The sequence below is a fragment of the Pipistrellus hanaki genome, assembly GCF_964339955.1.
Source record: "Pipistrellus hanaki genome assembly, chromosome: 6".
NCBI lineage: Eukaryota > Metazoa > Chordata > Mammalia > Chiroptera > Vespertilionidae > Pipistrellus > Pipistrellus hanaki.
Window position 1 is genome coordinate 68,572,132 of NC_140508.1, and position 257,679 is coordinate 68,829,810.

General features: G+C 41.6%; 1 protein-coding gene across 2 annotated transcripts; it reads left to right on the top strand.

Annotated features, from left to right (window-relative positions):
- Positions 1-71,035: 71,035 nt before the first annotated feature.
- On the top strand, positions 71,036-243,523 carry ASXL3 (ASXL transcriptional regulator 3). 2 transcript variants are annotated; one of them, XM_084888700.1, is made up of 12 exons: positions 71,036-71,190; positions 108,007-108,089; positions 145,736-145,844; positions 147,231-147,339; positions 164,465-164,586; positions 176,907-177,024; positions 177,965-178,084; positions 189,249-189,412; positions 222,501-222,597; positions 225,145-225,250; positions 229,970-231,926; positions 234,853-243,523. In XM_084888700.1, the coding sequence occupies exons 1-12, from the start codon at positions 71,137-71,139 to the stop codon at positions 238,564-238,566; spliced, it is 6,753 nt and encodes a 2,250-aa protein (XP_084744826.1). In that variant the 5' UTR covers positions 71,036-71,136; the 3' UTR covers positions 238,567-243,523. The 2 variants fall into 2 exon arrangements, with proteins under 2 accessions (XP_084744826.1, XP_084744827.1); XM_084888701.1 differs by lacking the exons at positions 71,036-71,190; positions 145,736-145,844; positions 147,231-147,339 and having other exon boundaries at positions 108,055-108,089.
- The last annotated feature ends 14,156 nt before the right edge of the window (positions 243,524-257,679 follow it).

Below are 257,679 nucleotides of genomic sequence, written 5' to 3' on the forward strand. Positions count from 1 at the left end.
AGAATGAAATCTGACAACCACTTATTACATTTTATAAATATGTATCACAGACCAGACACGGTTCTAAATACTTTACATTTATTTAATCATCACAACAGCGTTGGGCTGGTTACCATGATAGGTGAATAACCAAAAGCATTCTTCCCCAAGTATCACAACTGGGAGATGGTGGAGAAAGCAGTCATGTTCAAGCAGCTGTAATACTGTTACACTCTTAGCCACTCTGCTGTACCACCTCCTATCTGAGAAAACACAGGAAAATACAGAATATCTCCTCTGTTATCACGGTCTTCTAATAGTTAAGTACAATTTATGTAATCAAGTCCTATGACCTCCCTCACCTATCTCTACTTCTTTCCTTCTTTAAGCTTCCATGCACCTCCACTCCCACCCACATTCCTTAGAGGTCCTCAAGGAATGTGTAAATAGATTAGTAAATTCCAGGATAACTCCAATCCTGCTTGGTGAGGGTCAAACCTTTAGTTCCCCTAGAATTTTGAAATATGGGAAATGATAGCCCACTATTTCATTTGACACAGGAAGAATAAGGAAGATTAATAATGAGTTAACTGAAATAGGTTGTGAAATCCAATCTTGAAAGAAACAAATGACGGCCGAAATTGGTTTGGCTCAGTGGATAGAGTGTCGGCCTGCAGACTAAAGGGTCCCAGGTTTAATTCTGGTCAAGGGCATGTGCCTTGATTGCTGGCACATCCCCAGTGGGGTGTGTGCAGGGGGCAGCTGATCGATGTTTCTAAGTCTCTATCCTTCTCTCTTCCTCTGTAAAAAATCAATAAAATATATATATATATATTTTAAAAAGAAACAAATAACCAAAGAGATTGAGTGTTTGCATCTTCTAGTGCTGATTCTTCAAATATCTCATTGGAAAATAATGTATGTAAGTATTAATAAATAAATTTGTGAGTATTACTGCACTCAGACAATTTTTTTCTGATTTAAAGATCTGGCATTCCTACAATGGCATAGAGCTTTAATTTACTCTCTTAAAATTATTAATGACAACATTAAGCATCATAAGGCAATTTTTTTAGTTAAAAGAATTTTAATAATTATATTTAAGTTATTGATTTATAGCTAAATGTATTAACTCATGAAATTACTTTCACTTAGGATTAAAATAATTTATTTTATTTAACATGTACTTGAAAATGAGATTTTTTTTTTTTAACCAATGTAGTCTGCATCAAAACTATTTGTGGAGCCCAGCTGACCTGGATCAGTGGTTAAGCATCAACCTATGAACCATGAGGTCATGGTTTGATTCCAGGTCAGGGTACATGCCCAGGTTTCAGGCTCAATCCCCAGTGGTGGGCATGCAGTAGGCAGCCAATCAATGATTCTCATCATTGATGTTTCTCTCTCTCTCCCTCTCACTTCCTCTCTCATATCAACAAAAATATATTTTAAAAATATTTGTAGAAAAGGTGTCTATTATAAAAGGAAACTGTCCAAACATTGTCATAATTTAATTAATTCAATAAATGTTTATTGAGCACTTAGCTATTTAATGAATGTTTTTACTGCAGTGAACAAAACACACAAAGGTTCTACCCTAATGGGGCTTGCATTCCTGTGTGATAAACAGACTATTAATCTATACACAAATGAAAATATAATGTCAGCTGCTAAGAAGAAAGTAAAGAGGGGTTAATGGGCTAACCTAGCCACTAGTAACGAAGAGTGGGTGTTATTTTTTTAATATTATTTAATTGATTTCAGAGAGGAAGGGAAAGGGAGAGAGAGATAGAAACATCAACAATGAGAGAGAAAAATTGATTGGCTGCCTCCTACACACCCTCCTCCCCACCACCACCACCACCACCACCACTGGGAATAGAGCTCGAAACCCAGGCATGTACCCTGACCTGTAATTGAACCATAATCTCCTGGTTCATAGGTCAATGCTCAACCACTGAGCCACACCGGCTGGGTGGTGGGTGTTATTTTAAATATGTTGGGTAAGAAGGTGTCTTGGAGAAGTTGTCATTTGAAGAGAGACTGAGTTCCCTTCATTGAGTATCTATTTGGGAGTATTATTTACTGAATAAACCACAAATGCCAAGGCTCAGCAGCAGCAGAACGAGGTGTGCCTGCTATTTTTAAACATTTATACTAGTTAGAGGACAAAACTATGTTCTGCAAAATATGGGCTTAAAGGGGAATTAAGAATAAGAGAATATCATGCAAAATCTGTATAACTCTGGAACCAGAGAATGTAAACAGTCATTGATACCACAAACAGGGTCACCCACATAGGTAGCTAAGCATGACCGGAGACCACCAGGAAATGTTCAAAGTTCCCCAAAGCAATCAATTGGAGATCAGTTGGCAATGCTTAAGATCAAAACAACTGAGAGAGTGCAGAAGGGAATGAAGTCCTAAGAACACCGGGCCCCAGTGAAGTGGGCTTCAATGACACTCCAACCATGGTTGGCTGCCTCCTGCACACCCGCTACTGGGGAGTTGAGAGCTGTGCAAGGCTGTGGACACCTGGCTGAGGGGAGATGCTGGCACAGAAGACTTATCTCTTACAGAGGATTTTTATCCCAAGTGCAGCAGGTGAACGAAGTAAAACTTTCTCCTCCTGAAGTAGTTACACGTTCTTCTTGATATTTTGGCTCTCTTAGGGAAAAATGACTGATAGACCCAGTGTAACTTTGTATTACTCTATCATCATTACTCGGCTCATGGAATAGAAGCTAATCTGCATTGTTAAAACATGAAGACAAAGACAAAACTTGATGTGCTTATGGAAGATGGATTAGATGTGATTTCTGAGAAATAAAAGTCAAAGATGACTACAAAGTGATGATTGCTGCTCTCCCTCTCCCTCCCCAACACCTCTCTCTCTCTCTCTCTCTCTCTCTCTCTCTCTCTCTCTTTCTTTTGATTGAATCAACTGGATATAGATTTATTAAGATGAGAAACACTGGGGAAGAAGTAATTTTAATAGGGATTCAGAAAGGAATCAACAGTGCCATGATGAGCATGTTAACATTGAAATGCCAAATAGAAATTCAATAGGGGGTGTGGGGTCCCACATGAAGGAGAAGCGTTGGACTGGAACTATAAATCGCTGCACCAGTATTTGTAATTATTATGGCATTTATAGTTATTATGGCATTTGAAAATATGGGGCTGGACTAGAGAGGAAGTGTAATGACGGAAGATGTCTGAGTTTGATTCCTGGGAAAATAGATGTCAACATGATCAATAAGTTCGACAGGAGTGCAGAAAAAGATCCAGGAATGACTACAAAGTGAGCCAAGGACAAGCAGGAGAGAGGAGTGTCACCAAAGGCAGTAAAGAAAACGTTTTATGAAGGAAAAAGTGACCAACTGTGTCAGAGGTTCTCAGTATGAGCCGAGGACTAAGAAACAATGGGTGAACTGAGATGTGTAGGTCACTGTGATCTTGACCTGCATGGTGTCATTGAGGACAGAAAGGAGGCGAAGAGATAGAGTTGGCCAGTACAGACAATCATTGTGAGCTGTGTGATGTGAAGCAGAATAAGCGTGCGAGTGCTTGCTGGAGGGAGATGTGAGGGGAAAGAGGGCATTCAGTAAGATGGGCGATGTTACATGCTGCTGTGATAGTGGATAGTCCCACACAGAGGGCCCTCCATGATGCAAGAGGGAGATCAATGTGGGTCGGAAAGAAGTGAGAGTAAAAAAGAAGGGTAAAATGCATGATGTATTTACTTTGAAAATACTACTAGGATATAAATAGAGGAAAGTTTAAAAACATAGCAGGCCTCACAAACAAGTAAAAATTTCTATTAGGTGAAAAAAAAGAAAAAATGCAAAATGGCTTTAGGAACCAGTATTATAAGTTTCCTGAGCTCCAGAAACCAACAAAAGTACCTGGAAATTAAGTATAATAAATAATAGGAAGTAAAGTTGTTTTTTAAGAGTCAGTGACCGACCCAGCTGGCATGGCTCAGAGGTTGAGTGTCAGACCTACGAACCAAGAATTCACAGTTAGATTTCTAGTCAGGGCACATGCCTGGGTTGTGGGCTCAATCCGCAGTGTGGGGTGTGTAGGAGGCCGCTGATCAATGATCCTCTCTCATCGTTTATGTTTCTCTTTCTCCCTTCCTCTCTGAAATCAATAAAAAATATATTTTTAAAAATATGCAAATCAAAGATACAAAACGCATAAGGAAATATAATAAGAAAGAACCAACAAAATCAACAATTAGAATTGGTCAGGAAAAAATACTTCAAATAAGTATACTTATCTTAAATCCTAACTGAAATTCAACAAATACCTATGAAATGCCTATTTGGTGTCAAACACAGTTCTAGATGCTGGGAATAGAGCCAATAAAACAAGACGCACAAAAACCATTGCCTTCCTGGAGCTTAAATTTCAGTGGGTGAGATAATTGGAGAAATTAATCCATAAAAGCGTGCAAGAAACTCTGAAACAAAACATAAAAAAATGAGTCTACATGAAATTGTTCGGTTGAAATGCTGGAAATAAGGAGTCATTGAATTTTTTAAATGCAAAAAAAGGAATAACTCTAGATTGGACATTTTAAAAGAACAGATGGGAAAAATAAGAACATGTACAAAAATGCAACATCGTTTAAAAAGATGAAGAATTAATTAATATATTTATAGTAAATGTTGTGTAAACACAGATTGATTACGTGTCCTTGAACAGAGGTCAGCAAACTTTTTCTGTAAAGAGCCAGATGGTAAATATTTTAGGTTTTGCAGGCCAATCTCCACTCTGATACTGTAGTGCAAACCAGCTTGGACAAATATAAGCAAACTAGAGGTCCAATCTACGAAATTCGTGCAGGGGGCTTGGCGCTCGCAGCCCTGGTGGCTTGCCTAGGCCCTCCCAGCCCCAGCTTCATCAGGAAGGTTGTCTGGAAGGACGTCCGGAAGGACTTCCAGAAGGTCGTTTGGCTGTCCGGTCTAATTAGTATATTACACTTTTATTATTATAGATGGATGGCTAATACAAAAATAGACAATAGACTAGTTTGGATCTTGAGCTTAATTTGCCAATTTCTCTTTTAGAAGAAAAGGAGGGAAACTGGTAAGGATACAATATTCTGAGAGGTAAAAGTAAAGAATGTTTCAGGAATAAGGAAACGTATTCTAAGTACTCCATTCAAAAGAATTATCTGAGAGCTAAGCAGGCGTAACAAAAATAAAATCAACTTATGTAAACATAGTGTAACTGCAAAATATCAAAGATAAAGAGAAGAATCTGAAAAGCCAGCTGAGGAAAAAAAAACAAAACTGATGACTTACAAAGGAACAATAATTATACTGACAGCATTCTTCTTATAGCTCAATCATGCCGGGGGGGGAAAAAATAGAATAATATATGCAAATTGTCAGTTACCCTGCCCATATTATTGTACAAGAAGGGCAAATCAAATCATTTTATAGTAAAATAGATGAAGGTAGCTTGCCAGTATCAGATGCACACTAAAATCTAAAAAGCATAAACTTCAACAAGAAAATTCAGTACAAAGTGAGGGAATGGAATAAAAAAGATACATACATGTTGATTCTCATTCACAGTAGCTCTGTCCTATAAAGTCAGTGTAAATAGTCAAAGCTGGAATTCTAAGCCATTGTCCTAGGAGAGATAGACATATACCTCAAATAGATTATAATCTTAAATCTTAAAAATAGCTTATTCTGGTAGATTCTGCTTTCTTTGTTTTACAAAATAAGAAACCAAGGTCAGAAGTATTCAGTGACTTGCCTGAGGCCACCCCACTAACTGCCGCCAAAGTTTGGGACTGATGTCTAATGCCTCAGCCAGAGCTTCCTGCCTGCACCACACTGCCCCCTCCTGTCATCTCTACATGAGTGCTGACACAAGAAGGCAGAGACAGGCCTTGTTTGACCTCAGCTACAGATCTGTGCTGGTGGCCCTAGCTGATTTGGCTCAGTGGATAGAATGTCAGCCTGTGGACTGAAGGGTCCTGGGGTCAGTTCCAGTCCAGGGCACTTGCCCAGATTGCAGGCTAGATCCCCAGGGAGCATGAAGGAGGCAACTGATCAATGATTCTCATTATTGATGTTTCTATCTCTCCCTCACTCTTCCTCTCTGAAGTCAATAAAAAATATATATATTTAAAAACCACAAATATGTGCTAGTGGACTCAGATTTCCCACCACTAAGCACATGTCCACAAATGACCATGAAGGCGGAGGGTATGGAATGAGGGCTACAAATAAATTTTAGCACATAGGTGAATTCACAATGTGAAACCTGGAAATAATAAGGATTGACTGTATATTTGTCTATGTATATTCAATAATATCAGTATATTTTATTTGTATTTGCACAAATTTGACTTACTTTGTTCTTTAAAAACAAACAAAATTCTAGGCAGAGAAACAAGATAGAGCACTGACCAGTTTGGTTCAGTGGATAGAGCGTTGGCCTGCAGACTCAAGGGTCCCAGGTTCAATTCCTTCAAGGGCATGTACCTTGGTTGCGGGCACATACCCAGTGGGGGATGTGCAGGAAGCAGCTGATGGATGTTTCTCTCTCATTGATGTTTCTAACTCTCTGTCCCTCTCCCTTCCTCTCTGCAAAAAAATCAATAAAATATGTATTTAAAAAAAAAAAAAAAAGAAACAAGATAGAGGAGCATTGTTCATGAAATTGGTAGATCATGTTTTGTCTCTCCTTGGGGAGTAAATTAGAGATATCCAATTATGCAGGAAAGAGCTAACATAGTAAGCCTGAGACTGCTATTCTTCAGTACTAGCAAAGTTGACCGTTGGCTGAGGTCTGGGGACGAACATTTGAGGAGGGGTTCTGCCATTCCCTGGATGATCCCGCAGCTCACGGAGCCCAAAGTGTTTGTGCAAGAGCGAGGTTGGTGCTGAACACCTTTTTCCCTCCTGGGACTCTGAAGCTTTGATACATGCAAGGCAGAGGGTACTGAGTCTGAAAACCCTGGGCCCTGAATTTCTAATGAGCCTTCCGGGGAGGCAACATTTCAGTGGTGTTGTCACAGCTCACTGCCGGAGGGACCCCCTGGTCCTGCGGGACTGCGTGGGGAGAGCTCTGCTGGAGCCTGGGGCCTGGTCTCTTGCCGTCTTTGGCCCCCACGCCTTTCCCTGTGCAGATTCCACTTTGCATCCTTTTGCTGTTATGTCAGGAAGTCGTAGCCATGACTTGTGAGTCTTCCTAGTAAATGGGCAATTCTGCAGGTGGTCTTGGGGACCTCTGCACACAAGTAAATTTGTATACTTAAGGAACATTTATTTGTTCAAGTTTTATAGTCTTAGGAGAAGTTGCTTTCAGTCATAATGCCATAGCTACTAAAGGTTGCCTTCCCACCATAAACAACCATACTATTGTAGTTAAGTAGACAAAATATTCAAGGTGATCTCGCCTGGTCTGTGTGGCTCAATGGTTGAGCACTAACCTTTAGAACAGGAGGTCACATTTGGGCACATGCCCAGTTTTGGGCTTGATCCCCAGTGTGGGTGGTGCAGGAGGCATCCGATCAATGATTCTCTCTCATTATTGATGTTTTTCTCTCTCTCTCTGCCTTCTGCTCTGAAACCAATAAGACATATATTTTTTTTAAAAAAATGTGTATAAGGCATCTCACTCTTTGAGGATTATAAAATAGGCCAAGCAAAATCATATTCCATAAGAGAAGGGAAAAAAAGTGAGGTGGGGTGCACATTTGCCCAGCTCTCAGGCTAGATCTTTCCCTCCTGTGCCCCAGGGACCCAAAGCCCATGTATGAAGGCCAGAACTGGTACGAAGCTACTGAAGCCATTCAATTTGTGGATCAAGGTAGTAGAAAAAGCAGAGCTGCACAGAGTGGGCAGAAGTCTGTCCTTCCATCAGGGGCTCATAGGTTTTGGAGAAGGTGGGAAAATCCAGAAAGAGAGGTTATTGTAATGTGATGGACCATGACGACTCATTGCCAAACTCAGAAGTCATTGTTCAGAGTTCATAGGTTAGAGATATGCATGGTCCCAAAGCAGTAAGGACTTAGCCAGGGAGAACCAGGAAAGTATAGAGCACAGAATGAACCATGATATGCCCTGATAGAAACTCTCCAGATATTGAAAATGCCTGGTTTTAATAACAAGTAATAATTGGCAAGAGAGAAAGGCCTGCAGTTGACCGATGGGGAAGCCATCCTTTTTATTAAAAAGTGCCATCCTTGGATTCCATTTCTATATGACTTCCTGTCCAACACTAAAGTTTCTGTCTAATATTTCATGGTATTTCCTTTATTGTCTGTTTCCTTTATTATCAGCATCCATCTATTCAACGTATTATATAACAATTTTTGAAAATATACCAGTTTATGAAGTTTAGTAAAGCCACTCTCCTCCTCCACTATCCCCCAGTCCCTGTCTTGAACTCAGATCCAGTGTCTAATACTCTGCCCAAACTGTTACATTAGGTATATTCAAAACACATTATTCTCCCTAAACTTGATGTCCTCTGCTCCCCTTTTGTAATGAATACGAGTTAATATTCATAGCACTCACAACTCAGGACCTGGGAGCCACATCTGAAGATTCCAAAAAAGTCAAAATCCAAAAGATCACGCCACCTCTGAAGACTTCTTGCTTCACCACCTCCCATCACACCCTGCTCTGTATCCAATCAGTTGCCAAGTAACGTAAATGCCACTCTGTGCTCCACATCCTCACAGCTAATGCTCCTGCAGCACAGCTCTAACCACGTCATTCCCCTGCTCCCAAACCACTCCTCACCTCGCGCACATCACTTCACTTGAAGAGGCGCCATGAAGAAAGAAGCAGTCCTGTAGAGTAAAATCATAGTCTTAAAGATAGCAAGGGCAGTGATGCTGTGAGAACCTTGAATCATCACAGCACTTTAAATTCAGGAAAGCAGCGTGTATTGTAAAGTCACTAATGATGTTCAGTAGACAAATTCAGTTTCATCACAAAATGGCAATAGTATAAATAGCGGCAGCCTGTTTAAAATGTACATAGTAAATTTTGTCCCTAGGCAGACTATGGCTTCTATGTGTCGATTCCCAAAATCATCCAAGATAACATTTACATTATGTATGTGTGTATGCATGTGTGTATGGAGAAAAAGCGAGAATTTCATTTATTTTTAGTAATCTGTTTGTTTTTCACAGCAATGCCCATTGGCAGATTTAAAAATACAAAGCATATATCACCAGGCAAATCCGTTGGAGATGAAAGGATTGCTCTATGTATAATTAAAAATTTAATTCAACAGAGATACAATGTATGTTCTTAATCTTATGATTATAAATTCAGACTGCATTAGTGTTCCATGATGAAGAAAAGGAGAGGGAGAGAAAAATGTGTTAAGAAAAAAAGGCTACATTTCTATTTAACTTTTTTAGAATAATGTAAAGAAAGAAAAGTCTCTCTAAGAGCAAATAATATTAGGGTTGGTGCTAATTTACATCATCGTGTTCATGTCAGCTGAGCACTCAATACCACTCAACAATGATAGTATTTATCCTTTCCCATGCACATCACCACGACTCATCTAAAGCTACCTCCAGGACCTATAATCCCTTAACTTCTTTACTAATTAGTGGAAAAAAGGTGAGATTTCCAGTACAAGCATCCTCACATTTCCGCCACCTTCTCTCCAGAAAATTACCCACTCCTCCTCTTCTTCCTACCTACATATGAGAGGGAGGTAATGTTCCTGAGATCAAGCCCTCCACTGGCGTTTTTCTTTTATTTTTATAAATAATTTCATTCTAATAGAAAAGTAAAATATAAATGTTAAAATAAAAAATTCAAACTACACTGTAAATACGACCCCCATGTACAGCACACAACCATAAGATCCACTATTCAATCAATACATTTAAAAAGGGTCACACATTTTTGTGCTTTGAAAACCTGACTTCCTGCCCATTTTCCCATGACCTCCAAACAGTCAAAACCATACTTATTCTGTGCTTTTTTTTGTACTTTACATTTTTTCTGCCATAAAAAAAATTGCCATTGAAACATATCTTTTAATAAAATTATATAGAATTTTGTGGATAAACTTGTGTCTGTGAAAATGTCAAGTCATTAGATATAGAGATAAAGAACTCATTAAATATAGATAGCCCATGTAATAAAAGCCCAATATGCAAATCAACTGAACAGTGGAACAACCAGTGGAATGAACGGTCGCTATGACTGGCACTGACCACCAGGAGGCAGATGCTCAACTCAGGAGCTGCTCTCAGCCCACAGGACCCAGGTCAGCCAAGGCGGATGCCAGCAGGGGGTCCCCCAATCACCCCGCCAGTTGCCCCACAGTTGGTGGCAACAGCGGGGGGGATGGGACCAGCGAGCTGGCAGCACCAGGCTGACCAAGACAGGTGCCAGTGGGGGCCACCTGATCACCCTGCTAGTTGCCCCCGGTTTGGCCCTGATCGCCAGCCAGGCCTAGGGACCATACCTGTGGATGAATTTGGTGCACTGGGCCTCTAGTATATCTGTAATATAAGAGAGAGAAATGTTTGATGAGGAGCTATTTTTCCTGTATATGTGCATACAGAGTACAGAGGTGTGTGTGTATACACACACACACACACACACATTAAAGGCCTGTGGGGTCTCGCAGTGGACAGGGCAGGGCATGAGCATTACTAGCTATGAGCAGTGGAGGGCAGGGCAGCGAGCTACTAGCAGCAGAGAGCTATGAGCGGCAGAGGGTGGGGTGCAAGCTCCAAGCAGCGATAGGCAGGGTGGCCAGCTGAGGCAAACGGAAGCAAGTTACTCATGCACAATTTCATGCATGCTGGGCCTCTAGTGCATGCAGTCTCTTCTTCCCCGCCCCCCACTGGTCATTCTGAAAGGTCATTCTGCCATCTGGTCTAATGAGCATATTAGCTCTTTATTATATAGGATACAGAGTTTTTATGCATGTATACATATTTTTTTTAAATATGTTTTTATTGATTTTAGAGAGACAAAAAGAGAGGACGATAGAAACAGCAATGATGACAGAAAACCAGTGATTGGCTGCTTCCTGCATGCCCACTACTATGGATGGTGCCCAGCTTGTGGAACATAATTGTGACCTCCAGGTTCATGAGTCAATGCTCAACCACTGACCACACTGGCCGAGCACAAATATACATTTATACTGGGTGGCTTTACAGTTATTAATATGGACAGTAATATAATAATCCTATATAATAAAAGCCTAATATGCTAAGTGTCTGGTCATCCAGTTGGCCATTTAACCAATCAAAGCATAATATGCTGATGATATGTATGCCAAGGCTGATCAACCACTCTCTATGACGTGCATTTATCACCAGGGGGAAGACCCTCTGACCTGTAGGTGAGTTTGCTGCTGGGGTCTGGCCTATCAGGACTGAGTGAGACAGGCCAGGCATGCCCTGGAGCTCTTTCTAGGTCCTTCCCTGCCTGACCAACCTTCTCCATCCCTCCACAGCCCCAATTGTGCTGGGGAGGGCCCCTCGGCCTGGCTTGTGCCCTCTTGCAATCCGAGACCCCTCAGGGGATGTCAGAGAGCCAGTTTGGGCTTGATCCCAGAGGCTGTGCCAGGGGACCCCACTGTAATAAATAATAGGCCTCTAGTTAATAAATAATAATATAAGAATAAATTCTGTGTGTTTTGCATACTCACAACTATAAAACCATCTTCGCCCCACCATGTAGAAAGAAAAATAGTTTCTTATTAAATATACATTTAATATCTATACATATATGTAAGTACAAATATATTTCATTTTTTGACATAATTAAAACTCTTGAAATAATTTCTTTAATTTAAGACTTTGTTTTGTATTAAAGCCCAAATTGATTTTCACTCCCAAGATTTTATTTCCATAGTTACTAAAATTATGACCTCACAATTATTTTTATACTCACATGAAGTATCTATTATCTTTTATCATTCAGATTTAACACTACTATTTTTTTCAATTTTTCCTACTCCCTTGAACTTACCACTTGGGCTGCTCTTATTAATTAGCTAATTACATTTGGAATTAGTTTGTAAGTATGTATTTTTCTTTCACTATAGAAAAAAGACACTGACACTTCCTATATGAGCTAAGATTTGATGTTGGAAACAAAGAAATATAAAAAAAAATTAGAATGCAGAGAAATATATATGATAAATGAGAGAGATATATCCACCTACCTAGGGCTGAATAGACAATAATTCCAGAAAAAAGAAAAAAAAAGGAAGGGATATTAAGAAGAGTGATCTCTGATGTGATGTTTGCAATTTTAACCAAAATATATGCTGGGCCCATTATAATAAAGAGAACTGTCACTATTATTTTATATTGAAAGCTCCTAATGTATAATATTTTAAAATTCAACTTAAAAAGAAATGTCAATTGAATTGCACTTCTAGCTTCTCTAAACATAAGTACTAAAGTGAAGGTGCTTTGCTGACCAAGTTATAACCAATATAAGGCTATGAAAGTTTTTCAGACTTTATGATTTGCTTGTTTTGAATACGTCAAAATATTGAAATATTTCAGTTTTAGATTCCTTGTTTATGGAATGATGATTAAATTTGCAACTGCCTGTTGAAATGTACTTGGAATGTTGATACTCTAATGTGGTTTAGAGCCCAGTTGGTTAAGATAGTATATAAGTAGAAGGATAAGAAAGAACTGGAGGATTTATTTTTTACATCTACAGGGGAAAAAAATTATTTTTACAGCCAAATCACCAAGAGACTACTTAGATCACAAAAACAATTCTTATGTTTAGGACAGAAAATACTGTTTTGTAGGGTTTGTGTTTTTTTTTTTTTAACTTTCTCTTAAGTTCCTCCACAAATGTTGAGTAAGAAATATGGAATCTAAAATATGACCAGAGGTGTAGCATGTAGAGTGTAATTTAATTGCTGAATGATTTCAGGGGGGAAATTAATGCTTGGGATACAAGGAGGTATTTTTATTCTAGGATGTTGCTTTTTTGCCTGCATTCTACAGATGATTGCAAACATCTCAAAGGAGCTTAGATCTGTATCAACAGAACCTTTAATGGGAGGAAGAAAATATACTTCACTGGCTCAAAATGTCTCAGAACTTTGTAATTTGAACTCTGGAAGGTGGCTTACCTAAGAAAAAAATCATAGAAAAAGCTTAGCAAAAACTATAAATTGTGTCCAGATAAATCTTCAAATGTGGTTGGCACCTCTGCCATTTGTTTACCTTCCTTGAAAATGTTTTTGTAAGGTGAGAGTGACCTTGATGAATTATACCTTAAAAATAATAAGTTGTAAAGTTTTCATCTTACACAGCAATTTTCATGTTAACACAAGTGCAACCTATTGAAAGAGGAATACTAAGTGACTAAGGAAAAGAAGACTCTAGTGCAAATAAATTACCTAAAATCTTTAGTTAAAAATAAACTAGGAAATACACTTAGTAACTCTTAAAGATGAAGCAATTTCTTCTACATATTTAGACTATGTTCCCATATCCTGGGGGGGAAACAAGATGCTGAACCATAATTAATCAGACTAACAAGGACCACATTTTAAATAGAAGCATGTCCAGTACAATAATTTGGAGATACTTATACCAAAATATTAATAGTTGTTTATCTAAAATTCTAATTAAATGAGTGTCCTTCATCGAGCCACTCTATTTTTAAGGAATTAAAAACACACACACATAACCTTCATTTTGGTGGCATATGTACTTAAATTAAATTATTAAATTATTTTCATATTTTCTGCTAGTCACCGGCCACAGAAAATTTTACATATTCAACTAAGTGAGCATTCTTACAGAATAGTTGTCACAAACGCCTCAGAGCCTCGGCTCAATCTTGAAGCTTTCAAGTTAAGTATGAATCGGTATTGCCTGCTCTTCTGTAAAGTGGGAGCTTTCTTGATCAACAAAGCAATACTTCCTTGAAACTCCTCACTAATCAAGTGTTAGGCTCCATATCTACACATATAAGAATCACTCTTAAATAATGCAAATGGATAACAACAACAACATCAAAAGAAAATATATATATATATCCCTGACAGTTATAGTTAAGAATATGTACAAAACATGTCATTTCTTCAGTTTTGCTTTATATTTCGAACTAAATTCAACCTATGGGTTAGAGGAAGGATGTGAACCATCTGAAATTTCTCTTTAGTTCTTTTCAACTGAGAGTCTTCATATGTGAAGGTTTCCCCTGTAGTCTCATTGCCTGGACTGAGAGCACGGCTGTTATTACTACAGGTGCTGGAAAGCTGGGCCTTCCTTCCGGAATCTCTTCCTCTTCTCTTGGCCCTGTGGTCTCTGTCCCTTTACCACCTGTGCTCCTATTTGGAAGCATAATTTTTTAAAAAATATTTTTATTAATTTCATAGAGGAAGGGAGAGGGAGGAAGAGATAGGAACATCAATGAGGGGAGAGAATCATTGATTGGCTGCCTCTTGCACTCCCCCCCCCCCCCTCCAATGGGCCAGAGCCAGAAACCTGGGCATGTGCCCAACAAGAAATCAAACCATGACCTCCTGGCTCATAGGTCAATGAGTAGCCACTGAGTCCTGCCAGTCAGGCTGGAAACAGGATTTTTATAGTAGACCACCAGCATTGGGGAGGCTTTGATTTTGTGAATAATGCTTGGATTACACAGTAAAGATTCTACAATATATTATGAAGAAGGGCTCCTCCTTGACTATCTCTTTTACTGTCCTGCTAAATACTTCTAGCTCCTTCTTTGTTTTGGCAACAATGACATAATGTTGTCATTGCCTTTGAATTTGCCTTCCTTGAGATGGAAGAAACAAACAAACAAAAAAAAGTAAAAAGGTGTCACTCCCTAAGGATGCATATTGGCTTGTTATCCACTGAATGGTTTACTCTTGTCTGAAGAATGTTCTGTGATTAGATAAACCATCAGGTACATCTCAAGCACTTACTAGAAATTTACAACTGTGACTTCTTTAGCAAATGCATGAACACTGCATTTCACAACAACAGAACAAGAAAGATAATAAATATGATGAATTCTGCTGTTTGTGACCTTGAGTTTTTGGCACCAGATATAAATATAGCCCCATGAATTTCATGTTACAATGATAATGGAAAAGAATCAAGATCTAACATGTTTATATTGATCTTACAGACTCATAGCAACTTATATAGATCAAGTTAGGAAAGAGATGTTAAACATCAATTAAACAATGAGGTCATTGATTCAAGTGCCTGCAGTCCCTTTTTAGTAGCCCAGGTAATTCCTAAGCCTGTAATTCCTCAAGGGTAAGAAGTGAAACCCTAAGGGCAGCCTATCACAAACAGCCACAAAGGCTTTCCCCTGTAATGTGATTGGTTAAGCTCCAGCCAAGCAATTAATGTCCTTGCTATTCTCCCACCTCTTCCCATAAACGTCTTTCTCCCAGCTCCTCTCCATGGAGGGCTTCCAAACACTTCTCGTCTGTTGCTGCCTGATTCCAACAGACCTTTAAACAAGTAAACCCGTAAAATTTTAATATGCCTCAGTTTATCTTTTAACTGGGAGAACTGTTTGTAATCCTTTAAATCCCCCAGAAGTGGGACTACAGCCTTCTGAATGGCAGCCATAGTAACTGCCAGAGGGCAGACAAATTCTAAAGACAGAATGAGCCCCAAGGACACTCAAATTCAAAGCAGGCCCTGACCTACAGGTAGCAGGTGGGGAGCTCAGGCTTGTCCTCTGAGTTTGCATTCAGCTTGGCTAGAGGCTGCGTGACCTTGGTCAAATTATACAACCTCTCAGACCCTCAGGTTCCTTAACTGTAAAGCGGGGTAATTATAGTATCCCTTTTATAGGGTTGTGAGCAATAAATGATTTAATTCATGCAGAGTAACTTAAAACAGTCTTAGCAGATAGTGTTTTATAAGGGTTAGCTCTTATCTTTAGTTATAATTTTTATTTTTACTTCTCTCCCCCTATCTCTCCCTTTCTCTTCCAACAGAGTTACTCTCGTGTTATGTCTGGCTCTCCTCTTCCTTACTCTTGTCACCATAAACCCTGATCCACCGCTACTGACATTAGTGCAGCCCTGGGTGGGAGACAGTCCGATGGGGGCATGTCCCAGGTAGCCAGAGACTGTCGCCCACAGATTAGCCAGTGCATTCCCAGCAGGCCATGGCCTACCAGCCTAGTAGCTGAAGCATCTGGTCCTGCAGCCAATCACCTCCTGGGAGAGGTTGCTTTCCCAGCATGGGGGCAGAGAGAGTTCTTGGTATTTTGCCTTTGAAATCCTACCCCAATCCCTCCTTCTCCCTCCTAAAGTTCATGCCAACAGCCTACCTAGACTCCCTGCTGGATCAAATTCTCTGCTTGGCAAGAACATTTTTCACTTCATGGTCAGTGTTTGGTCTCTAATAGTTTTTATATTTTCTTTAACGGTCTGAGTAATAATACCAAACCCTTTGATTTATTGGATTTTTTTTCCTTCTAGAAAGCTGTATTAGATTGGACTTGCTCTCGCAACAAATGTCCACAGAGAGTGGTTTCACATAGCACACGTGTATTTGCTTATGGTTCTGGAGGTTAGGGGTCTGAATCGGGTTCAAGGCTCAGAGTCTTCAGGACGGTTCCTTTGGGAGGCTCTGAGGGGGAGTCTGTTCTTTGCCTGTTTCAGTTTTTAGTAGCTGCCTCTCTTTCTCACCTCGTGGACCTTTCCATCTTCCAAGCACATCACTCTGCCCATCCTTACCTTATTTTCTACTACTGCCTGCCCCAAGAACCTTTGTGATTAAACTGGGTCCAGCTGGAGAATCCAGGGTTATCTCTCCATCCCATGGATTTTAATGTAATGACACCAACAGTCCCTTTTGCCATATAAGGGGACACTCACAGGCTTCAGTGGGTGTTTTTAGGTAGTCCTTAGACAGCTTACTATAAAGGTGCTTTACCAGAAAAAAAATAAAAATGAGAAAAGAAGGGAGAAAAGAAAAAAGGGAGAGAGAGAAAGAGGGAGGGAAAGAGAGAAGAAGAGAGGAAGGGAGGGAGAGAAGGAGGAAGGGAGAGAAGGAAGGAGGGAGGGAAAAAGAGAGAGAGGAAACAATAAGGAAGACTTCGTATCATATGGATCAAAGCAAATCAGGCACAGCCCTCTTTTGATAGAGCCTTAAGAAGCAGCCCATCATCATAACCAGATGGATTCCATGCTTTAAAGCACATGTGTCAAACACAAGGCCCGCGGGCCAAATCCAGCCCGCCAGGCCTTGCAATGTGGCCCGCACCGCGCTGTCATCACTGCACTCCGCTGTCAGTTTATGACTGTTCAGTAAACCATTCGGCCCGCGATTTAGGCTGGATTTTAGATTTTGGCCCCTTCTCTGATTGAGTTTGACACCCCTACTTTAAAGGATGTGATTTGCTGACATAAAAAAAAAAAAAAAAAAACAAGTAGGAAGTGATTCAGTTGGAAAAGTACCACAATCAAGAAGAGTATTAATGACATAGGGACAGATTTTGGAAGGACCCCACCGCAGAGGTTCAGGATGAAGGCATATATAACAAACCCCGCATTGGGCTTGGGGACCTCAGGCCATGCTCCCGATCCTGGTGCTGGGCCAAGGGACCCGAGGCTTGACAAGGATGGGACTGGCCGGGTCTGGATCTAGCCCAATGGGGGGAAAGGGAGGCAGCCGGGTCTAGGTCTCATGCAATTTTGAGGCACATGTGGGTAGGTGGGGACTTGACTCTGGGTCCTGTGGTGCGTCCCAGACTCTGCCAGGAGGAAGGTTTTTCATATACATTTTACTAATTTTCTTTCATTTCTGATACTTCTACTATAGAGAAAGGGCAAATAGCAATATTAAATTAATTCCTCTAATCCCCTTTTAATGTACACAAATTTTGTGCACCGGGCAACTAGTTTTCTTATAAAAGGCTTATTCCTTCCCATATGGTCATGCAGAGAAATCATAGAAGTTCATTGGAAGGAATTACAGCATATATTTTAAATCCTGGCTAGAAATTATGTTTTGTTAAGCTTGTGTTTTTAATAGAGCAACCGTGTTAATTATTTATAATACCTAGGTATCTGACTTGAGCTATCTTGTCATGTCATTAAAGTAATCATGAATCTGTGTCTGTGACATGTATTTGCATCATCTCTTGTGATTTACAGATGCTTCTGCAAGTGCCTCTTGTGCAGTCTTTCATTAACATTGCTGAGCTAAATGCATGTGCAAATTAGAAGTCTTAAAAATAACATGAGATGTAAGTGAAATAACTTAATTTTAAAAGAACATTTTTTTAATGTTTTTATTAATTGCAGAGAGAGGAAGGAAGAGGGAGAGAGAGGTAGAAACATAAATAAGGAAGAATCGTCATTCGGCTGCCTCCTGCATGCCCCCCACTTGGGATCAAGGCCACAACCTGGACATGTGCACTGATTGGAAATCAAACCAGTGACCTCCTGGTCATGGGCCAATGCTCAACCAACTGAGCCACATGGACTAGACACTAAACTAAATTTTAACACGGAAGTTTGTTAAATGAGGATTATGAGAAATATATTCATGGAGTACAAAATGGGAAGACTTTTATTCAAGTAAAGCATAAAGAGCTTCTAATTCTGTTCACAGAAATTTGCCAAAAAAAGGAAATATTTGAAAGAGGAAAATAAAACTGCTTGAAGTTTTTCTTCTCAATAGAAGCAATAGTATAAGATCTAGGAAATGAGACACGTTGTTCCCATTGAACGCAAGTAATAGTCACAATTGTTAATAGAATGAAAGTGGGAATAGGGGAGTTAGAATTCCCACACAAGCACACAGTGCTACAAATTCCAGTTAGTAGTACCATTTGAAAAATGAGCAAGAATGATTAATCGGAATGTGTATTAGACTAGCTCATCCTAATGCAGAGTATTTGGTTTTGATAGCATGTCATTCATGTAAATTAACTTATTTCCAGGAGCCAAAAAGAAGGGGAGGGCACAAAATAGAGATGATACCTTTCACAATATTTTATAGATGAAAATATGAAAGTATGAGGTATCTGCACCTTTGTTTTCTCCATTCCTCAGGCCGGCATTTATGGGAAACCTGTCCTGTACTTACTAGATGAGCTTGTGAGGTTCCGCTCAGCGCAGTGGTTCAGTGCACCCTGGGAAGACTGTCTCCTCGGATCATCTGAAGGCAAAACCACAAAACACATGACACTAAACTGTGATAAGTAGTATCTCTAACAACCCAGATACCCAACTCCTGGGCGCTCTCCTCCCCTCCCCCCACGCAGGTCAGGCCACAGGCTCAGGAACTTCCCCCAAGGCCCTTCGCAAACCCAGAGTTTGTAAATTTGTTCCATTTTCTCAGGGTCTTCCTATGTCACTGGCTGGTTCACTGGAAGATTAATTCCAGCTGTGAGGTGGTACGGACAGATAATACTGTGCTTGTTACATTGCAGTCTGGGTTTCGAGGGCGGGCAAAGCCACAGGACAACTATGGAGCATTCGCCTGGATACTAAGTGCTCTCAAAATACTTCCATATACATCATCGTAATTTTTGCCCTAGGAAAATCTTGTTGAAGACTGTGATATATCTCCTTCGGGAAAACCTGAATTCTATCTTACCTTTAATGCAATGCATTGATACTTGTGTTAGAAATAGTTATGTACTCTAGACCAGTGTTTTTCAACCTTTTTTGGGCAAAGGCACACTTGTTTCATGAAAAAAAATCACGAGGCACACCACCATTAGAAAATGTTAAAAAATTTAACTCTGTGCCTATATTGACTATATATAAAGTAATTCTCTTGAATAGGATTCAAATAAACACAAAGAAAGTATTTTACAATTACTTTATTATGAAATATTAAGTAAACAAAATAGTGAAAAATTATAAAATTCTTGTCTTGTCTGCACCTACGGCACACCAGGCAACATCTCGCAGCACACTAGTGTGCCGCGGAACAGCGGTTGAAAAACGCTGCTCTAGACTGTGATCCAAAATTATTTCAAGGAGTTGTAAAATTATTATTTAATATAAAATTCTTAACTACTTAAAAAATAAGAAGTTTTATGTTGAGGTACCTATGAACTCTGAAAAAAGATATGTTTCTTCTAAGAACACCAGGAATGATTGCTGAATTTAATCCTAGAGGAAGCCATCAGTTGAGTGGTTCATCAAAATCCCAGGCAGACCAAAAGCCTACTGAAAAATAGGAATGTTCAACAAGAATATTCAAAGATTGATAAATAATTGAAAAGTAGAATAATTTCTGCTTCAAGAATATATTTGGTAGAATTGTGCTCTGAGAGTACAGATATTTTAAAGTTTTTCAGGGAAAAGTATAGACAACTTTCCCCCACATTTCAATGAGAAGAGAGCTAAGATCCAAATGTGGACAACCGGGGCTGTTTTAATGGTCCATCCAATCCCAGCCTGCTTCGTTAAGTAGACTGTACCATGTGGGATGGGCTTAGAAGCTAAACCAACTGAAAAGCAGCTGATTGGTTGGCATGGCCAGGCACAGCCTTAGAAGGTACAGTCATTTCCCAGATTTTTATAGGGCTATTTCATTTAGTAGAACTTCGCTACCCCTAATACATAAAAATTTTACTAAAACCCAAATTGTGCATTATTTATGAGGAAAGGGCAAGCTAATCAAATTCACAGGTGAAGTTCCTAGGAATGTTTAATCTCTTTGCAACTATAGTACTAACCCTTTTTACAGAGTAATTCATGTGCTAATTCCAGTGAATTCTCCTTGGAGTGGAGTCAGCAAGGCTCTGTCTGGCAGGCTTTCCACTTCCTTTAAAGAATTGAATGTGCTTAGAAAAAATACTGCATTTCCTTCCTTCCTTCCTTCCTTCCTTCCTTCCTTCCTTCCTTCCTTCCTTCCTTCCTTCCTTCCTTCCTCCTTTCCTCCCTCCCTCCTTCCTTCCTTCTTTCCTGTCTTTTTTTTTTTTTTTTAGCAAATGAGAAAAAATGCAATTTCATATGGCTGATTATCCCCTAGGTTTGGGTATCTCACTCATCAAACTCACCCTGTGAAACAGCAGCTGCCTAGCACAGAGCCCGGTGGCACTATAAGTAATTTATAAAAACAGCTGAAATTCCTACTTTTTTATTCCTCAGTCTCACTTAAAAAAAGACTTCCACATGATTTATAATGCAAATGTTATGCCAATTCCCTAATTGGCTTAAGTTTATCAAGCTTTACTGTATGAGGGGAAAATTGGTCTGTGGAATGATTGCCCACAATCACGCTGTTTATTTTTCTTAGCTTTAAATTTTTAAAACTCTGACCATTATCCCTAATGCTAGCATTTCCCCTAAGGTAAATAATGTCTTTGGTGCAAATTTCCAATATTTTAACCTTTTTTTTTTTTGTATGTATGTGTGTTGTTTTAAATTGTTTTATACATTTGTTTTTATTTTCTATGTACTGATATCATTTTCTATGTACTGAGCCATTTGTGACTTTTAGAGTACAGTGATGCCTCACACAACGATCTTAATTCGTTCCAGGAGCAAGTTTGTTATGCGAAAAGTTCGTTATGTGAAACGCGTTTTCCCATAACAATACATGTTAAAAAAAATAATTCGTTCTGTAGCATAAAATATGCTAAGATGACATAAAAAAAGATAAATTTTTTGTTATTATTTTTATTTAGATACATCTAAAAACATAATTTTTTTTAAAAAAACACATTTTTTAAATTTTAAGACAGACTAAGTAGAGTCTACCGAATCTTGCACATCTTCATCCATTTTCTGCTTTTTGGCCGATGGTTTCATGAAAAACCTGTCCAAAGTCTTTTGTTTTTCTCTTTTCTCCAACATCTGCCGGAAATAACGGACAAGAGTATCGGAGTAAAGATCGTTGATCCTGTTTGCTTCAGCTGAATCCTGATACAGTGTATTGAGTTTAACTTAAAAGGACGACTGCCGTGATACGTGCGTGATTTAATTCGTAATGAAGAACGATTGCCGCGATACGTGCTTAAGTTAAGCGCAGTGACTAACGACTGCCTGCAGTGCCTGCGAGGAAGGATGCAATACATCGGCAGCGATCGTAGAAGCTTGGGCGACTTCGTTGTGTGAAACGAAGTTCGTTGTATGAATCATGAAATGAAGTTCGTTGTGTGCAGTGTTCGCTGTGCGAGGCGTTCTTTATGCGAGGCACCACTGTAATATATTTTGATACCTGTGGGCTGTATATATTTTTTTGAATAAATCTTTATTGTTCATATGATTACAAAAGTTTCTCATTTTTTCCCCTCCACCAGGTTCCCACCCTACTCTCTGCCCTTTCCCCACCCCCCATTGTCCTCATCTATAGGTGCACAGTTTATGTTCAGTCTCTTCTCGCACCCCCCACTCCCTTTTTCCCCTGAGAATCATCAGTCCACTCCCCTTCCATACCTCTGATTCTATTATATTCAACAGTTAATATTGTTCTCAGGTTTTTTAATTCCCTTGGTTTTTAGATTCACTTGTTGATAGTTACATATTTGTTGTTCATAATTTTTATCTTTTTTTTTTCCCTCTTCCTAAAGAACCCCCTTCAGCAATTCATATAATTCTGGTTTGGCGGTGATGAACTCCTTTAGCTTCTTCTTATTTGTGAAGCTCTTTATCTGGCCTTCGATTCTGAGTGACAAATTTGCTGGGTAGAGTATTTTTGGCTGTAGGTTCTTGTTATTTATCACCTTGAATATTTCTTGCCATTCCCATCTGGCCTGCATGGTTTCTGTTGAGAAATCAGCTGACAATCGTATAGGTGCTCCTTTATAGGTAACTACCTGCTTTCCTCTTGCTGCTTTTAATATTCTCTCTTTGTCTTTTGCTCTTGGAATTTTAATTATGATGTGTCTTGGTGTGGTCCTCTTTGGGTTCTTTTTGTTTGGGGTTCTGTGCGCTTCCTGGACTTGTAAGTCTATTTCTTTCACCAGGTGGGGGAAGTTTTCTGTCACTATTTCTTTCAGTATCTTTTCGGTATCTTGCTCTCTCTCATCTTCTGGGACCCCCATAATTCTGATGTTGGTTCCCTTGAAGTTGTCCCAGAGTTTTCTTACATTATCTTCAACTTTCTGGATTCTCTGTCTTCTTGCTTCTGTGGAGTAGTGTCCTCTGGCTCTTTATGTTCCAAATCTTTGACTTGATTCTTGCGATCTTCCATTCTGTTTTTAGGACTCTGTATAATATTTTTTATTTCAGACAATGTATTCTTTATTTCTAGTTGATCCCTTTTCATATCCTCATAGGTCTTATCGATCTTTTCTAGGAAATTCTTGAAAAACCTTAAAGGCGTGGTTTTGAACTCTATATCACCACTTTTTCTCTTCCATTTCTTTCGTTTGTGATCTGTTTCCTTGTCTCGGCATTTTTGCTGCTTCCCTGAATTGGTAGGGTGACTTTTTGTGTTAAGGTGTCCTAAATGGTTCAGTGGGTCAGCCTCCCAGTTATCTGAGGTGTACACTCTTAGTGTACCTCTTTGTGGACTGTGTGTACAGCCTTTTGTAGTTAAGTCTAAATTGTTGTTGGTATCACTGGGAGGAACTGACATCCAGTCCAATTGGCTGTGAGGATCAGCTGTCTGGGCTGTATATTTTAATTCATAGATAATATTCTGTAAAATGTACATTCCATGTTTGATTTAACCTTCACTAAGTTTGTTTTCAATGTTTTGATAATTCAAATAATGCTGCAGTGAACATTATTTTGCCCTCAAGCAGAAATATCTAGAAATAGAATTGCCAGGTCCGAGACCCACAGAATTTATTTTTAATTGTACTTCCAAACTTCTGCCAAAACTCAGTAAATCAATGTATTCATAACTTAAAAATTGCTTGGGAAAGGACCTGTTTTCCATTATTTTACTGACACTTTTTATTCTCAACCTCTTTTTTTTTGCATAAAATAATTTCATTTTTACTTTTATATATATTTCTCTGATTAGACTAATTTAGGGAGAGCCAATATTTTCCTTATATTGAATATTGCCATTTATTAATGTTGTACAGTCTCTCTTTTTTGTTTTTTTGGATTATTTAAATCATTGAGTAAAGGTTTATTATTTTCTCTATGAACATCTTGCATTTTATTAGGTTTTTTTTCATTTAAGCATTTTATGTTTGTAAGCTGTTGTAAATAGCTTCTTATTATCTAAAATAATTTTTAATTTTTTTATTGATGAAAAATAAAAAACATTATTTTTTCATGGGAAACTTTATCCAACCAATTTGCTAAGTTCTTTTATTATTTTTATTTTTATTAGTTGATTCTCTTAAATGTTATAGGAAGATCTCCATTTTGTTGAATCTCTGGACCATTTTTTTCTTTGTTTTAGCTTTAGTCTTTAGGATATGAATCAGTGATAATAAATATTCTGTTATTTTTATATTACTGAGCATGTTTCTAATATTTCATTAAGAAATATGTTTGAATATTTTTATCAGATAGTTCTTAATGAATTAAGAAAGTATCTTTCTACTTCTCATTTTCAAGTAGTTATCATGAATGCATGTTAGAATTTATACAATTCTTAGTCAGCATTCACAAAATAATCATATAATTTCCCCCTTTTTTCTCTGTCAACAAAGAGAATTACCTTGATAGAATTTATCATATTGATCCATCTTGACAATACGCAATAAACTTTCAAAAAAGAACTTCAGTGCTGTCTGTGTGCACCTGGCCAGACCTTCCATGCCTCTGTCCCTCCTGCTAGTCTCCATGCGTCTCCATCTCCAGTCCTCGGCATCCCCAGCATGTCTTCCATTGATTATTCAGGAAGTTTTTCTGTATTTTAGTTGTAATTCCAGTTTGTTCCTGGGTGCGTGTCTGTGCAGCATCCATGTTTACTCTGCCACCATGTCTAGTCTCTGATAAACCTTGAAGGGCACTCAGAGAGGCATGCCAATCATGGATTCAGCACATGAGTGCTTATCGTTCCGAAATAATCAAGTGTCCAATAGAGCAGTTGCTGGCATTTGCTCAGCAGTTTAAGGATGTAAAGGAGGAAGTCCCTGGCTTCTCTTGTTTTTTCCTCTTAGTCCCAAGACGACCCCTGGCCATGCAGGCATCATCTCCTCATTAGATGCTGGAAAAATGAAAAGAGGAAAGTAGGGTGAGAGTGGGTTCCCAGAAGTTCTAACTCACAGTGTTTTCTTGCATTTCATCAGCCATCCAACCTCAAAAAGATCGAAAGCAATGTAATTTTTAAGCTCGTCATATTAGCAACTAGATTAAAAATAGTTGTGTGCTTTTGTTGTTGTTTTGTGTTGTTAGTCTTCACACAAGGATGTTTATTTTCCATTGATTTGGTTGCTTCCCGCATGTGCCTGACTGGGGATTGAACCCACAACCTTGGTCTGTGTCTTGACCCAAAATCAAACCTGCAACCTCTGGGAGTACCAGATAATACTCCAACCCAAGAGCCATTTGGCCAGGGCTAACATGAGGGTTTTGTTACCAGGAAGTATAAAGCTGAGTGTTCAGTAGGTTACTAACTATCCTTGCCACAGTCATTTGTAAAACATTGTTCTTTTCATGCATTGTTGGATTTAAATAGCTGGTATTTTATTTCTAATTCTGCATTGTCATCACTGATACAACCCATAGATATCACCAGTTTTATGTGTACTCATGTGTGTTTGGCCGGTAGGAAGCATGGCTTTATGCAGTCCTATCACTTCCAGATCTTAAGTGACCACTACCACAATCAAGATACTTAATTGTACCATCTCCACAGGACGTCTCCTCGCTACTTCTTATGGCCACACTAACTCCAACTCCTCATCTTAACCCTGAGAAATTGCTAATCTTGTTTCCATCTATGCAATTATGTTATTTCACAAATGTTACATGAATGGAATCATGCAGCAATATACAATCCTGTTGATGTTAGCTTTTCCTCTCAGTATAATTTCCTTTAGGTTCTGCAAGATTTTGCAAGTTTCAATGGCTTGTTCCTCTTTTCGTTCCTGAGTAGTATTCTATGGCACAAATGGGTCACATGTTATTAACCATTCACCCGCTGAAGGGTATTTTGGTAATTTCTAGTTTGGGTAAGGTGACCAGACATCCCTCTTTGGGCTGGATAGTCCCAATTTTTAACAATTTGTTCCACGTCCTGGGGCGTTTTAAAAAAATCCCGATTTTTGGAAAGATTCAGGACCTTTTTAAAATGCTGTGGCTCGCTGGACAAATTGTTAAAAATTGGGACTGTCCCACCAAAAGCGGGATGTCTGGTCACCTTAAGTTTGGGGCCACTATAATAATGTGACTAAGAATATTCACATATAAGGTTCTGCATGAAAAGAAGTTTTCAATCCTTTGGTATATATGTGCAGGAGTGGGATTCTAGGTACTAGGGTAAGCACATTTTTACATTTAAAAGGAATGACCAGACTATTTTCCAGAGAGCCTGTAACGTTTTGATATTCCCACAGGCCAGGGAGAGATTGGTTTTCCACATCTTCACCAACATTTGGTATTATCACTATTTTCTATTTGACGATTCTGATAGTTGTGTAGGGATAGTCCACTGTGGTTTCAATTTGCATTTATATAGTGGCTAGTGATGTTGAACCTATTTTATATGCTTATTTTCCATCTGTACATTCTCTTTAGTAAAATATCAGTTCAAGTCTTTTGCCCACTTTCAACTTTGATTTTTTAAATATTGAAATTTGGGAGTTTTTTATATATTGCAGATATAAGTCCTTTGTCAGATATATAATTTTCAAATATTTCTCTCATATCATAAATGTTTTTAATGTGTTGTGTTTTGTTTGTTTGTTTGTTTGTTTTTGTTTTTGTTTTAGAGAAAGGAAGGGAGAAGGAGAGATAGATGGAAACATCAATGATGCATGTCCCCTACTGGGAATGGAGCATGCAACCCTGAATCAAACTGTGGCCTGCAAGTTCATGGGTGAACCCTCAACTGCTGAGCCATACCAGCCAGGCCCATAAATGTTTCAATGCTTGAATTTAAAAAAAAAAAGTTATAGCATTTATTTGTATGTGAATAATTTTGTAAGTAAACACCAATGAAGTCAAACTCATTTATGCTGTCTAAAACTTTCAGAGTTTTACTTCATGTTTATCAAACTGCTAAAGATATTTTAAAATATTTTAATATGAATGGATTTGTCATTTTTTCATTGAATTTTATGAATCTAGTTATTTTGTAAGGATCATGACATATTATTTTGAAAAGGCTTTCTTTTTTTATGAAAAAAAAGTATATTTAGCTCTTTTAATGCTTTGTGCCTTGAATTCTTAATGTTGATAGAGTTCAACTATTTTTTTGCGGGGGGGGGGGGGGGAGTTAGGATTTGCTAGAATTTTTTTTTTGTTTCTTCATTTTCCAGCATCCTACATCACTTTGTCTTAAATATGTGTCTAGTATATAAAATATAGCTATTTTTATAATACAAAGAGCTAACATACTGTACCCAAACTCTATTCATTGTTATTGTTAATGTATTTTAACTTATTCCTGTAATATTATTTGATGTTTAATATTTATGATATTTTTTAAAGCATTTCTATTATTGGCTTGGTTACATTTTCATTGTTCCGTTTACTTCTCTATGCACATGGAAGTTTTCCAGTCTACTTGTAGAATAGTGATTTGCTTTAAATTTTTAATGCACATTCAGGATCAGATTTTTTAATACCATGGAGATTTAATCTGTTATTAGTCTCCTTCATAACCTTAGTCTGCCATCTTGAAGCCAGATGTCTTTCCCAAATATGAGGTTATACTCCACTGAACTTTCTGGGAGATACATTTTATTCATATGTCAGCATTCATTTATGCCTTTAAAATTTCTCTTCTCCAAATCTTTATTTCAGTTTCCAATGCTTTGCTGAGTTCATGTTTTGGTTCCTGACTTAGTCAAAATGGCAATGAGATAGATAGGAGAGAGATTTCTCACTAACATACTGAGATAGGTACTCAGAGCCAAAACATGGCTGTTCTACAGGTTGAAGAAAAAGATAGATGTTTTATCTCTAAGGCAGTGTTTTCCAAAGTGTGGTACACGTACCCCCAGGGGTATGGGAAGAGTTTGGTGGGGGTACGATTTGCACCGGAGTTTGGTGGGGATATGCACTGCACCTTGCTTAGCTGCGCATAATTCTACGTTCTCATGAGTGCGAGGGGTACTCAGCGTTACGAAAATTATAGAAAGAGTACACATATGTCAAAAGATTGAGAAACACTGCTCTAAGGAATAGATTCCCTAGGGAGAATATGAAATTACATCTCATTCCACACTCTGTAACTCCCTCCCATAACAGATTTGTGCTCATCTGAGTTACTGAAGGTACTTTTTGTTAATCCTCACCTGAGAATATTTTTTCTATTGATTTTTATAGAGAATGGGAGGAGGAAGAGAGACACACAGAGAGAAAAATCGATATGATCATGGAGAAAGATCAATTAGTTGCCTCCCGCTGGAGCCTGACCAGGGCTGGGGATGGAGCCTGCAACCGAGATACATGCCCTTGACCATACTTGAACCCAAGACCCTTCAGTCTACAGACACTCTAACCACTGAGCCAAACTGACTAGGGTCTGAAGGTACTATTTTTTTTACTAGTGAAGTTGCTTGCACCTGGCCAAAAACTTTCTAGATGTAAGTTGTTTGGAAATGTTTAGACAGAAAAACTTTCAAATAAATGACTGAAAACAGAAATGAATATAGCACTATTTGAAAGAATATCAAATTAGCAAATCAGTGAACATGAAACGCTGACAGGCAGCCATGCCTTGCATTGATTAAAAATCTGCTTCCCGAATGGGATTATGAAAATCAGTGGAAAAAGGAATTATATATTCATCAACATGAGCAATTAATTAAACTAGTGTCATTAGCTAATAATTAAACCAAGAAAACTAAAGTTCATTAATCATTTTAAATTAATTATGACAATGACATTAATAACAACTTAGCATTTACATTTTTATGAACATGTTAGAAAAGAAATATGTATTTATCAGAAACAGGAGTAGTGGCTCTCAAGAAGCAATATGAGCCTTAGCTGGTTTGGCTCATTGGATGGAGCATTGGCCTCCAGGCCAAAGGGTCCTAGGTTCAATTCTGGTCAAGGGCACATGCCCCTGTTGTGGAATTAATCCCCAGTAGGGGGCCTGCAGGAGGCAGCCTGTTAATGATTCTCTCTCATCATTAATGTTTCCCTCTCTCTTCCTTTCTGAAATCAATAACAATATATTTTTAAATTAACATGTATTAGAATCTCCTCAGGAGGGGAAAGTAGTTAAAAATGTAAATTATTGGGTTCATTCCCCCCACCCCCCAAAATTAAAATTCATTAGATGTGAAAAGGGTCTATGACCTGCATTTAACAACCTCCCCCCATCACACATACACACAGAAATAGTCATTCTGATGCAAGTGATTGGGTAGATAACCCTTCAAAAACATTCCTCAGGCCCAGCCATGGTTGCTCACTGGTTGAACCAGGAGGTCACGGTTCAATTCCTGGTTAGGGCACATGCCCAGGTTGGGGGCTCCATCCCCAGTGTTGGGTCAAAAGTCTCTCAAAGGATCACAGCATGTATATCATTTTACAAAGCTGAGAGGACAAAAACTCACTAGTGGGAGGGCCCCAGTGAACACAATCACCTATCATTGAAAAGCCCCAGAAAGCCAAACTTTAGTGAGAGGACAAACCAGAGGTAGTCTGAGCCTGATTAAAAATGTCAAAATGAAGCACCAGCTCCTTCTGTTCAGCATTACCAAAGGAAACACTCTTGGGTCATGATAACATCACCAGAAATAGTCCATAAAAAATGGTTATCTGTGCCAAGAGACAAGACAATATGACCAAGCTAAGAAGAAATACATAGACAATAATAAATGAATCAAATGCAGTCCAGATATGGAACTAGCCACTAAATACTTGAAAAGAATTACAGTTAACCCATTCAGGAGAGTAGAGGAAAAAGTTGTAGAAAATACATAAAAATATTGAGAGTTCTGACAGACAATTAGGCTATACTATACAAAGAAAGGCTATATAACTGAGATTCTAGAACATAAAATATGATATTTGAAACTAGAAATTGATCTAATAGTTTTAACACCAAATTAGAAATAGCAGGAGACAGGATAATTTAACTGAATGATGATCAATAGAAACCAAAACTTAAGCACAAAGAAAAATGTGTCATACGAATCCCAGGAAAAAGAAGAGAGGATGGACCATAAGTAATTCTTGAAAAACTTATAGCTGAGCATCTTTAAAAATTCTAGGAATCTCTAGGGATAAATAAGAAAATAATCATTTTGAGGCATGTCTCAATAAAACTGCTGGACAACAATGATGAATAGAGAACCTTAAAAACAGCAAGAGGAGGAAATGAATACATTATCTTCAAAGAAGGAAAAATAAAACTTACGGTAGAAAGTGGGATGCAATGCAATGACACAATTGAGGAACCAAAAGAAAAATGGCCAACTGAGAATTCTTTACCTAGTAAAAATATTTTTACACTCTATGAAGGTAAAATAAAGATGTTTTCAGACAAAGAAACTACAAGAACATGTTGCCTAGAAACCTACACTGAAAATATAAAGCAATTAAAATTCTAGAGCTCTGTTATGTAAAAAGCTTAGAAGTTATCCATCCTATCCTTACAACAAAACACAAGCTGAACATACTGAACACCATGACTTTCCTTAGACTCATAAAAAAATGGGGTCACAAGGGCACACCCCCATCATGGAATCTGGAGAGAGAAGTTAATATAGAGTTACAGCTAAAATCTGCTTCCTTTAGCAGAAGCTGCTGGAGCCATAATCTGGTGGAAATACTTAAATGGCAATTTTGATGAAGTGTTGGAGGCTGAAGGTGGACTACTTTCAGAGGGAGAAACTCTTGAGGACCCCATTCTTTCATGGGTTTTTCCTCTAGGAATTTTGCCAAGTTCTAATGGTAAAGATCTAAGAAAAATCCCCTTCAGTTTCCAGCTGAGGGAGAAGAAACATGTCCATTTTGAAATATACCCAGAGAATTCTGCATAAAAGCTCTCCAAGGGGAAATACTTTGCCAATCTTTTCTGACCTGGGAAAATGGCAATTAGCCAACTCCAACCCTCTAGCCTTCCTGTCTCACTGGGGGGGGGGGGGGGGGGGGGGTAGGGAGGGATATACTAAGAAACATTTTTAAAGTTATAGCTCAGGGATTCAGGCCCACTAAAAGTCTGATTTTAATCAAAATGTTATAGAGAGCTTCCCTTTCTCCTCCCCTTACCACTGCATCAACAGTGCATTGCAGCTTAAATAGCTTGAAGACAAAGAATCAGCTCATGGAAAAGTTCTTAGACAATAGGGCAGAATAAAGGGCAGTAGAAAAAAAAAATTGAAGCCTCTGCACCTACAGGTGGAACAAACATAAAGCAAACTCAACTTGGATCAACAAAAATTCTCACATTGAAGACCTAATTACCTTCAGTAATAGGCTACATCCAATCTCCATCAAAATTATAAAATATGCCAAAAGGAAGGGAAAAAAGTGTGAAGATATTAGGCAAGCATCAGAACCAGACTCAGATATGACACCAATTTTGGAAATTTTAGATAGGGAATTTAAGATGTCTATGACTAATATGCTAAAGGCTTTATGGAAAAAGTAGATAATATTTAAGAGTAGATGAATAATTTAATCAGAAAGATGAAAACCCTAAGAGTCAAAAGGTATACTAACTTACATAAAATGCTATAAAAGCATGAAGAATGCCTTTGATGTACTCATCAGTAGACTGAACAAGAAGGAAACCAAGCAGAACAAGAAGAAAACTAAGCAGAGTAAATATGTGGCTGTGAATTTTTCAAAACTAGTGACAGATACCAAACTACAGTTCCAGGAATCTCAGATAACACCAATCAGGATAACTAACAAAAAATATAAAACCTACAATTTTCATACTTAAGTTCAGAACACCAAAGACAAAGAAAAGCTTGAAAAAAAAGCTGGGGAATGAGGGAATACCTTACCTATAAAAGGAAAATCATAATATTTATATCATATTTCTTACCAGATGCAATGAGAGGAAGAAGAGAGAGGAGTGGCATATTTAAAGTGTTGGAAGAAAAGAAGAAAATACCAACCTAACAACAAAAGTATCCTTCAGAATTTTAGAGAAATAATGATTTTTCTCAGATAAATAAAAATGATCAAATTCATTACCAGTAGAATTTTTCTGCAAGGAAGATTAGAGAAGTTCCTTCAAAAGAAAATAAATGGTGCAGGTCAGAAATCCAGATTTTTACATTTTTTAAAAAATGTCACAGGAATAAGTGAAAGAAAAATAAAACCATTTATTTCCCCTATTCTTAAATTACCTATTAGATAACTATTGAAAGTAATAATAGTAACAATGCGTTGGGTGATTACAGTTTATTATATTGGATATGAGGGAGAAATCGGGACTACTCATAAATATATAATATATTATATATATATGTATATGTATATAAATAAATGTACTATATATACATTATACCATATATGTATTATTATATTAATATATATTTTTTTAAAAGGTGAAGGGATTGAGAAGTACAGATTGGTAATTATAAAATAGTCATGGGATGTAAAGTACAGCATAGGGAATATAGTCAATAATATTGTAATAACTATGTATGGTGGGTACTGGAACTGCCAGGGGGACCACTTTGTAAAGTGTAGGACTGTACACCTGAAACTAACACAAAATAGCATTAAATGTACCTTGTAATTGAAAAAAACATTAAAAAATTTAAAAATATTCAATTTAAACCAGAGAATGAAGAAAATGAGGGGGAAGATTTTATAGAAAGAAGAATGATAATGAATAACAAATGCATAAGTCTATGAAATGATACAGAAATATAAGAAGATATTAGTTATGTAAATGAAATTTGTTTTCTTAAAATTACAGTGAGCATCAAAGAAAAGAAATTCCCCAGAATTAAAATCTATATAACACCAACTAAAAAGGGAGGAAGAGTGATAGAGGGATGGGACAGGGTATCATCTTGTTGGAGATGAGAGCTATAGATAACAACAAAAGACAAGAACTAAAACATTTTTTTTTAAAGCTCTCACTGGTGCCAATCGCACGCATGTGTTTTTTGTTTGTTTGCTTTTTTAAAAATATATTTTATTGAATTTTTACAGAGAGGAAGGGAGAAGGATAGAGAGTTAGAAACATTGATGAGAGAGAAACATCCACCAGCTGCCTCCTGCATACCCCCTACTGGGGATATGCCCGGAACCAATGTACATGTCCTTGACGAGAATCGAACCTGGGACCTTCCAGACCACAGACCAACGCTCTATCCACTAAGCCAAAGCAGTTTCGGCTAAAACAAATTTTAAAGTGGACATGAAGAACATGGAGTGAGATAACAATCCAAAACCTTAGAACTAGATAAAACTATATTAGGAAATAATGTAAATGTACATTTTTTAAACTCAATACTTAAGACACATTTTCTGATGAGATTTTCAAAGAACAAAATCAAAGTGTGGGCTGTTTACAAGAGAAAGATCTAAAGAATAAAAAACATGCAAAGATTGAAACTTTTTTTGAGAAGTGGAAGCATTTTATCAGACAAATAGCCAAGAGAAATCTGGTTTAGATAAACCACTCTTAGAAAACCTATGAATACACACTGATAAAGTATAATCTATCTTGCTCTGTCCTACTGTCTCCCCAGCTTTTTGCCTGAAAACCTTTATGATTTGCAACACGGGGAAGGGGGCCCAGGTGTCTTCTTACAGAGGAGAGAGACATCCGCGTTCTGGGAGGCGTTATAACCAAGAGGAGGGAGTCATGCCTGGAAAGGGCCCCAGAAATCATCAAGTCCATTCACAGAATGGCCCAGAAAGTGTGGATGGAATATTCCACAGAACTCACGCAGAGCTGCACAATGTGTATTTCAATGAGCCGGAGAGAGGACCTGCAGAGAACACCTGAGAACACAGCAGCAGAAGGGGCATGCATACAGGGGTCTTCAAACTACGGCCCGCGGGCCACATGCAGCCCGCAGAGGAGTCTGATCCAGCCCGCCAGGTTTTTTGGGCAGTGAGCGCAGCCGAGGTGTTACAGTAGGAATTAGTAGTTCATATAGTCCGGCCCTCCAGCTCTCTGAGGGACCGTGATCTGGCCCCCACTTTAAAAAGTTTGAGGACCCCTGCAAGCTCAAGAAAGAAGAAAAAGCATATAAATGCACCACAAAAGTTTTAAAAACAAGCGTCCAATGGAAACAAAATTGAAAATCTGAATAGTTCTATGTCTCTTTAAAACATAGAACTTATATGTAAAATGCTTTCACCAAGACACTGTCCCAGATGGCTTCAATGATAAATTCTGTGAACTATTTCATAAGAAATAATGCCATTCCTGCACAAAATGTTTCAGAAAATAGAAGAGGGGGAGGGAATGTGTGCCAACTTAATGAGAAAAACTATATTAGAAGAGAGGAAACATACAACCTAAGTGCCCTCATTGATATTTTAAGGACACTACCCCACCTGGCTGGTGTTGCTCAGTGGTTGAGCATCCAAGAGGTCACTGGTTCGATTCCCAGTCAGGGCACATGCCTGGGTTGAGGGTTTCATCTGGGGGGCATGCAGGAGGCAGCTGACCTATGATTCTCTCTCATCATCGATGTTTCTACCTTTCTTTCCCTTCCTTTCTGAAATCAATAAAAACATATTTAAAAATAAATGAATAAAGGACACTCTCCTCCCACTTGCCCCCAAAACACACACACACACACACACACTATTTTGTATTGTCCCTTGTTAAATATCCAGATTTGATGACCTGGTGGCATTGCACCATAGTGAGATTCTGGACAGGTGAGAGGCAGGTGACAAAGAAGAGTCTACATGATTTTAGGAAATGGTATATTTGGAACTTCATGGTCAGGAAGTTGATATCCTTAAAATTTTTGTTGCCTGTAATTAACTAAATAAGCAATCCCAAACCGGATTGCTGGTAATATCGTACAAGTATCTATTTGCCTTGTTGCCTGACGGGATTTACAGATTCTCCAGAAAGGAGATGTGGGCTGCTTGGACTCTGTTCTGCTCTGCCTTTTCCTTAGTTTATTCACCTTCCACTTCAAATGGATCGTTTTTGCTCACCAACACAATAAGCACAAAGATAATTCCACTTTAGAAAATGTTTATATGATAATTTTATCTTGAAATATTTATTATAGTTGCTACTGTTCATTCACTTAGGCACGTGAATCCCGTTCCCCATATGACTAGATGATTATCTGATCATGATGCTAGAATATTGTAGCATCTGCCTCCAATAAAAGTTTTATGCGAAGTACTTACCACAATTCCTTGAGGATCAAGAAGTGGGACTTCCCCAAGTCCAAAAGAATAGCTCATAATTTTATGCGTTGTCTGCTAATAAATATTTAATTGTGGCAGAAGTTGTCTGAAGACTTGAATTTATTATAACTTACAACCTGGTAGGAAGTTTGTGGGGAGGTCCCTGAAGCTCCCACTCACCCCTACCTTGGATTTTTTTAAAAATGTCACAACTGTAGGTGGATAAATGGGCTTGGTTCAACTCAAATGACAACAGTCACTCTGTGTGTGTGTGTGTGTGTGTGTGTGTGTGTGTGTGTGTGTATGTTTCCTCTTTTTTTTGCATTTTAATTTCTTTATTGATTAAGGTATTACATATTTTCCTCATCCCCCCCCATTACCTTCCCAATCTCGCTCCCCACTCCTCTCCCCCCCTCCACCCCCGTCGTCACTCTTAAGGGCACAGTCAGGTAATCTTCCTTTCTCTTGGCTGACCTTACTGATTGTTTCTTACTCCTTTCTGCTCCCTTGGATTTCTTCTCCTTTCTTTCCATGAAACAGATATTCCAATGTAGGCCTGTAGATATTCCCATGTACTTAATACCTATCAAGTCGTTTCTTAATGATTATTTCTGGCTTTAAAAAACCTTCTAAAACATACAGCATTTTGATCATTCATATCTATTTCATTTTAAATTATGTTTAAACATATTTAAGCATTAATTAAAATCAATTTTTAAATGTTGACTTAATTGCATTGATTTTCAGCACCTCATACATAGTCATTCTGCTCTTTCAAGTAGAAATCTTGAACATTTCTTTACATAAAAACACACACTACATTTATTCCTTTCCAACTGCAACCTGAGCTGCCAGCAGACATTCCTTGGGGATTTTAAAAACATCAATCAATTTCACAGCTGGAGAGAAAGTATTTTCTTAGAGAACAATTTTAGCTAAAAGAAGAACAAGCTTTGTCATTTCCGAAGGCACATTATGAGTTAAATTGAAGAAATTGCCAGAAACAGCTTTTCACTCACAACTGACTTAATTGGAATAGAATAAAAATAGAGTAAGCAAAGTGAGGAAACACTTTACATTTTAGTTATGTTGCAAACTGTGGTGATGGCCACTGGGCAGGCTGGGCTGGGGGCATGGTCATTCCAATCCTACAGAAAGGCCTGGGGGTAGCAGAGCTAAGATGAAAGCAGTTATGCCTCCTGCTTCTCCCTGAGTTGAAAGGTATTTTACCCTCCGGTCTGAATCTTGAAGGAAAAGGAAATCTAAAATCTCAAGGGACAGCATTGCCCTTTACTTAGTCCATCACTTGGATTTTATTTTCCTCTCACTTGAACTAGATTATTTTAATTCAGAAATATGATACAGAGAAGTAATTTCATAAAGAGTTCTCCATTATAATGCCATCTTCAAGTAATTATTATAGTTACTATTAGTTCATTTGGGTCGAACATGGTAGTGAATTACTTGTATCTTCTTGGCATTGTAAAGGAATATATACTTTGGTAAAGGATAATTATCTGGCATATCTAATAAAACTTGGTTCAGAGTAACTTTGTAATTACCAGTATTTTAAATAGGATAATTTCTTTCTTTATGTCACTGTCATAATATTTTGATGAATATGCTGAGGAATCAAGGGGATACTTTTAGTCAATTAAAATCAATGTAAAAATGTACTATTGAATAAAATGTTCATTTTTATTGGTTCATATAAATGAAAGACAACTACCATGCTGTTTAACAATTGAGCTAATAATGCTCTTTTAAAAATTTATAAATTGTATGTGCCAAAATGCATTCATCTATGTGGCTAAAACATCAAATAATAATTTGGTAATTAAAATTTAATTTTACCAAGAGAATTGTTTTAAATAAACTATTGATGTTTCCTTCAGAAAAGCCTATTAAGCTTAGAGGCAAAGAATACCTAATTTCTTTTGTAACTTTAACTTGTTTATATGTCTGAAAATGGGGAAAAATATAGCCAATTGTAAAGATGGATTGATGTTAATAAAATCATTAGAAACCTTAATTTTCATGTTTATTGTGCAAATATAAATTTATGACTAGCAAGGACTCAAGTGTACTGTGCAAGAACAGGTTGAGACTTTCAGTTATTTACCGCAGATGTTTGTTCATATTATTTGTCTTGTGTTATTTGTTCTGACACGCTCTAATCTTTGAAATTATCCACTTCATCCAGAATTCATTTGCCAGAATTTCCTTTACAATTCAGATGTGCTATTTTTGCTGCTATTTGCTTAAATGGTTAACTTTTTTCATTAACAAAGAAAATATAGGCTGAATTGGAATAAAATAGCCTGATAATGAGTGGGTTCCTGTGGAGAGGGCTGGAGGAACAGCTAGCATTGGGAGAGAAAGTATCAGTTGAACATCTGTATGAAATGGTTCTAGGCACTTTATTTTTAACCAGAGGCCCGATGCACAAAATTCGTGCAAGAGTCGGCCTTCCTTCCCCCAACTGCTGGCATGGGCTTCCCTCTGGCATCTGGGACCCAGGCTTCCCTCCCAGCCCTGGCGTTGTCTGGAAGGTCATCCAAAAGGACATCTGGAAGGATGTCTGGTCTAATTAGCAAATTATGCTTTTACTAGAGGCCCAGTGCATGAAATTCGTGCATGAGGGTGGGGGTTGTCTCTCAGCCCAGCCTACACCCTCTCCAAACTGGGACCCCTCAAGGGAGGGATGTCTGACTGCCCATTTAGCCCCCCAAATTCCCTCCTCTGCTAGCATGGCCACCTCTAACTGCCCTTCCCTGCAGGGTTGATCTTCTCCAACTGCCCTCCCATTCAGTCCTAGTCCTTCCCAACTGCCCTCTCCTCCTGGCTATCTTGTGGTGGCCATCTTGTGTCCACATAGGGGGCAGCCATCTTGTGTGTTGAAGTGATAGTCAATCTGCATTTTACTCTTTTATTAGATAGAATAGAGGCCTGATGCACGGGTGGGGGCTGGCTGGTTTACCCTGAAGGGTGTCCCAGATCAGGGTGGGGATTCCCTTGGGGTTTGGGGTGATCTGGGTGAGGGACCTGTGGTGGTTTGCAGGCCAGCCACACCCCCTGGCAACCCAAGCAGAGGCCTTTGTATGTGGAATTTATTTATCTCCTAAAATTGAAACTTTGTAGCCTGGAGCAGACACAAGCCTCCTGCTTGCTCCTGGGCTGCTGCCATTTCTCTTTGAATTTGTTTACCTTCTATAATTGAAACTTTGTAGCCTGGAGTGGAGGCCTAGGCCAACAAGGGCAGGTGGAAAGTGTGGCTTCCTCCATTGCCTGGGAAAACCAAACTTCCCTCCTGCTCTCTGTGGCTGTAACCATCTTGGTTGGGTTTATTTGCATACTCACTCTGATTGGCTGGTGGGTGTGGCTTGTGGGTGTAGTGGAGTGATGTTTAATTTGCATATTTCTCTTTTATTATGTAGGATTATTATAGAATGTTCACAAATATGTCATGAGGTAATTATAATTTTCCAATTTTTATAAGTAAGGGAACTGGAGATCAAGAAGTTTAGGTAACTTGCCTCAGATCAGTTAATAAATACAGAGCTATGACATGCAAGGCCAGATCTAGTTGAACCTAAGGTCTATGAGATAACTAAATGCAATGTTTTGATCATATAAAGGTGAGCTGGGAACTTCTCCTTTAAAAACTTTGAAATGGTTCAGCTGTGGTGGCTCAGTGTTGATGTTCAACCTGTGAACCAGAGGTCATTGTTTGATTCCTGGTCAGAGCACATGCCCAGTTGTGAGTCGGATCCCCAGTGGAGAGTGTGCAGAGGCAGCCAGTCAGTGATTCTCCCTCATCATTGATGTTTCTATCTCTCTCTCTCTCTCCCTTCCTTTCTGTAATTAATAAAAATATATATATATTTTAATAACTAATTATAATAATTTAAAACACAAACAAAGAAACAAAAAACTATGAAGTGGACACAACTTTGATTTAGCATCTCCAAGCTTTTCAATGTCTCTTTTTCTATACCATGCCCCATATGTGAACATGTCCACTCTCATGTTCACCACCTGAGTTCAGTCATGCCATCCCTATCCCACCCATTTCTTCCTGCCATGTCCTTCACTAGTTATTCATTGTTCATGCATTCATGTATGCATTCATTTACAGTTGAGTGTTTACTATGCTAGACACTGTTTTGGCACTGAGGCTACAAATGTAAATCAGAAGGACCCCATATTGAAAGTAATTTACAACAGCCTTTATTTCCAAAAGGTATGCCCCCCTTTCCTACAACCTCTACTTCCTGCACTAGTCCAGTGCGCCCCTCATTCCTGACCTTTTATTGGGTCTCTTGCATCTAGCCTCCTGCTCAAGCATTGCTCAGGACAGAATTCCACTCTCATCCTTGGGCCTCGGTGCTCTCTAGTCAGGGCTTGAGCTCGCCCCTTAGTTCTTCCTGCTCCTGGTTGCTTTGGATAACCATGACATTTAACCCAACCCCTAGCCCTAGAACTTTGTTTCAGCCAGCGTGCCCTGACACTGTGCTCAGGCCTACCGTAACTCCTCAGAAAGAAGAATTCTACTCACATGCCTAGACCTCTTTGAATGCCCTGCCTATGTGGGTGCACAGCTTGAATTTTGAATTTAAGTTGGATTCCGCTCTCGGATTCTCTCACTATGGATTAAGCACATCTCTGCTATTGGACTCAGATGCTCACTTTTCCATCTTGCTCCTTTTCTCTCTTGAGGTCTGGCTTTGCTGAGGTCAGCTTGAGAACAGGTGTTTGGCTTTTTCTCAGAATTTTATATTTTTTTATTTTTTTTTAATTTATTTATTTATTTTTTTTTTACCACCATGAACCTTCTGCTTTTTAAACTCTGTGCCTTCACATCCTGGAAAAATATCTGGAAAACCAATTGACTTTCTTATTAGATGGATTGCAGTTGGACAATATAGGATTTCCTCTGCCTAAGAATTTCTAGTAACTTTCCTCATCTACCTAGAATTATTCAAGGAAATGTCAAATCATCTAGGACAACACCATCTCCTAGATCTTGAGAATTTAACCTTACCATCCCAGGAAAAAATTAGCCAAAACATAAATGTAGAGTAGGTTCTACCATTTTAAAGGAATATGAAGTTTGGCCCTAGAAAAATACCTGACTTCTAGATAAAATGCACGCAGCTGGTGCCGGCTCTTCTCTCAGAAGGAAGCCTGTGATTCTCGGGTCACAAAGGACATAGCAAGCTTGCTATTTAGACATGGGAAGAAAACTTCAAGTCATGCTAATAAGATTCAATATAGGAAAAAACTAAATGTAAAAAGGACATAGCAGAAATACTAGAGATTATCTTTGCCATGACTCTTGGTGAGTTGAATATCGGCCTGAATTCATTTCCTCTCTCTCTCTCTCTCTCTCTCTCTCTCTCTCTCTCTCTCTCTCTCTCTCTCTTTCTCTCTCTCTCTCTCCTGGAAATGGAAAAGAATCCACACTTTAGCTTTTATTTATTTCAGTGAGACTAATACAAATTTATCAAGATGCAAAAGGTCTCCTAGTTCAAATTGGCACCGGGATTTAGGTATTTGCATTCTTACTTACCTGGAGGACTTTAGCAATAAAGATATAATTGCTTAAACAAACAAACAAACAAACAGATGCAACTAAGTTTACCCAAGAGAATCTTTTATTCTTTTATTTTAAATTCTAAAAAATCTTTGTGCCAATGTTACTATTTCTTCACTACATATCCAAATATGATAGTGTCCCCCCAAAATGTATGCACACACTTTGACTAATTATAAAGACAGTGTTTAGTAAAATACATTTCATTTTCAACATTGAGCTATTAGCTGTTAAAGTGTGTGTACATTTAGGGGGGACCCCCCCTATATATTTCTTTATTGCCTAAGGGAATACTATGCTTTTTCCCCCTTGGAAAATGCATATTTCGTTGTATTTATAGAAGAATAGAAGAACATTTGGGCTGGGGAAAAAAAAGGAGGGTATTCAAGGGTAAGTGTGACTTTCTGACCTGAGATTTATGGTCTCTCCTTGATGTGGAGACAGCTCTGCCCATAAATCTTTGTGCCCTGAGAAGGGGATCCGTTCCCTGTGTTCTTATTTGGTGGGGACGGGGAGGGGAGCTCAGCAAGAACAGATGTGACCATTCGCTCAGTTACCCAATGAAAACAAGTCATTTCCATGGCAACTGGAGGATATCATGTGCCACATGGACTGACCTCGAAAGCTCAGCGTGCCTTATGCTATAGGAATCGCATCTATATCCTGGCTTGTCCTGTAGATTTCCTTCCTTTGGGAGAGCACCACCCTGTATCTTGTTCCTTTCTCCCTCTCATACCCTCTAGTTTTATTCTGATAAAAAATAGGGCAGACTACAAAGAATGCATAGCGTTTGATGTCAGAACTGCATTACTACTAAAAGGAGTAAATAAAAGATGAAAACATGAAAGTGCTCCTCCTTGCAAACAGCCCGGGGAATACAAAGCTCAGGCTAAGCCTGAGAGCATCTCGGCTGCCCTTCTGAATTGCTGTACACTGACCCAACGCCGGCGTCTTAGCTCTATTTGTTTAATCTCCGCTCAACCCAGGGCTTCTTTCAGGTGGAAACGTAGCACCAAAGCTCAATGGGTAAATTGACTCCATGACAAATGGATGTGTGTGTCTAATGTAGGCTCAAGGTGAGAGTGAGTTATTGTGCATTTACAGCGTTCCGTGCTTTTCCGCTCCCAGGAACCTGTTGTCAGGATGCGACTCAAAGAGGATAATGACAGTGTGAGGTCTCTGGGGTTAACATTCTCCATGCCATGAACAATATCCACAATTTAGCTAGAGCACTTGAAAGCTGGGATTAGTTCAGCTTTTACAAGAGGCCGTCTCTCAATGTGAGAACAGTTTTCTAGGAGATGAAATAGTTCATCTAGGCCCATGGTCGACAAACCGCAGCTCACGAGCCACATGTGCCTCTTTGGCCCCTTGAGTGTGGCTCTTCCACAAAATACCACGTCCTGGGTGAGTTTATTTCGAAGTGGTGTTAGAAGAAGTTTAAGTTAAAAAAATGTGGCTCTCAAAAGAAATTTCAATCGTTGTACTGTTGATATTTGGCTCTGTTGACTATTGAGTTTGCCGACCACTGCTCTAGGAGATGAACTTCTGCAGTTGCATTAGATTCATTTCTGTTCCCTGCCACCTGCTGAATGGAGTCAGCAGGAAGAGCAGCCTAACCCTTCTCTTCAAACAGCCGAATTTAATCATTTCTAACCTCTCACATACCCATTAGAAAGAAAGTTGGTGTTATCTAAAATCTGAACACTGACTGTCCAATGCCACTCATTGGAAAGGAAATGCTCGTTAAGAATACCGACTTTAATTCTGAAGAGAAAGATACAACTTTTTGTTCTTGGAGATGCTTTGATTGTGGTTCAATGGAATCTGACTCAAATGAGGAATAGACAGACATTGATTCTGGTTGTATATTTCCCACAAATACTGGGTCATTGGCCACAGCATGCTCTGGACTTTAATACTGTCATGTGTAAAGTGAGGAAAAAAGTGATCTCTAAGGGCACTTTCTGTGCTAAAACAGCAATTACGTGAAATTAGTATTTAATCGGTCACATATCTTGTAAGAATTTAAAGCTCATTGATGTCACTCATCAGAAAAGCATAATTATAATGTATTCCCAATGAGGTCCTTCTTTCAAATATATTTTTTTCTAAAAAAATATTACTATACTTCTCAACCTGAATGTTAAGTTATGGTTACAAGTCAAGAAAAATTGAACAAGAATTATTGATATTGTACTTTCATGGTCAATCAGAAGAGACATTATAATCTACATTTTAATAATTAAAAACAGTTTAAAAATATAAAAATACCATTATCCAAGTTAAAAATAAGCAACATATTAACAGATACCTGCAGCCTACTAAATAAAGGTACTGTTTACATTTAGAATATACTATAAAGAATTCCTCCAGATGAATTAGGAAAAAAGATGCAATAAAACAAATAAAGGCTCTGAATAGGGGAATTCACAAAGGAAAAAGTCTGAATATCAAAAAAAAAAAAAAGTGCAACTAATGTTAAATGTCTGACATCATTACATATTGGCTGATAAGGAAACTGAAACTTCATTCACAGCTGGTGGGAGTGTGGATTGATATAACCTTGTTGTTGGACACTTTAACAAAATTTAGCAACAATGAAAATATCCCAGCCCTACAAACCAACAGTTTTCAGAAATCTACCCTGACAGAAGAATACCTCCCACTTGATCATAAAGAGAGAGATACAAAATTGTTCACTGCAAAGATGTTTATAACAACAATAACATTGCTGTCTGTATAGAAATCTATAAAAAAAAAAATACAGAAGAATAGCAGAGTGAAATAGAGTCAGAATTAAAGACTATATATAGGTAAGGATAAATATTTTTTAAAGACAGTAGCATAATGGACTAAATAATATGCCATTTATATATATATAAAAAAAAAATTTAGCCCTAGCTGGTTTTGTCAGTGGCTAGAGCGTTGGCCAGTGGACACAGGTTCCATTCCTGGTCAGGGCACATGCCTGGGTTGTAAGTTCAGTCCCCAGTAAGGGGCATGCAGGAAGCAGCCAGTCAATGATTCTCTCTCATCATTGATGTTTCTATCTCTCTCTCCTTCTCCCTTGCTCTCTGAAATCAATAAAATATATATATTTTTAATTTAAATACCTACCAATTATATGTTCCACATACACTGAGTAGCCAGATTATTATGACCTCTGAACGCATAATAATCTGGTCATTCAGTGTCTATCCTATATAATAAAAGGCTAATATGCAAATTGTCCCCTGGACCAGGAGTTCGAACAGCAGGCAGGCCATCCAACCGCCCATGTCCCCTCCCCATGGCCAGGCTAGCCAGACCAGACCCATGCACAAATTCATGCACCGGGCCTCTAATATATACATATATATACTGAATGGCCAGATTATTATGTGTTCAGAGATCATAATAATCTGGCCACTAAGTATATATTTTATGTGAAAATATAAATAACTACTATATCTCAGATCAAATTCATATTAGTGAAGAGTGGGAGAGATAGGAATGGTGGACAATGGAATTTGTTTTTACAATGGAAAATTTAACTCTACTTACAATTTTTCTTTTATTACAATTTATGAACTAACTAGCACAGTAGGCTAGTGTTTATTCATCCTAGTATGTAGCACATGTAATTGTTTATGATATTTCTGTGTACTTTTCTCCTTTTAATTTTTTCAAAATTAATTTTAAAAATGTGTGATTTACACATACATGGAAATACTTCTATCCTTCAAAGTAAGTGTAAATATTTAGGAATCTAAAATATATTTAATAGAGTCATTCATAGGAGCTATAATTAAATTCTCATGTATTCATTGGTACTATTATTTTCTAATCATACAAGAGTGACAGTAAAAACTAAAATGAACACACTGCCTTCTTACTTAATTTAATGTTGAGTAAAATGACTTCATTCAGCAAAATTGATGGGAATTAGGCATAATCTAAAAAGAATGCCAAGAAAGTGTCAGAATTCTCAATTCCACTGACATGAGAGATGAGCCCTAGGATAATCTTCCACATACAGAGTGGGACAAAAGTAGGCTTACAGTTGTTCACATGGAAAACTACTTTTGCCACATCCTTATTTGCACATTAGAAGATATGCTTACAATCTGAAGGGCCATTCCCTAGCCAGTTTGGCGCAGTGGCTAGAGGATAGGCCTGCGGTCTGAAGGGCCCCAGGTTTGATTCTGACTAAGGGCACATACCTCAGTTGCAGGCTCAATCCCTGGCCCTGATTAGGCAAAATGATATTTCTTTCTTTCTGTACCCCATTTCCCTTCCACTCTCTCTGAAAATCAATGGGAAAATATCTCCTAGTGACGATTAACAAAACAAAGACACTGAAGAACCAAAGAACTCATGGCCCGAAAAAATGAGTATTTCATATTATATTATTTCAAACTCAAAGAATTGATACAGTAAGACACTGGCTTGCTTAAAATAACTGAAAGATTCTCAGTTAAGAACATTTAAAAGCATTATATATCACCCAGGGAGGGAGATGGCAGATTTATCAGCCCAGTCCTTCCTTGTAATTCCTCAGGTCAAGGAAGAGAGAAGCTAAGTTCTGGGAGCTTCAAGTATCGCGTGAAGGAATCTGTAGGGGTATGTGACATTTACATTGTCTAAGGAAATACAGAGAGAAATACTGTGTACATCATTCGAATAGTAAAACAGCACATGTAAGATGTTTTAATTCTGATATTAAAACACCAAAATTATAGCATTTTTTTTATGGTATGCCCTTCAAAATAATCCAAATAATGTGTTAGAGAAGGAAGGAAAAAATGACCTTTACGTTGTAAAGAATGATAAACAAACAAGATGAAAGATGAGTGAAAGCCCATTAGGGGATAGTTTTAAAGCTTTCTAGTTTGGAGAACTTACCCTCATAAAGTTACAAGCAAAGCAGGGACAGGGCCAGCAGATGGAATTCTCAGTAGAGCAAAATTTTTCTTTTCCTCTGTTATCTGCAACCAGGACCAATAGTCTCATTACTTTTAAAGTAACTATCTCTCTGAATACGATTAGTCCATTTACAAAAATTGTACTTATCTGTGAAGGAGCCCATTTTCCAAAATGGATCTTAAAAGAGTAAATACAAGGTTTCCATAAGTGGAACCAGCCAGTAGAGGACAAAGGAACCAGGAAAATACTAGGAGAGCAAACTGAAGTAAGTCAGAAAAAGAGGGAATAGAGAAATAGAAATTAAAGTGGGATAAAATGGAGAGGTAGTTTGGGAAAGAATCTAATCAGGGAAGAAATAAGAAACTTAACTGGGAAAAAGTTAAGGGGGTAAGACCTGTTCACATACTTGGAAACTGGCGAGCATACCACATTCTGAATCACAGGAAAGAAAGGATGTCACTGTTCATTTCAGGACTTAAATTTAGCCTTGACGACCCCTCCCAAAAACGGTGGTGGGCCAGACTCAAGCAGAAATTTCTGAAGGGATTCCCCGCACCCATTCTTAATGAACAAAATAAGCGCCCCTCTAAGTACTCTAACATTCAAATCTACTTGTGCTGTGTTTGATGCGGGATTCAACCGTGGTGGACGTGGTTTGGAAGTGTTGGGAGGACTGAGGTGATTTTTGTCAGTGGAATGAGTTTATTTTGGAAGTGTTTGACTGCAGAAGTGTCAATGTAAGAACGTCCAGACTCGCAAAGCATTTTCATACGATTTTATTGGCGCCAAAACCGAGGACAGTTGCTGGGAAACAAGGTCTCAAGTGCTCCAGAAAATGGCAGCTTGGCATCTTTTTTTATACCTTTGGAATGAAGGCGGGAACATAAGGAAGATTATAGGAAGATGGGAGAAAATGAGGCTCAGCATAGTTAACAGGACGATGTGCTTCCTTAAGGCGGTGACGCGCTCCAGAGGCCCGGGAAGGTGGATTTCCTCTGCTCTGTGTGCGGACCTGCCTGCACCGGAACGATGGACCAGGCTTGCTTAAGGCACAGGCCAACCTTTTCCTAAAGAAGTTCTGCCTGGAGCATAACCCACCATGCCCCACCCAGTTAGGGGTTTACAGTCAGATTCCCTGGGAGGTTACTTTTCATAGAACTTCTTTTTTGTCCACAGAACTTAGCAGCTAAGCATTAAGTAAGTTGTTCATGTTTACATAGACAGTTGGTAAGTGACATAACCAAGATTTAAGTCCATGTATGTCTGACTTCATAAACCACAATCCTAACTTCTTTACTTATGCTATTAAACATTCAGTTATGACAACTCTCTGCACCCTCCCAAAGAAAAGCTAGCAGCTAAAAAGTGGTTTGCATTTGAAGATTTTCATTAATATACAACAGGAAAAAATGTTTTCCAGATTCAGAACATTGCTATCTTTTCCCTAAATTTGATCCAATAGGCCAATGGGGGGAAACAACCATAGAAAACAAAAGTCCTTCCACATTAAAGATTATTGTTTGAAGGCTTGAGTCTGCATCAGCATGACCTGATTAAAACACTAGAGGCCCGGTTCTTGAAATCCGTGTATGTGGGAGGGGTTTGGGGTGGAGGGTGGGTCTCAACCTGTCCTGCACCCTCTCGCAGGAGCCCTTGGGGAATGTCCGACTGACGGCTTAGGCCCCACTCTCCCACCATCAGACATCCTTAGCCCTGCTGTGGAGAGAGGAAAGAATCCTGCCCATTGTGCTCACCAGCCATGAGCCCACCTTCTGGCTGAGTGATGCTGCCCCTGAGGGAGTGCACTGACCACTAGGGGGCAGCTCCTGCGTTGAGTGTCTGCCCCCTGGTGGTCAGTGTGCATCATAGTGACCAGCCATTCACTGTTCGGTCAATTTGCATATTAGGAGTTTATTATATATTATAAACTCCTGGATCCCACTTCTAGAATTGCTAGTTCAGTAGATCAGTAGATGTCGGATGAGGCCAAGAATTGTTTACCATGTGGTGCTGCTTTAGCTTCAGGGATCTTACTTTGAAAACCATTGATGTATGAGATTCTCATAATTAAACATTGCCAATTTTGTCATGGAAATGTTAAGAATTTTACCTACATAGTTCAAAAGCATTTTGACTTTTCTGTTTCCAGCCCTCAATTTCTGGTGGTGGTAGTACAGGGTACCAGAGGCATGCCCAGACAGAACGGATTACAATATCAGAAGAGAAGGGTAACTTCTCTTCTCTGATGGATATTCCAATATTTCTACACAAAACAGCCCTCAAAAGTCAAGGGCAGCCTAGTCAGCAAGGTTCAGTGGTTGAGCATTGACTTACGAACCAGGAAGTCACGGTTCTATTACCAGTCAGGGCACATGCCTGGGTTGCGGGCTCAATCCCCAGTGAGGAGTGTGTAGGAAACAGCCAATCAATGATTCTCTCTCATCACTGATCTCTCTCTCTCTCTCTCTCTCTTTCCTTCTTTCTTTCTTTCTCTCTCTCTCTCCCTTCCTCTCTGAAATAAATAAAAATATATTTTTTAAAAGTCAAGGACATTTCCTCTTAGAGCAGATTTACTAATCCAGGAAGACCTTCATCAGAAAGCCATTATTCATTGCTATGGATTACCATCACGCGTGGTCATCCAGGCCTGGCAGAGTCAGTTCATAAGGAGAATGTGTAAGCTTAAGGAGGACAGTTTTAGTTCACAGAGTTGAGTCATAATTCAGAAACAATGTTTGAGACTGCTCTGACATCAGTTTAAATAAAACATGTTGAAAATACCAACTCAAGAGAAAAATCTTAAATTATTCTCTATTCCCGCCAGCCTAAATTATTTATTGATCCGTGTCAGAAGGAAGAACAATAACATGAGACCTCAAAAATGGATGTCTAGCGGGTAAGCTGTTAGAAGTCTATTATATCAAAGCTATACTTCCAAGGCCTGCTCTTAAGACATGCATTATTGTTACTTGTGTTTGGGTCCTTTGTCCTTCTAGACCTGGAAAGAACAAAGAGCACGCCTGATTTGTCTCATATTTTTCCATGACCATAACTAAGTTCTGATTTTTTTTTTTTTTTAAAGGGAAACCCTATTTGCAGAATAAAGGGAAGATCTCCTTAACTCATTCAAACTCAGATAGTCCGGAGGACCGTGGGGCACTTATCCTATTGTTTGTAGCACAGTGTTGACTAGATTCTCAGCTGACTGATCACTCCAGAGCTCCACTTCTGGCAGTTTCCTAGTAAAATGGGGAGAAGGAAGTATTCATCTCTGCAGTTTTACATTCCTCCGGCCTTATGTTGGCTGTGGAGGAGGTGAAAATAGAAAGTGACCCAGGCGAGATAGACAAGCTAATGCAAATCCAAAGCTATCTACTCCACTCCTCCTTCCCCAGAGGCTTTTTCAGACCCTGGGAGACTTCCTCCCAGGGATGTGCTGGGGCCCAATCACAGGGCCCACCAGAGCTGCTTGTTTATAACTCTTCCCAACTGCATCAGTGACAGCCACGTGGGAAGTCTGAGATCCTCCGGGGTGGGGCTGTTTACAGAACAGAGTTGGCAAAGCCCTGCAAAACCGGACTTCTGGTTTTCTGGAGAGCCGATTGTTAAACATTGGCCAGCACTCAGCTCCTTCCAACTCAGCACAAAAGTACAGCATGTGTTCGTGGCAAGTCAGCAAGTTTCTGGTCTGGTTATGCAGTGTGTCACTGTTTCTTATCTGTGCTCAGAAGAGTTCATGGTATTCGGTGAAAGTACCCACGCATGCCAACTAACGCACTGCTGAGGCCTCCCCAGGCAGAGAACTTGAAGGAACAACAGGGAAATTCGCCCTTAAAGCATCTGTTGATTCCACGAAGGGATGGCGGGCTATTTAAAGAGGCCAGTAACAGACGTGTGTTTTATGCAGGCAGCAACAATCTATCCCCAGACCATTGAATGAATAAACTTTATTTTACATGGAAGCACTTTGTTTTATTGGGAAAGCTCAGCAATACTGGCAATATGATCTTATGCCCTTCAGCCTGCTCTTAGATTCTTTGTTTTCTTATCTTTAAAACAGAAAAAAAGTCTTTTGTTTTGTTTTGTTTACCCCACTATTATTCTAAGAGTGCTATGTAAACTTTATTTATTTATTTTTTTAAAAAAATATATTTTATTGGTTTTTTACAGAGAGAAAGAGAGAGGGATAGAGAGTTAGAAACATCGATGAGAGAGAATCATCGATCAGCTGCCTCCTGCACACCCCCTCTTGGGGATGTGCCCGCAACCAAGGTACATGCCCTTGACCGGAATCGAAGCGGGGACCCTTCAATCCGCAGGCCGAAGCTCTATCCACTGAGCCAAACCTGTCCCGGCAAAACTTTAAATCAACATGTAAATAGTGTGTGTGGCATTTCTTAGAAGTAGGACAGGTAGTCATGCAATTCCTCTTATTTCTAAATCCACTTTTTTTTAAAATATAATTTTTTACTGATTTCAGAGAGGAAGGGAGAGGGAGAGAGAGAAGGAACACCAATGATGAGAGAGAATCATTCATCGGCTGCCCTACATGGCCCCCATCAGGGATCGAGCCTGCAACCCTGGGCATGTGGCCTGGCCCGGAATTGAGCTGTGACCTCCTGTTTCCTAGGCTGACACTCAACCACTGAGCCATGCCGACCGGGCTCTGATTCACATTTGAAGATAGTATATGTATTTTCACAAGTAATATTAGTTAAAAGATGCAGCTTTTTCTACTATTTAGGATAGTATTTGGATACATCCATTATTAAGGTTACATAGCAATTTTGTACGCTATCTATATCAGATTTAAGAAATTAGTGAAATCATCTTGGGCCAAAATAGCAATAGATACATTTATCAGTCTAATATTCTAGGATCTAAGACAGAGAAGGATGTGATTAATGACAGCACTCTACATCTTCACTTGAAGGATTACAAAATACTTGGTAAACAACAAAATTACACCTTACACTGTTTATTGTGTTCATTCTCTTCCAACCTGCCTCCTTTAATGAAATAAGCCACTTACTTAGCTTCCTAGTGCACTTCATTAAATTAACTCTAAAATGTCTTGTTAGAGGTAATTTAGCCAAGAAAAGCTCAATATTGTATTCATTAACATCCATTTAGTCAAAGAGACTGTGGTGGATTTACCCAAAGACTAGTTCAGAATGTGTTGTAGAACTTCAGACAGAACAGTAAATTGATTAGGGGATGAGGCAGAGAAATTTGGTTTTACAACCTGAATTCCCTGGCCAATTAGCATAAAGTCAGGCTGTGGATACGACTTTTGTGATCAAATGCTTCTCTGTTCAATTTGCCAAAAGACAATGTTGCCTAAGGCTTAGTATTATAAATTTACAGCTTACACTTAAATGTAATTCAAATAATGGAAATGTATTCTCTTTAAAACTCCCATATGGATGATTCTATAGGAAAGACATAATTATGACAAGGATGTTCCAGAAATAAAATGAGCCCAGCCTGCATGACTTAGTGGTTGAGCTATGACTTCTGAACCAGGATGTCATGCTTTGATTCCTAGTCAGCACATGCCCTCAGGTTGTGGGCTAAATCCCCAATGTGGGGTGTGCAGGATGCATTCTCTCTCTTCATATTTCTGTCTGTCTTTCCCTCTCCCTTCCTCTCTGAAATCAATAAAAATATATTGAAAAAAAGAAAATGAATAATTATTCTAACACTTCAAGATAGTCACTATGAAGCCATCCACAGTTTTTTATACATTAGCTGTGCTAAAAATGATAATTTTTCTCTAGTTTGCCATTTGTTTTTAGATGTGCTTAATTGCTTTGTCATGCAAATGTTTTGCTTTTTTCAACTAGTAGAAATTAGCAAGTTCTCAATGTTACACCTGGATTTTTTAGTCATTTTCATAAAGCTTTTTATGTACCCCGATCATTGAGGAACTTACACATACTGACTTTTACTACGGTACTTGTATGCATTATTTTTTATATGTTGGCCCCTGATCCATATTTTTTCCTTATATGTGATGTGTGACATTGATCTTCATCTTTTTCAAAAACAGCCAGTTATCTTGACACCATTTATGAAAAAGCCTATCTTTGCCCAGAGATTTATGACACCGTCTTTATTATATATTTAATTTCCATATGTGCTCTGGTATATTTCTGAAATTTGTATTATCCACTGGCTTATCTATTTATGAGCAAATACTACTCTGTTTCCATTATGGAGACTATCTCATATGTATGACTATCTTATGAGGCTAGTTTCTTATAATTTCTCTTTCTAATTATTCTTACATGATTATTTTCCCACATGAAATGTAGTATCAAGTTTTCTAGTTGCATATTGAATTGTATAAAGTTTGTATATTGCCTTTGGGAGAACTGACATCTTTATGAGGTTGACTGGTTCAATTGGAGAATAGGGATGTGTTTCCTGAGTACAAACTCTCACTTGTCTCAGAAATATTCTGAGCTTCTCTTCATATTGCTCTTGGTCATTTTCTGTTAAATTTACTTCTAAGTATTTAAATTTCTTTAAAGATTGAAAATGGGGTTTCACTAACTTTTAACCGTCTAGCTAAATATTTATATAGATGAACATTATTGATTTCTACAATATATGTCATTTGTGTATCCTGTTACCTTACTTTTTTATGATTTGAAAATATAATAATTTATTGTCTCAGGTTTTCTAGGTAAACTATTACATCTTCTGCTAATAGAGAATTTTTTCTTCTTATCTAACTGATAGGTCTCTACTTGGTTTACTTTATCTAATTGAATTGGATAATACCTTCAGGGCAGTGTTAAATAATGGAAGGGAAAGTAAGAATATTTCCCTTCTCCTTATTATATGTGATGTGTAGATAAGTGTGTGTATGTATTTGTGTGTGAAAGAGAGGAAAGAATAACCAACCTTGCATTCCTGAAATACCCCTTAGTTGTCATTACATAGTGGGTTTATCTTCATGAATATTTTAGTTTTAGGTTCATAATCTTCTTTCTGTGCTATCTTTATTTGGCTTAGTTGTTGATTTTAAACTAGCATAAAAAATTGGGGCATTTTTCTTTATTTACTCCTCTCAAAACATTTTACATAACATTGTGAATATCTGTTCTTTAGACATTTGGTTGGTTTCTCCTGGGAATAGAACTGGGCCTGGTTCTTTATTGCAGAGTGGTTTCATAGTAACTTTTAAGATTTATTCTATAAAAATGAATGTGATTAAACAAGGTATAATCTTTAATGGGATCAATTTTTATAAAAGTGACTCCTTTATTTATTAATTTAAACTCAGTTTTCAAATTTATTTGCATATAGGTTTTCAAAGTGGCCTCTTCCAATATTTTTTTTAAATAGTCCTTCTGTTTCAATGTCATTATCTTCATGTCATTTCTTACTTTGCAAGTCTATGTTTTCTTCATTTTCTTTATTAAATTAGCTAGAAGTTTGAATATTTCGTTGTTTTACAAAGAAACAGTACATTTATTCATGTTGGAGCAATCACTTTTATGCTTTATCTCATTAATTTCTTTTTCTGAAACCATTTTTATTGAGGGATGATTACCAAACCAAAGTTTGTGCATATTTAATACATTCAACTCGATGAGTTTGGGGATACATATTCACCATGAAACCATCACAATCTATGCCATAAACACATCCATCACCAATAAAACTTGCCTCCCATCTTCTGTTTATTATTATCATTATTATTTCCTCTGTGTTCTCCATTCTGCTGTTTAGCCTGTCCACTCAATTTTTTATTTCAGTTATTATATATTTTAGATCTAACATCTCCATTTGGTTCTTATTTATATTTCTGCCCTTTGCTGAGACATTCTACTTTTTCATTTGTTCCAAGTGTGTTCATAATTGCTTGTGGGAGCATTTTTATGATGACAGCTTTAAAACCTTTGCCAGACAATGCTCACGTATGTGTTACCTCAGTGTTGACATCCACTGATTGCATTTCCTCATTCAAGCTGGGTTCTGTGTCTCTCTGTGTTCTGGCCCCAGTTTATTTGGCCTTTTAGAAAGAAAGACACAGAGGCAGAAGAGGTGAGCCAGCTGGGCTGCGTGGGCTCAGGAAACAAGCTACAGAGGCAGAAGAAGGGCCCTCAGAGCGTAGGAGAAAGAAAGACAAAGCTACACCAGAGGAAAGAAGCATGTGTGTGTGTGTGTGTGTGTGTGTGTGTGTGTGTGTGTGTGTGTGTGGGTTAGGGTTAGGGTTAGGGTTAGGGTTAGGGTTAGGGTGGGGGAGCCTGAGGGTGCTCTAGAGAGAGTGGGCCCACCCTGAGTCTTTGTATAAGTGATTTATTTTTTTATTTTAAATGGATACCTGAACCTTTTGGGTATTATGTTAGGAGACATTGGGTCTTGTTTAAATCTGTTTCAATGCATCTCTTCTGAAACCGCTCTCATGGGGCAAAGGAGGACTCGGCCTTCTTATTGCCCAATGGTAGTGGAAGGTCTAGGTTCTCCACTCAGCCTCTATAAGGCCTGGGTGTGTAGGAGGGGGCTCTTTGTTACTGCTGGGCAGGGTGGGAGTTCAGGCTCTCCCTGTAGCCTCCACCATGAGGGTGTGGCTATTACCCCTGAGCCCTGGTGACGGTTTTGATCTCCCAGAGACCTCTTCTGATACCTTGCTGGAAGGGAAGAAAAGGAAAGGAAAGGAGAGGGGAGAGGAGAGGATGGGGAGAGGGGAAGAGGGGAAGAGAGGGGAGAAAAGGGAAACTCTGAGGCTGAAGACCCAGGCTCCCCACTGGTCTCTATTAACACTGCAGAAGTACGGAACACCTTGAATACCTGGCATGGATGAAAGTTCCAGGTCCTTACTCAACCTTTTCTGACCAAACATGGCATGGGGCAGGGGAGTTAGGGGATGAGGGTGCTTGTGGCACCTCATTCCTATCAGGAGAGAGTGAAAGTATAGGCTCTGCACACGCACAAGGCCTTTGCTGGTATGGGTGGGGATGCGGTCACAGTTTTTTTCCGGGGTATTTGGCTGGAACAGCATAGCGATGGATTAGAAGTCTTCTGTCTTAGCAGACAGCGGCCTTTGGTTGTTTATTTTTTCCTACACCCTTGGTATTTCTGAGTAGTCTACTTCTCCAGTACCCTATTTGGAACATGTGAGGCAAAATCATGATGTTGGGACTTAAGTCCCAAAGTTTCTAGCCAATATTCCTTCTTCTCTCCATCTCATGGAGGCTTCTTATATTTGTTTATATACAGGGTGGGGCAAAAGTAGGTTTATGGTTGTTGTTAGTGTGAAAAACACAGAATTTAATCTTGTATTATTGCTTATTAATTAATGTGCTATTTTTCTGTATGAACAACTGTAACTCTACTTCTAAAAAAAATATATTTTATTGATTTTTTTTTTTTACAGAGAGGAAGGGAGAGGGATAGAAAGTTAGAAACCTTGCTGAGAAACATCAATCATTCTCTCCTGCTCATTCCCTATTGGGGATGTGCCTGCAACCAAGGTACACGCCCTTGACCGAAATTTGATCCTGGGACCCTTGAGTCAGCAGGCCAATGCTCTATCCACTGAGCAAAACCAGCACGGGCTGTAACCCTACTTTTGCCCAGCACTGTAGAGTACCAGGGTTTTTCAGCTGTCCATAGCAAGGGGGATAGGAAAAAGTATATCAAATATACTCTATCTTCCTCAAATCTGCTGTGCTCAGAACTGTCGCCTTGTTTTATAAGAAGTTAGCATAAGCCTAATTAGGTTCATATTTATAACATTTTCTGAAAAAAAGAAAAAAAATACACACTGTCTTATTTTTCATGTGACTGAGATGTGTGTCATGAAGAGAATATTAAGTATGTGAAGGGAAAGAAGCAGAGACCACGTGACACGCAGGGCCAGAGAGGAGCTCTCCAAATCATCGGATTCTGTTTCAAGTTCTTCAGTGTCTGCGAAGTCACAGCTGATGCAACATGTGACCTTCCATTGGAGAGGCTTAGAGAACCTTGTAAAGAACTCTGGGGCGATCATGAAGCCATGACACCTCTGTGTCATGCAAAACTTTGAAGACTGTTCCATTGCAAATACTTAAAGGTCATTGAGCCTAAAGATGTTACATATATCTTTAGGAAAGATTATATTCGTTCCAATTTTGCAGGACTTTTATGTCATAATGCATGGCTGTCAATATCATGCTATCTGCAAAGATTAACGTATAGAAAAGAAATATACTTTGTTATGGCTTTAGGAGAGATACAGTTTTAACAATAAATGAGGGAACAGATCCTTTTTCAAAAGAATTTCATAGAATAAAAAAGAAGGTTGAAAATAGATGGTTGGAATGTTACAGTCATTAAGTGAATTTTGTTGTTGAAATAATGCTATTTCAACTCTAAAAGAGAAGATGTTCATGTTTGTTCAAATTAAAACAAAACAAAACTTGGAAACAGAATTTTTTAACTTGTTAATCTTCCAAATGAAGAACTTCAGGAACTTATGTTTAATGTTTTCTACTATAAATAAAATCCAACATCTTCCAATTAGTTTGCTAAAGCAACCAGTTGGCATTGGGAACATGGAAATATCTTAACTGAACTTCAACAAAAACATTGTAATTATTGGAGAATGGGGTTGAAAATGCGCATCACCATTTATAAATAGCCAATGAAACATTTTTCATCAGTTTTTGTACCTTTGTGAGGTATCTTTTCAGTTACATGGCCATTAGAAACAGTACTTAAACCTAATTTAGAACTAAACTAGCTTTATTTCTAATTTAATTAGTTTATCAGTCAATTTAAAATTAAGCTAGCTATTTAAAAATAAGATTTCTTTTTTATTATAGTGTTTTCACTGAAAACCAATATTATTTGCTATTAGAGAACAAAAATATTAAGTTTAATTGATTAAGTGAAACAATAACAAATATGTCTAATTTAATATTTTGATTTTGTAGTTTTGTGTCTGAAAACATAAATTTACTACTGTACTAATATAGTGTACACTAGGATAGGAGCAAATATAGTAGACTTCTATATTTTTTAACTCTTTGATGTGATGCTAAGAAAAATATGTTGCAAAACCATTACACTTGACATGTAGGTACCTTTTAGTTCTTCCCTGAGACTTATGGTACACTAGGATTACATACTTACCTAAACTAGAGAAAAGAGAGAGCTCTCATCATATACTCACAAATTTATAGTTAAAGCTTTTTACACTTAAAGATCTGAACACACATACAGAGCAAGTGCTAAAGTAATAATAATTTTTAAATCTAAGTGGACAATATATGTGTTCATTCATTCAAATATTTTTAAAAATACATATTTTTAAAACCTTTTAAATTTTTTAATTGATTTCAGAGAAGAAGTGAGAGGGAGAGAGAGAGAGAAAGATAGAAACATCAGTGATGAAAGACAATCATTGATTGGCTGCCTCCTGCACACCTCCTACACTGCAGACCATGCCCACAACCCAGGCCTATGCCCTGACCAGGAGGCATTAAACCCTGACTTCCTGGTTCAAGATGCTCAACCATTGAGCTATGCTTGCAGGGCTGTTAAAACATTTTTAAAGTAAAAAGTTTCAAAAATAAAGCTCTTTATACATACATCTATTATGGAAAAAAGTTAATTTTTCTTTACTAATATCGCTTCTATTCAACAAGTAAGTACTGGCCTTTCGTTATATGAAGACACTTATCTGAAAAGAATTTTTTTTGATAGTTGCCTTAATTTCCTACACACACACCTTGGGTTTAACTACAGATGGATTAGACCCTTCATTGAGTAAGAAATGTCAAGAGTATTTCTACCCCCCATTCCCAGAAACCAGTTCTAAGATATGATGTATTCTTGGAAGAATACATTGTGCATCTGCTATTTATAGTCATTCCATTTTAATATTTTCCTTATCAATTTGTAAACGGGAGACCAGATGAAAAAGATGAAAAACTCGAGAGGGTTGATGTTGCCCGAAGAAAGGTGATGAATCCTCGTTCATGGTGGGAGCCATCCCGGAGACAAAATGTGCACAGATCTCTGGACCAGCCTTTCCGGTCTCCATGGCAGGAACGCTGAGCTGCACCGTTTCCTCCCTCCTGCATATGTATAGACAGAATAGAAACCATTCCCTGGAAGGGAGTTTCTATACATATATCAAAGGATGCTGATGACATCAAGATAACCAACAGAATGAAGCTGGGGCAGTGTGTGATGGTTTTGGAATCTCAAGACATTCACTGCCTGTTGTAAAATATTGATGACACAGCTGACAAGCCCACAAAACGCTCAAGGAGCACATTCTGCAGGCAGGACCTGGGTGGACATCGATTTGACTCTGAGGTGGATTTTATGAACTCCCCTTTGAATGTGCCTCCTGTTTACATGCGTGTCAATTGTGTATTCAAAGCTGAGATGTTGCACTTTCAGAGACCAGGCCTCATCCTAACATCTTTCACTGTCAGGGGCGGGCCATCCAAGCTAGCGGGCCGGACCGAGCCTAGGCTGTTGCTATTTTATTTGCTTTCGAATACAAGTGATTTGCCTTGCAAAAAATGTCCATACACTTCTGTTGTCTTGCTGTCAGGCATGTGTGGTTTTAAATTTTGATTGCTGCAACAATTCCAAGAGATGGTGCTTTCTGTTAGGAAGAAAAAAATAAATACCTAACGGTGATCAGAAACACTTTCCTCCATGGGGGGAAGGGGTACAGTAGTATACTTGCTGTGGCCACAAAGATTAGGGCAAGAGGCCGAGGCATGGCTGTTGGTATCTGAAAAGTGCTGGGATAAGACTTCCCGGCAGCAGAATAGATGTCTGTATTCTTTCCCTTTGGTTCTTCATGACCCCCTTCCCTCTAGCTCAGGGGCTGCGCTGTGGAACGGCAGTGACAAACGTAGCCTGCAATTCCACTGTACGCTGGGGAAGGACCACTGACTCCCAAAGGATTTAATATCTGTTCGGCTACTAACCGAGCACATTTTAACTGATCTTCTGGCTGTTTTTTTTGTTTTGTTTTGTTTTGTTTTTTATACTAACAGGGCAATAAAGACCTATCATTTTCACAACATGTGTTTTTTTAGTGCTGGGTTTTAATACAGTAAGCTATTTGGGATATGTTCTCTCTTTATAGGCAAGGATGTACATCTGCACATCAGTAGGCAGAGTTAGAGTAGAAGACTGGGGAATGACCAGCACCCAAAGGCACATGTGTCCAAGAATATTTTGCTTGTATGAATCCAAATTGCTTGAATAAGATTTAACTTCAGTATTGACTCCATAGCACCTTCTTTAGACAACTGAGTTAACGACACGCACATATTAAATAATTGTGCCTCAAATGATCTTTGACAAAATTTCAACCAATGAACTCATATGTGTATATGCAGAACTCATAGTTACAGACAATAGAATGGTGAAGGCTTAGGGAGTGAGGGAGAGGACAATGGGGGAGAAAGGGGCATATGTAATACTTTCAACAATAAAGATTTATATTAAAAACATCAAATTTTTTAAAAAAATATTTAAAAATATTTCAATGGAGAAAGGATAGTCTTTTCAATAAAGAATGCTGGAACAATTGGTCATCCATATACAAAATAATAAATCTACACCTTACACCTTTCACAAAAACTGACTCAAAATGGATTATAGGTCAAAGTGCAAAATGCCATCGTTCAGAGAAAAAGACCCACATAATGGAAAATCTGTATGACCTTGGATTTGGTGGTGAATTTTTAGTTACAATAACCCCTTAATCCGCACCCCCTCAAAAAAAAAATCAGTTTGTGAAAGAAAAAATTTAGTGAATTTGACCTAATAAAATACATAACATTTGTGCTTTGAGAAAGACTCTGTGATACAGATCATGTATCAAAGAAATCTACACTTGAAACCTATACAATCTTATTCACTAATGTCACTCCAATAAATTTAATAAAAAGTAAAATAAAATTAAAATCTGGAAAAAATAAAAATCTGAAACTGTTCTAAAATGTAATGTTCATTTAAAAGCAAAGCCTTGCCCTAACCGGTTTTGCTCAGTGGTTAGAGCATCAGTCATTGGACTGAAGGGTGCCAGGTTCGATTCCGGTCAAGGGCATGTACTTTGGTTGTGGGCACATCCCCAGTTGGGGGTGTGCAGGAGGCAGCTGATTGATGTTTCTCTCTCATTGATGTTTCTAACTCTCTATTCCTCTCTCGTCGTCTCTGTGGGGAAAAAAATCAATAAAATATCTATATCTATATCTATATCTATATCTATATCTATATCTATATCTATATATATATATATATATTTTAAAGTAATGTTTTGAAAGCCCTAAGGAAGTTAAGCACGTGTTGGTTATGTCTTTCAAAAAGAGCAGACACACAAACATGAAGAAAACAGGGAGGCACATGCTTCTTTACAAATATATGTGAATAAATCATGTCAATAATTTAATGGACTCAGTATCTTTCTCTGTGGCATATTTTTTCAGCAGAATCCTAGATATAATCCTAACTAATAAAAGAGTAACATGCAAATTAACCAACACTCCACTCAACCCACACCCCAGCCACACCCCAAGCCACACCCAACAGCCAATCAGAGTGAGTATGCAAATTAACCCCAACTAAGATGGCTGCAGCCACAGAGAGCAATTGAGAGGGTTGGGTTTCAACAGAGGAAGCCAAGCTTTCCATACACCTTGGCCAGCCTAAGCCTCCACTCAAGGATACAAAGTTTCAATTATAGAAGATACATAAAACCAAACAGAAATGGTGACAGCAGATTGAGCAGGGGGCTTGGCTCCACTCCAGGCTACAAAGTTTCAATTGTAGAAGGTAAATAAATTCCAGATACCAGGGTGTTGGCTTGGGTCTCCCAGGTCACGGCTAGCCTGCAAACTACCACAGGCCCCTCGCCCAGGCCACCCCATGTCCCAAGAGAACCACCACCCTGATCCGGGACACCCTTCAGGGCAAACTAGCTGGCCCCCACCTGTGCACCAGGCCTCTATCCTATCTAATAAAAGAGTAATATGCAGATTGACCATCACTCCAACACACAATAGCTGCCCCCATGTGGTTAAAGATCCTGCCCCCATGTGGACACAAGATGGCCAGCAGGGGAGGGCAGTTGGGAGGCACCAGGTCTGCAAGGGAGGGCAGTTAGAGGCAATCAACTCTGTAGGGGAGGGCTGTTAGGGATGACCAGGCCGGCAGAGGAGGGAAGTTGGGGGCAAACAGGCTGGCAGGGGAGCAGATAGACATTAATCAGTCTAGCGTGGTTAGGGGGTGATCAGGCTTGCAGGCTGAAGTGGTTAGGGGCAATCAGGCAGGCAAGCAGGGGAACAGTTGGGAGCCAGTAGTCCTGGATTGTGAGAGGGATGTCCAACTGCCCACCGGGATCCGGTCTAAATGGCAGTTTAACATCCCTCAAGGGGTCCCAGATTGGAGAGGGTGCAGGCTGGGCTGAGGGACACCCCCCATCTCGTGCACAAATTTCATGCACCTGGCCTCTAGTAAAATTATAAATGCAGCCTTATTTACACTTTCAACAAAAAGGGAATTTATTTTATACTAGAAAAATGTATACTATGATGCTGAGGCGTGCTAATTGGAAGAGGTAAAAGTAAGAAATCTTGACTAGATAGCCTAAAGTTTTATCTCAGTTCTGTCACTTGCAAGTTGTACAAATGTTTGCAATTTACTTAATCTCTCTGCAATCTCGCTCCCTTATCTGTAAAAGAGCATAATAATCATATATAACTTATAATGCTCTTTCAAATAACAGGACAAATCCTTATAATAGCCCCTATGGCATAATAAATACTCGGTAAATGTTGGCTGCTGTTACCATTGGCATAAACCCAAGAACCACCCATTTGCACATATGCATTATCCTTTACATGGTCTAATACTTGAAATAAATGTAAGTCAATAAAATTTCTCTAAGTGCAGCCTTGTAGGTGTGAAGATCAGAAAATTCCATACTGGTCATTAAATCATTGAAAAGGGGAGTCCATTTTTTAAACTGAATTTATGGGGGAGACACTGGTCGATTCCCCCTTCCCCTCCTTTCTCTCTCAATTTATTTTTGCTTTCTTTTTCCTACTCCTTTAAAATGCAGGAGTAGCAGTGAAAAGAAATATAAGTAAAAATGGAGAAGGCATATTAGAATATCCTGGCCTGAGATGGTTAGACTTACTTAAGCAAACCTAAGAATTATATTAATCTTAACTGGTGGTGTATAATTGCTAAATTATGTCTAGCAATGTAGACACGCTGCTCTATCAAAATGAATAAGTAGGACAAATACTTTGTTGCTTGGAAATTCATGCATTAGTTCATTGGAATATTGGCTAACTAATATGCACTAAGTCCTGGAATAATCATGGTGTACCATGCTGGCAATAAAGATACCACCCCTTTCCTAGAAATGGCCAGTTGGTAGGGAGAGTGATGAGGGTTAAATACTTAACAGAAAATCCACTTGAAGATAGAATGGCTGGAATATTTACAAATTTGTTGAAAACTATACATTTGGATGCAAGAAGCTTAGTGGACCCCACAAACAAGAAACAGGAAGCATTCTATACGAAGGAACTTGATAATGAAATCACTCAAAGCCACTAAGACATTTAAAAAAAAAAAAAAAGATTTAAGTAGCCAGAGGACAAAAAACACCCCTTATGAACAGAGAAACAGTGATGAGCACTACCGCAGATTTCTCATAAAAAATAATGCGAGTGTGAACACAGTGGGTTGCTAACAGCATCCTCTTCCTTCTGTGTCAGAAATTGATCCTCTGATTCTAACACTTATGTGAAATTTGAGGAATCTTGAGTAGGTGAAACAGCTTCAAAAAAGGAGAACAGCCCTAGCTGGTTTTGCTTAGTGGATAGAACATCAGCCCTCAGACTAAAGGGTCACGGGTTCAATTCTGGCCAAGAGAACCTACCTGGGTTGTAGACTCAATCCTCGGCCCTGGTCCGTACCCATGCAGGAAGCAACCAATCCATGTGTTTCTCTCACATTGATGTTTGTCTCTCTCTGTCTCTAAAAATCAATGGGAAAATATCCTCAGGTTCAATAATAACATTGTGATATTGGTGCAAACACATGCATATATAAGTGCAACCTAGTAGACAACCAGAAAAATACCTATATCATTATGCTAAATTGATTTTCAGATGTATCAAGTCATTTCAATGAGAGAATTAATAAGTAGATTTGAATACATTACAGAAATTGGATTTGCTGTCAAAAAGTATTCACACACACACACACACACACACACACACAGCTTCATTTCTAGGGGGTTTCAGCAATAAATTGCACTAAACATTTAGGGAGGAAATAATGCTAATGCAGTAACAGTTCTGTCAGTATTTTGACATGCAAAGGGGAAATAAACTTTCCAAGTCATGTTATGAATTCATCAATACCGTGATATTAAGATACCTCAAAATACTAAAAGAAAATAACACTGAAGACCAATATTCCTCATGAGCATACAGACAAAAATCATTAACAAAATACTAGAAAAGTGAATTGAGCTACATATCAAAGTGTAATGAAAAACAAAATCAAGTGGGATTTACTGTAGAACTGCAAGCGGAGTTTAATATTAGAAATCAATCAATGTAACACACAATATATTAACAAAATAATAGATAAGATCTTATCATTCCCCAAGTAGATGCAGAAAAGTTCTTGGTAAAATTTAAAACTCACCCCCAGAGGGTGAAGGGAGGAACTGTTAGCCTTTTGGAAAAGAGGCTCAATTCCTTAGTCAGAGGAAGGGCATCTACAAAAACCATACAGTTAACATGGTAACTACATGAAGCTAACATGATACCTACATGAAACACGAATCTCTTCACTCCAAAGTTTGAGAACAGGGCAAGTGTGTTTATTCTTGCCATCTATATTCAGAATTTTTCTAGAGATTTTAGCCAGGGCAAGAAAAAAAATGCATTATATCAGAAAATAAATAAAATTTCTATTATTTGTAAACAACATAATTATAGACACTGAAACTATAATAACCCCAATAAGAGAATTCAGCAAGGTCACAGTATACACGATCAACATTCTAAAATCAATGTCATTTCTGGTTTTCATCAGCAAGTAATCCAACAATAACTTGTAAATACTATTTTCAAAAGCAGAAAAAATATCAAAACTTGGGAATAAAAGATAGGAGACAATCTTCTTGAATTTGAAGTAGGCAACCATTTCTTGTTCAATTCTCAAAAGCCCTATTCATAAGAGGAAAAAAAATATAAATTGGACATCATTAGGTATACCAGACACCATTACAAAAATGAATAGATAAGCCACAGGCAGGGGAAAATGTAAACAGTCCATAAACAGGCCAAACTCATCTATCGTGATTAAAGTCTGAAAACAGCTGTTTCTGGGAGGGGTGGGGAATGACTGGAAATAGCAGAAGGAAACATTCTGATGGAAATGGTCCCTGTCTTGTAAATGTTACCGGGGTCTGTACAATAACCAAGCGCCATTGAAGGTAACGTGAGGCCTGTGCATTTTATTTGTTGTTAATTATACCTTACATTTTTAAAAGAATAGAAATTTTTAAAAAGAAAGCTTAAAAAAAATGTTACCAAAGCAAAATAATTCTTGCCTAGGTAGAGAACTCTGTCTGCAGTGAGCCTACAAATAGAGAGAAAGAAGGAATTTGTTTTTTTGCTTTAAAAAAATATATATGTTTTTATTGATTTTAGAGAGCGGGGAGTGGAGAGGGATAGAGAGATAGAAACATCGATGAGAGAGAAATATAGATCAACTGCCTCCTGCAACTGCCTCCCTATTAGGGATCTAGCCGGAAACCCGGCATGTGCCCTTCCTGGAATCAAACCAGTGACCTCATGGCTCAACCACTGAACCACACCGCCCGGCAAGAATTAGTTTTATGAAACGGAAATTATATAAATAATTGTAGGTTAGGCAGAAGAATTGTGGTCTAGACATTAGGGATCTATTATAGACTTAATCACCTTTGGGTCTAAAAGGTGGAAAATCTCCCGAGAAAAGAATTTTCTACTGAGAAATGCACATTGATCAAAATTCTAACCAGAAACACAATCCAGGGATTGTTAAAACGCATGATTCACTATTTTGACATCTAAATGTCATCACTGCCTTTGATCCTTTTCCTTGGGGATACCTTGCCTAAATGGGATGATAGAGGGGTAGGAAGTCAGGGGGAGTAGGTGAGCAAGAATCGCTCTCCCTGGATCTCTAGGTTCTTGCACAAAAGGTAAACATGCTTCGCTCCACCCCCACCCCAAGCCTCCCTGGGGCTATGAAAGTCCTGGACAGAATTCAGACACTGCAGGGACATGGCTCTCCTTTCTGAAAGGCAGGCTGCTGCCTTTCTGGGCTGCCAGGTGTGTCTCCTAGTAGAGGTGGCAGTTCCTGCATACCCGCAGGCCACCACTTCTTTTCTCTCACCCCATCAACCAGTAGACAATCGGATGGCATTTCCTTGGCTACAATGGGCTCCTTAGAGATCTCCCAGTTACTCAGATCTCCCAGAGCAGGTCAGGCATGGTTACTGGAAGGGTGTTGGCTGAGGTGATCAGCCGTGTCCCTTGCAATAAACTCAACGGAAAGCAATGGGAATTCTTCAGTCACAAAAGGAGTCCTCTCTCCCCATCACTTCACTCCACCCTTGTAAAAGTCACAGGGTGGCCTTACACCTCTTCCTTTGAGCCTTTGTTGCTATGCATAGAATGGAGAGGACATTCCATGGCTAGGTTAATACCTACAGTGTGTACTCCATACACCTCAATGTGTAAACTAAAATAGCAGGTAGGTGGAAAGTAACTGGAGTAACTTATTAATGATTCCTTAAGGTTCTTTTTTTTTTGGGGGGGGGGGGGGAGTGGGGAGCAAGCTCTCAATCACAGAAGTTACCCTTTTGGTAAACACAGACACTGAGGCAAGAAAGAGTATCAGCAGCATGGCAGGAGTCCTTGGCATTCCAGAGCCCGAGACAGACAGACATAGTAATCGGAATTCTAGTCTTCTCTTTTGTGCACTGAGAACATTCTTTCCACACAAAGATGAATTTAGCAGCATGTAATTTTCCTTCTTAGCCACTAAATGTGAATTAGAGTTTACCTAGAGAAATCTAATTTGTGGTTTTGAAAATAAGCAAAAAGCTGTTAGACTGCTCTGTTGATATTCTGATCACATTACATATGCATAAGAAGACAGTATCAAGCAAAGCTTTATTTACATTTGCTAAGTGTTGTGCTTTTTTCCCCCTTCTCATTCTGTATAAACTTAATGAGTGGTGCTGTTAGGGAATCTGTGTATCCCTCTTTGTGTAATGGATTAAGTGTGAGTCCTGTTAAAGGGGAGGCCATAAATCAGACTGTGTTCTCTATGCCCAATTAAGGGTTTAAAGGGGGAAAAGGTAAATTCTTGAATGAAGGGCTCTACTCAGAAGCAGAGTTTGTTATTTCCAAAAGGAAGTACTTAGATAAAGCAGGAGAGAGAGAGAGAGAGAGAGAGAGAGAGAGAGAGAGAGAGAGAGAGAGAGAGAGATTGATTTTAGGAAAGTGAAAAAGAGGAAAATAGTTTTGCCACCTTATTCGATTCCTCCTCAGAGTTAAGAAAGCTTTAGAGGCTACAGGGTCTGGCTGTAACAGGAAAACACCTATTTTTTAATTAATGCACTGAAATGAGATAGTCATACAAGTTGACTGGAGAATTGAAACATGAGCAGTCTTACAAGTTGATCACTTAGCTCCAATCAGCTCCAACAAGAAAGCTATATGCTTTGACAATGCCAGTAAAATCAGCTACCAAAAAGTTTTGGAAATAATGTGTAAGATTTTTTTTTTAAAATATTTTTTCCTACTTATCTCTACAATCATAGTACACCTAAATCTTAACATTTTAAACTCTTGTAGAAGCCAAGTGAAAAAACAAAGTAACCACAACTAACCTACTCCTTCCCTAGTGGAAGGACTGTCAGGAGTTCAGGAACAATTAGTCTTGGATAATGTGACTAAAGCCCTTCTGAATGTTCCCGAAGTGCAGCTAATATTTATAGTCACAGTGTAAACCGACTTTAAGAGACTATATTGAGAGACGTGAAAAATGAGCAACATAGTCCACATGGAAGAAAATAAGAGGGACCAGGCCAGCACTTACAGCCCTGGGGAGCATCCTTCAGTAATATCTGACTATGATCGCTAACACCAATGCTTGGCTTTATTTTACTTCACTGGGTATTACCCCTGAATTGCTCAGTGAATTATAGGAAAAAAAAAAAAAAAAAACAACCAAAGCATGGTGCTAGTAGGAGTGGGGGGAAAAGGAAATATACCTTGATTGAACTTTTATTGTGTTTACAATAAGAGGATCATATTACTGCATTTCCAATCGTTTATTTTTTACTCAGTGATTATTTACTGTGGCCTAGGTTATGGGAAGTCCTTTGCTTAGTGCCGAGAATTCAGTGAGTTGGGTACTGGACCAAGGAGACAAGGTGACCGCCTTCTTCAATTATGGAATTTCCTAATTGATCGGGAGAAATAAGATTATTAAATGTTCCTATTTGTAGAATTCAGAGATCCCCAGTTTGTGCATAATAAATGTATTTCAGAAGCAGCACTCACCGTTGCATGGTTATGCAGACCCCCTCAGACCCCTCCCATCTCCCCTGGAGCACTGCCTTTCTTCTCCCCCTCCCCACTTTTATGACTCCCTGCTCACCCCACCTTCTGCTCAGAGTGGGGCCTGCTGGTAGGCCTGTGTGGGGGAGGGGTGGATGAAACTTCCATTCATTCCAGACTTCCATGGGGTGTGTGGGATGGCCATAAAAGCAGTCCCAGGCCCTTATTCCTGCCTAAACTTTCCCATATTTGGTCAACACTTTGATTACATTTTCCGACAGACCATGACACAACAACTTCTGCCCCTAATTCTTAAGTCTCTCTTTCTCTCCCTCCTACCCCTCACCCCCTTTGTCCGAGTCTCCTATGAATGTTAACCCATTTCTAAAATGCACCCTCGCCTCCGTTTTGTCTTATATTGCTGTCCGGGTTGCTCTGTATGGTGTGTCTACCAATCATTAAACATCTAAAACTACTTAACATTCCAGGACAGGAAAAGGGCTGCTGGGACGTGCACCACAGGAAATGTTGAGTTCCAAATGTAGGAGCCAGCGTTGGAGAAAGCCAGCCCAGGGATTCAGAGGAGGTGCTGTTTATGTCTTGTGGGTTGAACTCTGGGGCGCCCCCCAGTGCTGTGCCATCGGGATGGGAACTTCACCAAAGGAAGTGGAGGGCAGTTTTAAGGGAAACCTTGCTCCTTTCCTTAGTCGTCTCTCCTCACAGAAAGGAAGGCTTCCTGAGATGTATTGGCCCTGATAGGAACTTTAAAGGAATGCTACGGCACTTAATGGGTGTCGCCTATCCATGTGAATGTTTCCCTAGCCCTAACTGTCCTGACTTTGGCTGCACTTCTAGTGGGAACGTTTTTCTCCATTCCTACAAATTCAAAAGTTCAAATCCTACCATCTTTCAAATCCCACTCCAAAGGACATCTCTTTTTTAAAGCCTTTTAAAACATCTCCCCAGTAGAGAGTTATTCCTCTTATTAGTTTTCACATAATTTGACTTGTACATTTGTGGTGACATTTATCACTTTCTACCTCTTTGAAAAAAAGAGAGATTCGTGTAATTTACCAAATATAAAAGATCAGTACTTGAGTCATATTTCCCTCCTCCCAACACAGACAATTACTGAGCTTGAGGGAGCCATAATGGAAAGGATGGTTGAATGTACATGGGTAGGCCCATCTCTGTTCCGGCGCTCTATGAAGTGTATGTTATTTTGTCATCAAATACTCACCAAGTCTTTAACCAAACTTACCTGCGAGGGACTATTTATACTCAAATACCCCTAAAATGCATTCTAAAAGTCAGTTCATCACATTGATTATTTACGCTTGGCTCACTGTCATAGAATGGGTAATTTTTTTGTTTCAGATCGCTTTTTTTTTTTTTTAAAGCAATGAACTTACATCTGCTTCAGTATGATGATATATTTTCTCTTCTTTGATAATCAAGTTGGTTATTAAAGAATAATAAGTTACTTTAGAGCAACTAAATATTCATGTTTCCCTTTAGCTGGCTCCAAAACTTCTTATTAAGCACTATTCCACAGAAAATAACAAATTATATGTTATGGTCTGATTGCTTAACATAGCTATTTCTGAACAGAGGAGAAAACATTAGAATGAGAATACTTTGAAAATATATCCATTACTTTAGCCATAAAGAGGATTCTTGAAAATAAAAGCAGATGTGAATGTTATTCAAATTTAATATATTTGAAATGTAAAGTAAAAATATAACACACCTGGATAGAGTTATGCACAGTGTCTGGGTAAAGTTTTCCCCTCAGGATAACTTCAGTGTGTTCTCAAATCCATTTAAAAAAGAAAAAAAGAAAAAAGTAAAGATAATCTTTTGATATTTTCTTAAATAGATGCATAGCTTTCCCTTATTCTAGTGCATTAATAATGCACATATTTTAAAATAATTAACATAATCAGCTCTTTATGATTATGAACTGCCACTGATTAAATGCTGGTAGTCAAATATTTTTATGACCTCAGTCATTGGACAGAGTTCTGAAAGGAATCAGATTACTATAATTGTTCCCATTCTCAGACATGTCTTTTCTTCAACGTAGATGTTCACTTCTAGTTAGGGGCTATTTATTTTTAAACATTGTCTTAGAATAATAGAGAGAACGAGGGCTTAGGGTCAAAAGATTTGGGTTCGGTTCTTAACACTGCTTTTGCAAGAGACCTTGGATACAATATAATGCTTTCAACTTCATTTCCTCATTTTTGCAGCAGCGTGAACAAATAGGTTTAACTGCGAGGTTTTAAGGATCAAATAAGATAGCGTAAATGAAAAAACCCCCACGCAGTACTGTTTACATACCATTATTTTTGTATTCGGGAAATAACCTTCCATAAATAATCCAGTACGAGTGCCCTTTTTGTGTTTTAGATCCTCAAGGTAAACGCACACATAATTACTGTGAGGGCCACAGAGCCAAGTCTTTCTTTGCTTACAGTAACTTTATAGACCTACACCGTTCACCAGCGATCTCAGAGGCTGGGAAGGTTACAATAAACTCTCAAGTCTTCACAGTTGTTTGCGTAAGTGTGTGTGTGTGTGTGTGTGTGTGTGTGTGTGTTTGCAGTTCGCTGACAAGGTTAACAACCCAACTCTCCACGCATCCCAAGCCTGGCAATTATCATTTTAAAAATCCGCGTTGGCCGCGGAGCTGTTTCCGATGCAGCACGTTTTGTGGTCCAGAAGGATGGCTGCACGCAATTTACAAATCACCGCGCTGAGGCCAGGCCGCCCCGCCCTGCAGCCGGGCTCTGGCATTGTGGAGGGTGACAGGGTGGCTCCTCGCGGTGTCCAGCTGCATGTCCAACCTTGGCTCGGGGTGGGCGGCTGCGGTGCCCTCTCCCCGGGGCTCCCCACAAGACTCCCCCCAAGGCTCCGGGAATGCTCCCAGCCCAGCGGAGGAGAGGGAAGGAGCCAGCAGAGGGGGTGCAGGGCTGTGTGCGCGGGGAGGGGGGGGAGAGAAAGGGGGTCGCGGGAGTGTGAGCGCCCAAGACCGAGGCTCTCCGAGTTGCCAGCGGACTCGGACCCAAGTTCCCAAGGCCCCCGCGCCCCTGGCTCTCAGCCTCCCGCGCGGCTGGGGGCGCCCGGCCTGCGCCCCGCAAGGCAGCGCCCGCGCCGGCGGGGCGGTCGGGGCGCAGGGGGGTGGGTCTGGCCAGGGGCGCAGGGCGTGGCTGGAGGGGGGCGCGCGGCGAGTGTGCGCGCGCGAGGGCGAGTGTGAGCGGCGGGTGTGAGCGGCGGGTGTGCGGCCCGTCGCCATTCCCCGTGACGTCAGAGTGTATTGTTGGGAGCCGGGCCGAGCGCAGCATCCCCGGAGCTGTCACCGCGGCGGCCGGGCGGCGGCGGCGGCGCAGCGCGAGCCCCGCACCGGCGAGCCCGGCCCCGCGCCGCCCCCGCCCCCGCCCCGGCCCCGCCGCGCCGCCCCGCCCGCCCCCCGCGCGCCGCCGCCCGCGCGCCCCCAGCGCCCACCCCACCCCCGGCTCCCTCCCTCCCTTCCTCCCTCCCTCCCGCCGCCGCCCGCGCGCCTCCCCCCGCGGAGGAGCGAGTGCGGGTCACCGGGTCACTGGGTCATTGTCTCGGCGCCCGAGCCCCGAGCGCGCGTGGAGTCCCCCGCGGCCCCAGCAGCACCCTCAATGAGATGCAAACATGAAAGACAAGAGGAAGAAGAAGGACCGCACCTGGGCCGAGGCTGCCCGCCTGGTACGTACCGCCCCGCCCGCCGCTCGCCCCGCGCCGCCCGCGGCAGCCGAGACGGCCGCCCCCAGCCCGAGCCGCCGCCGCGCCCGGCGCCCGCTCTTTGTTATTCCGCGGGAGTGGGCTCGCCGACCCCCGTGGGGCTGCGTGCGCGCGGACGGGGCGCAGCGATCGTCTCGGGGATCCCCGCGCCCGCCGCGCCCGGGACACTTCCCCGCACTTCGCCGTCCGCGCTCGGCGGGGGCCGCTCCGCGGGGCATTTCCGAGCGCACGGCCCGCCCGCTCCCCGCTCCCCGCCCGGCCGCCCGGCCGCCCGGAGACCTTTGTGTGGCCGCTCCCCTCCCGCCGCCCCCGCCCCCGGAATTCCATCAATAACTCCGGCGCGGGCTGCGGGCCATGGGTCCCGTGAGTTCATGCATTTTCCACGTGCGTGCACGGTGTGTGTCCCGCACGGACTTGCGAGGCGCGTGCATGCGGGCTCGGGCGCTGCGGGGTCTGTGTGCCGCGACGTGGGTGCGTTCTTGTCTGCACACCGATACGTGCATGTGTTTTGTGTGTCGATCAAGTTCGTTTGTGTGTGTGTGTGTTAGGTATTGTGCCCCGCTCGGTGTTTGTGTGTACATTCTGTGCACGTGTGTGCAATCCGTGAGCGTGTGCCGGTGTGTGTGTGTGTGTGTGTGTGTGTGTGTGTGTGTGTGTTTGGGGAAGTTGGGTCGGTGTCTTGTGCGGGGCGAGCTTGCTCAGCGTGCAGGGAGGTGTGTTTCGCGGGCCGGCTTCCTGGGCGGCGTTACTCGGCTGCTTTTCCTCCTCTGGAACCTTTCGGAGCTGGGCTTACGTTTTAATCATCGGGAGAATGTCTCTATAGACATGCCGGCTGGCAGAGGGGCGTCGGCGCCTTGGTTCGACGCATGTGTATGTGTGGGTTTTTCCTCTTCCCTTCTCCTCTTAAAGGACAGCTGTAGATGGTTTTTTAAAAAGGATATTTCTGTACAGTGTGCCTCATGGGAATGCAAGGCTTATTGCATTTGGAGATCAGCCTTTCAGGGTCTCGGCTGCATAAATTAAATATTTATTCACCAACTTACTATCTGTTATAAATTGGCCTAAAGAAAGCAGACTGCATGCAGCAGGGGGTGGGTGGGAGGGGAGACTGCAGGACATGTTAAGGTTGGCTTTGTAAAGGTTGTGTTCTATAACCGTGGTCTGTTGGTGTGTTTTTTATGGTTTTGAATAACTACGTCCTGCTCAAGGAGAACATTTGTCCAAAGGCATTATCTGAGTTTGGTTCAAGGGCCTTCCTGGTATGCCTGTGGGTTCCAGCAAAGGGCTTTCGATCACTGGTCCTATTGCCCTCAGAAGCAGTGACAAAAGTCCTTTTTAAAACGGTCATCTGGTTATTGGTAGCGAAAGGGGCCAGGCCCCTTTCCTTCCTCTCTTCATTTGTAAGTCATGTATGTCACGGTTTCTCCCCCCATTTGTGATCATATTAATCGCCAAATCACTCCCTCTCTGGGGAAGAATGGGGAGGTCATCGCCATTCCCTAATGAACTGCCTGCAGGAGAGGAAACTTAGTGGTGAGGGATCTGTGGAAAGTAAGCCCGCAGTGTTCCGTAGATGCCGGGTTGATGTTATCGCTGGGTTTTTGCTAGAGCGCAGTACATTACTTATTGTTTGCCCAGCCATTAATTCAGAATCGTGTGGGGGTGTGCAAAACGTATTATTCAGATTCCTTGGAGTGGCAATCAAGTATTATTATGGAGCTTCAGCGCATGCATTTTAAACAAGTGAACAATGTGTCGACTTATAAATATTTTCATGAATTAGCCATATTTGCCTGCAGAGAATGACTTCAGAACATCAATCTGATGGAATTTAAAGCTAACCATTTGCATTCAATCAGGGTACAGTTGCTATTCTTGAAAAGCACTGTGCTTTATTTGAACTAATCATAACATATCTGTATTGGCAAATGTTGAAATAGATTTCTGAGTTGTGGGGTTTTTTGTTGTTGTTAGAAGTTGTATTTTTTTTTTTTCTTGCAAAGTTCATTGATGGGAAAAGGCACACTAGGAGTCATCAGCACAAAAGAATTAATGACAGACCAGATGTCTCTATTTTAACCAGACATATTGAACTAGTAGTTATGGTAATTTTTCAATTTGGTTCAAGTTATTTTTCCCCTGGTAGTTGTACAAATGTGCATGTATTCAAAATGTTGCCGTTGAAATAAAATACCGAATAGAACGGCAAGTACTTGTACTTCAAAATTCCTTTTTCAGAAATTTGTGATTTGTAAAAGTGACTCTCGATGGTTCTTAACTTTGTGGATAACAGAGTGATTTGGGTAATACTGACATCTTTTCATGCTTTCTTTATGATTACATGAAAGCATAGAGACTTAAAACCTCTTCCAGACTTGCATGGAAGATATGTGTACCCTTTAAATTGATAGTGTTCATTTACACTCCGTGAAAAAGGAATGCTTTCTTCTTGGCATTTCTGTGATACAAACACTGTCATTCCATATTTCACACGGCTCCCTGCCGGGTGTGTTGTTGTTAAGGACTTTTTTTTTAGCCTTTCTTCATCCACTGTTAAACCAAGTGTCTGATTTTAAAAGTAAATACTCAGGATGGCCTGAAAATATACAACCCAGTATGTGGTTCGTGCAATATATGAACTGAAGAGAGACGGTCCAAATTCACATTAAGAATAACCTTCCAGTTCATACAGTGTATACTGAGAGAGAGAGAGAGAGGGAGAGGGAGGGGGAGGGGGAGGGGGAGGGGGAGGGGGAGAGAGGGGGAGAGAGGGGGAGAGAGGGAGGGGGGAGAGAGGGAAAGTGATTTTCTTGAAGGAGACAATATTAAGGGAGAAGAAATGCAAAATAGATGTTTTGATCTATGAACCAAAAGCTGTGTTTCAGGGTCGCTTTGCGTACATTTTGAAGAAAAACATACATGCAAGAACCATTCTGTCCAGAGTAACTAAGCCCTGCCAGGCGAAAACAGCATTTTCGTATCTTTTTTTGTTTGTTTTTTCTTTGTCAGAGAAGTATAAGGTCTCCAAGCCTATAAACTCCTGAGTGGCACCTCCAGGGTTTGTTTTAAAGGGAGCCTCAGCTCCGAGCCCACCGGTTCCCAGGGAGTGAGCACTGTGCTCGCTCAGGGGAGAAGGCGGAGCTGGGATTGCCCTGTGTTTTCAGGAATGCAGTGATTATTAACAGGCTGCCATTTTAAAACAGTAATACCACATCTTTTTTTTTTTCTTTTCTTTCTCCCTTTCTTTTTGCCCTGCATCAGTTGCAGAAATTTCAGCCCTGCGCCCCCTCCCCTCCCCCGGCCTTCTGCAGTTGGGGTGGTTACTTTGCGCATTGCCATTTCATATGCAGCCTGCTCCCCAGCCACATGCGTGTCCACCCGTGCTCCCTGCTCCCCCAAGGTGGGGGAGTCTCCCAGGAGCCCCCAGAGCCACATGCCAGCATCTTCTGTCTTCATGTTTGCAGACTGGCAGTGAGGAGAAAAATCGGAACCATAGCTCCTGGCGAGCGGGTGCTTCAACTTTAATCTTTCTGACTTTTATCTGAAGTCTTCCCTCTGTTACTATAAATACAGTTTAAACCGTTGTGAAAGGATCTTCCTGCTTCTTTGTAAAAAAAAAAAAAAAAAAAAAAAAAAAAAAAATATATATATATATATATATATATATATATATATATATATAGGGTTTTGACAGGACTCTGTTTTACAGCACTAAGGGGTTTCTTTGTTACTGGCTTAACACAGAACATACTGTTATTTATATATTTATTCCAGGTTAAATTTTTTTTTTTTGACATGCACAAATGTTGCTTCGAGAAGTGCTTTTTAATAGTTTCATCACTTCGTTCTACAGGGAATGCTGCTGCTCAGATAGTGGTTCCGTGTATTAATTTGTTCCCCGAATGTCCTTCCATTTGTTTTACTCCTTAGCATCTTTGTTTGGCCTCGCTGGCACCTGAAAATAAATCTTAATCTCTAGTAGCTTTGTGCTTGGTAACATGACTGATTTATTTGCTCACAGTTGAGATATATTCACACAGATGATGAATATCAGTGAGGCTCGCTTTTTTTTTTTTTTGTGGTAGCTCAAGGTGACCTTTGGAAAAAGATTTTAAATGGCAAATGTGCCTCCTTGTTAGGAGAAAGCTGGCACGGATCCCTGTAAGCCATGGCAGGGCCGCTGGAGGTCTTGGAGAAATGGACATCTTATAAATCACATTGTATTAAAAACTAAGTAGCAAGTTTATTAATTAAAGGAGGTCTGTGCGAAGCGTTTGCACAGGGGAGATTGACAATGCATTGCAGTCTACCTCAGCTGTCAGGGCTGCTGCAGACAACACTGAGTGGTGGTGGTAACCATTACGATTGAAAACTATTCATAATTGTCCCTTTATTGGTTGCCCGGCCTCTGGTCTTTGTGTTTTGGAAATAAGCATCATTTCTCAGGAGCGATGGACGTGGGGACCAGGAGAGAGATAGGTCCTGCTGTTGGCACCTCTCACTGTGCTCCTGCCACTGAGATAGTAGATGGTGACCAGACCCCACCAGCCGAGAGCACGGTGACCTGTGATTTGGAGTGATCCCCAAAGGTGCACACGAGCATCCTGGTGATGTGGCGTACCAGCCTGGAAGTGTGGCAAGTGTATTCAGCAAACGGAGTTTGCTTTCCAATTGCTCCCATTTCCTTTGGTTCCATTCAGACATATACTGTATGTCTCATCTCTGTGTGTCTATCTCTCATCATCTCTTCTTTCAGGCACGGGCCCCCATTTTCATTCTGCAGTTTAAAAGATGGATGAGTTCAGCTATCTCCATATTTTAAGAAACGAGTTTCAAGTTGAAATAACATGTGTTCGAAATGATGAGAAATGTGAACTCGGGCCTCCTGTTTAGGTGGTTAATTTTTTATGTCTTGCTAACATGAAAGGAAATTTTGAGAAATGAGTCTTAACGTTTTCCTCTTCTTTGACAAACTCTTTGGTAAGCAGACAGTTCCTTGGGTGTCAGAGACAGACTCTTTTCTCAGCACTCTCTGGCTTTTAGACTTGTAGAGTTATACCTGTAAAGGAATTTCACTACAGGAAAGCTAACTTGTATAGCAATTAAATTTAATATTTAATCATGTAATAGCTTCATTAGTTCACTGAAATGCATTGGAAAGGTGCATATGTTCCTTAAACATATTGAGGGCTCCCCCACATGCAGTTCAGGAGAGGAGACGAGGGAAAGGGGGTGACTGAGCGGACACCATCGGAGGTGCCCCATGAACCATCAGGCAGGTGTGAGTTTACAGATGCACAGCGGGGAGAGCTGGGTGGCAGAGAGTGATTGTAGACGGCTTGATGGGTTGGATGAAACTTGGTTCGTCCTTGAAATACGAATCAAACAGGTGACAAGAGGAGAACATTCTGAGAAAACCACGTGGATAAAGATGTAGAGTCAGGAGAGAGGATGGGTTCAGGGGCCACTGCCCAAGACACGCCTGGAAATATCAGAAGTCGGGGGGGGGGGTGCAATAGAGTTGGAAATTATGTGGGGCAGAGGGATTTGAAAGTCATTTTTAAGGCAGTTGGTCCTTGTCAGTTGTAGCATGGGACTGGTGAGGTAGGTGTTGGTAGAAAGAGAATTAAAACAACAACAACAACAACAACAACAAGACACACAAAAAGCCCACACAAAACAGAATGACCGTCCCTTATAGAGAGGGAATGGATTGGCAAGGTCTTGGGGTGTCTCTGAATGCTGCCATTACTTGGTAATAAAGAGTCTGAAAACAAAATGGTGTTGGAAATAATTTATTTTAAATAACACAACTTTACGCTATAATAGCCTTTGCCAGATGAGGCACAGTGAGCATCAGTAAGCAGTATGCATCTGTAGAAAACACACCACCAAGGGCTGTGCTTCCCAAAAGGCTCTGAGATCACTGGGGGACCTCAGGAAATGGGGCTCCAGGTGTGGTTTAATGAGGTGCCCAGCGTCGCCACCTGTCTCCGAGGACCAGGCCTGGCACAGCTCCTGTTAACCCCTGTGCTGTCTTTCTGATTTAAAAAGAAACACGGGCATTTTCACAGATGTGACTTTACCTGACTTGCTGAATGGCAGATCTGAGCCTACATCAGCCTCTGTCTGTTTCTCAATCTCTCTCTCTCTCTCTCCTTTTTTTCCTCTCTTCATTTCCCTCCTTAATCATCAAAAGTCTGCTTGAAGTTGTTGTTCATTTATACTTCTCAGTTCCTCCCCCAGAGGTTGTCAGGGGCAGACTGGCCCCTTCCTGACAGGCCGAGGCGGGGCCCCTGTATGGGACCTCATTCAGCTGTTTGCCAGCCCTGAGTGCCTGGATTGTTCTGCCTTTGTCACCGCACAGCCGGGAGCTGGGGAAATCTAGCCTGGACTGAAACTTTCCCTGAAGAGCCCTTGGGGAACAAATAGGAACATTATATGATTAGCCACATTGTTTTCATTATTATACAAGTCTACATAAAAGGGTAGCAATTAACAGCTTTATCAGCCTGAACTTCAACACCTACCTCTCCTCATCCCTCAATATTCCCACTTGAAGACCCAACAATTAACTGTTGCTGGTTTTCATGTCAGCTAGTGACAACACTCAATTGGGACGAGGCCCTTCCCAGGGTTGATTGACATAGAGCCCTCTGACACTTGCTTGTGTTTAATAGTTGGAAGGCAAATTCATGCCCCGGGGTCAGAGCCAAAGAGCTTGTCAGAACGTTGGTTTTAATAGCTCAGATATATAACTCCAATGACACCCAGGACCCTCGCTTTGGTGGGAACTTTTATCACCTGAGGAATTCTCCCAGGCAGCGCCATTTATACTTAGTGGACATGCTTAGAAACGGGAAGATTATTTCAAAGTAGACAGATATATAATTTACTGAACGATGTAGTTAGATACCTTGGTTTATTTTGCATAGGTTTAGCATAAATTGGTCCAGGAAAAAAAAAATGAGATAAGGCTTTTTAAAAATAATTCCATAATTGGTATTTTGTGGGCAAGTGTTCCATTTTTCTTTAGTTGTGCAATAGTTGACTTCTGAATATATTACCGGTGCCTTACAGTAAAGAAGGGTATAGAATTGACACTCTTCACCTTATTCAGGAGACAGGATTTTGTTAACTATACTGTACTTTAACAGATCTTAATAATTTTCTTTTATTTAGTTATTTTTTTAAATATATTTTATTGATTTTTTTACAGAGAGGAAGAGAGAGGGATAGAGAGTTAGAAACATCGATGAGAGAGAATCATGGATCAGCTGCCTCTTGCACACCCCCTACTGGGAATGTGCCCGCAACCAAGGTACATTCCCTTGACCGGAGTCAGACCCGGGACCTTTCAGTCCACAGGCCGACACTCTGTCCACTGAGCCAAACCGGTTTCGGCAGATCTTAATAATTTTAAAGAGTTGGAATTCTGAGATTGGATTTTGGGGGCTTTTTCTCCAGCTCAGTCATAGAGAAGTCATGATATAGTGAGGCTGTTGTTTATTGTTCTTAGGGTTTTGTTTTTTTTAATGCACATGTGATTTGTACATATATCAAAACCTTGTTGACATGATTATAGCACTATAGTGGTATCTGGACCATCATAATTCTATATTACTCTTCAGCCTCCTGGTATTCCCCCTCCCCCTTCCACTCCCATCATGCACACACAACAGATAATCTCGTATTTTAAAAAAGTGTTTCTGAGAAAAATCTTGTTCCTTTAAAATGTGTTAAAACTCTTTCAACATCTTGCAATTAGAAATGGTGTTTTCTAAATCCTTTCTGTTTAGTTTAATTTCTTATTTGTTTAAATATCCATCCTAGAAATTCAGTTTAAACAACTTGAATCAAACTTCTTTGATAGTCTTCCTGTTCTTTTCCATCACTCTTCTCACCCATTCCTTCTTGCTTGAGGGTCTCTTCCTGCAGCTTCCCTTTCAGCATTGATTCATCTCAGAATTCTCCCTGCCCTTCTCTTTATTATTTCATCATCTCCCCTCTTTGGCAGTCTCACACCTCCAATGGCGAGTCTCCCAGGATGAGGATTCCAGCCTTGATCTTTTCCCTAAATATATTAACAATTCCTGTGATTTGTTTTTTGTGTACTATGGCTATTCCAAAGAAAACTTGTCCAGTTGTTAAGCAGCTATTGCATAGCTCCCACAAATGTGTTATGCGTTGGTCACAGAAGGAGAATGTGATGACATGCCTGTTTGGGAGGGACTTACCTATATCAGCGGTCGTCAATCTTTCGAACCTCAGGGGCCATCATTGGTCCCACAACCACGGGTTGGCAACCACTAATCTATGTTACTGACACACATGGGATGTGCAGAGAGGGGCGAATTGTCTTCTAAGTATAGCTCACATTCAGAGCCTTCTGTTTTTATTCACTGTGTTTTATATAGTTTTGACCTCCCAACTACTCTTCTCTCTAATCTCTTTTCCAATTCTTGTATACTAAAACTGTATTTATCCCCCCAGAACAGATCTGATTATATTGAGTCCTTCCTGTGAAAGTGGTCAAGAGCAGCCTTTAGGGAGCATTATTCCCCCACGTATGTAGATTACAATCCATAGGCTCTCTTCACAAGACTTAGCACATCTTTCATTAAAAAAAAAAAATAAAATAAATAAAAAGATGGAGAAGCTTAGTAGGAAAAAAATAATCAGAGAGATCCCATGTTGCCCTCACCTTTGCATGATAATTTAGCTAGTTATAAAAGTCTTAGTTGACTTTTTTTTTTTACCCTTAGTCCTTTGAAATGTATCTTTATTATGTTCTTGCATCAATGCTTATGATACCTTGTCTGTGGTGAGTTTTTTTTTTTTTTTAAGTGGTGATATGCTTTTTGTATCTGAGAATTGCTACATATCACCTTATCCTTGAAGTTCTGGACTTTTAATACTCTTTCTTAAATATTTATGGATGGGTTTGTTTGTACTCCGTACGTAGAGTACACTCTTTCTTTTCTTTTCTTTTCTTTTCTTCTTCTTCTTTTTTTTTTTGAGTACACTTGTTACCTTTTTTCTATGCTTTGAATTTTTAATCATGTTGTGGTTTAGAGCTCTTTTAGTGCTTTGTATTCCCACGAGGCCATGAATTCTTTGAATTCTTCTAAGAGTTCCTTCAGCTACCAGATTTAGCATTTCTAGCTTTTGATTGGAAATGATTTAAGAGCAATACAGGAAGGAGCCCCCTAATATTTAACTGGCTATAACAATGAATGTGTTGGTGTTATTAATCAGAATTATGGGTTACAGGCACCTTGCTAACTTAAGTAGAAAAAGAGTTATTTTGGAGGCCACAGAGTAGTTCATAATAATCATCAGGAAGTATCGGGGGAAAACAGGATAGAAAAATAGGCAGAGATCAGTAGAGGCTAGGGAGCAAAAATACACAGTCATGCTACAAACATAGTATATCATGCTACAGACAAACATAGGGCTGTGTTCACTGATACCACTGCTAATGGTCACCATGGTGACTAGTGTGACAAGGGATGCTGTCTTTGTTGCTAGTGTGTCATATGAACGTATCATGATCTTCTCTGTCTTTGCATATCTCATTCAAGATTCAGATTCACAGGCAGATGCATCTAATGGTCAGAGTCTAGTTCCTATATTCATAGCTTTGCAACAAGGGACTGATGAGAAGGTATATATTGTCTCTTCATTACCGGAGTGGAAATATTTCATTTGTGTTTCATACCAATAACAAAGTCAACAAGATTAACACTGAATACATAATTTCTTCCCTGCCTCCTGATCCCAGCCAGTCTGCTCCCCCTTTTTCTTCTCATTTCTCAGTGAAAGTCACCACCGTCCTCATTAATGCCTTTTTGTGTTTTTCCCCCTTTTATTCCATGATCACCAAGCTTTGCCAGTTTTATCTCCTTTTCTTCAAATCTCCAAATTCTTATCTTTTTATCCTAGACTTATATCCATTTCCACTGTAATTTACTTTGACACTGGCAATGGATGAGAAAGTATATAGATTAATGATGGGCCTAAAAGTCAGGAAGATTTATGTCTGAGTCTCAATCCTGCCACTTACTATGTGTTTGACCTTGGGCAAATTATTTAACATCTCTCCATTTTAGTTTCATTGTCTATTAAAGGGGAATAATAACATGAAAGAGTGGTTGGAATATTTAAGTAAGATAATGTGTATAATGTACTTAGAGTGTCTGACATTAGATCAGACGATGCCAGTTAATTATAGTGTCTGATCGTTTCCATCTTCTGCTTAAATGGCTACAGCAACTTTGTAACTGGCTTCTCTGTCTCTAGACTGGCTCCCACTTCGAATAATTCTCCTTCTTGCCTCCGTAACCGCTTATTTAAAGGTAAAAGTGATTTATGGGGCCCCCTTGAGTTCCACTGAAGGTAAAATTGGTCCATGGTATCCTCTTGAGTCTGAGTTCCCATAGGAGACAGATGGCTCTATCCCACTGGTCGGCAAACTCAGTAGTCAACAGAGCCAAATATCAACAGTACAACAATTGAAATTTCTTTTGAGAGCCATATTCTTTAAACTTAAACTTCTTCTAACACCTCTTCTTCAAAATAGACTCACCCAGGCCATGGTATTTTGTGGAAGAGCCATATTCAAGGGGCCAAAGATCTGTATGTGGCTCGAGAGCCGCAAGTTGCTGACCATGTCTCTATCCTAGCCAGCTGATTAAAGAAAGGTAGGGCATAGTAAGGGAAAGAACTAGGACAGCGGGAAAAGCGGGGCTGGCACCAGCAGGAAGCTCTTAGCACCCTTAGCCCTGGAGGGCCAAGGGCAGGGAGTGGTGACTGCAGTGATGTGGGCTGTGGGGGTAGGGAAAGAATGTGTGACAGAAACTGTGACCTTTTATTTATTTATGCTTCTCCATTTTGCTTAAAACAACAACCACCTTAAATAATAACTGACAGTCCTTACCCCTCACATCTCCTTTGGCTGGGGGGTGGGGGGAGAGGGTATAAATTTAATGGGAGGAAATATAACGGGAGGTGATCAAATATAATGGGAGGAAATGGCCCCCATTACCCTTGGAGAGGTCATGGAGCCCAAATCCCCTTCCCAGGGGATGGGGCTCCTGTGGTGTATGAAGTGGGGAGTTAGCAGGGCTCTTAAACCTCTTCTTGTCCTAACACGGGAGCCCTTGGCTATCAGGGGTAAGGAAGCACATGGGGAGGGGATTCCTACGGCTCCTCTAGGTCCCTGCTCAGCCTCATCTCAGGAACTGAGGGCTGGGGAGCAAGAACGTGGAGAAAGGGTGGGTGTGGATGTCACACAAAGGAGTATTGGTTATTAATGGCTTTGGGATGCCCCCTTCTTCTCCATCGCCCCCTAGGGGTAACTGCTGGAGCTGCACCATTGGTGTTGCCTCAGGGACCTCACCAGATCCAGGGCCTCCCAGGACCTTCATGCCTGGGGTTATGGCCTCTTTCAACCCAACAACAGGGACCAGCCCTTCCTGGGTTCCCTACTGCCCACATTCTCTCTCTCTCTCTGGCTGCTGTGGCTGTAGCTGCGCCACTTCTGGGTCTCCGACGCCTCTCCGGGGATGTGAGGGAGATCTGGACATCAGTACTGACCCGTCTCTCCTTTCATTCTCTCATCTCCAGCTGGTGCCCCCGTAGGCTGAGTCCATCGCAGGGCGTCTTCATTGAGGAAATTCATAGATGTCAGGCCACAGGTTACAGAGTTGCATGGAGAAGGGTAGAGAATGAGTTTGGTGTCGCTAATGAGGAATATACAGAATAGCTCCTTTTAAAATGTATATTTTTATTGATTTCAGAGAGGGAGAGGGAGAGACAGATAGACACATCAATAATGAGAGAGAATCATTGATTGGCTGCCTCTTGCACGCCCCCTACTGGAGATGGAGCCCACAACCTGAAACTATGACCGCCTGGTTCATAGGTCAACACTCAACCACGGAGGCATGCAGGCCTGGCCTTCTCAAACAACTTTTTTTTTTTTTTTTTTTTTAAATTTTTAATTTTTATTGATTTCAGAGAGGAAGGGAAAGGGACAGAGAAACAGAAACATCAACGATGAGAAAGAATCATTGATCGGCTGCCTCCTGAACACCTGACACTATAGAGACTGAGCCCACGACCTGGGCACGTGCCTTTGACCCGAATCAAACCTGGGACCCCCCCTCAGACTGAGGCTCTATCCACTGAGCCAAACCGGTCAGGGCCAAAAACTTGTGCTGGTGTCTCATTCTTCTACGAGTGCAGTCACTCTTGTTTCAGAATCCTTCGGGCTTGTCTTTTGTGTGCTTGCCTGACTTCATTGCTTCACTCTCTTGCAGTTGCCATCCTAAACATCCGACGTAGAAAAGGACTGTGAGAGCTTTGGGTTCATCATGCTGTCCCTCCTTTTTTGCCACGACTTTGTACATGTTGTTCCTTCTCGTCATAAAGTCCTCCCTCCCAGCCTCCTCTTCTTTTTATCTGGTACATTCCCACACTTCCTTCAGGGCTCATCTTTCTTTGAGAAACCTTTATATGTTCCCAAAGCGCTTTGTGGTTGTGGCAATATAATGAGCTGTTTACTTGTTTATAATTGTTTCCTGAGAGCCTGATGCACTACCTCATGTTAAGTTAGTGCTGATCACAGTTGAGTGAAGTGAATGAGTCAGAGATTTTCCCAGGGAGCCGTCAGAAGCAAGTCTCTAAAAGTTTTCAACAGATCAGTGGGACTATAAAAATTATGTCCTCGTTTATTTCTGAGACATTGCTGAACTGTCACTATACAATCTAGAGAAGGGATTCAATTTCCCAAGAATCAATTGGACAACTGATGGATTTTGTAAGTGTGTCTACTTTCAGCTCACCAGTATCTTTTACTTCTTTGGGATAATAATTTAGCAGTCATCATGCTTAATAGCACTGAAAGGTAGTCAATTTCTGCCATTATGTTAGCTGACATGTGAATGAAATAAGATACGAACCTTGACCTTTGGGAAATTAATGTAAAAAAAATAATAAACCACATAGGGCCCAAGAGATATTTCTCTGTAGATGTAAAGTTGTGCAGTGTAGTAATTTAATAACCTAAATGTAATCTTCTATGTTTGATTTTAATAAGGTGCAATGATGATCTATAAAGGCTTGCTATCACTTCCAATCCAGGAGAAGATTTACCTAGTGCATTGATTACAACACAGATTGGAAATGTTTGCAAAGTAAATAATCTCCTTTATAAATGTAAGTAAAATATTTATATGCTCGGCTATCAGAGCCTCCTTTTGAGAATGTAGGATTCTGATATAATGATGGTATAATTTTAGTATGTCAATTATCATAAAATGTTACTATTGCTAAAGTAGCACTAATTAATAATAAGAGTTAGTACTTATTAAGTGCTTATATGCCCGACACTGTACCAACTTGTTATGCATTATATTGAGGAGATAGAAGAAGGCTGGGTAGTTAGGGTTGGGACTACGGGAGAAAAGGAAAAGAGGAAGTCCAGGAATATCTGGCTGAAGCTTGCTGACTAGTTGCTAAGGCAACTTGGCTAGGTGAAAACCCAGCTAGGCGGGAGTTGCTGGGCAGGGAACAACCAACCCCTCTAGACAGAGAGCTGCTGCTGAAGGACCAATCAGGAGCCAGGTGGGCATATATCTACCCCTAGACAGAGTGTGTTGGCAGCAACCCACTTGGGTCCCCTCCCAGCTAGAGGGAGGCTGTCTATCAGTAAACTCTGCTTTCCCTTACCTCTTCCTCCGTGAACTCATTCTTCAGTCTCACGAGACAATGCACCATCTTTGGGTTCCAATATTGTTTAATCATAAGAGCAAACCTATGAGACGTGTTGTAATATTACACACATTTTTTTCCAGTTAAGAAATTGATATTTAGAATGTGTAATACTTTAGTTTCTCTCTAATTGCAACAGAAATTGAACTAAAACTAGTGTAAGCAAAAAGGCTCACACGACTGAAAAACCAAAGGGTGGACTTTGGTTGTAAGTGGGTATGGAGACTAGAGAATGCCATCCAGGTATTTGCTTTCTCCTTTTTGTCTTTGTTTTATCTTGTCTTCATACTGCAGGTGGGGTTCAGTTCAAGTCTTGAGCAAGATAAGATGGTCACTAGAACCCCAGAATGCACTCTCCAAGCTTAGCAAACCAACACAAGCAGAATTTCAACCTGTTTACCTACCTATCTACCTATATACCTAGCTCTCCTCTTTCTTCTTTTTCTTCTCCTTTTTATTATTATTATTATTACTGGAGGCCTGATGCACAAAGATTTGTGCAAGAATGGGCCTTCCTTCCTCTGGCTACCAGAGCCGCATTTCTGCCTTGCCACACTGCCCAGAGGTCTGGAGTGGCTGGGGCAGTGGGGAATGTATGCAAATTAACCTGTCATCTTTGCTGGGTTAATTTGCATACTTACTCCTGATTGGCTGCTGGGCATCATACAGGTATGGTCAGTTTGCATCTTTCTCTTTTATTGGTGTAGATGATGATGATGATGATGATGATGATGATGATGATGATTTAATGCCAATTCCAGAAAAGTTTTCACTTTGTCCTACTCAGCTGATGTACCTGTAACTCACCAACAGCAATGGCTGTGATCAGGTAACATGATTGATTGCCACACAGGGATTCTAGGGACAGAAGAAAATTACATAAAAACACCAATAAAGGGCAGATGTAAAATATGCTGGGAAAACAAATTGTAATGCCATTACCTTTGCTACAGAGAGAGTAAACTAACTTGCTGAAGTAATAAGTAGTGAGCAATTGAAATCCATGTCTGCCCAACTTTGGAGCTCTAGATCTTAAGTGTATTAATGAAGATACTTCTCATGCATTATTTCTGGTATGATTTTTTGTGAGTTCATTTTACATTTAAAAAATGTTAAGGCCTCCCGGCTGGCATTACTCAGTGGTTAAGCATCAACCTATGAACCAGGATGGCATGGTTTGATTCCTGGTCAGGGCACATGCTTGGATTATGGGCTCCATACAGGAGGCAGCTGATCAATAACTCTTTCATCATTGATGTTTCTATCTCTCTCCCTCTCCCTTCCTTCCTGAAATCAATAAAAAATATATTTTTAAAAATGTTAAGGCCAAAGAAGCCATTGCAAAAATTCTAAAGATTTTGTTGGTCTGTTTCCTTTGAAATTTAATTACCCCGATTTAAATGCTAGAACAATGGATGATTTCTGTTCTGTTTACCCTCACAGACCAGCTTTTAAAAAAATATTTATTGATTTTATTTATTTAAGAGAGAGAGAGAAGAAGAAGAAGAAAAAGAAGAGGGGAAGAAGAGGAGAAAAGAGAAGAGAAAGAAAATTATCAGATTGTTGTTCCACTTATTGATACATTCATTGCTTGCTTCTTGTATGTACACTGACTAGAGATCAAACCCACAACCTTGGCACACCAGGACAATTCTCCCCAACCAACAGAGCTACCTGGCCAGGGCCTGACCAGTTTCCTTAGAGTTACATGTAAATAATTTATATATAATATTTATAACGTAGTTTAATACAATTTAGGATCTGAATTCACAAAATACATAATTCTGAATGAAGCTTCCAGATACTTTCTGGGTGCAGGTAAATATTTGTATTCACTATCTAAACGCCACGTTTTCTTCACAGAGTTGATCACGATTCTCCAAAGATGTTAGCTTAGCAAAAGAGAGCAAACTTTTCTTGTTCACAGTGTAAATCTACACTTATTTCTCTGAATGCTCCTTATTCCGTGAAGAATTCTATGGACATTTCCCTGTTATTTCCATCAGTTCTTGTTCATTCATCTAATGGAATTTTTTCCTCCTAGAGCTTAACTGAGACAAAGATAGTGCTTTTAAAATTTATTCTCCTTGTCCCCCCTTCCCTCCCTCCTTTTTGTTAGCTTGGTGGGAATGTGACCATACCTTTCCGTTTGGATGATGGTGGATGGTCCTTGAGCTGATGTTACTCGGGGTCTGCTCTAGGCAGCAATGCTATTGTGTCTGAAGAAAAAAATACATTTAATCCACCACAAGGTTGTGCGTGCGTGCCTGTAAATCCTCACGCAGGGATATCTTTCAATTGATTTTTAGAGAGAGTGGAAGAGAGAGGGAAAGACAGAAATATACATGTGAGAGAAACACATCGATTGGCTGTCTCCCGCAGGAGCCCTGACTGAAAAGAGCCAGGGCCAGGGAGGACCCTGCAACCTAGGTATGTGCCCGTGACTGTAATTGAACCTGGGACCCTTTGGTCCGCAGGTCGACATTCTATTCACTGAGCCAAATGGCTAGGGCCCACCAGGGTTTTCAATGAGGAAATGAAAAACAGAAATAAAAACACTATTAAATGGAAATTTTTTTTTGTTTCCATTTTTCTCCAACTTTTATTATTTTTTACTTTATTTTCTCCCATCACCATTTATCCCCTCTCTGCCTTTTCTACCTCCACCCACTCCCACGATCACCACACTTATGCATGTCCATGAGTTCTCTTTTTCACGCTTCAATTTTTATGTATTCAATTTTTATATTTCACTTTTTAGCTAATATTATCTTCATAAACCAAGTTCCAGTAACTAAATAGGAATAGCTGGACTTTGAGTCTCAAGTGAGCAAATACATTGAAAATTCATGTCTGATTTTGTCAGACATGTCAGATGTTGCATTTCCTTTTAATCTTCTAATGACTCTGCTTTTTATTTATTTTATTTTATTCAGAATTCACTACTGAGTCCAGCTGCATGGTAGGAAATGCAAGATTCATGGAAGTTAAACAGTTTTTCATTTGTTAAGAGCTGCAATGGAAAATGAGGCCCTTTATATTTTTAATCCTCACCTGAGGATGATTTTCCATTGATTTTTAGAGAGTGTGGAAGAGAGAGGGAAAGACAGAGAGAAATATTGATATGAGAGAAACACATGAATTGGTTGCCTCCTGTATGTTGCACTGACCCAGGACCCTTCCATCCACAGGCCCACACTCTATCCATGGAGCCAAACCAGCTAGGGGAGCCCTTTCTTGATTAGACCGGTTTTCCCACTCCATCTGTTCTTGAACTTTTCTCTCTTATTCTCTTGGTGATAGTAGTAGGAAGCTTTAGGGAAAGAGGCAACTTTAAGCCTATTCAAGGTGTCATCCAGACAAGTGAGTGAGGAAGAAGCAGTGTAGGGCTTTAGGAAAACTTACTGTAATGTTATATATTTTTCCCCTCTGCGTTTGGGCATATGTCTTTATGTGGGATAGCGTTTGCAGAGAAAAATATATTGTCTTCTGCTAAGTTGTTAATTTCTTTTTGTCTGTCTCTCATACATGGTTCACTGGATATTTTGTGATAGTCAGTAGGTTAGTGCACAGTTTATTCATTTTCCCTCCTTAGGGCTATGTGGTAGGGTGCACTTGTTTGACACCTTGAAGTTAGGGTGACAGTGTGAGTTGCCTTGTTCCTCCAGCCTGTGTGTGACTCCCCTTATTTCTTTCCTGGCTCTGTTGACCACAGGAGCTGGTGACAAGATGGGATTTCAGTCAGCCTGGTGCTTGGTTGGGCAAGTAGATGTGGTTGAGACATAAGTGTTTGTTTTAATCCACTGAGAGTTCAAGGTTGGTGTTCACTGTTTTGTGTCCCTGCTGATCCTGACAGGTAAAGTCCTTATGGAGAAACCTGTGTTTTCACCCCAGGGCACTTTTTTTCGTATGTTTATGAGATACTAAGTGCATAATTACATGCTTAAGAGGAAAGTAAGACAAACAAGGTCCAGTCCCTCTTTTCTTCACTGTTACATTAAATTGCTTTGTAAAGTCATCCTCTTCAGTATTTATGCTTCGATATTTTTAAACCAGTAAACTGTAGAGAATTTTCATTACAAGGAAATAAGAGAATTTTCCTCTCTTGTATGCTATTTCAAGAGAATTCTGTCTGTTTTTGCCTTATAAAATAGTTGCTTTTTCTCCCATCTGTCTATTGAGGAGGAAGGTTTTTTAACCAGAGAGAGTGGAACAATTATTGTTAACAGGGAACTGAATTCCAAGATCGTCTAAGAGATAGGAAAAGGGCACCTGGACAGTTTAAATGAGTTCAAATTCCCCAAATCCAGACAAATTGTGTTTCATTGAAAAGGGATGGCCAGACTTCCACACACCATTGAGAAGAGGAAAACAGACACTGTAATAACACCTCTCTGCCTCCCTCCCTCCTTCCCTGTCTGTCTGTCTGTGTCTGTCTTTCTCTTGCCTAGAGGAGTACTGGTAGAAAGACACACCCCCATAGGGATTATATTTCCCAGTCTGTCTCAGGGATTCCTGTCTAGTTTCCCTTCCTTCGAGAGCAAAGTCACCCTCAGGCTATTTCCACCAGTATCCACTCTTCTCTACAAACAGTATTCAGGAACTCCTGATAGTCCAGACTCCCCCATTGAGCCCTGCACTTCATGTAGAAAAAGGGGGGGGGGGGCATTTCACTTCTCTTGAAAGCCTGCAGACTTTCATTCCACAAGGAATGTGTTGACCATATGCATCTTAAACCGGATGAACAATGTTTGTCCAGTCCTTCAGCTCACTGGTATGTAGCCATATCTGCTCCATGCCTTAAAGCAAGCACTCAAAACTACCTTTCCTAGAATGCTCTACCAATCTTTTGCTTAAATGGGGATGGAGTTGTTAATGCACCAATCCCTTACATGTTAGATTATATATATATATATATATATATATATATATATATATATATATATATATATATATATATCTTGATTGATTTCAGAGAGGAAGGGAGAAGGAGAGAGAGCTAGAAACATCAGTGATGAGAGAAACATTGGTCGGTTGCCTTCTGCATGCCTCACAGTGGGGATTGATTGAGCCAGCAACCTGGGCATGTGCCCTGAATGGGAATCGAACCATGACCTCCTGGTTCATAGGTCGAAGCTCAACCACTGAACCACACCAGCTGGGTTATATTTTTCATTATGACATAATTTATCTGCAAGAGACATTCATTTTTAGTGAATTATGTTCAGTATTTTTTTGGCTGTTATATAGAGGTGTAGGCACTTCGTTATAATTATTATAGCTGGGGTCACAAAAGAGATCTTCCCCAGATTAACAAAATAACTTGTATGCATAGATGTATCACCCATGGACACGGACAATAGTGTGGAGAAGGCCTCAGGGTGGGGGGGAGTGGGAGGTATGAACTAGAAGCTGTTGATGGGAGAGAGGAAGAGGAAGGGACATCTGTAATACTTTCAACAATAAAGATTTAAAAATGATCTTTTAATTCCTAATAATATGGGGATGATATGTTTTATAGTTATATCCCCTTTGCATGAGTATGCCTATAGAACAATCTAACTTTTTTGTCTCTTACATGTTCTCCGTACCTGATGGCAGGTGTGGTTTTAAAACCTGAATGTCAAGGTAGTTAGCAGATCTCTCAAAGCTTTTCCTACGTTTAGCTTTCATGGGGAGGAGTTGATTCCTTGTGGTCCTGGTGACTACTGCATGGAGTTGAGTGAGTCTACAGGGAAAACATCTGGCCTAATTTATCTTCAGGCATAATTGAATAATGCTGAATGGCAACCTCTGGGAACAATATAAGTGAGACTTTATGTAACTGCTAATTTAGAGTTGGTTAATAGGTAACTCCTCCTTGTATTTCTTTCAAAAGGATAGATATTTTGATCACATCAGAGCTAATCATTTTTCTTCATCCTGACATCTAAACATAGCATTACGTTATAATGAGCTCCCAGCCTGGGGTTGTATTCACAGTGCTGCTGGTAAAATCAGGACTGGGGAAAGCTAGAGAGCAATAGGGACGATCTGATTTCATAAAGAATCTTTTGTTGGCTAAGGTAAGTTTTAATGCTCCATTGCCTCCTTAAAGAGACTCAGCCCATATTTCATATCAACAAATATTAGCTGATTGAAGCCAGTTCTGTTTGCTTTGTGCCCTGATAAGTATGGCTTTCATTCCTCCAGCACATACTTAAAGAAACAGAGCTGAAAGGGGGTAGGATGGAGAGGGTTAGAAAACTTGGATAATCCTAAGGTGGATAGTATATCAAGTAGAACATGAAAGTAATTGCCCCAAGAATGTATTTAGCATAAATCTTGAGGTAGATACTTCCGTTGTAATCTTAACTATTGGAGTGTAATAAACCTTGTGGGAGATCTTTGAGTTGGTTTTTAGTATAAACAGTTATGATAGATTGTGTTTGTTTGTCTTTTCTCTTTATTTTATTTTAGTTATGGTAGATGTTCACACACAACTCCAATTAGAAATAGGGAAGCACATATCTTATAAGCCTTTGACCTTTAGAAGATCTCCCAGTCATACTGCTAAAATATTAACATACCTGATTCATATTTTTTTAAAAAATGTCATTCCTCTTTCTAAAGCCTGGGATTCAGAAATTCTTAACTCATCAAACCTGAGTTCTAGGTAAAGACCTCTTACTGCTAGAATTATTTATATAATAATAATAATAATAATAATAATAATAATAATAATAAATGCCTAAGCAACCATTCGACCGGTAGCTATGAGGCACACTGACCACTGGGGGCAGACACGCCACACACAGGCATGGAAACATGGAACAGACTGATGAATCCTAGAAGGAAGTGCGGAGGGGGAGGGCAGGAACAGATTAACCAAAGATCTTATATGCATACTAGAAGTGCACAAATTCGTGCACCCATGGGGTCCCTTGGCCTGGCCTGCAGGGATTGGGCCATACCAGCAGTCTGACATTCCCTGAGGGGTCCTGGATTGCTAGAGGGTGCAGGCCAGGCCGAGGTACTCCACTGGTGTACAAATCCATGCACCTGGCTTCTAGTCTTATATAATTGTTTAGTTTTTTAACTATTGTCTCTGGATGGGTCAAAGTTTATATTTGACCAAAGGCTACCCATGTGCGTTCCTACATTTTATTTCATTAAGAATTTAGTTTGCCAATGATGAAAATGTAAGTTTTACCACTAACTACTCTTCTATTCATCTTCTAAAGTAGTGTTTCCCAAAGTGTGGTACATGTACACCCAGAGGTACGGGAAGAGTTTGGTGGGGGTATGTGTTGCACCGGAGTTTGGTGGGGATATGCACTGCACTGTGCCTAGCTGCGCCTAATTCTACGTTCTCATGAGTGCGAGGGGTACTCAGCATTACGAAAATTATAGAAGGGGTACACATATGTCAAAAGTTCGGGAAACACTGTTCTAAAGGAATCAAAATTTAACATCAGATTTGAAATATCATGTACTTTGTAATTTTTTAAAATCCTGTGAGAGGAACTAACTGAGGGCTTAATAATTAGTGTAAGGAACACATAGGTCGTGGGCACTTAGCCATGCACAGAGACTAAAATCCAACTCTAAGCAATTTAGTGAGACAATGAATTTGTTGGAAGACTTGTACAAACATCAACCAATATCAGTGAATAAAAGTCCTCAGTAACCCCTGGAAGAAGGAATGAATGTGTCCAGGATGCTCCCATCTCTGCTTCTCTCTGTACAGAAGAAGCCTTGTTGTCTGAACCTGGCTTCTTACTCATGGCTGGGAACAGCATCCAGCAAGTCTCAGGGTCCCATAACATGGGGTTATTGCCAGAAAGCAATGAGATTTTTCTTTTTTAAAAAAAAATGTTTTTATTGATTTCAGAGAGGAGGGGAGAGAGTGACAGAAACATCAGTGATGATAGAGAATCATTAATCAGCTGCCTACTGCAGATCCCCTACCAGGGATCAAGCCAGGGCATATGCCCTGACCAGGAATACCGAAATCAAACCAGTGACCTATTGGTTCCTGGGTAGATGCTCTACCTCTGAGCCACACTGGGCCGGGTGTGAGATTTTTCTTGAGCTTTAGCCTAATGTATTCTGGAGAGGATCAGAAATTACCTCCTTGTGTACCTGCCCACCCCCCTTCCCTGCCATCCCACCACCTCATTAGTAGGTAACTCTTTTGGATCTATAGGAATATGACAGCTCCTATTCACATCAAAGTAAGAAAGGGTATTTTTCAGAAATAGAGAGTAAAGAGTTCACACAAAACAATACATCAACCTTCCTTTGTCATTTGTTGGTCTTATTTTCATTCTTTAGGCAAGTTTTTATTAAATGCCTACAGTGTGCCAGGTACTGAAAATAAAGCAGTGACCAAAAAGATCACACAAAATGTGATGATCCTCACTACTGCCTGGAATCTGATTATAATACCACCCCTGGGACTAGCATAGGCAAAGGTCATTGTTATGTAAGCGGCATGGGCATTTTGAATGAATATGAAAGAAGGCATATGGCTTAGTCTCTTTTCTTTAATTTTAAATCTGTTTCTGAGTAAATTAGATGTTTGCTACCCTCCGCTCCGGTAGTAAACCCGAGGATCAGTGTCTCCAGAGATGGTGTTAACAAGCTTTATTGTATTTTGTTTTGGTGGATGCATCTACTTGGTAAATATTTGTTAAATCAATGAATTATTGAGGAGGTAATGCTGTTGTTTAACTATAGTCAGGAGAAAAGGCTGCTATTAACTCTGACAAAGCAAGCATCATTGTCTTTGTCATTCTTCAACATTTAAGTGGTCAGAATCAAATAATTCCATGTAACAAAGTCATTTTCTACAATTATCTCAAGATCTATTTTGAACCTAATTCCTTTTGGCAGCTACATCTGGATGCGGTGTCATTTCAGGCGAGTCTGTGAAAATAACACTGAAGAATTTTCCTGACTCAGATTGAATGATGAGTAATATTTGCCTTGGAAAAAATTCAATATACCTTTATCTTATTTTCTGCATTGTGCATGAGAGTATAAGGTGTAGAGCTGTTTCTTTTGTGGTCTGACTATTCATTTTTATTTTGTTCTGAAACTGAGTTTTGAATTAGTTACTAAATATTATATACTATGTGCTTAAATTATATAATGTAAGCATATATTATATGTATTATATCATATAGAGGTTATATTAATGTAGTTTAAAGATGATGAAAGTAATTTATGCTTCTAAATACAGAACTATTTTTTCAAATATGAAATTTCCTTTTTCAACTTTTTCTTTTCCACCACTCCCCAGGGTAACATTTGTTCACTGTTTGAATATTTTTATATGGGGTTTGTGTTGGGGGAAGGATTGTGGGCATGGGTATAATATATGTACATCACATGCACATGCATATATGCTTCTTCTAAACATGTTGTTCTTAAAATTGCTTATCTTTACTACTTACTTTATCATGGACACCATCATATTAGTACCTGTTTTCTTTGTAATGGCCCTAAATTAGTTTATGGTATGTACGTGCCTTCATTTATCTAACAATCTTCCTTTTAGATCTTGTCTTACTGTTTTATTTCAAATAATGCTTCATTGAATATGTAGGATGGCTGTGGATTTCTATAAGAAAAATACCTAAAGATGTTCAAAAAATTTGACTGCCCACCTTTTGTACTTTAATAGTTGTGCTAAATTACCCTCTACATAAGGTAGTGTTGTTTGTTAAAAGGTACTATATTGTGATGGTGAAATACTCAGACTCCAAGGACAGGGGTTTAACCCAAGCTCTGCTTATTATATATGCTGTGTTTCAGCTCTCTCAACTACAAAACAAACAAACAAACAAAGAAACAACAAAAAAAAAAACCAATACCTACTTTGATATGTGATTGTGAGAATTAAATACATTAACATAAGTCAAATTATCATAAAAGTGGCTCCCCTATTTATTTTTATTTTATTTTATTTATTTTTTGCAGAGAGGAAGGAAGAGGGATAGAGAGTTAGAAACATCGATGAGAGAGAATCATCGATCAGCTGCCTCCTGCACATCCCCCATCGGGGATGCGCCTACAACCAAGGTACATGCCCTTGCCCGGAATTGAACCTGGGACCTTTCAGTCTGCAGGCTGACACTCTGTCCACTGAGCCAAACTGGTTTCAGCTGGCTCCCCTATTTCTATGCTTTCTAGAAGTTTGTAAGTCCTACCTGCTATTATTAAGAGGAGCACCTTGTAAGGATTCCCATAATACTGAAAGTTTAGAATGTCCTGAGGGAAATGTTGGCTTTGCCCATGGATTTTTCATATGGATAGATTGTTTAGTCTCCCACATGTGGACAAAATTGTACATTAAGCTCCTAAATTTTTATAATATTGTATTCTGTCCTCTGCAAGTCCAGAGTTGTTATATCTACCTATAGTAATAAAATATGTACTCCATATTTTATTATATTTGAAAATATAATCTCAATTTAATCATATTTGAAGCTAGGAAGACAGTCTACTTGGATTATTTTACCTAGTTATTCTTAATTATGTGTTTACTAGAGGCCCTATGCACAAAAATTCATTTAAGAATAGGTCTTCCTTCCCTGGAGCCACCTTTCTGCCTTGGCTCTGGCCTAAAGCAGCCTTTTCACCTTCCCACACTGCCCAGAGGCCCAGAGCAGCTGGGGCAGTGCAGAATGCCTGTGTCGTCACCATGGTGATGATGCAAGCATCCTGCCCCTGGCCACTTGGTGCTTGTGTATGCAAATTGACCCACCATCTTTGTTGGGTTAATTTGCACACTCACTCCTGATTGGTTGGTAGGCGTGAGAGTATGATCAATTTGCATCTTTCTCTTTTATTAGTGTAGATATTATGTTTAGATTTTTATGAGAGATTCTTTGACAAATTTATATGTCCCGAGCTTGCTGTGTGAAACTCCCATTGAAGATCTCATTTATTATCACCAAATGCCTGTCTAGAACCATCTAGATAAGACCATTATCTTAGTTTAGAACTATCTGCCCTGACAACTAATGTTCTTTTATTTAGCTAATGAGTATGAACTGGCTCATGTTTGCAATGTACATTTTAGCTGCCATGAAATTAATAGTCACTGCAACTTTCTTCTCAGGCACGATTTCTCAGTTTTGAAATGTTATATTGTGTGTTTTCTTTCTTTTAAACTAGTGCTGATATTGTTTTTTTAACAGGATGTGATAAGGAAAGCAAGGAAGAGGTTATATCCACTGTGTTTAGATTGGGTGAGAGATGAGGAAATGTGAGTTAAATGACAGACACTGAGAGGGTCTGCAGGTCTGACCAGGGGCTCCTCGGAAAGTCCTGGGGAAAATCACAGCCAGTGGAGAGCGGTTGTCCAAGGATGAAACCATGTGGGGTCAAATCTGGGCTCTGCTGCTTTGTAGCTGTGACTCTGAGAGAGTTAAATTAACTTCTCTGCTCCTTAGTTACCTCATCTGTCATCTGTAAAATGATGCAATAAAAGCCCCAATAAAATGATTGTTTGGGGGATTAAGTGAGATTATATGCATGTTAGAATGATTCATGATACAGCATACCTGTTGTGTAAGTGTTTGTTATTATCATTATTATTTTTATTAAAGAGGTAGGCCCTGGCTGGGTAGCTCAGTTGGTTAGAGCGTGCACTGTACAGCGCGGTCGCAGGTTCACTCTCCCGTCAGGGCACATATAAGAATCAACCAATGAATGCATCAGTAAGTGGAACAACAAATCAACATACCTTCCTCTCTCTCTGTCTCAAATAGATACATTTTTTCAAAAGAGGTTAAAGAACATTTTTGAATTTCACTTTATGTCAACTCTCAGTAAAATTCTAGAGTGTGTTATTAAGTAGATGACTGTGAGCATTTAGAAATGGAGCTAGTGATCCCTGGAAGGCATATGGATTCTCCAAGTTAATTCCTGTCACAATAAATTAATTTATTTTGATAGGATTATGAGTCCTACTCATCAGGGGAACGCTCCTGTCGGAGCTAAATTTCAGCCAGTCTGACATAGTCTATTATGAAACTCTTTTAAACGTGATGGACCCACATGAACTGGGTGACGGTATAATTAAATGAATCTGTGGCAGCTTGAACATCTATAGACAAAGTACATTGATTCACTAATCAGTGTCAGCCAGAGAGGAGATGTCAGCAGCTTCCGAGGAGGTGTGCTGCTTTATTCTCCATCACCCTGGTCAGCTCTGTCGTGAATAACTAGGAGAAATACAACAGCCATGTTGGTCAGATATGTGGCTATCAGGACATAAAAAAAAAATCGAAACAAAAACAGAACAGTGGGGAGGAGAAGAATGATTCCAGAAGAACTTTATCACCTGAACCTAAAAAGATGCCGTTGATCTCACATCAGTATTTTTCAAATTTGTGTGCTCCACAAAGTATAGCTCTGGCCCCGGGTAATTAGATATTTGGGGACAATAAGACTTCAGAGGCTTCAAAAATACACTGTAACAAACATTGGTGCGTTAAACAAAGACGCACTGATGTCTGGCACGTTTGGAAAGTGCACCACAGGGTTATGCATGTGATTTCGGAAGCAGATGTTAGAGATCTGGGAGTTTCAGCGATTGACAGTGTGAGGACTGCTAACAAAGAGGAAGTGTCCCATTAGGCTGCCTCAGTGTAGTAGGGGTGTTAGCAAAAGGAAAGGATACTGTTTTAGGTTGTGATCACACTGCATGTCATATATGTTATCAATGGAATTTAGATAATTTATATTAATTAGTATAATTCTTAAAACATGTGTTTCACAAGTGACACTTGTTAAACTCAAGGATATTCAAAGAAAGATGATTCCGGAGGTAGTGTCTGCAAGCTATTATATGTGAGAAATGATGGCAGAAACGGAAGTGCCATTAACCTGGGGGCGGGAGGGGGAAAGGAGAGACCTGGCCCCTGATAATGTCTGGTGATGTTTTAAAACAGCTGACAATACACTGAGTGGCCAGATTATGATGATCTCTGAACACATAATAATCTGGCCACTCGGTGTATATCCTATATAATAAAAGGCTAATATGCAAATTCCCCACTCCACCAGGAGTTTGACCAGCAGGTTGGCCGGCCAACCATCCATGTCTCCTCCCCCTGGCCAGGCTTGCCAGACCTCACCTATGCACGAATTCATATATATATATTGGAGGCCTGGTGCACGAATATATATATATATATATATATATATATATATATATATATACACACACACACACACATACACACACACACACACACACACACACACACACACACTGAGTGGCCAGATTATTATGCATTCAGAGATCATAATAATCTGGCCACTCAGTGTATATTGCTGGGAGAAAGTCTTACTGTTGGTATTCTCTGCATTTCCCTGTGATTTGTAATGAGTACAGGCGGGAAATGTGTCCCTGTGGTGTGCTGTCCCCCCAGCTGACAGGTCCTCTCAAAGAGCACGTTTTTTTTATCCCTCATGTTAAACAGAAAGACTGTTGGATGGTGAGGCTAAGCACAGAGCGGTGCAGGGTTACCTGTGAGTCCCAGTGGAATAAGTTTGGCAGCGATCAAGCAATGAAGGCAATGTGGGGCCAACCTGATTGGAAGAGCTCTAGTGCAGTTTATGCAGGAAATCTCAAAGACCACATCCAGTGTCCATCTGTGTGTGTGTGTGTGTGTGTGTGTGTGTGTGTATGTGTGTGTGTGTGTGTGTTATAGCTCTCTTCTTTGTATTGAAAAGATTCATCTTCCTAGGCTGTTGCTCAACATGAGCTGTTTCCCCCCCCCCCCCCCCACCTAGCTAATAGTATTAGCAAATGATTACGAACACATATTGCTGTATAGCCATTTGTTATATGGGAATGATACATGCTTTACAGTCAATATATCATTCAGTGCTCGCAACATTTTTATACATGAGGAAACGAAGAAGCTGAAGTTCATGGAGGTTGAGTATCTAAGATCAGACAGCTGGTGAGCAGGGGTTTCCTGGTCCCCCTGTCTCCACAGTGCATAACCATCTTTATTATTGTATAACAGTTCCTAATATAGAGCTACTCAAAACATTTTCAAAATTTACTTGGTCTTTCCTCATGTCTACTGGCTTAGTGTCATGATATTAAGCTATAAACACAAATGAGGATCAGAGTCCTTGATCTCATGAGGTTTGCCATGTAGCAGGAAAAATATCATTAAGTAGATAATGATAATTAATGGCACTTTTGACAGCTGCTACCACAGGAAAGTATGGTTCAAACCATTATATGAGAGTTCAAGAAAAATATCTGAGATGGCCAAGAGACATAAGACAAAACGCTTCAGAGAGATGTAAATTAAAATGATAATGAATCTGTCAGAATGGCTATCATCAGTAAATCAACAAATGACACGTGCTGGCGAGGATGAGGAGAAAAGGGAACCCTAGTACACTGATAGTGGGAATGCAGACTGGTGCAGCCACCATGGAAACCAGTATGGAGTTTCCTCAAAATATTAAATATGGAACTGCCATTTGACTCAGTGATCCCACTTCTAGGAATATACCCTAAGAAACCCGAAACACTAATCAGAAAGAATGTATGCCCCCCAATGTTCATAACAGCACCATTTACATTAGCTAAGATCTGGAAACAGCCCAAATGCTCATCAGTAGATGAATAGGTAAAAAAAGTTGTGGTACATTTACACCATGAAATACTATGCAGCAGTAAAAAAAAAGAATTGCTTACCCTTTGAGACAGCATGGAAGAACCCGGAGAGTATAATGTTAAGTGAAATAAGCCAGTCAGAGAAAGACAAGTATCAACTGATCTCACTTGTATGTGGAATCTAATGAACACAATAAACTGACAAACAAAATAGATCCAGAGACATGGGAACATGGAACAGAGTGCAGAATCTCAGAGGGAAGGTGGGGGTAGATGTGTGGGTGAGAAGAGATCAACCAAAGAACCTGTATGCAGATGTGCGTAACCCATGGGCACAGACAATAGGGAGGTGGAGGCCTGGGGTGGGGGACTGGGGTGAGCTATAAAGGTCAATGGGAAAATAAAAGGGGATCTGTGTAATACATTCAACAATAAAGATTTATTAAAAAAAAAATCTGATCTGAAGCCTGAGGTTACAGAAGTGGGGATTATGAGGTACGTAGATATTGTGTACAATATCTTTGATTATAGGCCTTCAGACTATAAGCTCCCATGCTGATGACAAAAAAACCACACACACAAAACTTAACTTCTCAGGAAGAGCAAACTGCAGTGTCACATAGGCTAGCCTGGGCACTTACTGGCTGCCAGACCAGGCACTTGACCTTCTTGGCAGCTGCTTTCTTCTGACTGAAGTTAGCCTTGTTCTTAAAGTTCTTATAAAAAATAAAAATAAAAAAAAATAGAGGCCTGGTGCACGAAATTTGTGCACAAGGGCAGGGATGGTGTCCTTCAGCCCAGCCTGCACCATCTCTAATCTGGGACCCCTCAAGGGATGTCTGACTGCCAATTTAGGCCTGATCCCATCCCTCTCACAACCTTTCGCCTGTCTGCCTGCCTGATTGCCCCTAACTGTTTCTGCCTGCCAGCCTGATCACACCCTAATCACTCCCCTGCCAATATGATTGATGCCTAACTGCTCCCCTGCTGACCCAATCACCCTCAACTTCCCTCCCCTGCCGGCCCGGTCCTCCCCAACTGCTCTCTCCTGCAGACCTGGTCACCCTCAACTGCCCTCCCCTGCCAACCCAGTCCCCCCCCAACTGTCCTCCCTTGAAGGCCTGGTTGCCCCTAACTGCCCAACCCTGCAGGTCTGATTGCCCCAACTGCCCTCCCCTGCTAGTCTGGTCACCCCTAACTGCTAGCCTGATTGCCCACAACTGCCCTCCCCCACCATCTATCTTGTGGCCATCTTGTGACCACATGGGGCGGCCATCTTGTACGAGGGTGTGATGGTCAATTTGCATATTATCTCTTTATTATATAGGATTTCTGTAATTGTTTAAGTGACACATTCATAAATACTACTAAGGCATATAATTTCCCCACAAAAATCCATGCAAGTAGAATGGAAAAATTGTTTAAGTATCATTTTGAAACCTTTGCCTAGTAATCACATATGTTAGGAGTAGAGAGTAACCTCACTGAGCTTGAGGCCAGGTGCTGTCACTTTTTACAGGATTTATTTCCTCCTCTGAATTCTACTGGGATCCAAATTCATGTTCCATCAAAATGACATGGATCTTTGTGGTTTCTCAGGAATAGTCGAAACAGGAATGTTAAATCTGTGAACCCAAGAATCTGTGGTATTACTAGTATCTGCACATTCTGTGGAGACTTAGCACAGAGGAGCTAATAAGTATTAGCTGTTCTTATTATGTGTAAACATCATCATCAACATCCTCATGAATGCAAGGCTCGTCCTTCCACTTAACTAGTTTCTTGACCTTGGACCAATTGCTCCAACTTTGCGCATCTCAGAGAAAGTTGATTCTCTCTTTTCTATGTGTCTGATCAAGTGAAGGTCAAGTAAAATAACATCACTGGATGAAATTGAATGACATAGTAATAAATGTTGTGTGAAAGCAAATAATACAAATTGTGTGAAAACACCCTGTAATTGTAGAGCTCACTTGTGCAGAACTCAAAAAATGGCCAATTTGCAATCCCAAAATCATTACACACACTCAAAAATGGCCAATTTGTAATCCCAAAATCATTTTCCCTGAGACACAAGACCTTACACAGTTAGATATTTTAATGATCTGCCAGTATGGATCCAAGGAAGGCATATGCTGTTAAAGAAAGGGAAAGAGCCTGGTGTTTGATACTCATTTGGGATTTCACAAATTTAAACATTATCTTCTTATTTTGCAATTAAATAAGTTCAGAACATTTTTTTTATGCCCCCGCCCCCAAATAATGATTTTAACCATTAGATGAACACTGGTCTCATGTATTTATCTTAGGGAAACTTGAAATGACGTTTCTGTTTGAGAGGCACCAAGGAAATCTTGAGTAAGCCTTAAAATATTTGAAACGTTATATTTATTAGTTTAGAATGTTGGAACCTAAACCAGAGAAATGCATTCTTAGCTTGGCCTGTGCCCTGGATGATTTGGCAAACCGCCCCTTTCCTTCTCTTGACTATATTCCTATCCTTTTCTGCCTGTTTTGTTTTTCCCTTCTTCATGTAGAAGTCTGGGGGAGATGGTTTCTGAGATGAGTCTGCTTTGTCTCAGGTTGCATGAAATTAGATGCTTTTGGGGTGGGCTCTCATATAGTCAGTCACCTAAATAAAGAAGGTGAAAATCTACCCACTGGTGTATTTGCCAATTCTATACACCTTTTCACATCTTCTGAAAAAAGAAATACAAGAGGATCCCTTGCTAGGAAGGTAGTGGATTGTATTTATTTGCGTCCCTAGCCATGGAAACCCCCCTTACAAAGAGCCAGGCCTCATGGGAGACCTTGGGAGGAGGGGTGGTTACGTGAAGGAAGAAAGTGGCTGGGAATTGAAAGGACTTGAGGCTGGGGCATGAGGTGCAAGACAGTTCTGAGGGTGAGACTGAGGGGATCACACGCGCAGATCGGACACCGGAGAATGGTTTGTTTTGCACAGAAAGAAAGGACATTTTCTGGAAAGATTGAACTTTGATTTGTGGAGGAGAGACAGTGATATCCGTCCAGTGGTTTCCAATTACAGTCTTCTCTTGGTAGCTCCGGCCAGCTCGGCTAATTCCAGGGCGGATATTCTTAAGGAAGCTCTGTGGCTTTGGGGGCCTGTTTTTGAGGAAATAAATGACCAAGCAGCTCAATGTTCAGCAAAAGTTTTTTTTGGTGTTGTTTTGTTTTGTTTTTTGACAGGGACTAGAAAAGATCCCTTTGTAATCTAAAGGAAATAATGTCAGAAAGAGAAAACAGAGCTACTGGAAAGGAGACAAAATTCACATTACTTGTAGAAAATCTGATTCTGGGCTTCTGTACTATTGCCACTATTAAGAATTCAATTTGCTGTTCATATAGATAATAATTATCACCACTCAATGGCTTCTGGATGTATTAGCCATAAAACAGGAGAATATTATGTGAAAAAGTGTATGCATAGTTGCAATTAAAAATATAAAACAATAAAAAGCTTATTACAGTTTGTGAAATAAAACTTAAATACATGGAACAATGTGCGTAAATTTCTTAAAACTTTAATTAGATGTCTTATTTAATTCCAATCTAAATTTCATCTGGAAATATAAAGACGTGAATAATTAAAAATGTAAGAAGGAATAATGAGAGCAGTGTCCTAGCCAGGGAGTGAAAAGAATTGGACTGTGACAGCGATTGAAAAGGGTGTGTTGCTGGCACCTGGTGGCTGAGAGATCAGGGGAGCTGAGCAGGAGTCCTGGGCCAGCCCCATGTGCAGTGGTTTGCACTTCATTTCACTCTGAAAATGCCCAGATGTTCCTTCAGCCATCAGCAAAAGCATGGGGCCTCTGAGCATTCCCACCTCCGCCTCAATAAGGACCGCTCTGCTCTGTGCGGTTTCTATCATGGACCCCGCACTTATGTATGGGTTTCACATTCAAAGGGGTTCTCATTGCCCTCATGTTAGTAGGTGGCAGAGGAAACCTCACTCCTCATGGCAGGCTTATCAAACACTGACTTACTAACAGGAATGGGAGGCTAGTGCTTCACCTTGGTACAGAGGTAAATCCCTGATGAAATAAAAAAATACAAACATAAGGATACTTAAAATAACTATTGGTAGACATTGGCATTCTCTCTGGATAAGAGGAAAATATTACCTAATAAAAGGATAATACGCAAATTAACCGTCACTCCGTCACAAAGATGGTGGCACCCATAGACTTAAAATGGCGGCACCCAGTCCTCTCAGCCCCACCAAAGTCCCCCAGTCCCACAGGAGCCGCCACTGAGAGTGAGGCACGTGAATGGCCTGGCAGAATGCTTGCTTCATTGCTGCAGTGACAAGGCAAGAGTTCTGTGCCTGGCCGCAGATGGGCCTCTGGGTCATGGAGAGCCTCTGGGCTGCGGACATGGAGTGGCCTGGCCCCAAAGAGAGCTATTGGTGCATTGATTGTGTGCAGGGCTACTGGTGTAAGCATAGAGCAGTGGCTGTTACAATGGAAAAAATCTGATGGAATTGTTCGCGTGAAAATGGAAAACATTGCATATCACCCTAAAATATCCAAAGATATGCAACAAAAGGAATACATATCACTACTATGCCAAGTAATGAATATTATTCTGACTGTTTAAAGAGCTTTTTCCACATTAATAGAAACAGAAACATCTCAAGTGTAATATCCTATACCACATGAGATACATTTGAAAACATCTCTACCTCATTGGTATTTACAGAAGTATAATAAAAATAACAACAAATTACCACTTGTTTGACCTACTAAGATAATGCTTCATACTGGCCAAGCATTCAGTTCTGTTTGGTGAGAGTATAAATTGTTAAAATCTTTCTGCAAGTATTTGGCTGTGTGTCAAGGGACATAACAGAATTCATATTCTTTGACATAACAATGCTCTTAAAATGTTATATTCAATATATTCTTTGGGTATTTCTATTTACTAACTGAATTTTTTAAATAATGCCTACTCTCAGGAGTGTTAATTATAATGCCATTTTGGAGAATTCAAATTACATCGAGAAAAGTAAGACAGATAATATACATGTATTTTACTTAATTGTAATTATGTTAAAAATAATGTGTATGAATAGAAAAACTAGAAAGAGAACAAGAATTAGGCATGGTTAATATTTTTGATTGCAGGCTTGTGGGTGCATTTTGCTTTCAATAAAATGGGCATTGGGTTTGCATTTTTCTAATTTTTACTCTCAGAAAGCAAGATTATTTAAAATAATTATTCATGGCAAACTTTAAAAACTTGGACTTCCTTTGCAACAATTATATGATTTTTTTCCTAAGCCAGCTTGAACCTGTTTTGATGATCTGAAATATTTATTAGACCTATTTCTGGATAAAATCTTCTTGTTATAAACAGTCTTAAAACTTCTACTCCCTTCTCTGCTGTACTGAATTCTTTATCCCATTTTCTAAAAAAGTAGGTACAAGGTGGAAAACAGTTATAAGAACATGTGAATTAATTGACCATGAAAACACATTCAAATATTAGTATTTGAGAAATGTCATGAGGGGTAATCCAGAGAATACTGTTTTGCAGGACATCTGACACTGTAACAATGAGGAGTCATGGGGAGATGGTGGGGGAATCTAAGGTAGGGGCTGGGGGGGCTTAAGACTGTGCTCCGCCTGTGACCTCTTCCCACCGTGGTGTCTGAGTGTGGCTGCCTGCGAGTCTGGTTCTCGTCTCTGCCATGTGTCCCGTTGTTTTGATGGTATCGATGTTTTGTTCTGTGAAGGTAATTCCTCTCTACCATTGTCCTGTCCATGTTCACACGCCTAGCACAGTGAGGTGTGCTCACACCAGGAACCCTCCTGCCCCCGCCCCCTTTCTCTGTCTTACAGGCACTGAGGGTGGTGGCTTCTGGCATGTGTGGCTCCATCATTGCCTCCCCGCCTCTCACCCACTTCGTGATGTAATTCTTGGCACTTTTACTTCCTTTGTAGAGTAGGATGTGATGTCATAGAGAAGGGGACAGGGCTATCCAAATTCCCTCAATTGCTGGGAGGCGCTGCCCAGGTGTGCTGAGGGGCCTGTACTCAGGAAGAGAAACAGGGAGTCCTCCACAGTGAGTAACCCCACTTTCGAGTGCACCCCAATGTCCCTTAAAACATTGCCCAGTGCCTGGGGATTTCTTTCCTCTTCTAGTTTTAACCGGTTTGCCTTTTGGACATTCCCAGTTCAGCTCAATTTTCCTCCTTCCTCTCCTTCCTCTTCTAAACCCTTCCTCCTTCTATCCTGTGCCCTCCCCCCCCCCCCCCCCCAGCCCCTCTTCCTCGCTTGCTTACTTGTGTATGTCTGTGTCTGTTGACCTTCGGCCCATACCTTTGATGAGAGCCCATTGGTGTCCTTAGCTTTACCCATCGCGTGGGGTGGTGCCCATCACGGGAACAGCGTCTCCTTTCGTAATCCATCAGTGTGCACTTCTCTGCCTGCAGTTCTGGTGTCAACAAGTCTGTCAGCTTGTTTGTTTTCGTGTCTATTTCTTTCCCTCCCTCCCTTGTGACCTAACCTCCCCCTTTCAGCTCACTCTGCAGTTTCCTTCTCGCCTTTTTCAAGCAGTGTGTTTACAAAACGTGTTAGTCCTCCCTCTACAGCTCTGCCTGAACTTCTCCCCCCCCCTTTCCCAGTTTTCAGCTCCGCTCCGAGTCCTCCTCCGGGAGGACAGTTTTTCTTTGTTCCCAAGGGGACGCTTGTTGCCATACCTTCTCTCAAGTGTCGCTCAGATGTCTATATTCTTTAAAGAACTTACCAACTCTGACGAAGGGACTGATCCAGGCTGGGGGAAACGGGGAAATATCCTGGGTCGTAGGAAGGGGAGACCAGGAAAGTGGCCCTAATGGGGAGGTGGGGCTGCCTGTAACTCATGGGAAGACCTGATTGGACAGAACATTTGCTAGTGACTTGGTGGAAATTTGGCCGTTGATTGTAGGAGAGGCCACAGAGCTATTGTGAACAGATTGGGGAGCCTTTGTAATTTTGGGTTTTTAGAGTGCCCCGGTAGTCCTATATAATAAAAAGCTAATATGCAATTGACTGAACAGCAGAACAACTGGTCACTATAATGTGCACTGACTTCCAGGGGGCAGATGGTCAACGCAGGAGCTGCCCCCTGGTGGTCAGTGCACTCCCACAGGGGGAGCGTTGCTCAGCCAGGAGCCAGGCTCACTGCTGGCAAGCACAGGGGTGGTGGCAGGAGCCGCTCCCACCTCCACAGCAGCAGTAACGATGTCTGACTGAGGAGAGGGCCTAAGCCATCAGTCGGACATCCCCTGAGGTTTTCCAGACTGCCAGAAGGCACAGGCCAGGCTGAGGGACTCCCCAAGTGCACGAATTTTGCGCACCAAGCCTCTAGTTCTTAGTAATTATGATCCTTCTAGTAAATCCTCACCAGTAGAAAGCTATAGTCTTTCAGTTGCCTGGGGCCGTGATGTGCAGAAGCTTCTGTCCAGAATCTGCCATTAGGGGCTGTCTTCCCTTGGAAGAAGGCATTGTGAAAGGTGTGCATTCCTGTTTCTTGTACCTGCAGGAGCCCCTGTAGTCCCTGCTGGTGAGCAGGGAGGTCACTGCTGTGTACTGCTTTCCACACATGTCATTAAGTCCCAAGCTACATAAAAAACCTTGATTTTCAGAACGGATGATCTAGCACTTGTGGAAATAACAGTGTCCCACGTATTCCCTGCATGTTGTTTAAAGTACTCCCTTGTACTAAAAAATAAGTAGGACAGAGAAGAAGGGGTGGGGGGCGGTCAATGGGATCTGTTTATAAAATGGAGATGGGCTGAATGGGAAGAGGCAGGGGTTTCCTTGAAATCAACCGGAAAAGGCAAAAGAAAGGAAACTGAGCTGAACTGGAAAACACTGCAACGAGGCACTTGGGTTTCTGTGTGCTTCTTGCCATTTGGGTCATAAAGGGCTTTTTCCCCTCGTTTTCTTTTTCCTATGAAAGAGGTGGATCAGAATGGGAATCCATTGAGGTTCTTTGCTCTGGGCTGTTGATAGTGTTCAGGCTCCATGTTCCCAAGGCCTGGAAATTTAGGAAACACTCTAACAGCCTGACAGCGTGTCTCTAACCAAAAAAATACCAGCGATTTTTAACAAAGGGAATTGTATACATTTATTACCTTTTTTTTTTTTTAGAATGTTGCAGAAAATGCCATTCATGTCCAGGAAAAATTACATTCTTACTTTGGATACTTGAATTGTGTGATGGAATCTTATTTTGATATAATAACCCCTTTCCCCCTTTAAAATTTTAAGTACACATTGCATGATTCACACACGCTTTCATTTCGGATGCTCCCATGCAATCACCTATTAATCTTACGTTTATTTTTATATTTCAGGCACTAGAAAAACACCCCAACTCACCAATGACAGCGAAGCAGATACTGGAAGTCATTCAGAAAGAAGGGTTAAAGGAAACAAGGTCAGTATTTATAAGTACAGCATTTCCCGTTTTTATTGACTTAACGGTGGCCACCAGTTGCAAAGCACTAGCTGTCTCTCCATGTAGATGGTATAATTGATGGTGAATTAGGTACCTGCGGATACTTTTGTGTCTGCCAAGTATTTAGATGACCACACGTTTCCTTGGAACTGCCTGTCGGCTTAATGAATTACACCGGACAGATTAATATTGAACATACTCTGTTAGCAACGTGCAGCGCTGTGTGAATTAACTGCTTCCTGGAAGCTCTCCTCCCCCTCTTCCTTATGAGAGGAGATCGGTGTGTTTCTGAAAGGGGCTGGGGGAAGGGAAACCCTCCCCCGGGCTTGCCATTCCGGTGCTGGGGCACACAGGTGAGCTCACTCGGATCAAGGTCCAGGTGCCCGTGAACGTGGTTGAAACTCCAGTCCTCCTGTGCTTAGCACGCCTCCCCGTGGAGCGTCACTCATTAGCTGTGGAGCTTTTTAAAAAAGTCGCCCTGAGCTGTGATCATACATCACGGAACTCACCATTTTAAATGTGCAATCCGGTGGTTTTTAGTGGGTTCGCACATTTGTGCCATTGTGACAGGTTTCTTATTTTAGAACATATTTATCATCCCCAAACGAAACCGTAACACCCATCAGCAGTCATTCACCATTTAAGTTTCACTTTTTTGGTTGGTGGCCCTGTCGTCCCTGTTGGTAAAGCAGTGAGGTCACTGCTGTGGACCGCTTTCAACACATGTAGTTAAGTCTTTTATGTTAAAAGACCTTGATTTTCAGGATGGAAATCTCCCCCAACTCTTGGTGGCCACTAATGTACTTGTCATATCTATGATTGGTCTATGGTGCGCATGTAATACAAGGAATTATGCAATATGTAGCTTTCTGTGATGGGTTTCTTTCACTCAGCCTATTTTTTTTTTTTTTCAAAATCTATCTATGATGTGGCACTAATCAGTACTTCATTCCTTTTGTCTGCCAAATAATATTTCATTGTATGGATATACCATGTTCTGTTGATCTGTAATGATCCATTATTTCTATTTCGCATTAATTTTACAGTTTGGGCTTTAGCCAGCCTGTAGGACCATATCAATGTTGTTACTCAAGGAGGAAAGAAGATGCTTGTGAGAGGCTAACCTAGCCATTGGATGTCACCTATGTGCACGTACTCCTGTGTGTGGCACAGTGTGTGTGCTTTGTATGAACCTTGTCTGTCTGCAAGCCCCTGTGCGTACAGTGGGTGTAACTGGGTGAAAGTTAAACCTGCTGAGCTGCCTGAATGTTCTGGCTGATACTGAGGTAGAACCGCTGGGAGAAGGGAGTACCCTCCCCCGGCCAACTTCTCTTAAACCGCCGGTGTTCCTGCACCTCTGTCCCTAAGGCGTGGGCCACGTCAGCCTCCCCCAGTTTATTTATTTTTATGTTTTATATATATTTTATTGATTTTTTTTTTTACAGAGAGGAAGGGAGAGGGATAGAGAGTTAAAAACATTGATCAGCTGCATCCTACACACTCCCCACTGGGGATGTGCCAGCAACCAAGGTACATGTCCTTGACCGGAATCGAACCTGGGACCCTTGAGTCTGCAGGCCGACGCTCTATCCACTGAGCCAAACTGATTAGGGCGAGCCTCCTCCTGTTTCAAGGCATCCTTTGGGGGTGGGATCCCAACATCCCAGGCCAGCGAGGCACAGGACCTCCGGCTCTGCTTCCCTCGCTGCGCGGGGCTCCTGCTGTCTGAGGTCAGAGCTGAGACAGGTGACCCCGCTGTGTCTGCAGGGACTCTTCGCCCAGAGTGGGAGGCAGCCACAGAGGGAGGCTGTCCCGGCCTCACAGCTCCCTCAGAGGAGGCCTGGTCTTCCAAGCAAGATGCCAGCGGGAGGAGGTGAGGGGAGAATGGGCAGCGGGGAACTGACCCCCTCCTCGCTGCCGGTCAGAAGCCTTAAGGTAGGGGTGTCGAACTCAATCAGAGAAGGGGCCAAAATCTAAAATCCAGCCTAAATCGCGGGCCGAATGGTTTACTGAACAGTCATAAACTGACAATGTCATAAACTGACAGCAGAGTGCAGTGATGACAGCGTGGTGCGGGCCACATTGCAAGGCCTGGCGGGCTGGATTTGGCCCGCGGGCCTTGTGTTTGACACATGTGCCTTAAGGCATGGATGCCATTCAGGAAGCAGGAACAGTTTGTGCTGCAGCCGGAGGAGAGCAGGTAGCAATCTAAGGATCTCACCGCTGCCGGAGGAGGCGGGTGCAGAGGACCGCCACGCAGGCACAGAAGCCCGCCCTGCATGAGCCTGGGAACTGGGTTCACAGGCTGCTCCTCTCCACCGGGGACCGAGCTGCCGTGAGCGGTGAGGCCCTGAGATACAGCATCCTCGCCCGGAGCCAGCTCTGTAATTACGTTTTTCATTATAACAGCAGCATCTCATATTTTTAAAATGCTGGTCTTCCCACAGAGGTGTATTTTTAAAAATATATATGTTTTATTGATTTTTTTTTTACAGAGAGGAAGGGAGAAGGATAGAGTCCACAGGCCGACGCTCTATCCACTGAGCCAAACCGGTTAGGCCCCGACAGTGGTATATTAAAGGGCTGTAAGCATTTGTATTTATAGTTAAAAAACAAAACAGCTGCCTTAGCATAAAGAACAAAGGAGTTGCTCTGCATACAGCTGTCCTCCGCCCAGCACCACTGCTGTGTCCTTCTGGAAAGAGAAAGGTGTTCCTCACCCTGACCAGCCGGGGAAGCAGCAGGAAAAGTTTCCGCAAAGAACCCGCAAGTCCATCAGGCGAACAGAGAGGACAGTGCCATTTAAGTCTCTCCTGGAAAATCAGCCTCACAGTCAGGGGCTCCGAGTATGACTTTTAGGTTCTAGCTGCTTTCTACACCTCTATAATCTCCTCCCTTCTGCCCAGCTGGCCTGCTCAGTGGCTGAGCCTCGACTTAAGACCCAGGAGGTCAGGGCACATTCCTAGGCTTCGGGCTTGATCCCCAGCGTGGGGCCTGCAGGAGGCAGCCGATCCATTTCTCTCTCTCATCATGGATGCTTTTTTCTCTCTTTCTCCCCCTTCCTCTCTGAAAGCAATACAAATATTTAAAATATAAATAAATTCATTTCCTCCATCCCATTGCGGGGCGTGTTCCTGGGGATTGGTGTACCTGTGTCTTCCCTTCCCAGGTATTCTACGGTAGTTCTAGTGTACTTACTAGAATCATCTCTAAAATAGTTGTCTAGATTCTGAGTGAGTTTTGGGGCTTTTCTACATATTACATATGTTTTAGGGAGCAGATTCTAACATTTGTTATTCCTACTTAATGGATAATTTTGCTACCTTCCATGTCCTTAAATGTTTTCCAAATATGTAAGGCAGCCAAGTAAAGGAAGTGTAACTTTATCTATTGTTCTTAAGTAGAGTTATGATTAGGAACCCCATCGCCATATGGTCAGAGCTGTTTCACTCCTAGGTATTTATTAATGGTGTGCTGCAGGGGAGTGACCGAGAAAGTTACTAATGTGACCGTAGGTAACCCTTTGGACTCCCCTGGGCCTGAGAGGTCAAGTTAACAGTCCTCCCTCCAATAGTCCAGCTCTGCACTGAGTTTCTAGAAAAAAGGAGATGGGGTTTGTAATTCATCATCATTAAAACGTGACTTTAAAGTAATGCCATTGGCTTCAGGTAGCCTGGGGGGGAAGGGGGTCTCAGATTCCTGTGCCAAGTAGAGTGTCTGTGGCAAATACCTCACTGCACCAGGTAGAGCTCTGGGGCATTTACCTCACTGCACCAGGTAGAGCTCTGGGGCATTTACCTCACTGCACCAGGTAGAGCTCTGGCATTTACCTCACTGCACCAGGTAGAGCTGTGGCATTTACCTTACTGCACCAGGTAGATCTCTGGGGCATTTACCTCACTGCACCAGGTAGAGCTCTGGGGCATTTACCTCACTGCACCAGGTAGAGCTCTGGGGCATTTACCTCCCTGCACCAGGTAGAGCTCCCGTGGCATTTACCTCCCTGCACCAGGTAGAGCTGTAGCATTTACCTCACTGCACCAGATAGAGCTCTGGCATTTACTTCACTGCACCAGGTAGAGCTGTGGCATTTACCTCACTGCACCAGATAGAGCTCTGGCATTTACTTCACTGCACCAGGTAGAGCTGTGGCATTTACCTCACTGCACCAGGTTGAGCTGCTATAGCATTTACCTCAATCATCGCACTGCAGTTTGTCCTGCTATGTCTTCCCATCGGTCTGTGAGCTCTGAAAAGACAGGTACCAGCCACTCCTGGCTCTCAAGAGGTACTCAATCATTATTTGTTGAGTAAATGATCTTTCTCTAGATGTTAATTTGTGGTGTCTAGCGATGATTTTGGCTTGCATTTAGATTTAGAAGCTGCTTGCATTTTTTTTTTATCCTCTTCAATAGTTTGTTTTAATCAAAAGGAATCTCACAGTTTTATGGGAATCCCATTAAATATATGCATCCTGATAATCTCCAGCAGATCATCTATGAGCAAGCAGGGTTATTATACTGGTGCTTGTTTTCAAACACTGTAAGTGCTGCCGGTTTAAACTTGTAACATCTAATAAAAAAATACACCAGTAATTTTGGCAAAGCTGATGTATTTGAAAGTGTTCGATGTATGTGATATTGTTAATTTATTTGACTGAGATGAAATTCTTGACAGCTTATGCGATCCTTTTTCTTCCCAAGTGACACTTTAAATTACATACTTTTCATGTAGATATGATAAAAAGAGGACATCTTTTCTATATCATGTTCTGTGTATCTTCTCCATGTTATTGATGAAATGTGTAGTGTATGATTAAATACTCCTTGGAAATGCCAGACTGCAATACATACTTTCCATGTGGTTTTAAAAGGTACATGAATGTAATAAATGGTTAGAAGAACAAATGGCTTTTATTGGGGGGGGGAAAAATTCATAACATACTGACCCGATTTCCTAGCATTGCTTTCTTGATGAAAATATATTCTGGTAAGTGTTCATTTCCTTTGGTGTAACAGCAGAGAAGATTTTATCAATATAGTTTACTTCGGTCCATTTCCCACCAGCTCTTACTGACCAGAGTGATTATTTTCAGGCTTCTGCTACCTGGTGTTTATAAGTTGCTAATAATTGACAAAACATAGCAGTACGCGTGCATTTCAGAATGTCATCATCAGCCAGCTAGCGATGCTGCTTCCGGAGAGGGGTAGCCTGCATACCCCAGCCTGCTGCTCTCGGCCGGGTGTCTGATACGCCTTTTCAGACTCTCCTCGGGGAGCTCTGTGCTGTGCAGACTGTGGTCTTGTCTGCAGTGATTAAAATAGCTGTAGAAACAGGAGTAACTCCAGTTCCCTTGTGGTTTGGCAAATTCGGCTTTTCTCTTCTACGTTTGCTTATTCAGAAGCGATCATTCCTTTGCAAAGAGGACTCGGGATTTTTTTAAAGCCTGAGACTGTGTTTGTCTCTGCTGGTGTAATTGTTAGTGATGCTTCCAAAGAGATGTGAGCTCGGTCATAGTGACACATCTAGGTGAGAAGGTCAAGGAGCGAGGCTGGTAGCACTGACTAGCGTTGCCAGAACAGCGGTTCACTGGCCAGCATCACTGCTTGAGTGTTGGGCAGTATCATTACAAGATACCTGTCGTTAATGCCGCATGAACTGTGACATGGTTTTCATGTTTTTTTAAATAATAAGTTAATAGTTCTTTAATAGAGTGAGGCATTCATAAAACAAAGGCCAAAAAATAAAAAAAATCAATAAACGAACACATTTGGATTGGGTCAGGGCAATATTTATGAGGTACATTTTTATAATATTATAGTTGCCTTAAATCTAGATTAGGTTTTATCGGCCATTTACAGAGCAGCAGCCTATAATTACATATCACAGGGACATTTGAAAAGGTTTATAAACAATCTCTGTTGTGTTTAGTGCTACTCAGAGTATGGGCATATTTTCAGTTTTGCAATGTGGAACATGCAATTAACAATCTAATATTTTGTCATTATTCTGGAATCAGTGGAAACTTTCTATTCCCAAATAATTTTGATAATAAATTTGTCTTTAGTTACTTGTCTTGAGGCTTTGCATGTTTTCTATTATGATGTGCTAAGATGAGGCTCTCCACTGGGCAATGGTTTATTAAAGATGCTGGATTTTTCTAGGGGAATAAAATGCCAGAAAATTCTATTATCACGTACAGTGACAAACCATAAAATGTCTTGGCATTTGTCTCGGTGAGATTTACGTTTCTAATTAATGCTACAGGAGATGCTTCCTTCTCGCTGCTGAAGTGTTTTGTCTAAGAGATAAGACAGAAACACAAATAATTTCTACTGCAAAATCAATTCTTATCTCCAGACTCCATGTTGGCATTCATCCTTTTGTACTGACATGGCTGTTGAGGTTGTTTTTGTAGGAACATTTTAGAATTACAGTGTCAACACTCATGGCCATGTGCTAACATTTGAGTCTCTCAGTGTATAAAGGGTGTGCAAAGTCAGCTACCTAGGGAGGGATGAGCAAGGCATTGGTGTTACTAAACAGAAACAGGGCAATCTGCATATATTTCATGTGTGTGTAGGTGTGTGTGCGAGTGTGTAAACACACCTTTATAATAATCTGTCTCTTAGCTGACAAAAACTTGATTTGTCGTCATTACTCAGATGAGAAATCGAAATCAGAGTGATTCCGAAATCTCTTCTCCTCTATCACCAGTTCTGTTTCCTGAATACACTTTATTTTTCTTTGCATGCCCACTCTTTGCCATTCATTCTTTCTTTTCATAATTTTTTCTTGTTAATTAAATTGGTTGGGATGACATTGGTTAATAAGACCCTATAGGCTTCAGGTGCACAGTCTTATAATACATCATCTGTATATTGCCTTGTGTGTTCACAATCCAAAGTCAAGACACCTAACCTTCCTTCACCATGTATTTAACTTCCTGAACCCTTCCCTCCCTCCCTCACACCCCTTCCATCTGATTACCACCATACTGTTGTGCCTATGAGTTTTTGTTTGTTCATAAATCCCACATATGAGTGATTATATGGTTCTTGACTTTTTCTTTCTGACTTGTTTTGATATGATATTCTCAAGATCCATCCAGCTTGTTGCAAATGGCAGTATTTCATCTTGTCTTATGGCTGAGTGATATTCCATTGTATATGTGTGTCACATCTTCTTTATCCAATCATCTTCTTTGGTTGTTTCCATGCCTTGGCCACGGTGGATAAGGCTGCAGTGGAGATAGGGGTACATATATCTTTATAAATGATTGCTTTTGAAGTTTCTTTTGGGTAGATACTAGACTGCTCTTTGCCACTATATACAAAAAGGGTCAAGCACTTATAATTCCTAAACTAGATTAATGCACTAGCTTTTTATTTGATCTTCTTAAACATGGTCTCCCCTTTTAAAATCCATTTTTTCCCTTAAAAACTACCACTGCTAGTTGCATTTTTAATCCAATAGCCAGCAATATTCCAGAGAATAGATTGCAACTAGTAAACTATGAATGGAAAGATATTGTCAGTTGTATGTTTGGTGATAATTAGATAAAACCAGTTTGACACTTTTGTCCTAATCAAATGATATTGGAATAAATGCGTGATATTCTGATAATGCAGAGCTCCCGATATGAATAACAAAAGCATACATTAATTATACCTTACAATTAGATGAGATTTTTACACTTCCAATCTGATCTTTTTTATGTACATTTGGTTCCTCCCCAAATATGTCAATATGTCATTGGTTGGCATTATATGCTTTTGTACATAATTAGCTTTTTTGTACATAATTAACTAATCTTAAATTAATTGGTATGAAATTTGTAAGTAAGATTCATAATTTATACATGGGTATCACTACTTGTTTAAAAATAATTATGTAATTTGTCATAAATCAAACTTTTTTACTTGAAGTTTTTTTATTGACTGTGTGATTGACATATTACTTCAGGGAGATGATAAGATTATATATTATGGTGGAAGCATTTCCTGAGTTAAAAAAATAGCTATATGAAACATTACCCTAAGAGATCAGTTTTGGGCTGCTTAGCACCCCCCTAATCAATCTGGACTTTGGCTACTTTGGCCTTTATGTTCAGGCATCTGGTATGCAGCCACAGTAGACAACTTGCTTTCATGAAGTTTCTCCCCTTATCTTTCCATGATGTGGAAAGCAGAAGTAGAGCCCCATGAGGCATTCATAGACTGTGTCATGAGTGTGTATGGGGGGTTGTGTATTCACACACACTCACATGCACTTCTGGTAGTTATCATACTGGTCCATCGAGGCTATGAGGTTGGGTTGCTGAATGGGGAGGAAGTACTGGGCACGTAGAATGCTTCACACTAATGCCATTGCTTTGGAACAGGACTTTTTCTGGTTCCCAGATGGAAGTCATATGCAATTAGCTTAGTCTGCTTAGGCTGCCACAACGGGGTAGCTTAAGGATAGAGATCTATTTCTCTCGGTTCAGGAGGTTGGAAGTCCCATATCAGGGTCCTGCAGGGCAGATTTCTGGTGAGGCCTCTCTTCCTGGCTTACAGATGGCCACTTTCTCACTATGTCCTCATATGGCCTCTCTCAGGTGCTTGAGTGCAGAGAGAGTGGACTCTTTGATGTCTCTTATAAGCAGGTGACTCTTGTCAGATCAAGGCCACATCCTTATGACTTAATGCCACACTAATCACTTCTACAGAGGCCCCATCTACCGGTACAGCCGCACTAAGGCTTCAACATGTGAATTGGGGTGGGAGGGCGATACCAAAATTCAATTCATAACCATGATTTAGAATTTGGAACTTTACATTACCGTAATTCATGGCATACCATGAGAATATTTCTAGAACATTGAGTATCTGAGTTATCTTGGAAGGTGTTCTTCTAAGAATATGTTTAATACTGTACTGAACTTCCATTTTTACATAGCCTGGTATGTGTTTTCATGTGCAATTCCTAACATAAACCAATAGAATAGTTGGGTTGCTTTGTGTTCAAATATATTGTGTACAGTCACATAACATAAATTGATTTGGATTTTATTTGAAGCCTTTGGTAAATTAGTTGTGGTGAGTGCATATAATCCTCAAAGCATCAATATTCACTAAGGTATACAATTATAGCTATGAAATGGCCAATTTTAAATAAGCATTTTTATTTTGTCAAGCTTTCTTTCTCCATTCTTCCAAATAATTGAACAAAAAGGTGTAATTTAGGTTATTTCAGCTTTATCAAGATGTAGGTATAATTTACTCCAGAAATACTGAGCTCTCCCTAAATATTTCAGTGCAGGAATAGAAGCAGAAATGGATATAAAATTACATTGTGTGTGAGCTTTTCTAAGGAAGCTATGCAGATGGAAATCTTTGCAGAGGAATAGGCACTTAACTGGGGTGATTTTATTTGATTTTTTTCCTAAGTGGTGTTTTTATCTTTATCTCTTGTTCTCTAAATTGCCACATGCCTAAATGATTTTAGTTTTGCTTCGTTGTTTTGAACTTGACAACATAATTCAAATGCAAAATAGTTGATATGCTGACATGGGGACTTTTAAAAAAATATATATTTTATTGATTTTTTTACAGAGAGGAAGGAAGAGGGATAGAAAGTTAGAAAGTTAGAAACCTCAATGAGAGAGAAACACCGATCAGCTGCCTCCTGCACACTCCCCACTGGGGATGTGCCCACAACCAAGGTACATGCTTTTGATCAGAATCGAACCCGGGACCCCTCAGTCTGCAGGCCGACACTCTATCCACTGAGCCAAACCGGTTTCGGTGGGATTTCTTTTTATAGTTGATTTGTTTTTAGAGGAGTGAAAATTATGACATTTTGTTAAGCCAGGGTTTCTAAAAGCTACAGTGAATAATTCCTAAGAACAAGTTTTAATGCTGTCAGGACAACTAAGGACTATTTACCCTACACCCCTTGAGAGACCTACGGTACACAAAATCAGATTGATAATTATTGACTGGGAGTCTGTTTGACATTTAGGTAATTTAGGTTAACATTTTATTTTATTTTAAAAATATATTTTTATTGATTATATATATATATATATATATATATATATATATATATATATATATATATATATCTCAATGATGAGAGACAATCATTGATCTCCTGCATGTCCCCTCCTAGGCATCAAACCTGCAACCCAATCATGTGCCCTGAACGAGAATGGAATCCACCTCCTGGCTCATAGGTCGATGCTCAACCACTGAGCCCCACCAGCCGTGCTATTAACATTTTTCTTAAGTGAAGGCTGCTCTGGTGCTATGCTTGCTTCTGTTCTGATCTGCTCTCCTTCATTTGTGGGCTGTCACCTGACCAGGCTCACGGTACTCAGGTGTGTAGGTGCAGAGCTTTGCCAGGTGCTTAGTAGTCCAACTCAAAGACATCAGAGCAAAGCAAATAAAGTTGTGGAACTTGAGATGTCATAACAAGAAGTTGGTCCATTAGATAAGGTGTCTACTCTGCTCAGTGTGTACGCTCTGGGGGTTTGTGGAAGCTTTCATTCCGTGGACACGTACTCATCCCCTGGACATTTATTAAGCACGTGTTTTGTTCTCAAGGCTGTACCAGTTGCTGGATTAATAAAATGTGGCCCCTGCGTTTGATGGTCGAACCGCGGGGTGACAGACCATTCTTTTCCATGTCATTTCATGAGGCCTGCTCACCGCTCTCTGGGAATCATGCGTTCAGCCCACTGAGTAATGTTTTCCTTTTTAGTTTTAAAATGTTTAAGTTTAGGAATTTCTAAATTCTCTCTTGAATTCTGCATACAATTTGTTATTTTCCAACATGCCAAGAAGTGATGTCTTTCCACCCTACATGTAAGCTCATTAGGCCAAGGAACCCACATCGTTGCCTCCATTCATTTGTTTGGCTTAAGGCTGATATGCCAGGCTCTGGGCAGTGTGTCTGTGTCAGCCGCATTCAGGAGTACACGCTGGCCATTAAAGACATACCTAACATTTTTTATAATAAGTTATATTAGACCCAATGTTAAGGACCGTACGTGAATTATCTTTTTAGCGTCTTTGAAGTGGGTGGATGATATTACATTTCCCATTTTACAGATAGGGAAGCTTAGGCAGTTTATCCAGCTGGCAAGTGATAGGTCTCTGGTTTGATGTTGCATTCAGAACCAGTTGCACTTGGCCTTTTTAAATGCTTGTAGTGTGAGCCTAAGAAAATGTGTGCATTTAATTGCCACATGCCTAAGTGATTTTAGTTTGGCTTGGTTCTATCCCCTTTGGGAGTTTTTCTTGCTAACCTGTAGGTGTAGGTGTGCTGAGACTCTCAGTGTATAGCTTTCTTGTAAATAGGGTTCAAGGGTGAAAATGTTTTTCCATAACCCATGTAGATTTGGAGAATGCAAAGCCTTTGATGAACTCTGTTATTATGCCTGTCCAACGTAAGGATAGCTGTGAATGATGCTCTAGGCAGCAGCAAGACATACTTGCATGTGACTTCTCACCGTGTGTTTTAGAAGGACATGCTGGGAGGCGGGGGAACTTACCTCCGGCAGTAGAAGAGCCAAGGACTTCATAGGATGCTTACCATTTTATTGTTGATATTGATCTTACAGATTGGAAATGGTTTCTGGGAAACTTGCTAACTGTGACTAGTCAAAGCAGAGTTGCTAGATCAGTGGTTCCCAACCTTTGTTTGGTCATGCCCCACCTAACCATCTCTAAAATCCTGGTGTGCACCCTCTGCTCCCCCCCCCCCCTTCCTCCCACCCCTGTGACATATAATTCTTATTTTTCAAAAAGTGACTCCTAGTCATGTGGAGGAAGCCTAAAAGGCCATTAACTTGGTCTAAACAAGTTTCCAAAGAACATGGCATCCGTGAAAGAGAAAAAGAAAAGAACCAAAGGAGAGTTGAAGTACTGAAGTATTGAGGAAGAAATCACTAAAAGTTAGATAAAATAATAATAATAATAATAATAATAATAATATGAAGTGATATAAAAATAGCAAATGAAGTCTCAAAACATATAATAGAGAACTAAAATGCATAAATATGTCATAATATGTATTTATATACTTTTTGATGAACTCCATTTATCGCCTACTGGAATTAGCCTCCAGCATATTCCCCTTATTTGATTTAATAAATTTAACAAGAATGTATGTCATTTGCAAAGCTTTTAAGATTTTTAAATTCAATGGAAAGGATAGAGTTTTATCATGTCCTTTTAAATTGCTGCCAAGCATCAAAGGAAATCAGTCTGCAGTAAGCTCCTTTCTGGGCCAACAGTTCTTTATGGGTTCCCTTCCCAGTCACTGTCCCTGTGACATGACAGCAATGAAGCCATTTGCAGGTCCAACCTTCTTTGGCTTGGTTCTGGGCAACCTGTAGCAACACACTGCTAGCATGGCAAGGGGTCTTCACCATTTCCTGTTTCTGGACTGTTCCTCCTCTGTCCTGTCAGTATGTTGCTTGGGGCCACCACTGTCTGCGGCTGGAGTAGTCTGGTTAGTTCTTCTCTTGGATCCATTGTTGCAGGAATCCACATGGGCTTGGAGGAGTTTTCTGGAAATATATAAGCATATTCTCAACCAAAGGTTAATAAAGGAATATATAAACTAGATTCTGGATCTTTTCATTTTTCCAAACCATTTTCCTTTGTATTCTGACACCATGTGTGTCTTGTCATCAGCATTAGAAAAAATTTCAAAGTGAAAAAATTTAAGGTAATTAAGGCTTGATGTAATTTACTTTCAAGAGATTATTCCACAATTTCCCCTTTTTTGTTTTAAATAATATTAAGAGGCTTTTGGAAGCATTGCAATGCAGCCTTGATAGCTTTTAATTCAATTTTTTTTGTACAGAAATATGACTGGTCTGAATTCATTGCATTATAATCAGCTTCTACTATGAGATGAACCATCAGTAAAAAATTACTTAATGTTCCAGGAATAGGCTCCTGCCTAGTACAACTAAGTTCCCCTGAATAGTCACTTATTTTAATTTGCCAATTTAAATCAACCTGAAATAAGGCTTATTTTCTAACTTAATGATACTAACTGAATTTCTTCTAGCAGTTTTTGAGTATACCTACATAAGCTTTGTTTAAGGAAGCAAAATGCAAATTATTTACTTTTCTTTTTGAAGCCTAATACATTGACATTTAATTATAGTTCTCTAAGTGTTTGAAGGAAACCTTCCTTTATTTCTTCCAGAATAATTTCCAGGAGTTTCTTTTAAACTTTTTTTTTTTTTTTTTTTTTTTTTTACATCAAGAAACTTACATGACTACTTTTCAGATGCTGATTGATACTGTGATGCCTACATATTAAGTGACTCTATCTATATTATGGTGACTACTAATGATCAGATTTAATGCCTGAATAATAACCTTCAGTTTACCCTGTAAATAGTAGCGGAAGAGATTTCAAAATTTTTAAATTTCTCCTTTTTATTAAGCTTAAAATTTACTTTTAAATAGCAGTCTTTTTGGCTAGTACTCATTTGCATATACAGAGGGATCATGGGAGGTCTCAGGAATGGAAATTTTATGTTGGCCTTTGTTAAAGCCAACTGCTTATAAAAACATTGGCTTCTCATTTAACTGAAATTATGTGAAACTTGGATTATATTTTAAATAACTAATTTATTAAGTAATTAAAGTAGGCATCTTTACTCAAAAAGCAATTTTAGTACACTTATCATTGATTTAAGAAGATCAGATGATGTCCCATCCCACCAGCCTATTTGAAGTGCAGGCTGCCAGGGCTTTTGTTTGCTTTTGTTCTTAAAATTCTGCTGCTGAAAATTTCGGCTTTACTTAAGAAATATTTAGCAACCTTGTTTTGCCCTCCCTTAGAGGTTGAAATCTTTATAACATTTAAAATATATATGTAAATAAAATATAGTTATTTATTTTATTTGATAAAGCTTTCCATGTTATTTCAAGTATATTAAATTGGCTTAATTAAAAAAATATTTCTTTTAAGAAGAGAGAATAAATTCTTGAATCACCCCAGGCCTGTGGAGTGCTCTAAAATTATCTCTCGATTAAAGTCTTGAAATTTAACTTGGAAAAATGATCAAATATATATATATATGTAACTTTTTATATTAAAAATTTGATTCAGACCATAGAATCAATCCTCTTTTTAATTAGACCAATAAACAACATATTTTGAACTACTAATTTCTCTAGAGAAAATACAAGAATTATTTTCTCAAAAATAAATTTCTATATGCATTTTGTTACTACAACTATGAAATTTCTTTCAACTTAATTTGAACTTTAAGCTCTTAGAAGCCTTAAATTTTAGGTGGCAAATTAAATATTTAACATTTCTAAGATTAGTAAGAACTTTATATTTTAAAAAATACAAGACATATTTAATTAATAGATTTAATTCTACCCTCTGGATTTTTCATGAAGCAAATTCAGATTAATATTTCAGTATTTTGTCATTTCAAAATACCTAGATACTTAATAAATTTTATTATTTAATTCAGCAAACTTCAAAGTTTTAAGTTGCCAATGGCCTTGGAAGCAAGCCTGGTCTATTTAGATGTAAAATAGCCACTCTCTTCCTTAGAAGTTGCTGCAGTGGGACAAGCCTCCTCCTTCCACAAGGAGTGAAACTAGTTTCCTCCCGGGATACTTAGACCTTTACAGTTAATACTAGAGGCCAATGCATGAAGAGATTTGTGCAATAGGCATTCCTTCCATTGGTTTCCAGCACCGGTTTACCTCCTGCACCCGGGACCCAGGCCTCACTCCAGCCAGTCTGCCTTCTTTGTCTTTGCTGCTTCGCTACAGACTCTGGCCAGACTCTGCCATTTTTGTCTTTGCTGCAAACTCTGGAGTCTACAGTCTTTATCTTCACTGCGGCCAGAGTGCTACTCCTGTAGATCCCTTCACCGCCCTCCCTCTCATAGCAGGTGTCCTGCCCAGCCGAGCCGAGCCACTCTGCGCCTGGACAGGTGGGCGGCCACCATCTTTGTCCTAATTTGCATATTCCCTCCTGATTGGATGGGAGGCATAGCAGAGTGATGGTCAATTTGCATATTTGTCTTTTATTAGTGTAGATCTTATTTATGTATGTTACAACAATTTTGAGATTTTAAAGCCAATTATTATTATCCAACACATTTACTTTGGAACAGAGATAATTTACTGTCTTTCTGATGACCTTAATGTAAACTTTTGAATGTGGTTCATTATTATTTAAAAACTGCCCTTTATTATGAAAATACCAATTTTGTTGCTTAGATCCTGCATATATTGTTTCTTTGGGTCATCTCTGCCATCTTTTTGAGGAAAAACAGCCTTAGATTTATTCTGTAGTATCTGTACAGAGATTAAGTTTAGCCCAAAATCTTGTCCAACATCGGATGGAGCACTCTTTTGTTTTAAGCTTAGCTTTCTCTCCTTATGAATGCAGACATCCTAGACGCATTCTTAAATTTTGCAAAACTTTTAAATGACGAACCAGGAAAAAGACATGGTGGAAATGAAATTTTTCTAAATTTCCCCCTGGATAACAATGAAATATTTAGCTAAAACCACAATAAAATTGAGTGGTCTGAGATCTCCAATGGGGGTAAATGAAACATTGTCAACTAATGTGGACTTACAGCAAAAATCTAGTTTTCATTTATTGATTCTTCTGGCATTAATAACTTATTTGGCTTTTCTTTATAAGTGGATCACTATTACATAAATATAGTATGGAACATATGTAATGATAATTTTATGGACTAAACGAAGTTAAACCAAATAAAACATGTAGTTATCAAATACTTTTATAATGAATTCATGATATCTTGTCATATTGTTCACTTATAACATAATAATATTGATCTCTGATCATTCTACTACCTAGCATGGTTATACAGATTAAAATTTAAAAATAAATTTGAAAGTCTATTACACTTCTATATTATTGATGATATTAAATGCTTTGCTATTAATTTACATATTTTCCGATTATTTTCTCAGGTTTTGAGAATGGAGAACCAAAAAACTACTTTTAATTTGTATTTACTTTATAACATAGCCTATTTATATAAACTAGTATTCATGTTTGCATGGATATAATGGAGTCCCAAAGTAAGTAGTTAAATGTAATAAAAGTTTCCATCTCATAGCACAGTCTCAAGCTAGATCGTCAAAGGAATAATGAAATAGCATTGCGATATCAAGATCTCCAGGGGGCCAGTGTCCTCCTTCTGTCTGCTTGCTCTGTTATTCTTAGGATTTCTTCCTCATTCCCATGGTCTAATATGACTTGCCACCAAATCTGTGTCCTGAGCAGCAGTTGGAAGAAGGGGCACAGCCGTCCCTTCAATATGCTCTGAATGTTGAGTGCATCAGCCTTCTGCATGCCGAAATCAACTGAATGGAAAGCTGGAGAATAGTCTATTACAGGAGCCATGTTCCCAGCTAAAACATGGGAGTCCTGGCTGTAGGGAAAGGTAGTTATTGGGGAACAACTTGCAGTATTTTCTGTATATATTTATAAATTAAATTCATGTTTGGACTTGAATTAGGTTGAATATGTATTATCATTTTTGACATTTGAAAAAAAAATACCTGTTTATTTCATTATATGCAAATATACCACATATTTCTCACTCTGCTCAGCCTGTAATGACCTTCACCATCTCTTGGCTCACACAACGTACCTCCAAAACCCAATTCAGATGTCATATAACACCTCCTCAGTAAAGAAATCTTTAATGCTAGCTTTAACTCATCCTTTTACCCTTGCTATTCCATTATAACACAATATGGGTGTTCCTTTATTGTAGTAGGTAGTAAACTCTCTCAACTTTCTCTTGTTATAATAAGACAGCAATTTCCTTAATAGTAGAGTTTCTGTCTCATTGATCCTTCTCTTCTCTATGGGCCCTTCATTTAATAGGTTGATGGTATTTTCTGACTGAGTGAATGAAAATTTGAATTCTAGCTCTGCTCTGTTTGTAACATAGTGTATAATCCTGGATAAGTCACTCAGTCTTTTTTTGGTCTTTCCAGTAAAATGGGGAAAATTATAACTGTTTATCCACATTATAAGGTTCTTATGAAGATAAAATAATTTGAAAAATCTGCCAATTTTAAGATATTTGATTTATGAGATTTTACTGTTTGCTGTATTATTAGGAATTTGGGGAAATGAATCAAGATTGAATGGGTTGTTGAGTCAAATTTGTATTCAAAGATATTCCACAGTAATATTTTGGCACAATGGGCCAAAAGGTTCATATTTCAACTAGAAGTAATCCTGCCAGACTAGCATGGTGCAGTGGTTGGTCATTGATCTATGAACCAGGAGGTCATGGTTCCATTCTTGGTCAGGGCACATGCCTGGATTGTGGGCTCGATCTCCAGTGTGGGATGTGCAGGAGGCAGCCTATCGATGATTCTCTCTCATCATTGATGTTTCTCTTTCTCCCTCCCTTCCTCTCTGAAATCAACTTAAAAAATATATATTTTTAAAAAAGAAGTATATACTATTGTTTAATAATTACTTTTTATCTAAAATTTCCTGAGAAGTTGGAAAAGGGATTCTAGTTAGTTTTGATTCTTGGCTCAGATTCAGTGATAAGATTTAAAACCACGGTTACTTGATGAATCAGAGCCCAAGTTGTTTCACATATATCTGCTAAGGACTAATGTTGGGACTCTAGTATCAGGTACTTTCCTGATTTGCAATATACCAGTGAGTAAATTATTTTCCATTAAGTTTGATGCTTTGGGGAGGACCTTAATTGTAACTCAGAAGGTGTATTTTTCTAGCTAGCTCTCATGCTTAGGCCACTTGAGCCTTTTGAATGTCCACTATTGATGTAGTATTTACTTGGCTTTCTCATCTTCCAGACTTACCTAATTGGGGTGAGTTTTTTTTGGGGGGGGTGGGGAAGAGTGTTTCAGAGTCCTGCGTAGTTTTACTGTCATCCAAATTTTGTCTGAAATTTTATTATGAAGCTTCACATACACATAACGAATTTTTGAAGGACAGACTGTGGTGAACAAAATCACTTTGCATCTCTGAGGAGGCTATATATTTCAATGTGTAGGTAACAGTTAATTACTTGGAATATTTATGTCACTATTTGTGTGCTCTGTCATGAAGATTCTCACATTTTTGGCTTGTGTAATATTTATTGTGTGTTCACAGTATAGTAGGAGTTTTCCATCATACTGAACTAGTTTTGCTGTCTATTAAACTAAATGTAGGTTAGAATATATTTTACTTTTGAGTAGTGATCTGATTTCCAAGATTCTTATAAATTACATTTATGCAAATGTCTTAGTGTTTATGGTTATTACCTCTAATATCTCTATCATTTAAATGCAGATTGCCATGTCCCCTGGGAAAGTTTCCCCACAATTTCCAGGTGTAAATCTGGTTCCTTCTTTCATATGCCAAGGGAAGTTTTCACCATTTCTTTGTCATAGTTCTTTTGGTTTATATGTCTTTCTCCTTACTCACCTCTGAATTCCAAAATAGCAAGTGACATATCATACTCATGTTCGTATACACTGTATAGTTCCTAGATCATAGCAGACTCTCTGTAAATGTTTATTCAGTTGAACATAAATTAATTACAAACATCTTGAGCCAAGATCTGCGTTAAGGATGGTTTGAGGAGACTCTCATATTACTGCCCTTAGTCAGACCCTTACGTTATGCAATAGAGGGTCAATATGTCAAACATGAGGGCTTAAAACTTAAGAAGGAAGTACATTGTATATCACTAAGCATCCAGCGGACTGTAAGTTTAAGCTAAGGTACTGAGTGATCTGTTCCTTTAAGTATAATATTTTCTGAGTCCTTAGCCTAGGTCTGTGGTTGGCAAACTGCGGCTCGTGAGCCACATGCAGCTGTTTGGCCCATTGAGTGTGGCTCTTCCACAAAATACCACGGCCTGGGCGAATCTGTTTTGAAGAAGTGGCATTAGAAGAAGTTTAAGTTTTAAAAATTTCAAAAGAAATTTCAAATGTTGTACTGTTGCTCTTTGGCTCTGTTAACTAATGAGTTTGCTGACCACTGGCCTAGGTGATCTATTCATTCTTTGCATTTTCCTTATGGGAGATGGGTCATATTTTATGAGATGCATTGAAGTTAGTGGAGAATGTCCAGAAAAACATAGTGAGTACTATATTTAGTAGGAATCTCAGATCCAAATTTGTCTAAAAGGCTTTTGGGTATTTGGCATCTGTGAATAATTGACTTAGAAGCCATAGCATATATGGGGTGTGTAGAGGAGGCAGTGTATTAGGCGACATTACCAGGTTCTTATTTTATTACAGACCGAGTATAACTGACAAAAATTGGAGGAGTCTGGCCAGTAGAGCAAGAGAAATGGAGACTAGATGACAGAATTATGTTAACCTTAAGTGGAATTACAGATGACAAGCAGTCTTAGAGATAGCCATTACTTGAAGCAAATAAACATATGGGCTAAGAACACAGAAAATAATGCCATAGTGATGTAACCCATTTCATTTTATTTTAGCCACATACTGGAAATACAGAACCTTAGTAAAAATTCTGTGCTGGGGTTGAAAGCTTCCCTTTTTTGTAGTATTGTATTAGTTTAGGAGAAAGGGGACATCAAAAAGGAAATGCACCATCTTTAATCTTGTAATAAAGGCCTCAAGAAGGTAAAAAAGAGTGAATTCTCTAGTTCAACTCTGAAAACTCTATAAAATGTCTATCACCTTGTCTCTAAAAAGCCTATTTGTTAGCAGGAAAATGGATATATTTTAAGTTCATTTGTTCTTGCCCTTTAACAGATACTACTTCTTGGGGCTCCATTGATATTATTATTATTATTATTATTATTATTATTATTATTCCTACCACTTGCAGTTGTTATTCATTCAAAGGTCCCCGGCCCTATCTGCATGATGAGCAAGGGCTGTGGGCCTGAAGCTCCATGGGTGGCAGAGCCTGATACGTAGTCGTGTTTGTTAGGAAACATGGACGTGGTGTGGCGCAGTGGGCTCCAGGGAAAGGCACGTTTGGTAATCCAGCCGGGCTTCAAGGGTTAACCTGGCATTGCCTGCCCACAACGCCCAGGGTTTTCTTTTTTCCGTTTTAAACCATATGGGAACAGTGAGACCCTGCCTACCACGTGCCGAAGGTGACCCTTGGAAACCAACACTGTGTTTTCTCTCTTCCCTTCAGGACACAGTATGTTCCATTTGGGACCGCCTCAACTACCTTCCCAGGCAGCTCCAGGCCTTCCTGTGCTTTCAGTGTGCCTCCTACTGTGGAGAGGAGCTTCCCTTGACTGTTCCTATTTTCACCCCGAGAAGGCACTCTGTTTCTATGCACGTGGGATGGGTTGCGCAGCTGTAAATAAGGATGTCACAGCAGAAGAGTGGTTTGTGGAGTGTGACTATATATACACGTATGTAATATTTTCCAGTCTGGTTTCAGACCCCGGCATGGCTTGGAGACAGCGTTGGTGTGTATGAAGGCTCTTCCTCGAATGAAGGATGTGGGACACCTTTCCATGATGATTATAGTAGAGCCTCAGCTGCTTTCGTGTTGGTCAGGAGGTGATGCTGAACCGAATGCTTGAACTAGCAGGCGTGGCTGGGATTGCATTGGCGTGGTTCCATTCCTTCCTTCCGGGTAGGTACCAGCTAGGGACGTCGGGTGAAAACGGACAATGCAGGGGGGTCTCCCTGTACGGAACCCCACACAGCTGTCACTCATCCCCCTGCTCCTGCTCAGTGGGTTTGAGGACGCAGCCGGACCCTGAAGGCCAGGTGGTGTGGTCTGAATGACTGGCTAGAAGGGGATCAGGGTGGTCCCCAGGCTGATGTCGCTCACAGGCATCCTTTCTGCTTCATCCGTGTGACAGGGCGGACTGGAATCAAAACAGAGACAGTGTGGTTTGTCGAAAAGGGGACACCTGGGAGGCCTTGGTGCGCTTGCTCACGTCTCTGTCTGAATGACACAGTCTGTGTAATCTGTGGCCGTATTTCCACTACACGTTTATTTACCCGTGAAAGTTCTGTCCCAGTGTCAGATAGAAATGTCTTGTTTTCCTTTCTAGCCTTCTTCTCTGTGGATGCTGACTGCATCTTCACGGTCTTTCTTGCTGAAGTCGTGTCTGCTTCCCACCCTTTTGCTTGGGGCTCCTTTAAGCAAAGCAGCCTGCCTACGTGAATAAATATTCTCGAGGGTGGTGAGCGATTTTTTCCCAGAGAATGTTTTGCTTTGTCGTCACAGAGAGGACTTCATTATTCCAGCCCCGTTTTACTAAGAATCACATTAGGTTGCACCATCAAGGCCTTTTACTGCCTCTCCTTCTCTTTAAACGGCTCAGGCATTTTAAGATTTTACAGAGAATATGCTAGAGTGCCTTCAATTTTGAACATGTCCCTTAGCAACGTGATGCCTCTTTTGGCTGTTATTTATGTAACGTTATTCTAGTTATTTTCCTGGAGGATAATGAAAAGCTTGATGTGTGTTGAACACAAAGGACGTTTATTAGGTCCAGGGGTAGAATACAGGTAAATCACGGAAACAAAGAAACATAGATTTATGTGTCTATAAATGCCTGTCCATTGAATGCCACTTTGGCAAAAGGGCAGGCAATGAATATTTCTGCAGTAACTGGTCAGCGTCAGGCTCTGAGCCAAGCAGTTTCTGTTTGTTTTTTAGAATATTGAATCCACACAATAACATCAAGAAATGGTTGTTGTTTCTTTATTCTAGAGAGGAGGAAATGGATGCTAAGAGACTCGAGGTATCTTGTTACTATCACACAGCTTTAGTATGAGGAGAAGATCTGCTATTTGAGCCAGGGTCTATTCCAACGCTCCGTCTTTCTATCACAGTCAAATGTTAGGCAACAGGAAAATGTTAAGAGTTGAAGTGTGGGATGTCCCAAAAGGGGAAAAATAGAAGAAAATTCAGAATGCCCATGAGAAGGCATGAACCAACCAAGGAGGAAACGAGAGGCACAGGAAGAGGCTATCCTAGCATATGCTTGTTTTGAAAATGCCCTGAGTTTTTTTTATCAAGCCAAGTGATAAAAGGAACAATTTTAGGATCACCAACAACTTACCATGAAAGGGATTGAACAGGTTTAAAATTTCCGATTGTATCTCTTCGTTCATTTTCTGTGTTGACACCCCATATTTGAATGATACCCCACATTTGAATCCTAAGCAACTTTAAGGATCAGTATATGGAAGTCCATCAGGTAGTTAGTAATTATTGGGGGAGAGGCAGCATTTGAAGGCCAATATCAGGGGCCTTCTGTTTAGGGAAGCTTTTAAAAACATACGTCTATGTCTGTGAAACCTTTCTCTGTGGAACCTCAGCTTACCTCTGCCGTTCACCTATAACAGGGCTGGGGAACTTCTTTCTGCCAAGGCCCATTTGGGCATTTATAACATCATTTGCTTCATACAATTCACTTCATGTAAACACATGCTGCTTACGAAAACGCCTAGACGTATTGGATTTCGAGTCCCGCCTGCAGGTGCCTTGGCGAGGCCAGACCAACTGGTTTCTTGGACCGTATATGGCCCGCAGGCTGGACGTTGCCCACCCCTGCTATATAACACCAGTGCTGGGAACGGAGACTAGGGTGGATTTTCGTGTTCTGCTTACATAGTAACATATCTGGATTTCAGCAAATACTTGTTTCCTTTTCTCTCCTAATGAAGTTTGAATCAATCTTACCAGCTTTCCTTTTTGTATTGGTGGACAGCTGTCTCCCACAATCCCAGTAGGTTCACTTCAGGCACAGCCAGAAAGAACGTTGTTTCATTGCTGATAAACTGACACCCAGGAATAGCAAGGTGCTAGATCACATGTTGAAGTGGTTATTGTTATCCTCACATGATACGCTGCTGTTCATTGTGCTAACGGTATCTTAGAAAACACCCCTCCCCAAAGAGGTAAACCTATTTAACTGTAATGATTTTCGGCTCCACTGCTATCTATTATCTGCTAGCAGCTCAGGAAGCCACAGTCCTAGTTTAATTCATCACCTAAGATTTCCTGACTTAGCTTAAGTGCGATATCGATTTCATGGAATTAGGTGGCAGGTGCATCAAGGAACTATTTCCTGGAAGCTTAACACCTCGAGAATATTCATTCAGGTCAAATGAGTGGATTGGAATTGTTCTCATTTAAATAAGACATTCGTCAAATGGCCAGAAGTCATGATATTCCACGTTTTGAGTTTTTTAAACATTAAAAGGAATGAAGAACAGTTCTCTTATTTTTATATAAAAATAGATAGTTCTCTATAATTTTAGCAACTGTTTAATCAGTTACCATATAGTTAGTTGATTAAATAGGGCTTCAGTTTTAAACATTTTTTTCTTGACTTATTACCTTGGCTCACAAATTCTTTTCCTTTTCACCCTGATTACATTTACATATTTTCCTCTCCTCCTCCCTTTTTTATTGGAGCTGTCTGAAGGGTCTCTCTGTGCCTGTTGGGACATTGGTATTGCTATTAAATAATGTCCAGGAAATCTCGTTTTGTCTAAAGATACATTTAGGTCTTCAAGCTGTACATTTTTTTTTCCTAAGGAAGATGTTTATTTCTGTAAATCAAAGGTAATACATATATAACGTATTAGAGGCATTACTTTTGGAATTTATTAATATGTATATATGTCTAATTTTATAGATTTCCAAGACCATTAGCCTGAAGCCCTATTAATTATTCTCTCTTCACGTTTGCATCGCTGCTAGCCATTCTTACGTTTGTTGTACTGTTTCATTCTGTATGGAAGAGTGTTAAAAAGGCTGATAGCAAACATCAGCATCTCTGCAGCTCCTGCTCCCACCTTGTGTCTCTCCTGAATCCTGGGCCTGGAGGGGGAAATGAAAATAAGAACTAGGTGTATACGTGTCTCTTAGGCGTCCTGCCTGACCCTTAGGTGTATGCCAGCTTGGGGAAGGGAAAGATCCTTCCTTCATTCACCTGTCTTCGTATTGTGTTTCCTTCCGCAAAGTATATTGTTTTCACAAAGGATCCTACCTAGCCAGGAAGCTTTTTTCAAAGTTTGCTTTTTCCTTTGTAATTCTTCCTGACTGTTGCAGCTGCCTACCATGCCACCCCAAGTAACTGATACTTGAATTTCATGAAACTCGTGTTTTAGGGTGAGGAGGGATGGTCATTAAATATCTTTATATGGTAGCACTTCTAATCAGAGGAGTCGCCTACCACTGAGCAAGGGAAGAGGAGAAAGAGCAAGGAGAGAAGAAAGCTACACTAAACTGACATTTGTCCCATGGTATGAATGCCAATCTTAACAGCTTCAGTTGGTGAAGTTAATTTTAGACATTTCCTTTATCAAACATTTAAAGGTAAAAATTTTCCCAGAGCCAGCAGAACGCTGAGCTGACTTCTGTTGACATTTTTGCTGATCAAGGAATTTCCAATGAGCAGGGCCGGAATCTTTTGCAGAAAAGGGGCAGGAGGATGAATCAGAAAAGCAGTAACGGACGAGGGTACGCTGCTCCTCGCTGTGGGCCAGAGGAGGCCATTAAACATGATAAATGTTTACTGGGCATTGATGTGCTCATTGTGTTTATATCAAGGAAGACAGAGACGTGATGGGAAATCTTAAGGAAGATGCACACAAGATGGGAGATTTTAACATGAAAAGTCATACCATTGGGGAACAATTATAAAAATTCAAATCTAACATTTCAGTTCACCTTAGAAACATGACTCTTCAGAGTTAGAAGCTGTAAAGTAAATTACAAAGGAAAAATGGGCATAATTGACTACATGAAGTTTTATGTGTCTGCATAGGAAACCCAGAACCTAAGAGACATTGGAGAATATCTTTTGTTAACCTTCTAGAGGGATTATATACAGAGATTATAAAAACAATACGAAAAAAAAAATAATGAGCTTAGAGCATTGTGGAAAAGGCTATGAGCAGAGGAGCTCCAATCCATAAAAGGAAGGAATGGACAAGTTTGTGAATAAGCATTTGATCTTACCAGCAGTCATAGAACTGCAAGGTGAAGTCACCACTGGAGGGTGTTTTTTAACTTACCTACTACATTAATCAGTCCATGCACTTCACCCTGACTCCAAAGGGTGCTTCTTGCTTATATATTACTGGTGAGAATGTAAACCGAAACACCTCATTTAAAAAGCCACTTGGCACTATTTGCAAAAGGTCATTACATAGCTTATGATGCCTGAATTGATAATGCCACTTCGGCAAGCGTATCTTAAAGTATTCTGGAATAAAAGAAAAAAGTATTATGTGCACTTGGATTGTCCTATCAGTGCTATTTCACATACACATAAACGACATAATTTACATATTCCCTGGTGGTATCAGTGGTTCTCAAATGTGGCTGCCTATTAGAATCACTAGGAAGTGTATGAGAAAATGCTGATGCCGGTTCCACAGCCAAAGATTTTTATTTAATATGTTTGGAGTTGCCTCAAACTTGCATTTAAAAGAATTTCCCTGAAAGTTCTAATATACAGCCAAATTGAAAACTGCTTGCTTGAAACGAGTTGATAAATATTTTTAACCATTTGAAATATTCTTGATAGTTTCATAGTAGTGTGGAAAGGGTAATATAAAATAGACTATTGTAACTCAATACGTAGATGAAGGAGAGCTTTAAAATGGAAACACATCAGAAAAAAAGGCTAGGAGAAATTTTATAAAATGCTCAGGGGTGCTTTAAGGAGTGGGATCTTGAGCGATTTTTCTCATCTATTCTTCAATTGACAGATATTTCATAATGTTCTTACATTAAAAGAAAAGCCATATTTACAGGAAGGGTTCCTGCTGGCAAGATATAGGTAATTTTCTACTTAACAGTTATTACTACCTATGAATACAGAGATTTATTCTGACTTCTAAAATAACCATAGCCATTGTTATAATGAAATCCTTCACAGGGTTCTCCCCCCGCCTTCCTTTTTAAATACCAGAAACATTTTCCCATGCAGTTTTCTAACTTGTGGAATTTAATAAGCTCAAGTCAGTCGTTTTTCCGAGGATAAATGTAAAATACCAAATCATAGAGTTGAATGCATGTATATGCACATGCAAACTAGGAACAGCTCTAGAGGAAACATGATAAATCTTCAATGGCCATTGCTTCTGAAGGAGTGGGCTCAGTCGGGGGAAGTTGGGAGGGACTCTGAACTCCGTATGATGTACCAGTGCACTTTGTAAATAATTTCCGTGTAGGCATTTATTTGCTTGCATAAAAATGTCTAGACACGAACATCACTTGAAACAAGGGACAAATCTGATAGACTAAAGAGCAGCGATTTCAACCTTTTCCATCTCATGGCAGACATAAACTATAATTACTAGACTTCTGTGGCACCCCCAATATACATTGTTTGCCTACCTGACAAACACTAGGTATAATTTTGATTCATTCACACCGATGGCTGTTGATGTGTTGGCTGTTGTCATTTTGTTATTTGACGATATGAGGGAAAGGGGTCTGCACCCCTGCCTCAAAGGGCAGGTGTTACATGTTTTAAATTTCCTTGCGGCACATCGGTTGAAAGTCACTGGAGTGGAGAGAAGCCAAACTGTGGGTAAAAGAAGAAAAGCATCAACAGTTTTCATTTAGCCTCGGAAAGTTTTCAGTAACATAGCATAGACCAACGACCACCATCTGAAATCAGCAGTTGTGGACATGTTGTCAGAGTTGCTCTGAATTTCTTTTAAAGAACGTGTAGCAGGAAAAGCTGAAGTTTCTTTGATTTACTTCTATTCTCAAAGGCAACCAGGGTCATAGATGTGCAGTGTACTAGCATAGTTCAGTACATAGAGTTTCCTGTGACTATACAGGGAAAAGTATATTGTAGAGCTGTACCTGTTGATGAGCATTTAGTTTATTGACAGTTCTTGCTTCCCGAAAACATACTAACGGTATCTCTGAGGGTGTTAGTGTTTCTAGAGTCCATAGCAAAGAGCGGAATTGCTGATCCACAGAGCATTCACACCCCCTCCTCCCCCCCTCCCCGCCACTAGATATTGCCAGATGTCTTTCCAAATGGGTTGTGTCAATTTACATTCTCACTGGAGTATTTCTTGGTTCTATTTCTGGACATTCTCAACCAGTCATTGGTACTGCCAAGCTTCAAGCTTTGTTCCTGTTCTGTAAATTGTGAAATATTAGCTTATCGACAGCCCTGCATGAATCCAAGGCTGGCAGGGCCTCTGAGGGGGGCACAGAGGGTCTTAAGGCGGTCGGAGTCCTCGGGAGCTGGTTGCCACCCAGCGGTACAGTGTTAGCCAGCACAGGATTAAATTCTGTGATCATAGGGCAGCTATGATGTTGCAGAGGTTGGGAGCGTATCCTCGAGTGCTAGAGGGGTTATTAGAAGGCATGGGGACCTTGACAAATGGGTAGGAAGAGAGGAGAACAAAGAAGTATCAAGGCAGGCAGCGTGGCTGGCATGAGCAAGCCAATAGCCAAACCATTATTAATTGCCTTCAACTCTTAGCCAGAAAGGGGCAGTAGAGCTTCCGAGCAAACCTGTCTTAAACTCATTGGACAGATGAGAACATTGAGGCCTAGAAAAATGAGGTAGGTGTGCATAAATCACGTAGCCAAGTGTCAAAACTAAAATAAGGCCGAAACTGGTTTGGCTCAGTGGATAGAGTGTGGGCCTGCGGACTGAAAGTTCCCAGGTTTGATATCGGTCAAGAGCATGTACCTTGGTTGTGGGCACATCCCCAGTGGGGGGTGTGCAGGAGGCAGCTGGTCGATGTTTCCCTCTCACTGATGTTTCCAACTCTCTATCCCTCTCCCTTCCTCTCTGTAAAAAAAAACAAAACCAATAAAAATATATTAAAGAAATAAAATAAAATAAAATAAAATAAGCAAAAAACTTTCTGGTTTAATTACCACGGACAGCCTTCAATGTGACTCGATAATGCAGAGTTCACGTAATGACCGTTTTCCCCTTGTTCCTTGTGTCGCTTTGCTTTCCCTTGGTTAGCTTTGTTCTCAGGAGTCAGTCCTGGAGGCAGAGGTCGGCACCACCGGCTACCCCCCCCCCCCTTTTTTTTTTTGACTTTTCTGTTTATGTTTCTACTGAAGATAATGTGTTCCCTTTTCCTTTATTTCTCCATCAGTTCCCCAAAGATATTCCCACTCCCACTGCTGGGGATAGCTCAAGCTTGCTAGCCTTCCTGCTGGGAAATCAGGACCAGTTCGTGGATGGCTGCCCTGGAAGCTTCACTGAGGAAGGATGGAGGCAGGGCATGCAAACATCAGTCTCCTAGCCTGTGTCCTCTGCAGGGTGATTGGCACTCGTGATTGTAGACAGGAGTTTGCATGGGATAGAGATGATATTCATTGCGGCTGCTGGATGCCCACAGATCCATGATTGTAGTCATTTTATAGCAGTGTTTAAATTCACTTCAGCCGACACCTTTCGAGTAGATTGAGGTTGCCTGTCAGATACTACGGAGATAAATCAATGTATGCCTAACCCATGTGGCGCTCCCAAACTTGTTCGAAGCCACAAGGGCAGGAAGATTAGGAGTGTAAACCCTGGATGAAAGGAAGCCTGGAAAGAGAGGCACTGCGTTGAGGCTGCAATACAGGGCTGTGACTAAAGGTGTCGCCCTCCAGGGGCAGTTTGTTCTGAGCAGTAAATGGAACTGGGAGTGGTATGCATTTCCCGGAGGACAGTTTCCCGTGAACCAAAACGGAGATGGGAAACCATGGAGGCGCGAGGTCGGCTGCATGGGTTCGGGTCCTGGGAGAACAGTCGGAGAGTGGGAGAGGAATCGGAGAGCTGGGGAAGGTGACGATGAGCTAGGTGCCAGGTGCACTGTAATGCCAGGACCCCGATGACGGTGGAGGAGTTTGTGCTTCCTTTGTTTCAGGGACAGTGAAAACCACAGATTAAATAAGTAAAGTCAAAGAAACAAATACATACCTAAAGTCATTTTAATAAAAACCCAGTGTATGGCATAGCCTGAAGAGCCTGAGCAGTATTTTTTTTTTGGGGGGGGGTCCTGGGGGGGGAAAGAGGGGTAGTTTTGTTTTTGCTTTTGTTTATTATTTGTTTTTAATAGGAACATTGCTTTGGTACAGATGGATGAGCTGAATTGGGGCAAGGAGGTCTGAAGGCAGAGGTAGCGTGAGTGAGCTTCTACCGTGTTTCCCCGAAAATAAGACATCCTCTGAAAATAAGACCTACCGTACTTACAGGTTTCCTTCTGAGTGAAATATAAGGCATCCCCCCCCCCCCCCCCAGAAAATAAGGCCCCCCTAGGCTAAACATGAGAGATTAGGTCCACTGATTCTGAAAGAAATGGAGTCACAAGAAATTCACCAGGAAATTCAGGAATTGGATCGTTACGATGATGTTCCAGAAGATGATGACATGATTGTCATCGAATAAATGAGTAAATTCTTGATACTGTAGGATTCACAGTTTGTCTGGTTTGTGTTGACGACTACCGTACTACCGTACCGTATACAGGTAATAAATTTCCTTTATTTTCATTTAACAATAAATGTGTACCGTATTCTTCTTCATGGAAAAATAAGACATCCCCTGAAAATAAGACCTAGCGCATCTTTGGGAGCAAACATTAATATAAGACACTGTCTTATTTTCGGGGAAACAGGGTAGAACTATCTTTGTGATGTAAAGATTTTTGGAGGAAGAGGATATGTAAAATAAAGGTTGTGCCCAGCCAGCCAAAGATTCAGTGAGCCTGAGGGGGTTCTGCGAAGGATTAAAGAAAAAACAGACAAAGAATACAGCTGGAGCTGGGTGGATTTTCCTTTGCCTGGCTGAGGCCACAGAGAGGGAGATCCAGAGGCAAGCTGATGCTTTATTTTATAGCCAGAGGTAAACAAGGTAGTAGTCACCATAGTTATAATGTTCCTGTGAGTTTCATTTGTTTTGGCAGCACTTGCTGCACCTCCCACAGCCCATTAGCTACCCAGAAAGGATCTAGGGAGGTCACAAGGTCAAGCTTAATTATACTAAGAGGACTGTGCCCTCTCAGTTTCATTTGTGGCTTTGCCAACAGGTCAGTCCGAGGCTTACCCCTATAGCCACTCCTTACAGAAGAGGAACTTGTTGAGGCAGAATAATTGGGTGTGTGGGAAATGCTTCAGCCCTCAGATGCTGAGGATGGTGGCCATCACTGATGAGAGGAATAGGGACTCAGGAGACAGGTCTCCCCTGGTGGGGGGAAGGCTGGGGTGGTTTTTATGTTGGTAATACAATATTGCAAATATACAGTGCTTTCAATTACATGTGCATACTGTTTATAACATTTTCAGTGCTATTTAGAGTTCCTGGACATGGTTTTTCAGTTTTATGAATTTACACAGGAAAAAATAACCACCACACGGCATTATTATTATTATTATTATTATTATTTTTTTCATAGAGAAACAGATATTTTGTATATTTAAGTTTTAAAAACATTTGGCTGATAAAATTATACATTCCTGGGAGTGTAACTACTAGTCATTCTTTCCTAATGATCCTAATCATAAATATAGCATAGCATTTCCCCAGGTATATTTCTAGGCATAGGGAACGTTGTCAAATATTTTGATGGGGGATATTTTATTAAATATGCTTAGGAAACACTGAGTTATGCATGTTTCTTGAGTTAAGCAGGGTTTCTCAGAGACATCAGTCTATATTTTTAGTGTTTTGGTGAGTTTGCAAGGAAAGGATGCAGCGTGCTGCTTCTCCCAAACTCATTTGGTAATTTTTTGTGGGCATCCCGTGGGACTAACATTCCATAGAACACATTTGGAAGTGCTGCGGGATTAGCCACAGCTCACAAGGTGGGAGAGACCTGGTCGCTACAAGTAGTACATGGAAATTTACATTTTTATATGAAACTAATCGATCATACCAAATATAAGTACCAGGCCTCTTCCTTAATATATGAAATTCAGTATTGTGTTCTGGAAGATACATAGTTTGTCTTAATTGAAAGTATTCTCTCTATGACTGCAATCGGGGAGAATGTAGCCTCTAGTCCCTAGGAGCCAGCCATGGCCCTGGTCTGGCAGCTTCTGGAATCGACATTAGAAATGTGCACACGGTCCCATCCCATCCCAGTCATCTCCTCGGGATAAACCAGGGATAACATTTACATTCCAAATGGCTGTTTCTTGTTGCGCCCCCTGCCTCAAGGCTCTCTTCCCTGCATCCCTTATCACTTCGTGTGTGTTCAGAGTGCCAAGCCCTTGTCAGAGGGCCAATTTGTTTCAACGCCAGCTTGACATATATAATGTGCTTAATAAATGATTACCCATTTAGTGGATAGTGTTATTTCCTGATGACTCAACTCTACAAAGAGGCATCTCATTCGATTAGGGAATCTCAATTCTGTCCATCAGTCTCTCGGAATCCTTTCTTCCTTAGTTTCCAGATGAAGAACCCACAGTGGCAACCGCTGCAGCCTTGTGCTTTCTTTAGGATACTAGACATGTATCCTGGGGGGAGTCATTGCTGAAGGCATCATTGAGGGGGGATGGAGCCAACCACCTGACCATTCGCCAGCATCTGGCTTTCCTTTACATCTTTCCTTCAAGGACTAAAAAACAAACATACATATATATATATATATATATATATATACACACACACACACACACACACACACACACACACGTATATGTACATATGTATGTATGTATATGAATACATGTGTGAATATATATATATATATATATATATATATATATATATATATATCCAAGGCTCCTTAAGTGGGGAAGGCAACTCTGTGGATCTGTGGAGCGAGAACGTGGGATAGTGGGCGGCTCATTTGCTTTGGAATCAGAGTAGAATCTGAATTTTAGCTATTTCAGTTAGTTGTTATTTGACTCCAGTAAGATTATCAACCTCTCAGCCTCTGTTACACCTGCAAACTGGATGGAAATCATGCTTATGTTTTTTGGTGGCTATAAGGAATATTGATGATAGTTGTAAAAGCTCAGTCACATTAGAGATACTGAATAAATGGTAGCTATAATATATATATATATATATATATATATATATATATATATATATATATTTTATTCTCTTCTCTCTGTCTATACTGAATAAGTTATTTTCAGTTTTACTCATATGTGAAAGGCTATATTTTTACAGACCACATATTTTAGTTGGAGGTCTTTGAAATTATAATTTAGGTTATATGTTTTAGTTTATACTTGAATAGGGCTATTTCTTAATTCTCTTATAGATGCTACTCTAAATGAATACTAACCAAACTTTTGTCCTTGTATTTCTGTTTAGGAATTGTCTTCTGAAACGAAAGGTCAATTTAGTGACTAAGGCTGTACTAATCACTGCCATCGATCTAGTGGCAGCTTTGTGATGTCAGTAAAGTGAATAAAAGGTCTAAGTGCAAATGTCTTTATATTCAAGAAAAATATCTTCTTAGAATAATTGTTCAAGCCAATCAGAGATATATTGCTTAGGTTTGGAGTCTGTAATTGTTTCACTGAATTTAAGACCTTGGGTAATTATTTCTTGCCTCCTTATATCCAACTCAGAAAATACTGGGACTACATTTATAACTTTACATTAGAGATGTATAGAATATTGAAAATCATGTTTATATTCTTAACATAGAAACGGGCAAAATCTCTTTCTTTAAAATATGACTCAACTCTTGAATTAATTGGTTATTCCTATCAATTTTTATGGTTTTAAACTTTAATTTTTGTTAATCCTTATATGTCAGTGCTTATCAAAAACTTTTATTAGTTACCTTTTTAGCAGTCATTTTTAGGTTAACATTTTATGTGCTAGGATTATTCATGTAATGTATATAAAGGATTGTAGCCTTTAAGTTTTTATTTTCAGTCATTTTAGGGAGTTCCAGACTAGCAGTCATTTCTGTTAAAAGTAAGAAGGTAGTTTAGCCTTGACTTTCTAGGGTTGTTTTTAATGATTTATCAAGTGATGTATACTGTGCATATATGCATTGAGGAGTCTTGCACATTTATTGGTAGAAATAGTTTAGTTTCCTCCACTAGTAATGACATGCTTATTAAATATGTAAATGAAAAGATAATCCAAGTTGATTATTCCTTTCCTAACGTTAAAATTTGTGTATGTGTGAAGTCTCACATAAAGTTAAATGCACAAATCGCAAGTAATTTAATTTCACATGGTGAACACATCTGTAGTAAGAGCTAAATAAAACATTACTTGCACCCCAGAGCCCTACATAATTTCCTCTTAAAATATAATTAAGGTCCTTACTCTATGCTATCAATACTGGAAATACTTGAAATGAGCTATTATTAATTTTTTTTGAAAGGAGAGTTGAACATATACTTGTATCTATTAATTTATATTAGTAACATTTAGTACAGTAACTGTCTAATAATGCTTCTTAATAATGCTTCTTGAATTTTTAGACTTACCTTGTTCAGGATTAGATTTAAAAAATGTTTTCAGGGAATAGTTTTCATCTGAAACTTTTATTGAGATAATTAATAAAATAAAGTAATTTAAGATTTGTGTTACTAAAATACTGCGTGAAAGCATTATTATTTCATAGACAAAGGGAAGGAAGGCCAAAACGTGATGTATTTTGATTATGTCTGCAAATATTCCTCCAATTTCATTTCCTAGGTATTCTTCCAACTTCTTAAAATTAGTGGCATAGATAGGCCATTCATTGCCTTTACGAAGTGTGCACTATTAGTAAAATTTTATGTGCTCCGTCATCAACCCAATGTAATAAAGCCACGGTTTTTTGGTATTTCACACAGCACGGGTCTCTGCCAAGCATCTCTGGGGGTTCTTTGATGTCTAGACAGTTTAAATTATGCCTGCTCTCCTGACTCCAAATTCCACCCCTGTTCTGCTTCAGGGGTTGCGGGAAATGAAAACAAGCCAGAAGGCTCCACACGCTATAGTCAATGAGGAAAAACAAACACGTAGAGTGAGCTGTATGTGCACCCTGGCAGGTGCACCGGGAAGGACCCGGGCCTGGGCAATGGCAGGAAGAAAAGCATTAGGCACAAATGTTCTCTCTCTTCCTTATTTCTAATGACATCCCTGTGTGGAAATGCCCATGCTCTGTGGACAAAATGAAAATGTTCCAGAAGTGTTGGGGAAGAAAGTCAGAGCCACCTTTGACCCCAGCCCCTCGGTATTTCCCTCCAGACGGCAGCCCGGTCTGAGCTGCTGTGTTTCTTGTTCGTTGTTCCATTACTGAAATGATAAGATGCAAAGTTGCATTTTAAGGTAGAAAACTAATGCTTTTTTTCTTCTTCTTTTTCCCTTGTTTTCCTTTCATACTTCGGGATGATTCTTCCAATTCATCTTTTTAGAAAGTAAGTAACTTTTGAAATTTCAGATATATATTTTTTTGGTTTAAATTATTGGTTTTATTATTTCATATGCACACACCTATACGTTACAGCATCTTTAACTTTTAAATTCTGACTGAGTTATTACCCCTTACATTTAGTGTGAATAAAAGGTTTTAATTAAAAATAGGAAATGTCACAAAGAAGGTGTTCATGCTAAGACTTTTAACACATATAACACATCTTTTATACCCTCAGTAAGTCATTGTGAGATATATATATATATATATATATATATATATATATCACAAAGTGTGTGTGTGTGTGTATGTATATATATATATATATATATATATATATATATATATATATATACACACACGCACACAGACACACATATATCTGTTATGTATATGTATATTTTTCTTAAAATAGGCCAAGGCATGCTTGCTAGCTTCATTTTTTTTTGTAAATATAAAAATATATAAATAATACTTTTATTTACTCCTGTATAATTGGAGTTAAAATTCATTTCCAGGAAAAGCATTCCCGATGTCCTAGGCTTTATGGGAATTATTGAGAAGAACGGCTATAGTAAATGGTCTGAAAGACTTTTAAAATGCACGATTTTATGTATATTCTGCACATATATGCTAATGTTTTACTGTTTTAAATGAAACAAATTATATCAGGTTTACTGTTCTCTAAAGAATTGTGACTGACATGCGTAAGACTAAGTGACCAAGCAGCCAGTGATTTGAGTTGCCAAGTTTGCCTTTGTAAAGTATCTTCTAATTCTCCTAAAAGGCAAATGTTGTAGGGTTTGGAAATAAAACAAATTTCATGTTTGTTTTAGGAAAGATTTGGGAAAAATCTGTATTTTTGCCTGAAGGGAATAATGATAAAAAATATATGTACTAGTATTTTGAAGTATTCAGTATAACATGCATAGTATCATTTATCTGGAATTTATTCATGAACAGATCTTTCTGGGGAGATGAATATATTTTACTTTATAAACTAGGCCTGGCCTACTTTAAATATGAGCAAAAAAAGTCATCGAGACTTTTGGAGATTGTGAATTACATATTTTTAAACATTTCTATAGTGAATCTTGAGTTTTTTGAGTTAATAAACAGTATAATTAAATAATATATTTATGCTCAACAGAGCTTATTATTTATCTGAAACTGGGTGCTTACCACTTATGGTTGTGACAAGCATAGCATTAAACTGCTATTTAATAGTCAATTTATCTTCAATTATCTTTTGTTTACTGTACCTTAGAAAAAATTAATAGTGATGTTCAATTATATTTGTTCTGTGTTTTTTTAAGCTATCTTCAACGCTAAGTTATTCTCTCATATTTTAAATCTGAGCTCTTGGGATTGTGTGTGCTGAGACCTTAGAAATAAAGATCGGGAAGAATGTGCATGAGGGTGGATGTTAAAAGGACAATTTTATTAAGTTATATTTTTTGAAGTCTACATTGCATCATTTTTATGCATTGGATTCTACTTCACTTGTAGTGTTAACATCCTCTTGCCAAGGCTGCACAGGAAATCTGTGTTTCTGACAGTTTCACTAAATTAAAACTCCACAAATCTGGCATCATAATTCCCGGCTTCCAATAGTCCGTGCTTTTGCCTGGAGAGAATAATGATAAAATATATATGTATTTTGAAGTATTCAGTATGAACATGTGTAGCATCATTTATCTGGAATTTATTCATGAGCAGACCTTTCTGGGGAGATGAATGTATTTTACTTGACAGAGTAGGCCTGGCCTACTTTAAATTCGAGCAGAAAGTCTTTTGTAAGGAAAATAATGAGGCTGGGAGCTTGCTGACGCTCATGAGAGAAGACATTACACAAACTCGCAGCATCCTCACCATGTGGACTTCAGCACTGCAGCCGCATTGTTCTGCGGCCACGTTTATAGGAGGGCTCTCCCTTCCTGCCAAGCCCAGCGGAATCGTACTGACGGGTTGGCACAGAGCGCTGCTGTGTAATGTGATAAAGATGCTCTTGTTATTATAATACTTAGAAACCGTTCGGACCAGGATGTATGTGTGTCTGCTGACTAGCTATTAAGTGTGTAGTGGCAACTCAGCAAATATGGCTCTTTCATCTTACTGGTGGCGTTCCATGCTAAGTAAGAGATTTGATCATGGAGGCTTTGGGGAAACTTTTCATTCAGTAATGCAAAATTATGTTTCTATCACAGAAAAATTTTAAAAAAATGTAAACCTTGTTATCTTAAAGGTCCTCTTGTCCCCAGATACTTCACCTGAGAGATGAATAGGGTGGGGTCGGGATTCTAATCAATATTGGCTCAACCATGTATTGGTCTTTTAGCATATTAGGGGTTAAAATGTATATGGAAACCTGAGTCAATGAAAGTAATAAGTCTGGCTCTAAATTCTGGTTTGCAAAGATAGCGGTTTGCAAACAAAACACAAAATATATCTCTGAAGTCTAACCCAAGAAATACATATGTGTCTTACATTTCATAAACATCTCTCTGTGTAGATGGGTACTTTCCAGTAATGTTTGCACATATGGGCTTCAGTATTTTTAATCACTGGTTTAATACTGTGAGAGTTCTTTTTTAAAAAAAGCAAAATAAAACCCTGTTGATTTCACAATTGAGTCACTTGCATCTTCCCTACAGAACATGATTATTAGCTGGGCAGAACTCCCAAGCGCACATTTGTTTACGTGACAAATCTGAGAAAAGGATATTATTGTTGAAGATGTGTCAGAGATATAAACACAGATATAAATTTTTATTTAGCCTTGTGAGAAACGCAATCCCACCAGTGACTTAAATGTTTATAATTTCAAATCAATCCTTCCAGGGTCTCTTATTATTCTTTTGTTGCTTTTCAACCTATAGGACGGAACTGTCCATGAACTTGGGGTTTATTTGATCATTCAAGTGCAACCATCAAGTTGTCTGTCATATTTAAATACCGAGGCTTCCTGGTATTATTTGCAAAATAGCACCACGTAAACGTTTGGGCTTCGGTTTCTTTGAAATATAGCATCGGTTGCTTTATGAATAAGAGCATAATTTCAATTCAGGAGACTTGCCTGGAGCCTATAAGACAGATGCATCCGATTAAGTTTGGCAAACTGGACTGGCCTGTTATTGTAATGTAGATGTTTTCGGGGTTGGGAGGATATTTTTAAAAGGCATGCGAGAGGATTTTTTTTTTTTTTTTAAGAGACCAGAGAACAGTTCTGCCACAGAAGCTGCGCCTCAGACTGCTTCATGTTTGCGCACTTTTGTTTTCTAGTGGGACTTCTCCATTAGCCTGTCTGAATGCAATGCTCCACAGTAGCACTCGGATAGGGGATGGAACCTTCTTCAAGATTCCTGGAAAGTCAGGCCTCTATGCTCTCAAAGTAAGTCGCATTGTTCTGCACATTAATGTCTGTTATTACTGTGTGCCATGCGTTCTCTCCCTTCTTTCCCCTCCCTCCCCCCCAACATAGGCAGGTAAACAAAATTAGATTTGGGTAAAAAGTTAGAAGAATGCCCACGCTGCCTCTTAAACGTTTTCAGATGTCTTAAAAATGATTTCATATTGAGAATAAACAATGGCATTTTTCTTTAAGGAAAACATATCTGTGTTTGCAGCCTAACATATGGTAATGGAAAATAGCTGTGGCTTTCTTAGCATTCTTGATTCCTAAAAACCTACATGGACGGGTGCCACGGATCATCAGCCGAGAGCTCAAGATGATCGCAGTTGCCACAGACTCTCGGACTTCATCGCCGACGGTGGAGACACAGCTTCACACCTGAGGCCTTCCCGTGTTCCATAAGAAGAAGAAATTTCTCCATTCTTCTGGAAAACGTGTGCTGATTTAAATAAATGTTACTTGGTCTTTAAAACAAACAGGGATCACCACTCAGGCTTACTCCCAATGCATATTTGTTATGTGAGAAGAAGAGAGAGAGCTGCGGATAACTGAGTCCTCGTTGTTGGAGCACAATTCCCATTTCCCACTGGCACGGGAAACGCCGTCTGAGATGCAGAATTCCCGAGGACGAAGCCGGAGGTCTCCCAGTGCCCGCGTGCCCTGCGTGGAGTAAAAGCAGCGCATTGTTTCTTACAGATTAAAAAGAAGTCACTGCTTTTGTAAATGATGGATTACATTTAAAGTTCATTCATTTCCTGTGAGAAGGTTTCTTTTTGAATGTGAAAAAGTTATACCTGGCAAAGAAACGGAGATTCTCAGCTACTCAGCATTAAGCTCTTGTTACTGTGTGTGTGTGTGTCTCAGACAATAACTGCAGGTTAACCTTGCATCATTTTGGTTGCTTTTTGTAGCTACTTGGGTGTTTCATTTAACTGATTAAAATTCTGAGTTGTGAAGTCATTGCCTAACATCATAAATACATTTTCTTTTTAAAAAAATTACTGATTTCAGAGAGGAAGGGAGAGGGAGAGAGAGAAACATCAATAATGAGAGAGAATCATTGATTGGCTGCCTCCTGCATGCCCCCCCCCCCCCCTTGGGGATCAAGCCCCCTACCTGGGCATGTGCCCTTGACCAGATTTGAACCTGAGACCCTTCAGTCCACAGGCCGGCGCTCTGTCCACTGAACCAAACCAGCTAGGGCCAGTTTTGTTTTTCTAAGGTGTGCTTTTGCATGAAACAGTGAGTCAGTGTTAAAATTTCAAATGACAGGTAAATGTGATAACGCTTTAGGATTCTGAACGTATGCTGAGTGTTTTCAGTTGCTAATGCATCTCCGTAAATCATTTTTTAAAAACGATACAGAAAGAGGAGTCGTCCTGCCCAGCTGAGGGGACGCTGGATTTAGGCTGCGAGTCGGAAGTGGATGGCACAGAGATGGCAGAAGCCAACGCCCGGGGGGAAGGAAACGGAGGTCAGTGCGATGGATTTCAGGATGAAAACCCTGCTCCCTTACAAGTTATATAGAACGCCGACAGCTCACTAACTGAGCTCCCTATCCCTGTAGATACCATTTTCTTCTAAGCCCTTACCGCCTATTTAGAGTTATCATCAAGCACCTGTGATTCAAAAGGTTAGTACCTCAGACAAGTGAACGGTTTCTGGCTTTTTGTTTTTATTCTGTTTTCATTTTGGATGTATTTCCCCTGGGTAATCTTGAATGTTATCTGCATATTTCTCATGCAAGGTGAGAGGGTCGCCCGAGGGTACCTGGGGGTTTTAGTCTGATGTGAGGCTTGAGCATGCAGGGGGTTTACGTCTGATGGTGCTGAACATTACAGTAGTTTTGTAATAGCTTTCTTTCCAGGTTTGTCCATAATCAGCTCAGTGCTAACATTCCTCAGAGTGTCACAAGGGCCAAATAAGTCCTGTTCTTGGGAGACACTGTTGAAAAGTAAGCAGCTCTTCCAGTTCTAAGAGGGCATTTCCAGCCCTGAGTCCTCTCCAGGTGAATTCCCTGTACCTTTTTCCAGACATGTGCATGTGATTCTGCTGTCTGTGTGGTTTCTGAGTTGCCGTTTGGGCAAAGTTGTGTTCCAGAAAAGCTGCTATAATTATTTTTCCACTCGTACCCGCCGGTCCCGCAGGTGGACCCTGGTGGTGATTCGAGGAGGAAGGTTGTTGTGTCCTTAAAGGCCCTGACAGTGGACTCAGAGAAATCGGTCTCTTTTCCTTAAACAGACAAATCTTAAGGGGTCCCTGTGGGAACGATGTGTTTCACCAAGAGCCAACGCCGTGCGTGTTGTTATCGGCCATGGTGTCCCTTTGTGTGGTGCTGGGCACCCTGCCTCTAAGCTGGTGTGCTCTCTGCTGGTCCCCTGCCATGGAGCCTGCCTCCTGCCACGGAGTCTACCCGCGGCCCCCCCCTCCCCCCCCCCCCCCGTCAACTTTCATTGAATTTGATGTCCCTAATCTTATACCTTTTGAAAACTCAACCCACCACCATTGACATGTACTGTGAGCTTTGGCAGGTCCTGTGGTTAACCAGCAATGTCGGCTCCTGGAAGGGCTGGTGAAGGGGGCAGACTCTCTTCTTTCAGCAGAACCTTAGTGGGTCACCCCTCTTGTTGTACTGTCCATTTGCATCAGAGCTGGAATGCTGTCTCTCTCAACATACATACACTAAGCTTTTACTGAGTGCCAAGGATGGCTCTTGACATTGCAGTAACAACAGAGAAAATCCAGAACAGAAAGAGACCGCTCCTGGATGTTCATGTTGGTAAAGAGACAGACAGTTATCATACAGATATGTAGCCCAGCCAGTGTTGCTCAGTGGTCAGGCATTGACCTCTGAACCAGAAGATCATTGGATTGATTTCCTGGTCAGGGCACATGCCTGGTTTGTCAGCTCAATCCTCAGTAGGAGCATGCAGGAGGCAGCTGACCGATGTTTCTCTTTCATCATTGATGTTTCTATTTCTCTCTTCCTCTCTCTAAAATCAATTAAAAAATCACTGTTTAAAAAAAACAGATATGTAAAATTATTCAATGCTGACATGGGGCAACATAAATAAGGAAATAAAAGTGGGATTGAGGGGTACATTTGAGAAAAGACCCAGTGGGGGTGAGGGAGAAGATATTTAATGGGAGAGAGTTTTAGGTAGAATCATCAGCAATTATAAAAGTCTTGAAGCAGGCGAGTTCATAGAATGTTCCAGAAACATCAAAAGGCCAATGTGGTTGGAAGCCAGAAAGAGCAAAGGAGGGATGGGGGCAAAATATGGTAAAATAAGAAGTAAGAGAAGTTATAGACCAGACCATATAGGGCCTTGATGTTAGCTTCTGTTTTGAATGAGATGTTAAACCATTTTAGGGTTTTGAGCTAAAGAGTCAATGATCTCCCTTAGGATGACTCAGTACAATATATATAGATACAGGCATATACAATAGATATCTGTCTTCACCTCTATCATTTATATATGCATGTAGGTAGATATAGGTGTATATTAACCAAATAAAAAGCACAAGACTGGTTAAAAAGCTATTGTCATATTCTAGAGAAGAGATGATGGTGGTTTGAATAAGAGAAATAGCAGTGCATGTGATTGGATTCTGGATACATATGGAGATAGATCCAATAGAAGATGCTGAATTTAATGCAGTTATGAAATAAAGAAGAGTTAGAGACGACTCCAAGGGTTGAGTATGAGCAAAGAGAAGAATAGCATTGATTTTAACATAGATGGCAACTCTGCAAGAGAATCAGTTTGGGGCAGGGGTTACTGATCTTTTAAATATGTTTTTATTGATTTTAGAGAGAGAGGAAGGGAGATAAATAGAGAGATAGAAACGTCCATCGGCTGCCTCCTGCACATCCCTACTGAGGATGGAACCTGCAACCCTGGCAAGAACCCTCACCAGCAACCACAGGGAACCTTTTGGTTTGAGCCACACCGTGGGAAGGAAATGGGACCTTTTAAGCAGATGAGGAGATAGGTCTTACTTAGTAGTATGAGAGGTTCTCTAAGGAAGCAGTCGGAAATGTCCGGGGGTTTGGCAAGAAATAAAGGTAGGTGAGTACATGTGGGAGATGGCTTATAGAAGTTAGCTTCTTTTTCTCAGTGACATAGGAAGCACACCCATCAGTTAAGGGTGAAGAAAGGGATGATAGTTTTGTAGAGATTTCACGAGAAGATATGAAATGTTCATCTAGAATCTGACATCATTAAGGATACCCTTAAAGCTACTAATCCTGAATTGAATGAGACCCATCATCACGGCTGTGCATTTTTCTCAGTCAAGTTCATGACCTGCCACTGAACGTGTCCAGAGTAGGCACAGAGTTGGATTTGACTAGAGTTGGGATTTTGCCAGGCGTCAATGATTAAAAGAGTGAGGGGTGAGGGAGGTGAGGGTGCATGAGATTAGGGTAGTTAAGATCAATCTCCGTGGAATTGAAGCTGGTTGAGGGGGTGGGTGAAGCCCTGTGGGGGAGGGATGGTGTGAAAGGGGGAGGCATCTTGGGGTGGATTTGTTGTTACAGAGAACATGAGTTAAAAGAACGGGTGATGGGAGAGGGGAATGTATTCAGGTGTATTCAAGTTGAATTTGGGGCAACGTTGTGGAATATGTGTCTGAAGTGAGAGGAAAAGTGGAGGCTGGGTTTCAGGCTGTCCTGAGGGGTCAGGCAATGTGTGCACTTGCTTTTCAGAGCGGCCTGGGTGAGGGGGCATCCGTAGCTGAAAGTCAGCAGCCTGCCATTGCCCCACCTTAGTCCTGGAACAGGGTCCAGTGGGAGGAAACTAGATGTTGTAAAGCAGGGGTGGGGAACCATTTTTCTACCAAGGGCCATTTGGATATTTATAACATCATTCACGGGCCATACAGATGTATCAACATAACCATTAGCCTGCTCTCTTGAATCAAACATTTAATCAACTCACCACTAATGCCTTGGGAGGCAGGGCTAGACCAAATGATTTCTCGGGCCTTACGTGGCCCATGGGCCTGGGGTCCCCCATTCCTCTTTCAAGGGTGTTCCTACCATACAATATTCCAGGATTCCCCGTGTGGGTAATCGAAACAGACAATTGTGGTAGAACTAGCATGGAGAGGGTAATGCCGTTTAGGAGCTAAAATTTTCACACAGTGAAGGGGGGTCATGCAGGAGTTCGTTGGTGGTAAGTACAATGAGGAGGAGCAATCGGCACTCTAGTCTGAGGACATGAGGGACAATGCTCGAGGCACCTAAGGGGCAGGAAGGGGAATGTATGCCGCCTGCCCCATTTCTGATCCGGTGGCACAAGCTGTGTGGAAAACAGAGGGGCTGCAGCCTGAGAGGGCGGAAGAGGAAGCAGTGTCCATAGGAACGAGCCATTCTGTAGATTAAGATGCAAAGGGAGTGAGCAAAGAAAAGAAGGGGCTTATGGGAGGTTTTGCGAGTGACGAATCCTGAATGTCAGAGGAAAGAGCGGGAGGATGTTAGACTCTGGGACGGGGTCAGGGAGAGGGAGAGAGCACTCAGCGAATAATGAAACCAAAGTGTGATGAGCAAACTCCTCTAATTGGAAGTGTGAATGGGTGCTCAGCAAAAGAGCACCTCCCCACACAGCTCCGGCTATCTTGACCCAAACTAGAATCTCCCGGGTTCTCCTTTGACACTGCATTGGGGGAATCACTGGGAGCATAGTAAATAGCTTATTTCCTTGAGTATTCCTTGTTTGCCCACTTTGCATCTTATTGCAAACCACAACCGTTTCTCGTAGGACAAGTATATTTTTCATCCCTGTAAATACGATACGCTTATATGTATAGTTTATTAACCTAGCCTTAGGATTCGTTTTCAAAACCTAGATACTGAAAATAGTAGTATCTTGAGTGCTTATAATGCCCAGACTTTGTAAGCTCCGTACATGTATATTGTTTAATCCTCACAGCAGCCTGTGAGATAGTCGCTCCTAGGCTCTGTGATATTATTTTTTTTAGTAGTGAGCAAAACACTCAGAGAAGTTCCATGTCTTGTCCAAGTGACAAGCCCAGGTAGACGTGTGTAACCCCGAGAGCCTGCTGGAACCGCAGGGATCCCTGTGAGCCAGGAGTCATGGATGTAGTTTGCCTTCACAACATTTGTCCAGATCTGTTCCAATTGTAAACCTGAGCACTTGACAAAGGAACCCTTGGCTTATCCACATGAAGAAGACAGATGCCACGTGATTTCTCACAAATCCATAATACATTCCCGGAAACTGAGCTGGTCTAGGTGATTTTCTTGCTTACTCTGTGTAGAATACATATTTGAACCAGAAGTTAGAATGGATATAATACCCATACTTCTTATAGCTGTACAAATATACTTTGAAAATATAATCAGAGGGGAAAGGTGGGGTTTGTGTGTGTGTATGGGGGGGGGGGTGTTGTGTAGACTTGGGAGGAAGGGCCGGGCAGGAGGAGGGAGAGGAGAGAAGGCCGCCAGCGTCTGTTTCTTTCTTTTTATTCTCATCTCACCCCCCTCCTCCTTTTCCATTTCTCCTTTGGAATGAAATACGGGGAGGTATTGAGGTGCATACTAATAACGATCAATCTGTAATATCCCCTTGTGGCACTTAGAAGAACAAACCTCTGCTACCATAAGTTATTTCAGATTAACAAAGATTAATTGACTTTGGCCGCACCCTTCATTAAAGGGGGGCGCCGGAGAAGCATTTGAAAAGAAAGCACTTGACGGAAACTGGGAAGAAAAAAGAAAAAGAATCTTAGCAGCTTAATTCCAGTCGGTAGCACGGGAGCCCTCCGGGTGAAGGAAGAAATGGCTGCGCCTCGGCCTCTCTGGCCACCAGCGGCTGGGTTTTAAGTGGGAGTCGCTTTGCCAAGACGTTTTGTTTTATAGTTTTGTTTAAAATTTTTACAGTGTGCGAAAAGGGGCATAGTATCGATTATAGAATTTATAAGACACAGAACTACAGTTATGTGTTGTGTTTCTTTGACTCCTAAACAGTTTCTCAAGTTAATAAGGAGGAGGCTTACAGACTCGACAAAGTAAACCCTTCACATTTTACAAGCCTAGCTCTCGAGATCGAAGAGTGATTTAGGGGAATCACTTGATATATCTTTGTTGACAACCCATGACCATTTATGCCAATATAAGTATAGATCTGTGTCACCCAAAGAAAATACTTAGAATTTTATGGGCTATTTTAGTCAGAAATTTATGGGTGTGTGTGTGTGTGTGTGTGTGTGTGTCTGAGTTGTTTTCTGAGCATAATACATTGATGCATCATAAGTTTGCTCACACATATTAAATTGACTTATGGCATGCTGCTGGCTTCGGAACCCGTTTATATTTCATATAAAATGATACCATCAGTAGATAGTCTTCACCTCCTCTTTATAAATTATTATTATTAGCAGGAAAATGAGCTGCTCCTTTTGTGGCCCTAATGTATTTCATGTTTAAACTCAAAAGCAACCATTCATTCTGTTTAAATTTTTTTTTTTTTTTTTTAATGAGGAAATTGGAGATTGTACAGTTCTCATCCACAGAGATCAAATACGGTCCTGTGTGTTATTAACCCTAATGGCTTTCAGGGAGGAAGCAGCAATCTGGCGGGGGGATTAGCATTGTAAGTCTCTAGTTAGGGGGGGAAATTACAGAGAACATGCATCCTGCGCCTCAGCCCTGCGGTCTCGGGGTAAGTAATGACTCCCACAGTTGAAGGATTTTCTATGGTCCTCCTTTCACTGTTCTTCAGGGCCCGTCTGGTAGGGGGGTTTCTGGTTGTGTGATTCTTGGCAGAGTCGTGTTAACTTAATGAAACCTTACTCGGCCCACTCTTTGTTTGCTGCTCCGAGGCCCCGCTCGGAGGCGGGAGCTTTTCAGAAGGGAAAAGTGCTTTAAGATGGCCCGGCGTGTGTGCGGGGCTCTCGGCGGAGACATCAATTACACACAGATGAGGCACTTCCTGCACGAGGGGCGGTGGGGCTAACGAGGCCTGGGCGTCCGCAGGGGCGGCCCTGACGGCGTCTCCTGGGCAGAGTCCTGCACAGCCGGGGAAGGACCCTGCAGGCTGTGCATGGTGCACGGAGTGAGCTCAGGAACTTGCTTGCTTTCTTTTTATTTTAAATATATTTTTTACTAATTTTTTACAGAGAGGAAGGGAGAGGGATAGAGAGTTAGAAACATCGATGAGAGAGAAGCATCGATCAGCTGCCTCCTGCACACTCCCTACTGGGGATGTGCCTGCAACCAAGGTACATGCCCTTGACCTTAATCGAACCTGGGACCTTTCAGTCCTCAGGCCAACACTCTCTCCACTGTGGTAAACCAGTGAGGGCTCTTTCTTTCTTTTAATATCTTTTTTTATTTTTTTTTTATTTTAGAGAGAAAGGGAGAGGGAGAGAAAGAGAAACATCAATGAAGAGAATCATGGATTGGCTGCCTCCTGCATATCCCCCTTCCCCTCCCCACTGGGGATCTAGCCTGCTAGCCAGGCAAGTGTCCTGACCCAGAATGGAACTGTGACCTCCTGGTTCATTGGTTGACGCACCACCACTGAGCCACACCAGCCGGGCTGTTCTGAGGAACTTTAAACGTGTCGCCGGCCCAGCGGAGGCTCACTCCCCGTGGCCTCCCGGCCTTGTTTCGCCTGAGGTGTTCCAGGAGCTTGCCGGTGCTCCTGGCGGTTTTCCGCAGGATGGTGTGAGAGGTCACGGTCCGTTTCTACCTGGCGGCCACTCCCGGGTTGTAGGTGAGGGAGGGAAATCCTGCCAGGTCCCCCCCTTTCTCAGGTGAAGCTCATTGTCTCCTATCCAACATCTGCATTTTCCTGGACGGCGCTGTTGTTCTCAAGGAGACACCTGCTCGGCATTGGTGGCCTCGAGGCGCCCGAGTCTGGGAAAGGCATGTTGGCTCCGTTACACAGGAAAGCAAATGCGGAGGAAGGAGGATGTAAAGCTTCCGCTGCCACTCTCTCTTCCTTTCTGCTTTCATCCCTGCCCACGGTCCCCACAGTTCACGGGCAGCACTCGGGCCTCGGAAGTTCATGGAGACCTGTCCTCTCCTGCCAGCCTTTTCCTTAACCCGGTGGACTCATTAGACACGATTCTATAGCACGTGTCCCGAGGCTGGGACTCACAGTCCCTTTCTACCTGCCTTGCTGCATTTTTTATAACCTTTACAGTCAAGCATTTCTTCCTTCAGCTGAAGTCCTTTGTGCTTTTATTAAATGAATTTCTCCCTCTCCCTTCCTCCTCCCACCCCCCCTCAGGATGGAGAGCAGCTGGACCTCATCTGGATCCCACCCCCTGTATTCTCACTCTCCCAAAGCCTCAGCCCGGCTCTCTCAGACATGACTTCTAGGTTACGATTCTGAACTTCTGTTACCCACCAGGGACCTCTTTTTCTTACATATTTCCCCTTGAACTGCAGCCTCTGTTCTTGCATAATAAGATTTATACAAGAGTCGGGGAAGAGAAGAAAGTTCTCTAGTTAAGTGCAGATAGATTAGCCCAGTTAAGTGTACTTTCCCCCTCATTTTCTGGGCTGCGAGGGAAAGACTTCATCATGTGGAGATAAGGATTGGAAAGAGACTATGATCTCATAATAAAAACAAACCTCCTCTCAAATAAAGTCCGAGTTAAAGGTGTTCTCGAAATCACTCAGCTTAGCCAGCCCAGCTTCAGTTTGATGTATGTAGTTTGTGATTAATAAAGTTTTTAAAGTTGATCCCAGGTCATCCTTCTCTCCTTTTTGTCGCAAGTGACAGCGGATAACCGTTTCTCCGACAGCTGGTGGCCTGAGCCCACCTCTCCCTTCCCTGGCTGAACCTGGAGTTCCCTTTCCTGTGTTGGGTGTAAAGTACGGTGACCAGAAATCCCGCTTTTGGCGGGACAGTCCCAATTTTTAACAATTTGTCCCACGTCCCGCGACGTTTTAAAAAAGTCCCGATTTTTGGAAAGAATTCCTGATTTTTGGAAGGAAAGATTCTTTCCAAAAATCGAGACTGTTTTAAAACGCCGTGGGACAAATTGTTAAAAATCGGACTGTCCCGCCAAAAGCAGGACATCTGGTCACCTTAGTGTAAAGCAATGACCAGCAGTGTCCATGAGGGGAGCACTTACCCTTGACCTCTACCAACCTTTTGGCGATGCTCTTCCACATTTTTCTATTTCCCACTTTCCAGGTGGGCTGCTGTACTTCCGAGTAGATGTTTCGGGGGCCTGACGCACTGTAGACCCGCACAGGCGTTGTGTGGTGTAGGAGAAATAGGTGCTAATGTTTTCCGCACGCAGGCAGCGTATGGTGACATCCTGTCTGTGGCTCGGAGAGGAAGCCGCACTGCGTCTGCGTTAGGAGGGGTTAGGTGGCCGAGGCTAGTACCCAAGAGGTATGCTTTTCCCATGAAATCTTTCTATCTCTGATTTGGGTGTCTCATCTCCTGTCTGAGTGTACAGGATATTTTTATGGTATCCGTGGGACCGGTGGAGTGTGTTCATTAGGTTGGGCCAATGAAGCAGGCCATAGACACAGTAAAAGCTTCAGTTACATTAGGTCTGTTTTATTCATAGGTTATATGGTGCTAAGTATTGTCAAGTATCAATACATATCATGCTCAGATGCTTTCTCCCTGGAAAACTTGTTTAGGGAAGATTTATTATTTCCATTGGTTTACCTATTATTGCTCTATTTAATTGGCCTGTCTTGATATCTCATACCCTTTGAATGTTTTCTTTATTGCAACAGGGAAATTATTTAAATTCAGACACTTATATCTACCTTAGAATAGGAATGCTTTGGGAGAGGGCACTTTTCCAGAATATCTGATGTGCACAATCTAAAGTGTAACTATGATGTATTTTATATATATGTGTGTGTACACACACACACACACACACACACAAAACACACACTAAAACACACACTGAGTGGCCAGATTGAATGCATAATAATCTGACCACTCAGTGTGTGTGTATGTATTAGAGGCCCGGTGCATGAATTCCTGCATGGGTGGGGTTTGGGCAGCCTGGCCAGGGGTAGGGGACATGGACAGTTGGCTAGCCTGCCTGCTGGTCGAACTCGTGGTCGAGGGGACAATTTGTATATTAGCCTTTTTATTTTATAGGATATACAGCAAGTGGCCAGATTATTATGCATTCAGAGATCATAACAATCTGGCCACTCAGTGTGTGTGTGTGTGTGTGTGTGTGTGTGTGTGTGTGTAGTGTGTGTGTGTGTGTGTATAAAATCTGGCCACTCAGTGTGTATATATATACACACACACACAAACACACACAAACAGAAGTTTTTTTTGTTTTGTTTTGTTTTTTTTTTATTAGGGATACTTTCAAATTACCTGCTTATTAATCTTTCAAAACAAATTGTAGTTATCATGACTAGGCTTTTATAGACCTGGTTTTCTCAGGTAAAGTTACGGGTTCTATGCTACTGTTTTTGGAAAGTCACCTTTTAAAAAGCTGTGGTCTCAAAGTTAGTACTTGAGTCTTGTTCACTGTGTTCCTCCCTGCATTTTATACAGGACTTGGCATGAAAGTGCTCAATAAAAGTTTTACAACTGAATGAATAATTAATAAAAAAAATAAATGCGCTCCTTCTAAGGCCCAGTCCTCTTTTAAAATGTGGCACAAGTGTTAGAATTCATGTGTGGTCGTTGACTTAAGTTTTTCTTTAAGAAAATAGTATTAAAGCAATTGTGTGTATCAGGGTTATTTCCTCAGATACCTGTGTTGATTTGGGAGCATCTTGTATGAGTTTTCAGAAATGGGAAAAGGGGTCATTGGAGGGGGAACTGATAGAAATGAGATTGACCCAAGGATGTCCCCTCTCCCTGCCTCAATTGGACCTTTGAACACCAGTTGCCTCAGGTAGCCTGTAACTATGCAGCCTAGTAAGACACACGAATCCTTTTGTGGGAGTGACTGTTATGTAAAATCCAGTCTGTTTGGTGGTTCTGTCCCCATGCAGCTCCTGCTATTCCAAGTAAGCATCATGATGTCTAAATTTGACTCTACATTTATTTTTATTTTACTCTGTGAAACCTCTAAACCATGACTGTCCTCTTAGATTAGAATAAGGTGGCGAGTAAGGGCAGCAGAAGGAAGCAGATCGGCAGTTAGTGGCCGCTGCATCACCCACAAACTTGCACAGGACATTCTGTGCTTCCATCTCTGTATTTGCCCGAATAGATTCCAAGATCATTTAAACATTTTCAGAATAGGGCATCTGTTTCCAAAGTGAGCCTGGGGCGGGGGCGTGGGGGTGGTCTAGAGAAAGGGTAGATCGGGCTGGGGGAAAGGGGACATATGTCATACTTTCAACAATAAAGATTTAAAAAAATATATATTTTATTGATTTTTTTTCACAGAGAGGAAGGGTCAGGGATAGAGAGTTAGAAACATCAATGAGAGAGAAACATCCATGAGCTGTCTCCTGCACACTCCCTCCTGCGGATGTGCCCACAACCAAGGTACATGCCCTTGATCGGAATTGAACCTGGGACCCTCAGTCCGCAGGCTGACACTCTATCCACTGAGCCAAACCTGTTAGGGCAACAATCAATATTTTAAAAAATGAGTGAATAAATTCACCTTTTATGTGTGCTTTTCCATAATGAAAAACTGTGTTTTGCTGACCTCCCCTTCCATGAATTCTTATGAAAAACAGTGATTGAAAGTTAACTATAAAAAGCGATTAGGTAAATTTAATGAAAATCAAATGGGACACTTAATTTCATAAGCATTTAAAGGTCAACATGTATAGATCTGAACATACATCAGTCCCTGAGTTTCTGAGCCTGTGGGTGGGTAGGCAGACCCCCCCCCCCCCCCCCCGGGACTGGTGAATCGGTGCACTAAGTTCCGAGGGAACACGATTCGGGGAGGTTGAAGCCCGCCTCAGAGCCCAGGGTGGTCAGGAAAGGTTTGGGGGAGGCTGTGTGAGTTTGGTCTGTCAATATGAGTTTGTCCAGTCACCTGTTGAAGGTACACTTGGGTTGTTTCCATGTGTTGGGTATTGTAAATAATGCTCAATGGAATACTATTCGGCCATAAAAAATGAAACCCTGTCATTTGCAATGACATGGATGGATCTTGAGGGTATTATACTAAGTGAAATAAGTCAGATGGAAAAGGACAAGAACCCTATGATTTCACGCACATGTGGGATATAAAACAAAAAGCAACAAGTGAACCAAAAAGGAAATACCAAAATACCTCAAGGCTACAGACAACAGAACAGTGGTTACCAGAGGAGAGGGAGAAGAGAGAAAAAGGGGGGTCACGTACATGGAGCCTGAAGGAAACTAGACTTCTTGGTGAGCACACAATGGAGAATACAGATGTTTATTACAAAATCGTACATGTGAAATGTTTATAATGTTATTAACCTATGTTACCTCAACACATTTTTAATATATATATATTTTTATTGATTTCATAGCGAAAGGGAGAGGGAGAGAGAAATAGAAACATCAGTGATGAGAAAGAATTATTGATCCGCTCCCTCCTGCACTCAAGGCATGTGCCCTGACAAGGAATCAAAACGTGACCTCCTGGCTCAGAGATCGTTGCTCAACCTCTGAGCCATGCCGGCCAGGCTTACCTCAATAAACGTAATTTAAAAAAATCAGTTTGCCAGGCAGAGAGATGGAGAAAGGGTACATGGGATAGGGACAATCAGAACAATTGCAGCAAATGCAGCATGTGTTCAGGGAACCCGGCCGGCTCTCTGTGGCTGCATCAGAGAGTGGGGCCCGGCGACTAAGAGGTGGGACTGGAAGGAGAAACAGAGTTAAGATTGCCCTCTGAGCCCACCCTTCTTTGCTTCCCAAGTTCAAGGTCAAAGGCCTCTTGCACACCTGCCAATGCATTAGTAATGAGATTGGAGGGAATGGCACCATCCTGTCTCCTAGCACCCAACTTTAACAGTATGAGCCCTAACCCGTGTTTTCCAGCTCAACCACATTTTCAGGATGAATGGGGAATGAACAAGAGGAGAGAGAGGGGTAAGCTGGAGACCCTGCAGACAGAGGCTGAAACCCAGGCCTGCAGGGACCCAGTCACCCACTTCTCTGCCTTCACTTCTGCCCCGGATTCTGTCACCCTCCGCCTTCCTTTGCTCCCAATCAGAATATTTTGGAGGAGGGCTTTGAGAGTCTGAGAGGGAAAGAACGTAGAGGCAGATGAGCAGCCAATGCCAAGGATCCATTAATGGCTTGAATTTAAAAGGAGCAAATTAGGTTTGCACTATGTTTGAGGCGTGCCGAGTTTGGGCACTCAAACCATATGTACGCAGAAATAGTGTTTCTATCGCTTTAGAATTGTGTTCCTCATCCATGTGTCCATCCACGGAGGAGCAGACAGTCCTGTGGGGTTTGGAGGGATGAGACCCTGGCATCCGTGCTGCGATGGCGCCGGGCACGGTCAGCAAAGAGCTCCCCTCCTGTTCTGAACGCCAGAAGGCAGCCCTCTCTGAGCCGCACGTCCGTGTCAGACACTCACTGGCCAGAACATCTGTCCTGATCCTTCAGTTGCCTGGCTCCTAGTGCCACTCTGTGTACGGGGCTTTCCCCCATGTCCTTCCTTCAACATGCGTTTTCTTTGGCTTGGATTTCAGAGGCCAAACTCAGCCCCTTAGATAAATACTCGGGCAGCTGTTTAAAACAAACCCTCTGTTATTTATTTGTCATGTCTGTTACTGAGAAAGCGACAAGAATAAGTCCAAGTGGAAACCATGTGTGCTGTCCGAATAGAAATCTGCACGAACCTGCACAGTCCAACGACATCGTGTTTTTAGACCTCGCCGCCCTCAGCACACCCCTGGCACAAGAATGGTCTATGCCAGACAGGCCCAGGGTGACAGTCCCTGCTGTCCAGGCCTACATGCAGGCATATCCTAGAGACTCATTACACTGTGCCTCACCCATATTTCTCTGTCTTTTTCCCCTTAAAGGTGTTTTTAACCCAAAGGAACACTCCCTTATAGATTTTATGTTCTATTACATTTACGTTCTTTAAGATTCCACAATTATTTTACCAGAATTTACTAATTAGGGAAAATAATTTGACTCAGAAAAATAGGACTCAATTCCAGAAAAAAGGACTGGAGAAAAAAGTGTCCCAGTAGTAAAGGAATTCTTGTAATCCTCCCCTGGGATCTTGGAAAGTCAGATAAATCAGACTAGAGTTGGTTTAGAGCAGTGGTCAGCAAACTGGGGCTTGAGAGCCACATGCTGCTCTGCTGACTGAGTTTGCCGACCACTGGTTTAGAGGAAAAGGAATCATCTTGGAGGGAAACATCATAGTGTTTCCTGACAGTGTTTCAGTTTGATGGTCCTGCCTCCTGTCTGAGGTTCTAGACCCAAAGTTGAACAAAATCTTTCTTGGGAAACACCGTGTCTAGACCTGCAGATCACTATTAACACTGTGAATGTAATACTGAACTTAAACCAGGAGATGCAGCATACATGGTGATGCTGGAACAGATATCACGATGCAGAGGTTTCCCGAGTCAGAGAGAAACAGCACAGGTTGAGTTATAAGTTAGGTATCTGTCGCCCTCAGCAAGGCAACCGCTGGTGTTCCGATGCTTATGGGAGCGTCAGAAACCAGGGCACCAGGCTTTCACTCCATGCACATGGATGGAGCGGCTGGTGATGTGTGATTCTGCTGCATGGATATTTACCTTTGAAACACTACGAAGAATACAATTTCCTAAAAAACTGGTAAATTTGTTTAGATGTCCAGTAGTCAGAAGCACTCTCATATTTTTCATAAAGTCCCTGAAATCAATTTTGTTATCCTTTTCTATTAACTAATAAATTTCCTTTTTTTTTTTTAAATGGAAATACTAGAATGCCAAAGTAATCCTATATAGTAAAAGGCTAATATGCAAATAGACCAAACAGCAGAACGACTGGTCTCTATGATGTACACTGACCACCGGGGGCAGATGCTCAACGCAAGAGCTGCCCCTGGTGGTCAGTGCACTCCCACAGGGGAGTGCCACTCAGCCAGAGGCCGGGCTCATGACTGGCGAGTGCAGTGGTGGTGGCAAGAGCCTCTCCCTGACTCTGCAGAAGCGCTAAGGATGTCCGACTGCTGGCTTAGGCCCACTGCCCTTAGGGAACGGGCCTAAGCTGTCAGTCAGACATTCCTCCCCCCACCCCCTCAGGGCTCCCAGACTGTGAGAGAGTGCAGGCCGGGCTGAGTGTATGAATTTTGTGCACTGGGCCTCTAGTAAAACATATTTGCTAATGCCCACTTTACTTCTGGCTAGGCTCCTGTAACATTCGTTTAGGTCTGGCCAACTGATGATTATTTCTAATATTTTTGAACAAGTAAGTCTTGTGAAGGTGCTACAAAGTCCTACTCCAGCTGTCATTTCAAGGAGAGAAGCATAGGAGCCTGTGATTTATGCCAGCAGTGTGTTAAATTGTTTCTTACCTGGAACATTTAGACTGCTTTAAGGAAACATTCCATCGGTATTAAACAGAAAAGGTCACCTGATCTTTAATTCAAGGACTTCTCTCACTATCTCCATGGGCAAATCTTTTTGCTACTTCAATCGTAGCATCTCTTGGGCCGCTCATATTCACCAACAGCTCTTGATTTTCTCATGTCAGGGCTGAGTGAGTTGTTCCCTGGACGTTCACTTCCTATTTCAGGATAGCCAATGTGATGCAAAGACACCAGGCTGCCTTAGACATTGCATTGTTGGCATCAGTTCTTGGCATGGACACCAGATAGTTTCAGTGGAACATGGTGGGCCTGGCCTGGGAATCCAGCTCTGCTATTCCATTGGCTGTGCGACCACGGGCAGGTTATGGAGCCTTTTCCATCCTTCCTTTCTCTCTCCGGTATGGAGATCATACCTGTCCATCGGGCAGGGAAGCTGTGAGGCAGAAACGGATCAATATTTTATGTACCTGGCATTAATAACTAACCATTATTTTATCTTCCAAAACGTGTTCAGTTTGGCTTGCTTATTGCTTTCTGTACTAAAACCAAACTCCATGAACTCTTTTTCCCCCACAAACATTCTCTTTGATGACCCACGTGTTCATTTCTGGGCAGCATGCTCTTGGGTGTCTCCAAAGCTAGTACTTGGGTGTTCACAGCACTGGGTCCCCGAACGCTCCCGGGCCTGTCCAGAGGAATTTCCACTCTCCCTTGTTTGGTGTGTTTCTGACACTAGGGTCAGCGGCTGCCTAAGCTGCTGTTCCTTGGAAAACTTTCTTGGATAAGTGTTAACTCCTTTGTCCTTAAAAAAGCCACACATTGAGCTTTTGCAGTATGTTCTTAAGGTGCTTTCTTCCATCTGACTTCCTCTTGCCTCCTGCCTTTGACCCGGGCCTTCCTTCTGCCGGTCACCATAGTGCTCCCTCACTGCCATTGTCCAGGTAACTCGTTCCCCCGTGTGTGCACAGGGCGGGGCCCACCCTGCGCTCCTGCAGAGCCTCCCGTGTTAACCTCCTTTGGTGGAAGGTGGGGGCGGAGGGGTGGAAAGACATGCTCTAGCTCTCCCAGGTGTCAGAGAGCTGGAGGGGAGCATGGGCCCATGGGCCAGCCATGCCAGCCAGGCAGATGTTTTTCTGAAAAGCAGTCTTCTTGAAGGAGGTATCTTCTGTAGAGTGAGCATTAGGGAAGCTTGACTCTGGCTCAAATGGCCTGTTGTCATCTGCCCAGGGCTCCATGTTCTTGGAAATCATCATCTTCACGTGACATCCAGCACCTTGCATTTCGTTTTTTCTTCTCCATGCTATGTAACTGGGCCCCTCGAGGGAAGTGTACATGCCGCGGGAGGCCAGGGACTGTGTAGAAGGAAGGATGGAGGAGTTAGACCACCTCCACGGTTGATGGATTTAACACACTTGCATTCATTTTGATTGTTTCTGCACAATACTGAGCGTGTCCTCGTCTCCTGCTCAGAATTGCGAAGTCTCTACTGATCCCTGACTCTGGAGGGAGCCGTCGTGTTCCTTTTTATGACTGTACCAGGGCCCTGTGACATGGGGCTCGTCATCAGTCAGGGGTAAGGAAAGGGAGACCTGGTGACATGGAACTATGCCCTCACAGATGTTCAACGATCCCTTGTCGCAAAGGTCGTGGCTCTTGCACTGTGCTCTTTTCCTTTATTCTAGGAATCCATTTCAGCTGGAGAAATGCTCTGGTTAATGACAATGGATATGTATATGAAAGAAAGAAAGAAACAAAGGAAGGAAGGAAGGAAGGAAGGAAGGAAGGAAGGAAGGAAGGAAGGAAGGAAGGAAGGAAGGAAGGAAGGAAAGAAAGAAAGAAAGAAATCAGCCCTGGCTGGTTTGACTCAGTGGATAGAACATTGGCCTGTGGACTCAAGGGTCCCCAGTTCCATTCCGGTCAAGGGCACACGCTCTGGTTGCGGGCTTGACCCCCAGTAGGGGGCATGTAGGAGGCAGCAGATCCATGATTCTCTCTCATCATTGACGTTTCTATCTCTCTCTTCCTCTCCCTTCCTCTCTGAAATCAATAAAAATATATTTAAAAATAAAAAAATAAATTAAAAAAAAGGAATTCAAATTAGTAATACCCTTCTCTCTGTGTGTTTCCAGTCTGTGCCAAGCAGGTGCCCGACGAAGCATCTTGCACTCGGGATCCCAGCCTTCCTAACGCGGCCGCGCCCAGCAAGCTAATGTCCTCCTTTCAGCAGCACACCAAAAAGGCCCTGAAGCAGGTGAGCCGGCGGCCGCGGCCTCTGTCCTGTGCTTCTGCCACGGAGGCCCCAGGTCTTGTGTGGAGAAAGTGAAATAAATAAGGACATAGCCACCAGAAGGCAATACAAATGCCCGGATCCAACCACTTCCATAATAGTTAGTACAGTCATTTTAATCTAGGCCCACAGCTACGAGAGGCTTGTGTGAACACTTTGAGGTGAAAGATAAGAGAGGAAGATATGCCTGGAAACATATAAAAACTTGTATTGAGATTTTTGTGTGAGTGATTCATAGGAAGCATGTTGGGTTCATAAATGCATAGCGTGTTTTGAAAATAGTGTCTCTGTTCATTGTCTCACTAGAGGCCCGATGCACGAAGATTCGTGCAAGAAGGCCTTTCTTCCCCTAGCTGTTGGTACTGCCTTTGCTCTAGCCGGAGCCCCAAGAGACAACAGATCAATCATTCTCTCTCATCATTGATGTTTCTCTCTCTCTCTCTCTCTCTTCCTCTCTGAAATCAAAGAATGAATATATATATATATATATATATATATATATATATATATATATATATATCAAAACCCACAGATAATTTCCTTCTCATTACTGAGATGCATTGTTACAAATGAGGAAAACAGTAATTGTGGCTCACTTGCATCTCTAGAATATCCATCTTCGGTGAGTGTGATTTGGTGCTGAATAGAGCTGCAGTGGCATATTGTCCTATCACATCAGGAGTCTTGACCTGTGTGCCCTTGTGCAGAGATAATGGTGAGAGGTAATGGTTACAGGGTTGAACTCTGGCCTCTGACAGACCCTGGTTTCCATTTTTGCTACTTTCTTGTGTGACTCTGGGCAAGCCATTTGTATTCCCCAAATCTCAAATTCTGTTTCTAGAAAATGTGGGAATGATCTGAGGACTGAGTGAGGTGGTGCACTGGCAGCACATTGGTGAGTGAGTGGCCCACAGTAACCCCTCAGTAAGTGTCAGCCACAGCCGTCACACCGCCCCTGCGCCCGGAAGGAAAGGAAAGGATGCTCTGGTTAGATGGGGACCTTGTGCGACGGTCATCCTAATGATGTTAATGAGTGCAAGGCTCACACGTTAAACCCTGCACTCCTGGTTTTCCCCTGGGTGATGGCTTTACTCTGACATTTTTATTTGGGTCCTTGAATGATGCTCTCTTCCACCTCACCTCTTGTGGACCCTGACCAAGTCAGGTGTCACTCTAGGGATACAGTATTTATGACAAGAAAAGAGACAACCATGTTTGTAAATAAAGTTCAACATTTTTTTAGAAGCTCCATCAATCATTTTTTTTAAAGTTCATTCAATCTGTGAAACTCATATTCACATCCAATTCCTTAGGTTTAGACGGTCTCCACCTACTTTTCCTCTACTTCAAACAAAGCAACTTAATATTGTTTTACTGAATTATGTTACCTGTCATTTTATATTAATTACTGAAATTTCAAGTATTTCCATTCATGGGGATTACATCTGTGGTAGCAACATAGGTCAAATAATCTTGCCGTTTATATACTTGCTCTTGTGAAATGGTATAGATGCCAAAGAACAAACTTGAATTCAGTGTTGAGGTCCCATGTCAGTAGCTGAAATACAGGGCGGGTGATGGTACGGAAGCCTAGGTAGGGCTCATTGAGGTAATAAAATGCTGACCAGGATAGAGCAAAAGACACATAATAGGGTACTGGTAGTCATAACCTTTAAGAAACGTAGGCATGGTCGTAAATGGAACTCATGCTTCCGAGGAGCGGTGATTTAGAAAAAGTGCACACCATGAAACCTTCCTGTGTGTGAATGGAGAGGGAAATTCACATCCCTGCACTGTCATGTCTCATTGCTTTTTACTCCCTTCCTTTCAGTTTCATATCATTTGAACATTTTTTACAACGACTGAAATACTGAACAGCTCTGACTTAGTGGTGTTTTGTGTTATTTTATTGCAGAGCATGTGCTCATGGGAAGTTTTTGTTTTATTTTCTGGTAGAGCATGTGTTCATGGGAAGTGGCACTTGCTTGCTTAGGCTCTAAGCCTCCTCTTAAGAAAATGTGTTGTGAAAACTTCTGAATGCCCAGAAAGAGCTATTTATTAATGTCCCAATACGTCCTATTGTATAACCAAGTAACAAATGAGTCGCCAGGGGAATTTGGCCTGCTGCATAGCAGCTATGCTAATGTTTGATTAATAATCAAATTCCTATCAGAAATACATTTAAGAGAAAAGCTGTTCTTGCAGAATGCTGCTCGGATTCCCTGTAATTGCTGACTTTCTTCAGGCAGCATTTTACGAGTTGACTGAACACGAGGCATTGTAAATTGTAGCAGCTCAGCAAACACACAGCTCACCTTTCTTTTGGGTAGTTTACGGGCCCTAAGGAAGTGGTGTAAGTATGGCTGTTATGTGTCCACCGATAGCCACATATTTGTGTTCTGTGTTTGTGAAGGGATGTTTTGTGTATATCTTTACATGCACAAATCATCATTTCGTGAAAGTAGGGCCAGCTGAATGACCCTCATAATAGTCTCATCAGCTGACATTTACTTTTCTGAATCCTAGACACCATGCTCTGCATTTTACATGCACTGTGCCATTTATTCCTTAAAAGCAGGGACTAGCATCCTCATTTTTCAAATTAAGAAACTAAGGTCCGGAGACGTTAGGTAACTTGCCTAAGATCATCCAGGGAGTAAATCTTGGAGATGACATTTCAGCCCAGAATCATCGTTTCCGATACTGCCCCCTTAATGCATACTGCCTTTTAGCATCCTCCTGTATAATAAAGCGCTAATATGCTAATTAGACCGAACAGCAAAACAACCTTCCGGACAACCTTCGGGATGAAGCTGGGGGCCGTGCTTCAGGCCTCTAGTATGGCATATAATAAGATAACAAATGTTAGATAGTATTCAAGAAAATTGACATTTTTGAATATTCGTGATAGTAAGGAAAAGAAAATGGTATAGTCATTAAGAATTTTATTTCTAGCCCAGCCAGTGTGCCTCAGAGATTGAGCGTTGATTTGGGAACCAGGAAGTCACCAGTTCCATTCCAGGTCAGGGCGCATGCCTGGGTTGGGGGCTCGATCCCCAGTGGGGGCATGCAGGAGGCAGCTGATGGATGATGTTCCTCCTTCATCAATGTATCTTCAATCTCTCTGTCCTTCTCCCTCCCTGTCTGTTTCCAAATACAGACTGTTTATGTTTAGTATCAGCGTGTATTAGTGGTAGGCATGCAGATATATTAGCTCTTATCATTTTACTAGACATTTATTCTGAGTCAGGAGGACTTTGGAAGTTTAATTCTATATCCGCTAGTGTAGACTCTTAGAAGTAGGTAGGAAAAAACACCACCACCCAAATCTAATCGCTTTATACTCATAAATACAGCGAAACATAATGATGTAAAGCAAATATCCTCACAAGATAAGCCAGATAGATTTCCCAGTCCCGAGCCCACACCGCCATCCCAGTCTGTCACTGCAGAGGGTTTTTACTGGGCAGTCCTGTGGATGGCAGTGTATCTATAGGCTGGTACTTATGGAGACATAATGCCTCTTGGATACTGAAATCGATTGTCCTCCCTGTTCCTACATACTTGGGACCCCTTCTACTTCCTAATCATGGAAATGCTAGTTAGCATCACATGTTGGGTGAAATCACATGAACAATGCGATGTTATGTCGGCTTAAGCACTGTCAGAAGCTCCTGGAGAGAAGCTGATTGCTGATGATGACCTCCTTCCCTGCCTTGCTATTTCAGTTGTAATGATCCCAAAATGTATGAAATTAATTCAATTTTGAATTTTGAAGGTTAATAAAGAAAGAGTAAGCTGTGGAAGTTTGTAAACAGAATCAAGGGAAAGCTTGACGTAGGATGAGGTCTACTATGGGAGGTGACCTGGTGGGGAACAGACCTCTCCCTGTGGCTCCCCAGGTTTGGCTCCCAGCATTATTTATTTAGGGTATAGGATTTATCCATCAAGTTGCACATCTGGTTTCCCTCTTCACATCCCAAAGCAGATATATTCTTGGCATTTTGCTTTAGCTTTGTACGTTCGGCCAATACTGTGAAATTCCAAAGGTTTTGTTGCCTGATAGCAGTTTCTGACATTTAACGCACTAGCAACAATGCGAGTTGGTGGTGCCTGACTCAGCCAGCTGTTTCGTGGGTGTGCGTGTCTGCAGTGATTTTAGCATTCGCAGCATGTGGTACTTTGAGATTTTTCAGGGAAGGGCTCATTACATTCATTGCATTCGTAAGTTACATTGTCGGAGTTGTTTTTCAACTAAAATAAAGCAGGTGTTGCTTGTTTATGCAAATCCCAGCTAATACAAGAGCCCCTGGCTCTAGGTTTTATTTTTCATTCCAGAGGAAATGAGAACTGTGTCATGTTTGCATAGTTATCTGACAGCCTTTCTCTTTATCAATTTAAATATTTACTAGGTGTACCTGTTAATAATGCAGATTTTGTAATCAAAGAAAGCATGATAATTTCAAGAGAAACATCAAACATGCTTTATTCAAAGTAATGTCCATCGCTAGCTACACATTTCCCCCATCTTTCAGGTAATTTGTGGATACTGTCCCAATATAATTTTTCTTGTTTTGAGGCAAATCATTCAGAGACCCAATTTTCCACTTCTTTCTATGTTTTGAAATGCTGCTCAGAAAGTGCGTGTGCCATCATCAGAGCAAGTGGTGATCTGGAGGAGCAAGGTCTGGTGAATATAGCGGGTGGGTTAATACTTCCCAAGCAAGATCTTTTAATGTGTCTTTGACTGGTTTTGAATTGTGTGATGGTGTGTCATCATGAAGCAAAATTACTTTGCCTTGTCTTCTGGCCCATTCTGGTAATTTCACAATCAAAGCATGGTTCAAATTGATTATTGGTTGTAGGTAGCGATCAGTGTTGATGGTTTCACCTGGTTTTAGAAGCTCATCATGTACCACACCTTCCTGATCCCACCAAACAGAGAGCATTGTCTTCTTTGCGAAGCCATTTGGCCTTGCAGTCGATATTGATGGTTGACCTGGATCAACCCATGGTTTTGTGCATTTGGGATTCTCAAAATAAATTCACTTTTCATTGTCAGTCACACTTCAATGCAAAAAAAGACTTACTTTTGTGCCGTTAAAGCAACATTTTACTGATGACTTTTCGGTTTTCCATTTGTCTTTCATGTTGATGTGGCACCCATTTTCCTTCCTTTAAAATCTTTCCCATTGCTTGTAAATGATCGAAAATTGTTTGCTGAGCAACGTTGAATCTTTCTGCAAGTTGTTTGTGAGTTTGACATGCGTCTTCATCCAATAATGCTTGTAATTGTTGGTCTTCAAACTTTTTCAGTTGACCTGGACATTCTTTATCTTTCACATAGAAATAATCACTTTTAAAGCATTTAAACCACCATTCACAAGTATCTCGAGATGAAGCATGTTCACCATAAGCCTCTCAAAGTATACAATAACTTTCAGTAGCACTTTTCTTCAAAATAACGTAATGAATTAAAACTTCTGCAAATGCTCTTTTTTTTTGGCTTGAAATTCAACATTTTTAAGCATAAAAATATGATGTTAACACCTTCAGAAAATTTGACTGACATAAGATGTTTTGAAGCCTGCTGTCGATACAACAAAATAGCATATATATAAAATCGCATATATATCAATATATGTGTAACTCCACCTATTGAAAAAAGTACTAATTATTAACTTGTACACCTAGTATCTAAAGCAAGCATGTCAAACTATCGGCCCTCGGGCCGCATGCATTGTTTATTTGGCCTGTGCTAACCTTTGAGTTTGACATGCTTGATCTAAAGTAGGGGTGTCGAACTCAATCAGAGAAGGGGCCAAAATCCAAAATCCAGTCTAAATCGCGGGCCGAATGGTTTACTGAACAGTCATAAACTGACAATGTCATAAACTGACAGCGGAGTGCAGTGATGACAGCGCGGTGCGGGCCACATTGCAAGGCCTGGCGGGCTGGATTTGGCCCGCGGGCCTTGTGTTTGACACATGTGATCTAAAGGGTTTTCTGTCTCTTTTTAAAATTGAATTTATTGGGGATGACATTGATTAATAAAACTATACAGTTTTCAGGTATACTAGTACAATTCTCCATCATCTGCATTGACTCTTATTATAAGAGAATACTGGGATGCACCTCTAGAGAAAAGCATGCCGAGTCAGCATCTTTTGGTTTCTTTCACACCAGTCTAAAACTGTAACTAACGTCTGATGGGATCTTTCCTTTTCCTAGACGGGTTGAGCTCTGTTATGTTTCCTTGAAATAGTACGTTTATTTCTAAGCTGTGGCCTGTTATTGTCTCTCCTATGGACTAGTACCTGAACACATTGGACCTGGCAAGTCAAATAGACTCTGTAGTTTGGACATGAGAACATTTACATGTGGGCAGCATAGTAGACTGCATTTATGCTTGCCATCTGCTTGTTTATTCAGGTTTTGATACTGCTTTCTGGGTTTGAAATTACAGGATTTAAACATTAGCATTTTAACGGAGAGCTCAGACTTGGGTAGTTAGGGGTGCCTTGGGGATATCATCCCCCCAAATGCATCTAGACTAATACAATAAGTAGCATTCATGTCAAATAGAAGGGTATGCAGGTGCGGAATAGAAAAAGCTGCATCGCCCGCCCCAAGTTGTTGCCACCACAAAAAATTTCCTCTTCCTGGAAGCTAGCCTTCCAGGACCCGCTAAAGTAGCCTTCCTCATCCTACTTTCTTAGTCTATTACATGGATTTCTAGGCTGTGGGATACCTAACCTTACGTGATTACAAGTCAAATTGCATTTAACTTCTATTATATTTGTATCAATATAAAATAGAAACTTTTGTCTTGCGGATTGTAGCTAAAGCTCAAAGTGAGAACAGTGGGATACAAGCTTACCCTGCTGTGAAGAGAGGTGCAGAGGCCCTACTGAGAGAAGGCATGGGGCTGCTGACCACCCCAGGAGCCTGTATGCAAACATCCTGTATACAAAGAGTCAATACAAGTAGCCTGTATGTAAATAGCCTGAATACAAACAGTCTGAATACAGACAACCTGTATTCAAACAGCCTGTGTACAAAAAGACTGAATACAAACAGCCTGCATTCAAACAGCATGAATACAAACAGTCTGCATACAAGCAGCCTGTATTCAAACAGCCTGTATTCAAACAGCCTGTGTACAAGCAGCCTGTATTCAAACAGCCTGTATTCAAACAGCCTGTATACAAAGAGTCTGAATATAAACAGCCTTTGTACAAACAGCCTATGTACAAACAGCCTGAATACAAATAGCTCTGTGCATTTCCTATTTATATATCTTAGCATCACTATCTCTGTTTCACAGGGACATGTACCAGTTAATTTACTCTGCATTGCTCTTCTCGGCACTCTTTCTCTGACTCCACCCTCGCTCTGAACCGTGGCACCCCACAGTCTTTTTAAAAAATATATATTTTTATTAATTTCAGAGAGGAAGGGAGAGGTAGATAGAGATGGAAATATCACTGATGAGAGAGAATCATCGATTGGCTGCCTCCTGCATGCTCCACACTGGGGATTGAACCTGCAAACCCGGCAAGTGCCCTGACCAGGAATCAAGCCATGACCTCCTGGTTCATAGGCCAATGCTCAACTACTGAGCCACACCAGCTGGGCATGGCACCCCACTGTCTTAACCAGGGCTCTGCACCCACAGTCATTGCCAGGGCTCTGCAGCAGCCCGTTCCTTGACCAGGAGGTGGGTTACTACCTCTCTTAGGCATGGTCAGACTCATTTATTGGGTGAGGTGAGGAGCATTGTTAATGGTGTCAAAGATCAGTGCCCTCAGGCTGAGTTAGGTTCAGAATCATCGCTGTTTTGTTTGGCACTCTGACTGGGGCCAGATATCAAACTTGCAACCCAGATAGGTGCCCTTGACCAGGAATTGAACCAAAACCCAAAACCCTTCAGTGTATACACCAACGCTCTAGCCACTGAGCCTACCGGCCAGGGCAGCTAAAGGTTTTCATTGTTTTTATACTATTATTGCTGTCATGGTTTCTTCTTATCCAACTACTAATTTTTGTATAATAGAGTCTTCACAGCTCTAAAAATTGAGGATGGATTTATATTTATTTATTTTTTGTTGTTTTCTTTTTTTTAAATTTATTTTATTGATTATGGTCTCACATAATTGTCCTTATTCCCCCATTCCCATCCCAAACCCCTCCCCAGATATGCCTCCCATCCCCCCACCCCCGTGGCCCATGGCCACTGGCTAGGCCCATATGTATGCACACAGGTCTTTTGGTTGATCTCTTCCCCTTACCCCCATCCTCCCCTACTTTCCCTCTGAAGTTTGAGAGTCTGATCGCTGCTTCTCTTTCTCTGGGTCTGTTTGTGTTGTTCATTATTTCCTCTAGATGTGTGAGATCATGTGATCCAAGAAATACCCTTGTAAGAACCTAAACTGCAACAAGCCATAATGGTTATGCTGAGAGGCAAATGAATCAGTCTGTAGTGAGTTCCTTTCTGGGCCAACAGTTCTTTTGAGTCTCAATTTCAATGCCAGATAGTTCCTTATGTGTACATGCCAGCCATGATATTTCAGATCTGGTTGGTGGACAAATGGTGGTAATACAGGTCCGCCCGTCTCTGGTTTGGTCCTGGGCATCCTACAGCAACCAGCAGCTGCTGTCTGCTGGTATGCTGAGGCGTTGTCAGCATCTTCCATCTCTGAATTGTGTCTCTTCTGTCTTCATGGCTTACCACAAGATTCTGTGGAAAGGCAGGCCATCTTTGACTTTATGATTCAGGCTGCTAGGCCCCTTTATATTCTATCTCGTTCTCTCTTCTTTCCAACCAATATTTTCCAAAATACACCTGACATAGAATGAATATTTTTTAAATTTCTTTATTGATTAAGGTATTACATATGTGTCCTTATTCCCCCATTATCCCCTACCTCTCATTCATGCCCCCCCCCATTGTCTCGGTTCATTGATTAGGTATATATGCATGCATATAAGTCCTTTGGTTGATCTCTCCCCCTTACCCTTACTGTCCCCTACCTTCCCTGAGGTTTGACATTCAGATTGATGTTTCTCAGTCTCTGGATCTATGTTTGTTCATCAGTTTATTTTGTTCATTATATTCCACAAATGAGTGAGATCATGCGATATTTATCTTTCTCTGACTGGCTTATTTCACTTAGCATAATGCTCTCCATCTCCATCCGTGTTGTTGCAAATGGTAAGAACTCCTTTTTTACTGCAGCATAGTATTCCATTGTGTAGATGTACCACAGTTTTTTAATCCACTCATCTGCTGATGGGCACTTAGGCTCTTTCCAAATGGTGAATTGTGTTGCTATGAACATAGGGGTGCATATATCCTTTCTGATTTGTGTTTCTAGTTTCTTGGATTATATTCCTAGAAGTGGGATCACTGGGTCAAATGGGAGTTCCATTTTTAGTTTTTTGAGGAAACTCCATACTGTTCTCCACAGTGGCTGCACCAGTCTGCATGCCCACCAGCAGTGAACGAGGGTGAATGAACATTTTTTTTAAAATATATTTTTTATTGATTTTTAACAGAGAGAAAGGGAGAGAGATAGAGAGCTAGAAAAGTCGATGAGAGAGAAACATCAACCAGCTGCCTCTTGCACACCCCCTACCGGGGATGTGCTCGCAACCAATGTACATGCCCTTGACCGGAATCGAACCTGGGACCTTTCAGTCCGCAGACCGACGCTCTACCACTGAGCCAAACCGGCTTTGGCGTGAATGAACATTTTTAAATGCCTGTTTGAACTGCCAAGGGGAATGGTTTAAATCTATGATGTAGAGCTTCCTAAAAACCTGTCACTCTTTGTAGATTTCATTGTTTTGTTTGTGTGTGTGTCACATGGTGTGCAAAGATGGTCTTAATTATAATGGAAATGCCTGCTTTATTCCTGGATTGATGGGTTAATGTCTGTAAATTGCCTTGTGTTCATACACAAGGCGAAGGAGAGTTATGTATACACCTTGATGAAAAAGAGCAAATGTTTTAAATATTTTATACCACATGCATGCTCATTAAATATATTATTGAGATGCCTAGCTGGCATCGTCCAGTGGTTAATCATCAACCTATGAACCAGGAGGTCATGATTTGTTTCCCAGTCAAGGAACATGCCCAAATTGTGGGCTCAGTTCTCAGTGGGTGTGTCTGTAGGTGGCAGCCAATCAGTGATTCTCTCATCATTGATGTTTCTATCTCACTCCTCCTTCCCTCTCCAAAATCAATATATATATATATATATATATATATATATATATATATATATATGCAAGTAAAATATATATATGCATATTATTAAAAACAAGAGAAAGGTGAGGAGGATGGCATCTTATTCATTTTTATATCTCTTGCCCCCCACCACAGTACCTGGATCTTTCCTGGATCTTTTATTTTTTATATTTTATTGTTTAAAGTATTACAAATAGTAGTACATATGTCTCCTTTTTTCCTTCCTATGACCTCCCCCCAGCCTCCCTACCACCCAGCACATGCCCTCCCCCGACATGCCCCAGTGTCCTGCTTTACAAAAGCTCAGAACATCTAAGAAGGGAAGATGACATGTGTTATCATTAGCAACAGAACAATCTATATATATAAAAGCCTAAGCGACCAGATGACCACCCAGTAGCTATGACACACACTGACCACCAGGGGGCAGACAGTCAATGCAGGAGCTGCCCCCTGGTGGTCAGTGGGCTCCCACAGCGGGAGCGCTGCTCAGCTAGCAGACACACCAGGTTCACAGCTGGCAAGCGCAGTTACGGTGGCATGAACCTCTCCCAGGGATCCTCCCCCTGAGCACCCCAGTGGTGGCAGCTGGCACAGCCTGGCCTGGATGAATGGGAGCGGCACAGTGCCTAGCCTGGGTTTGGGCTCCTTCCTGGCTGCCTGCAGCTTCGCACACTACTTCATGCTGTGCGGGATCGATGCAGACAGCAGGCTGGAGTCCAATGAGCTGGCAGGTAAGGCTGGGCTGCAGTGGTGCGGAGGCCCACTGATCCCTGCTGGCCAGGCTGAGGGACCCCCACTGGTGCACAAATCCGAGCACCGGGCCTCTAGTTTGTAATAAATTTCTCAAGCCATTTCCCAGCGGGTTACAAATATAATCTGACTATGCCTCCTCTCATTTAAGTGGCATTTAATTTTTCACATCTGTAATTATTGGATTGCTAAATCTTGTGATCAACGAGTTGGACATTCAGCCAAGACTCTGCAAATAGAATGGCATGGTTTCTGACAGCGAAGGAATATATAGTCAGTGCAGTGTTTCAGCCGCCTGTGACAGCTGTTGGTCGAAGAACATTAATCAAGTAACTGAGATGTTAGAAAATTGGAAGAAATTACACAGAAACCAGGAACGAAAAGGTCTGAGACTGTCTGGGGCCAGCCTTTTAACCTTGCTGAAGAGCCTTAGCATTCCTGTGAGTGTGAATTTAATGTGTCTTCAGTTCTGTGTGCCTAAGACCCTTTTCCTTACGGGCCATTTTTGGCATAAATCCATCAGCTAGATACGCTGTGTTCCAGAACTTTCAAATGTCTTTTGTCCCATCCTCGGCACCGTGGTTGATTCATTTGTGAATCCCACAACACTCCCAACTTGGCAGGGATTGATTGTCTCTGTTTGTTTTTATTCTGGGTCTGCCAGAAGGCCGTCAGGCTCGTGTCCTGAAGGTTAATGCCCAAAGTCAAGTCAATCCCACAGAGCCAGGTGCGCTGCCAGGTTTTCGAGATGAGGACTGGCTCCCTTCGCAGAAATGAACGGTCGCTGCCCTGTCGCGTGGCTCTGAGCGGCCTCCCCGTGGCTGATCGAGTGCATCCGTACTGCATCCCTACCTGCTGTACACACCGATGCCACTTGCCGTCCGCGGGACGGACTGAGCAGCGCCGAGCGCGCACCTGCCGAGGACACGCAGACACGTCACTTTCCATCGCAGCCTCGAAACATCCCTCTGGCGTTGGTTTTCCTTGGGCATCACGGCGTCACATTGCAGGGGCTTTCCAGCCTCTGTAGGGCTCTGTTTTCTGAATGATCCCCAAGAGGTTCTCGGGGTGATACCCTTGGCCAAAGCCCGACATAGGCTTTGGCGGGAAAATGACGTGAAGGTGGCTATTGTGGATTCAGACAAATGAGTAGCTCTGCGCACTGAAGTCTCATCAAAGGCTCTCTCTCTAATGGGCAAGTGGATCATTCCGTTCAATCACGGGGAATCAAATCGGGCTGTGTGTTTATGTTCTGTTTCATTGCCACGTTTCCCAGGCCCTGAGGCAGCAGCAGAAAAGAAGAAATGGAGTCTCCGTGATGGTCAACAAGACCGTCCCTCGTGTCGTGCTGACGCCCCTGAAGGTGTCTGACGAGCAGTCGGATTCGCCGTCAGGTAAAGAGCCGGGAGGGTCCGAGGGCCAGGTTCCTCCCGGGGACCCCTCTCTGAAGGGAGACGCCGGGAATTCTCTCTGCACCTGAGTGAGGGCTCCACTTGAGGCTTTGTTTAATGTTCCTATACCTTTGATTCTTTCCCTGATTAAAAAACACGGAGTAGTTTGCTCCTTCGGCAAAGGTAGCAGCTCACTCACCAGCAGAGGGCTTCCTCTGCTCCCGTCAGCAGGGGTAAGAGAGGGTGCCTGGGGTGGGCTTTTGCTGTTGCTCGGGCCTGTGTGTGGGTGTGGGGCTTGAATGGCGGGCCACATGCTGGGGGCAGCGCCCGCAGAAGCAGCTCTCAGGAGGGCGTGCGCTGCTTTGCGGTCCTCGGCTGTGACACCGGGCATCCTTGGTGAGGTTTTGTGTTCTGGCAACATCCTTCTCACCTCGGTGCAGCCCTGGCCTTTTCTAATTTACCTCCTGTCACTTTCTCCGCGACCTACCGTTCTGTGTTTATGATAGACCGATGGCTGCATTTTCTGTGCCTACTGCAGTGTAAAGTTATTTATAAAAGGTACAATCTCTCTCTCTCTCCCCGAGCTTCTCTTCTTGCTGCTTCTTTCTGTCTTGCATCGTCTCTAAGTGATAAAATATTGTTGGAGCTTACTGGCGTATTTTTACAAAAGATCTCAGTGTTTCTTTTCTAAGCTGTCAGATCAGCGAATGTGTTTTTGACTCTACTATTAGGCCATCTGTCCTTGCTTTTTGTTCTGTGTGATTGATTTATTGGGCTTTCTCTTTGTAGCCAGTAAAGGCATCAGATTGGGGCCCAAGGTAGTGAATTAACTCTTAGAAAAGCAGATTATATCTATACCCTTTTAAAACAATTTGAGATTTTTTTTTTCTTTTCAAGGACAGCAAGAGGAAGATAATGACCTAATAACTATTTCCTTTTTTAGGATCCGAATCTAAAAATGGTGAAGCAGACAGTTCAGATAAAGAAATGAAACATGGGCAAAAATCTCCCACTGGAAAACAAACAAGTCAGCACTTAAAACGGTTAAAAAAGTCTGGTTTAGGTGAGTGTGCAACGGACGATGACATTTCACTGTCTAGAGATTTCTATCTTTTGTGTGAAACTATGGAGAGTCTCAGAACATTTTTTAAAGAGTAAAACAAACCTTTCTTAAATCATTCCAATTTATCTAAACCAAAAGGGTACTAAATAAGGAAATGTAGCTATAACGGAATGACCTTAAGCATTAAGATGATTAAATATTGCTTAAAAATAGCTAAAAATCTGTGAATGACATTATTGTATGAAACAAAGGCTAAAGATATTTAAAATTATGTATATTATATATGTATATATATATAAAGTTATATATATATATCTTAAGTACTTATCAGCCAAGTATGATTCTATTTGATGTGTAATATTTTGTTCCCACCACTGGATTTCACTTGATAGGAATATATCATCTAGGGCCAGGGGGAGATGCAGCTTTATAGAGACTTCACTGAGCTGAGGGTACATGTTCGGGGGTGGGGGGAGGCGCTGCAGTAAGCCACTGGGCCTTGCTTTTCATCCATGCTGCCTCAAATAGTCGTGCTTGTCTGAAAACTTGTGTGAATTTGCTAAGCAGTGTAAGAGACGCTGTCCAGGGGTCTTTCAAGTTAGCGCCAGAGTGTCTTCTGAAGATCTCCTTCCTGATACCCTCTCATCAGGAGCTTCATGGCAGCAGCCAGGGGAACGGGATGATGGGCCGACGAGAAGTAAAAAGATGAAAACGAACCGATCCTGGGCTGAGCATTGCCATTCTCGGCCTTGCTGGAAGTCTGGACCAAATGGCTTCATTTCTCTTAGTTATTTCACCCCGAACAAGGGCAAAGATAATGACCCGGGTCATTGCAACATTTCGTGAAATGATAAAAACCACACATTTATTGACCTGAACTTTATTACTGGTTCTGCATTTATTTTCTTGGAAATTTAGGGTAGTTCTTATTTGCAGAGTTTTTTCTGGTTGCAAAATTCAAGCAAGATTCTGACGCATTTATTTTAAGTTTCTTAGTAACGGTTTATTGATTGCCTACTATATACCAGGAATTTTGCTAACTTCTAGGCACATACTTTTAATAAAAAGCCTTTCTATATTTTTTAGATATCTTCTGGGAAGAATTTATTTTTGTTTTAAATTTTTCAATGTAACATAATTATCTCTTTTGCATTATTTCCAAAGCTAAATAATTTTATAGTTTTTGTGTCGCCTCAAACATATGTGTGTGTGTGTTTGTGTATAACCACACTTACGCATATACTGATGTAGTTTTTATTTTTCTATTAGCCTTTTGGGGGGTTGTAAAATCAATTCTTTAACATGAGTAGCTTCTGAAGTAGGCAACTATAATGGGAGAATGATATGTAAAGAATGTCTAAAAAAAAATACCCTATTATGATTATATTAAAGTAGTTAAAAAGTCATTAACCTTCATTTAAAAATAGTCTGCCGACAAACTCAATAAATTCAGTGTCATATCATAAGTTTAAGAAAATTCACCCGGCCCATGTGGCTCAGTGGTTGAGTATCAATCTATGAACCAGGAGATCACGGTTTGACTCCTAGTCAGGGCACATACCTGGGTTGCAGGCTCCATCCTCAGTATGAGGTGTTCAGGAAGTAGCCAGTCAATAATTCTCTCATCATTTATTTTTCTATCTCTCTCTCTCTCCCTTTCCTTTCCTCTCTGAAATCAGTAAAAATATATTTTAAAACATTTCAAGGCACAGGCCTTGCTGTTTAGTTGCTTAGCTACCTTCAGGACTGGAAGTCAAGGCCATTGTGTGCTGGAGATATCCTCCCAGGCCTCCGGCCTGCAGCCAGAATCTCCTATTATCTAATGGTTGCCTAGGAGTCCTGCATGCCAGGATGAAGCTCACTTGTTAAAAAGGGTTGTATTGTGAGAGTATTTTCGCTGACTTGTTAGCAAATTAGAAAGGCAATAAAGGAGATCGCTGTGTCCTTTTTAACCTGCTTTCTTTTAGACCTCAAAGTGCTCCAAATAATGAAGCCCCTTAATGAAAGAATGGTGCAGTAAACGCATATCCATGCCCCCGTTGAATGCAGTGGTCTAGGTGTTTTGACAGAGGATTCCTCATTTAGTCCCTACTTCAGTTATGCACAGTAGAATTATTTCCACTTTCTTCAGCTGAAGCAACAGGCCCAGAGGATTAAGGAGGTTTGCCCAGACCCATAAATGACACAGCTAAGATACAAGCGAAGGCACAGCCAGCTCCAGTCTCAACTGTTCATCGTGGGTATGGTCTGACTGTCCAATCCTCTAGCCCACAGAGCAGACCTATGGACATCCCTGAGGAGCAGCATGGCCCTCGGTCACATGAGTCTGCCAGAGATGTTAAAGGGCAAGTGCACTAGTCCTGGCTGGAGTGGAGTGTCGTTTCCTGCAGGGTCTCCGGTTTGATTCGCAGTCAAGGGCACACACCTGGGATCAGGTTCCATCCCTGTCCCAGTAGGGGCATGTGGGGTGTATGCGAGAGGCAACCAATCTATGTGTCTCTCTCACATCAATATTCCTCTCTCTCTCCCTCTCTCTCTCTCTCTCTCTCTCTCTCTCTCTCTCTCTCTCTCTCCCTCCCTCCCTCCCTCCCTCTCCCTCCCTCCCTTCCTCTCCCTCTCTCTCTCCCTCCCTCCCTCCCTCCCCCTCTCTCTCTCTCTCTCTCTCTCTCTCTCTCTCTCTCTCTCTTCTCCTATCACCCCTCCCTCTCCTCCCCCACCCTGTCCTTCCCTCCCTTCATCCCTCCCTCCCTTTGTTCTTCTATCCTGCCTCCCTCTCTCCCTCCACCCTCTCCTTCCCTCCCTTCCACTCTTGTCCTCCCCTGGGGATTAAACAAACAAAACATGCAGGCACACTAGTTACTCTAACATACAAGGAGAATGAGCAGCTCTAAGATTTCTTGGCTGATCCTGTAAAATGAAAGAGATGAGGAAAAAGGTGGGATTTCAATTAAGTCAATTAAGGTAAACATTTGTCAAGATAAACTGAAGATAATTACAGGAAGGAAGTGTGACTGACTCTCTAACCTAGCAAGCAGCTTAGGGGAATGGCTTATTTTGTGCTAATGAAGTCAGTAGTACTTGTGAAGCCTGATACTCTAGAGCAGTGGTCGGCAAACTCATTAGTCAACAGAGCCAAATGTGAACAGTACAATGATTGAAATTTCTTTTTGGAGAGCCCAATTTTTTAAACTTAAACTTCTTCTAACAACACTTCTTCAAAACAGACTCACCCAGGCTGTGGTATTTTGTGGAAGAGCCACACTCAAGGGGCCAAAAGTGCTGCATTTGGCTTGAGAGCCGCAGTTTGCCGACCATGTCCCTAACCTACTGAAGCCATCTAGAATAACAAAAGCATAATATGCTAATTAGACCAGACAGCTGAACAGCCTTCCAAAAGACCATTCAGAGGATGTCCTGGACGACCTCCCGGGGCTGCGAGGGCCAGTATGGCCGCCGTGGCCGCAAGGGCTGAGCCCCTTGCATGAATGTCGTGCATCAGGCCTCTAGTTCTAAATGAGAACAAATGCTACAAGCCTTTTCTAACTTCAGGTGATTCTGAAACTAAACTCAGTAAATATCAGACTTTAGGGTATTAACCTAGATTTTTACCCTCATTGTGAGATTCCCCGAAAAAGGATATGAAATACTTTCCGTCGTCCCCCATGCACTTGCTTTGGGTCTCTGGCCATGTTAATTTGTTAAATTGCAAGATAAGTCACCGTTTCAAGGTGGAGATTTTGCCTGAGTCTCAGAGCTCAACACACAGTATGTTTCCCTGAGGACCCTGCAGTGGAGGGTGCCCCCCAGGCTTCCCCAGGCGGCTGCCGAGGCCAGCTCCCTGGAGAGGGCTGGAGCACACCATGAAAATAGATGCAGCGAGTGCCGACACCCCACAGTTCTGTTCTTGAAATCTGTGAGAAATATATCACAGCCTGGGGACCCACTACTGATGACATTGGTGTTTTGTTTTATCTTTGTTCTGTTAGTTTTGTTCTTCACCAGGATTATTTATGGGAAGTAAAAGGATATTTCCCCGAGTAGCTCTCTGATGGAATAGACAGGAGACATGGGTCAATTGAGTGCAGTTGAAAACACACACACACTGATCTATAGAATATTTTTCTGATGATGTTACAGCAAACAATAAAACTTTTGTTAGCCCTCTCCCACTTTTTAATCATGTGTGGTAGGAAACGCTATTCTGTTATGGGTAAAACAAATGCTAACAGTGTCTCCAAGAGCTCTTTTATATCATACGTCTTGCAGGTTATTACGACAGTACATATTAGACTACCACATAATCAAGCAGTCGAAACCGCATCCAGTGAGCAGCTGAAAATGGGGTTTAAAGTACACGTGCTTCTTGCCTAATCAGTTGGTTTAATATCCTGCCTGCTTATCTTAGCAAAGGATGAAACTCATTTAAAAGCTCCCCTGTGGAGTCTTCAGAGATAACCCTGGTACATTATCATCTGGTGGTCTCCAGGACACTCAGAGGGTGGATTGCATGCATTCAAAAAATTGTTTAATGCTCTTCTCTCTTACCACTCTCTTACAAATTAATTTCTCACATTTTCTCTTCACTAAAATTAGGGGTCATTTACCTAAACCAGTTTTTTTAATGATAGCCCTTCTTACCCACTCAGAAGGAGTTTACAGAGTGCCTGCCAAACTCGTCTAAGATTGTAATGGATGTCCCTGAGGGGTTTGGAATAAATGTGCTTGCTGAGCCCAACTTCTGGGATTCATTCCAATGTATTTTATTTGGTTTAATCTTTTTTGTAGTGAAGAATGATAACATTACTGGTTTCATAAAATGTTATATACTTTAAGAATAAATCAATGCAGAAAAATAAGAATTGAAAAATAAGCCTCAATCTATCATCCAAAGTAATCTCTCCTAGTGTTTTATAAACAGATTTGACATCTCTTCATGTGTAAGTCTAGCCAGAGGTCATCATTGAGAAACTGTATTATGCCTATTAATTTAAAAGTATAAAATTTAAGTGAGCCCAGGCTGCCTACTAAAGAAGAACAGAAGTAAAATTTAAGAAGAGCATTGCTAAACATTGCCACGAGATCTATTTATAGCTAAAAGTCCTCTCCAAAGGTATTAAATAAATGAAAAGCTGAAAGAGGAGTGATTATCTTTGTTAAGTACTCACTTAATGTTGGACAGATTATTGTAAAGGACAGGGAAATAATTACACACATAGCACCTCCTGCCTTCATGTCCTGGTTAGTTTTATTATTTTTTATATGTCCTTGTTAACATTTATATTCTGTTTGGCAGTCAGCATTCCCATAGTTCATGACCCGGTGCTATATTTCAATGGATTCAGTGCTCCCTGGTAGACTGCTTAACACGGTTTTTCATGTGTGAAGGCTGCTCGGATTCTCATCATAGAAGGTGTGATTTTGACCTCAGATCCACATGTATCCCCTTAGACTTCGCTCTTCCAAAGCCTGTGTGTCTCCTCTGAGCTCTTATAAAACCTTTGTCTCGGTTCCTTTGAGGCAATGAAGCGCTCTTGTCCTGAACTCTTTCTTTATTTTCCTCTTGTCCCAATCGCTCTGGTCTGCCCTGACGTGTGCTCCTGCCCTGGTGTGTCTCAGGGGTTGTGTTTTGTGTGTAAATCCTGTGTGGGGTCCCTTCTGGGAGTCTGAGTGTTTCCTCTAGCGTTCTACCCCCTGATCCACGGGAGCACCGACGCCTCAGATTGGTGCTCTTTCAAGCCCCATTGGTCAACATAACAGACTTGCCCTGGCCACGTTTGGACACAGGCCCATGGTTTTTATCTTGGAATCAACCTGGTGCTTCTATAGCAGGCACTCTCACTGTGGCTTCTCTTCCTCCTTCTAAGGCCCTCAAATACTTAACACTCTCTAGTGTCAGTAATTAGACACTAAAATGACTGCATCTTTCCTTCCTCTGGATACTGTTAGGAGACGAGATGCCAGCTTTAAGAAGCTAGGGCAATCAGATATAATTGGATTGTCCTTAAGCCAGTTAGGAGTAAGCGCATGAGGAGAAGTAAAAAGGAATTAAGCATTCTGTGTGGCAGCAAATTTAGCAAGCCTTTCATCTGTTCTGTTTTTGTTCCAAAATGATGAAACATGCTTTTGCTTAAATTGACATCTTTGAACCAGGTCTTTTGGTGTTGCCATAAAAGACCATGTAGCTCTCTGGATCCTTTTTCCCCTATGATAATCTTAATGATTTTGAACCAAACTAAACAGTAACTAGCAGTGTAATCCATGCTTCTCACATGGCTCATAACCTGTATTTCAAAAGTGTTTCAGTTTTCTCATTTCTTCATTGCGCCCTCCCAGTCAGAATTATTGTTGGTAAGATGGAGAATATTGAGAATCTGTACCCCATAAAAAAACAAATAAGCAAATTCCTTCCCTATGTTTCCAACATTTCTGTCTCTAGGTTTTACCTTTGCCTCTGATAAAGGTAAGAAGCTTCTTCCCTGTTCTCTTCCTCTTGCCTTTTTGTTTTAATTGTCAAGTACTTCAAATGTATAGAAAAATACCGAAGCTAATGAAGCAGACATGTATACATCCACACCGTGACTCAACAAGTATTAGGCGTTCGTGAGATTTGCTTTAGATTTTAAAAAGATAGATACAACTTGTACTTTTTGTGTTTCTAAGTGAGTTGGCCAAGAAATTTTCTCTCATTCTGCCCTTATCCTTACTTTGGAATAAAGGTTATGTGAATTACATAAAATGAATTAAAGCAGCACTTTCTTGGCTTACCTAGTTACTGGGATATGCATAATATGAAGTCATGGGAACATTTCTTAGTGTCCTGGTCAAATTTATCTTTAGAGCTATTTCTGATAAGTGCTTTGTGTGCATGTGGGCTTGGGGGTTACCTATTTATCCATTTTTTAAAAGATTTTATAAATGTATTCAGGTTTTCTATTTTTAAGTTAAATTTGAAAGTTTATAAACATGTAACCGTTGGTCTTCAAAGATATTGGCTAAAGTCGTAGTATTATTTGTATTTTTTAACTCTATATAACTCCTTTGGCCTTGTAAACCTATAGTATATCTCAAACTATGTGCCTACCTGTCATTCCTATCCATGTTCATTGATGCTATCTCTTTCTAGAGGTATTATGCTTATTTTATTAGTCTAATCAAAGAAAAATTATTTTGTCCTTTTTTATTTCATGAATGCTTACCTTAATTTTTACATTTTTCATATATTTTTTTTCTCTCTCAAGTTTTTATTCTTGGGTTCAAGCATTAGCTTCTTGATTTGTACCTTTAATATGTGAATTTTCAATATTTTCCCCACTCTCTAATATATACACTTTGCCTTTAAAACCAATTGAGCTTCAATTTACAAATTTTAACATTATCATTCAGAATCAAAATATTTTGTCAATTTTGTTGCAAATTTTTTTCCTTTAACTTTTTAAATATTTAGAATTGTGCTTTTGAATGTGCAAACATATAATGAATATGTGAGGACTGAACAGTTGCTGTGTTCATGTTACTGATACCTATTTATATTTCTTTAAAAAAGAAAGATGAGGTTTTTTATTATTCTCCAATATTTGTTGAGACTCAATGGTCAGTTTTTTTTGTTTTGTTTTATTTGTGTAAGTTTTCTTACTGCCCCTTGAGTGCTGCCAAAAACATTGCTTTCTCTGAAGGGCTCAGTGCAGTGCCATAGGTTAAATTCATCAGTAGAAGATGGATTATTGAGTTGCTGATATTCTTCGTATTCTTAAGACAAGTTTTTTGTCTGATATTGGAACTTCCAATCAAATATCTTAAGACTTCCCACTAGCATTGTGTCATTCCAATTTCTCTTTTCAATTATCTCAATTTTTAGATTTGGAATGCTATCCTATTTAAATAGATGCAGGCTTAAGGGCAATATATTTACCAGTGAATTATTTCTTTTACACTTAAGAAATTATCTTTTTTATGTCCAATAAGGTGTTTGTTTTACCTTTGACGGTCTTGTCTGATGTTAATATGGTAGCATTGCTTTTTATTATTGTTGTTTTAAATCTCTACCTAGTATTTCTTAGTTTATCTCTCATTTTTACCCATTCCATGTGATTTTTAGTTTAAATATATCTCTTGGAAGCATCATATAACTGGATTGTAATTTTTAAAAAATATTTTAAATTATATTTTTATTGATTTTTTTACAGAGAGGAAGAGATAGGGATAGAGAGTTAGAAACATCGATGAGAGAGAATCATTGATCAGCTGCCTCTTGCACACCCCGTACTGGGGATGTGCCCGCAACCAAGGTACATGCCCTTGACCGGAATCGAACCTGGGACCTTTCAGTCCACATTAGCAAACTGCAGCTAATGAGCCACATGCGGCTCTTTGGCCCCTTGAGTGTGGCTCTTCCACAAAATACCACGGCCTGGGCGAGTCGATATTTTGAAGAAGTGGCATTAGAAGAAGTTTAAGTTTAAAAAATTTGGCTCTCAAAAGTAATTTCATTCGTTGTACTGTTGATATTTGGCTCTGTTGTCTAATGCGTTTGCTGACCACTGTGTTAGTTTTTTAGTTGACACATGGCTTTTGCTACTCGCTCATTCTTTCTTCGATTTAATTTCTTTATTTGTTAAGAATATTTACTGGTTATTTTAGCAAAATTCACTAAGGGTTAGTTTCCATTTTGGATACTGAAAATGTTCTTGTGTCATTGCCATTTGGAGAGACTGTTTTCAATGAAATTCTAGATTGACACTTATTTTCTCTCAGCCCTTTGAAGATTTGTCACTGCCATCTGTTATCTGTTGAAGATAAGCTTTCTCTCTTATTGTCATCCCTTTGGAGGTAATCTATTTTTGTTCAAAACTGTTCAAGACATTCTTTTTTATGTTTTGTGATTTCAACATATCACATGGATATTTGTCCTTCAGAATTAGAGTCTTACTTTATCTGAGGACTTGTCATTTTTTTTTTTTTCAATTCTAAAGCCATTAGCTCTTCAACCATTCCTTCTCTGACAGCTGCTGTGTGTTTTTACTCAGAAACTCCTACACATAAGCACTCAGACTGCTTATTCCATTCCCTGTATTTCATTCTCTATCATGTTTTTTTTTTCTCTCTCATCATCTTATATGCTGTAATCTAGATATTTTCACCAATTCTTTAATTTATTTAATAACTAGATTCCCGGTGCACTGATTCCTGCCCATCGAAAGGAAATTAATTAGAAGAAATATTTTAATATCACTGTTCACCCTTTCTCTATAATAGAAGTGTCAACCAAATTCATGATCGACCATGACAGATTGAAACACATGCGTGCGATTGGTGCCAAAGGAGCTTTATATATACAGATAAACTTGCTTAATTAGGCCTGCTTTCTGATGTAGCTAAACTTTTTCCAGCCCAGTGAAGCACCCCAAGTTCTTTTTCAGGTAATTGTTAGCAACACAGCAGTAAATATCAACATGAAGCAGATTATTATTGTAGATCACGCAGGGAGAATAAAGGGTGAAATGTTTAACTTCATCAGTGTTTGACTATTCTGTGCAATGAGAAAACCTGAAGTCATTTTCAAGGTCTTCTTTTCAGTCGGGTCAAGTTTCTAAGCTTTCTAAATCTTCATTTTCTGGCTAATGAAAAGAAACTAGGATTCTACCGAATCTCTTATCTCCAGGACTTCTGTGAGGAGCAAATGAGATGAGGCACGTGAAAACACTTCACAGACATTTGTTTAAAGTGTAAAGTATTAGCACCTGGCGACAAAGTTGTGATCCTGGACTGAAGAAACTGCCAGGAGGCTAGTCACTAGGGGGAGGAAGCTAGGTATTGCTACATCATGTCGTTAACCGGCGCCCACAGGGACCATTTCTGGGCTGGGCTGGGCTGTTGGCCGCATTTTACCCCATGTGTTGTTGGCAGCATTAGCTTCGATTTGGTGGAGTGTCACTCTGGGGTGGTGTTGGGGCCTTTGTCCCACTTGGGGGAAGCCAAGTGTTGCCTGTGAGTGCCAGCTCCTCGGTGCTGTTTATTTTTAAATGGCCAGTGCACATCATGGCAGCTCCTATGTTGAGCGTCTGCCCCCTGGTGGTCAATGAGCATCATAGCTACCAGCTGGATGGATACTTAGGCTTTTATATATATAGATATAGATTCTGTCTTCTACTGTGTTCATTGAATAGTTTTTTAAATTTTTAAAGAACTAATTTTGTTAGACATTTATATAGTCATATTTCAAATGTGTCTATGTTTTATTTTTTTTTTATCATAATGTCCTATTTTACATAATGGGTTTTATTCCTTCTTTTGTCTCTAGTTATTTAAAACAAAGGCCAGCAATTTTTCTATCAGAGGACAGAGAGACAGTGCAGTAGGCTTTGCAGGTCCTGTGATTTCTGTCACAACTATTCAACTCTCAATTGTATTGCATAGGTAGACCTAGTGAATATAAACAGTTGGACTGGATATAGCTCATAAGCTGTAATTTACCAACAAATGATTGAAAATACACTCCATTAATATCACATTAAAGTGGTTTTCTTAACACAAGTAGCTAAGGGTGGACATTCTTCTGTTTGATGCATTCTTCTGTTTGATGCATTCTTCTGTTTGATGCCAATGTGCCTTGTGTCATAGAACTATCCTTCAAAGCATACTGCCGTTGCAGACCATGCAGCTAGTATATTTATAAAGGTTGCTTTTTACATTATTGCTTTCAAATTACCTTGAATAAGAGTCTTCTGAAATAATCCAGTGCTTGGTGCTCTACCTGACACATGGGGACCACAGAATTACTAGTGCTACCAGTGTCTCTATTAAATTCCCAGCACTATTATTAGTTGTTCTGTGAATTACAGAATCTACAAATATTGTACTTGCTACCACTTCTTCTTCCCATTTTTTTTTTTAAATTCTGGTGAATTGGAAGATGATAAAGTACTTCTTTATCTAGAATTGGGTTCCTTTGAGACAAAAATATGGACACATTGAGTGAAGTATGCATGATGAAATTTAAAAGCAACTGAGGCAAATAGGAACACAAAGCTTTGAGATTTCCTTCTGAAATACCATTCTTAAAAGGGGTAGAATTAAATATGTGCTCAATATATGCATATATTTGTGTGTACACGTGCATGGTGTTTCCAGTCCGTAGTAAATTCATGCCTCTTGCTCTTTATCACAGGACACTTGAAATGGACCAAAGCTGAGGACATTGACATAGAAACCCCAGGATCTATTCTTGTCAACACTAACTTGAGGGCATTAATCAATAAACATACGTTTGCTTCCTTACCTCAGCATTTTCAACAATACCTCCTGCTTTTGCTCCCAGAAGTGGATAGGCAGGTAAGTGGAAGTTTAGACATTTGATACTAGTCATTAGTTGTGTTTATAAAGTGGCAAGTCTATTCTCAGAGGTGACTGAGAAGTGGACGGACTGTTTTGTAATATTACAGTCTATTTATGCATTTTACATGCTATTGCTAGCATTGGTGTATTTGTTTCATCTGCCAAAACAAAACCATTTTTTATTATCAGGAGTGAGCCAATTCCAATTGTAAGATACAGCACATTGCAATAGAGTGAGAACAGAAGACCTACCCGCCATGGGAAGGGGAAACAAAGAAATCAAACATTCCATCATCAAATATATCTTTGAAGTAGCTGCTGCCTTGCCCGGCGGGAATAGTGAAGTGTAGCAATAAAAAGCCAGGGCTTCTAACAAATTATGTAAATGTTTTCATTCTCAACCCTTTCCAAAAAGCATTTAAAATTTATGTTTGCCGTTGCCTTCTGAGAGTCTATCATCATGAATACGATTGCCTATAAATAATCACCTTTTATCTTTCTTTTAGTACAACTGGAAATGCTTTAAGTGTATTTTAGTATTTTTAAAAGTCCTCTAAAATAAGGCAATACAAAGATAGACCCACAATAGCAGGCATCAGTCATCTTCTAAAGCTGTTTCCTTAGAAAAGGCAAACAAATCCATCACATAAACTTTTATTAAATATCACAAAAATTATTAAATGATAAATAGGAAACATTTCCTTGTGGCTCTTATTTCAATAAATTTTGACACTGTATATTGTTTCCAGTTGATGGATATAGTGTGTGCATATTTATGAATTTATATCTCAAAATGAATTCGTATCTCAAAATGATAGGTACATGCATAGATTGAAATGGGCAAGATTGATTCTGTATTTTTACATTACTATGAGTAATTTTTTTTACCTTTTTATTTGATTCTGTTTCTGCTAACTTATCTCCTTTCATACATACTTAAAATTTGTTGAGCCACCTAGGTTTCTTATAGATCTCTTTTTGGTAGAGATTATTGTTCATATCTGGAAAAATATTACTTTCATTTTTGGAAGATTTGTGTTTGGAAGTTTGCCTTCATTCTATAAAAATTGTTTAATATTTATGAAATCAATGATTACATACACTCGAGTTGGATGCATCAGCTATATTTCTAAATAATCAAAACATGATCGAGAAACAGATAAGTTTTAGGGGAAGGCAGAAAGTATATTGAGCTTTCATATGCAGAAGGGAAGAATTGGAGACAAATTTAAGATTAGGCCGAGAAATATAGGCAGAATTTGAAAATAAATGATGGAAGGTGAAAGGTTCAGATACATAATCAAGAGCTAATTTTGTGGGAGTCTGGATTTTAGGTAGAACTGTACAAATGAATCTGGGGAGACAAAGCAGAAGTTGATTTCAGAAGATTCTTGCGTATGAAGGCTAAAAGGTCTTGGCAAGCGTTCTCCCTGTGTTTGCAGTGCAAAGCCTTGAGGGCTTTTGAGCCGAGCTAAAATGTACAATATTGTTGCCCTTTAAGAAACTTACTGTGGCAGTGATGAAAAGGAATGCTAGAGATGGGAAGCATGAGGGTGGGAAAAGTGGTTAGAAAGCAATTTTAGATGTTTCAAAAAGGCAAAATGAGGGCTTGAATTTGGAAAATAACATTGAAATCGAGGAGGAGGATAATGTCATCATTATCTTCATCATCCTCCAGTGGTAGCAATTTTACATTTTGTCAAGTAGCAGTTGCAGTAAGCTATAGGGAGAAGCTACTGATGACTCTTAGATTGCAAGCTTGTGTGATTGAGAATTGAGTGCAGGAATTAAGAAAAAAATATTACTTTTTTTGTGGTGGTGAGGACTGATTTTTTAGTTACACACTGTTTCCTCCATTTCAACATCTGTGTCGTTTATCTTGTTGGCAATTCTGTCTCCAGCTCCGAGAATAAGATTTGGCATATAAAGGATAGTCAAGACATCTTTTTAGAGTAGAGAAATGACAAGTTGTCCTCGGTTTAGACAAATAGCTCAGTAAGCCAGGAGGCCAGCCTAGGCAGTATCCGTTACTCAGCTTTTTCATTGTGAGAAATACAGATGAGCAAGGCACCAATACCTGTCCACAAATAGCAGTTAGTTCATCAGGAAATTACTTACTCAAGAAATACTTACTGAGCATGTAGTATGTGCTTCTTATACTTTGTGAAATACAGAGGAAATAAGAATGAATCTTCTAGAGCAGTGGTCGGCAAACTCATTAGTCAACGGAGCCAAATATCAACAGTACAACAATTGAAATTTCTTTTGAGAGCCAAATTTTTTAAACTTAGACTTCTTCTAACGCCACGTCTTCAAAATAGACTCACCCAGGCCGTGGTGTTTTTGTGGAAGAGCCACACTCAAGGGGCCAAAGATCCGCATGTGGCTCTCTAGCCTCAGTTTGCCGACCACGGTTCTAGAGAAATAACAGAAAAGAAAGATAACCTCATGTTAAAATGCTATACAATACACCCTTTGTTCATTACTAGGAATTAGGTGTTAAAAACTGGGTGGATGGACACCAAATTTAGCATAAGACTGGGGAAAGTAATATAAATGCCAAAATGGAAGAATAAAGAGCATCCTCTGAGTGTCCAGAGGATAAAGAACTTCAGTCTGAAAGTGGTACTGAAGACGATTTCATGGTGGAAAGGATAATGGGACCTTGAATTTTCCATCAGTGTTTCATAAGCAGAATCAAGGGACAGTGACTCTTTCAGAGGAAGAGCGTGCCACTTAGAAAGACACGCTGCTGTGAGTACCAGGAGACTCAGCAGCTCATTGTGACCGGATGCAGGGGAAAGAGGTAGGATGCTGTGCTGAAGGGCCATGTAATTGACCATCTTGATGACCTGGTTGCAGACTATGCTCTTTGACCTCTTTCTGAAAGGAATGGATACCATCAGAGATTTTGCAGAGAAATGGCATGCATGGAATAATTTATACAAATAGTTTAGTGCCTGGGCAGAAAGGAGGGGAAGAAAATCCTAAAGGATGAGTAAAATACAGTCTTTATTTTCTCTTAAGAGCCAGTCATCCTGTGAATGATGGATGGGACAGGCAGAAAGTTAAGACCCAGGGCTGCTAGTTAAGAGACCATTATAGTAGTAGAAAGCAGAGATAAGGGTCTGACCTTGGGCTTTTGGCCTTGGAAGTGAAAAGAAAGAACTGAATTCCAGGCATATTTTCAACCCTGATGAGTAGGAAGAAATGGGAGATTGCTTAGGGGGTGGGGCTGTGAAAGGTCTACAAGGCAGTGGAGATTTTTATCTGGGGTGACTTGGGAGGAGGAATGGCTCTGTGATCCTACCAGCCTTTGGTACCAAGGACTTTAGAGCTATTCTGTCTCTGTCTCAAGATGAGCACAGCCCTCTCCCCTGCTACCAAACTGCTGATGTTTCAGTGTAGCTAGCAGATACCCAAACGGGAATGGGCAGCACTACTTTCTGGGACAGAATCCAACCCATAGGAAAGGCAGGGGGATGGGAATCTGATTGCATAGATTTATTTGAGCCAGTCAGAGGCACTCCAATTAGGTGAAATACCTGAGGATTTCACGTGGATGAAAGCTGTCTTCACATATTTTTACAAAATTTGAGATTCCTAGCTTTCTTGTTTTCTCCCTCAGATATTCCCAGGTCTCTACCCGATTTCCCCCCTAGTCCTCCCTGGCCGCCTCTGGGCCACTTGAAGCCGGGTTCATCGCGTTATGGCATCTTCAAAATACAAGCCAGCTTTCCCCTTTCTCCTGTCAGTGCCCGCTGTCTTTAAGCAAGCCTGTCTGGTATTTTGTTTTCCTATATTTGTGCTTTCCTTTCTTTTTAAGAAGGTATTTTTATCTTCGTTTGCATTTTTTATTTCCTCCCAATTTCATAACATCGCCATATTTAATTTTACTCTCCAGGCATTGTGCTGCAAGGAAGAGAAAATTGAATTCCAACCGACTGAAATATAAAGGGGTGGGGGGCTTATTGGTTCAAATAATCAAAAGAGAGAAGTTCGAGGGGCTTCTGGTTGCTGGTCCTGGTTCCAGTGTTTATTAAGGACCCATTTAATTATTTATAGTGAGTTAATTTTAGAATTGACTCTTGTTGTTGGCACTATTCTAAACCTGAATCAAACGATAAAAAGGGTACTTGCCTCTTAGTTTCTATTCATGAAGAGAATACTTCTATTTCAGTATGTCAAAGAGGACCTAGGATTCACACTGAAGGTAGTGCTTAGGCTACATGGTCACTTCTAAAACAATGATGCTATTAGCCAAGGCAATAGACCGTGCACAGCAGTTTAAAACAACCAGGCCCGCTCTTGCACCTTAGAGGTAAAATGGTGCACTGTGGAAGAGGTCAGCTATACTTCATAAACCTGGCTTCCAGGAGGTTCTATTAGAAGGATATGTAATGGGGGTGGGATGGGGCGAAGCTTGCTAGTCAGTTAACAGTGCCTGCTGTAGGGACGGGAATAGGTGTTGAGTTGAGTTTTAACATGTTGGGTTGAAATGATTCTGTGATATGAAATGTCCAGGAATGGTTATATGTTCAGGTTTGGGGACTGACTAAAATTCAGTTAGTGATAAAATCTGCGTAGATACCAGTGTCAGCTGTGGGATTTGAGGAGGCTGAGAGGCATAGTTATCCCAGAAGAATACATGTATTTATGAGAGAATGTAAGAAAGAGTGTGGGAAGGAGCCACGAGATACAAATCCATGAGAAATCGTCAGTGTGGAGGTCACATACAGGCCACAGGGGCAAATGGACCTTCGGAGGTCATTGAGGGATAAGATAATGCCTTTCCTTTGTTCCTCTAGATCAGGGGTCTTCAAACTACGGCCCGCGGGCCACATGCAGCCCCCAGGGGAGTCTGATCCTGCCCGCCAGGTTTTTTGGGCAGTGAGCGCAGCCAAGGTGTTACAGTAGGAATTAGTAGTTCATATAGTCCGGCCCTCAGCTCTCTGAGGGACCGTGATCTGGCCCCCACTTTAAAAAGTTTGAGGACCCCTGCTCTAGATCCATCCTTCAGCCGTCTGCACTCTGCTTGGCTCTGGCGGGCTAGCTCATGCATGGACTACTGCACCAGGAAGACCTATGCCTCCTGGGTTTTGTTTTTGTAATTTTTGAAATAATTATAAACTTTTAGAAAATTTAAAGGTACATAGAGAATAAATGTCCAGCCTGTTGACCCATCCTGTCCCTCCTCCCAATATATTGACTCAAAGGTGGTATTTTCCACAAACAAGGATATTCTTACATATGCACAATCTGAGCAATCATGATCAGAAATTTAACAGTGATCGTTATTACCATGGGATTCTTTGACTCTGTTTAAGTTTAGCCAGTTGTCCCCTAATGTCACTTTTGAGCAACAAGATCCAGTTCAGAATCTGTCATTGCATTCAGTTGTCATGTCTCCTTATCGCTTTCATTCTGGAACACTTCTTCAGTCATGCCTAGACTTTCATGATTTTGACACTTTGGAAGTGTGTGTGATGTTTCCCTGTGATTAGCTTCACATGAAGTATTTTGGGGAGGAGCATGATAAATGATGCTGTGTTCTCCTTGTAGCTATTATGTGGCACACAATTTTGATTTGCCTCAATACTGATGATGTTCACTTGATCATTTGATTAAAGTGTATCTACCACGCTCCTGCAGTGTAAAGTTACGGCTTCCCTGTGGTAACTAAATCATATTTTATAAGGAAGTTCTTTTAAACTGTGTGGATATACTGCTTTTCTTTAGACTCTCCATGTGTCTGTTTATTTATGTCTATACAGTTTCACTGTTTCCTGTTTTCTCAGTAGGTTATTTTCTTGACTGTCCCGCACTTGGTCACTGGGAGCCTGTTCAAGGGGCTCCTATGTCTTCGGACATGGTTCTTTGAGCACTTTATCACTTTGAAGCTCATCAGACAGTTCCAGTCTCCTCTGCATTTTATGTGCCCCAGCCCTAGATTATATAACTTGTCTGAGGGGCCATGTTGCCTTTAGTAGATGATGGTATTTAAAAATCAAGACTTCCCAAAACATGTGCTCTTCACTGTTAGGGGTATTGCTGCTCCCAGATCTAGGACAGAGCAATGAAATATCTGGATTTTTTTTTTTTTTTCTAAGACAGAGCTAGGACATCTGGATAGAATATCTATATACACCAAGTGGGCAGATTATTATGATCTCCAAATGCATAATAATCTGGCTACTCAGTGTGTGTGTGTGTGTGTGTGTGTGTATTAGAGGCCCGGTGCATGAATTTGTGCATGGGTTTTGTGCATGGGTGGGATCTGGTCAGCCTGGCCAGGGGGAGGAGACTTGAGTGGTTGGTCCGGCTGCCTGATGGTCGAACTCCTGGTCAAGGGGACAATTTTCATATTAGCATTTTATTATATAGGATATACACTGAATGGCCAGATTATTATGTGTTCACCAATCATATTAATCTGGCCACTCAGTGTATATAAAAGCCTAAGTGACCAAACGGCCATCCGACAGTTCGACCAGTAGCTATGATGCACACTGACCACCAGGGGCAGACTCTCAATGCACGGGCATGGAAACATGGAACAGACTGATGAATCTCAGAGGGAAGGAGGGAGCGGGGAGGACAGGAAGGGATTATATGCATACTAGAGGCCTGGTGCATGGATTTGTTGGCCTGGCCTACGGGGATCAAACTGACACTGGCCAGGTGCACGAATCAAGATGGGCCAGACATGCCCTGGAGCCCTCCCGCGGTCCCTCCAAGCCCCCATAGGCCCCAATAGGGACTGGGCGAGACAGGCCAGCCCCTTTGGGGGTCAGGCTGGAACTGGCAGGCCAACATCCCCTGAGGAGTCCCGGATTGCAAGAGGGCACAACTCTTGCAATTATGACATGCTGGAATTGGCTTCCTGCACAGTAAACTGCATATGCACAGACTTCTTTGGAAAGGTCAAGGAATAATTAGGGGCGGTGGGGGGGGGGGAGGGAGATGGGGGGGGCGCACCTTCAAAACTCCCCTAAGTCGGAATTCCAACAAACAGGACAGGCGGCCTTCCACACACTTCCCTTTTCTCAGAATGTCCTCCTTACAACTTTCCAACCAAGTCTCCTGTGCTCTCCCCAACACACTATCTGCCTTCCTGTCCCTCAATCCTAATTCTCTCCGAGCCTCCATGCTTGCTATCAGCTCTTCCAGTATCTTTTCCGGTATCCTCTGACAAGGCCAGCTCATTCTCAGCCCCTAAATTAGTCTCCATGACATCTCCTCCCAAGGTCTCTCCTCACCTCCCCTCCCATGGAGCATTCCATCTTCAGTTGTTTTCTGACTTATTTTTCTGTGTATGCCCTTCCCTGTGCTTTCCTCATGAGACTAGAAGCCCCTGGACAGTAACTCTGTCTCTTCTGTTCACGGTGCCTGGCATGTAGTAGGTGCTCAGTAAATTCTTTCAGAATGAATGAATGAATGGGTACAGGCTGGGAAATCACATATTAGGCTAGTTTAGTATGTCCTGTATACGTAAGAACTTCAACCAAAGCCATTATAGAATGAGAAGGGAAGGCCTACTGAGGCATTGCATTAGTTCACTGGGGGTGCTGTAACAAAATGCAGAGTGGGTGGCCCCAAACCAGACATTTATTTTCTCACCTTTCTGGAGGCTGCAAGTCCCCAATCAAGGTGCTGGCAGCTGGACTCTCCTGAGGTCTCTCTCTCTCGTCATCGGGTCCTCACGAGGCTTTTTCCTTGTGCAACCCTATCCCAGAAGCCCCTTCCTCTTTCATAGACACCAGTCACATTGGATTCGGGCCTCACCTGTGAGACCTCGTTATTCTGAATCACCTCTTTAAAGGCCCTGTCTCCAAACATGTCCAGGGTGATGGTTTAAACATGCCATTTTGGGAGAACAAGTTCAGTCCAGTGCAGACATTTCAGAAATAAAATCAAGACGTGGTGCCTGCATCTGGAGAAGCAGGGACTGAGTACGTATTTTTAGGCAGTGTTTATTGTGCATTGAGGACAGCAAAAGATGGGTGCTTTTTAAAGCGAGGGTAGACTGATGCATGCTTTTGTCCTCAAAGTTGAGGCAATTGCTGGGAGAAATTAAAGAGAGAGGATCTAATCTCTCGACCAAAGTTTTAGACTAGACGGGAAGGAATGAGGATTGGAGAAGAAGCTGGTTCAAATGAGAAAAGGGCTGATTCACGTGGTCAGAGAGAAGAGAAGCAGCAAGGGATGCGTGAAGAAATAACTAACCGTGTGGAGTGCGGTGGGAAGTGAGGGGGCTTCGGCAGGGGAGGGGTGAGTGTGTGATCAGACATTAGAAATCTGAGGTTCAGGGGGTGAAAGGCCTTGGAAAACAGTTCCATGGATGGTCCTGTGATTCATCCTGGGAAAAATTGTTTCCGAACAGCATTGAGATCTCAGTTGAGGTCAGGGGCAGTGGGCACAGTTGGCCTGCTGCTGTGTTTTTCACCGCAGCAATGCTAAATGTTCGTGCATTCGGCTTGGTAATAGCTCTGCCAGAAGTTGGGTCTTGCAGGGTTGAAGGTTACAGAGGCTCATGGGGAAGGAGCTGAGAGAATGCAGAGGACTTGTGAAAAGCTTGAAGACATGGTTGATTTGGGGGTGAAGGTTGGATAAGGAGGAGAGGCAGATGTGTGTTTAAAGGAAGAAGTGCATGTAGTAGTTGAATAGTACTCTAGAGTCTCAAGATATGGTCAGCTCAGGTCGACATGTGGATCAGAAGCCCTCTCCTTGGCTGCAGCCCTTAGGTTCAGAATCAAAACCAAAGACACAGGGCAGGTAGAGTTGTAGCTAGCTCTTCATTCAGCCCCATGCAGGAATGCTGGTTTAATAAACTCAATGCTTGGGTTTGTAGCCACACAGGCCTTTGTGCTCTGCTCTCTACAAGATCTGCTTGGAGTATTTATAGAATCCCCTGGATTATATGGAGCAGACCCTGCCTGCTCAAACTAAGGATGTGTACTTTATCCACTGTGTCTACACAGAACAATCGTGTGACCTTTTAAAAATCTATGACAGCTGGTGGAATACATTTCAAGTAAAGTGGAGTCATATTTAGGTTTTTATTACACTTTCAAATGGAGCATTACTGATGAATAGGTTGTTGTCATTTCTGTCATCGGGATTGTTTCTAAGTGAGGCTCATTTCTGCCTCCATTTGCTTGTATCAGGGCCATCAGGGCTGTTTCTCCAAATATGTACGAGACCATCCCCATTTACTTATTGCTTCTAAGTAAATGATGCCTATTATTATTATTTTTTTTTTGTCCGAATGGCAATTGCAGCATTTCAGTGCATTCTTACTGATCTCCCACTTTTGTTCTGCATTTATATCTGTGTGGCTGTGGTCTGTTAAGGGACCAGTATGGACTGTGTTAGGGGCTTTAAAACCCTATCTCCCTCTGTGCTCTTCAGGTTTCTGCACTCACTGGCAATAATGCACATAATTTGAACGGTGAATGTCATTAAGCTGAAATGGAACATTTATTCAGTCCCCTTTGCAGAGAATTTGGGACTAGGAAAATGAATGTGTGTGTCAGACATTTCACAGCACACGGCGGGGTGTGTGTGATTTATTGATATCTGTTGGCATCAGTGTGTATATTTAAAGAAGTCACGCAGCCTTTATAAATGCAAATGGGAAATGACTTTCCGTCTTTTTCCTCGATGGGAATAGCTCAGATATTTGCAATAACTCAGACTCCTCTTAGAAATTGCTCTATGTACCGTATATATTGATTTAAAAATTATACAGTTATTTTATTCTACAAATAGCGTATATAATGAAATGTCAATTTGCCTAACAGATTATAAAAATTCAGAGGTGTTAAGGATATGAAAAAAAAATACTAGGATCGTAAGCCTTTAGGTGAAAGTAAGTATGTGTTTGAGATGTAATTATTTTAATGGCACTGACACTTGGGCTTTTCCCTGCATCTGAAAGCATAGCTGAAAGTACTTAGGAAAGCCCACATTCCCTCCAGCCCAAGCCGCTTCCTGGGATCGATGGCGATGGGCAGTCATTCGGGGCCAGAGATGTCCTTTTAGACCCCGCCTGGAGGTCTCCATTCTTGGCATTTGGGCTTTATGCTTATGAAGGGAAGTGACTTCATTTGAATAGTATTCATTTCTTAACTAACTGGAGAGTGAACCTCAAATCCCATTTGTCGGTATCTACTTCAATAAATGTCAAATGATGAATCAACTAGATTGGATTACAGATGAACAAGTCATTGCGTGTAATAGGCAATCAGAGGAACAGAGCTCATTCCAGCCCTGTACAAGGAGGAGCACGTGCTCACTTAAGCTGGGGGAGCACCCCGCTGTGCACTGCACCACTTCTTTCTCTTTTATATCGGGCTCCTAGGAGGGAGTATTTGACCAACTGCCACCCCTCCCATATCAGATTGTTCATATGTAATAATATTGGCATTTCATATTTACACTAGAGGCCTGGTGCACAACCTTTGTGCATGGGGGTGTGGGTGGGAGAGACTCCCTCAGCCCGACCTGCACCCTCTCTCAGTCCAAGAGCCCTGGGGGGGGATGTCCAACTGATGGCTTAGGGCTGCTGCTGCGGAGGCAGGAGAGGCTCCTATGCCAGCTGTGAGCCCTGCATTAAGCGTCTGCCCCCTGGTGGTCAGTACACATTACAGCAACCGCTGGATCTGCTGTTTGGTTGATTTGCATATTAGCCTTTTATTATATAGGATAATTACCTTCGTTGTCTTATATAATGTAACTTAATATATGTAAATGTAGCACTCAACTGTCAGTTTATGTGAGCATGGAGAATAAGGAACTTTAACCTTATTTTATCAGATAAATGACAAATGACTAGAATAGGAGGAAGGGAGTCATGCATGGGGCAGATTAAATGTAAGTGAGTGTCACTGAAATAAAGGACATTCTTGAACCACGTCCAGCAAAGGCCAGTGATGAACCTGAGGAAGGGTGGTCAAGAGTTAAAGAAAAAAGACAAGAGAATACAGTTGGGGCCAGGTGAATCACTGGGCCTGGGTGAGGAAACAGTGATACAGCCTGTAAACTGAAGCTTTATTTATAGTCAGATCACACAAAGCAAAGCAAGGGCAAGATGCTTACAATGTTCTTATGAATTTCAAATCTTCTTTCCTGTTGTTGCCATTCTCTGAACTCTATCAAGTTTCGTTTAGGCAGCACTTGCTGCAATCCCCGCAGCCCACCTCCCTTAGCTACCTAGGACTTCGGGATTGGACTATAAGGTCAAGCTTACAACCATAGCCTTTTGGTTTATATGTGAGTTGGCCACAAGTCAGTCTGAGGCTTGAACCTGTCCAAACGCTGTAGCCGCTCTCTACAGTTCTAAGGCCAAGGTCACCAGCGGCCTTTAGGAACAGGTGTCATGCAGTGACTCACCCCTAAGTCAGGCTCAAACATAAGAAAGAAGAAAACGGATTTCCTTATTAAATCACCTTCAGGACTCCTCGTAGGTATGACAGACTCTTCAAAAATAGTTGCCTGAGAAAATCCTTGGGTTCCCTTTGTACCATTTATTAAAGACCATTGTCAAGGAATAAAGAGTCAGCTGTAAGCTTGCCGTGAACGCTGCAGTAATGTCTGAATGTTTGACTAAGGTGGTGCTTAACTATGCATAGTCAATTCCCTTTCTGGTTTCTAAATTCTCGTGAAAATGACACTGGCTTTTTCTCATTACTCTGTTTCTTTATTAGTCCTGGAACCCAGGGGAAGAAGCCAATTCCTGTGAGGAATGTCTGCAGGAGAAAATGGGGGAGGTGGGGACCAGATTGAGCTAAGAGATTACTGAAATGAAAGTAGGTGCCTGACTGAAAGGACTGTGGGTTTGCCCCTCCCCCCTCTTGACAAAACCAGCTCGGAGTGGGCGGGGCCAGAGGCTGGGTGAGCCTCCAGGCTCCTGCTGTGGGGGGGGCGGGAGGGGGGGAAAATGCTGTTTAGGATTTAGTCTGTAAGCTGAGGGCACACTGCAGAAAATGCTCCTGTCTTTACTGGCTATCGGGCCGCTGTTTTCTGTGTCCAAAGGCTGGCTGAATGGTTAGCTAAAGGAAGGCCTAACCTCACCTATGGATCCTTAAATATGTGGTGAAGTCGGTCTTTGTTAGAGAATCCATTCCTTCTCCTCACATGTAAACAAACCTTACTTGGGCAGAGAGCATCTATGGAGCAAACAAAATCCCTGATCCCTTAGGTGAGCCTGAAAAACGTACACAAGGCCCAGGAGTTTCCCTAACACAGAGGCAGCCCATGCTGCATTTTTAGGGCAGAGGCATGGCCGTGGTCACAGTCTGCTGGAGGTCTCTCTGTTCCTTTTCCTCATCTCTCTGTTAAACTGTGTGATGTGACGTGGAGTTAGGGTGTAAAGTATTCTTGCTTAAAGGAGAGCACTTTTCATTGTAATTTATCATTATTTAGTGTAGTTTTGTTGGTATTTGCCTGGGCAATGGGGTAGTAGTGTCAGTGGGCACTAGGTTTTCAAAGTACATTTGCCATTCATGAACACTGTAAGCCTACTTCTAAGGGTTTCGTTTCCCGGCTAATCAGTGACCTAAGACTAATGGGCCGTTAGAGTGACCGCATTCCAGGATTTGACAATCTCATTTGGATCACACCCAGCCTTTGGCTCCATCCAAGGCTGCCTGTTGGCTTTATGTTTCAACCACGCCCCGGGGCATAAATGTGTCCGCGGTGGGACTCAGTTTCCCCTTCTCGCTGGTGAAGGAGGTGGCCTGCCGGTCTGCCGGCTGCTCCCAGCTCCCAGCCTCCTCTTGATCGCTCTCCAGCAGAAGCCCCATTCCTCTGAAGAACACCCTTTGGCTTGAATTTTTCTACGCTCTGTTTCAAAAAGTAGTTACTTCAGGGAGGCCATCATAGCTCTCTATTCTCCGGGCTCCCTTTGGGCCTGAGACAGACCTAGAGCCACGACCCAGAGCTGGCGACAGGAGCAGTACTCCGACTTTAGAAGCAGAGCACCGGGTGCAGGTGGCAGCCTTGTCTGGCCTTCTTGTGTTGCCTCTGCCCGGATGGAACCCTCTCCCTGTGAGTGAGCTGGAGCAAGAGCAGCCAGGTCCTAGGACCCTTGGCCTGCCACTCCGGGCCAGAGCCACCACCCTGGGGAGACCGGGAGCTCGCTGGGTAGAGAGAAGGCGCCCGGCCTCCTGGCTGTGTTTGCAGGATTTAGCCTCTGCTCTTCAGGGCTGGAGGGGATGAGAACTGCGCTGGCCCGCCTCTCCCATGAGGCACTGCCTTCCTTAGGGGGGGCTGAGGGAGTGGGAGCCCCTTCTTTTGGGGCACAACCACCTCGGAGGAAATGGGAGTTAGGGGGTGGGGGATGGGGGTGAGGGAGAGGGAAGGGAGTGGATTTGGGCTGAAGTTGCACAAACTCTTGTTGTGGTTACAGAGATTTCGTGGGTTTTTTGAACAACTGTTTTCTCATTGGCTGTATTCCAAAAACTTTAAATGGCGTTTTTTAAAAAAAATAATTTTCACTATTATGGTTGCTTCACTGATTTCCTCACATCACCCTTCTGAAAGTGGAGCTCTGCTACCTTTAGAATTTTAATGAAATTTTATATATGCTAATAAATAATTTATTTATAGTAAATAGTCTGTAAAAATAATTTTTTTTTCTGCTGGCTTACTGGAGCATTTATTAAATAAACCATCTTTTTTCACAAAAGTGACATGTTAGTAATGCATGGATGTTTTGATATGAGCCATATGTTCATAGTAGATCATTTTTTTCAATAAAATTTGGATTAAAATCTTATATATGAGTAAACCACCTCAAGAAAACTGCTTTATAGTCTTCCTATCATCTTAGGTTACATTTTACACTCAGACTTCAAAGAGAAGAGTTGCAGTTTTGCTAAGACTTTTTGTATCACAGAAGGTTGTAAAGAGAGAGTTGTATTAGAATATAGATAATTTGAGAAAACAATACATAGAGTTTGACAGTTTCCATCAGTAATACATTTAGCAATTGTTTGAATACTGTTTCCTCCTCGAAGGATATTTCTTTTGACTGTACATTTAACTTATAGTTACTTTTAGTAATTTTGAGGAGTGTATGCTTGCTTTGGAGAAAGGGATAATTAATTTATATTAGATTTTCAATGGTGACAATAAAATTGCTCTTTGCAACTCATGACTATTGAGCCTTTTTTAAAATACCTTAATTCTTTGATAGCCACTAGCAATAAAATTAATGAGTTGAAGCCTGTATTTGAGCACTTTACAGTCTTGAAGAGTCTGATATACAACCTTTGAAAATAGTGTGAGAAGTTCTAAATCAGAAGCATGTCATTGAAATGGGGGAGTTCAGAGTTGTAGTAGTACGTAGAATATGTTTCATTTATTTTTCTTGCTTAGAGTAAGTTTGCATCAAAACTTTAGAAATTTGTTTTTATTAATTGGTGTTTTAGTGCCAAATTCTGGTTAAGTTTGGTGTTTTGTACATAGAGATATCATTAAATAATTGGTACCCGAAAGAAAAAATTCACTAATGGATAGCTGATGACATGTTTCAAGTGGTTCAATTTCTCTGTTTTCTTTCATCTCCTCTTGGGATTGTGTCCAGAAAGTTACTTTTGTACTTTGTATTTTCATTTAAATTATTCATCTAATGTTTTTATCTGTTCAGAGATTCATTGAAAGGAAAAGAAGGAAGCTAGAAAAAAATCTGTTAAACAGGATTGGATAAGCTCTTATTGATACTCAGATATTATTTGATATTTTTTAATAGCTTAGGTATATTTATTATATTAATATAATCCAAATATTAATCTACATTTGGTTTTTAATAAATAAGGTATTTTTTTGCTTTTGGGGGTATCTTAAAACACACATGTATATATTTCATATTACAAAAGATAAAACAACGTTATTGTGTTTTTAATATCCACTAAATATGTTTCATTGGGGAAAGAAAAACATTGGAATACCATCCCACTGCTTTTATACAGATGCATATCCAAATCCTGAAGATATGCTGCATTTTAGAAAAAAATTTTTTTTTGTTGATTTTAGATAGAGGAAAGGAAAGGGGTAGAGAGAAAGAAATATCAATGAGAGAGAAACATCGATTGACTGCCTCCTGCACCCCCCTCACTCTCCACTGGGGATCGAGCCCTCAACCTTGGCATGTGACCTGACCAGGAATCAAAGCATGACCTACTGGTTCATGGTTCGATGCTCAACCAGCCAGGCCATATGCTGCATTTTAAAAAATTGAACTGAACATAATTCCCTTATACCAAATGCATGTGACAACTTTATTTACATTTAATGATGTGGCCAATTAATTACTGTAAGCTTTTACCTTACACAAAAGGAGCCATGTTCAGCAGCAAGGTCATATTTCCACTCTAGATTTTTAAAAACATATGCCACATGACAGGTACTTGTAGAAAATGTGAAGCCTGTACTGTTTGAGCAAGCTCCCCAGCTTACCTTGGCCATGTCCGAGTTCTTTGCTGGCTGTCACATTCATTTTTCTTCTGGTCTGTAGGTCAGCTATTTCTTACCAGGAGGGAGTAATGGAAGGAAAACAGAATTGTTTCTTGATTTTTATATAAATGTTTTTTGGAGTATAACATGTATACAGATAAATGCCCATCTGATAGTTCTGTAGTTTTATGAATTTCTAAAAAGTGGCACACCCTTGTAACTAGCATATAGGTTGTTTTTGTTTGTTTGTTTTGTTTTAAAGAGGGACCCTATCCTATTGGGAACCCTTTGTGAGCAGCAGTCACTCCAAGGAACCCATTATCCCAACTAGTGCTACCATCAACTAGTGTTACCCGTTTTTGAAGTTCATGTAAATGAAGACATTGCGTACCTTATTTGTTTCATTAAACTTAATATTGTTTCATTAAACTTAATATTTCATTAAACTTAAAACTCAAAAAACTTAATAGTGAGATTCATATATCCTGTTGTATGTGGCAGTGATTAATGTAGTATTCTCATTGCTGTGTAGTAGTTCATTGAGGAATTATAGCATAATTTCTTTATTGTTTCTTTTGGTGGACGTTTAGGTTAATTTTATTTTGGAGCTATTTTGAGTAGTATTGCTCTAAACACTTTTTTTCCTCCATGTTTTTTATTTTTTTATTTTCCTAAGAACAAAATATTTGGGTTGATACCTACAGGTCGAGAGCCGTAGAATTTGCACATATTTAGCTTTTAAAAATAGTATTCAACAGCTTCTAAAAGTGGTTACCCCCATTTCACCAGGAATATATGAATATGTAGGCTATTCCACATTCTTACTAGGACTGGATATTGTCAGTGTTTATAATTTTTTATATTTTGGGTTTAATTTGCATTTCTCTGATGACTAATGCAGTTGAGCAACATTTTATATATTTACTATCAAAACATTTTGGTGACTGCATCTAATATATAGATCAATTTAGGAAAAAAATTGAAATTTTTACCACATTGAATCTTATAATCCATTAATATTGTTTGTTCTTCTATTTATGTCTTCTCTAATTTCTCTCAATGTTTGATAATTTCCTCAGGAAAGGTCTTATACATCTTTTAATAGATTTGTTCCTCATATCTGTTGATTTTTGCTACTATTCTAAATTATTTCTATTTTTTGTTAATGATATAGAAATACATTTTTGCTATATTGATTTTTCTCAGTGAACATGCTGACTCACCTGTTAATTATAAAGTGTATAGTTTCTTTTGGATTCTCTGCATATACAATTATATTGTCTGTAACAATTACAGCTTTGTTTATTCTTTTAAAATGTTGATATCTTTATTACATGATTTCACTGCATAATATCTTCAGTACAGTTTTGAATAGATGTGGTAATAGCTTCCATCTGTATCTTATTTTCAACCTCAGGGATAAAGATTGCATTGTTTCATTTATACACAGGAAGCTTAATGTAGTTTAAAAAAAAATAGAAGCTTTTTATCATATTAAGGGTGTTTTATACATTTTCTAGTTTTCTGAGTTTTAAGTGCAAATGATATTTTCTGCATCTACTAAGATGATTGTTTTCTCCTTTATTATATTAAAGCGGTTAATGATCAGTTTCTTTTTGGATGTTAAAGAAGCTGTATATTTCTGGAATAAACAAAACACACATACATATAAAAGGCAATTTGCTTCTATTTTGCTTAGGATTTTTTAAAAAATATATTTTTTATTGATTTTACACAGAGAGGAATTGAGAGGGACAAAGAGTTAGAAACGTCGATGAGAGAGAAACAGAGCTGCCTCTTGCACACCCCCCACTGGGGAGGTGCCCGCAACCAAGGTACATGCCCTTTACCGGAATCGAACCCGGGACCTTTCAGTCCGCAGGCCGATGCTCTATCCACTGAGCCAAGCCGGTCCCGGCTGCTTAGGATTTTTAAATTTATGATAGAGGGAGTACTTAGCCTATCATATTCCTTTCTGATAACGTTTTGTCAGGTTTTGCTTAGTAAAAGCAACGTTAGCCTCTTAAAGTCACAGAGGAAATATTCTGTTTGGTGGGGAAATCTGTGTAAGATTATTGCTTTTTCAAAATGGGAAGATTCACTTGTAACGTCTTCGAGACCTGGAGATCCCTGTGTGGAGAGCTTTGAATTACAGATCCAGTATCCTTAGTAGATGTAGAACTTCTTTTAATTTCAATCATTTTGATTTTGATTTTTGAGAATTAAAAAAAATATATCATTTCCATTGAAGTACATTGACATAAAATATACTGCACACATTGAAAGTGTGCAAGATGATACATTTTGACATATGGATACATACTCCAAACCAGTCCTACAGTCAAGATAATGAACAGATTCCTCACCCAAAAAAATGCCCCCATTTCCTTCTCATGTCTAAACCATAGTAAGCCTTCCCATCTGTAAGCACTGTCTGCCCCTTCCCCTTCTTTTACTGAGGTCTTTAATTTTTCAGGCATTCCGTAGTTTTTGGTGTTCAGCGGGGTCATTGTGCTGAGTCATCCTCTGTGGGTGGGGAATGGTCGAGGAGGCCTACCCATGCATTGCAGGAGTTCGCCAGCACTTCTGGCCTCTGCCCCAGACGACAGGAAGACCCCACTCCTCCCTCCGAACAATTGAAAACGTTCTCTACATATTGTTAGGTGTGCCTGCGGGACAGAGCTCCCCAAGCTGTGGGGTTGAGATCACTGGTGTGGAGGCTCTCACACATCTTTCACTTGGATTTACTTCAGAGTATGACAGTATCATTCACACTCATGTATGTAGTACCTTTCTAAAATTCATTTTCTATTTGGCGCTGATATTTAATGATAACGTTAGTTTTTCTGGGTTGCGATCCAACAGCTTTGCTAAATTTATTTATTAATGCTTTATTTAATAATTTTGATCAATTTAGGAAAAAAACAGCAACCTTGAGTTGGCGCTTCAAAAACACAATATATGTTATAGAAATGGCCAATAAACATATGAAAAGGTGTTCAGCCTCATTGGACATCAAGTAAACACAAATGCAACCAGAATGAAATCCAACCACACACCCAGGAAGATGGCTAATATTGCAAGGAAACATAAAAATAAAAATAAAAAACGTGTATATATTGTATGTACGCATGTATTTATATGCACAATAACAAATGTTGGTGAGGAAGGGAAGCATCTGGAACTCTTGCTGTGGTGGAAGTGTGCAACCACCTGAAAAATGATCGGACAATATTTAGTAAAGTTGACCCAGCATTTAAATTTCTACATTTATACTCATTGTCATACCAAAAGACATGAGCAGCAATGTTTATAGCCATGCTGTTCATATAACCAGAAGATTCAAAATTTAGAAACTGCTGCAAAGCTGGGTCATAGAATTTGCATATATGAATAGCAGAACAGATAAGTAAACTGTTGTGTAGTATTCCAGTGTTTGAACTTACCACAGTGAGACTGAACAAAGAACCTCCATATACAACAGGGTGGATGACTCTTACAAACACATTGAGCCGATGTGCCCATTACTAAAGTATATCTACTCTGTAATTTTCTCTCTATGAAGGTCAAAGACAAGCAGAACTAATCTGGGGCATTACATTATCCTTGGGAATTAGCACCTGGCACATCTGAGTGGTGTCACTGCTCTGTTTCCTTCTTGATAGGTAGGTAGGTAGGTAGGTAGACAGACAGACAGATAAATGGATAGATACTGATTTTAGAGAGGAAGTGGGGGGGGGGGAGAGATAGAGAAAGAGAAACATCAATGATGATAGAGAACCATTGATAGGCTGCCTCCTGCACGTCCGTACTAGGGATGGAGCCCGAAATCCAAGCATTTGCCCTAAATGGGAATCGAGCAGTGACCTCTTGGTTCATAGGTCAATGCTCAACCACTGAACCACCCTGGCCAGGCAATGTTCCGCTTCTTAATCTGGATGCTGATAACATGAGAGTGTTCAGTTTGTGAAAATTAATCAAGCTCTGTACTTGTAATTTATTCTCTTTCTTTATATGTTCAATAAAAAGTTATAAACATTATATATAAAAAAAACACTACTCTTCCCATAATTTGCCTCTGCAATGGCCAGTCTCTTCTTTCACATCTACAACTAGAATTCTCTTTCTCTTCCTTCTCACCACTGCTTCTGATCACCTCTGCTCCCACAACTACCCTGAGACCACGTGTCCTGGCTTAAAAACGGAATTGTGGACAAAGTGTTATTTTATTTTTCCTGCAACTTGTACCTTTTCTCATTGGTCACTCATTAAAAATTATATTAGCATTAGTTTCGGTTTCAAAAATTGCATTCATTGCCCTGACCGGTTTGGCTCGGTGGATAGAGCGTTGGCCTGCAACTGAAGGGTACCAGGTTCGATTCAGTCAAGGGCATGTACCTTGGTTGTGGGCTCATCCCCAGTAGGAGGTGTGCAGGACGCAGCTGGTCGATGCTTCTCTCTCATCAATGTTTCTAACCCTATCCCTCTCCCTTCCTCTCTGTAAAATATCAATAAAAAATATATATTTTTAAAATTGCATCCATAATTGGAAAAAAAGTGTTGTCTAGACAGTTATTTTTTAGTTAAAAACTTACTTTTTTTTAGTTTTCTCTTTCACTTGATTGTGGTTAGAGGAAGGGATGCTGGGATATATGGGAATATATGTTCATACACCCCGTTAGTCTAACTGTTAAAGACATGTTTCTGTATTCTTTTTAATAGTATTGATTCGAACCAATATTTTCTTGAATCTTTGTCCTTGATTTGATTATCTAATTTTGAATTACCTAATTATTTATTAATTACCAATTAATCAATTGGTGAATATTTTTAAAATTTATTTTCTCTTTTGTTTCTTTCAAACATGAAAAGTGTGTGCATTGAATGATTGCCTTTAACCATCTGATGAGACATATGGATTTGCAGTTTACCTGACCTTAGTAAACTCTTGATAATATTTCTTTATTGAATATTTGGGAATTTTTGTTTGATTGTTTTTGGAAAAGAAATATTTTACCTAACTTTGATTTTATAAAATATGTTTTTAAATTGATGATAAAAATAAATGTATATTTAAATCAGTGTTGTTTAGGCATATAATTATTATTTTTACTAATGTTTTAAGATATCCTTACTTTTTTCACTTTTTCAGCTTTATTATTCATATAGATTTTCTGTTTAGTTTTTTGTCCTTTTGCCCAACAGAGCAGTTTTGTCATTTTAGAATGAATGTAACTACCATGGTTTTTCTTGGATTGATTTCTAAATTAACTAAATTACATCTTATTTTGTAAACAGATGTTTGGATTTATTTTATTGCCATAATTTCTCTATTCCTTTTGGTAAAATAGATCTTTTTTATTTATTTCTAATGCCGATGGCTTTCACATTTGCTCTTTATATGCAAATCTGATGAATATTCTTCCCATTTAATTTTTTATTTGATTCTGTGCCATATGCTTCCACTGGCTTTGAAAATATACATGATTTTCTTCCAGAATTTAGTTTGGCTCCGCTTCCCTAATTTTATTCAGTATTTATGTAATTGCCATTTATGAGGTAAGAACCTATTATGGGCGCTCTGAACTCCCCAATGAACTAATTGTTAACTTGTCAGGATATGGTTATTATTTAATTGGATGGACACATTTGTCAGTTATTATGATAATGGATTGTGTCATAGGCAACTGATCTTTAAACAGCTTGGGCTCTTCAAAGCCATTCATCCCCTTTGTCACGTGAATAAAATGCGGTTGTTGAAGTGATTGTTTGCACTTGGGTCAGAAGCATCTGGTGGGATTGGCTCAGCCTGTGCTGGGGGGTCATGGGCTGTCCCCTCAGAGTCAGGACCACTTTACAGGGTTGCTCCCCTAAGAGTCCCTTTCAGGGGTCCCACATTCACAGATTGTTGCTCTAGCAGCCGCTTGTGTATCATTCCGCAATACAAAACTTCTGTCAGAAAGATTAAAATTCTGCCCTCTCCTGCAGCTGCTGGAAAAACAGCAATGCAGCCATGAAATGTGCAGCCTCATTTTCTTGCTTCTTCATACTGTAGGAAGTTAATTAGCTCGCGCTCTCCTGCACTTTTTTAGTGCAGGGTCAATGGGTTACTCTTTAGTCATTATTATTTGCTTGCTAAGAGGTGAATAGAAATAGATCATGTTGTTTGGGCAAAAATTTGGAAATTATTGATTTTACATTTGCTGTTTGTGTAAAATTCTAATATTCTTTTTAAAGTATATTGGTTCTCAGTGGTTCATCATAGAGTATGGCTTTAGCTCTGTGTTTCCCACTTTATTTATTGCAAGATATTTGTTTTTGATATTTACCCTCTATTAATGACAGAATGTCTTTAAAATTAGGGTTTGCCCAGCCGTTGTGGCTCAGTGGTTGAGTGAATAGACTCATTAATCAAAGGTCACAAGTTCAATTCCCAGTCAGGGCACATGCCCAAGTTGTGGGCTCACACACATATATTTTTAAAAAATAAATATTTTTATTGATTTCAGAGAAGGGAGAGGGAGAGAGAATCATTGCCCAGCTGCTCCTGCACGCCCCCTACTGGGGATTGAGCCCACAACCTGTAGAAAGGTTTCCCCTGCTTTGGGCCTTCATGGTACCCATGCTCTCACACGCATAGGCACGCTAGCCCTTTGCGTCTCTGCAATGTCCGTTCCCGTGTTTCAGAGCAGCCACCTTCAAGGACAGATTGCCTTCGGTGCAGGTGGCCACCAGCTGATGGAATCACCCCATGTATTGCATGTGTCAGCACCCACTTCCATCCCAACACGGCTTCACCCTCTTTCCATTAAGTTGTGCTCTTTGAGGCCTGATCTTTCAACTGCTTCATGGGATCACTGTCATTTCGCTCCTACCTATGCCGTAGACTCTTGGGTCTGGAAGAAACATTAGAGATCTTCTATTTTAATCACTTGCTTTTCCAGACCTTTTAAATGAGTTTCACATGGCTGCCGTCACTTGCCCAGGGACATATGGTTTCTTCTAACTCTAACTCGGGCCAAGGATCTTTCTTATTGCTCCCATATTTCCCCCGGGAAGCAAGCATCCTTTTTATTCCGTCCAAGTTTCCTCCAACTCAGCTTTTGACCACAGCTCATTTCCTGAACTGGTGGTTTTTTCTAGACCCCTGGTGTATATGTCTCCATTCCGCCCACCCCACACGGGTCCCCCATGCTCCTCATCCTGGTCCTTCTCTCCACGTGGCTCAGGATGAATTCATACTAGAAGGACCGATGCCAGCTTCCCTGGGTTTCTGTTCACTTACACGTGCTTATTAGTGCTGAGTCCATGCCCTGGTAGAGACCGTTCAAGCCCCTCGTTCATTTGTTGATGATGAGTTTGGTTAAAATATATCATTGGTCAATCACTTCACTGGGACTAGTTGAGTGTGATGCTTTCAAATAGAATGAAGGAAGGCAGAGGTGCTTGCACGTGGGAGCAGCCCCCCCTCTTCCCTCGCTGCCTCCCCAACAGTAAGTGACCCAGGGTAATGGGCATGAAGGTCAGGGGAGGTTCGGTGTTTCATTTTATCTCAGCGATTTTCAACTGGTGTGCCGCGGCACACCGGCGTGCCACAAGAATTTTTAAAGCATGCAGTACCCGACCGTAGTCAGGGCCACTGACCTCTTTTCCCTTCTCTTGCCAAAGAGCAAAATGACAACAACCAGCACAACTGCTGTTCGGTGTGAATGAATCAAAATTATACTTTTTGGGGGGTCAGATGGGTGCGCCACAGAACTTTAGTAGTTTGTTTTTGTGCCATGAGAAGAAAAAGGTTGAGCACCACTGCTCTGTTTCTTTTATGCTTCCCAGTGGAGCATTGCCTGGTGCCCACACTGGGCGGAGTGGCATGTTGGAGATCCTGGTCAGAGCCCTGCCCGCGTCCATCCAGCTTGCTACCTGACACACGTATGTTTTCAGTGGAAATTCTGGTTCTACATGACCTTGCAGGAACTTCCTACACTCCCTGTTTTCTCTGGGGTTTTCTTTCTTTTTCCTGCTCCTGAACCAGCAGGTTCTCTTTAAAACTCAGCAAATCCATTTCTCAGCAAACCCATTCCTCCCGCCCTAAAGCCAGCCTGGCACATCCAGATCTGCCATGCGTACTGGCATCTTACCGGAGAGACATGACCTCCCATTCTGTCCCAGCGCTGTCTCTGCTTCCACGCCAGCCTTCCTGAATGTCACTGGACATCTTATCACATCCAGGTCAGCCTTCTGCTGCCCCTCAGGCACAGCCGTCATAGGAAGAGTGTGTTTGCTGTAGGAAGCGGGCCAGTGTGGACTTGTATCAAAAATACATTGATTAGTGCGTCATGCATCCTCTTCGCATGAGTAATATTTTCTCATTAGCAATGATGTTTCTATTTTTATCTTTAGCTTGAGCAAGAACAATATATATTTTTTCAATATTATTTTTTCCATATTTATCAAATATTTACAGGAAAACCAAGGATCTTAAAGTGGTTTTATTTTTTTATGACCTCTTTACATTTCAAAAGCAGCGGGCCAATACATATGATTAAAAAAATTAAGATTTTGAGATATAGGTAAAGAGATCCGTAGCAGCCAATAAAGAGATAAGAATGTAGTCATTATATCAAAACCCACCCCGAGTAAAGGGCCTGCAGTGGAGGACACAATTTATTTCAAAGATTCCTGAGGTCAAAGACAATAGTCAAACACAAGAAGTCACACAGACCTCTTTTTTTTCTTTTAAGGAATCATGAATTCATGGGTGGGAAGAACCAGACAGTATCTGAATGACATCTCAATGGCAGTTTTGTAAGCATGGCCAAGACACGGATCACAAAGGCCATCTCGTTCTCTGGCCTCAGACAGCAGGTCGAGAATTCATTAAATAAGAATTTACAGCCCGGGTGGTATGGTTCAGTCATTGAACTTCAACCTATGAACCAGGAGGTCATTTTGATTCCCATTCAGGGCACATGCCAGGGTTTCGGGCTCGATCCCCAAGTAGGGGTGTGCAGGAGGCAGCCGATCAATAATTCTTTCTCATCATTGATACTGCTCTCTCTCTCTCCTTCTCCCTTCATCTCTAAAATCAATCAAAAAACATTTTTTTTTTAAAATTGGAAATTACAAAGACCTTCCTTCAGGGACAAAGTGTAGGGTTTCGCCCTGTGCTTCTGGGGTGCACCCATGTGGCCCAGACCCTGTGAGGAGGCATTTCCTATGGGAGCACAAAGTACAGAACACGCTTCTCACTGGACATGCTTCCCACAGGACACACTTTGGAGAGCCATGTTCGGAGCTCCTGGGAGCCTGAGGGATGTTGCTCTCATTTACATGATAAAGGCCCCAGAGCTCTCTAGGGAAGGAAATTATTGAACTCGCTGTAAACAGCCGAAACCGGTTTGGCTCAGTGGATAGAGCTGCAGACTGAAGGGTCCCAGGTTCGATTCCGGTCAGGGCCACGTACCTTGGTTGTGGGCACATCCCCAGTAGGGGGTGTGCAGGAGGCAGCTGATCAATGTTTCTAACTTTCTAACCCTAACCCTTCCTCTCTGAAAAAGAAAAAAAAAATCAATAAAATACATATTTTTAAAATGTTTCTCAAACTGAAGTGATCATAAAAGCTGTATTTCCCAGGGAACACCTCCTGGATTGCCGTGGGGGTATGTGCTGGGGGAGGTGGGGAAGCAGAGCTGGCCCTGATCCCTGACACCGTATTTCACAAGTCAGGAGAGGACGCATTCTCATCACCAAGGACAGGAGAGCTGGAGTCTTGGGGTTCGTCCGAGATGCTGTGTGTCCATGGGGCTGGGGGGCTCCCTCAGCATTTCCTTATGAAAGCGGGAAGGTGGGATAGAGTCCTCTCCCTGTGAACCTCTGCCCCTGCGGGTGCTGCTGTCCTCCAGCTGCTGGCTTATGATGTGCACTGACGGTCAGCCTTCCCGTGGCCTTTGGCTCTTCCTTGGCAGCTGGAGTTTCCTCCTCCTGCACACGGTGCTCCCTCTTCGCAGGAGAAAGTGCTTGAAGATTGCTCCGTGTAATACTTTTTAGCAGCATTCACTCGGCCCTGGTCAGGTGGCACGAATTAGAGATCTGAGCAGGGAAACGACCCTTCATTAGTTATCGGAGGGGGCGGGGAGTTTGCAGGTGCTGCCTCCCTGTTCCTTTGCTGGGTGGTCCTGGGGCATCTCTCTGGCGGTGGGTAGTTCACACCTCACCTCTTCCTGAGACAGCGAGGGGGTGATTCACTGATTGTTTTGTCCTGGGATGTTGCTCTGCTCTGCTGCAGCTTTGGCTCCAGCCATTGTCAACTTGCATATTAGCCTCTTATTATATAGGATGCATTATAGCTATTATGAACAGTTAAATGGATGGGGGCCACTGGGTAACCTGCTAAGCTCTTGTGGCAGCAGAAACTGTACATTTCACAGTTTTTGGCACGAGGTAGATGCTTATGAAATGTTTGTTAAAGACACAAGTGACTAATAGTCACTTAAACACAGCTGCTCAGCGTATTTCAAGTGGAAACAGTGATTCATTGATTCCCACTACATGGTAACATAACCTTATTTCATCTGTACAAGAACAAGAGCTTGATTTGCACTAAATAGAGCATTCGTTTTCTGTTTCATGGTTGGGTACAAAGAAAGTTTGCTTTTTTTTTAATATTCTCCCCCTCCCCCCCAGGAAATATTGATAAAAATGCAAATTATAAGAGAGATTTTCTTTTAAGACATACACATACTGTCAACATGTTCAAATCTTATTTATATGCATTTGGATTTAAAAAAATCATTTCTCATCAAGGCGGATCAGATTGTCCCAATATGTGGCCGGGGGCCGTCCACAAAGTTTAATGAACAAGATGAATCATAAATACCAAAGCATTCTTCTTTAATTTTGAGCAGTCGACTAACCCTTGATCTGACTCTTTACTTTTGCATTTAGATGCCTTTATTTTGGTATTCTTACCTATTTCACCACACTCTACATGTCTTCTGAGCAGGACTGTTAAAGCATCGGGGGCATTATGATACTTTGAATAGAACTTTGAAATTTGAAAGCAGGATGTCCTTAGGAAAGGTGGCGGAATGTAAAAGTGAAGACTAAAGTCGCGGGTGGATGATTGTGGTTTTTAACATTGTAGAGCAGTGAAGGGAAATCCCATGAAAGTATAGTAAATGAAGCTCAATCATTGAAACCTTTTCAGAATCAATATCAAGATTGTCTTTTTATGAATTATTTTCCCCCGTTCATGGGGATTGGAGAAATCGCTTGCCAAGAGATCTTGCTCAAGGGCATGCCTTCCACCCACTAATGCAGTGGTTCTCAACCTTTCTAATGCCACGACCCTTTCTCATGTTGTGGTGACCCCCGACCATAAAATTACTTTCGTTGCCACTTCATAACTGTAATTTTGCTCCTGTTAAGGACTTGTAATGCAAATATTTGTGTTTCCTATGGTCTTAGGCTCTACTGCAGCGGTTCTCAACCTTTCTAATGTCGTGACCCACAGGTTGAGAACTGTTAGCAGGGTTGCCTAAGAGCATCGGAAAATGCAGATATTTACTTTACAATTCATTAACAGGAGCAAAATTATAGTTAAGGAGTAGTAACAAAAATAATTTTATGGTTGGGGTCACCACAACATGAGGAACTGCACGAAAGGGTCTCGGCATTAGGAAGGTTGAGAACCACTGCTCTAATGGAGCATCTTCTCCAAGACTTGGGGGCCTGAGCAGGTCACCTGGTAGAAGGAAGAAGGCTTCTCCTGGAGATGCAAGAGATTCATTCCAAAGGAGTCCTTCATCTGTCTTAGCCAAGATAGTTAGCTGGCTTACAAATGGTGTTTCCAGAAAAAGAGGAAAATTTTGTGTATGTGTGTGAGTGTGTGTGTGTGTATGCATGCTCACAAATACATGTACATATATGTATATATAGAAATAAATAAGGATATATGGCTATACACATAGATATGTTTATATGTATCTTTTTAATGAGAAGGCTATAGTCAGTTCCCACAAGACTAGTTATTATTATTTTAAAATACGTTTTTGTTGATTTTTGTTTGTTTGTTTTAGAGAAAGAGGAAGGTGAGGGAGAGAAATATCCTTGTGAAAGAGAAACATCTATCTGCTGCCTCCTGCGTGCCCTCTACTGGGGATCAAGCCCACAACCTGGGCGTATGCTCTGACTAGGAATAGAACCGTGACCTTTTGGTGCATGGAACGATGCTTAATCCACTGAGTTACGCTGGCCAGGGCAAGATTAGTTATTATTATGTTATCATAGAATCTTTGGTTTTCAAAGCCCTGTGCAATGTTGGGGTCACCACAACATGAGGTGACCCCAAATCTCATTTAATACTTCAGTGTTGCTCTGTAGCCCTCCTGTCCACTCCTCCGCCTGTAGAACTTTATTCGAGGGAAGGCTTATAGCTGACATCATTCTGAGGATGGGAGCTCCCCGTCCTGCAGGCAGGACTTTGTTCCTGGTGAGGCTGCACTAGAGGAAAAGGAGAGGAAAAGAAGCCACAAGGAGAGGAAAAGAAGGAATCAGCTTGGCTCGGAAGGGAGGCTTTTATTGTAAAAGCAGCTTTGAAGCCCTGTAACAACAGCGAAGACACAAAGCCTTCCACTTGTGTGTCAACATGTTGACTTTTTGGGGGTTATATTTTCTCTCTGAATTTCCCTTTTATAAAAAAATATTTTTAAATTGATTTCATAGAGGAAAAGAGAGGGGGAGAGAGATAGAAACATCAATGATGAGATTTCCCTTTGGTTCACATTAGCTTAGTGTCATGCATATTATTTTAATTAGATGGATAGAAAAGGTTAGTGTAGCTTTTTTTCCTCATGGACACCCATGTGATTCCTGACGGTCTTTATTACCACTCAGTAGTGACAGTCTCTGATTTCACACGCACTTAGATTTTGATACAGTTTTTAAGAAGGAAAGTTAAGCAGTAGCTTCAGGAAGTGGGCTTTGAGACCACAGTCATTTACGTTTGTAACCAAAGCTTATTCAGTCACCCTTTGCAGGTTTTTACTGTTTTATTTATTTTGAATATTTGGTTTTTGCAGCGGTCCGAACATTATTCTATATCTAGATCTTAGAGATTGTCACTCACTTATTCAACGGGGATTTAGTATCTAGCATGTGCGAACCATTGTGCTGGGTTTTTCTCGTTTCACTGCTTCTGACAACGACGCTTTCACAACACTGAAGGCATCGTTTCCCACAAGGCCTCTTGTTCTGTGACATAGTGATAATTTTCCTGTGAGAGGGTCACAAGGTGAAAACATTTGAGAAATACAGAATGATAAACATATTCTTAGGGGCTTAAAACAGAATCTAGCTTATCTAGCATTACATGTAGCAAAAGAAAACCATTTGGCCATATTTAGTAAGTAAAAGCTATATTTATTGGGTTTTAGGACAGTTTTTCTTTTGGATAGGTTACCCATTAAAATTAAAATTGCCTATTAAAATTCCTATTTTGCAAAGCCCAAGTTAAGAAATATTGTCTTACTAGAGGCCCAATGCATGAAATTCATGCAAAAGTAGGTCTTCCTTCCCCCGGCTGCTGGACCGGGGTTTCCCTCTGGCCTGGCTTCATCTGGAAGGGTGTCTGGTCTAATTAGCATATCACGCTTTTATTATTATAGATTGCAACATTGGGAACAGCGCTGAAAAAGTATTGGCCAGATTGTCTCTAGGATATTGTTTGTCCTATCTCCCTTCCTGGAACTCTCAGCCATCCTCTATTATGTTTATGCCTCACTTTATGCTTATGGAATTACTTTTTTCTCTTATGGGTAAAATGGCTCAGACCCTGAGCTCAGAATATAAGAGGGTCCATCGTAACAGTTTACATAGTTCATCTGCTCCTTACCCTTTTGTGATTGTGTTCGGCTCCTGGTTGGACTCTTACTCCCTAGGATGGCTTTGCTCGAAAGACCCTTGTGATTGCTTTTGTTGGACACAGCAGCTAACGTGGTGCACTGCACAGACTGTGGGTCTAAATAATCCTACCCTGCAGGATAGACATTAGCACGTGTGCCATACAGATCATCTTCTTGAAGCACATTCTCTCCTTGCATCTGAGATGCTGTTTTCTCTGATTTTCTTCCTGCCTCTGGTTGCTTTGGCTCGGTCTTCCTAACAGTATGAATTTTTCTGCCCATCCCTTCTCTGTTGGTGTTCCTCAGGGCTCTGCTTCAAGCCATCCTCTTTTTGGTCATTCTTTCTGTGTGTGAACATCCGCATCCATGTTGTCAATTATACTTTCTTCGCTAATAATTTAAATTCCTTTTGAGAGCCAAATTTTTAAAACTTAAACTTCTAATGCCACTTCTTCAAAATAGACTCGCCCAGGCCATGGTATTTTGTGGAAGAGCCACACTCAAGGGGCCAAAGAGCTGCATGTGGCTTGAGAGCCGCCCTTTGCCGACCACGGGCTTAGGAAATCTAGGCATCCCGTTACAATTTACAGTAGCCAGTTTTTCACCCTCCAGCATGCCACTCACTGTCCCTCTCCAGGGGTCTTCAAACTACGGCCCGCGGGCCACATGCGGCCCGCAGAGGAGTCTGATCCGGCCCGCCAGGTTTTTTGGGCGGTGAGCGCAGCCGAGGTGTTACAGTAGGAATTAGTAGTTCATATAGTCCGGCCCTCCAGCTCTCTGAGGGACTGTGATCTGGCCCCCACTTTAAAAAGTTTGAGGACCCTGCAAGCAGCTTGAATGCCTCGCTCTCAGAATCACTCACAAGAAACCCAAGATAGGGAACAAGTGATAAAGAAAATGGTGGAGGGTGAAAGGATTCTATCAAACATAGTTATATTCTTATACAGAAGTAACATTCATTGACCTTTAAACATTGGGTGTTATGTAAACAGCCACCTTTTAACCCTTAAATCCCACTGACATTCATCCCATAAAATGTGTATTCATATAATCAATACTAAAGGCAAATGATACACCCATAGTTTAAGCTTTTGTAAAAGGATCTCTACTTGAATAAGTTTGCCTATACGTACTGATATTTATTCTCCTCTGTAGCCATTGATATGATCAGAGTTTTTCTCCTAATTTAAAAGGGGGCATACTTATCAATAGCTTAGACATTTTATTAGAAGAGAGAGAAGTGAGGGGGAGTTTTAGAATGGACATTTCTATTAAGGGTAGTTCAGGAAAACAATTTATAGCTCAGTGATAAATAAATAAATAATCATTTCAGAAATGTTTATTGTTCCAGCTCATTAAAATGTTATGTCTCGGACAGTATTTCTTAAAGGCCATAAAATTAATAGTGTATTTTTAAAGTTTTATTGGCCTCTATTTCCTAAGTCTCATTTAGCCCCAGTGTTTAATTGTGCCGTCTCCTACGGGCCGGGAACCTGGCGGTCATATGACTTCTCTGTCTTAAAGGACAAACATTTCCTCCAGGGCCAGCTCCCGTGCTCTCCAGTGCGTTTATTTCACAGCACCTGGCCTTTTCAGACTCTGTCAGAGCTAATCTGGAACTGGTATTTCTTTGTGTCTTAAAATAATGCGGAAACTTCAATGAACAGCTAATCATGTCCCTGGCCCGGCAGAACACACGAAACTAAAACCTTGCTTACCAGCTCCTGGAGTTAACTTTTTAGTCTTTCCCTACAGAAAGCCAGGGCAGGGCCGTAAGCATTTGCTGAGTGCCTGCATCGTGCTGGGCCTCACACGGTCCGCAGCGGGGCAGGTGGCACCTTGCATCACCTCAAGTGGAGAAGAGCCCACCTTGGCCGCCTGCCGGGTACACCTGCACTTCACAGCAACAAACTCCTGTGCCCTTTGAGCGAACGTGCCTTCCGCTCTTAGTCTATTAGAATCTGTGCGATAAGAACACCTCTTCCTCCTTAGTCTTCCCAAGTGGAGTTGCTTTGACTCACCTCGCCCAAACCCCCAAGACGAATATTCAGAGTCAATATTCGCAGAAAACGTTGGACTCCCTAGAGGCCTTTCTTCTCTATCATCCTTACTGTTTGCTAGCCATCCTTGATCACAACCCCCTCGGACCTCTCACCAGCCCGGCTGCCTTTTTCATTCACCCCATTCCCATCGCCCAGCATCAGCCTGAGCATGGGTAGCATCTCCTGCAATACTCTTTAAAATATATATTGTTACTGATTTCAGAGAAAAAGGGAGAGATAGGAACATCAATGATGAGAGAGAACCATTGACCGGCTGCCTCCTGAACATCCCATCTTTGGGACTGAACCTGCAACGCCCTAACCGGGAATCGAACCGGGAATCGAACCATGACCTCCTGGTTCCTAGGTTGACACTCAACTACTGAGCCATGGCAGCTGAACCTGAAATACTCTTCCTGTGCCTTTTCCTCCTCGGCTCTGAAGCCCTTCACCCTTCACCCCATTCATTGGTTCAGTGCATATTCTGGTTCCAGAGAACAGTATCCTAGAATTGTCCAATCAGAAGAAGGGAAGGCTGGGCTTTTATGTACTCACATCTTGGGGCTATGGTGAGACCATGAGGTGGGATGCTGGCAGGTAATACAACTGTACTGTCCAGCTGTGCCGGATGCTTGTGGGCGGAAGAGATGCATAGAGACCAGAAGCATCTACTGTATGTAGCACATACCCAGAACACAAGGGCAGGAGCTTTTTCCTTATTGCCAACACCCATTCAGGTTCCAGTATGTGGCTTCCTATGAGTGGCTTAGTGTCTGCTGAATACAGATGAAATAATTGAGTAAGTAAACAACGAGTGAATGAAAGTATGCTGAAATTTTCCAGGGGTATTCAATATGTTAGTGTTTCCTAGATGAAGAAACTTAGAGTGAAATTTCAGTGAATGTTTTGTAGATCACAAATCTGTACCTTCCTATAGATGTGATGGCAGCCTTTGTCATATCTCACATTTGTTCACAATGTCACTGTTTCTGGATTTGACTGGTCAGGATCCAGTTTAGAGTAGCAAGTATATATTTACTTTTAGAATGCATGTTCTCCTCAGCTTCTGCTTGGTGGTTTAGCTGACACATTGCTGAAGGCATTATTTGAGTTAAATTTTAAAATAGGGATCATGTGTCTGTGGGCAAAGATGGAGCATAGAGAAGACTACAGACAGAACAATCATGGGGATTAGAAACCTTTGAGTGTGTTTCTAGATAACAGTGACCAATAAGAGTTTAGGATGTATGAAGTGTGCCCCTGGGAGAAAGGAAATTTATGTAAATGGGATTGGAGCTACCGTGTGCAGGGCCTTGGAGTAGCAGGCTTACCTACAGCATCCTCACACCTTCATACACAGGCCACTTACTGACTGACCACAGTGCCCTGCCTCCATAGTGCAGCTCACACTCTCTGACAGTCCTAACCCCCCTCCGTCTCAGTCTGTCCTCTCTCCAGACCCTGTACCAGGGTCACCGCTGGCGTGAAGTTCTTCCCACCTGTCTAATGCTGGCATTGCCTCTCACACTGGAGGATCCTCTTTCCTTGGTTTCCTTTCCTCCCTCCTCCCTACCTGCATATTCATCCACCCCACCCCCCCATCCCCAGTTTTTGCTTCTTTCCTGCATATGTTGCCTTTGAATTAGTCCTCATGGAATCTTGTTTTTTCGGCTTATTTTCTAGATGGGAAGTGATGGAATTTTACGCCTCAGCACTTCAGCTCTGAATAATGAATTCTTTGCATATGCAGCACAAGGATGGAAGCAGCGGCTGGCAGAAGGTAAATGCCTATTTCCCGTTCTTACTTGACATATTTGAGTACATGCTGTACTGAGCTTACTGAGCTTGCACCTTCCTCTGCTTTCCAATCTTTTTACCCCCCTGGAGTCTACTTTAATTTAATAAAAATTCACATTCTATTCCAAGGGACCTCACCGATTCTCTTGTTACACTTGGCATCTTTGATATCAGACATTTTTTAAGAAAGCATGATATTATCTGGAACATAATAAAAATGTTGCTATAGCAAGATATTGGGAAAAAGTGTTAAACTCAGTTACTTGTTTGGTGCATTTTGTATTCTATTAATGGCCTGGGGCATAAGGAATCTTCTTTTAATACTTTCTTCCCTTGAAGCCACCACTTTGCCTTATCCTTCCTTCTGTCACCAGGCTTCTTGAAAGACTAACAATGTCGGTGTGATCACCACACTTGATTCCCTCACCCCTTCAGCTTGTCATGGTTGGGCATGGCCCCACTGTACACAATGGAATCATCTCTCATAGGAAATACGGATGGTTTTCTAATGGCCAAGCCCAGTGTCCTCTCCTCAGTCCTTACAGCTCATGCTCCCTCTCCACTTTCTCACGTGCTTTCTATCCCATCCAATTGGAAACCATCCCCTGTGGGCATTCACAATATACCTAACATCCCTTCCTAAAGCTGCCTTTCTGACGGCCATTCCTCGGCTTCTTTCCGGATCCCCTCTTTTTTCCTCCGAAGGTAACTGTGAATGCCTCTACCATTCTCTTTCCTGACATTTTCTTTTGTAACTTACACATAGTCTCTACCCAGCCTCACTCCCCTCACTATGGCCTGTCTGCTGAAAATGCCCACATCTGGCTCTCACTCCTCTTTCTTGTTCCTTGGTGTTCTAATCCTAGGGCCTACTGGATCCCCTAGCTCTGTGGTCGGAAAACTGTGACTCACAAGCCACCTGCGGCTCTTTGGCCCCTTGAGTGTGGCTCTTCCACAAAATACCACAGCCTGGGGCGAGTCTATTTTGAAGAGTGGCATTAGAAGAAGTTTAAGTTTTAAAAACTTGGCTCTCAAAAGAAATTTCAGTCGTTGTACCATTGATATTTGGCTCTGTTGACTAAGGAGTATGCCGACCACTGGCCTAGCTGATACCAAGCACCTTAAAACCAACAGGCCAATGCTGAACTCCCCATCTTCCCTGTAATATCTCTGATTTCTTCTGCTTTCTTGGGGTTGATATTGCCATCCTCTCCTCACAGCTCTCACTTTAAACCTTGACAGCATCGTGGACCCTCTTCTATCTCCCCAGGTCCATCTGGCCATAAAGTGTTAATGGTGCTGTGAGTCGGAGTCCCCTTCCCGGTCCCCCAGCTACCGTCTGACTGTACTTTCCATCCCTCCTCTGTGGTAGTCAGTGGGCTCCTAGGAGGAGTCCTTCCATGTCTTCACCCTGTTTCCTGCTTCTTTGGCCAGATTTCTCCCTCATGGACCATCGCCAGGTCCTCCCTCTGGGTCTAACGGCAAACATTCAGAGCTCTCTTTAGAACACACGTTGGGGAACTGGCCGCAGCCTGCCTTTCCTATTGCATTTCATCCTATGTTCTATTCACCATTGTCCACTCAAAAGAACATCAATTTTCATATTCATATCTCTGTGCCTTCTGACTTAAGTACTTTATGAAGCTTGATCATTTTTGAGAAGCTAACTCAAGAATCAATTCCTTGCCGAACCCGGTTTGGCTCAGTGGATAGAGCATCGGCCTGCGGACTGAAAGGTCCCGGGTTCGATTCCAGTCAAGGGCATATACCTTGGTCGTGGGCACATCTCCAGTAGGGGTTGTGCAGGAGGCAGCTGATTGATGTTTCTCTCCCATCGATGTTTCTAACTCTCTGTCCCTCTCCCTTTCTGTCTATAAAAAATCAATAAAATATATATATAAAAAAAAAAGAATCAGTTCCAACAGACTGTGGAATCTCAGAGGGAAGGCAGTGGGTGGGAAGAGATCAACCAAAGACCTTGTATGCATGTATTCATGACCCATGGACACAGACAATAGGTTGTGAATGCCTGGAGGGGGGGGAGGGTGGTAGGGGCAGGCCAGAAGGGGTCAATGGGGGAAGAAAAGGGACATATGTAATACTTTCAACAATAAAGAATAAAATAAAAAAAATCATTTTCAGCATGTGGCCTTCTCTCATAGATTTAGGCAGAGTTAAATGCTTTCCCTTCTATACTTTTAGTACATTTATCCTCTCCAGGGCTTTTGACATCATGTTATAGCCAAAGGTATGCCTGCTCTCTCGCCAGACAGACTTCACTAAGTTCAGTGGGTCCCCCTCATTCCTAGCCCTGAGCGAGCAGGACATGTGCTAAATGCTTTAGATTCATCTGTGCTTCAATGACTGTTTAAGTGGTATTCATAAAAGGAGGAGCTATAGAAACATTACCGGTATTCTGCTTTTAGTTTTCAGCATCCATAAACGTCCACTCAGATTAATGGCATGTTTTCTTCATTAATTGGCAAGAGATGTGGCCCTTTGACTCAATATATAAGCCTTTTCTTTCTAGGAGAGTTTACACCAGAAATGCAATTGCGGATAAGGCAAGAAATTGAGAAGGAAAAGAAAACAGAACCTTGGAAAGAAAAATTCTTTGAAAGGTTTTATGGAGAAAAGTAAGTGCTAGAGCATTTTTTCTCATTTCTCTTAGAAGGAAATGAAAATGTAATTCTCTGCTTCGCATAGCATACTCATATGCTGTAAAACTCAATAAACCTGTGATAAACTGCGGTAGTCCCTCCGTGTAAGAAACTGCAGGGAAAATTCTAGTGGCATATCAGCACTTAAGTTATTAAAAATGCATTTTCAAGGGTTTATAACTTGTCCATGAAAATTCATTTTGGACTGAAAACAGCATGAAATCCCATGGAAGTCAATTTTGGCCTTCTAACTGGATTTTAGTAAAAATCTCCAGGTTTATTAATCCAAGTTATTTTTATTAATGAATACCTTAGACTTAATTCTCACATTTCCCCCCAAATACTGACCATGCATATATCTGTTTAGTCTTGATTTCGAGGAGAGCTTGAGGTGTTACCCTTCACTCTATCCATCTTTCTCTTCGGGTGCAACCAGTTTTACATTATTTTTATCGTGGGTGTTTCTTTTCAAAATAATACTGGCCACACATAGCGTGGTAGTGATGGAACTAAATTGAAAGTATTTCTCCATTGCTTCAAGGTTAGGGAGACATACATATTGTACTTGGGCAGAATCGGCATCTCGGAGACCATCTGATCCCTAGAAGGAGGAGGGATTAAGAAGCTGACACCTGCCCTAGCCAGTTTGGCTGGGTAGATAGAGTGTTGGCCTGCAGACTGAAGGGTCCCAGGTTCGATTCTGGTCAAAGGCACATGCCCTGGTTATGGGCTCGATCTCCAGTGGGGGTTGTGCAGGAGGCAGCCAATCAATGATTCTCTCTCATCATTGATGTTTCTATCTCTCTCCGCCTCTTGTTTCCTCTCTGAAATCAATAAAAATATATTTAAAAATTTAAAAAAGAGAAGCTGACAACTGACAGGACCTTGAGATCCTTCTAAGTTGAGGGATTTGAGCTTTAACTCCCATGTACACGCTTAGATGAATGCTCCAGTGTTATTTTGTGTAAAAGATACTGAGATCATGTAGGTAACAAAATCTGTACCTTTGGACTCATTTTACCCCCCTCCTGCCCCCGTAAAAGAGGAAAAAGCATCAGAAGGGACATCGCCGGGGCCTTCTTCGGGGAAAGGAACTGCAGGCCTGCCGGCCTCCTTACCCAGTTGCCAGCCTTTGGCGACTGGCCCCAAAGCGCTGCTCTCCAGTAGGAAGGCCTTGGATACATAAATGTATTTAAGCAAAAAGTAAAAGGAGATAATTACCATCTTTTTCTTTCAAAGAGCAAAAACTGTGGCAGGCTAGTTGTATGCCTTCATAGGTAGTCACTGGCAGTGTTACTCAAGCCTGCCTCTATCTGGTCCTTACTAGAGCTTTGAAAATCAGGTACAGGATCCAGAACCCAACCCAGACATAATGACTGGGCATGCCCAGGAGCCCTCAGCACCCTTGTCTGACGAAGGGAATGTTGGGAACACTTTTTCTGTAACGGCAGAAGCCTAACTGAGGCAGTTACCTCCAACACGCTGGTCCTGAGTTGTTAATGATGTTGGGCCCATTCTCTTACAAACCTAACACTTATCCAGCATCTCCATGGTGTCAGACACCGTCTGAGGTGCCAGAGGTACAGTCACCTGTGAGCTTCCTGGCTCCACCCTCAGAAGGCCTACTTTCCGGAGTCCACATAGCTTTCCTTCCTCCAACAAATAGTCATTGCACATACTCTGGCTTTGACATGTTTCTAAGAGTTTTGCTAATGTTACTTCTTGTAATTCTCCCAACAATCTTGTAAGGTGGATAGCATTATTATCCTTATGTTTTAAAAACTAGAGCGGGGGAGTCTCAGCCCAGCCTGCACCCTCTTGCAGTTTGGGAGCCCTTAGGGGATGTCCGACTGATGGCCAGCAGTTGAACGTCATTAGAGGTACCTCGTAGACGGGAGAGGCTTCCACCACCACTGGGCCACCGCTGCTGCACTTGCCAGCTGTGAGCCTGGCTTCTCACTAAGTGGCACTCCTCCTGCATTGAGCATCTGCACCATGGTGGTCAGTGCCTATCATAGTGACCAGACATTCTGCCATTTGGTCGATTTGCATATTAGCCTTTTATTATATAGGATGGTGTCCAAAACGGGAGGACAGTGAAACTTAATTTTACTTGATTTATAAGGCACAGCTAAGTAGTTTGCTCAGTGTTTTAATCCTACAAATTCTTCTCAGAAAATTTCATGCACATACATTTAAAAAATACATATTTTTATTGATTTCAGAGAGGAAGGGAGAGGGGGAGAGAGGTAGAAACATCAATGATGAGAGAGAATCATGGGTCAGCTGCCTCCTGTAAGCCCTCAATTGGGGATGGAGCCCGCAACAAAGTCATGTGCCCTGACCGTGAATCGAACTGTGACCTCCTGGTTCCTGGGTTGATACTGAAGCACTGAGCTACACAAGCTGAGTCACATACATTCTTTTACATGGAATTGGGGGTTTCACAGACTCCCATAGGTTGATCAGGCTAAGGGTCCCTGCTCCAAAGGGTGACAGCTACAATACTATAAGCAAAGCTCCCATCTCCACTCCTAAGCTCCAAATGCAAACAGTTCTTTTTAAACGAACCCTTTTCTTGCTATAGTTTTCCATCGAGTTCCTGTCTTTTAAAGTGACTGGACTTCTTGCTTGCTTTTTCCTGTCTTTGATTTCATATTGGATGACAGATGTATTCTGGACATTTCTTTGACTGCCCTTATAGTTTTGTTACTTTCAGATTACCCACATTTCCCCAACTTGTGAGGGATTTTTTCTCTAGGATCACACATTTTCACTTGACTGACACCATGTGCCTTTTCATTGCTCTAAGTTTTCCCCCAAACGTTGCTATCCAAATTCACTTCTAGTTAAATCTGTCTGATTTCATTTTTTCTCTTTGTTTGAGGTCTTTATGATGGTTCTTACTGGTTTACTCTGCTTGTGATATAGTGCTGTAGTGTATTTGTTTTAGTTACTTAGAAATCACCCACGTATATGCTAAATCAGAATTATAGGAGTTGTTCTGATTTGCGGTTTAGATTTCTGAGGGCAGTGTTTCCTTTGTGTGGTTATGTGGTGTGGTCCAAGCCTCTTCTTTTTATGCCTTTTACCATCTTAAATCTATTTTCCCATGAAAATAAAATGTTGATATAGGCATATTTCATGCAGTGCTGTTTTCTATATGATATATGTGATTTCTACATGACCTGTATGATTTATAAGTGTATATACACTTTTTTTCTGATAGCTCAATTGATGTTTTTTTTTCTTTCTTTCCAGATTTAACCCATTAGAATTCATAATTATTCAAAGTGTGTATAAATTTTTGGGACACCCTATATATCATATGCATACATATATACATATATATACATATAGTAATGTTAAATATATTTAATAACATTATCAGTAACCAACTAGCAGAAATTTGGCTGCTAGTCGATAGATTCTGTATGTTCTACACTTAATTTAGTATCTAGCCTGGTATCCCTGCTTCACCTAGTCCCCAAATACCTTATTTCTAGCTGATAATTCTGCTTTAAATTTGTCGGTAATGTAGTTATTCAGTTCCTCTCAGTACAGTATAGTTGTAAATGATAGCCTCGTTCGAACCCATCATAGGGAAAGCTGAAAGAAAAGAGACTAATTATGAAAGCAGCATCTTCTATCTTCTTTTCAGAGAGTTTTAGTAAAGAAGGCAATGATCAAACACCCACAAAGTGTATTCAACTGTTTCCCCTTTCATGTAGAGGATTTAATTTAAGTAAAAGGTTAAGATTTCTCAGAGGTATTTTCCTGCATTGATATTATTAGAGCTGTATTTCAGCCGTGTTTCTTGCTCTTGAAATGTTCTTTCTCCCGCTTATCTCTGTAATTGCCCATAGTGCTCTCATGTAATGCACTCAGATCATCCTATTCCCCTGCTAGCTGATGCTGATCTGATAGCTTCGTATGACAGGAAACAGTGATTCATAGTACCTTTGATTGTAATCCTGATTAACTTTGCCTTCTGACCTGGACATTAGGCTGGATTATTTCTTAATCTTCTTTTCTTGTGGAGTATTTTTACAGTAAGAGATCTACATGAAAGAGTTCATCTTGCCTCACACAAATGTAACCTAGCAGAATCCACTCTGATGACCCCCCCAAATATGGTTGTTATTCTTTAGTGAAATTTCCATGTTGTCTTAGGTTAGATGCTTAGATTCTAAAATAAGGTGATTGAACAACAGCTCTTTAATTGGTTTCAGAAGTCATTTCAATGTCAAGATTTTACAACTATCCATCTTCCTTGGATCTTAATTATTTGGTTATGGTGCATCCTTTGAAGGCTGTTATTTTCTTCTATAGTGACAGATTTCTACTTTATGACTTAAGAACTCTTAAATCTTATACAATTTTTTATTTTCTGCCCATATTTTCTAATCTTTTGTAGTATGTAATTTTCTTATTCCTTTTACAAACAGTTGGTAAGGTTCATATCTCTTTGCTTACAGAATGAAAATCTATATCTGTCTTAACCAGAAATAGTTATGATTATAAAGTAGAAAAACCAAGTCATTATGAACTAATTTAAATAAATTGAGCATGTTACTTAGTGATCATAAAGTCCACTCGATGCATTTGCTTTTATTAAATACTGTATTTGTGAGAGATTGACCTGTAAGTCTTGCATTTTGTGGTTGAACAACCATGTTTCTAATTTCTGTGCAGGTTGGGCATGTCAAAAGAGGAATCTACAAAGCTCACTGCTGGACCAAACAGCGATGGAGCTGAAAGTAGTTCTTCATGTGGGACCTCAAGTCTTCCAGGTCTTTCTTCACAGGCCCCCTCGGAAGAACAACAGCCAAAAATCATGAAAAGTCCAACTTCTGCAGAGCCCGAGTTCTGTGCCGGGCTCTGCCCTATGGTAGATGTAGGAAAAGAGGTCATTGCAGAGTCAGAATCAGAGGATATCTTGATCCCTGAAGAATCTGTGATACAGGAGGAGATTGCAGAAGAGGTAGAGACCAGTATCTGTGCATGCCAGGATGAAAATCATAAGGCAATACCTGAATTTTTGGAGGAGTCTGAAATTCCAGCCAGTGCTCACGAAGAGCCCCAGATAGCAATTCCTGAAGAAAACTTGGAATCTTGTGTTATAATGAACGATGCTTTAGACACTGTGCCTCATCTTGAACTTAAGGTGGAAGAGAAATCCGAATCTCCCCAGGAAGAAATGTCAGTGGTTATTGAGCAGCTGGAAGTCTGTGACTCTCTCATTCCTCCCACTTCTTCTGTGCCTCACCTCCATGACACAGAACATAAGGAGACAGAAGCTGAAATAGAGAGCAATGCTCCAAAAATGAAAACAGGGTCATCTACTTCAGAAGGCCAGTCTCCAAAGGGAGGGGTTGCTGTGGATATGGAGCTGCAGAGCGATCCTGAGGAACAGCTTTCTGAAAATGCTTGCATCTCTGAAACCTCCTTCTCCTCTGAGAGCCCAGAGGGAGCCTGTACCAGCACACCCTCCCCTGGTGAGGAGACCCAGTCTACTTCCGAAGAATCGTGCACTCCAGCCTCTCTTGAGACAACATTTTGTTCTGAGGTATCCAGCACTGAAAACGCAGACAAATACAACCAGAGAAAGCCCGCCGATGAGAACCTTCATGCATCTCTGACATCAGAAACATCTCCCATATCCACTTCACCTGAAATATCAGAAGCATCTCAAATGTCCAATTTACCTTTAACCTCGGAAGCATCCCCTGTATCCAATGTCCCTTTGACATCGGAAGCATCACCCATGTCCGATTTACCGTTGGCATCAGAAACGTCTTCCGTGTCTTCCATGCTTCTCACCTCTGAGACCACTTTTGCATCCAGTTTGCCACTTCCTTCAGAAACGTCTTCAGTTTCTAATTCTTCCCCGAATGAAAGAACAGTGAATCAGCAAAGAAAGTCCCCTTCCATAACCGAAGAACCACTCTCTCCGCAGAAGGATGAAGGTCCTGCACCTGCCAAGCCCCTGGGAGAGGGCCTTCTCTCCCAGCAGAAGACTCTCTCAAATACCCCGGAGCCCACCAGCCTGGGCCCTTCTGCCATTGCTCCCGAGGCATTTCCATCCAAAGAACTCCACAGCAAGCCCCCGACTCAGCAGCCTTGTCAATCACATGTTGAAACAGAGAAGCCCTATCCTGCTTCCATTCCCGAACTTCCTCCTGCAGAAATCGTGAAAGGTAAAACTCAGAACGTCATGCCGAGAACAGAAAAGAAAGGGGCGTCTTCCCCATTGGAACTGTCTGTCTTTCCGGAAGAGACAGAGAGTCAAGGAAATGAGCTTCCGCCAGCTAAGTCCCAGGACCAGCAGTATGGCTCCCCGGGGGAGAAGGCTTCATTTCCTGAAGGCTCCAGAAGTAAAACCCATAAGCAAGGGAGCTCACAGAACCGGTTGGAGACCCCGTACACTTCCAAGCTGTCCGAGCCCTCCAAGTCCCCTGATGGCGGGAGAAACGACAGCAGAGAGTCTGAGATTGCAAAGAGGAAAACCGCAGAGCAGCACGGCTTCGGGACCTGCAAGGAAAAGAGGGCGAGGATCGAGGATGACCCATCCACCCGGAACGCGTCAGCCGGCAGCCCAGTGGAGAAGGAGCAGCCCCCGAGAGAGGAGCCCAGGGTCCCTCCTCTCAAGGTAGGGTATTTTACAGAAATGAAGAAGAGGTAAAAGAGGCACTTCCATACATAGGCTTGCCCTTCTTAGATACTGAGATTCCCCAACAGAAATGAGATTTTCTCCCTTCTGGGTGTTACATAGCAGTTGATCATTGGACACTCCCAGCACCACCCTCATATTAAGGGATCCTTTATAAGACTGTGCATTGAGCCAATAGGAGTTTAGATACGTGTATGTATTTAGACCTCAGCATTTAAGGGAGATGAAGTGGGGAGGGAGAACAGGGCCTGGGACCTGCCCACAGGCCACTGAGATGCAGGGTCTTTGGGGGATGCGGGGGTGTAGGAGCACTAAAAAAACTTGGGAACATTTGAAAGCTAATTTCGTGGCCTTTAGAAGTTCAGAAGAACTAGAGAAGTCAGAAATTCAAGGCATGCACTAAAGAGATGAAGGTACTTGTTATCCCTTCGTTCATTTTCCAACAGAGAGGGACCTGGCTTTTGGAAAAGCCTCATTAAATTTCCTTCAACAAATCAATGAAATTGCTTTGTGAACCCTGAAGGGGAATGCTGTGGATATATAGGCATACAAATCCTTTTTTTTTTTCTGAGCTAGTGAAAGAGGTATTTAACTTCACACAAAACATAAAAAGCCTGTGGACACACATTTCTATGTAAATATTTTCTTTTGGTCCCAGTAGATTTTAACTCGTGGAAAACAAACCTTTTTATCTAAGTTGGCTCTTCCTGGTAAACTGAAAATTAAGTATAATTCAAAGAAAGTCTGTTTCATAAAAAAAAAAAAAAAAAAAAAAAAAAAATTCTACCCACTATAATTTAAACTTATTTGGTGTTTTATCTGAGTCCATTTATATTGCTCTACAATAAAACGGATTATTCCACATAGGATTGGTCTGGAATCATAAACACAGTCAAGCTTTGCTTTTCATAATTTCTTTTTATTTGCTGTGCTCTGACACCTTTTTATATGTGACTCATGATCTCCACCAGGTTGGCTTGTAAGAGTGTGGCTGTAGTTATTGTTTAATAAAGCCGTCCCTAGTAAATGAGATTCTAGAGATGTAAAAGATGAACATAAAACACTGCTGCGTGTTTTAATTTCTGAAGCAACAGAAAGAAAAATACTAGCATGCTTTTCGTAGGAAATCTTTTTAAACTTTTTTTTTTTTTTTTTTTTTTTTTTTTTGCCAAATGCTTATTTTCAAAATGCTACACACTTTATGTAAAGGTAGATAAATAGGTAGACACTATAAGTGTACTTAGTGTTTGTTTGGTCTTGAGGTCTTTAGTGTATCGAGGCTTAGGTTTTTTGGTGTTTTTTTAAAAATATATATTTTATTGATTTTTTTACAGAGAGGAAGGGAGAGGGATAGAGAGTTAGAAACATTGATGAGAGAGAATCATTGGTCAGCTGCCTCCTGCACACCTACTACTGGGGATGTGCCCACAACCAAGGTACATGCCCTTGACCGGAATCGAACCTGGGACCCTTGAGTCCACAGGCCGATGCTCTATCCACTGAGCCAAACCGGTTAGGGAGAGGCTTAGTTTTTTAATGTTGTAAATTTCTTAGGCTAAGGGAAATCTTGGAAAGGAAACACTGACTCCCCTCTCTGAATTCACCTTCACTTTGGAGCATTTGAATTAGAAGTGAGACATCACAAGCTTGAAAGTGAGAAATGAGGTAGCTCAGGAAGGTAATTCCATCTGCCAGCGTTCCTCAGCCCAACTCCAGAGTGACAGGACCCTGTAGTATGTGTCAGGTGTTTACAATGTGAATATACAGTTGTTAAGAAGAGAGATGCTTTCTATGAAAGCTGCTCTGGGCGGGGAAGGAGGACAGATAGAGCATGTCAGCAGCTCTGAACGGGGAGCCCAAAGGCTCTCCCTGAGGCTCAGTGCTCTCTGGCCCAATGGCGATCTACATTACCTCCAGTTTTTTCCAGAGTAAAATGAGGCCTTAGCCAGGTCCCTTCCAGCTCTACCAGCCTATGATCTAGGTTGTTCTTCGTGACTGGAGAATCGCAGGCGTTGCTATGGTGTGTGGGTTGTTAGGTCTTGTGCCTCCTGATTGGTCAGGACTGTTGTCTCCTCATTAGCATGAGTAGGTGAACAGTGTGGGTTGGGATATTTATGAAATTCAGCAAATTGTGGATTACCAGGATCAAAAGAAACCACCTGACTCATACTTCCTTTTAGAGGCAGAAAACCAGAGTCCCATCTTTCAAACAGTCCTGTGAAGGAAATGGACCAGAAGTAACTCGTCTCACTTTGCATCTGAGTTTAAAAACTTTTTGTGTGTGCTTATTACATATGTGTAAAGCAGCAGGCGCAGCAATACAAGGATGCATAGAAACAAGGACGCACAACCAGGGTCTCTGGCTCGGGGAGGGTACTGGATACACTGAGGGACACAGTGATTTGCGTAGCATCACATCGTTTCTCTGGATAAAGTCAGGATGAGAATTGGTCTCCTGACTCCTGGCTAGAGGTGTGTGTGTGTGTGTGTGTGTGTGTGTGTGTGTGTGTTGGTGTGTGATTAAGACAGATAAACTCAAGTAGAGTTAGGATCCCAGATTTTCATGGCAGCAAGGAAGATCATTTCAAAGCTAAATCTCTCTATTAGCCAACCTCACTGTCTTGTTAGCTAGCCTCATTTTAACAGGCTGGACTTGGTTTCCAACTATAGGAAATGCTTCATTTCCTTCCCAAATGAAATCACCGGGTTGCCATCTCCATAGCGTCAGAGATTAAAAGGTTGAATTCTCACATCCATGCTGCATGTCATGTCCCTTTGTATCCTGAAGGCCCACCGGGGCCTGAGGGGCAGCCCCTGCCACCTGAGGCGGAAGTGCAGCTGCTATGTGCCGTGTCTCCTCTGTGACCGAGGACCAACGTTCTCTTTCCCCTCTCCCTCCCTGCAGATCCAGCTTTCCAAGATCGGGCCGCCTTTCATCATCAAGAGCCAGCCCATCTCCAAGCCAGAGTCTCGAACCTCCCCCAGCACATCCGTGGGTGGAGGCAGGAACACAGGGGCCAGGACCCTGGCGGACATCAAGGCTCGGGCCCAGCAGGCCAGGGCTCAGCGAGAGGCAGCAGCGGCTGCGGCTGTAGCTGCCGCAGCGAGCATCGTCTCGGGGGCCATGGGTGGCCCGGGAGAGGGTGGCAAGGCCAGGACCCTGGCACATATCAAGGAGCAGACGAAGGCGAAGCTCTTTGCAAAGCACCAAGCACGAGCCGCCCACCTCTTCCAGAGCCCAAAAGAGGCCCGGCCGCCGCTGCAGCTGGGCTGCAAGGAAGGCGCACAGAGCTTAGAGGTTCCTTCCACCCCGGAGGCCAAAATCGAAGGATCAACCGGAGTCATCATTGTCAACCCCAACTGCAGGTCTCCCAGCAGCAAGCCCACACACCTCCGGGAGGTCACCCCTGCCCTCCAGCCAGCTCTCCAGCCCACCAAACCCCCCAACGCGGCCACTGACGTAGCCGTGCATGGCGCCGCTGAGGAACGTGTCCCCGTGTCCCATGTCCCTGAGAAAACGGTTTCCTCTACCTCTTCCGAAAAGAGCGACGCGCCCGTGCTGTTTGCTGCCAGTGCTGTCCCCGTGTCCCTCTGCAGCGCCGCTGTGTCGGGCGCCATTAAAGAGCATCCCTTCGTGAGTCCCGCCGACAAGCCGTCCGTCCTGGACAAGCCGTCCGTCCTCGTGTCTGTCGACAGTGTCAGCACTGCCGTTTCAGCCTGCAATCTAAGCGTGCTCACCGCCGTCCAGGGCACGGATGCTCCGTGCATCGCCGTTGTACCAAAATGCGCCGAGAGCACGCCCCTCCCCGCCGCCCTCAAGGGCTCCTCAGAGGACACACAGGCGCTCACGTCCATCAGCTGCGCCAGCGGCTCGGCCTCCGGGCAGTACCCCTCTGTGCCAACCCTCTCCATCGCAAAGAACTTGCCAAACCACCTCGCCACGGCTTCTGTCCTGGTTCCCTCGCCGGGAATGAGCCCCATGTTCCCTCCGGAGAAGAGAGCCGTGCCTGGGGGTGAGGAGCAGGCCGTGCCCGCGGGGACCCCGGGGCGAGCAGCCCCCGGCTGCAGGGATGTGGGAGTCGTCACGGACCCTCTGGTGGTCCGCCCGCCCATCGCCGTGTTTACTGGAAGCATGTTGACCATCAACTCTTACAACTGTCCCCCCAGCTTCAGTGCGGAGAGCTTGGACAAAACTCCGGGGCCTCAAAGCAGGGCGGAGGGCTGTGGGAAAGCCCAGCCCCCGGGGGCCTTCGCCCCGGTAGCCATCAATAGGTCGATCCCCTGTAAGGTCATCGTGGATCACAGCGCCGCCCTGGCCTCCGCCGTGTCCCTGGCCGTGGCTGTGGCCAGCGCGGAGGCTGGCGCGGATGCCCAGGGCAGGCTGGGGAGGACAGAGGTCACCGTGCAGCCCTTGGTGGCCTGTCCCCAGGTGTCCGTGATCAGCAGGCCAGAACCGGCTGCCACCGAAGGCCTGGACCCCGGGGCCAGTGTCATCGCTGGGTCTGCAGCCAAGCCAGACTGTAAACCGCTGCAAGCCCCCTGCCCAGGCCTCCCCCTGCTCGTTCCAGAGAAATCACACGAGGCGACGGGCAACAGCTTTGCTGAGCCGGCACGCGGCCCGGCCGCCTTCAAAGGCGAAGCTGACACCGCCGTTGGCGGCCAGTGCCCCACCGGAGGCCGGCTGAGCTGGAAGGAGGAGGCTGCGAGGAGCACGGGGCCGCCGGGCGGGCACTCGGGGCCCAGTAAACAGAAGGAGCGGCCGGAGCCGGGCTGTGCCAAGGCCATCAAAGCCGAGCGGGCCAGCTACCCGCACGTGGTGGCAGAGCTCCACCCTAGGAGCCTCCTGCCGGGGGTCCCTCTCCCCACAAAGCCCGAGCCCCACGCAGCGGACAGCGGCTTCCGAGTGGACACCGGGGGCCTCCCCGGCCCAGAGCGGCCCCCTCCGGCCACGGAGGCCACCCTGGGGCTGCAGCAGGCGCAGACCAGGAAGGTCCCCATCTCGGGCCCCGGGGACGAGACCGTGTCCTTGGCGGGGGACACCCTGAAGAGAGCGCCCCACGCGGGCGGCTCCAGCTGCCGCCTGTCGTCAGTGGAGGCGAACAACCCCCTGGTGACCCAGCTCCTGCAGGGCAACCTGCCTCTGGAGAAAGTGTTGCCGCAGCCCAGGCTGGGAGCCAAGCTGGAGATCAACCGGCTCCCGGCGCCCCTCCAACCTACCTCAGCCGGGAAGGCGGCCCCCGCGGAGAGGGGCGTCGTGGAAATGCCCTCCAGCTCCCCGAACCCCGCCGGGAAGGGCTACCTGGCGGGCACCCTGGCGCCGCTCCACATGCGGAAGCGCGAGAACCATCCCAAAAAGAGAGCGGCCAGGACGGCGGGGGAGCACCCGCAGGTCAAGTGCGAGCCGGGCAGGCTGCTGGCGGAGCCCGAGGTCAAGGCCATGCCCTGCGTCCTGGGCCCCGGCCTGGCCCCGCTGGGCCCCGGGCAGCCCTTCCAGCAGGAGTGGCTGGGCAAGCAGGCCCCGCCGCCGGCCAGGGCGGCCCCCGGCCCCGACGTCAAACAGCAGAAGCGGCTGCTGCCCGCCTGCAGCCTCCAGCAGAGCCTGTTCCATGCGGACAAGAACGGCGGCTTCCACCCCCATCCCGACGCGGGCGCCTCGCACCGGCAGCAGTTCTACCCGATGCCCGTGGCGGCCAGGGGCCCCGTGCCCTCCGCGCCCGTCGCGGCGCTGCTGCAGGCCCCCGCCAAGGCCCCCGCGGGCTGCACTGCTTTCGTCTTCAATCGGCATCTCGAACAAAAGGGACTGGGGGAGGCGGGCCTGGCCCCGGCCCCCCACCAGCTGAGGTTGGCCAACATGCTGACCCCCAGTGTGCCTGGCAAAGAGGGCGATGACGTGGGCGGGGCCGCGCACGCCGCGCCCAGCAAAGCGCCAGTGCTCCCCCCGCCGCCCCTGGCCCTGCCCCCGCCGCCGCCCCCGCCACCTCCACTACCTCCGCCTGCACCTCACGCCGAGGCCCCCGCCGAGCAGAAGCAGCCTCCGCTTCCCGTGGAGACCACCAAGCGGCTGGGCTGGCCGCCCGCGGGCGTCTGTAGCAATATCAAATCCGAGCCTGTGTCCTTCGAGGAAGGCCTAGGCGGCAGCTGTGACCTGGGCCCCAAGCAGGCCCCCTACGACCAGAAGGAGGTGAAGGAACAGCTGAAAGCGTTTGCGCTGAAAAATGCCGACTTCTCCCCCTACCTGCTGTCTGAGCCACAGAAGCCTTTCCCCCCACTGGCCGCGCAGAAGCTGCAGGTGCCGCCGCCGCTCTGCGCCAACTACCCAGCCATACACTTCGGCGGCCCCAGCTTCAAGCGGGCGGCCTCCGCCATCGAGAAGTCCATCGGGATTTTGGGCAGCGGCCCCGGTGCCAGCGCCAATGCCGCCAACGCCGCGGGCCTGCCCGGCCAGGGCGCCCCGGTGCCCGCGCAGAACTTCGCCGACAGCAGCAGCGCCGAGGAGCTGGAGCTCAAGTGCTCCTGCCGCCTCAAAGCCATGATCGTGTGCAAGGGCTGCGGGGCCTTCTGCCACGACGACTGCATAGGGCCCTCCAAGCTCTGCGTGGCGTGCCTGGTGGTGCGGTGAGCAGGCGTGTGCGTGGCGTGCCTGGTGGCGTGGTGCGTGTGCGTTGTGTGCCTCGTGGCGCAGTATGCATGCGTGAGAGCCTGGTGTGCCTGGGGGTGTGGCGAGCATGTGTGTGTGTGTGTGCATGGCATGCCTGGTGGTGCAGTGAGCATGTGTGTGCATGGCGTGCTTGGGGGTGCAGTGAGCATGTGTGTGCATGGTATGCCTGGTAGTGCAGTGAGCATGTGTGTGCATAGCATGCCTGGGGTCCGGTGAGCGGTGCGAGGTGCAGTGTCCCTTTTCCCGGCGATGCCCAGCAGCGGCAGCCAGCAGAGAACACGGAGCTGTAGGTACACTCCTTCCTTCCTTCCTTCCTTCCTTCCTTCCTTCCTTCCTTCCTTCCTTCCTTCCTTCTTTCCTTCCTTCCTTCCTTCCTTCCTCCAGGCCAGCCGACCTCTTCCCGGGGGGCTGTTCCTGTGTGTCTCAGGAAGGCGAGAAGGGCTCCCATCCGAGGTGCTCAGCGGCATGTCTGTCACGTATGTAGTTGGCATCCCCAGCTTTGGACAGTTTCTGCCCATGTGTGCAGGCCACTACCCGCCTTTGTTTGTTTGCTGTGTTTGTCCCCATCCAGGGCAGTAGGAAAAGGACATTGTCAGTTACTCAGCACTGACCCCGGAGCAGATGGAGACGGGGGGTGGGGGGAGACAGCATGATGTGAGGCGGGCTGTGTGTTTCCTGTGGATGAGCCATTACAGAGAGGCTGGGAGGGTTTTCAGTTGGCTCTTCCGGCACCACCTTCCCCTGCGTGAAGTCACAGTTGGAAAGGGCACTCTGACTTCAGGGTTGGATTCCTTGTCTTGAGTCCCATCACAAAAGATGCAGTAAAGGAGGTATCGGCGGATGAAGGCCACCGTCCTTCCTCTCTGCTCTCCCTCCCCTTCCTTTCGGAGACGGGCAGGGTGTCTGCGTGGGCCTTGGACATGGGCACACATTGTCCTGACATGTGTCATGGTCTGGACATTGCATTGCAGTAGCCTGGCCCGCGCCCTTTGACACCTGACCCCGGAGGATCGGTTGGTACCAGAGGGTCCTAGGTCCAGAGGATGTCAGAGCTTCCTGCGTGGGCGTTAAGAGCAAGTATTGTAAAAATGCCTTAACATTAAAAGAAAAATGCTGTGTAAGCCAACACCTACACATGGGTGGATCACGTAAACATCGGTCCATTCTCTTCACTCCTTTATGATGACTAGATATTAACATTGGGGGGAAGTTATCATAGACCCTGTGGGCGGCACCAGTGCCTCTGGCTTCCAGCTCTGCAGAGGTTGGCCACCTCGTGTTTGAATTAAAGTGTCCTTGGTGATCAAAGGGACTACAGAAGGCTGAAGGGTCGACACTTTTCTGAACAGCTTTTTCCTCCTGATTCACAATCTAGACGATTCCACTTGACTCTCAGATGGCCCCTGGTTTTGAAATGGTTCCGGGCCTCGCGTGTTCTGTGTTCTTCCCCCTCTGGTGAGTCCAGTGCCATCTTCCCGTGTGGGAGTGGAGCGGCTTCGGGACAGGGCGCTGCATCTGCCACGCGCTGCCCGTGTGTGCCCAGTGCGTCTGAGTGCTGCTGATCCGAGCTCCCTCCCCCGTGCTTTGCCCGCCCTCGTGCCAGAGAACAGCTTTAGTTCCAGAGGCTCTGTGCCCCTAAAGCAAGTTCCATAGCACACGCGTGTTGTGAGAAGATGAAAGGCAACAAAAGCCACGCCATTTAACCTCCGATTACAGAGCACAAAACGTGGAGTGCCATTAACCCGTTGATGGATTGAGGCTGTAGAATTAAAAAAACACACACACACATATGAAACATGAGGGGAAATAGCATCCGCCCACAGGGAGAAAGACGGATATTTTTACGTGGGATCACCCTAATCCATGTAAACTTTTGACATTCCCTTAAAATACGTCTTAAAAATTAACTGGAATGAACAGAAATTGCATTCTGGAGAAGAAAAAACAAAACAAAACAAAAAAAACACTTGCGATTTATTGTTTTGGTTTTTTTTTTTTTTTTTACAATAATCAACTATGGTGTCTGTTCCCTCCGCCCCTCCATATTTATTACTGTGATGTTGCCAAATTTTGTTAGGTGGCAGAGATGTCCTTATTATAAATGCATTGCTGATTATTTTTCTTCCAAATCAAGAAAAGCAAAGAAGGGCCTGCTTTGTGGCCTCCATTTGGTGCTTCAGTACTGTCACTTCTGTTTTTCACACGAAAAGGAACAAAGTCAACTCACCCCCGAGAAAAAGAGCAATGCACCGAAGCAGCCCTTCCCGGGGCTGAGGGGTGCGGCGGAGCTCCCACGAACCTCGCCTCTGCTCCCGGTGCCCGCAGACGGCATCCTCATCCCAGCGTCTCCATGGTCAGCTGGGCTCTGATGTCACCCCGGGTCAGAAGATTGCGCTCTCTTGGAGAAGAGAGCTCTCGGGGGCACCCCTGAATCCAGACACGTGCATGCCAACTCCCTCCAAACTCACTTGCTGCCCTGCCAGTGTCAGGTACTGTCTACACCAGCAGATTCCAGTCTATCCTCTCAGTAGCTGACACGGTGTGGAAAGACACTCCAGCCTACAAAACCTTTGCACTCTGTAGATGAGGTACGATTGAGGCCGATGTGGTGCTGAGCCCATTGTCCGCTCCGTCCTGGTAGAATCCTGCCTGCAAGTCGCTTACTGGGAATAAAGAAAAGTGTCCTTCTATATGATTGGAGTTTTCACAGAATAGGTGGGGAGATCAATCGTTGACCACGCATGGATTCTATCCCCTGGTCCAAAGAGCATAATTTCCTCCTGCCCTTGCTGTTGTTGCTTTTGTTTGTTTGTTTTTTGCCCCGGTTCAAATTCCTAATGTTGACATACGGCTTTAATTACTGCAAAATTAGTATCTTTGGGTTAGAAACTACGGAAAGAAAGGAACAAACTCAGAAGCAGTAGGTCCGTTGACTAGATATACAAACGCCAGTCTGTCTGGATGAGGCGAGTAAGTCCTTAGTTTCCTCACTTCCACAGGTGTCTGCCTGTGTGCACATGGAATATGTGATTTCCTACATGGTTATTGTGGTGTAATGTGCAAATCTTAGCATGTGCATTGTCCTGATCCTTGGACACTATGCTGTCCTCATCGGGAGTAGAACTTGCACATGTGTCATGTAATAATAATAATAATTTTTTTTTTTATCACAAAGGATGTATTTCCGTAAGGAGCACTTTTGGAGCAGGGGACAGAGGGATGCGCTACTCCCCACCCCCCTCCTATATGATATGCATATGCCTGAGGTGTACAAAGACATTCAGGTGGTCGATGGGCATGTTCATAAGAACGTCCGGATGCAGATTCATTTTCAAAATGAAAAGCATGTCCTTCCCCTCAAGCAAGAAGTACAGGGCTGCTGGTGGTCACCCAAGCTCCGTGGTGACCGTGCTTCCCTGCTGAGGTCTAGCGTGAAAAAGAAAACTTGAAAAGCCTCCGAGGCTGAGCCTGGTTGCTATAAAGACTTTGCGGAGATACTAGGACGAGCTGTAGAAGGTTTAGTTGACTTCCAGACCTTGGGTAGTCTTCTTCTTCCAGAATAAACAAGGACACAAGCAAACTGAGGCTTACAGCTTCAGGAGGCAGTCAGGGGTAAGCACCCATCATGCACCAGTGTCCTTGACACTCAGAATTTCAAAAGGGAGGGAGGGGTTCCCCCTGGCCTGGGTTCCTCCTTGGTCTGGTCAAGTCCCAGTTACAGAAGCCGAAGCCAAATTAGGGTTGCGTCGTCTCTGGGGTCAAGGCCAAGCTCCATGCTGGCTGCCCAGTGGGCAGGAGCCCACAGAACATGCAGAGCCCAGAGCCACCGTCCATGTGTTGTGTGTGTGTGTGTGTGTGTGTGTGTGTGTGTGTGTGTGTGTGTGTTTGCAGACAACAACGTGACGAGTCCGGGCAAAGGAACTCTCCAGACTGTCAGGGGCCTGCGGAGTCAGAATGTCACTCGATAGAAAAACCTTGTCCTCTTCAGTCCTCGTGCTCTGTCACTGTAAAGCGAACAAAATGCATTTTAACGATAATTTAAAGGAGCTGCTTTTTTTTTTTTTTTTTTTTTTTTTTTTTATAGCACATACTCTCGCTTTGTACTATATTTGATAGTCGCAGAAGAATTTAGGCGGTAGGAAAACCTGGTTGTATTGTACTATTCATGAATGTTTCCAAGAAAGTGCTTTACTTGGTTGCCATCATTTTCTGGTACTGCTGTAATTCTTTCCCCCTGCTTCCTGGAAACCTAATCCAATTCATATTGTTCACTGCAGTTTGTTTTTATATATGTGTTTGTGTGTATTTTTTTCTCTCTCTTTGGTCAGTATTCTGAATGTTTACATCTGTTTGACATTAGCCATTTAATGCCTTTTTTTTAAAGGTGGTATTACTCTTGCAGTGTAATGGGAAAATGTGAAATCGCCCCAACACAACGTGCATGACAAACACAGATTGGGGGCTCAGGCCCTCGACAGACACAGACATTTTTTATCGGCATCCAGAGAGGGACAGCCCCCCTTCGGTCCTCTACCAAAGAATATATTCCTCCCGCTGGGAAACTCTGCAAAGGAGTGGGAAGCCCTCAGAAGCGGGGGCAGTGGGTTCCGTGAGGCGGCTGCAATTTGAAACTGGTGTGCTTGCTTGGATACCCGGTGAAATCTGACTGCGTGCAACAAGCATTGAAACAATTTTTAGACGGCATTTTGTTTGGAATTCAGGGATCATGCATTCTTTAATGGTGCTGTTTGTTTTTTTATTTCTTTTCTACAAAGAAGAAAAAAAAAACTGTTGCCTACAAAAGTGACTGCTCACAATACCATAAGTTAAACAAAATGTTTGTCTTTTCATGTTTCTCGATTTTTCCCTTTCTCAAAGTTAACAACTTGGGTTTCAATATTCAACTATTCTGGCGAAAATAAAGAAATTCAACATTAAGTAGTTGTCATGTTTGATTCTTTCCTGAAGCGAGGTAGTTTGTATGCGTAAAAGGCACTGATTTCGAAGGAGCCTTGCCCAGTTATTACAGCTACTGGCCCTCAACTTCTAAGTCATTATGCAGTTTTAACACATTGAAACAATAATTTTTCCCTTGTGTCTGTTTATCTCTGGTATTCATCTGTTTGGTTTTGACCATCTCATCTGTTATGTTTGGTTGAAGATAGACAGTAACAGATTACTCTGATAAGTACATTAAAATTTTTACTCAAGAAAACATTTATAGGGAAGACAAACCACATGCTGTTAAAATTCTCTGCCTTCTCCTTGGTGTGGTGAGTTGTGAGCATATGATTACAACTATTGGTACATCAGCCAAAACCAAACTAAAACCTCTTTGAGATTAGTTATATCTACTATGCTTATCATTTGAAAATCTATTAGGATCTTCCCGTTTTCATAAAGAGCTTGTTCATTCTTTGTGCTAAAAGGCATTCAGTTCACGTAAAGTTACTTCCCCATTTCCTTTTAACTTCCAAAATGAGTTAACTTTAAAAAATTGTTTTTACGTTGCTCATTAGTATTTTTATCTTAGATTAGATATTATAACTAGGGTGATTTGAATAAAGTGCTGGGAACCATCAGAGCAAACCTGCCTCCGTTATATTTACATTGGTTAAAAATATGCATATCTTTACAGCGAGATGAATCAGAAGCATTAAACATAATTGGCTGTTACCAGAGTTCAGCTGTTTTCATCCACATGGGAAGTGTCACCTTTAGCCACCAGAGGGCGGAAGAGGATGTTTACTTTTGAAAAGAAAAAGAGAAGACTAAAGCATGCTTCCTCCTCTTAAAACTCAATGAGATGCCTATAATAATGAGAGTCCACCTCATCCACGTAAGTCAACGGGAGATAGATGCTTCTGCATTTCACTAAATTGTTTTCCGTACAGGATAACATTCCTTTTTTTGTTCTATTAAAATATTTACAAAATACTAATTTTACTTAGTGTTACGGGTTTTTTTGTTTGTTTGTTTGCATTACTCCAGTCTCTTCCAAATTTTATATTAGAGAAATTTGAACAGTGCAGCATTCTTTAAACTGGCATTTATTGAAACTGATCGGGCCCTTGCCGGTTTGGCTCAGTGGTTAGAGTGTTGGCCTGCAGACTGCAGGGTCCCAGGATTGATTCTGGTCAAGGGAAGCTCCTGCCTGGCCTAGGCTCTGGTCAGGGTTCATGCAGGATGCAACCAATTGATACGTTTCTCTCACATCGATATTGCCCTCTGTCTTTTCCTCTCTAAAACTCAAGGAAAAATATCAGGTAAGGATAAAAAAAAAAGAAAAGGAAACTGACTAAATGCCTTAAATATTTTAATTCATTTGTTCTTATAAAATCGATACAATTACATGATTTCATATAAATACTAGAGGCCCAGTGCATGAATTCATGCAAGGGTACAGTCCCTTGGCCTGGCCAGTGATTGGGGCCAATTGGGGCCCATCTTGCTGAGTCCTGATCAGGGCCGATTGGGGCTGGCCAGCTGTGGGAGGTTGGCTATGGTAGTGCACCAACCACCAGGGGGCATCTCCTGCATTGAGCATAGCTACCAGTCTTTCAGTTGACCAGTCATAACAGTCACTTAGGCTTTTATATAGATAGAAACCACTATTCTTCATATAATATTGTGGCTTTAAAGAGTAACAATTGCTCTTAGGATCTAAAGTATTTATTTGTATCCATCATAGTGGTTATCTGAGGACAAGTGACATACCCAGTGATCAATCAGTTTCCACATAGATACTTCATTGTCATCAATAGTAAGATGCTATTGTTAAAGAGCCTGGCCAGAAGAGTGGTTGATAAAACATTCGGGAGCTTCTTTCTGCAAAATTTAAACAAAAAACATAAAAAACAACAACACACACTTGAACAGGAATCCTAGAAAGTGTTTCTCACTCCACAAAAATCATTCAAAGACTTTAGTTATACATTACCTACATATATCAAATTCAGATCACACACAATTGAGTAACCCAATGTCATAGCTAATTTGGAAGTCTAAATTGTACAATGGGTCTCTCTTTTTTATGGAAACTTTTACCCAAGTTGCCAGTTTAATGAGTTACCATTCCTTTCCACTAAATGGGGGAAGGTCACATGATTTGCAAAGTAAGGGATGGGTATTTTTTTTTTTTTGCCATTTTATTTAAAACAGACAGTTTTGTTTTGCTTTTCTGCTACATTAAGCAATACCCTGACTATACGTAAAGCCGGTGCTGTAAGTATTTAGTAATCCTGCAAAGCATCAGCCAGTCCACACAGATGCCAAACAAATCAAAAGAAAAGCTCCTCTTACAACAAACCAGTGACGACGGGCTGAATCCCAGCTCTCTGAACAAAGGAGTGCCCGGATCTACTTTTATTAATAGTTGGGATTTATCCTTAGTCTATCCGTTGCATGTATGGGAATGCTTGTTTCTGAGGTACTTTTCCTAAGCAAAAATTCCATCTGTAATCTCATTTACATTATTTTTTAAGGAAATCATTAAAAGGTGGTTCAAAGGTGAGCTTTAACCCAAACACAATCAAATATCCAGTAGTTTCCCCTTTTTCCTTTTTCCAGGTACCCTGTTGAGTGGATACTTCCCGCAAATAGCAAAGGGTAGGAGCACCAGGTGCTGGGTGCTTGAAGACACGTAAGATCCATCTTATTTCCTCTGGGCTCATCAGAAAGTTTATTATACTTTTTATTGATTTCAGAGAGAGGGAGAGAGAGGGAGAGAGAGGGAGAGAGAGGGAGAGAGAGAGAGAGAGAGAGAGAGAGAGAGAGAGAGAGAGAGAGAGAGAGAGAGAGAGAGAGAGAAACATCAATAAGGAGAGAGAATCATAGAAGGGCTGCCTCCTGCACGTCCCCTGCTACTGGGGATCAAGCCTGCAATCCAGGCATGTGCCCTTGACCAGAATCAAACTCAGGACCCTGCAGTCTGCAGGCCGACGCTCTATCCACTGAGCCAAACCAGCTAGGGCAGAAAGTCTTGATTATTTTATAAGCTTATAAATTAAAAAGAGGTTTTACCTTTGACCCTAACTTAGCTCTCTAGTTTTAAAATGTGGTTTTATTTTAGGAAAACACTATGTTCCAGATGCAGTGATGGAGGGAGTCTGGAAGGGTTTTGAAATGCAGAACTGTCGTTCTGTTTTTCTTGATCCATTTGGCATTCAGTATCCACTTCTGGGTGTAACGTCTTCCAGGTACAGGAAAGTGAGGCTGGCCTCAAGGACGACAGTAGGGCCCACACAAGCTTTTCCCGGACGTTCTCTTTCTGTAGAGAAGTTACAACACTTATTCACGTCCACTTACACAGAAATAAAATCCGTGAGTTCTTACTGTAATAGAAAGTTTACTTGCCAACCAGTTTAAATCTCAAAATGAGGAATGTAAAGGTTTGGGGTATGAGCAGAGATAGTTCTCCATAATGGTGTCTAAGCGGAAGCCACTGAGATATTTTATACCTTGTCTTTATTTAAGATGTGAGCTCAGTGCAGATTTGAATTTGTTTTTTTGTGTGCTTTTTTTGTACTACTTGTTTTTTGTTAAAATAATCTTTAATCTTCCAGGGGGAAAAGCTACCTGGAATGAGTTGTCATCTTAAAAACAAAACAAAAACAAAACAAACAAAAAAAACCACACAGTCAAATTGTTTTTTAATGTTTTTAAACTGATTTTAGAGAGAGAAGGACATAGAGCTGACATGATGGATCGATCGGTTGCCTCTGCAACCCCTGTATCAGGCCCACTCTGCTGAGCATCAGGCCCACAGCCCAAGATTTGAGGGATTTGAACTGAGACCTCCTGGTGCATGGGTTGATGCTCAATCACTGAACCACACCGGCCAAACTCAAAAACACTTTTTAAAACTACATTCCGAGTAGGACTATATGTAGTTTAGAAACGTTTTGTGGAATTCTTGTCCAAAAAGCTTTGCTTGGCAACAACTGAGAGGAATCAGACACCACACTCTGCAGTCTCCGTTTTCTCATTTTGATTCTCTCCTAAATAAATCATCTCTAAGTCTTTAGGCTTCGTGGCCTGAATATTAAGAAGTGTTTTTCTGAATTCCCTTCATGTAAGTAAACTTGTAGAGATTTAACTCTATTCTGCACCAAATATGGCTTTTCCAGAGTGGTTCCCCACAGGCAGGCTGTCTTTGACAGACAATAAAGTAGATAATGCTTGTGAGCTGCTGTGGACCACGTGCTGCAGGCATGTGATGGGCAGTATCAGACTTACCATTAGAAAACGCCTCGCGTGCAGGCACGGCTCGTTTACCCGTGTTATGCACGAGGAACAGAGATGTAGAGAGCTTAAGGAAAAGAGCGCCCAGCTAGGATGTGGAGTGAGAGGGTTTGCAGGGGCCAACACCCATCTTCTTATTTACTACAAGACACGAGACTGCTCCACCGACCGTGGGCACTGGGCATTCGGAGAAAAATCAGAGGCCCAAACCATGAAAAAAGTCTTACACTCGTGGGAAAGATGATCAAGTAATTAGAATGTGACCAGAGTGAGTATAGCTAGGGTTTGTGCAGGTGCAGAGGGACAGACAGCCACCATGAGGGTGAAACCACTGAGGCTGCCACTGGAGGGGAGTGAAGGCTCCTGAGGCTCCTCACCGGCATCAGCCAGGGGTCCAGACCGTCCACTGAGGGGCGGGCATGCTCTTCCCTGTCAGCGTCTGTCACGTCCCTGGAGCAAGGCTCATGAGTGAAGACACAGCCTTGCCAGGCCAGTCTGGCTCAGCGGATAGAGCACTGAGAGAGTCCCAGGTTCGACTCCAGTCAAGGGCACTCAATTAGTTGCAGGCTCCATCTCTGACCCCAGTTGAGGCACCTGTGGGAGGCAGCCAATGGATGTGTCTCTCTCAAGGGGCCAAAGAGCCGCATGTGCCCTGTCTGGGAATTCATCTGTGACCTCCTGGTTCACTCAACCCCTGAGCCACACTGTCTGGGCATTTGTAACTATTTTTTTTTAAAGCAAACTGGCAAGCTAATATTGTAAGTATTTTGATAAGTAATTGTATACAGACATGTCAAAGTAATCATAAATTTATTTAGGAGTCTAGATTTGTGAGAAATTACATTTTGCTATTTCCAAAGAGAGGTGTTTAATGACCCTTCTTACGTAAAGGGAGTGTGTCATCTCAGGGACTAAGCAGCACTTACCTTGACCCTCAGGACTTCTGCGGGGGTTCCAACAACCAGGGCACTTTGGTGCCAAGTTTCATCCATCATCCAATGAGCAAGCATTGTTTGGATCATCACTTCTTTGCCAAGGGCTGGGTTATAGGGGAGATAGGGTTTTACTGAGGACTTGATTATTCAAGAAACATGTTACCAAACCCTTCTGTAGTGTCCATCAGCATTGCACCATGAAACATTGTCATAAAATGGAAGGAATATTCTCAACACTGCAATGAAGGAGTGCCTTTCTAGAAAGCATTTCTATTTCCCAGAACAGCTTGGGTGGGAAAGAGGGAATAATTGAGGACATGGAAGTCTTGGAAAGATAAATCTCCTTTGAAGTCATTTAATTTCTTGACTAATTTGGGTTCAGAATAAAAACATTTACGGAATCTAGCACAAGAAGTAAAATATGTTTCTACTGGAGAAGGTATACCTTCTCACTTAAAATCTCCTATATAAAAAAAGGCTAATATGCAAATAGACCGACTGGTGGAATGACAGGTCATTATGATGCTCACTGACCACCAAGGGGCAGATGCTCAATGTAGGAGCTGCCCCCTGGTGGTTAGTTCACTCCTACAACAGGAGCATTGCTTAGCCAGGAGCTAGGCTCATGGCTGGTGAGCCAGCAGTCAAACATCCTCCAAGGGCACCCGACTGGGAAAGAGAGCAGGCCGGGCTGAGGAATCTCCCCAGGTGCACAAATTTTGTGCACCAGGCCTCTAGTAGAAAAAATAAAAAAGAGAAACTCTTTTGTATGGAGAAAGGCATGTCACCACCTGTGGCTCATCTGGAGAAAACAGCACAGATGGTCTGGTTTGTGTCGGGGTTGTGGTTTCGCGTTCTGTGTGACTCACTAGGGCAGGGGACGCAATACCTGCTCACTACATTTGGGTTGCACTGTTGCAGTCATAGGTGGCAAGCAGTGGGCATTCACATTCTTCTGTCACCAGGCCTTCCCAGCGAAACGAATGTTATCTTCCAGCTTAATTAGAGATTATTTTCCCCATGGTTTTACATCCAGATTAATAAAGGGATGCTTACAAAATACCTTTGCAATCGTAATAAAAGGGCTTGACTTAGGAAGCCCTTTGGTCAAGATCTAGTAAATCATTTTTTAAAAAGCGAATATCAAACTAATTTATCAGAAAGGAAAACCTGGGCTCTGCAATCGGCTATTCTTACACTAGGTCCTTTATTAAAATATTGTCATGGGCTACTTCTATGTATAAAATTCCTGTGAGGACGGATATTTAAATTGTACTTCAGCCCATAGATGTGGTCTGTTCTCACGGTTTGCAGTTGGCTCCTGTAAATATTACCAAGAATGAAGAATAACTTTAATAATGGGAAATCTGATTTCTTGACCCGCAGTTCAGCAAATGGATTTATGCAAATCTGAGGAGGTTTGCTCCTGCGCGGGAAATGAATGTCCCCCTGGCCTCTGCGCATACGGATTTCTCAGTTCCCTTTCAATCATCTGCCGAGTCGTCATTGACGGTTATGGAGAGTCCTGTGGTGAGCCTCCTCCATGTTGAGAGAGACCTACTGAAGAGCAGGTGTCGTATCGCATCTATTTGGGTATTTCTAGCAGCTTCCATAGTGCATGATGCAGGATCGTCTCTTCCTGTGCACAGCAGTGTTTGTGTGGTTGGCTTCCTCTGTGCTAGGCTCTGTCCTGGGTACCAGTGTCCCACAAAAACAGTCAAAACTCCCTGAGCTTTTATTCATCTATCAGGACACAGGTAGCAATAGGAAATGCATGACATGTAAGCATGCTTGAACTGGAAAGTGCTATGAAGCGGTGAAAAGGTATAGAAGAGCAGAGAGAGGGTGGTGGAGTGGAGGGCATGGATGCACACAGGGTTCCTGGGGAAGGGCTCCCCGAGGCGGTGCTAAGCTATGGATTGTCAGCTCCAAAGTGAGCACGTAGAAGCCCTCATCTTGAATGTGATGCAAGCGTTCTCTCTTCCTCGGTGCCTGCCTCTTCCATGAGAGGACACAGTAGGAAGGGGACATCTGCAAGCCAGGAACTCAACAGGAGCCCAACCGGCCAGCACCTGATCATGGACTTCCGGCCCCCAGAACTGTGAGGAAATACTTTTCTGTCCTTTAAGCCCCCCAGTCTCTGGTCTTCTGTTGTGGTTGCCCACCCTGACTCGCACGGAAGGTGACGTGAAGGTTGAAGTGCGGGAGCTCGCCAAGGGCACCGGATGGAGAGGCCTTCCCGGTCTGGACAAGAGCAGGCATGAGGCCCCGAGTCTTAGCATGCCGCTGTGGTAGATGCGTTACATAACGTCACCTCGATGCGTAGACTGTCCGAGAAGGGGGACATCTACACCAGGCGACACAATGAACTTCCAGGCCTCCCACTTCCCAAGACGCTTGCTTGCCCGACGGGATCAGCTATTTCCAAAAGTCCAACTTGAGCAGGAAGTGTAACTTTCCCAGTAAATGATTCAGATCACGTATTCCCCCCCCCCCCCCCCATATTATGAGGCTTCTAAAAGAAATTGGATTATTTATTCACGAAGCAAGATATTAAAAGGGCCTCGTCGTGTATCAGATCATCGAATGCCTGGCTAGGTCAGAAGTCCCGCTGAGAGGTGAGGAATGGTCGGACCCCCCATTTCCTGAAGTAACATTCAAACGTGTTCAGTCACCTGGAAAGGGCCTTCCCTCTCCGAAGGCCAAGCCCTTATCAGACCATGAAGTTCTAGGTGCCTGTTGGCATGAACGAACCGCTCCAGGATTATCTTCTCCGCCATAGCCCACTTCTAGTTGTGAGTAGCTTAAAAAATGTCTGTAAACTTTAAAAGAAACTCTCATCAGGGACATGATTTTGTCTTGTGGAGCATTTTATGACAAAAAACAAAAACAAACAAACAAAAAAAACTCTGAAAAATGTATACACCACTCTCTGACCTTAGTTTAAGGTGACCAGACGTCCCGCTTTTGGTGGGACAGTCCCGATTTTGAACAATTTGTCTCACGTCCCGCGGCATTTTCTATGTTTATTTTCTCATAGTTGAATATACTAGTTTATGTTAGAGAGCTAAGTTAAATTAATAGTATCTATCAAAAGACATTTTGTTGAAAATGTTCTTTTCGTATGCTAAACAGTAAGAAAGAGCATAAAACAACAAGAAAGTATACTTATCAAATTTCTGCTGCCACCCAGTGGGACGTTTTTAAAACGCTGCAGGACGCGGAACAAATTGTTCAAAATCAGGACTGTCCCGCCAAAAGCGGGACATCTGGTCACCTTACCTTAGTTAGTTGATACTTACACAGTTTACAGTGCGGAAGCTTACAAACAAAAGGACAAATACATCCAATGTTCTCCTCTCGGGGAACTATGATTACCACAGCATCAGCTCTGACTGGCTCCCTGGCCATTTGTCAGCAGCCTGGGGAAGAGTGAAGCCATAGCAGCACACACATCCCACCAGAAAGACACACAGACACATGCTCTGTTCTGTCCATGGCCTGACAGAGCCCTAGAGCACATGTGTCAAACACAAGGCCCGCGGGCCAAATCCAGCCCGCCAGGCCTTGCAATGTGGCCCGCACCGCGCTGTCATCACTGCACTCCGCTGTCAGTTTATGACATTGTCAGTTTATAACTGTTCAGTAAACCATTCGGCCCCCGATTTAGGCTGGATTTTAGATTTTGGCCCCTTCTCTGATTGAGTTCGACACCCCTACCCTAGAGTCACATCAACACAGGCCACTTCACCAGAAAGACTTGTTCGAATTCAGATTTTGACATTGACAAACAAGGTAGCATGGGTGATTTTTTTTAAAAAGAATTTTTCACTTCCATGTCCTTGAAAAATAGATTCCTTTTAAAAAGTCACCCGAAAGCCTCATCCCAGGGTGTTTAATATGCCAAAGCAATTTTTTAAAAGAAGAATTTGAATGGGAACCTGGCAGGTCGTTGTGAGGGGCAACAGCACACAGGAGCTGCTGCGCCTGGGTGTGTTGAGTGACACTGACTATGAATGAGTGTACGACACAGTCTGGTGTTCAAGGAGGCGTATTCTTCCCTACAGCACTTCCAACGCCTGCATGTTAGAGTTGGAAACAGACTCTTGGTAAACACCACATTCCCTTGACATCACTTAACCTTTCCACGTAATAAAGGCAGCCATGGAGAGTGAAATGTCAGTTTCCCCACGTTTGTGTCTTTCCGGTTAATATTGCTGAGGTCCTCTGACTACATGTGCCGGTCTGCTTATGCCTCGGGACGCAGTCAGAGAGCATAGTAACTTACTGATACGCAGAAGCCGGGGTGACAGCTGAGGTCCTGACTTGGGACCAGTCTGGGAATTCTGATCAGGAAATTCTGCTCGGGGAGCTAAAAGCCCATTGCACCAGGACCTCTCTGTATGCGCTATTCACTTACCCCTTAGCCTTATAGGGCTGGGAACCTGCAGTGACCTAATCCTTAGCCCATTGTACACCATAAGCCCGTGGTTAGCAAACTGTGGCTCACTAGCCACATGTGGCTCTTTGGCCCCTTGAGTGTGGTTCTTCCACAAAATACCACGGCCTCGCGAGTCTATTTTGAGAAGTGGCATTAGAAGAAGTTTAAGTTTAAAAAAGTTGGCTCTCAAAAGAAATTTCAATTGTTGTACTGTTGATATTTGGCTCTGTTGACTAATGAGTTTGCCGACCACTGCCTTCCATAAGTGGCTGTAGACGCCAGAGGCCGACCTTCACAACACACCATGTGTGTCTAATAAAAACAATGTTTTCCCTAAGTGGTGGCCCTGACCAACTTTAAAATCATTTTTTGTGAGAATTTTCAGGTGAAAATATTCAAGGACACCTGAATTGTGGGTAATATATTTATTTTTATAATATTGATTGCAAATTGATTTTTTAACTTAAATTCAAAATATTGTGGTGTGTGGGGATGGTCTCCATTTTGGACCCGTGGCAGTTAACTATTATGAGTCTAACCATGTAACCTGAAACTCATACAAAACTGAGTACACACTGTAATTGACGATAAAATAACAAATAAGTCAAAATAAATAAAATGGAGTGGGGATGACCAAGTCACTTAAAAGTACTTCTGTGATCGAATACCCTATGTTTTCTTTTAAAAAAAAGTAAATATTATGCAAAAATGGGATATTATTAACAATCAGGAATTGATTATACATTGGCCTAGCCATATGATGGAATATTATCCAATAACTAAATTTAAAATTATAGAAGGATATATAACAACACGGGGAAATAGTTCACAGTATATTAAATGAAGAAAAAAGCCAGCAGTTTAAAGAGTTATGTAAAAAAGACATGATTGTTGCCTCACCAGGTTTGACTCAGTCTATTGAGCTTCATCCCATACACAAAAGGTCACTGGGGAGGCACATGCCCTGGCTGCTGGCTCAAGGGGGCACACAGGAGGCAGCCCATAGATGTTCCTCTCTCCTCCCACCCCCTTTCTCTCTCTCTAAAGAAACAGTATTTTAAAAAACCATTATTGAAAAAACAATTATATCTGAGAAAATACAATAGATATAATAGCAAGTGACTATCACTGGTTTAATTAGGTTTGAGACTTGGGGTAATTTAATGCTATTCTTTGTATTTTCTTTTCTTCAAGATTTTTTCTTTGCATATATATGACTTCTGTTAGCAGGTTTTTAAAGCTATTGAAAGTAATGGAAACTTTTAATTGTTAGGAAAACAGCTTATGTTGGTCTACAAAGTCATTCTGAATAATACTGAAAATGTATGTTATATTCATAGACTGTTGGCGGATAAGGTTTAATGTTTTCTATATTTGTTTTTTCATAGTTGAATATACTAGTTTATGTTAGAGAGCTAAGTTAAATTAATAGTATCTAACAAAAGACATTTTGTTGAAAATGTTTTTTTCGTATGCTAAACAGTAAGAGAGAGCATAAAACGACAAGAAAGTATACTTATCAAATTTCTGCTGCCACCCAGTGGCTGCCCAATCAGTTTTACATGTATTGCTCACCTAGCTAATGGACCAGTCAAATTGCTCTTGAAGAATACATCATTCATTGGTAAAATCAGCCTGCCCCGAAGAAGCCAGGGTTTTCTAGTCCTAAACTTACCCTTAAATCATATCAGGTAACAGAAATGATCTCTCTCTCTTCTCTTCATTTCTCCTTCTTCTTCTTCTTCTTCTTCTTCTTCTTCTTCTTCTTCTTCTTCTTCTTCTTCTTCTTTTCTCTCTCTCTCTCTCTCTCTCTCTCTCTCTCTCTCTCTCTCTCCTCCCTCTCTCTAAACAAAAATATTTTTAAAAAGAAAAATCTTGCAATAGAAGAGTCCTAAGATATTTGGGGTCCACATGAGTAAGTTGCCAAACAGGGTTGTTAGTTCCACAAATTCTAGAATCTCTTCCTTGCTATAGCACAGTCCTTCTTTTTAAAAATACTCACTTGAGAATATGTTTATGGATTTTAGAGAGATGGGGGAAGGACAGAGCAACAGAGAAAGAAACATTCATTGCTTGCCTCCCTCATGCGCCCCAACGGACAAGAATCAAACCCTTTGAGTGTGCGTGGGGGATGACACACCAACCAACTGAGCCACAGGGCGGCACAGTTCTTCTTAAGCTACGGGGCCATGAGACCTGTGCCAGGGAAGTTGCCATGCAGTAACACTCACTCAATGAATTGGGTCCAGTCACCTGTGACTCTCAAAGAAGAGCAACAGTGAGGATGAGGCCCACTTGCTCTTGGACATCCCCAGAGGACAGCCACCTGCAGTTCCACGGGGACACAGACAGACAAAGAGGGACTGGCAAGTTTGCTACGAGCTGAAGCAAGATCCCCAGAGCATGGTTTGAACGAAACCAAGTAAAATCGTGAAGGAAAAGGAGTGAAAAATGATATCAGAACAAGGTCCAATTCCAGTGCAAAGCCATTTCAGAAAACCAGCCACATCTAGAAGGCCAGATGAGAAGTGTGGGGGTCAGACATGTGAATTGGTGCTGGCATTGACTTGCAAAAGCCCTGAGATAAGAATGGAGATTCAGAAACCGGTTTGGCTCAGTGGATAGAACGTTCAGCCTGCAGACTGAAGGGTCCCAGGTTTGATTCCGAGCAAGGGCATATACCTTGGTGGCAGGCACATCCCCAGTGGGGGGGGGGGGGGGGGGGGTGGTTTGCAAGAGGCAGCTAATCGATGTTTCTCTTTCATTGATATTTCTAACTCTATATCCTTCTCCCTTCCTCTCTGTAAAAAAATCAATAAAAAATATTTTTTAAAAAGAACGGAGAGATACACACCAAAGATTACCATTGGTTACATGAAGTGGATGGACCGAAAGGGGAAAACGACCTTTCCTCCATCTCTACTTTTTAAATTGTCATAGGGAGTGAACATAGCAATAAGTTTACATATGCTTTAAAAGCCTATGAAATGTTTATTGTGAAATCAAGGAAAATATAATAAGAATCCCTGGCCTACTGGCCTCTTCATGCATTTCTTTGGGTTCGAGGAGAGAACAACAACATGGAATTGTCCTTAGGGCTGTCAAAGGGCCATTTTCCCTGAAGCAGACATGGATGGCATAAAGGGTGAGGGTCCGGAGGCCTCAACACCAAGCCAGGCAATGTAAGGACTCAGTAGCCACCAGGTCAGGCAGATGTAGAATGGAGGCATCAAATCGAAAGTCAACTCCGGAAGCTGAAGCAGATACTAAATTCAACTTTTGAAAGGGCAATAGCAAAACGTAATTTAGGAGCTAAAGGAAAATGAATTTTAAAAAACACTTGTATGGACCAATGGCACATTTACGATTGGGAGTGAGCCACAGTGACCACCAATGTGTGCTCCGTGCAGGGCAAGCTGGGAAAGCCCTCCGCAAGGTGAGAGGGAACTTACGGCGGTGCCCCTTGGGGATTCATTCTGCACCAGGGAGGTCGGCTCTGAAGACTTGGGAGGGTGACCAAGGGCTGGTCAGTTGTAGAGACGCAGGCTGCAGGCTCTCATTCCTGCACGGGTCTTTATTAGACCAGGTACTAAGGGCTTATTTGAAGCTCAAAGGAATGGGCACGATTTTCACCTGAGTTTTGTGTCCCAGGCCTCTATTTGTATGACACCTGTTGGTAGGATCTTGCTCCTGGCAGGTTTGGACAGTGGTCATCTGTGGCCTCAATGGCATACGGAGTTCTGTGTATGACTTGTCTCCTCTTGGAGAATCAGCAAACCTCAAAGAGGTAAGCTTTTTATTGCCTTCCATTGACCAACGTAGAAACATAAGTGACTTCTATTGTTGAGAACATATGAAAGGATCGAGCACATGTTTGTTTAAATTCTATCATTTGCAATAACATGGAGGGAAACTGAAGAGTATTATGCTGTGAGATAAGCCAGTCAGAGAAAGACAAGTCTCACATGATCTCACTCATAGGTGGAATCTAATGAACAAAACAAACTAGTGGACAAAATAGATCCAGAGACATAGAGGCATGGAACAGACTGACGAGTTACAGAGGGAAGGCAGGGGGTGGGGAGGTATGCCTGTGGGGAGATTAGCCTGGAAACCTGTATGCATAGATGCATAACCCATGGACACGGACAACAGTGTGAAGACCTGGGAGGGGTGAGTACTGGGTGGAGGGCTTCAATGGTAAAAAACACACACAAAGGGGCATCTGTAATACTTTCAACAATAAAAATAAATTAAAAAATAAAGTAAAAGTCAATAAATGATGTTTCTAAACTGGTTGAAATTTAATCAAAATTTATCTTACCAGTTTCAGAACAGTAGCAGTTGACATATTACTGATGAAACTACCCATGTTTTTGAAAATCCATTAAGACCAATGAAAGAATTGGTTGCCATGCCTTTATAAGACTAAGTGCTGGTCTTCCCCACTCACCT

Excerpts from the sequence above, each read along its gene's own strand:
- ASXL3 (XM_084888700.1), top strand. The coding sequence starts at position 71,137 with ATGAAAGACAAGAGGAAGAAGAAGGACCGCACCTGGGCCGAGGCTGCC. Across the intron at positions 164,587-176,906 it reads CCAAAAAGGCCCTGAAGCAG|GCCCTGAGGCAGCAGCAGAA; the intron begins GTGAGCCGGCGG and ends CACGTTTCCCAG. Across the intron at positions 222,598-225,144 it reads GAAGCAGCGGCTGGCAGAAG|GAGAGTTTACACCAGAAATG; the intron begins GTAAATGCCTAT and ends TTTTCTTTCTAG.